Source organism: Salvelinus alpinus, chromosome 2, assembly GCF_045679555.1.
Source record: "Salvelinus alpinus chromosome 2, SLU_Salpinus.1, whole genome shotgun sequence".
In the NCBI taxonomy this organism is placed as follows: domain Eukaryota; kingdom Metazoa; phylum Chordata; class Actinopteri; order Salmoniformes; family Salmonidae; genus Salvelinus; species Salvelinus alpinus.
In genome coordinates, this window is record NC_092087.1 from 38278927 (window position 1) to 38496350 (window position 217424).

Genomic DNA, 217424 nt, shown 5'->3' on the forward strand with positions numbered 1-217424 from the left:
ACCTTCTGCACTAACTGTAATTTTCATTCAGACATTTGGAACAACACAAATAAATAATCATAACATTTAAAACCATATACATATACAAAAATAAGACTCATAAATATCAAAAAGCAGTAACAAAGACAAATACAAACAAATTGTAGTATATAAACACAAATAAAGAGAAACAAATTATTACACTATTACCCTATTACTAACAAAAAACACAAAGAAAACTACATTTCATCCTATATCACACAAATACACGAATAGAATAACACACTCGTAAAGAAGTGAACCTGATTATTATACTATTGCACTTCAAACAAGAAACACAAACTAAATTGCACAACTGCCATCTAAACCCTGACGATTTCGCACAAACCAGAAATAAATGCAACAATGTCTGTGAAGCTATATACAGTATTAAGAATGAATTGTGGTTTATTTGGTATCAATTTGTAGTGTGACGGATTGTACTAATTGCATTAGTACTGTACAAAGTTAGAAGTGCGCTATTTGATAGATTCCCCCGCTCCCCCTACCTTGTGCTTCCGGTGGGGAGACCTGAGGTCAACCTACCCCCGCCCCCCTCCCCATCTCGTACTTCTGAGTGGGAGACCTTCCCAGGCAGTATCCTGCCGAGCTCACAAACTAGAATCAGGGAGCCCACTCCGACAAGGTTAATTGACCCACAGTCCCACACGGTGACATGATGTCGTTGACGTGACGTGCAAATGAGCAATAGAAAACCGCACAAATGTCACCATTCCAATTTTTTTTGTGCAGGCGCCTGGTTCCGCCCCCGGCAAGATGCTGCCCTGGGCGTCTGCCCTTGTCACCTATACCTAAATCCGCCACTGACTGTACATCCTTGCCTATGGATTTTGGGTCCAGGAAATGTTCACAACTGTGAAGAGTTTACATAAATATTAGCATTATTGCAGGACTTTAACTGTGGGAAATCACCTCACTACTATTCAGCCTATTGTGGGTATTGAACGTTCATATTGCAATGTACAGCCTTACCTATGGATCTTGCGTCCATGAAATGTGGTATCAGCCTACTCAGTGACACCCACAGAACACAACTGAAGAGTTTACACACATATTAGCGTTGTAGCTCTTAATGCAGGACTTTGACACCACTGTGAAATGAGCCACATTAGCTCACCAGTCGACCTACTATGTGTAACAAACATTCATATTCTAATGTACAGCCTTACCTATGGATCTTGGTAGCTATATTTTTAAGAGTAGCTAGATACTGACTAAAGAACACTTTTTGTCAAACCTGTATATTGACGTGATGGTGACTGAGTCAGCCCAAAAAATGCCCCTACTACTTTCACTGCAAATAGGCTGGGTTTTCATAATTTGGCTGATTAGGCTTGTGCACATTTACATTAGTGTTTCATTAGCTACTGACTGACTAAGCTAATTCTTGTTCATGTTTTTGCTGTTGTTGAATTTCAGGTGGAGTGGCATTGCTGACAGGCCAGGGCCCATATTCACAAAGAACCTCAGAGTAGGAGTACTGATTGTAGGATCAGTTTTTCCTACACATTGAGTACAGTTACACTGACAAGGGGGAGGTTATCCTAGATCACTATCCCTACTCTGAGACACTTTGTGAATATGGGCCCTGGAAGAAAGCTGTTGCCCAATACCTTGCACAGAAGTCGTTTCACCACAGTACCCTACAGCAGGGGTAGGCAATCCTGTTTCTGGAGTGCCGCAGGTAATGCAGGATTTTGTTCCAACTAGAAATCACACCAGACTTTGAGATACGTTTGCTCCGTTCGGTTGATGTGCCGGGGTGTGGCTTGACACAATGAGTGACGTATTTAAAGGGCAGCGGTGCATTTTGAACCCCCAACCCCTCCCCGTTTTTTACTGGTCGTTCAGTACAGCACAGTTTCCATTCAATTGAACATTCTATTAACTTTCAAATAAAATTTGATTTGGATTTGCTTACCACCCCAATAGATCCACAGACGATGCAATCGCCATCGCACTGCACACTGCTCTATCCCATCTGGACAAGAGGAATACCTATGTAAGAATGGTGTTCATTGACTATAGCTCAGCATTCAACACCATAGTACCCTCCAAGCTCATCATTAAACTCAGGGCCCTGGGTCTGAACCAGTGGTGGAAAGAGTACCCAACTGTAATACTTGAGTAAAAGTATAGATACCCTAATAGAAAGTTACTCAAGTAAAAGTGAAAGTCACCCAGTAAAATTGTACTGTAAAATAGTACTTGAGTAAAAGTCTAAAAGTATTTGGTTTTAAATATACTTGTAATTGCTAAAATATACTTAAGTATCAAAAGTGGAAGTAAAAGTATAAATCATTTCAAATTCCTTATATTAAGCAAAGCAGACAGCACCATTTTCTTGTTTTTCAGACATTATTTACAAAAGATGCATTTGTGTTTAGTGAGTCCACCAGACCATGGGCAGTAGGGATGACCACGTGTTCTCTTGATAAGTGTGTCAATTTCACAATTTCCCTGTCCTGCTAAGTATTCAAAATGTAACGAGTACTTTGGGTTGTCAGGGAAAATGTATGATGTAAAAATATATATTTTTTCTTTAGGAATGTAGTGAAGTAAAAGTTGTCAAAAATATAAAAAGTAAGTACAGATACCCCAAAAAACGACTTCAGTAAAAATACTTTAAAGTACTACTTAAGTACTTTACACCACTGGTCTGAACCCCGCCCTGTGCAACTGGGTACTGGACTTCCAGACGGGCCATCCCCAGGTGGTGAAGGTAGGAAACAACACCTTCACTTCGCTGATCCTCAACACAGGGGCCCCACAAGGGTGTGTGCTCAGCCCCCTCCTGTACTCACTGTTCACCCATGACTGCGTGGCCATGCATGCCTCCAACCATCAAGTTTGCATACGATAGTAAGCCTGACGATCAGTAGGCCTGATTACCAACAATGACGAGACAGCCTACAGGGAGGAGGTCAGGACCCTGGGAGAGTGGTGCCAGGAAAATAACCTCTCACTCAATGTCAACAAAAAATGGAGATGATCGTATACTTAAGGAAACAACAGAGGGAGCACGCCCATATCCACATCGACGGGACCGCAGTGGAAAAAGTGGAAAGCTTCAAGTTCTTCGGCGTACACATCACTGACGATCTGAAATGGTCCACCCACACAGACAGTGTGGTGAAGAAGGTGCAACAGCGCCTCTTCAACCTCAGGAGGCTAAATACATTTTACAGATGCACAATTGAGAGCATCCTGTCGGGCTGTATCACCACCTGGTACGGCAACTGCACCGCCCGCAACCGCAGGCCTCTCCAGAGGGTGGTGCGGTCTGCCCAACGCATAACCGGGAGCAAACTACCTGCCCTCCAGCACACCTACAGCACCCGATGTCACAGGAAGGACAAAAAGATCATCAAGGACATCAACCACCCGAGCCACAGCCAACCACCGAAGCCACAGCCTGTTCACCCCCCTATAATCCAGGTCAGTACAGGTGCATCAAAGCTGGGACCGAGAGACTAAAAAACAGCTTCTATCTCAAGGCCATCAGACTGTTAAATAGCCATCACTAGAGGCTGCTGCCCTATATACATAGACTTGGAATCACTGGCCACTTTAATAATGTTTAAATAATGTTTACATACTGCTTTACTCATCTCATATGTATATACTGTATTCTATATTTTAGTCAATGCCACTCTGACATTGCTCAATCTAATATTTATATACTTCTTAATTCCATTATTTTAGTTTTAGATTTGTGTGTATTGTTGGGAATTGATAGATACTACTGCACTGTTGGAGCTAGGAACACAAGCATTTTGCTATACCCACAATAACATCTGCTAAATATGTGTATGTGACCAATAAAATTTGATTTGATCTATTTATGTGTGCATTTGTTTATCTATTTGTGTGCCTTTATTTAATCATGTATTTGTGTGCATCTAATTATGGCAGGTTTGGTACACCATATTCGCCCTCCCCCATACACTGTGTTCAACAGCTGCCCAGTGGAAAGCAGTTACCCATGATGACTCAGGAGCCAATTGAAAGAGAGCAGGCTTTCCCTGGGCAGTTCCTGCCTGGCCCAGGACGCGGGTCGCGGTGATTCTGCGTTCATAACCAAGTGGGAAGGAGAAATTTACCACATCTGACTGGTAAGAAAACAGTTGAATGGCCCGCCAACTGGTAATTAGGCCTACTAGTGGGAAACTCGTCTATCACTGAACTCCAACTTCTCTCACATGCTGAACTCTGACATCACCTACTAAGGAAATTACCTCTAACAGCATTTTCGGCAGTTAAATGCAACAAAACATTATTTAGAAAAAACAATCTATTCATATGGAGTTTGAACACTATAACAAAGACACTACAGTATGAAGTTAGACAGAAACTGCTTCTCCAATAGAAATCCCAGATCAAGCTTGTAGGCGACGTCATGGTGACGTTGGCTAGCTAAACTCATTTGTGCAGAAACACTTCATCAGATCTAAGGCCGCCTCGCGCCACACTGCGCAAGCCGTCAAATCAAAAGCACTCCTTCGCTATAAAGTTGTTTTTGATCAATTCAAATGCGTCAGTTTGTCACTTGCACGAGGTTGGAATAATAACATGTTCAACTACTTAAAAGATAGTGGCTCGAATCTAGGTTGTGCCTTTAGATTTGGCAAAAATGAACAACTAAGAAAGAATTTGTCCATTCTCTCAGACTTCTCAAATCCGACCCTGGTCTGCTTGGTCTGTTTCACAAGAGTTCCCAGAAGTCTCGCGATGTAGCACCTCTGGGTTTAGAAACTCTGTGACTATAATTAGTTTACACAGCATGATAGCTGTACTTATAGTTTATGATTGACACAGTTTGTTTGCCATTAGTCAATCAACGTTTCAATGAGTCAAAACACATGAATGCATCTAACTCGTATTTACGACTTTACAACTGGTCATTACCACCATCCCAATTGGTTATGAAAGCAGCATGAGACCCACTAGAGACAAGGTCAAGTTGTCTGTTGGATCAACACGCGGAGAATTGTCAGCGGCGCTTAGCTAAACTTCGAAAGGTGTAACGTTATGCCGCCATGAGAACGATTTGGTTTGTAACCAATAAATACTAGACGATTGATTATTCTATTACCTTTTTATTGTGCCATTTGCTCCATTGATTGCAATCCGTTACAAAACGTCGCAAGTTGAGCAGCGAGTGATTGCTTTCACTTGGGGGGGACTGGTGAAGAGTTAGGGGGACGAGTGGGGGTGGGATTGGATTGTCAGGGGCGGTCCGGATGAGTTCGGAACAGTGTCTGGCGCTACAGCAGAAGGAGGTCAAGTCGGGATCGGACGAACGTGAGCAAGGGGAGATAATATCGAAAGATCAAGGCGGAATGGTAAGTTTGGGCCTTGTGCTAACTTGTCCCCCCCCCCCCAAATATTTCAAGTCCCCCATTGATTACTGCATTGTTGACTTTTAGACCTTGCAAGAAAGACATTTCATTGTACTTGTCGTGACATTAACTTGAAGCTAATCATCATGTTGCGCTAACATTACTGCAATTCCATAAAACAGTCTGCGGTTGACCGACACTTTCCGTGGCCGGTTCTGCCGCGTGTTTCTTAGTTGCCCGCCTGGCGTATAACCTCTAAGTACACTTTATGGTAACTAACGTTAGCTAACTGTTTTTTTGTAGACAAACTAACGTTAACAAGCCTAGTAGGTCGACTAGTTCAACTTTAACTAACGTGTTAGATCCAATGTTGTAACTCGCTTAGCCGCGTTACTAATACCTCGTTTTGTAGCTAGTCGAGCTAGCAAACACCTGGCGGTATCGTTAGCCTTAACTTAGTCGTTTCATGTACCTACATTTCATCCAATAAAACGCTACTGTAACGTCGTTGTGTAACCAAAGACCGAGTGTAACGTATTTTGTGTAACCCATCTAACGTTAACTAAGCTAGGTACAGTAGCTTGCTTAGTTGACTGTTGCTAGCTAACATGGTTAGCAAACGTTAGCTAATTCATGCTAGCTCGTTGGTGGTGCCTGGGTAGGAGGCAGTAGGCAAGGTCTTCAAACTAGCCAGTAGGTACAGCCAAAGACGATGGTACAACTAACTTAGTTTGGTAACGTTAGCTTGCGACTGTTGGCTTACGTTAATTTACAACATGTTTCATGCAAACAGTAACGTTAGTTTAGACGTGTTAGACCAGGTTGGTTTCTTGCATAATCGTTTCATGACGGTAGTATCTTACTCTAGCTAATGTACAATTTCGGTGGTGGAGGTTGAAGGTTCAACGATACCCTCACCCATTGGGGGAAGGTGAAACTGATTCTTGATTGGTGTAATGTTTAGTTTACAAAACCTACTAGGCCTAAACCTACTAGAAAGTGGCCAGAATGTTGGGGAGGAAGAAACCTTAGGAGGAACAAGCTCGTACGTAGAAAATAATGACAATTACAGTATGTGTATATAGGCTGAGATGTTCCGCTACCCTGTAAAGTTTTATTGCCGATACTGTTTTGCATTTCACATCTATTCGCCAAGCCTCATTGAGGTAGATTGATAGTCATGCATTCAGTAGTTAGCCCCTATGCTAATCTTCCACTTCTGTCGTTGCTTATTCCTAAGGCCAGACAGTTTTTCCTGACAGTACACCTCTGGGCTGTTAAATAACTAAGGCCAAGTAATCATACTTACTCCAAGAAACCCAGTAGGTTGAAGTTTTTTCACTATGGCACTGGGATATTTAACTTCTCTGTAAAAAATAAATAAATAATAATATGTATGTTTGACAATATCATGGACCAGGAGTGAGAACAATTACAATTTCAGTACTTGGGTAAGGTATCACCAACCCAAAACAAAGGGGTTCAACAGGTGCTGATTACGTGGATTTTGATTAAGGCAGCCCCCGCAACCCCTCTGATTCAGAGGGGTTGGGTTAAATGCGGAAGACACATATCAGTTGAACAACTGATGAGGTATCCCCCTTTCAATGTCACCCATTGTCTGAATTGCTAGCAAAAATCTACTCATTGTATTTTGAATTTGTCTTAGGCAGGTCGTGTAGTGGACGGGAGAAGTGTGGCGGAAATAACCTGGCAACCAGAGGGTTGTTGATATCAAATCCTAGATGCACTTACCTGCTGCTGTTCCCTTGTGGTGGGTGAAGTGCCTTGCTCAACTCCCCGGGTGCCCAGTGTGGCAGCATCCCACACATCTCCAAAACCTGTCTTTTGGGGGGGGGTTAGGTTGACAGTGGATGTACAATTTCAGTTGGACCAATTGTTTTCTTATATTAAAATGGAAGTGGTTCGGTGAACCTCACTCGTGTGATGATTAACTTTGCCTGAGACCTAAAAGAGTTGTTGGCTCCCTGAGCTAAAAGTCTTGTGAAATGCAGGAGACCCAGGTTTTTTAAAACCTAGTTGGTACCGCGACTCTGCGAGAGGGTCATATGCGGGTGTGGTGATTGAGGTCGTTCAGTGAACCACATTCCTGTGTTGAGTAACCTTGTCTAAGACCTGAAGACTTGTGTTGGCTCTCCGCGGGCTAAGAATTGTGGCTCACAGTCAGACGTTGGCCTACTTTCTCAGACCAGGATTCTGTTTAACCCAATGGCGTATAAATCATTGGTTCAACCCTTCCCTCAATCATGTTTTGATGCCCTCTGACATAACTGATGCTATTTATGTGGCATCTTTGCTTTCCTGACCTTCTCCGCAGCCTGGTCTCAGAGCAAACCATTGTTATTAAATTTTTCACTTCCTTTAGTATGTTACATTAGCTTACATTATTTGACCTGTTTAGTATTATATATTACGTTCGATAAGACGATAGGTTACTTAAGGAAAAAAACTAAAGCTGGGTGGGTGTATAACGCTAACGTCTAGCAACCCAGAGGTTGCTTTCCTAGCCACCGTGCTTCTACATCTGCATTGTTTGGTGGCTGGATTTCTGTATAGCACTTTGTGGCATCGGCTGATTTTCAAAAGGGCTTTATAAATACATTTTGATAATTTGATCGGGTGTTATGGACAACTTCAGCATTTTAGCTAATTTGCAACTCCAAGTACTTACTACTTTTTAGCTTCTTTGCAAGGACATAGTATGTTAGCCAAACCTTCCAACCCTAAACTTAGCTAACGTTAGCATTAGCCACCTAGCTAACACTACCAACAGCAAATGGGAATTAATTTCATACGTATTGCAAATTTGTAACACATTGTACGCATTTCAATTCGTAACATACTGTAAGTCCTACAATGCGTATTATATTGCATGACCGCTATAGAGCAATAGTAATGGCATCTTTTTGTAGGCACCAACTCCGCCATTGTTCATTGGACAAAGCCAATGGTGAAATGGTTTTGTAGGGTTTTGGGCTAAATGCCAAAAATAAGGCCTTTGGTAAACAGCCTCATGAGATCTTATACATTTTGTTCTATGAGAATTTGCCCAGCTGATGATTTTTGTAATAAATAATTAATCTCAGTCAGTTAACATAACGTTTAGCTCATAGAACAAAACGCATAAGATCTCCTAAGCCTGTGTAAACCTCAGACCTTATTTTTGGTATTTATCCCAAACCCTATTCTTTCCCCGTGAATGAGGTAACATTTCCCGGTTTTATGACTACAAGGTGGCGAGCTCTATTAAATTGGTAGGCAAATTAAATGTAACCTAACATATCATACTAAATGGAGTGGCACGGATCTTAGTATCATAAAATACATTTTGCTCTGAGACTAGTTTCTGCCAATGCTGTAAAATAGGTACTTATGTTATTCCTGGTTGCTCTACAGTGATTGTTATTTTATGTTCTTTGGATTATAAATCTGCAGCGTATACTAGAGGTCGCCCGATTAATTAGGGACGATTTCAAGTTTTCATAACGATCTGCCTTTTTGTATGCCGATTACATTGCATTCCACGAGGAAACTGCGTGGCAGCAAGGAGCCAAGGTAAGTTGCTAGCTAGCATTAAACTCATCTTATAAAAAAAAAAAACATTCTTCACATAATCGCCAGTTAACTACACATGGTTGATATTACTAGGTTAACTAGCATGTCCTGCGTTGCATATAATCAATGCGGTGCCTGAATGTATCATCGAATCACAGCCTACTTCGCCAAACGGGGGATGATTTAACTAAAGCGCAATCGCGAAAGAAAGCACAGTCGTTGCGCAAATGTCCCTAACCATAAACATCAATGCCTTTCTTAAAATCAATACACGGGTATATATTTATTTTGACCCTGCATATTTAGCTAAAGAAATTCATGTTAACAGGCAATATTAACAGGTGAAATTATCACTTCTCTTGCGTTCATTGCATGCAGAGTCAGGGTATATGCAACAGTTTGGGCTGCCTGGCTCTTTGCGAACTGTGAACTAATTTGTCAGAATTATACAGAACATTGAAGGTTGTGCAATGTAACAGCAATATTTATACCTAGGGTTGCCACCCGTTTGATAAAATACGGAACGGTTCCATATTTCACTGAAAGAATAAAAGTTGTTTCTGGATTTGACCATATTAATGACAAGGCTTATTTCTGTTTATTATATTAAGTCTATGATTTGATAGAGCAGTCTGACTGAGCGGTGTTAGGCAGCAGCAGGCTCGTACGCATTCATTCAAACAGTACTTTACTGCGTTTGCCAGAAGCTCTTAGCAATGCTTGATGCGCAGGCTTGAAGTCATAAACAGCGCTATCTAATCCCGAGATGAGGCTGGCAATACTAAAAGTGCTTATAAGAACATCCGATAGTCAAAGGTATATGAAATACAAGTGGTATAGAGAGAAATAGTCGACGCGTCATAATTCCTATAATAACTACAACCTAAACTTCTTAACTGGGAATATTGAAGAACTGGGAATATTGAACCACCAGCTTTCATATGTTCTTAGCAAGGAACTTAAACGTTAGCTTTTTTACATGGCACATATTGCACTTTTACTTCTCCAACACTGTTTTAGCATTCTTTAAACCAAATTGAGCATGTTTCATTATTTATTTGAGACTAAATAGATTTTATTTATGTATTAAGTTAAAATAACTGTTCATTCAGTATTATTGTAATTGTCATTATGTATTAAAAAAATAGGCAGATAATTTTTGGGGTCCTCCAATAATCGGTATCGGCGTTAAAATCATAATCGGTCAACCTCCAGCATGTTGCTGGAGCGGCATGTATGCCTGTCAATGTGCTCATTCATCGTTCTATCGGCAGAGGGTGGGTAGCGGAAGAGTTGCACGAGCGTTTTGATTTAAGTGACGCTTCGACCAATTGAGAGACTGTCTTTGGTGGAGATGAATGTGTGAATGAGAGGTGATGCACAAAGTCAAAGATGGTGGCTAAATGAGTTCACTCACGCCGTTTACCATCGGTGGTCGGTTTAAGGGAGTGACTCGCCTCGACACCAATGCGATAGCAGCCGGGTCTGATCTGCTTAGTTTATTGAACCAGGGAAAAAAACTGCGAGTTGGCTGTCTCACTTCCTCTTCCGTCTCTGACGAAGTGTGTCGGTACGTGTGATTTGTGGAGAGGTCGGAGTCTAACATTACCATAACCAATGAAAGCTCCTTCACTGTAGCATGCTCTCACAGTTTGCACTTTTGGTATTTGTCCTATTGTGAATTGAACTATGTTGTCGAGTTCCACCCATTGTACATTGTTTTTATATTTTAAGTGAGGACCGTCTTAGATTAGCTGGCTACATCAATTGAATCGGTTAGTTAGCGAGTCAGTACAACATTGGGAGGAAATGTTTGGTCTGTATAGGGATCCAGTCTAGTCCAAAGTTCGTCGAACAATTTTTGGCTTTAGGAAGCCACCGTTGGCAACGGCGTTGCATTCCTGTCAATACACACTACCGTTTATCAATAGTTGCAATCGGGGAATAACGTTATGCTTTAGATCATTGGTGAGCATGCAAAGTATCAAACTTGTTAAATGGAGTTGTAGCCTACTAGCTACATGTCGCAATTGTTTTCAGAATCTTAAAGAACAAGAACCTGTGTAGTCCTGGCTGGCAGGACATATAATGCCTCTAAATTTAGTCCATTCATTAGCTGGACAATTTATTTATATATTAAAAAATAATTTCATTCCCCGTTCTAATAGTAAAATGATTACCTATAAACCTTGGAATGTGTTTTTATGTGGAACATTTGAAAATTATGCATTCGTAATGCTTCACTCCAAATAGACTTGCGTAGCCTACGGCTGATTATGTTTGTTAATGGTATATGATGTGTTTGACAGACAGCATTGAATGTCTTAAATGATGCAACTTTGGAATCTGAATGTATGTGCTCTAAATAGATGTTTTGACTTTGCCGGACACCTACAGCAGCCTTAAGGAGTTTGTGCATTTCATCACACAGGTAACCACAAAGGGAGCAGGCCTGAACCCCAATGCCAAAGTCTGGCAGGAGATCTCTGCGCCCCAGAGCCAAGTCCCAGATGAGGGCATCGAGGGCCCCTACTTGCTCCAGATGACCCCTAACACTGCTGATGTCACTGAGGGTGCGGGCCAATTTAAATGCACCCTGGAGTTTTTATTTCACCACTACATGCATACACAGGCCTTCATAGATCTGTCACCAGATGAGCAATAGCTTGAACAAATTTCTCTCTCAAATTCTGTACACGTAGTGTAAAGCACGTGGTTTTAGGCTTTTAATTTGCAGAGTTCAGAGGGCACAATGGCCCTTTTTGGAAGGACTATTAATCAAGGCCTGAGATCATCCTAACCCTGCTCTGTGGAGGCACTGAAAACCAAGCTCTGTTATGAGTCTGGATTACATAGCCTCCCTGGTTCAACCTTGACAGTCTCTTTCTCCATTCTTATCAACCACATGACTCTCCCCTCTTCCTCCCAGGTTACTCAGAGGTCCCTCCTACTGGGGCTAAGGGGTATGGCACGGGGTACTCAGACCCCTCCTCGGACAGCAGTGACCCTGCACCCACAGAGGGTGTAGTGAACGGCATGGACCCCCCTGAGCTGGGGTACCCCCTCTATGACCATGTGACTGGGTCAGCAGGTCAGTAGCAGTCCTTTGGTCAGCTCCCTCTGGGTCAGATGCTTTTGAGATGCCAAGCTCTGATCTGGCGTTGAAGGGAATTAAATACATTACGTTTCTCAGTTTTGCCTTAAACCAAGTATTGTCATTGAGTGTTACATCAATTAATTTTATAACGATTACCAATAGTAACGATCCGAGATGTAAGGCTTTGGCAAAATTTTCCTATGCACAAGGGCTGGTACTTGTAGCATTGCAGCCTAAAGTCAAACATGAATTTTGATCTGAAATTGTTTGTGCAGTGGAGGAAAAGCAGCCCCTCTCAGAGGTGAGCATGAGAGAGTCTCTGAAGAAGCAGCTGGAGTTCTGCTTCTCCAGGTGAGTGTGTAACTGCTTTTGAGAGCCTATTTCAGATGGTTGTTATAACTTAAATAGTCAGAATTGAAATGTCTAATTTTAACTCAGAAATTCTACATGGTGTGGTAGTGTATCGAGTAGACCTTGGATTTGTACCCCCGGTGATGATCAGCATCACGCTTGGAAGGACCCAGGAGCGCTGTGACTGGAGGGCTATCCTCTTCATATCTCTCAATCTATTCACTCTAACTTTCCTGCTACACCTCTTCCTCTCTCTCCCCCTAGTTCCGTCAGCACAGTGCGACTGACCTAATGGCTGTGAGATTATGAGATCTGAGGGGAACAAGGAAAATAAACATGGACATATGAATGTGTGATTTTGATATCTTCGCGCCCCATAGGCTGTAACAGACATGACTTGTTGGTTTCTCATGCCGTGTTGTTGTCTCTCTTCAGAGAGAATCTGTCCAAGGACTTGTACCTGATGTCCCAGATGGACAGTGACCAGTTTGTCCCCATCTGGACCATTGCCAGCATGGAGGGCGTCAAGGTCCTTACCACTGACATGGACCTGATTCTGGAGGTGCTACGAGGTACAAACCCACGTCTTTAACCCTGTGGGAGTGGGGAGAACTGAGGAAATAGCCTGTCTGGATAGGCTTATAGCTGTAGCCTGCTACAAGAATGGTCTGAAACAAGCTCAGATTGCAGGATTTTTAGCCAGCCTAAGAACACTTAGCATACAAGTTGTAAAGGCTCTTACCAGATGTTGTTGATACACGGCTGGGAACGAGATTAGTGGTAGAAGTAACAATGTGATGGCTGTAACGCCACCAGTAGATTAATTTATAATTGTATAGAGATGATAATGCCAATTGTGGTAGTCAAACTTAAAACAACAAGGTAGTAGTGCCTTGCAAAAGTATTCATCCCCCTTGGTGTTTTTTCTATTTTGTTGCATTACAACCTGTAATTTAAATAGCTTTTTATTTGGATTTTATTAAACAGACATACACAAAATAGTCAAAATTGGGGAAGTGAAATTAAAAAATAACTTGTTTAAAAAAAATAAAAAAAAACGGGAAGGGGTGTGTGCATATGTATTCACCTACTTTGCTTTGAAGCCCCTAAATAAGATCTGGTGCAATCAATTACCTTCAGAAGTCACATTAGTTAGATTGCACACAGGTGGACTTTATATAAGTGTCTCAATCTCAGTGTATATATACACCTCTTCTGAAAAGCCCCAGAGTCTGCAACACCACAAAGCAAGGGGCACCACCAAGCAAGCGGTACCATGAAGACCAAGGAGCTCTCTAAACAGGTCAGGGACAAAGTTGTGGAGAAGTACAGATCAGGGTTGGGTTATAAAAAAATATCTGCAACTTTGGCCATCACACGGAGCACCATTAAATCCATTATTAAAACATGGAAAGAATATGCACCACAACAAACCTGCCTAGAGGGCCGCCCACAAACTCATGGACCAGGCAAGAAGCGCATTAATCAGCGGGGGAACAAAAAGACAAAAGGTAATCCTGAAGGAGCTGCAAAGCTCCACAGCGGAGATTGGAGTATCTGTCCATAGGACCACTTTAAGCTGTACACTCCACAGAGCTGGGCTTTACGGAAGAGTGGACAGAAAAAAGCCATTGCTTAGAGAGAAATAAGCAAACATGTTTGGTGTTCGCCAAAAAGCATATGGGAGACTCCCCAAACATATGGAAGAAGGTACTCTGGTCAGATGAGACTAAAATTGAGCTTTTTGGCCATCAAGGAAAACACAATGTCTAGGGCAAACCCAACACTTCTCATCCCCCTGAGAATACCATCCCCACAGTGAAGCATGGTGGTGGCAGCATCATGCTGTGGGGATGTTTTTCATTGGCATTGGGAAACTGGTCAGAATTGAAGGAATGATGTATGGCGCTAAATACAGGGGAGTTCTTGAGGGAAACCTGTTTCAGTCTTCCAGAGATTTGAGACTGGGCTGGAGGTTCACTTTCCAGCAGTACAATGACCCTAAGCATACTGCTAAAGCGACACTCGACTGGTTTTAAGTGGAAACATTTAAATTGCTTGGAATGGCATAGTCAAAGCCCAGACCTCAATCCAATTGAGAATCTGTGGTATGTCTTAAAGATTGCTGTACACCTGCAGAACCCATCCAGCTTGAAGGAGCTGGAGCATTTTTGTCTTGAAGAATGGGCAAAAATCCCAGTGGCTAGATGTGCTAAGCTTAGAGACACCCCAAGAGACTTGCAGCTATAATTGCTGCAAAACGTGGCTCTACAAAGTATTGACTTTGGGGGGTGAATAGTTATGCACAAGTTTGTTTTCTTTTTCTTGTTAAACAAACATATTTTGCATCTTCAAAGTGGTAGGCATGTTGAGTACATCAAATGATAGAACCCCCCCCCCCCCCCTCTATTTTAATTCCAGGTTGTAAGGCAGCAAAATAGGAAAAATGCAGAAGGGGGTGAATACTTTCACAAGCCACTGTAATGGGAGTAGCATTAAGTAGGTGAGGAAATTGCATTTGGAATTTCTTGATCTAGTTGCAAGTTAAACTTAAATGATGGATTTTCAAGCACTTTGGGTAGGTATGCCATGAACCTGGCTTCGGGAGCAAACTCAAAGGAGAGAGAATGGTCCTCAGTGTCATTATTGGGGAAGGCTCTAGTAAATCTTAGTGGATGATATTTCTGTTGACATGTTGTTCAGGGGTCGCATTAGCTTTCAGAAGTCTGCTGCCAAATTGTCTAAGAATTAAAAAGCAAGGTGTTTATTGCAAAAATGATGCATGGCTATCATATTTCTAATGTTTATCATAGAATGCAGCCAGCTATATTTTCCTAACTTCAAGCAGAACATTAATCTTGCATTTTAACTGGCTACCTAAGAAACGGTACTGGAGAAAAATAGCCTTCACACCAGAGTGCTGGTGATCCAATGACGAGAATAAAGATATTTCATCCGGGTGGAGAAGTGCAACTCCATTGCCATTGTATGAAGTGCGAAATTAGTCCCTTTGCATTCATGATTTGGCGTGAACCCTAACTGTATTTATTTTTTCTGCGTTTGACTTTTCCTTTCCGGCTTGAAAAATGCAAAATCCTGCGTTAATGAGACCCCTGGTTGATGTGTGGTTTCAGCCTCGCCCATGGTACAAGTTGACGAGAGTGGGAAAAAGGTTCGGCCCAACCACAAGCGCTGCATCATCATTCTGAGGGAGGTGCCCGAGACAACACCGGTGGAGGTAACCAAATGGGAGAATTCATGTTTTTACAATTAACCTTTGTTGACATTAGCTCATTACATGTGACAAATATGGTTATTTTGTTGTAAAACTGTAAACCCTCATCTTCCCTCTATTTCCTTTTCCTTCAGGAAGTGGAGACCCTCTTTAAGAATGAAAACTGCCCCGAAGTGCTTAGTGTTGAATTTGCGGCCAACAACAACTGGTACATCACGTTCCGGTCGGACACTGATGCACAGCAGGTAGCGTTTCACATTCTTAACTAGTGATGGGGAAAAATCGATAGTTACATATCCCAATAGTATTGTGGATCATATCGGTACTTTAACTCCAGTATCGTTGTTGTTGTTGATGCTAGGTAGTGTTAGCTAGTGCTAGTGTCGTGGGAATTCAGTACTGAGAGATTTGGTAATTTCTTCATACAATTATCTTTATTTAATATCAGTTAATTACTGCAATAATGAGGCTGGTCGACACCCCCCCCCCCCATAAACCTTTACACAAATGCTGAGTACTAAGATATATATATATATATATATATATATATCAGCAAAAAAAGAAATTTCCTTTTTCCAGGACCCTGTCTTTCAAAGATAATTCATAAAAATCTAAATAACTTCACAGCTCTTCATTGTAAAGGGTTTAAACACTTTCCCGTGCTTGTTCTGTTGAATGAACCATAAACAATGCATGAACATGCACCTGTGGAACGGTCGTTAAGACACTAACAGCTTACAGACGGTAGGCAATTAAGGTCACAATTATGAAACCTAAGGACACGAGGCCTTTTTACTGACTCTGAAAAACACCAAAAGAAATATGCCCAGGGTCCCTGCTCATCTGCGTGAACGTGTCTTAGGCATGCTGCAAGGAGGCATGAGGACTGCAGATGGGGCCAGGGCAATCAATTGCAATGTCCGTACTGTGAGATGCCTAAGACAGCGCTACGGGGAGACAGGACGGACAGCTGATCGTCCTCGCAGTGGCAGACCACGTGTAACAACGCCTGCACAGGATCGGTACATCCGAACACACCTGCGGGACAGGTACAGGATGGCAACAACTGCCCGAGTTACACCAGGAACGCACAATACCTCCATCAGTGCTCAGACTGTCCGCAATAGGCTGAGAGGCTGGACTGGAGGCTTGTAGGCCTGTTAGGCAGGTTGCGTTACAGGGAAGACATCCTCCCTCGTGTTACCTATCCTGCAGGCTCATCCTGACATGACCCTCCAGCATGACAATGCCACCAGCCATACTGCTCGTTCTGTGCATGATTTCCTGCAAGAGAGGAATGTCAGTGTTCTGCCTTGGCCAGTGAAGAGCCCGGATCTCAATCCCATTGAGCACGTCTGGGACCTGTTGGATCGGAGGGTGAGGGCTAGGGCCATTCCCCCCCCAGAAATGTCCGGCAACTTGCAGGTGCCTTGGTTGAAGTGTGGGGGTAACATCTCACAGCAAAGAACTGGCAAATCTGGTGCAGTCCATGAGGAGGAGATGCACTGCAGTACTTAATGCAGCTAGTGGCCACACCAGATACTGACTGACTTTTGACCCCGCCCCTTTGTTCAGGGACACATTATTCAATTTCTGTTAGTCACGTCTGAATCTTATGTTCATACAAATATTTACAAATGACAAGTTTGCTGAAAATATACGCAGTTGACAGTGAGGGGGTGTTTTTTATTTATATCTGACTAATCAATGCTCAGTCATGGTTGGTTCACCCCCCCCCATGCAGACCAATGAGCATTATAAGCCACTCTGGGTTCATTCTGTTACCTGCACGTGGGTTGTTGTCTTAACCCCACCCTGGCTTAGTTTCCCAGATGGAATAACGATTTAGAGACTATGAGGAATTGCTCTAAACTCCTCCTGGCTATCTCTCGGTTACACCCACCACATCTTGTCTATGCAATGCAGTCTTTAACTCATTTGTCAGCTCAAGCCATCTCTAGTGACCATACACCTAGATTAGCTGCAGGGAACTAAAGTGGAGACCATAAATACAGACTATTTGTTAAGTATTAATTGCAAACTCTTAATATCAGGTAAATGTGTAATTTTCTATCACACCTGTCAGCACTACCTGTGCTGAAACACTGGTGTTTTTCATCCTATAGCGTCGTCTAGCTTTGAAATAGTGTGCCAGCATGTTTTCAGCACTTTATTTCCATGAGTGATCAAAACTAATTTTCTCATGCTCTCGCTTGTCTCCCTGCAGTAGACCATAGTGAAATGTTTGGAATGTAAAATCGCAATATAGAATCACAGTGCATATAGAATTGATACATAGCGTATCGACACTCAAGTATTGTGATGTCCCTGGCCATTCCCAGCCCTATTCACAACTATCCGTAGTCAGTGAAAATAAGTTCACATTGTTTTTTTTGTGTTTTGTGAGGAGGAAAATGTATGCACTCATTAGTTAAGTCGCTCTAGATAAGAGCGTCTGCTAAATTACTCAACTGTAAATGTACTTTCATTCTCGCTTCTCATTCCTCAGGCCCACAGATATCTAAGGGAAGACGTGAAAATATTTCAGGGGAAACCCATCATGGTTAGTACATTTTACATTTCTTTTCTCACGTAAGACATGCTTTTCTTTGATCAGATTTCATTTAGTCAAGGGGAGGCAATGCGTAACATAAGTCAATTGTACAGCTCTGATATCAGCTGATAGGAGTTGGGAATGCAGTACTGTACCTCCCTCACTGTTCTGCAGTCAGCTTTTATGAGGTCAAGTCAGTGAGTTTTAGAGGGGGTTGCTGTCTCATTGCTGGGAGCTTGTGGCTGAGCTGTGGCTATACTACAGCAAGGTCACCTTGAGTTTGTGCCTGCATAAGGATCCGATAAGGAAGGTGAGGCCAGACAGACTGCAAGCAATTTCTCTCTCCCTCTGTTCTATTAGTCTGAATTCCACCTCCCACATTCAAGAAGTTATGCCATTGTCCACATTTCATTCAACAACTCTTTAGTAGTAGTTATTTTTGATCCTACTTAATTTAAGCGCGACTGACAATGTGAATTTCAAAGTCATCCATTGACCTTAGAAAATTTGATTTAGTGCTCTAGATCAAGTAGCTTAATGCATTAAACTCTGGCAAAAGTGAAGCCCACAGTGTTGATCATTATTGTGCTTGCAAGGACCCAGGAGCACTCTGACTGTGTAGGACTCCTGTTCGGCTCTCTAAATCTCTCTCGTCTCCTCCTCTGACCTTTTCTCCCTTTTTTTTCATCCCCCCCTCCACCTCTTCCTCACTCTGTCAGCACAGTGTGACTAACCTAATGATTGAGTTCTGAGGGGAACAAGGAGCATAGCTTCCATTTCCTTCTCTCTGTAAATGGCAGTGGGGACACAATCACGTGAAGCGTATTTTAATCTTGAATTTGTTTATTCAATGGACTGCATGTTGTACTGAGTATTAATGTGTGCTAACATGTCATGTGTTCGTACTCCATTCCCACCCTCTTTGCATTCCTCTACACACGCACACATCTCCCTTCCCCACCTGTCTATCTCTCGCTCTCTTTTCCTCTGTCCAGGCTCGTATCAAGGCCATCAACACATTCTTTGCAAAGAATGGCTACCGTAGCGTACTGGACTCCAGTGTGTACAGCCAGCAGGGCCAGTCTCAGTCCCAGTACACCTCTACACACCTCTACATGCAGCAGGTGTTCAGCCCCCAGCAGCAGTACCCTCTCTACCCCCTGGTGCCCCCCACCTGGAACCCATCGCCTGCCCCTTACTTCGAGACCCCACTGGTAAGGCCCAGATTGTGGTTCCCTGTTCAAATCAAATTTTATTTGTCCCATGTGCCGAATACAACAGGTGTAGTAAACCTTACAGTGAAATGCTTACTTACGAGTTCTTAGCCAATAATGCAGTTCAAGAAATGGAGTTTAGAAAATATTTCCTGAAATAAAAATGAACACAATAGAATTACATAAGAATACCGAGGCTATATACAGGGGGTAGCGAGGTAATTTGTACATTGGGGTAAAGTGACTAACTTATATTGTGTTACACTTGGTTATAAGTTCTGTTCATGCCTAGGATGACCAGCCCATCCAGATCATGTAATGGAGAGTGTGGCGGTTGCTTATCATGGGAACAATGGTGTTGGTTTACCTGTAGCTACTCAGCTCTGAACAAAGAGATCAAATTGAGTCCAGTTTTCAGCAAGTGGCTCCTTTCTTAAAATAAAGACATGTGACCCAGTGATGACAGGTCAAAGTGCATAGAGGGGTTTCAGGCTGGGAGACAAGCCACTTGTCCTGTTCAGACTTGTATGAATACCATGTGTCAGCTGTAACACACACACCCTTAACCTTCCAATCTGGGGTCCGAGTGGTCATGACATTTAGTAATGTAGCACTGTCAGGATCAGCTGTTCCTGTAAGAGCTGTGGCATATCTGAGGTGATTAACCTTTGTCATTGACTGGCTACACTGAGTGATCGTGGTTGGCAATTTTGTTTTCTTCTCTCTTTCATCCAGGCCCCGTTCCCCAACAGTGGCTTTGTGAATGGCTTCAGCACCCCTGGGAACTACAAGACTGGCACCAGTCCCCTGGGCCTCGGACGATCGCCCTTCAACAGCAACCGGTAGGTGTTTTCTCTCAGGGCAAGCACCCCCATCCGGCTTCAACTTGATCCTTTATCAAATGGCTTTGACCCAATGATGACAAATTGATGCGCATAGAGGTGCTTCAAGCTGTGAGATGAAGGCTTTTGGGTTTCTTTCTCCTCCCTCCCTCCTACTTTTCTTACCAACTCTCTCTTGCGCCCCAAAGTCACTAGTCTTTACACTTGACCCGATGAGCGTTAAGATTATGAGATCTGAGGGTTCAAACAGGTGTTTGGCCATCAAAAGCGGACCATTTGAATTCCTCCACAGCCTTACAAATTTAGATACATTCTTTTTAAATAAAAAAAGCCGGGTTGACTAGCACTGGGGTGGTTGTTGTAATTGAGCAGACAATGTGATTTAGTACATATATGATTCATATTTATGTTCCTGAACGAAATAAGACAAATTATATTTGTTGTTTTTTGGGGTCTGCTGTCATGAATAACTTGTTGCCTTTTACTTCCCCCTGTCCCACAGTGTCCCCCTCTATTCCAGAAAGAATGTTATCAATGCCTTCAGGTATAAACAGTTATCAATCACGTTATCAGTTGATGCTCCCCCTGCCTCCATTTCATCCATTCTCATTCTAAAACATGCACGTTAGCAAGCTAGATAATGCAACTTGGAACTATCCATTTTAATGCTACAGTGTAGTGTCCTTGAACTGTGGCAACCCTCAACTGATATTTGAGAAAGCTAGCGTAACTCACAAATGACGGTATATGAAACCGAGAGCTCAGGGATTAAATTCAAGTTTGCACTTTGACTACAAGATGCAGAAAGTTCATTAACATCAGCTTGTGCTTAGCAAACAAAAACCCTTCCCTTAGTATTCTATACAGTAGCATAGTTAAAATATTCACCATCTTAATGTTTAATGTCCTTATCCTCTCCATATCTGCATGATTCTTACTGGAACATCTCTAGCTGTTTTGTGATCAAGTTATTGTATTTTTAGACTGAATGATAGCTAGTAGTTATGCCTGTTGGGAATGAGATCCAGTTATGACTGATTCCCTTCTTCAGGAACCATGTGAAGAGCCAGCCCCAGCCATGTGACGAAACCCTACCTCCATCTGTGACCCCCGTACCACTCCTGGTGGATGGCCTGTCTGGCCCCTCCAGCCCTCAGCCACCCCGCATGTCTGGGGCTCCCCTGGTTAGCACCCCTGAACCTGGCGCTGCTCTCACCTCTTACTGCCTCAGGGACACCCTCCCACTGGCTTCAGAGGGGAGTTCTAACGGTGACCTGGGCATTGCTGGCAGAAGCAGGTCAGTCTCCACAGACAATGAATGGACACACCCACAACCTGCTCATACAGGAAATGCTATCATATCACAGTTGGGCTTTACCAGATTGCTTTGACCCTATGATGACAAATCAATGCGCATAGAGGTACTTCCAAGTTGTAGGATGAAGACTTTTGGGTTTCACTCTCCTCCCTTTCTTTCGCTCAAACTCTTTTCTACCCCCCCCCCCCCAAAGTCACTCGTCTATACACTTGACCCGATGAGCTGTAAGATTATGAGATCTGAGGGTTCAAACATGTATTTTTTGGCCATACAAAGCCTTCCCAGAACAGCAACAATGCCTTTTACTCTTTGGCTTCTTATGCTCATCTTGGTGATAATGTTTGTAGGAGAGGCAGCTACCGAGGGATGCGCAGAAGGAGAGAGGACGAGCGGCTCATGGTCAGTTAAGTTTTTCATTTCCACTTCTGTCACGTTTATTCTACACCCTAAGTGCAGTTGGATTGAAGCTAAAAACATGTTTCTTGTGTGGGTTTACAGAGGCCCATCCCTCTGAGCGAGGTTAAGGTTCCGCAGCCCAAGTTTGACTTGGCAACCTCCAACTTCCCTCCGTTGCCTGGGTGTGCGGTCAGCATGCAGGGAGAAGAGCCCGTGCTGGAGACGCGCATGTCTGACGTGGTGTGGGGTGTTAAGGTGGTGACCAGTGACAAAGTAAGGAGAAACTCTAACGCTATTGCTCTTAGTTTTTTTCTTCTTGACACAAACAAATAGGCTTACTAACTGGTTATAATTGTTTTTCCTGGTCAGGCCACTTAACCCCAACTCTTACATCCGGCAGGTAGCCTAGTGGTTAAGAGCGTTGGGCCAGTAATGAAAGTTTGCTGGTTTTAATCTTGAGCCGACTAGGTGAAATTGTCTATGCTCTTGAGCAAGGCACTTATCCGGTACCAGAGGGCCAAGTCTAGGTCCAAAAGGCTTCTTAACAGCTTCTACCCCCCCCCCCCAAGCCATCCTGAACATCTAAACAAATGGTTACCCAGACTATTTGCATTGCTGGTACTCTGTTATCTATGCATAGTCGCTTTAACTCTAGCTACATGTACATATTACCTCAACTAACCTGTGCCCCCGCACATTGACTCTGTATCAACTGGTACCCCTGTATATAGCCTTGCTACTTATTTTACTGCTGCTCTTTATTTGCTTTTTTCTTTTTTTCAAAAAAAAATTCTTAACTCCATTGTTGGTTAAGGGCTTGTATCTAAGAATTTCACTAAGGTCTACTACACCTGTTGTATTCGGTGCATGTAACAAATACAATTTGATTTGAACCCTAATGTGCTCCTGTGGTGTCGCTCTGTATAAGCACGTCACCTAAATGACTAAAATGTAATCACTCTCTCATTGTGGTCTCAACCAAATGCCATGTTTTTTTCCCCTCCAAGTCAACTGTCCCATCTCATTTCCAGCCTGAGGTGAATAAGGAGTCTGTGGCCCCTCCTGTTAGTACCCAGGAGGAAACTGTGAGCGCGCCCAGTCCTGTCATGCCAGCCCTCAAACCCCCCACCCCTCTAGTTGTGGAGCCCCCTGTTCCAAGGTATAGTCTTCCTCTGGTTAACGGTCACAAAGATGTGCTGTAGGGATTTTTAAGATATTTAAATGTTGTAAATAAACCTTAATAGAAATATTTTCTTCTGTCTGTGCAGTGTTGCTCACCCGGTGGAGAAGCCTGAGCCTCATGTCCTAAGGGAGGCTGCTAGAACCCCCACACCACCCTCTTCTTTGCCAACCCCATCACAGCCCGCCGCTGCTACCAAACCCACCCCTATCCTCACCAGCAGTCAGTCCATCTCCACGACAACACCAGTCCCCGCTGCCCCTTCTACCGCACCGGTAAGACTTCACTCACTACCTGGCTGATTTCACTAGATAGATAATGCATTGGATATAATTTCAGTTAACATATCTGGTTAAAAAGAGGTAAACGAAAAGCTGTTCTGCCTATTCTTTCTCTCCTCCCCCTATTCTGTTTCCTGTCTGTATTTCACCATCCAACCAGGAGCCAAGGAAGCTGAGCTATGCTGAGATGTGCAAGCGGCCAGCCACCCAGCTCCCGGCCCCCAGCACCCCCCCCAACTCTCCCATCACCTCTGCCAGCCAACCCCTGCAGGAGCTTCGGGTTAACAAGGCAGACGAGCCTGCCGCCTCCAGCAGCAGCAATGGCGATAGGCCAGAGAAACTTGAGGGGTCTGGAGAAGGCCTGCCCATTCGTGACCCCCTGGGCACATACCGTTCGGGTAACGGCCCTGCCCGATCCGGAGGGATGGGCCTAAAGTACCGGGATCAGCAGCGGGGTGCCTCTATGAGACGACGGATCTCCCCCCACGGCTGGGCTAGACGGAGTGGGAAGGAACAGAACATTCCACCCCGGTCGCCGAAGTAGTTTAAACCACAACCAACAGACTAACAGGAAAACAAACAGATCTATATATGTAAAGACAGAAATATATGAATATATATTATTGGATGAAAGAACATGTGCGTTCTTAATCTAGAAGACCCTCCTGGAGCTCAGTCGGACACACACCGACCTTTGTTTGGGAAAGCACTGAAAGCGGTAATCATTTTAAGTGGGGGTGAACATGAGTGTCACAACACAAACTGATGGACTTGTTTGAAAGAACAGTGTGATGCTGACATGCGGCCTCACCTTGGTTAGCTTGAAGAATGGGCCCTCCGTTAAATCTATGAATTTTATTTTTATGTGAAAGGTGGGGTTTGAGGGAGGGGGGACAAATGTATGGTAAGTAAAGCCTTGTATCTCAAATACCAGTAGTTGCAAAATAAGAAACAACAGGTGAGCTTTTAGCATATCTGGTTTATATGCAACAAAGCAAAAGATGTGGATATCCACCGTTATGACAACTTTGAGTTGATACTACTTCCTTATAAAAAATGATATTGAGGGGGGGGGGGGGGGGGGTTAGTAAGGTATTGTTCATTAACTGTGTGGAAATGTGCTTTTATGGAGGTTGGAAGCAAAAGATGGCCACATGGTTCAGGAGTTGTTCTGGAAGCCTGTCAAGTCAAGCTTAACATTCATTTAGGTGAAGAAACCGTCTTAGACGTGTCTGCTTTTAGTCTGGAATATTTTTTTTTACTAGTGCGGAAATGTGAATTAAAATCGATGCATTTCTTTTCATGGTTGACGGAACATTTTGGTCCACCCTTGCATAAGTACAACATTGAAAACTTTACAATAATAGTGCATGAATACTTGAGCAGTGCAAATTTGGGGAAGTGTTTGTATAGTCAGACTGATGTAACTGAATTGTTATTTTTATCTTAATTTACTCACACTTCCATACAGATGGTTAAATGTTTGGCTGTTTGTCATGGGTCAAGGCTCATAGAGGGAGTAGTCTTCCCTTAGTTTAGGCGTTCAGTTATTGAGACACTCGCATCCTAGACACTAATGGTGTATGGTAACTGGCTGGCGTTTCATGAATTCTACAGTTTGGTACATAACCATTTAAGAAGAGCAGTTTTTTTTTTTGTGTGTGGCTTGCATAGATGCTGTACCTATTGTATTTATCTTTACTATTGTATTCCCCAACCTACGTGGTCAAATGCATTGACATACTTTTATTTTATTTCTTGAAAATCCAATAGAAACCTTCCACCCCAGATATCTGGTCAGTTGAACATGCTTTATTACCATATCTGTGCAACAGGCTCCCGGGTAGTCTTTCATGCATTTTGGTTGGTTGTATCACGTAGAGTAGGCTAGATGGTATTTCAGAGTAGTAATGGCAGATTTAGTGCAATGGTATCCCAAGCATGAAACTGGTCTCTTGTATTCGATGTATTCCAACTTGCTCATTTAAAATGGCAAAAATAGGCCTGAATTCTGAAGCAAGTGAACACTCAATTATCATGTTCTCTTAAGGCCGTGTCAAGACTTAATAGTTCATTCTGTTTTAGTATTCTGATCATAGTCCTAATCATGGATTTCCCGAAAGCGTCATGTTAACACCAGACATGTTAAATGTCTGGTGTCATGCCCTTTTCCCGCGCTATATTAAAATGATAGTATGCGTTCTTCGAACGGTGGAGTAGGTTAAGTATGACAACACAACTGATGGCTGTAGCTACCAAGCAACGCTAAGGGGATTGCAAACGGGTTAACAACACTAGCCAAACATTGTTTCCCTAAATATTAGCTAGCTGGCTAGCATTTGAGTACAGAAAACACGTTCCTAGCGTATGAGGAACATATTTTCTCAAGTTAAAATGAAATGGTGCCTCGGTCCCAAAACAAGTTTTCTGGAGACTTTTGGGTGGAGTGCTAATGACGTCGATCACTGTATGCGCTTTCGGTAGGCTGATTGCGTCAGGATTAGATTGTTATTTTTCCTCGTACATTTCAATTTTTGATTTTCTCTTAGATTTGAATATTTTAATACATATCCAATTATGTTTGATTTCTGTACATGTCCACTGATCGCTAAAAGGAAACTTTAGAGCGTTTTGTCGTTCACATGTGGGTCGCGACATGTCACTTATTTGTATTTTATTTTGTAAAACATTTTAGGAACTCAGGTGGTCTCAATTTACTGTTTAGAGTTAGAATAGTAGATTACAGAAGGTACAATTTAGACATTTGGGTGTGCATAAGCAGTTTTTCCCTTTTCAGTCACTCTTAGCCATGTCAGCAAACACTTTTTAGATTGGTAAATTAGTTCTCACCTAACCTAATTATGCTTAGGGCCCCCAAAAGGGTGCATCTTTTCATGAGCGTGGGTACCAGAAAAACACGATCTAATTTGGGTCCCGGGCTGAGAAAGTTTAAGAACCCCTTCTTTAGAGTGATGTCTTGAAATAAAATGTTAGAGTTGACTAGATGTGGGGGGCATCAATCTTAATATCTGTTCTCTCAATGCTCTTACACAAAAGGCTGAATTATGAGTTTTGTATGACTGGATTGAACATCTGGACCAAAGTCAAGCAAGCAAAAATACAATTTTGGGAACTTGCTCAAATCTGTGTGGGAAGTGGAGATGAAATGTTGCTGAAACAGGATTGGCCAGTCATGGCTTGATGAATGTAGTCCTGTTTGAGACGAGGCCACTTTTCATAAGTGGTCTGAATGTTCTTGTACCGATTTTGCGCCTAGCAGGCTAGTCTTTAGTCTGGGTTGTGTTAGATGACTGTTTCGATTTAATTTTCTCTTTCTGATCTGCTGTATTAGTGAGCACATTTAGATTAAATGTTTTGAGAGTTCTGCAGTTTGACATTTTTAAATGTATTGTAACTAATGTATCATTTTTTTGTGTGGCTTTTTTCCCCCCTTAAATGTTTGATGTAATAGTTGAGTATACAATATCTGATTTGAGACTTGGCTAAAGTGAGAATTCAGTGCATTGCCTGGGTGCTAGCAGTGCAGTAACATGTTATCTATGTAATCACTGGGCCTGTTCTGATTTTTATATTTTTACATCCATTTAATGGCCAAACTACGAGCAGGTAGTGGTGTTGTGGAATTAAATGCACTAACTTTTGTTTTTAAATCTCCCATGTGTAAAATAATTTTAGATGTCTAAAAATGTTTTTTTTTCCGCAGGCTTCCTGAAGTTATTTCAGGAATAGTTTTTTTCTATTTTACTGTTGATTGTTCTAGCATTTCGCAACTGGGACATGTGTTTTTAGGGGGTGCAGGTGACATAGTAACAGATAAGTGGGGTGTGAGACACTGAATTACTGATTTAGTAGATGTCTGATCAAAAGTTAAAGAAAATAAAGTACATGTTTTGGCCTTTTTGATATAGTTGTTCTGGGTCCTGTGCTTGCAATGATTTTCGCCTGTCCGTGTATTTTAAATGTTTGTGCCGTGCTCAGTAGTTCTGTGGTCTTGTACCGAACGTCTGTGTTAAGATGTTTCAGGGTGCGTGTTTGACTCTTCACCAGTCCTACTTTGACAGTCCCCTATCTTCATGTCCTAAAAAATAATTTTCAGGCCTAACTAAAATTCCAGTGCCTTCTCAGTGTTGAGGTTTTCCTTCTCTGCAAAGTAAAAGTAACATGAACACTTTAATTTGGAACAAGGCAGGTTGTTGGTTTAGTGGACAGACAAAAATACATGGCTCATACTCAAAATGTATACGTTATTAAACTTTTGTGTGTATGCTGTGTCACATAAATGTAAGCGCCTCGCATGACAATGCTGAAATTGTAATACGCTGCTTCAACATAACAGCTCTTTTGAAAACCAGTGAAAAGGTGAAGGATGTTGGCTGGTTTGAGCAGGAATATATACATACCGGTTTACTGTCGTGAATGTGTCATTGCAAACATGTACGAGAATAAACATTTTAAACACTGCATTGTATTTACTGAATCAAACTAGTGTGGCAATATTGTTTTGTCATTGCATGAGTAAAGTCCAAAAATATACATTTTTTGCTTGGTGTTTGTCCCAAATGTCACCCTGTTCCTTAGGGCCCTACTCTCATACTGTGTCATCAGGTTACAGACTCCGGTCTTAACCTTTTGAAAATCAAGAGATGAGAGAAAGATACTGTAAGACATAAGCGCAACATTCACACGACAGCTACAAATACTATGCAAGGTAATGTGTATATAGAAGATAAACATGTCACAAATTAAATGTTAATTAAAATAATTCACTGATGCCGGTACAAAACTTATCGGACTTGCCACAACTGAATTTCCCTCTGGGGGAAAAACTAAGTATTTCTATAGGTTTCCATTTCGGACTCATCCTTGGACTCCAACACTGAGGGCTGAAGGTCACTGGTTCAATCACCAACAAATGCCAAGGCAGTGAGTTGACCTCCCATTCTTTGGATCTTGAATTCCATGTAGGTGAGACAAACTGGCTTGTTCTCATATAATACTCTTGAATGGCTGCTGTGGAAATAAGATTGTAGTGTACAAATATAGCAAAGAAAATATATGATTTTTGTGACAGATTTGGTGCCATCTGTTGGATAGCTACAGGGCCAGCTCCAGGCATAACTGACAAGCAGTTGCTTAGGGGGCCCCGGACCAATTCATAAAAAAATGCAGTTGTCACTCAGGGTCTCAATTTACTGTTGAGATTTAGAGTAGTAGAATATACACAACATTGGTTGTGCATCAGCAGTTTCTCATGTCAGTCACTGATAGTGCGGAGCGATTAGTGCTTTTTGAAATTGGTTCGGATTCGGTTTGATTCTAAAATAAATTATGGTTTTCAATGTTTTATTTTACATTAAATGCGTTATCACATTACAATTATTTTAGAATTTAATGGAAATTTCAAAGCCAAATATAGTGAACATTCAACTGCCAAAACATTGGAAATATTCCATTGTCTCTGCAGGTCCACATTGGGTAGACATCAATAGGAAATGACTATGAATAAAAATATTTGTTGTATATTACTTTATATTACTATATTTTTTATTCCCTTAGAAAATGTTTTCATCACTAAGGCAGTCGCAGCCAGCCAGACAGACCATCCCAATGTTATCTACACTGAACAAAAATATAAATTCAACGTAAAGTGTTGGTCGCATGTTTCATGATCTAAAATAAAAGATCCCAGAAACTTAAGAAGCACACAAAAATATTATTTCTCAAAAATGTTGGCTACAAATGTATTTACATCCCTGTTAGTGAGCATTTCTCATTTGCCAAGATAATCCATCCACCTAACAGGTGTAGCATATCAAGAAGCTGATCATTACACAGGTGCACCTTGTGCTGGGGGCAATAATAGGCCACTCTAAAATGTGCAGTTTTGTCACACAACACAATGCCAGAGATGTATCAAGTTTTGAGGGAGGGTGCAATTGGCATGCTGACTGCAGGAATGTCCACCCGAGCTGTTGCCAGAGAAGTGAATGTTAATTTCTCTATCATAAGCTGCCTCCAACATCATTTTAGAGAATTTGGCAGTACGTGCAACCGGAGTCACAACCGCAGACCACGTGTAACCACACCACCCCAGGACCTCTACATCTGGCTTCTTCACCTGCGGGATCATCTGAGACCAGCCACCGGGACAGTTGAAACTGAGGAGTATTTCGGCCTGTAATAAAGCTCTTTTGTGGGGAAAAACATTCTGGTTGGCTGGGCCTGGTTCCCCAGTAGGTGGGCCTGGCTCCTATGTGCCCTGTAATGTGAAATCCATAGATTAGGGCCTAACAAATACATGTTTTATTGATTGATTTCCTTATATGAACTGTATCTCAGTAAAATTGTTGAAATTGTTGCATATTGCATTTATATTTTTGTTCATTATATGTGCTCCCACACTGTACTGTCATTAGTCATCCTGTTTCGCTAGCCTGCCTAAGTATGCTGCAGAGCTGTCTTACAAAATCATTTTACTAGTTCTTCCAAGTACATACGGCATACATTCACAAACTGTCTCTGTCCCTCTCGTCATTGTGTACAATCCTCTCATGCGGTCTAAGCTAATGTAGCAGGCGTAAGTGTATCCGTCCAGAGATCTGTATATAATGATGAGATGATCATGTCTCCGCCCTAACAATGGGAGTTGTTGTCCCAAAGAAACGCACTGAGTTTATTTTGGACAGATTTGGGCGAAAGTGCCTTTTCTTTTCTGTGTTCAAATAATCAGCATTGCTAAAACTAAAATGTTTTGCTTACAAGGTGGGGGGGAGGGGTCCCCCAACCAAATCTCCTTTAGGGCCCCCAAAATGCTAGGACCGGCCCTGAAAGGATTACCATACATAGGGACTGCAATTTTCCACAAATAGAAAATATTCTGCCATTATACATATGTGTAGGCTTGCACTTACATAAAGCATACAACATACAATGTATCATAATATGGTGAAAATGTTATGAAAAACACCGTGATTTGTCAATTGCAGGGCTCTCATCATATTTATTTTTTGCCATTTGAGGACACATGCAAACTGCCTCATGTTTACATAATCTCGGATTTTTCACCCCAGTAATCCTGTTACGTAAAAAATGTAACAGTTTCACCTCTCGCGCGATTTCAACCCAACGCAGGCAGCGCAGTGTAGGAGTTCCAGCAGCGGAGAAGGGGAGAGGTAGGGACGTTGGGTGAGTTTGTAAACATTTGATTTGCTCGTGTTCAGATATCAAGATTTTACCAAATAGCATTTGTCGGGGAACAGGTGTATTGACAGTCTGTCACATTTACCTTCCCCATCCTGAAATACTTATTTGACACGCCTCGAATTGTGTCAGTGCATTAACGTTAGCCTAGCCAGCTAACATAACGTTAGCTAGCTAACTAGCCTGTGTGTTCTGTGCAATATCATCTGGCAAGGCGTTAGCTAGCAAGTTTTTTAGCTGAAAAAAAGGGGAAGGTAAATAAAGCTAGCTAATTTAGCAAAGAGACCACAAAGAAGCCCTTTTAATTCGCTCGGCCGTGATTGCCAATGTGGTTGGTCTGCTGTAACCTTACTGCCTGTACCAAAACATCTCATGTGATGATGATGATGGCCTGTCAGATTTTGCATAGTGAGGTCCATTCTTCGTCTTGTCTGACATTATGTTGCTAGCTAGCTATATCTAACTTGACGTGCTGTTGTGATCATTGGCCCATAGTTAGCCATCGTGCCCATTGTTAGCTAACTAACTAGTTAGCAGAGTCTGTTAGGTAGTTTCTGTCTTAGTTGAGACCATATACACATTAATACCAGGGTTGAGACAGTCGCCAACGGCATGGTCCGTTAATTACGCAGATTCTGTTGCAAACCGTTTTGCAACAGAAACCATTTACTCCAAAACGGAAAACGTTTTGCAACGAAAACGAGTTTATATTGGAAAATATTCAGCTTTGTTCCTCCCGGTTTAGTTCCGTTTGCTCCATTTGGTTCTTAAACGGTTTCTGTTGCAAGACGTAATGAATTCACCCCATGTGAACTGCGCTGTTTGTTGACAGTCAGCAGAGAGGAGGCCATTTAGCTAGGACAATAACGTTAGTAACTAAAAGGCGTATTTTACTATTCAAAAACACTAGCTAGTTAAGGCTATCACATTTTGATTTGCCAGCTGGGACATATGTTTAATCACTTTTTGTCACCAAGAAAATTGTTCATGTCATCATTAATATATTTGTTTGATACTAACGTTAGCATTTTTCGTTTTTCTTAATTGTAGTGTAAACAAGGTGCTTTAGTTGGAAATATTGAACATGTAGGCAGTAGGAAGTCCTTCTGAATATTTATTTGTTAACCCTAATGTATTAGCCAATACAGACTGTTTTTTTTTTATCTACCAAGATTTTAGAGGCAGAGACAAAATAACACACTTTCATTCTCTTCCTCTCCCATACCTCTTTATTGCAGGCTCTTTGTGTGAGATGGGGGACGATCGACCTTTTGTGTGCACCGCCCCAGGCTGTGGACAGGTAGGGTCTAATTTACACTCTTTTTCTCTTCATCCCTCACTCTCTTTTCCCACTCTCCCTCCTGTCTTTACAGATCTCGGATTTTAGAATCCATCAGATTACTTTCACCAGTGTCTTGCGTTTTCTTTGTGTACAGAGATTTACCAATGAAGACCATCTATCAGTCCACAAACATAAGCATGAGATGACCCTAAAATTTGGTCCTGCCAGAACTGATTCCGTCATCATCGCAGGTGCTTACCTTTACTATTCCTAGAATTTCTCAATTTGACTGTATGAGAAAAGTATGAGAGAAACATTTTTGTCTAGCTATCAAACCAACACCACCCTGTGTGGACAGATGAGCAATCTCTGTTGTTGACAGAGAGGATTTACCTGTACTATGAAGCCTCTAAACCAGTGTCTCCTCTTTCTCTCTACCACCAGACCAGACCCCCACGCCCACCCGCTTCCTGAAGAACTGTGAGGAGGTGGGTCTGTTCAATGAGCTGGCCAGCTCCTTCGAACAGGAGTTCCGGAAGGCCCATGAGGATGACCAGAGGAACAAAAACCCGGTGAGGGTGAGGACGGTGGAGGGGCTAGGATGGGTTTGGTTTTTAAACACGGGTAGTTTGACCAATTTATTAATGTTGTGTCTGATTGTTGGTCCCCACACAGCTCCCCACCCCTCATCTTCTGGCCCCACCCCTACAGACCCTGTCTGGGGTGAAGGAGGAGGATGAGGGGCCTCTGGAGGTTGACTCCTCGCCCCCAGGCAGTCCTGACTCCACGTCCAGCATGTCGGACAGTAGCAAGGAGCCAATGGGGAGAGGAAAGGTATGACCTGGGGGCAGGGCGAACAGGTTGTATGGTTGAACAGATTAATCGATGTGTGTTCTTTCCTCTTGTCAAGTTTGCATGGTAACTTGGGTGAGAGAGAGAGAAAGGAACAGTGGTGGCCAGAGAGTAAAGTAATCACTTAACTATGAGGCAAGTAAAGAAGATGTCAGCAAAAAGTAGACAATTAGTGGGTGTCTTAGTGGGTTCAGCTCAGCGGCCTGTAGTGTTCAACTCCCACCTGGGTTTCTCTGACTGGATGTGATGTGTGTTGACAGGAGACTCTTCCTCCTCCACGACCAGTGTTGAGCTCCACCCCCACGCCAACCATTGTACGGCCTGGGTCCCTCCCCATTCACCTTGGTTACGACCCCCTGCACCCGACACTGCCGTCGCCAACTTCTGTCATCACACAAACCCCACCCTCTAACAGACAACTGGGGTGAGTCTAATCTACCAACATCTGTCTATATTTGTATTCTCTCTGTCTTTTTCATTTATACCAATCTCCTGTTCTCAGCTCTCCGACAGGCTCCTTCCCACTGGTAATGCATCTCCCCAATGGACAGACGGTCCCTCTCCTCCCCAGCCCAAATATGACCTCAGTCATATCTGTGAGAATCAATCACATTTATTTATAATGCCCTTTTTACATCGGCAGTTTTAGTGAAAGTAATAGATGTCTAATTAACAATAACATACTTGATAATGGCAGATATTGGTACGTGTTATTTTGTCCTCTTATTTAGTCTCTTCTTTTGTAATGTGTAGCTGGCGAGGCCATTTAATATGGTGCCCAACATCCCTGGGATTCCAGGCCCTCCGATTGGTGGGACCAGCAGCGGCTCCTCCTCCCCATCTGGGTATAGTCTACACTCAGAGGCCAAGATGGTGAGAGGCGCATGCACTGGCGGACACACACTACACACCGCACACAGAGTTAAGGACCAAATGGCAGTGGGACTACCCGTCGCAGTGGAAGGCAAAGGGAGCCAAAATAACTTGTAGTTTTGCAACCCTAGGAAGGCATGTTGTTGACATCTGTATGACATTTCTGTGTGTGTCCCTCCCTCTCTGTAGAGGCTGAAGGCGGCGCTGACCCAGCAACAGCATGGCCTGGGGGCTCAGAACGGGGCTGGAGGGGGCACAGGGGGGGTGGGAGAGGGCACAGGGGGGGTGGGGGGGGGACCGGGATCCAGCCCCGCTGTCCCCCAGAGACATGAGCAGTGCCAGCAGCCCTCGCAGCATTCTGACACCCCCTCACCTGCACAGCCACAGGTAAAACACATACTGATACAATACCTAAGGGTCAGGTGGAATCTACTAGACGCAGGGTGGCCTTTATCTCCAGAAATGATAAAAATACTGGAAAGAACACTGAACAAACTAAAACCATGTTTTGTAGATTAAATATGCTGGCAACTCTGTAAAGGTATTGATAAGAGAACTTCTCTGCAGATTCCGTCTGACCCTATATATTTGGTAATGCATTATCTCATGTCGCTTGCATGTATTTGCGTACATTTTGTGCACAAACAGTGAATACAAAAATGCACAGGCACACTCTCATGCATATATGATTTACATATACTCACACAGCAAACCAGCAGTGGCTCCTCCTCTCCATTTGGGTATAGTCTACATTCAGAGGACATGATGGTGAGAGGCGTATACACGGTAACACTTTGAAATACACATTCAAATGCACTTTTACACACACACACACACACACACACACACACACACACACACACACACACACACACACACGCTCACACTCTTGCATTCTCTCTCTCTCTCTCTCTCTCTCTCTCTCTCTCTCTCTCTCTCTCTCTCTCTCTCTCTCTCTCTCTCTCTCTCTCTCTCTCTCTCTCTCTCTCTCTCTCTCTCTCTCTCTCTCTCTCTCTCTCTCTCTCTCTCTCTCTCTCTCTCTCTCTCTCTCTCTCTCTCTCTCTCTCTCTCTCTCTCTCTCTCTCTCTCTCTCTCTCTCTCTCTCTCTCTCTCTCTCTCTCTCTCTCTCTCTCTCTCTCTCTCTCTCTCTCTCTCTCTCTCTCTCTCTCTCTCTCTCTCTCTCTCTCTCTCTCTCTCTCTCTCTCTCTCTCTCTCTCTCTCTCTCTCTCTCTCTCTCTCTCTCTCTCTCTCATGCACACACACCTATTCCAAGGTGTATAACACCCTCCCCGTCCTCCCCAGGTGTCCCCGGCCCAGCCCACCGGGGGTAGGAGGCGGCGGGGTGCGGAGGCCGACCCAGATGAGAGAAGGCAGCGCTTCCTGGAGAGGAACAGGGCGGCGGCGTCTCGCTGCCGACAGAAACGCAAGGTTTGGGTTGGCTCTCTGGAGAGGAAGGCAGAGGACCTGGCTACCATGAACGTCTCTTTGACCGTGAGTCTACTGCACTATGACCTAGACTGTAACTGCCTATTACAGCCAGTTACAATAGACCATAAAAGGCAATGAGAAGGGCAAAGGCAATATGTAACTTTTTGGGCGACCTGACCAAATTCACATAGAAATGTGAGTTATAGATATGTAATTCTCGTTGAAAGCAAGTCTAAGAAGCGGCAGATCTGTTCTATGTGGTTTATTTCTATGCTTCCCATTCTTAAATTTTGTTTTGCGTCTTCCTTTTGGTTTTGTACACCAGTTGAAAATACAATATTTTTGGTTATGGAAAAGATATTTCACAGTGGTTTAGATGGTACAATGATTCTCTACACTATACTTGCTTGTTTTGTCACACAAACTGAAATTGGGTAACTATTAGAATTTTAGCAACCAGGAAATGGCAGAGTGATTTCTGCATAGTGCATCTTTAAAACCATGAACCCGTCTGATTTGTATTATACTGGTAGAAGCTCTAATATGATTCTCGTGCCCATGGGGTTTTGGTGTATGGTTGTCAGTGGTTGAGAAGACAAATGTTGTGTGTACATTGTCTTGTGTGTTCATGCCTATATGTGGTGTTCTGTTTCTGTCAGAATGAAGTGGGTCTGCTGAGGAACGAGGTGACACAACTGAAACAGCTGCTACTGGCCCACAAAGACTGCCCTGTCACTGCCATGCAGAAGGCGGCTGCCTACTTAGGTAATTAAGACAACATACACTACATTACCAAAAGTATGTGGACACCAACTCGTCGAACATCTCATTTTAAAATCATGGGCATTAATATGGAGTTGGTCCCCCTTTTGCCGCTATAACAGCCTCCACTCTTCTGGGAAGGCTTTCCACTAGATGTTGGAATATTGCTGTGGGGACTTGCTTCCATTCAGCCTCGAGCATTAGTGAGGTCAGGCACTGATGTTGGGTGATTAGGCTTGGCTCGCAGTCGGTGTTCCAAATCACCCCAAAGGAGTTTGATGAAGTTGAGGTCAGGCCAGTCAAGTTCTTACACACCAATCTCGACAAACCATTTCTGTATGGACCTTGCTTTGTGGACTTGGGGCCTTGTCATGCTGAAACAGGAAAGGGCCTTCCCCAAACTGTTGCTAGCTGGAAGCACAGAATTGTCTAGAATGTCATTGAATGCTGTAGCGTTAAGATTTCCCTTCACTGTAGCTAAGGGGCCTAGCCAAAACCATGAAAACAGCCCTAGACCATTATTCCTCTTTCACCAAACTTTACAGCTGGCACTATGCATTGGGGCACGTTCTCCTGGCATCCGCCAAACCCAGATTTTTCTGTCGGACTGCCAGATGGTGAAGCGTGATTCATCACTCCAGAGAACGCGTTTCCACTGCTCCAGAGTCCAATGGTGGCGAGCTTTACACGACTCCAGCCGACGCTTGGCATTGCGCATGGTGATTTTTGGCTTGTGTGTGGCTGCTTGGCTATGGAAACCTATTTCCTGAAGCTCCCGACGAACAGTTATTGTGCTGACGTTGCTTCCAGAGACAGTTTGGAACTTGGCAGTGAGTGTTGCAATCGAGGACAGACTATTTTTACGAGCTACGCGCTTCAGTACTCGGTGGTCCCGTTCTGTGAGCTTGTGTGGCCTACCACTTTGCGGCTGAGCTGTTGTTGCTCCTAGACGTTTCCACTTCACAATAACAGCACTTACAGTTGACTGGGGCAGCTCTGGCAGAAATTTGACGAACTGACTTGTTGGAAAGGTGGCGTCCTATGACGGTGCCACGTTGAAAGGCACTGAGCTCTTCAGTAAGGCCATTCTACTGCCATTGTTTGTCTACGGAGAGTGCATGGCTGTGTGCTTGATTTTATACACTTGTCAGCAACGGGTGTGGCTGAAATAGCCAAATCCACTAATTTGAAGTATGTCCACACACTTTTGTGTATACATGAATCTACTATCAATCACACAAGTCTGTCATTCACTCCATCTGTTTGATTTTTAATTTAGCCTCATTTATCTGTCCCCAATCAACTTGTACATCCATTCACCCACTTACCGATCCAACTCATCCATCTAATCTATTGCTTGCCTGTCACCTCTCTTTAAGGGTGAATGTTTCTCTCTCTGTCTGTAGCTGCAGGAGGAGAGGAGAGCTCCAGGGATCCCCCCTCCGAGCCTATGGGCTCCACAGCCTTGGTCATCCAGCACGGGCCTTCGGCCCCTGTCCCCAGCCCTGGTGCAATCACCGTCAACGGGCTGAGCGTATGCGCGGCTGAGGCAGTGGCCATGTCGGTCCTGGCCGGGATGGGGGCGGCCCACCAGGGAGGGGTCCTCATGGCGCCACAGCCTCAGCCTGCCCCCAGATGATGCACAGGGAGCCAATAAGAACTTTAGGAGGCCGGACTGGTACAATTATGTGAGAGATTGAAAGGGACCTGATTTGAAATCTGAAATCCCACCAGTTGTTAATAGAAGGGGGGTGAGAAGTACTATCTCCAACCTATGCTCAGACCTTGGATACAGTGGCAGCCAGGAAAGGATGTTGGGAGTTGACATCCTGTCAAAGCCACAGAACCCCCCCCCCACCCCCCCAAACACACACACACACACACACTCGCTTACAGCCAATGATAATCACTGAACATACCGAGTAGTCCCGCCCCTTTTGCCCCTTTTCTGATGGATCCCTGCTTGGAAGCACTGTCACTGCGTATATACAAGCGTATGTACATACTCGCACCCCGTGACATACACACACTCACACACTCACACACTCGATCACCGAATGTAGTGTGTTTTTGTCTATTTGCAACTCTCTCCCCTGTCTACAGTGTAAATCTCTTCTTACATATTTATCTTCTTCATGCAGCTGTTAATCCATGGGGAAACTCTTTTTAGGGCTGAATAAGCGTGAGATATTGTTTTCCCTTTGTCATGGAGTGAGCCAAAGTATGAGTATGTTCAATGTCTGGCCTTTTTAAAAATTTGTATTATTATTGTTTTTTTATAGGAATTCTGCATTCTGACAATGTGTATGAAACCCTTATTGACTGCATGGATATTAGAGGAGACTGATGAAGACCACTGTCTGTGTGCTGGTGTCTGCTCATATTGTTGCTGGTTTTTATCATACTGCTTTTCTCTCCCACTTTTTAAAGTGATATCAAATGACTGATGCAAACAATGACAGTGTCCTAATGTAACACTTGAAATGGTTAGGTTTTAGATTATACTTTATGTAGTAATCAACAAACTTTTCATTAGATTTATAAATTATTTACCCAGGCTAAGTTGAGAAAAAGTAGTACAATATATTTTTTATATTCAAAACAAATATTAATGTTCCTGCATTTATCTAAAATGTGTGTAGTGAATACAGTGGTAGAATGGTTTGTTCTAATTCAATGAAAACCAATTACATTCTAAATGATAAGAGAAAATGTAAACATATGACATTTTCTTGAATGCAAATGTCGATTAGGGGACGTCTATTAAGAGAAAATGTAAACCTACCACATATTCTTGAATGCAAATCTACATTAGGGGACGTCTATATGGAGTAAAACATCATGTCCTTGTCTCGGGTGCTTTCCAACATTTAAAAAAACTATACTGTCTTTTGGAGTATATCACTTTTGTAAGACACGTCACTGAAATATTTATGAAATGTCATTGAGTGGTGTCTTTTTTTTTTTTTTTTTTACATTTTGTGTTGAGGAATACCTTGTTTGTTTCATCTTTTTTTAACATGTCAATGCTCTATTCATCATTTTGTTATTGCTGTAACTGAACCCTGCGTCACGTTACCTTTCCCCTCGTGTTCTGTCAAGAGGATGGGTATGTCTGTCTTCAACAGTGAACCCAGAGTGTAACCTCCCACAAACTATTATGGAATTTGTCTCCAATCCGTCGAGAGGGTGTTGTTCCCCAAAAGAATTACACCTCAAGGCGGGGAAATTTAACTTGTGTATAGTCTCAACTATTAAAAGATCTCCGGCAAAATAAACAAGTTACTGGCAACAAGGGGTTTAGGTTAATCTTTTTCATGCTTAGTATCTAAGTGCCTATCCCCTTGGTACAGAGCTCCATGACAGTAGGAGCAGAAGCTGCCTGATGTGGTACTGGCTCAGGGTGCTCAGGGATTAGGATGGGCTGGTGGCATACGTGTACACAACAAGCACAGGAAACGAGAAGGCTTCTGTATGTCAGAGAGCGAGATAGACCCTGCATGTGACTGTGTATAGACCATAAGGGGAGAATCCTAACTTCCACTAAATAGATTTTTCACCAAGTCTCCCACTGACATGAATGCATGACTAAGTGAAAATTGACTGGAAGTTAGAATTAGCCTCTAAAATTGTGTTCCAGACATTTGTGTGATGTTAGGATGTTCATCTTGTCATGAAATTGCAATAGTTGACTGACCGATATTATGGACCATAGTTTCATAATCAGTAGCCCAGTGTGTGTTCAGTCAGTGGTGTGTGAAATGCTCTTAAACATTCATTTTCCATACAGCAGGATTCACCAACTGGCGGGCCGAATTTGAAATGTGGGTGGTTTTATTTGGCCCCCCAAGTTTTTTTGAATGTTCATAGTCTGACATAAAAGACTGTAAAAACACCAGGAAATCAGCTCCAGTGATTTTAATTTAAGAAATCTGAACCCCAAGTTTTCCCACGCATAATAGAGAGACACGTGATTGTATACACATGTAAGCAATGTTTGAAATGATTGTTTTAGTCAAACATCTATTTGGGCTTATTGCTGGCAATTTGCAGTCTACAAATTATTTGTAATTATGTTCCGGCCCCCCACCAACCGTTCAAGAAAATATAGTTGATGGCTGAATGAAGTTGATGATCCCTGCCATACAGTAACGCCAGGGGGAGCAGGCAGTCTAATGATTTCATGCGCCAGTCACAACCATTAACATCAGACATGGTCATGTGACAGATTCCTTTGGTGAGTTGTTCATTTCTCACAGTTATGGCGGTGTTAGGGAGTCGAAAGGATGGAGTACAGTCTTGATTTTTGCTTTTCTCGTTGACTCAGGAACTTGTCACCACTTTTAATTTCTTAACATTCTACGTTTTATTATTGCAACGATGGCGGACCGAGGCGTGGATATGTTGGCACTCCCGAAAGAGGTCAAGGACCAATTGGCGGAGTTGGATTTGGAACTGTCCGAAGGTAAGGATTTTAGATGGGGGAAAGATAAATAGGTGTTGTGTCCCAGATAAAAACAATAACAATCACCCGTCTGCTGTCAGTGGTGAGAACTGCAGTCTATAACCGGGCAAGCACGACTCCCTCCCCCTGCTATGTTGCCGAGGAGGATAAAAACACTGACCTATTTTCATTTGATTAGCTACTATAGTTAATGTAATCAAAATACAATCATTATTTTCGCCTATAATGGCATAGTGTTTTTGAGCAATGAGGATATAGAGAGATGGTTATTTTACTGGATAAGGCTTTTGATGTATTAACTGTATGATACTATAGTTTATGACTGGATGTTTTTTAATAAGGTTTTTTGTTTATTTATACTTTACATAATACTTACCATCAGAAGTAACCATAGCTCTCAACATTAACACAATCTTCCAATTTGCTTTGCAGAGTCAGTGCATTTTTCTCTAGTAGCTAGGATAAAAATTGCCTTCATGTAATTTACAGTATCAAAAAGGAGATCATAGAGGTTTTCCTCCTGTCAGAAATTAGGTCAAGGCTCTCTTCCTCATCACATAGTTATTGTGTCTGTTTCTCAAGCGATAGTGCTGTTGAAATTATGCTGCACGTTCCATAGACCTACAAGGCTGTCGACTGCTAAGCTCTCTTGTTAATGTGGGAATGCAGCGTTTGCCTTGTTTTGACAAATGGCAATGCTAAAAATAAAAAATAAATAATATGGTGTTATGCAAGTCTCCTTGGTGGGTGAATCACAGTATTGCTGGATCTGTGCCATGCGGTTCAAAGCACCCCGAGGTGCATGAGTAATGTAATGTTTCAACTTTGGAGAGGAAGGAGAGAGAACGTATGTGATGGAGGAGTAGAGTTACCATTGGTGACTGACTTACTGAAGTCAATTCTCTCCCTGAATCTGCTCCCCTCTCTCCCCACTGTGTGAACATTGAATAATAGTACAGTTTCACACTGTGCCTATTGAGCTCTTCACAGCTTACCGCTGAAACTCATGGCTCCATGGAGTCATCATGGATTCCGACTGTCCAGGTCTCATCCAGACACAGTTGGATGACTGAAACTGAAACGGAAGACCAGGTGTGGAGAAAGGTTTTCAGTAATTTTCCAAGGCCTCCATACTATTCTGCCACCACCAGACCTTTGGTTGTGGGCCCTGGCACTTGTGATTTTCCATCAAATCTGCTGAGTATAATTTCAACATTTGTTTTATTTGAGACTAAAAAAGTTACTTTTGTCACTACTCACCTGTAATAATCATTCAATAGTTGCTTTCTGAAACGTCTCAAAGTGAGGACATTAGCCTAACAAGAGAATCATAGTAGAATCAAATAGCCTGTGCACATCATCAAACACAGCCCCCCTGGGATACAGCCACAAAGATGGCCTCTCAGTGGTTACAAACTAATCAAAACAACTCCCTCAAAACAACATGGTCTCAGAGCATTTCGTATTAGTCTGTATGTAAATCCGAGACACTCCATTTAGTATATGTTACGTTTCGTATGGTATCTATTCATTTGTGGATGTCCATCATCCATTTCGTATGATATGTTACGAATTGCAATTCGTACGATGTGTTACGAATTGCAGTTTGTACGATGTGTTTCGAAACGCAATGTACGATATGTTACGAATTACAAAATGTACAATATGTTAGCTAGGTAGCTAACATTAATATTAGCTAGCTCTAGGGGTTAGGGTTAACTAGCATGCTAAGTAGTTGCAAAGTAGCTCAAAAGTAATAAGTAGTCGCAAAGTTGCTAATTATCTAAAATGCTAAAGTTGTCCGTGATGAGATCCGAACACGCAACCTTTTGGTTGCTAGACGTTCATGTTATAGGCCAACCCATTCACCCCGACCAACCACCCTCTTTCCGTTTTTGCCTTCAGTAACCTATCTTATGTAACCATACCAAATGTAACATATCATACTAATTTGAGTGTCCCAGATTTACGTTTACTATGTTGCGTCTAGCTGTTACTGAGACCAGTCTGCTCAAAAAGATGTGTGAAATCTATTTTACATTGATCAAATCAATTAGATTGGGCTGTTTAATATGTCACAGGGCACTTCTAAAAAAGTCTGAGTGATGGAGAAGCCTTAATTCACTGTTACAAACGGTGGGTGAACTCACTTCTACTTGTGGTATCGTTTAATAATAGACAGCAATTAACAGTTTGGTTAGTGAGGGTTCGGAGTAGTGCTGCTCTCCTTAGGATCACACACACAGATGGAGAGAGAGAAAACAGACTGGAGTACCTATCTATTAATAATAATGGCATGCTGTATAAACAGATGTACTGCATAAACAGACTGTCTCTAGTTTTCTGCTGTGTGTGCAAATCGAGTGTAAATGTTTGAGAGTGTTTTTGTGTGGCATACATTGGTTGTGGGATTTTTGTTGATAGGGGGTTTTTGCTTTAGTGACTGAAGAGCTCAGCAGTAGTAGTAGGCCTATACAACTACTACTCAACTGTAAATGCTAGCCTGCTGTATGCTTATTGGTCTGTTGTCCTCAGACATTTAGAGCAGTAGTTAACTACCCCTGATAAGACCTACCAGCTCCACGTGTAGGCCTATCCCTTGACAATCTCTGTAGTTACATTAACAGACAGTGTAGGCTTATTAAAATGTAGCCTAGTTACATGTTTATTAGGATACATAGTACTTGAATGAATGATGAGTATTGAAATGGCCTGTTGTTGTGGTGTTATGGCTCAAGTTTGAGGTGTTTGTTTATTCCCGCCCATCAGCCCTGTAGCCCTCAGCTAGTCCACTGACTCCACTCACACACATAATCCATTTTGAGCCCCAGCAGCACTTAACACCCAACGATTGATTCACCACAAAGAGAAGCCTGTCTCATTATTCCAGCCACACTGAGCTATGACCAGATGGCCAGACCGGAGTAGCCATGTTTGTAGTTCCATCAGCCTGCTGGTGGTTGTAGTTTAACTGTAGCTAGTATCATACAGTAAATGAATTGGATCAGTTGGGACAGGATTCAGTAAAGGCTTCAGTAGCACAACAACTCAATAGAAACTCAAAACCCCCAGTGCGGGGGTCAACTGAAAGTCTCTGTCACAGTGGCGAAGGGAGGACGACATGGTGTACTCTATATCCAACAGTCTTCCCCCCCACCCACCTTTATTTAACCAGGTAGGCCAGTTGAGAACAAGTTCTCATTTACAACTGCGACCTGGCCAAGATAAAGCAAAGCAGTGCGACACAAACAACACAGTTACACATGGGATAAACAAACGTACAGTCAATAACACCATAGAAAAAAAATAATCAAAGTTGTTGCTGTAAGCACATAGCCTACTCTCTACTATCTATGTTTTGGGAAGTACTTTATCAGTATTATGCACCAAAACACATAATCTATTTTAATGAACTGCCAGTACATTTCCATTTATATGGAGTAGTAGCACTCTATCCGGAGTCTTCTTAATGTTTCTCATGCATATCCTTTACATTTCTAACAATCAGCCCATTGTTGTCACTCTGTTCCAAAGACGGGACTCCCATGGCAACAAATATAGGAAATATGCACCATTGCAGTGATGGTGGATTATGTGCGTGCGCGTGCGTGTGTGCGTGTACGTGTGCATGTACGTGTGTGCGTATTAAAGGGATACTTCGCAGATACCTATAGACTTCCAGTTGTTGCGCTAACGCTAGTTAGCATTGGCTTGCGAAACTACATCTTACTTCCTTTACACTGGACACAGAGACATGAAAATGGTATTCATCTGACACTGGGAAGTAGATAAAGGGCCTCATTGCCAAAATCCTGAATTATCCCTTTAAGGTCTCCCCTACACCCAGCTCTAACCCCGGTGACTGTGGGGACACAATGGTAGCCATTGAGAGGATCAAAGCCATGCTGGCTGGAAGCTCGGCTGGAATTCAAAACACTCAACCACAACCCTTTATGTGTTTTAAGCTGCTCAAATGAACTGTATGTGTGTGTGAAAGTGAGCTAGCTGTACAGTTACTGTAAATATGACTACTTCACACACACACACACACACACACACACACACACACACACACACACACACACACACACACATACACACACACACACACACACACACACACACACACACACACACACACACACACACACACACACACACACACACACACACACACACACACACACACACACACACACACACACACACACACACACCCCTTTGCCTGGTTTTTGTTTCTTTTGCCTGGTCTCCAAGGTCTGTGTGTATAGTGTGGTGTAGTGCTCTGATAAGAGCTGAGTGAATGGGATTCCCTTTGGCTTTGCTCTGAGTCCTGTCTCTGTCTCAGTGTGGACTATAGTGACTTGTGAGTGTTTGTCCAGTCGTGTGTGTGTGGAGGAGAGGCAGGTTTTTCAGCACAGCAGCCTGTTCCGTGCTGAGTGGAGAGGGGGAGAAAAAGAGAGAGAGAGAGAGAGAGAGTTGGAGTTGGGGGAGAGAGAGAAAGAGAGATTACGGTCGTGTCTGCGTCTCCCAATCTAGGTCACAGAGCATCAGGAGGCAACACGCCTGGCTCATTTAGCCCTCTGAGTCACAGTGGGCCAGTACTGCTGCTGGGGATCTCTCTATCGCGCTCACTCTCTCACTCTCACTCTCACTCTCTCTCGCTCGCTCTCTCGTGCTCTCTGTTGCTTACATTCTCGGTCACTCATTCTATCTATATCTCACTTATCCTCTCTCTCTCTGACGCTCGGTCGCTTGTTTTCTATCTCGCTTAACCCTCTCTCTCCCACTGTCTATCCATGGCTCTGTCGCTCATTCCCTCTCTCTGTCTATCTCTACATCTGATATGCTTTCTCTATGGCTCTCTCCTTTCTCAGCCTTTCTCTCCTTCCTACCCTTGCACTTCATCACCATAAACAAGGCAGTGTAGAATGGGGACTATGTGTATGTGTATGTATGTGTGTATGTGCACGTTGAGGATTGTAGCCAAAGTGTAGCTTTGGTGTCCTCACAGTGTGTTGACCACAGACACACACAGGGCAGGAAGAAGCCTATCCATTGAAAAGCTCATTAACTGTAACTGAGGAGCTGTGCACTGATCTCCGACCATAGTTAAAGGTCAGTAATGACCAATAGAGAAGGAAGCACAGATTCAGAGTGTGGCAGATATTGTAGAAAAACAGTCTGATATTGGCAGAGACATCTGCAGAAATGTCCAGAGATGTTGTCCGTTTTGGAAATTAAGCATTTGTGTTAGATAATAGCATGCACCTCACGCTCAACACTCTCTCAGAGAGTTCCTCTCTGTCCAGTGTCTGTGTTCTTAACCTTTTATTTTTATTGGCCAGTCTGAGATATGTCTTTTTCTTTGTAACTCTGCCAAGAAGGCCAGCATCCCGGAGTTGCCTCTTCACTGTTGACGTTGAGACTGGTGTTTTGCAGATACTATTTAATGAAGCTGCCAGTTGAGGACTTGTGAGGCGTCTGTTTCTCAAACTAGACACTCTAATGTAATTGTCCTCTTGCTCAGTTGTGCACCGGGGCCTCCCACTCCTCTTTCTATTCTGGTTAGAGCCAGTTTACGCTGTTCTGTGAAGGGAGTAGGGCACAGCATTGTACAAGATCTTCAGTTTCTTGGCAATTTCTCACATGGAATAGTCTTCATTTCTCAGAACAAGAATAGACTGATGAGTTTCAGAAGAAAGGTCTTTGTTTCTAGCCATTTTGAGCCTGTAATCGAACCCACAAATGCTGATGCTCCACATACTCCACTAGTCTAAAGACTAACACAACATGCCATTGGAACACAGGAGTGATGGTTGCTAATAATGGGCCTCTGTATGCCTATGTAGATATTCCATAAAAAAATCTGCCGTTTCCAGCTACAATAATCATTTACAACATTAACAATGTCTACACTGTATTTCTGATCAATCTGATGTTATTTTAATGGACAAAAAATGTGCTTTTCTTTCAAAAACAAGGACATTTCTAAGTGACCCCAAACTTTTGAATGTAGTGTAGTAATAATCAATAATTTTGCTCTTTATTTAACCATCTTACATATAAAACCTTACTTGTTCATCGAAAATTGTGAATAACTCACCACAGGTTAATGAGAAGGGTGTGCTTGAAAGGATGCACATAACTCTACAATGTTGGGTTGTGTTGGAGAGAGTCTCAGTCTTAAATCATTTTACACACACAGTCTGTGCCTGTATTTAGTTTTCATGCTAGTGAGGGCTGAGAATTCACTCTCACATAGGTACGTGGTTGCAAAGGGCACCAGTGTCTTAACAGTGCGATTTGCCAAGACAGGATACTCTGAGCGCAGCCCAAACCAGAAATCTGTCAGTGGCTTCTGATTAAATTACACAAAATTACACATTTTCACAGAACCTCTTGTTGCAATTTCGATGAGGCTCTCTTGTTCAGATATCGGTAAGAGGACTGGAGGCAGGGCATGAAAGGGATAACGATTCCAGTTGTTTGTGTCATCCGTTTCGGGAAAGTACCTGCACTCCCAACTCACTCAGGTGCTTCACTATATCACATTTGACATTGTCCGTAAGTTCGAGTTCATTTGCACACAAAATATCATACAATGATGTGTGTGTGTTGTCCTTGTTAATGCAGACAGAGAGGAGCTCCAACTTCTTAATCATAGCCTACATTTTGTCCCGCACATTGAATATAGTTGCGGAGAGTCCCTGTAATCCTAGATTCGGATCATTCAGGTGAGAAAAAACATCACCCAGATAGGCCAGTCGTGTGGGAAACTCATCATCATGCAAGTGGTCAGACAAGTGAAAATGATGGTCAGTAAAGAAAACTTTAAGCTCGTCTCTCAATTTTAAAAAAGTGTCAATATTTTGCCCCTTGATAACCAGTGCACTTCTGTATGTTGTAAAAGCGTTACATGGTCGCTGCCCATATCATTGCATAGTGCAGAAAATACATGAGAGTTCAGGGGCCTTGCTTTAACAAAGTTAACCATTTTCACTGTAGTGTCCAAAACGTCTTTCAAGCTGTCAGGCATTCCCTTGAGAGTAAGTGCCTCTCGGTGGATGCTGCAGTGTATCCAAGTGGCGTCAGGAGCAACTGCTTGCACACGCGTTACCACTCCACTATGTCTCCCCGTCATGGCTTTTGCGCCTTCAGTACAGATACCAACATGAGCAACAGCTACGTTTGGCTACATACGGACCGTCAGTGGAATTCCCGTGAAAAAGTAACGGTTAATGTGATTGGATGTTCATTATTTGACAAGGCTACCTGTATTTGACATTGTGTTTTTATTTCGCTGAATACTAGATAGTTTAATTTAATTTTGCCGGTGAAACGAGGCTACTCAGGTGAGAAAAAAACCTCACCAAATGTATAGCCCCGTTGGAAAATATAAATGGACTGTTTGAAAATGTGAAGACAAAAAAAAAAATGTCAGTCACATTTTTATTTGCCGTTTCCTTGACGGCATTGCACCCTAGTTTGGGAATACATGGATTTATTATAAGTTATTTGCCCTAGCCATCATAGCATCAAGATTTGTGACATGTTGCCACAAGAAAAGGGCAACCAGTGAGGAACAAACACCATTGTAGCTACAACCAATATTTATGTTTATTTATTTGCACATCGTTACAACACTGTATATAGGCATAATATGACATTTGAAATTTTGTGAGTGTAATGTTTACTGTAAATGTTTTTTGTTTATCATCTATTTCACTTGCTTTGGCAATCTAAACATATGTTTCCCATGCCAATAAAGCTCAGAGAGACAGACACAGATAGAGACTGAGACAAATCAAATTTTATTGGTCACATACACATGGTTAGCAGATGTTATTGCGAGTGTAGCGAAATGCTTGTGCTTCTAGTTCCGACAGCAATATCTAACAAGTAATCTAACAATTCCACAACAACTACCTAATACACACAAATCTAAGTAATGGGATGGAATAAGAATATGTACATATACAGTGGGGAGAACAAGTATTTCATACACTGCCGATTTTGCAGGTTTTCCTACTTACAAAGCATGTAGAGGTCTGTAATTTTTATCATAGGTGCACTTCAACTGTGAGAGATCTAAAACAAAAATCCAGAAAATCACATTGTATGATTTTTAAGTAATTAATTTGCATTTTATTGCATGACATAAGTATTTGATCACCTACCAACCAGTAAGAATTCCGGCTCTCACAGACCTGTTAGTTTTTCTTTAACCTCTAACGAGTCACCCTCCCGGATCCGGGATCCTCCTCATCAAAAAAGCTGACTAGCATAGCCTAGCCTAACGCGACAGGGATATCATATAATATAATTTCATGAAATCACAAGTCCAATACAGCAAATGAAAGATAAACATCTTGTGAATCCAGCCATCATTTCCGATTTTTTAAATGTTTTACAGCGAAAACACAATATATATTTATATTAGCTCACCACAATAGCCAAACACACCATGCCATTTATTCACCGTAAAGATAGCTTTCACAAAACCCACAAATAGAGATAAAATTAATCACTAACCTTTGGACAACTTCATCAGATGACAGTCTTATAACATCATGTTATACAATACATTTATGTTTTGTTCGAAAATGTGCATATTTAGAGGTACAAATCCTGGTTTTACATTGTGAATATGTAGCCATGATGCACCAAATTGTCCGGAGATATTTTGGACAGTCACGTAATCTAACCAAAGAACTCATCATAAACTTTACTAAAAAATACATGTTGTACAGCAAATGAAAGATACACTGGTTCTTAATGCAACCGCTGTGTTAGATTTAAAAAAATAACTTTAGTACAACATACAGCATGCAATATTGTGAGACAGCGCTCACCTATTCTCCGCCTTGTTGGAGCCAACATATTCCACAAAAATACGAAATAACATCGTAAATATTCTCTTACTTTTTGATGATCTTCCATCAGAATGTTGTGCAAGGAGTCCTTGTTCCAGAATAAATCGTTGTTTTGTTTTAGAATGTCCATTTCTTCTGTTGAATTAGTAACTTTGGCTAGCCATGTGGAGGGCACATGTCCAAGAAATCTTTGCGCACTGAACGAAAAATTCCAAAAGTCCCAATAAATGTCGAATAAACTGGTCAAACTCGGTTGAAAATCCTACTTTAGGATGTTTTTCTCATATGTATCCAATAAAATCAGAGCCTGAGCATTTCGTTGTGTATACGTAACGCATTTCAGAAGACAATGTTAGATTCCCTGGTGCGCAGTTGAATACTGACAAAAGAGCGGACCTGTCACTACAAAAGCTCTCATTCGGTCTCAGATCAAGCTAGACACCCCATTCAACATTCTATTGCCTGTTGACATCTAGTGAAAGGTGTATGAAGTGCATACAGATCCATAAATATAAGCCAGTTGAATAGGCAGGCCCTGACACAGAGCCCCATTTTCAGAATTTTCACTTCCTGTTTGGAAGTTTGCTGCAAAATGAGTTCTGTTTTACTCACAGATATAATTCAAACAGTTTTAGAAACTTCAGAGTGTTTTCTATCCAATAGTAATAATAATATGCATATTGTATGATCTAGAACAGAGTACGAGGCCGTTTAATTTGGGCACGATTTTTTCCCAAAGTGAAAATAGCGCCCCCTATTAAGAAGAAGTTTTAAGAAGCCCTCCTGTTCTCCACTCATTACCTGTATTAACTGCACCTGTTTGAACTCGTTACCTGTATAAAAGACACCTATCCACACACTCAATCAAACAGACTCCAACCTCTCCACAATGGCCAAGACCAGAGAGCTGTGTAAGGACATCAGGGATAAATTGTAGACCTGCACAAGGCTGGGATGGGCTACAGGACAATAGATAAGCAGCTTGGTGAGAAGGCAACAACTGTTGGCGCAATTATTAGAAAATGGAAGAAGTTCAAGATGACGGTCAATCACCCTCCGCCTGGGGCTCCATGCAAGATCTCACCTCGTGGGGCATCAATGATCATGAGGAAGGTGAGGGATCAGCCCAGAACTACACGGCAGAACCTGGTCAATGACCTGAAGAGAGCTGGGACCACAGTCTCAAAGAAAACCATTAGTAACACACTACGCCGTCATGGATTAAAATCCTGCAGTGATTTTCTGGATTTTTGTTTTAGATTCCGTCTCTCACAGTTGAAGTGTACCTATGATAAAAATTACAGACCTCTACATGCTTTGTAAGTAGGAAAACCTGCAAAATCGGCAGTGTATCAAATACTTGTTCTCCCCACTGTATATATATGGGATGAGTAATGCAAGATATGTAAACATCATTATTAAAGTGCCATTAATAAAGTGACTAGGGATCTATTTATTAAAGTGTCCAATGATTTCAAGCCTGTATGTAGGCAGCAGCCTCTCTGTGTTAGTGATTGCTGTTTAGCAGTCTGATGGCCTTGCGATAGAAGCTATTTTTAAGTCTCTCGGTCCCAGCTGTGATGCACCTGTACTGACCTCGCCTTCTGGATGGTAGCGGGTGATCAGGTTGTTGTCCTTGATTATCATTTTGGCCTTCCTGTGACATCGGGTGCTGTAGGTGTCCTGGAGGGCAGGTAGTTTGCCCCTGGTGATGTGTTGTGCAGACCGCACCGCCCTCTGGAGAGCCCTGCGGTTGTGGGCGGTGCAGTTGCCATACCAGGTGGTGATACAGCCCGACAGGATGCTCTCAATTGTGCATCTGTAAAAGTTTGTGAGGGTTTTAGGTGACAAGCCAAATTTCTTCAGCCTCCTGAGGTTGAAGAGGCGCTGTTGCGCCTTCTTCACCACTCTGTCTGTGTGGGTGTACCATTTCAGTTTGTCCGTGATGTGTACGCCAAGACAGAGAGAAAGAGATGTTAGCCATGAGTCCAGTTCACTGATGTACTCTGAATTATGGAGCTGAGTCGATTCTGCGGCAGTACACTGAGTTAATCTGCAGATCCCTTACCCTCACGTCAATGAGCCTACTATGCCTGTTAGCGTTAGCTAATGTTTATACCGCACTAGTTGTCTTTACATTATACAGTCTTTTCAGTACTTTACAGTGTGAATTATAGGCCAACATGGCATTAGTTTAGTGTTGTAGGCCTATAGCATGACTTAGCATTAGCAGTCTCAGACAGTGCATGGCATGGAGAATGCTACATGTATGGCACATATAATAATACAGGTATTCCCAAACTGGGGTTCACATTTAATTAATTTTTCTTCACATTTTCAAACAGTCCATTTATATTTTCCAACGGGGCTATACATTCGGGTGAGTTTTTTTTCTCGCCTGAGTTTGAGAGTGCCCTGACCCTGGTGCTAGAGGGGGTACACAGCTGGAGGTTGAATGTTTGAAGGGGTACGGGACTATAAAAAGTTTGGGAACCACTGTAATAATAGATGAAGAGACCTGCTTCCCCCTCCTCCACCCCCAGACAGACAGATCAACTGCTGGCACGGCCCATTGGGGATTATAGTCAGACAGTCTTGCCTGAGGGGTGGGCACTGATGATCACCCCACACAAACAAACACACACACACACACACTACAGCTCCGGGGTGGAGGGGGGCTTGGACACCACATGCGCAGGGTTGCCATGGACACAGAGGATCCCCCCTCTATCTTGAGTTTGTGTGTTTTATTATAAAGCTTAAACCCCGGAAGATTACAACGCCCGTAAGCCACATTGACAGCCAAAACCACAGTAACACAATCCAAAGGGCTGCTAAGCTTTTAAAGCTATTATTATTATAGAAGAAGCATATGACAATCACAGTAGGGAGAGAAAGTGTTCTCTTAAGAACAGATACACAATCAGCTCTTCTCACCCTCGAACTCAACCTAAACTATTATGAGATACAGAGCTAAAACAAAATTCTATGAGGCCTAAACTAAGGACACTATCTACTCCACACACCCACATGATCACAAGGAAATGGAAATCATTAAGCTTAATTTGAGCCAGGCGAGGGAGGGGGTCGAGGGAGGGGGTCGAAAAAAACACTCCCGGGTTCCCTAAGGATGTAAAGAGCCAGACACACCGAGAAATCTGACTGCCGATAGGTACTTAGCGCCTCTGCCCAGAGTGTTAGCAGTTAGCTTTTTGTTGTTCACATATAACAGTTTTACCTCCGATTTGCTACGTTTAAATACTCCAGGCCACAAGGTGGCAGTAGCTTGTTGGGCTTGTGCATGCTGTAGCTAATGTAAGCAAACTGGCAAGCTGCGCTAATGTTGTTGCTAGCTAGAATTTGTAATAAGCTCTTGTTGATACTAACCAGTTGGCCACAGCTAGATAACTAGTGTAGCTAGCAATGTTATAATTGTATCACAATGGATTCATTTTTAAATGAAGCAGCTGTCTGTTAGCTGTTGAGAGTCGGTGGAGTAGCTAGTTAGCTAGCTATGGTGTGCTAACATTAGCTAGCAAGCTAACTGGCACTGGCAGTATGGGCTAAAGGGAATTAAATGATTTCTTCATGATCTTGCTAGATAGCTAGCTTGGTAAAGCATGTAGTGTTATGTGCATTGTGCTTCACTTACCATCCCATTCTTTTCATATGAAGTGTTTGTGACTGCCTGGCTCGGTCAATAAGCTAACGTTAGCTAGCTAACTAATGAGCGGGTGCAGATGATCAAACTGAACCGAACAAAATTCTTTCAAGCACAAAACTCCTTAGCTTGTTGTAAAAAAAATCAAATTGAAAGACTTGCTCTAGAAAGAATATGTATTATGCAGCTTTATTGTATTAGTTAGAACAATTATGATTAAATGGAGTACACTGGGAAAAGTGCCCCCCCTTTTACCTTTTACTTGTAACTTCTGTTTACTCCCCCAGGTCCGGGGGTGTGCTATTTTCACAGCTGTTATTTTTGCTATTTTCACGCTGCTCGTTCACGCTGTCGTTCACACTGCTCATTCACGCTGCTCGTTCTCACTGCTGTTTGACTGCTTGTTTCTACAGCACCAACTTGTGAGTTGGTCATCTCCCCCTCGTATAGTGTATGTGCAGCCAGGATATATACAGTGAGCAAGTCCTCCGATTTCTCTCTGTTTGCTGTACTGGTGTGTTTAAATGTTACAAAAATTATAATATATATATATATATATTTTTTTTCTCACCATTATTTAACCAGGTAGGCTAGTTGAGAACAAGTTCTCATTTGCAACTGCGACCTTGCCAAGATAAAGCAAAGCAGTTCGACACATACGACAACACAGAGTTACACATGGAACAAACAAACATACAGTCAATAATACAGTAGAAACAAGTCTATATACAGCATGTGCAACTAAGGTAGGATAAGGGAGGTAAGGCAATAAATAGGCCATGGTGGCGAAGTAATTACAATATAGCAATTAAAGACTGGAATGGTAGAATGTGCAGAAGATGAATGTGCAAGTAGAGATACTGGGGTGCAAAGGAGCAAGAAAAATAAATAAATACCGTTTTGGGATGAGGTAGAAGGATTGGGCTATTTACAGATGGGCTATGTACAGGTGCAGTGATCTGTGAGCTGCTCTGACAGCTGGTGCTTAAAGCTAGTGAGGGAGATAAGAGTCTCCAGCTTAAGTGATTTTTGCAGTTTGTTCCAGTCATTGGCAGCAGAGAACTGGAAGGAGAGGCGGCCAAAGTAAGAATTGTCTTTGGGGGTGACCAGTGAGATATACCTGCTGGAGTGCGTGCTACGGGTGGGTGCTGCTATGGTGACCAGTGAGCTGAGATAAGGCAGGGCTTTACCTAGCAGAGACTTGTAGATGACCTGTAGCCAGTGGGTTTGGCGACGAGTATGAAGCGAGGGCCAGCCAACGAGACCGTACAGGTCGCAGTGGTGGGTACTATATGGGGCTTTGGTGACAAAACGGATGGCACTGTGATAGACTGCATCCAATTTGTTGAGTAGAGTGTTGGAGGCTATTTTGTAAATGACATCATCGAAGTCGAGGATCGGTAGGATGGTCAGTTTTTCGAGGGTATGTTTGGGAGCATGGGTGAAGGATGCTTTGTTTTGCGAAATAGGAAGCAGATTCTAGAATTCATTTTGGATTGAAGATGTTTCATGTGAGTCTGGAAGGAGAGTTTACAGTCTAACCAGACACCTAGCTATTTGTAGTTGTCCACATATTCTAAGTCAGAACCGTCCAGAGTAGTGATGCTGGACGATCGGTTGAAGAGCATGCATTTAGTTTTACTTGCATTTAAGAGCAGTTGGAGGCCACGGAAGGAGAGTTGTATGGCATTGAAACTCATCTGGAGGTTAGTTAACACAGTGTCCAAAGAAGGGCCAGACGTATACAGAATGGTGTCATCTGCGTAGAGGTGGATCAATGAATCACCAGCAGCAAGAGCGACATCATTGGTGTATACAGAGAAGAGAGTCGGCCCGAGAATTGAACCCTGTGGCACCCCCATAGAGACTGCCAGAGGTCCAGACAACAGACCCTCCGATTTGACACGCTGAACTCTATCAGAGAAGTAGTTGGTGAACCAGGCGAGGCAGTCATTTGAGAAACCAAGGCAGTTGAGTCTGCCAAAAAGAATACGGTGATTGACAGAGTCGAAAGCCTTGGCCAGTTCGATGAAGACGGCTGCACAGTAATGTCTCTTATCGATGGCGGTTATGATATTGTTTCTGACCTTGAGCGTGGCTGAGGTGCACCCATGACCAGCTCTGAAGCCAGATTGCATAGTGGAGAAGGTATGGTGGGATTCGAAATGGTCGGTAATCTGTTTGTTAACTTGGCTTTTGAAGACCTTAGAAAGGCAGGGTATGATAGATATAGGTCTGTAGCAGTTTGGGTCTAGAGTGTCTCCCCCTTTGAAGAGGGGGATGACCGCGGCAGCTTTCCAAGCTTTGGGAATCTCAGACGATACGAAAGAGAAGTTGAGCAGGCTAGTAATAGGGGTTGCAACAATTTGCAACAAATCCAGATTGTCTAGCCCGGCTGATTTGTAGGGGTCCAGATTTTGCAGTTCTTTCAGAACATCAGCTATCTGGATTTGGGTGAAGGAGAAATGGGGGAGGCTTGGGCGAGTTGCTGTGGGGGGTGGAGGGCTGTTGATCGGGGTAGAGGTAGCCAGGTGGAAAGCTTGGCCAGCTGTAGAAAAATGCTTATTGAAATTCTCAATTATAGTGGATTTATCGGTGGTGACAGTGTTTCCTAGCCTCAGTGCAGTGGGCAGCTGGAAGGAGGTGCTCTTATTCTCCATGGACTTTACAGTGTCCCAGAACCTTTTTGAGTTTGTGCTACAGGATGCAAATTTCTGCTTGAAAAAGCTAGCCTTAGCTTTCCTAACTGCATATGTATATTGGTTCCTAACTTCCCTGAAAAGTTGCATATCACGGGGGCTATTCGATGCTAATGCAGAACACCACAGGATGTTTTTGTGCCGGTCAAGGGCAGTCAGGTCTGGAGAGAACCAAGGGCTATATCTGTTCCTGGTTCTAAATTTTTTTAATGGGGCATGCTTATTTAAGATGGTGAGGAAGGCATTTTTAAAGAATAACCAGGCATCCTCTACTGACGGGATGAGGTCAATATCCTTCCAGGATACCCAGGAGATATATTGTCTCTAGAGACGTTTAAACCAGGTGATGTCACCGCATATGTGGGAGGTGGAACTAAATGGTAGGTTAAGGCATATTGAGCAGGGCTAGAGGCTCTACAGTGAAATAAGACAATAATCACTAACCAGGACAGTAATGGACAAGGTATATTGATATTAGGGAGAGGCATGCATAGCCTTGTGATCAATAGGGGTCCAGTGAGTGGTTGGGCTGGCTGGAGACACGACGATTCAGACAGCTAGCAGGCCGGGGCTAGCAAGCTAGCAGAAGGGCCTTAGAGGGACGTCTCAATGGAGAAAAGTCTGTTTTAGCCTCCGCGTGCGGTGACGTCGATAGACCAGTCGTGATGGATTAGTAGGGTTCCGAGTAGCAGAGGGTTCCAAGTCCAATTGGCAAAGTAGGTATAGTGTGACTTGGGTGTGTGTTGCTTGTGTGCTTGCCATTTCCCCGGCTGTGCTTGTTTCCGTAGGCGGGATGTATTTGCAAACCCCTGTAGCTCATGTACATTTCTGTCAAGAAGAGAGACACAGAAGCCCAGCTAGCCTAGCTAGCCTGTAGTGCTTTTGCTGTTCGTTAGGCCTACTCATCTTGTTGGCTGACGAAAAGTAAATGCGGACAGTTCTTCTGATATCTTCAATATGCAACTTGGAATTGGATAAGGACATGCGCAGTTGCGTCCCCGATGTGTCTGTCTTCACTTGTAGCCTGTGAGAAAGTCCCGTTCACATGATGGAGAGCCATGTGAGTGAGAGGTGCTTCGGAGCACGCAGCACTCGGGGAGAAGGAAATTCTAATTATTATATTTAGCCCAAGTGCACAATGGCCACTGGCCGCAAAAGGCATGGATGTTTTTAGGGTGCATTACGGCCACACAAAGGGTATGCCTCCGGGAAATTCGAGGCATTATCAAGTGCTTGTAAAGTTGTGCATGGGAGAAACAAAGCAGAGCTCATGCATTTTCAAGCAACTTTTTTCAAATCATCATTAGAGTCGCATCATGCAGCCTTACAATGTATTAATAAATCAAACATATAGCCCAATGTTTGTAGAACAATTAAAGTTACATTAATAACTCTAAATTAAGCTTGTAGGAGTACCTATTTATTTGTTAACCGCTTAACACAGGATAGCCGCATGCGCGCTCTCCCTCAAATCGTCTGGGGAAGATATCCTTTCTATTTTGTTCAGCTTTGTTCAATTGTATTCTTCACACTAAAATAATATACAATAATGCCATGGAATTCTAAACAAATCTTCTCTGCTAAATGAGTGTAGCCCACAGACATATAGCATAGCCAGATCATGACCTGACATAAGGACAACTCATAGTAAGCTATTCTGTTCTTCTGAAATAGACTACATTTTCTCCATATCATGTTTCTTTAGACCTGTCTAAAATAAAATATGGATTTATTGTGATGGTGTAGTCTATATTACATGGATGTATTAGACTTTTTAAAATGGTCTGCATCAATGGCTTGTAGAAGCCAGGAGATGCAAAATGTGTTTATGTTAATAAACGGTCAATTACCATGAGACCGACAGTTATTTGCTTGACTATCACTGGCTGACGAAATTTCATGACCGCCACAGCGCTATTGACACCCCTTGACTTTTTCCACATTTTGTTGTGTTAAAGTTTGAATTTAAAATGGATTACATTTAGAAGACAATAAACTTTGGGGAAAAATTGTGTTTGACCAGATACAATGCTATTTCAAGGTAAACAAATTAACAACAGATTTTCAGCACGTTTATAGGGAAGGACATTCAACATATGGCACTTACACAAATTACTGATTATTGGCTGAGAGAAATTTATAATAAAAATATTGTGGGAGCTGTTTTGTTAGACTTCAGTGCAGCTTTTGACGTTATTGATCATAATCTGCTGCTGGAAAAACGTATGTATTATGGCTTTACATCCCCTGCTATATTGTGGATCGAGAGTAACCTGTCTAATATAACACAGAGGGTGTTCTTTAATGGAAGCCCCTCCAACATAATCCAGGTAGAATCAGGCATTCCCCAGGGCAGCTGTCTAGGCCTCATAATTTTTAAATTTTTTACTAATGACCTGCTTCTGGCTCTGAATAAAGCCTGTGTGTCTATGTATGCAGATGACTCAACACTATACACATCAGCTACCACAGCAAGTGAAATCACTGCAACACTTAACAAAGAGCTGCAGTCAGTTTCAGAATGGGTGGCAAGAAATAAGTTAGTACTAAATATATATATTTTTTAAAGCATTGTATTTGGATCCAATCATTCACTTAAACCTCAACTAAATAGTGTAATGAATAATGTGGAAATTGAGCACGTTGAGGAAACGAAACTGCTTGGAGTAACCCTTGATTGTAAACTGTCATGGTCAAAACATATTGATGCAACAGTAGCTAAAATGGAGAGAAGTCTGTCCATAATAAAGCACTGCTCTGCTTTCTTAACATCGCTATCAACCAACAAGGCAGGTCCTAAGGCCCTAGTTTTGTTGCACCTGGATTACTGTCCAGTCGTGTGGTCAGGTGCCACAAAGAGGGACAGAATAGGACAGCACGGCTGGCCCTTAAATGTACATGGAGAGCTAACGTTAATAATATGCATGTCAATCGCTCCTGGCTCAAAGTAGAGGAGAGATTGACTTCATCACTACTTGTATTTGTGACATGTATTGACATGTTTAATGCACCGAGCTGTCTATTTAAACTAGCACACAACTCAGACACCTATGCATACCCCACAAGACATGCCACCAGAGGTCTCTTCACAGTCCCCAAATCCAGAATAGACTATGGGAGGCGCACAGTACTTCACAGAGCCATGACTACATGGAACTCTAGTCCACTTCAAGTAACTCATGCCAGCAGTAAAATCAGATAAAAAATAAAAATAGATAAAAATGCACCTTATGGAATAGCGGGGACTGTGAAGATACACACATACATACCCACATGATAACATACACACTATACACACACGTACACATGGATTTTGTTTTGTAGAGTAACGATAACTAACAAACTTCCGTACTTGACAGTGTTCCGTAGACATGACCGCATTTTAGCAGCCAAAACAATTCATACTTCCAGGTCAACTGTAATATCAATACCATTGTAAAGCACAATTTCTCAGCTTTCCAGCAAAATCAATGACGTGATCTTCATGCTGCCCGTCTCTGCATGATTGAAGAAGGTAACTAAGCTCCGCCTGGTCTTTTTGCGGAGGGGGAAGCGGAGGCTACTGAGTAATAGTGAAAGATATGTTGTGTGGGGAAACTGCTTTTTTCACCCAATTCGTCCAACCTATCACCTCTAAAAGAGTAATAAAACACTATAAAGAGTTTATGTAATGTGTCATTATATACCTATTTTAAGGTTTGTGTCGAATTTGAATAACTTTAGCACTGCCCTATAAACCTTATCTTCACAAGTAAATTGCAGCTGTCGCGGCTTTTGAGAGTCATGATGGCTTGCAGTACAATTGACTAGGTATCCCCCCTTTCCCTGTCCCTTTCACTTTCTTAATTTTAATCTGCGAGAGAAGTGCCACCTCTGGTGGAAGGACGCTGTACGGCACAATGTGTTGCATAATGCATGCTCTACGATATGTTGTGATACGTCACAGTGTATTGTACAGCGTCAGAGGAGTCAGGTTTTTAAACTTTTCTAGAATACTATTGGTCTATTACCATGTCAATCAATGCTTGAATAGAAACGTAATTTACACCCCGGATTTGATGCCAACACAGTTGCAACAGTCCCATTAGTTTTCATCGCAGCCTATCTGTACGGAAGCCAGCCACACCAATGTGTCAGAGGCAACACCGTACACCTGGCAACCGTGTCAGCGTGCATGTGCCCGACCCGCCATAGGAGTCGCTAGAGCGCGATGGGACAAGGACATCCCTGCCGGCCAAACCCTCCCCTAACCCGGACGACGTTGGGTCAATTGTGCGCCGCCCCATGGGTCTCCCGGTCGTGGCCGGCTGCGACAGAGCCTGGACTCGAACCCTGAGACCACTGCGCCTTAGACCACTGCGCTACTCGGGAGGCCCTGTGAAATGTAATGTAACATTTTAAATTTTATATAACTGCCTTAATTTAGCTGGACCCCAGGAATAGTGCTAATAGGGATCCATAATAAATACAAATACAAAATATGTGGTGGTCCGTGCTCTCTGATTGGCACAAAGTTAAGTTCTTGGCCACTAACGAGCATTGCAATTGTAGAAACGTCATGTAGAAACGTCAGGTTCGTCGGTACCTGGTCGTTATATGGGAAATTTTTTGTTCTTGCATGAGAAGGAACGGCCTTCTACTGTAATAAGTACCTATAGGCAGTCAGATTTCTTGGTGTGTCTGCACCATAACAGGATAGTTATTTTGGCACTGAGATTATCCTGTCCAAAACCAGTCCTTAGTGGATTGTGTTTTAAAAGTGTGTTATTGTGTGTGTGCAGTGTGCACGCTCCACAGACATCCTGTGGAGGAGGTAGTTGTTGGGCTGGGAGTGTGAGTGTGTTTGTGATAACAGAGCAGAGCAGAGCACGGGGGTGTGTGTAATGTGTCAGCCTGTCATTGTGATAAGGTATTTGAGTAGGAGGAGCAGGACAGGAGCTTCTGTTGTAAGACAGGTGTGGTATGATTCAGTTGGGCCTTGCCTAACACTGTTGTCTTGCCCTGAGAGGAGAGGGGGAGGAGAGAGAGAGAGGGTGACTGGCTGAGTCAACGTTTCACCTTTCTTAGTGCGGTATCACTCTGCTCCCACTCCCCTTCGGTGTCCCCCTCACCACGCACACATACACAGCAGGTACTAACTTCCTTGTCTACACTGTCTTGCTGTTAGGCCAATGACAGCATGAAGGCGTTTCTTTGTTCTTGATCTCCCCAACAGAAAGAATGAGTGTGTGAACAGCTTTTCCCCACCCAGGAGTAGTGTCATTAGTGCGTAGTGTGTAACATGAGTCACCTGTCTTTACCTGTGTGTGGACACACCCTGCTGTTGAAGTTACTGAGAGGGAAGCAGTTCCTCTAGAGAGAGCAACCTCAATGGAAAAAGGAGGGAGGGGTGAATTGAAACAGACTCACCCATTTCTGTTTGAGAGTTGTTATTTGTCAATAAGTACTTGTGCGTAGCCTATGTTTGCTTCTGACAGGGCTCGACTTCAACTGAATTAGGTGCCGGTACTCATTTAGCATACAGGTACTTTTTACATTTATGTGCAGGAGCTCCACAATACTTTTAAGCTAATATTCTATAAGAGGAACAGGAGCTCAAGCAGTAGAACATTTGAGGTGCCGGTACTGGGCAGGAGCCGGTGAGCTCCTGCCCAGGTCGAGCACACACTGTGCATGTGTGTGTGTGCGTGTGTGCGTGTGCGTGTGTGCGTGCGTGCGTGTCTGCATACTTGGGTTAGGGCTGTTCTCACTATGCTGCAAGAAAACTATGTCAAAGGACAGAAGATTTAGCACTGGAGAACATGACATCACCCTCAGACACAGGAAACCAGTGTGGAGAGAAAGTGAGTGAGAGAGAATTATTGTGCTCTTTTTTCCAACATTAACGAAGGCCTTTCAATGAAAAAAGTATTATTGTCATGTGTGTGTGACAGAGGGACTTACAGCAAAAAGGAAAACAATTCCTAAAAAATGTAATATCTTCAAAAGAACAGTTGAGAGTGAGTCATAGCAGGCTATGGCTTCAGAACAGACAGACAGAGGCCTGTTGGGAGAGAGGGTTGAGGAGCAGGAGGACAGACAGGGGGGTGGTGTGTGGGAAATATTTTGGCAGAGTAGAGGCAATTAGATTTAGAATAGGGTAAGAAGGAACAGTGGGGATGTGGTTGGTTGGCTCCTTGAAAACAGGGTTTTATTTTAGTTTGGAAAGTGGAGTAAGTGCTTGCTAAACAGGCTTATATGACTGTGTGTTGGTTAGCCTAACTACAGGGTATCAATAGGAAGCTGTAAGTTAGTGGGACAGATAGGTGGCGATACTGTGTGGGTCCACGTACTTGCGTGCATGTGTTGTAACGGGGTTATCTTTTGGCAGGAGTGGGCTGGTTGGCTGCTGGTAGAGGAAACCCTGGGGGAGGGTTTAGTAGGATGTTTGTTACACATATAGAAACATGCTGGTTCCTTGGGAAAGGCTGTTTGGCTGTTTCACACACGTTCCCTCTAGGGATGCACGATATATCGGTGAGCATATCGGAATCGGACGGTATTAGCTAAAAATGCCAACATCGGCATTGGCACGATGTCTAGTTTAACGCCGATGTGCAAAACCGCTGTCAAAGCCTGTATAGCATAAGTAGATGACGTAATGACGCCACAGAACAAAAGCAGAAAAATTATAAGTGCACAATTCCAACAACTAAACAAGTTCAAGTCCAGCAGTCATTTGAAAGAGTAAGAACATTTCAGCGAGACAACTGAAAGGCGAAATCCATTAACGCCAAGATAACGGAATTCATTGCCCTTGACAATCAACCGTGCTCTGTCGTGGATGATGTTGGCTTTCACCGACTGGTTGAGCCCCGGTACACACAATTTTTTCAGATATTTTTCAGATCTTGCCCTACTGGAGTTGACATTTGGACCAGCAATATCAGCCCCATGAGCATTATGAGTCTGACAGCACAGTGGGTCGACAAGGATTTCCTACTGAGGAAAGCCATATTGCATGCTCAAGAATGTGCTAGTTCTCATACCGCTGCTGCCATTTCAATGGCATTTGAGAACATGTTTGAAGCTTGGAAACATGAATACTCCTAGCGCCGTTAGAACAACTGACTCGAGAAATAAGCGAAAATAAGAGAAACTGCGTCTGCAGCAGACGTGATACCCTCTGTCATGGCATTGAAACACCTGCTCAACGAAACTGCTGACAGACCATGGGGTTAAAACTTACTAAAGTACTCAAGACTGTGAACAAGCGATTCGGTGGCATTCTCTCTGAGCCTATTTACTGTGTCGCCACCATGCTCGTTGCTAGGTACAAGGACTGCTACTTCGACGCAGACAAGAAACGGTTTACGTGAAATGTTACATACACAGCTGGACAAGATGGAACGGACACAGTGACAGTGCGCACAGAGGTGAGAGAGGCCACGGACAGACGGAGCTGAAACTTCACTGCTTGACATGTATGATGAAATCCTGGTTGAGAATGAAACGACTGAACAAGTGAACAATGAAACAGCACAGCAAGTAATTGAAATAAATAGGTTTTGATTATGTTTTACTGGTAATGGGGACATAATTAAATGCCAGAAAATAAATTTTTGGTCAGTCTTGTGTGTGTAAGCTTTATTTTATTTAACTAGGCAAGTCAGTTAAGAACAAATTCTTATTTACAATGACGTGCTACCCCGGCCAAACCCAGACGACGCTGGGCCAATTGTGCACTGCCCTATGGGGCTCCCAATCACTGCCGGATGTGATACAGCCTGATTTTGAACCAGGGACTGTAATGACACCTCTTGCACTGAGATGCAGTACCTTAGACCGCTGTGTCCATGTGTGTGTGTGTGTGTGTGTTTTAGCTATTTAACTGTACTAGAATGCTTAAAAGGCCGCTAAAATTTTAAATATAGTTTATCGGTATCTGTATCGTTTTTTTTTTGGCAAGGAAAATATTGGATATCTGTATCGGCCAAAAATGTAATATTGGTGCATCTCTAGTTCCCTCCTCAGCTCTCCCAGACTCAATACAGGGCTGGGCAGTATATTGTATTTTACTACATACCGGTGTTGATGCACTTCTATAACGGTAGTTGAATGATTAGTTTGTTAAAAGTGCTATGCCATGTGTAACGTCCAGTTTTCTAGTTCACAACTCGACTTGAGTCATCCGTCTCCGCTCTCTCTCTCCATACCGCTTTCCACACAGACCTAGCTCCGGCCCTGTCACTCAAGGAGCGCACTTGCGTTCTGTCTGTATGGTCAATGCAGCACATGCACAATGTTGATGACAACGATGTTGTTTCCACTTTGCTTCTTAATATAACTCCACAAGCGTTCTATTACTACACTTAGTTTCTTGCATCTGCAAACAGCTAGTTTGTATTTTTCTTGGCAAGTTTTAGCTAAATCGTGTTAGCCGCTAATGCCAATTGCTAGTTAGCTGGCTAGCAATTGGCATTAGCAATTGGCATTGCCCTAACTGAGTCAGGGCAAACGTAGCTGGCAAATACAGCCTGATACCAGTGCTGGTGTAGGCCTAAATCAGCATGTTATTTTTGCAAAAGTATCTTCTAAATCAAAGAGGAATAGGCGAAGCATGAATATGTTGGCTACACGAAGAAACATAAGATTATAAGGTCACCTAGGAAAGAAACACTGACCATCACTTTGGTTCCTACCCTGTCACAATAACTCCTCCCTGGCATTTTCATTCATTGTCATGTCAAACAACACTGTATTCAAGTGCCCACTTTTATTTACAGTACCAGTCAAAAGTTTAGACACACCTACTCATTCCAGGGTTTTTCTTTATTTTTACAATTTTCTACATTGTAGAATAATAGTGAAGACATCAAAACTATGAAATAACACATTGAATCATGCAGTAACGAAAAAGTGTTAAACAAATCAAAATATATTTTAGATTTTAGATTCTTCAAAGGAGCCACCAGTTGCATTGATGACAGTTTCGCACACTCTTTGCATTCTCTCAACCAGCTTCATGAGGTAGTCACCTGGAATACATTTCAATTAACAGGTGTGCCTTGTGACTATCATTAATGTGATGACATGCTATTTATCAAATAATTACCTAACGTTTAATTATTACCAGATTTTAAATTAATCATGTAACAATTAAATCATTAGGAATCTGGGGCACCATGGGAAAAGTTTGTTTAATGAGTTACCGTTTCCAGAATTACCTCAAGAATATTTGAGAATATATCGATATCGTACCAGTCATCAACCGATCATTTCCTCATATCAGTCTCATTCTGAACGTCATTGACCTCGTAAATCTGCACGAACCCTAGTCTAAGTGATGAATCGGCGATACACAAATTGGCTTAATTATTTATTTACTAACTAAATAATCACACATAAATACATAAACACACACAGTATAGGTTATTGATTACTAGCGTAATACAATGACTAAAGTCCCTAGTGGACTAACAAAAACCTGACCGTTTGGTTACACAATGGAAAGGGAGGGGGATGTAAGGAGAAGGAGAGACAGTCAACTTATCGTACATACATGTAAAAGCTATGCTCATGGGAATATGAATACTTTGCACATGAACGACCGCTCATTCAGAAAAGAAATGCAACATAATTTACGCGTCGTCTTTCTCTGTCATCTCTCTGTTGAACTCGATGTTCTATGGGAAGTTATCAAGGGGTGTAAGACTCTGGTTTGTCATCCAGATGTCACAAAGTCCTTTGTGGTTGTGTGCTTCTTTGTCTCGGAGTGTTCGTTAGATTGGATAGTCTAGAGGTGTACCACGCAGTGATCAGAGGGACTTGTTCTTCCCTCTGTTCGTTAGACTGGAACCTTCAAATGTTATACACGCCGTGGTCTTTGGTTGAGTTTACTAGACTACCAGTATTTAAACAGCTGCAGACTGAATGTTCCGGTGTAGCCTTTATCGTCTTCACTCGAGAGTGTCAGAGGGTCTTACCATTTTCCGGTCTGGTAGTTTTAAACCATTTGTGGACTGGTCCTCATGTTCTCTGGTCTGATATGTTAATTCTTCAGCAAGTCCTTTTAAACACTCGCCTTGGAGGGCAGTTCCATCACGTTGACACAATGTCTGTGCCCACTTGGGCGTGGTTACCGACTGAGCAAAAGTCTATATGAAAAACAATTATCTCATTTAGAGGGATAAAGTCACATTTATCTTTTCAAAAGTATTCTTATACTTAATAATTTATTTCGTACAACATTTAGATGCAACCTGATAACTGGAAAGTGTACACCCTCAGAGATACAGTTATTTAGTTATACCATCCTTAATGACAAAATAATAAATATTTGACAGGATTGTTCTTTAAATACCCCCCGACCATTCCAAACGTTTGGATTTCAAAACTAATGTTCCAATGTCCAATCTTTTGATGTTAGAGTTTTTAGCAATAGTTCATTTGTGGAATTTCTTTCCTTCTTAATGCGGTTGAGCCAATCAGTTGTGTTTTGACAAGGTAGGGGTGGTATACAGAAAATAGCCCTATTTGGCAAAAGACCAAGTCCATATGGCAAGAACAGCTCAAATAAGCAGAGAAAAACGACAGTCCATCATTACTTTAAGACATGAAGGTCAGTCAATGCGGAAAATTGTGCAGTCGCAAAAACCATCAAGCGCTATGATGAAACTGGCTCTCATGAGAGTTGATAAGTTCATTAGAGTTACCAGCCTCAGAAATTGCAGCCCAAATAAATGCTTCACAGAGTTCAAGTAACAGACACATCTCAACATCAACTGTTCAGAGGAGACTGCGTGAATCAGGCCTTCATGGTCAAATTGCTGCAAAGAAACCACTACTAAAGGACACCAATAAGACGAAGAGACTTGTTTGGGCCAATAAACACGAGCAATGGACATTAGACCAATGGAAATCTGTCCTTTGGTCTGATGAGTCCAAATTTGAGATTTTTGGTTCCAACCGCTGTGTCTTTGTGAGAGGCAGAGTAGGTCAACGGATGATCTCCGCATGTGTGGTTCCCACTACGAAGCATGGAGGAGGAGGTGTGATAGTGTGGAATACTGTGATATGATCTTTTGACCATATCGCCCAACCCTAACACACATGCGCTACACACAAATCATCATTGCTCAGATGTTGCACAAAATACCAAACAGTTAGCCCACCAACCATAGCCAAATTTCAGGTAAAGAAAATCCCGTAAAAGTCATTAGGTCTTGGAACGATATGAAACATTGTATCTTGAACGTGCTCCCTCTGATCGCATTATGGAGTGTTTCCATCAGCCTTAAATAGCATGGATGATCACACACACGCACAGACAGAATACACATCAGTGCATGTAGGGTGCTGCAGAGGAAGAGTGGGTGGACCATATGTCATCCTGTTTCCTGGTTCCAACTCATCATCACTTCTATCATATGTAACGAACCGGCTCAAATTTGTAACAAAAAGGGAGACAAAGTGGAGAAAAGGAATAACAAAATATATTTATTAACTGAAGTAAACTAAAAACAATTAACAATGGTGTGTGTAGTCAGTAATCAGTAGTGTAAGTGAGTGTTTGCGTGCATAAATGTGATAGCAAGGGGTGTTGAAAGGTGCCAAAGAAAACAAACAAACCGGCCACAAAAATGCCACAACCAAACTCTATCAGTGTGTCTGCATGGATAGAGTCTCCTCAATGAATGGGGAAGAGGTGTATTTATCCCGGGACACACCCGAGCCCAGGTGTGTCCCATTTTGCTGACGACCCTCCCGGCTCCGCCCACCGACATCCTATTAAGGAAAACAAGAGCAAAGAGAAAGAATTCGTCAGACAGAGTGGGAGGGTCGTCACATATATCAGTGAGGTTAAGCCTCTGTCTACTGTGACATGATTTCAGGTAGACTTGTTTTTATGTCACACATTCTCCCTCTATGTTTATTCAGTTGATGCTCACCCCGCTCCTCCGCTCTCTCCACTGGCTTCCAGTTGAAGCTCGCATCCGCTACAAGACCATGGTGCTTGCCTACGGAGCTGTGAGGGGAACGGCACCTCCGTACCTTCAGGCTCTGATCAGGCCCTACATCCAAACAAGGGCACTGCGTTCATCCACCTCTGGCCTGCTCGCCTCCCTACCTCTGAGGAAGTACAGTTCCCGCTCAGCCCAGTCAAAACTGTTCGCTGCCCTGGCACCCCAATGGTGGAACAAACTCCCTCACGACGCCAGGTCAGCGGAGTCAATCACCACCTTCCGGAGACACCTGAAACCCCACCTCTTTAAGGAATACCTAGGATAGGATAAAGTAATCCTTCTAACCCCCCCCTCCCCCTTAAAAGAGTTAGATGCACTATTGTAAAGTGGTTGTTCCACTGGATATCATAAGGTGAATGCACCAATTTGTAAGTCGCTCTGGATAAGAGCGTCTGCTAAATGACTTAAATGTAAAAATGTAAATGCTATTAGATTTAGTTACGTTGTTAAGTAATTTTTATGGAAACCGTAGATGATATCATGTTTTTTGTGTGGGGGGCAATTATTTATTTATTTATTTAACCTTTATTTAACCAGGAAGGCATGTTGAGAACAAGTTCTCATTTACAACTGCGCCCATGCCAAGATAAAGCAAAGCAGTGCGACAGAAACAACAACACAGAGTTACATGGAATAAACAAGCGTACAGTTAACACAATAGAAAAAAAATGAAGTCTATATACAGTGTATGCAAATGGCATGAGGAGGTGTGGCAATAAATAGGCCATAGTAGCAAAGTAATTACAATTTAGCAGATTAACACTGGAGTGATAGATGAGCAGATGATGTTGAGCAGATGATGGTGTGTAAGTAGTGATACTGGTGTGCAAAAGAGCAGCAAAGTAAATAAAAACAATATGGGGATGAGGTAGGTAGATTGGGTGGACTATTTACAGATGGACTATGTACAGCTGCATCGATCGGTTAGCTGCTCAGATAGCTGATGTTTAAAGTTAGTGAGGGAAATGTAAGTCTCCAGCTTCAGCGATTTTTGCAATTCGTTCCAGTCACTGGCAGCAGAGAACTGGAAGGAAAGGCGGCCAAAGGAGGCTTTGGGGAATGACCAGTTAGATATACCTGCTGGAGCGCGTGCTACGGATGGGTGTTGTTATCGTGGCCAGTGAGCTGAGATAAGGCGGAGCTTTACCTAGCATAGACTTGCAGATGACCTGGAGCCAGTGGGTCTGGCAACTAGAGCATACATGTCGCAGTGGTGGGGGGTATAAGGCGCTTTTGTGACAAAACAGATGGCACTGTGATAGACTGCATCCAATTTGCTGAGTAGAGTATTGGAAGCTATTTTGTAGATGACATCGCCGAAGTTGAGGATCGGTAGGATAGTCAGTTTTACTAGGGTAAGTTGACAGAGTTGAAAGCCTTGGCCAGGTCGATGAAGACGGCTGCACAGTAATGTCTTTTATCGATGCGGTTATGATATCGTTTAGTACCTTGAGTGTGGCTGAGGTGCACCCATGACCAGCTCGGAAACCGGATTGCACAGCGGAGAAGGTACAGTGGGATTCGAAATGGTCAGTGATCCGTTTATTAACTTGGCTTTCAAAGACTTTAGAAAGGCAGGGCAGGATGGATATAGGTCTGTAACAGTTTGGGTCTAGAGTGTCACCCCCTTTGAAGAGGGGGATGGCCGCAGCAGCTTTCCAATCTTTAGGGATCTCGGATGAAATTAAAGAGAGGTTGAACAGACTTGTAATAGGGGTTGCAACAATGGCGGTGGATAATTTTAGAAAGAGAGGGTCTAGATTGTCTAGCCCAGCTGATTTGTACTTGTCCAGGTTTTGCAGCTCTTTCAGAACATCTGCGATCTGGATTTGGGTGAAGGAGAAGCCGGGGAGGCTCGGGCAAGTAGCTGCGAGGGGTTCGGAGCTGTTGGCCGGGGTTGGGGTAGCCAGGAGGAAAGCATGGCCAGCCGTAGAGAAATGCTTATTGAAATTTTCGATTATCATGGATTTATCGGTGGTGATCGTGTCGCCTAGCCTCAGTGCAGTGGGCAGCTGGGAGGAGGTGCTCTTGTTCTCCATGGACTTTACAGTGTCCCAAAACTTTTTGGAGTTAGAGCTACAGGATGCATTGACAATTGACAATGACACTGAGACTCACATGTTTCACTTTAAAAGATTGACAAACAAATACCTTTGATTACAACATAAAAAAACATACAACTTTAGGCACATGGACTACTTTTAACAATTTCCACAGAACATTTTACAAAAACACTTTTACTTGAAGAACAGTGCAGATGTAAATTTTGGTAACTGACGGTAAAATCTCCCTGTTCTTTTGTGACCTTTAAAAAAAAAAAAACGTATATCTACTCTGAATTAAGGTTCAAAGATGTCTGCAGAAGAATGGGCTGTCAGCTGTGATATGGCACCTTGAGTTTGAAAAACATCTATTTTGGTTATTGAACTACAGTAAGTGAAGTGGATTAACACCCGGTAACAGAATGATGGTAGCAGAATGAAATCATGGGTTGTTCTTTACTATACAGAAATGCATAATTATGAATGTCATTCTCTTCATGGTGATGTATCATGAATAGGTACACAAAGGTAGCAAAATGTAATATCCTACTTTGCATGTTTGGGTATTATTCTACACACTGGCTATTATTCAAAATCTGTACAGGTCCAATCATAGAGTACGTCTACATGCACACAAGTAATTCAATAATAAACTGATTATGGCAGAATGCTGAGTTTGGCATTAGTCTTGTAAACACCTTACTCTGCTTATTGTAATCGGCGTACGGTCATAATCGGAGTAAGCATACGGCGATTAAAACGCCTGGATTTCTGAGCAATCTATCGAATTATTAGGACATGTAAACAGCTTAATTGGTGTTCCAACGGTGTGTTTGATCTGCGCATGTGCTAGCACTGGTAGCGCAAGCCTCCCTCTTATGCGCGAGTGAAGTGAGTTTGGAAAAACTGAAGCTATCTTAGAAATAGTTTTCACCTACAAACGTTATGTGTTCGAACTCCAAATCAAATATTCTTCGCAAAAATGACATGGTCACTGTGGTAGAGCGTTTATTTTGATTGCCGATTTTCTGCATTTATCAATAGACCCATCAGTAACCTGATTTCAGATGTGTACATGTATACAGACTTTTTAGGGAAATCGTTCTTCTTGCAAAGCATGTAATTTTATAATTGTGTGCATGTAACCGTGCTGATTGACGTCTAGACGTTTCAGAAGTTTGGAGATCACAGTACAGCACAGTAGAGTACAGTACAGTAGAGTTCAGTCATGTAGAGTTCAGTACAGTAAATTATACTCTACTCTACTCTAGGGTGCCCTACTGTAATGTACTGTAGTAAACTCTACTGTAAAATACTGTACTGTATTGTACAGACCGATACTATACTTTACTGTACTGTACAGTACTGTGCTGTACTGTCCAAACTAGGGATGTGACAAATCCAAAATGTTTTTCTTAATGTTTAAACTACCATTTTAATTTTTTTTATTGGTTTTCCGTTAAAATGATAAGAGCAATTAATACAATTCCACATGAATTCACAATGCAGCTGTGCTGCTGCATGGAACGGTTTGGGTTTCACGGTGCGTCCCTTTCAGATGGTTAATCTGTCACGCCCTGACCGTAGAGCGCTTTTTATGTCTCTATTTTGGTTTGGTCAGGGTGTGATTTGGGTGGGCATTCTATGTTCATTTTCTATGTTTTGTATTTCTTTGTGTTTGGCCGGGTGTGGTTCTCAATCAGAGGCAGCTGTCTATTGTTGTCTCTGATTGAGAATCATACTTAGGCAGCTTTTTCCCACCTGTGTTTTGTGGGTAGTTGTTTTCTGTTTTGTGTCTGCACCAGACAGAACTGTTTCATTTTGTTATTTTGTCTCAGTGTTCAGTTTAAATAAATAATCATGAACACTTACCACACTGCACTTTGGTCCGATCCTTCTCATTCCGACGACGAACATTACATAATCATGCATGGGGCTGGGCGATGTGGTCTAAAAATCATATCTCGTTTTTTTGGCAATTCACAATATATTTCAAAAATACATTTTGTTTACAAATGTTCTAAATAAGCTTTGATGTACCATTAAAGGTCAAATACACTGGATTTCGAACAGTCACTAATAACTAAGTTATTTTATCAAAGTAGTTGACCCTGCTTTTTTCTATAATCACTGATCTGGCTTTCAAGTCTGTCTATGAAAATTATATTTTTGTTACAAATTTTACCAGAACCATCCATAATGCACATTCACTAATAATGACTAACTTCTTGAAGCAGGCATTAAAGAAAATGAACAAAAACAATCTCTCAAGCATAAGCCCACGTGCTAGCCTGCTAATCGGTCATCACTAGTTACCACACCCACAAAGTCATAAACCCCGCCCATTTCTACAATTTATTTTCTTAAAATTTTGTTTTAAACTTAATAACACTAACCTCAATCCTAACCTGAAGCACACAGCTAGCCTTATGCCTAACCCTAACCTTAAATAAAGACCAAAAAGCAAATTTTTGTTTTCATGAATTTTGACGATATAGCCCATTTTGACTTTGTGGCTGTGGTAACTAGTGGAAACCCAGCTAATCGCTACACTGAGTGTACAAAACATTAGGAACACCTGCTCTTTCCATTACATAGACTGACCAGTTGAATCCAGGTGAAAGCTACTGTATGATCCCTTATTGATGTCAGCTGTTAAATACACTTCAATTCGTGTAGATGAAGGGGAGGAGACAAGCTAAAGAAGGATTTTTAAGCTTTGACATGGATTGTGTATGTGTGCCATTCAGAGGGTGAATGGGCAAGACAAAGATTGAAGTGCCTTTTGAACGTATGGTAGTTGGTGCCAGGCGTACCAGTTTGAGTGTGTCAAGAACTGCAACGCTGCTGGGTTTTTCATACTCAACAGTTTCCTGTGTGTATCAAGAATAGTCCACCAGCCAAAGGACTTCCAACCTGCTTGACACAACTGTGGGAAGCATTTGAGTTACCATGGGCCAGCATCCCTGTGGAAGGCTTTACATACTTTGTAGAGCCCATGTTCCTATGAATTGAGGCTGTTCCTAGAGCAAAAGGGGGTGCAATTCAATATTAGGATGGTGTTCCTAATGTTTTGTGCACTCAGTGTATTTTTAAAGTTTAGTCAAATTGGATCAATTTGCTAGCTAACAAGGTAGAACAGTTTAATTGCTATGTACCCACCCTTCTGTCGATTTCCAACTGTTTGAACAACATGCTATCCTGTCAAAATCAAATCAAATTTTATTTGTTACATGCGCAGAATACAACAGGTGTAGTAGACCTTACAGTGAAATGCTTACTTACAAGCCCTTAAAACTTCTTATGGATCAGTGGGGCGTCCCACCTCGACAACTTCCGGTGAAATTGCAGAGCGCCAAATTCAAATTAAATTACTATAAATATTTAACTTTCATGAAATCACAAGTGCAATACATCAAAATAAAGCTTAATTTGTTGTTAATCCAGCCGCGGTGTCAGATTTCAAAAAGGCTTTACAGCGAAAGCAAAACATGCGATTATCTGAGGACAGCGCTCAACACACAAAACATTACAAACAGTAACCAGCCAAGTAGATTAGTCACGAAAGTCAGAAATAGCAATAAAATGAATCACTTACCTGTGATGATCTTCGTATGGTTGCACTCACAAGACTCCCAGTTACACAATAAATGTTCGTTTTGTTCGATAAACTCCCACTCTTTCTCCAAAAAGGGGCGTGTTTTGTTCAGTAATCCAATGGCTCAAATGCGGTCACAAGAGGCAGACGAAAATTCCAAATAGTATCCGTAAAGTTCGTAGAAACATGTCTAACGATGTTTATAATTAATCCTCAGGTTGTTTTTAGCCTAAATAATCGATAGAATTTAAACCGGACAATAGCGTCGTCAATATAAAAGAAAAACAAGAAATGCGCGTTCTCGAGATTGCGCACCAAACAGGTTGGGGATTTTCCACTGGCATCTCATTGAAACGGCTCATTCTCCCTCATTTTTCAGAATAAAGGCCTGAAACAATGTCTAAAGACTGGTCACAGCTAGTGGAAGCCATAGGGAACGGAATCTGGGTCCTATCCCTTTAAATGGTGGATAGGCTTTCAATGGAAAAACACCCATTTCAAAATAATAGCACTTCCTGGATGGATTTAAAAAAAAAAATATCTAAAAACAAATTCCTAAAATAACAGTAGCTAGGCAAAATACAGGGGGTACCGGTACAGAGTCAATGTGCGGGGCACCGGTTAGTCGAGGTAATTGAGGTAATATGTACATGTAGGTAGAGTTATTAAAGTGACTATGCATAGATAATAACAGAGAGTAGCAGTAGCGTAAAAGGGGTGGGGGGAGGCAATGCAAATAGTCTGGGTGGCCATTTGATTAGATGTTCAGGAGTCTTATGGCTTGGGGTTAGAAGCTGTTTAGAAGCCTCTTGGACATAGCTCTGGTACCGCTTGCCATGCGGTAGCAGAGAGAGCAGTCTATGACTTGGGTGGCTGGAGTCTTTTACAATGTTTAGGGCCTTCCTCTGACACTGCCTGGTATAGAGGTCCTGGATGGCAGGAAGCTTGGCCCCAGTGATGTACTCGGCCGTTCGCACTACCCTTTGTAGTGCCTTGCGGTCGGAGGCCGAGCAGTTGCCGTACCAGGCAGTGCACTTTGTTCAGATGTTGAAATCAAGTGGCCTACCTTATTTCTCAGAATGAGAATGAGTTGCCAATTCCTTATATAATTGTGTTTTATGCTTACTGCAAATTTATAAAACACAGACTACACAACAAGTATAACAGTCTTTGGCTAAAATGCTGCCAGTGGTATGTGGTACGCAATGTTGCGCCCAACAAACTGAGCATTAATTTTCCAGAAACAATGTTCATTGATACTCCTGTTTTAGTAGTGTCTACTCTGCACTCTATTTGACGAGTTGAGACATAAAAAGTGTATCGTTAGAAAGGTTAACTTCTCCTCTATTACAGTAAAATAATTTCTCAGTGTGTTTCGGTGTCCATATGACCCATTCTGTTACCAACGTTACTCGCTGGATATCAGTCTGAAAGATGGCGCTATACAAAAGACACAATAGTCTCTACAAGGTAGAATGTTGAATAAAATGTAGTTTAGACACAAGTTTAGATACACCTTAGCCAAATACATTTAAACTCAGTTTATTATGGTGAGTGAGAGACTGGGAATCCCAGTCCTCATCCTTTCTCTGTGTGTATGTGCTTGCGTGCCATGTGTCGTGTATATTATCAACAAGTGTTTAGATATGTCTGTGTCTCCTTGAGAAGAAACAGGGTGAATTATAATGTTAAAAGGAAGAGCGTACGAGAGAGGAGAGAGCTAGCTAATTGCTATGCAGACAGAGTGCCCATGGGGTAGAGAGCGGTCTCAATTTAATTCCAGTTTAAGACTAATTCAACAGTCATCCCGCTGGACAAGAACTGGTTGAATCAGCATTGTTTCCATGTCATTTCAATCAAAGAAATCAATATGATGATGTTGAATCAACATGGAAAATTGATTAGATTTGCAAAAAGTCATCAACGTAAGGGCATTTTGTCTTTTTTTTGTACAAATTTTAACCTAAATTCATGGTGATTTTTTAAATGTATTTTTTAAATTCACGTTCGTTGACAACTCAACCAAATGTAAATGAAAACTAGAAGTTAAACTGACGTCTGTGCCCAGTGGGATGTTGTTTAGACTAGAGGGAGACCAACATGGCTTTAGCTGCTAGGACGCACCAGGGAAACCATGAAACCATGTGTCTGGCTCTTCTTTAGGGAACTGGCTGTGTGATCAAGTAGAAACATGTCACCATGCATCACTGTCTGTCCCACAGCTCAGTGTCTGCTCTGGTCTGCACTGGGGGGACTGAGTAACTGACTCTGCTGCTAGATCAATGAGACTGAGAGTGTAGGCCTTTTTTTCATTTCGTATCAGGTGAATTGTGGCTTGCCTTGGAAATAGAAAGCGTAGGCTACCCATGTCATTTAGCCTATTACTGTGTGTGTGTTTGCAAACTTTGTTGCAATTTTGTAACATTTCAAAAACATTCTAAACTAAATCATGTTTATTTGGCATTTTAGGCCAGTACCAATATGAAATCAAATTAAATGGTATTTGTCACATGCTTCGTAAACAACAGCTGTAGACTAACATTGCATTTCTTACTTATGTGTTATTTTCAAACAATGCAGAATTAAAGATACATGTAGATACAGTACCAGTCAAAAGTTTGAACACACCTACTCATTCCAGGGTTTTTCTATATTTTTTTGTTTTTTCAACATTGTAGGATAATAGTGAAGACGTCAAAACTATGAAATAACACATATGGAATCACGTAGTAACCAAAAAAGTGTTCAACAAATCAAAATATATTTTATATTTGAGATTGTTCAAAGTAGCCACCCTTTGCCTTGAAGACAGCGTTGCACACTCTTGGCATTCTCTCAACCAGCTTCATGAAGTAGTCACCTGGATTGGATTTCAATTAACAGATGTGCTTTGTTAAGTTAATTTGTGGAATTTCTTTCCTCTTTAATGCGTTTGAGCCAATCAGTTGTGTTGTGACAAGGTAGGGGTGGTATACAGAAGATGGTAAAAGATTTGATAAAAGACCAAGTCCATATTATGGCAAGAACAGATCAAATAAGCAAAGAGAAATGACAGTCTATCATTACTTTAAGACATGAAGGTCAGTCATTCCGGAAAATTTAAAGAACTTTGAAAGTTTCTTCAAGTGCAGTCGCAAAAACCGTCAAGCGCTATGATGAAACTGGCTCTCGTGAGTAACCGCCACAGGAAAGGAAGACCCAGAGTTACATCTGCTGCAGAGGATTAGAGTTAACTTATTAGAGTTAACTGCACTGTATTTGCAGCCCAAATAAATGCTTCACAGAGTTCAAGTAACAGACACATCTCAACATCATCTGTTCAGGGGAGACTGCGTAAATCAGGCCTTCATCGTCGAATTGCTGCAAAGAAACCACTACTAAAGGACATCAATCAGAAGAAGAGACTTGCTTGGGCCAATAAACACGAGCAATGGACATTAGACTGGTGGAAAACTGTCCTTTGGTCTGTTGAGTCCAGATTTGAGATATTTGGTTCCAACCACCGTGTCCATTTGCGACCAAGCTTTAACTTCATGACTGATGTCTTGAGATGTTGCTTCAATATATCCACATCATTTTCCTTCCTCATGATCTATTTTGTGAAGTGCACCAGTCCCTCCGTCAGCAAAGCACCCCCACAACATGATGCTGCCACCCCCGTTCTTCACGGTTGGGATGGTGTTCTTCGGCTTGCAAGCCTCTCCCTTTTTCCTCCAAACATAACGATGGTCATTATGGCCAAACATTTCTATTTTTGTTTCATCAGACCAGACCAGAGGACATTTCTCCGAAAAGTACAATCTTTGTCCCGATGTGCAGTTGCAAACCGTAGTCTGGCTTTTTTATGCCGGTTTTGGAGCAGTGGCTTCTTCCTTGCTGAGCGGCCTTTCAGGTTATGTCAATATAGGACTTGTTTTACTGTGGATATAGATACTTTTGTACCTGTTTCCTCCAGCATCTTCACGAGTTCCTTTGCTCTTGTTCTGGGATTGATTTGCACTTTTCGCACCAAAGTACATTGATCTCTAGGAGACAGAACACGTCTCCTTCCTGAGCGGTATGAAGGCTGCATGGTCCCATGGTGTTTATACTTGCGTACTATTGTTTGTACAGATGAACGTGGTACCTTCAGGTGTTTGGAAATTGCTCTCAAGGATGAACCAGACTTGTGGAGGTCTACAATTTATTTTCTGAGGTCTTGGCTGGTTTCTTTTGATTTTCCCATGAAGTCAAACAAAGAGGTGCTGAGTTTAAAGGTAGACCTTGAAATACATCCACAGGCACACCTCCAATTGACTCAAATGATGTCAATCAGAAGCTTCTAAAGCCATGACATCATTTTCTGGAATTTTCCAAGCTGTTTAAAGGCACAGTCAACTTAGTGTATGTAAACTTATGACCCACTGGAATTGTGATACAGTGAATTATAAGTGAAATAATCTGTCTGTAAACAATTGTTGGAAAAATTACTTGTGTCATGCACAAAGTAGATGTCCTAACCAACTTGCCAAAACTATAGTTTGTTAACAAGAAATGTGTGGAGTTGTTGAAAAACGAGTTTTAATGACTCCAACCTAAGTGTATGTAAACTTCCGACTTCAACTGTAGGTGGGGAAGTCGGCACGGTCTTTTTGGATCTTTAAAAGGCCTTTGATACTGTGATTAATGAGGTGCTCCTATCCAAACTATCCTCCCTTAATGTGTCCACTGAAGTTATTAGTTGGATGTATTCCTATCAGACAAACAGAAGTCAAAGGGTTTGTTTGGGGGACACTCAGTTGGACTCTCTTTACTATAACATTGCTGACCCACAAGGGTCAATATTAGGCACCCTTCTGTTTGCCATCTATTTAAATGATCTCCCACTTGCTTGCCCACAAGTTAACATGCAGACGATGCAGTTCTGTATGTACACTCAAAAATAGACAACTAGTCTTTAACAAGTTAACTGAAGCTAATAGGTACATGTTTTGAAATGGATGACTAATTCTTGCCTGCGATTAAATATCGACAAGACTGTTTGCATGTACTTCTCTAAGAAATACATTGATTCTTCCCAACGAGCTGTTCTTGTTAATGGGGAGAATCTGAAAGTTATGTCTAACTCCAACTTGATGTTTAAGAAACATGTGAAGAAGGTTAACACGGTCAAGTTTGGATTATCCAACTTTAGGTTTATAAGACCTTTCCTTCCTCTGGAGGCCGCCAAACTATATAGGCATGCTATGATCTTCTCACTGCTGAGATATTGTCCGGTCACAAGGAGGAGCTACTATTCTGAAACCAATTGATTCACTCTACAAACAAACACTTTAGATTTTTGATAACAAACCAAACAGTTATCAACATTGTCATATAATTTGTTGAAAATGTAGAAAATAGTAAAAATAAAGAAAAACCCTTGAATGAAATGTCCTTGTTTTTGAAAGAAAAGCAAAACAAATTGTCCATTAAAATAACATCAAATTGATCAGAAATACAGTGTAGACATTGTTAATGTTGTAAATGACTATTGTAGCTGGAAACAGCAGATTTTTTATGGAATATCTACATAGGCATGCAGAGGCCCATTATCAGCAACCATCACTCCTGTGTTCCAATGGCACGTTGTGTTAGCTAATCCAAGTTTATCATTTTAAAAGGCTAAATGATCATTAGAAAACCCTATGCTGTGTACTACTCCCTTCACAGAACAGCGCAAACTGGCTCTAACCAGAATATAAAGAGGGGTGGGAGGCCCCGGTGCACAACTGAGCAAGAGGACAAGTACATTAGTGTCTAGTTTGAGAAACAGACGCCTCACAAGTCCTCAACTGGCAGCTTCATTAAATAGTACCCGCAAAACACCAGTCTCAACGTCAACAGTGAAGAGGCGTTGTACGAGATCTTCAGTTTCTTGGCAATTTGTCACATGGAATAGCCTTCATTTCTCAGAACAAGAATAGACTGATGAGTTTCAGAAGAAAGGTCTTTGTTTCTAGCCATTTTGAGCCCGTGATCGAACCCACAAATGCTGATGCTCTACATACTCTACTAGTATAAAGAAGGCCAGTTTTATTGCTTCTTTAATCAGGACAACAGTTTTTAGCTCTGCTAACATAATTGCCAAAGGATTTTCTAATGATCAATTAGCCTTTTAAAATGATAAACTTGGATTAGCTAACACAATGTACCATTGGAATGCAGTAGTGATGGTTGCTGATAATGGGCCTTTGTACGCCTATGTAGATATTCCATAAAAAAATCTGCCGTTTCCAGCTACAATAATCATTTACAACATTAACAATGTCTACATTTTATTTCTAATCAATTTTCTGTTATGTTAATGGACAAAAAATGTGCTTTTCTTTCAAAAACAAGGACATTTCTAAGTGACCCAAAACTTTTGTAAATAGTGACACAAGGAATACATACACAGTGAACAACGAATAACAATAACGAGTAAAAGTAACATGGCTATATACAGGGAGTACCAGTACCGGGTCGATGTGCAGGGGTACGAGGTAACTGAGGTGGCTATCTACATACAGTGGGGAGAACAAGTATTTGATACACTGCCGATTTTGCAGGTTTTCCTACTTACAAAGCATGTAGAGGTCTGTAATTTTTTATCATAGGTACACTTCAACTGTGAGAGACGGAATCTAAAACAAAAATCCAGAAAATCACATTGTATGATTTTTAAGTTATTAATTTGCATTTTATTGCATGACATAAGTATTTGATACATCAGAAAAGCAGAACTTAATATTTGGTACAGAAACCTTTGTTTGCAATTACAGAGATCATACGTTTCCTGTAGTTCTTGACCAGGTTTGGCTTAGGTGGCTGGAGTCTTGGACAATTTTTGGGGCCTTCTTCTGACACCGCCTGGTATAGAGGTCCTGGATGGCAGGGAGCTCAGCTCCAGTGATGTACTTACCACCCTCTGTAGCGCCTCCTGTCTTGCCCTCTGGGTGTGTGTGGACCATGTTAATTCCTTAGTGATGTGGACACCAAGGAACTTGAAGCTCTCGACACGCTCCACTACAGCCCCATCATCAGGAAATCCAGGATCCAGTTGCAGAGGGATGTGTTCAGTCCCAGGGTCCTGAGCTTGGTGATTAGCTTAGAGGGGACTATGGTGTTGAATGCTGAGCTGTAGTCAATGAACAGCATTATTACATAGGTATTCCTTTTGCCCAGCTGGGAGAGGGCAGTGTGGAATAGAGATTGTGTCATCTTTGGATCTGTTGGGGCTCTATGCGAATTGGAGTGGCTCCAGGGTGTCTGGGATGATGGTGTTGATGTGAGCCATGACCAGCCTTTCAAAACATTTCATGGCTATAGATGTGAGTGCTATGGGGTGATAGTCATTTAGGCCGGTTACCTTGGCATTCTTGGGCACGGGGACTATGGTGGTCTACTTGAAACAAGTTGGTATGACAGACCTGGTCAGGGATAGGTTGAACATGTGAGTGAAGACACCTGCCAGCTGGTCAGCGCATGCTCTGAGTACGTGTCCTCATAATCCATCTGGCCCTGCGGCCTTGTGAATGTTAACCTGTTTATAGGTCTGACTGAGATCAGCTACAGAGAGCGAGATCACACATTCATCCGGAACAGGCTGATATAAGGCTATTGTACATCCCTTTTAATATTACTCTGCATCTATGACCATATCCAACCCCATCCACCTGCGCTTCCCCCATGGGCTGCACCACCTCCACCCAGAGAGGGGGGTTTGGCTCTTAGTGGTACACTCCAGTGAATGGAAAAGCTCAACTAGAGCTGGTGTTGCAGGCATGTAGCTTTTTTTGGCGCCATCAAGAAAATAAAGAGATCAATCTGAAATCTCCCAGATGGAATAGTGTTTACTTTGAGAACTGTTTTCCCCAGTCGCCCCTCCCGCATCCACACCCCTCTTCCCTTTTCAGTGGAACAGTCTGCTCACATGAGCTAAAAATAAGTTGTGTGAGTAAGCCAGGCCAACTGTACTGTTCATGCATTACTTATGGTAGTGTTAGCTTGTTCCCATCCTTGTCTTCATAAAAAAAGACTAACTCTGTTTCTGAGTCTATGAGTGTATTCAGTAAGGAGTAAATACTGAATAGTCCTGTAGCTCAGTGTGGTCCTCTGTAGATCAGTGTGGTCCTCTGTAGCTCAGTGTGGTCCTCTGTAGCTCAGTGTGGTCCTCTGTAGCTCACTGTGGTCCTCTGTAGCTCAGTGTGGTCGTCTGTAGATCAGTGTGGTCCTCTGTAGCTCAGTGTGGTCCTCTGTAGCTCAGTGTGGTCCTCTGTAGCTCAGTGTGGTCCTCTGTAGCTCAGTGTGGTCCTCTGTAGCTCAGTTTGGTCCTCTGTAGCTCAGTGCGGTCCTCTGTAGATCAGTGTGGTCCTCTGTAGATCAGTGTGGTCCTCTGTAGCTCAGTGTGGTCCTCTGTAGATCAGGTAGTACATCGTTGAGATGTGTTCGAATCCCGGGACCACCCGTACATACGTAAAATGTATGCACGCATGACTGTAAGTCACTTTGGATAAAAGCATCTAAGTGGCTTACAAAAGTTTGGACACACCTACTCATTCAAGGGTTTTTCTTAATGTTTTACTATTTTCTACATTGTAGAATAATAGTGAAGACATCAAAACTATGAAATAACACATATGGAATCATGTAGTAACCAAAAAAGTGTTAAACAAATATATTTAATATTATAGATTCTTCAAAGTAGCCATCCTTTGCCTTGATGACAGCTTTGCACACGCTTGGCATTCTCTCAACCAGCTTCATGATGTTGTCACGCCATCCCATCTGGTTGCAGAAAATAGTCAAAATAAAGAAAAACCCTGGAATGAGTAGGTGTGTCCAAACTTTTGACTGATACTGTATATTATTTATATTATTATTATATTAACTAACCTGCTAACATGAACAGACAGTGTGTTTTGTATGATGCTGCTGTATCTCGTGTATGCTGTGACCCACAGCACTGGGGAGTTGCGTTAACAACAAACTGTCCTTGACTCCATGCCCAATGGGAATAGTAATTATTTATTTAACTGTGGGCGATGTGACAATCTGAGTGGGTGTGAGCGTGAATCGGTATCTGCGTCCAAAATGATCTTGTGGATGAGTCCAAACATATGTGTACATCGTGTGTGTACATTATGTAGAGTGTTTGCATACTGTCTTTTCAGGGGGAAACCCTCCTCTAATCGCTTTAGTCCTATAGAATCCCTATAGAAGGTGACTAGCACAACTGGAACATCTAAACCTCACCTTGGCTTTTCCTGCCTGTGTGTGTCTCCAGCCAGGCCTCTAATTTGTAATCTGGGTTTTGGTTCGCTGCCCACTGAGAGCTTTCCCAGATGATACGACCCAGGAGGAATCTCATCTCTGGCCTCAGATAAACAGATCACCCGTTCTGATTGGGTGAAGCATCAGACACAGGAAACCATTGTTCATTATCTATCCGTTTTTGGAACGTTATCTCAGACTCAGCAGCACCTGTGATATAATGTTTCAATAACGGACCAAGTTGGACTGAGTTGAATTGGAGGCAGGGCAGTCAGGGGTTCGTTCAACAGCTGTTAATTCCTTAAGCGTTCCTTTGTGTTTGCCAGAAAGGCCCTTGGACTGTTGCTGCTTTGGTTTACTTGTTAGAATAAATGTGTAGTTCCATTCACCCTGACAGCTGTCTTAGTCCCAGCTAGAGTAGTGGCTTTCTGTTTGACTGGACTTTGGCCCCCTATGCTGCAACTTGAGTAGGCAGACCTTATGTGAAGTGGTGAGATTGGGGTGTACGGTGCAGATTTGCAATGAGGCATCTAATACTCCTCTCCTCCAGATCTATCAGGCCTCATTCAAACTGAGCTCAGATGATGATGATGATGGTGGTGATAATGATGATGATAACAGCAGTTTTAATGTTGACCATGTTTTGCTCACAGTGGTGGGCCCAGTAGGGGTCAGACAGTGCCTGGCTGGCTCCCATGGTTCAGGGAGAGGGGGTAGGTAGGACAGGGGGCTTGAGGGAGGACATATTTATCATCTGTGTTCACTAGGGGTGATAGCGAGGTGAATGCATTCCAGATGGATTGTGTGTGTGTGTGTGTGTGTGTGTGTGTGTGTGTGTGTGTGTGTGTGTGTGTGTGTGTGTGTGTGTGTGTGTGTGTGTGTGTGTGTGTGTGTGTGTGTGTGTGTGTGTGTGTGTGTGTGTGTGTGTGTGTGTGTGTGTGTGTGTGTGTGTGTGTAGTAGTAGTTGAATATTGAAGGTATGTTCTCATAGGCCTGAGTGGCATTATGGGGAGATGTTGTATCCAGCAGTGCTTACGGAGGCAGTTGGCAGAGAGACTGCTCTGCTTCAAGGCCAGATTCTCAGGCAGATAGCTAGGTCGGGTGAAAGAGAAGAGGGAGAGAGAGTGAAAAAAAGAGAGAAAGTAGAGAGCTGACTGAGACACAATAGACAAGCTCACTATGACCTGCCATCACACCAACTCAGCACTCATCCACCTTTGTGTACCCCTCCTTTCCTCCCCTAAAGTCTTCTCTTCTCCCCCCTGTCTCTTTCTCCTCCTCCATATTATTCCTCTATCTTATTTCTCCTCTCTTCTCCTCCTCTCTCCTCCCCCTCATTCTCTGTGTATATCTCTGATTCATCCCATCCTGCTCTGGCATCCATGTGTCTCCATACTTAGTTCACTCTCTTCCTCCACTTCCTCCTTTCATCCTGTCACTGGAGTCACACCAACACTTTCATCATCCAGCTCACATGTCTTTCCATCCGTCCTTCTCTCCGCCAGAGCACTTCCGCTAAGCACTTGACACTAGTAGCTAGCTACTTTAATCTATCACTGTTTTCTGGTCATCTCTGTTGTCTTTCCTTCTCCCTCTTTTCATTCCTTCTTTAATTTGCTTAATCCCTCTCCCTCCTTCTCGTCCCTCTCTCTCTCTTTCTCTCCCTCTCGTCCCTCTCTCTCGTCTCTCTCGTCTCGTCTCTCTCTCTCTCTCTCTCTCTCTCTCTCTCTCTCTCTCTCTCTCTCTCTCTCTCTCTCTCTCTCTCTCTCTCTCTCTCTCTATCTCTCTATCTCTCTCTCTCTCTCTCTCTCTGTCCCTCTCTCTCTCCCTCTCTGTCCCTCTCTCTCTCTCTCCCTCCCTCTCGTCCCTCTCTCTCTCTCTCCCTCCCTCTCATCCCTCTCTCTCTCCCTCCCTCTCTCTCTCTCTCTCTCTCTCTCTCTCTCACACTCTCGCTCTCTCACACTCTCGCTCTCTGTCTCAAATGGGAGTGACTTATAAAAGGCCTGTGTTTGAACAGGTAATACACCACACCTTGTTTAGGATAGAGGGTTATTACCAGGGTTGCTAAGGTCTGATGTGGGAGTTGGGAATCCAACTACAGTCAGTTCAATTATTTTTCTAGAACCGTTTGCCTTTTTGCATTACTTTCAGGGTGTATGGGTTGTATGGGTGGTCCGGTGCCATTCGAAAATACTGATAACAAATTTCTTACATAATAACATTTGCATTGGAATTATTCCTATGTAATCCACAGAGAGGAGGCCTAAAAAAGAGTGTAAAAAAAATTGCCATCAAAGTATCATTGTAGATATTTCCCCCAAACAGATTCTGAGATATGAAGATTTCAGACATGAAAAGAAAACCACTTACTCTGTAATCCTTAAACTGTTTGGTCAGAATATCTAGTATTTCTTCATCAAAGTTGGACATTGTGTTTGTTTCTGCCTCTGTGTGTGTACTACAGTAACTTTTCTGAGGAATAAGTTAACAAAATGAATAAATAGCACTTGCTCTTTACACAAAGAACACACTGCTCATTTTTGTTCAACTGAGTCTATTTGACCACTGTAGGTTTGATGCAGACAGTAGCCTATGTATATGTACTGCCTGCTGAATTAGTATTTGTGTATGTTGTATGTCTGTTTGATCACATCAGTGACCAATGTTCTCTTCTTTCTCAGGTGACATCACACAGAAGGGATATGAGAAGAAAAGGACTAAACTTCTGCTTCCCTTCTTTATTCATACACCAGGTAAGAAACAAACAAGCATTTCGCTGCACCCGCTATAACATCTGCTAAACTGTGTACACGATCAATAAAATGTGATTTGATTGACCTTATCCTGGATACAACATCTCCCCATAATGCCACTCAGGCCTATGAGAACATACCTTCAATATTCAACTACTGTTTTTGTTTGATTTGAGGTTATTTACATAATTCGTAATGAGGATTTTTTTCTCTCCTCCATTATGAAGATGAAGAAACATGGTCAAATCTGCTTGGTGCTCACTGCTGCCTCACAGTGGTAGTACCGGTCACTAAAGTGTCTCCAGACTCCTCCAGTCCACGGATGCAGAGACACGATATTCCAGTGGCCCATTGTGACATAGCTACGCGGCTCTGAGACCACCGACGCACAGCCCAACACCGCGCACCTCTCAAGAATTCCCAACCAGCACGGCTCTGCGTACTTCTATTCATTTGAATGGGGGTGACAGTTGGATAAATTGCTTGAGCCGCGCTGAGAATTTGAAATGCATAAAAGCCAACGGTCCAATATTCCAGAACACTGCTGTGCGTACCAATACACATTTTTGGACTCTGATAGGCGCATTATCCTCTCCACTTCCCTCTTTATTCGCTCACTTCCTTTATGGGTTGATTGTCTGTAAATATTAACAATTTCAGACAGCATTTTTCGGCGATGAGCAAAGCTGCTCCCTTGTTTACAATGTTCTGTACCTTTACAAAATAACCCTAGTCATGATGTTCTATTATGGTTAGACGGAACCCTTTTAGAAACATCTTTAACATTTTGATGAAAATGCAGTATGTTGTAAAAGCACATGCAGATCCTAATGACATTTTGTAAGATTGTGAGTTGAAGATTGTGATTATGAATCTCTATTTGAGAGGCAGCAATATTCTCTTCATCGTGTGAGGATTAAGTCACTTAGAGGTCAGGTCAAGGGTCATATCCCAAGGGCCTTAGTAGGAGAGGGAAGAAGTGGAAGCCTAGAGAGTTCTGAACCCTTTTTTATGTTTGTATCCATGAAAATGACAGAGGGACAGCGCTTTACTCTTTAGTTGTTTTTTCCCTCATATATCTACACACAATACCCCATAATGACAAAGGAAAAACAGGTTTTTAACATGGCACACCTCTATTTGGGGAGTTTCTCTTATTCTTCTCTGCAGATCCTCTCAAGCTCTTAGGTTGGATGGGGTGCGTCGCTGTACAGCTATTTTCATGTTTCTCCAGAGATGTTCGATCGGGTTCAAGTCCGGGCTCTTGCTGGGCCACTCAAGGACATTCAGAGACTTGTCCCGAAGCCACTCCTGCGCTGTCTTGGCTGTGTGCTTAGTGTCGCTGTCCTGTTGGAAGGTGAACCTTTGTCCCCAGCCTGAGGTCCTGAGCGCTCTGGAGCATGTTTTTGTCAATGATCTCTCTGTACTTTGCTCCGTTCATCTTTCACTTGATCCTGACTAGTCTCCCAGTCCCTGCCGCTGAAAAACATCCCCACAACATGATGCTGCCATGCTTCACTGTAAGGATCGATCAATCAATCAAATCAATCAAATGTATTTATATAGCACTTCTTACATCAGCTGATGTCACAAAGTGTTGTACAGAAACCCAGCCTGAAACCCCAAACAGCAAGCAATGCAGGTGTAGAAGCACGGTGCCTAGGAAAAACTGCCTAGAAAGGCCAGAACCTAGGAAGAAACCTAGAGAGGAACCAGGCTAGGAGGGGTGGCCAGTCGTCTTCTGGCTGTGCCGGGTGGAGATTATAACAGAACATGGCCAAGATGTTCAAATGTTCATAGATGACCAGCAGGGTCAAATAATAATAATCACAGTGGTTGTCGAGGGTGCAACAGGTCTGCACCTCAGGAGTAAATGTCAGTTGGCTTTTCATAGCCGATCATTCAGAGTATCTCTACCGCTCCTGCTGTCTCTAGAGAGTTGAAAACAGCAGGTCTGGGACAGGTAGCACGTCCGGTGAACAGGTCAGGGTTCCATAGCCGCTGGCAGAACAGTTGAAACTGGAGCAGCAGCACTGCCAGGTGGACTGGGGACAGCAAAGAGTCAACAGGCCAGGTAGTCCTGAGGCATGGTCCTAGGGCTCAGGTCCTCTGAGAGAGAAAGAGAGAGAGAATTAGAGAGAGCATACTTAAATTTACACAGGACACCGGATAAGACAGGATAAATACTCCAGATATAACAGACTGACCCTAGCCCCCCGACACATAAACTACTGCAGCATAAATACTGGAGGCTGAGACAGGAGGGATCGGGAGACACTGTGGCCCCAAACAGACAGGATATAACCCCACCCACTTTGCCAAAGCACAGCCCCCACACCACTAGAGGGATATCTTCTAGAGGGATGCCACTAGAGGGATACCACCAACTTACCATCCTGAGACAAGACCGAGTATAGCCCACAAAGATCTCCGCCACGGCACAACCCAAGGGGGAATGGTATTGGTATTAGATGGTATTGGCCAGGTGATGAGCGGTGCCTGGTTTCCTCTAGACGTGACGCTTGGCATTCAGGCCAAAGAGTAACATTTTGGCTTCATCAGACCAGAGAATCTTGTTTCTCATGGTCTGAGAGTCCTTAAGGTGCCTTTTGGCAAACTCCAAGTGGGCTGTGCCTTTTACTGAGGAGTGGCTTTCGTCTGGCCACTCTACCATAAAGGCCTGATTGGTGGAGGGCTACAGAGATGGTTGTCCTTCTGGAAGGTTCTTCCATCTCCACAGAGGAACTCTGGAGCTCTGTCAGAGTGACCATCACATTCTTGGTCACCTCCCTGACCAAACACCTTATTTACATAAGTATTCAGACCCTTTGCTATTAGACTCGAAATTGAGCACATGTGCATCCTGTTTCCATTGATCATCCTTGAGATGTTTCTACGACTTGATTGGAGTCCACCTGTGTTAAATTGAATTGATTGGACATGATTTGGAAAGGCACACACCTGTCTATATAAGGTCCCACAGTTGACAGTGCATGTCAGAGCAAAAACCAAGCCATGGGCCTCCCGATTGCTCAGTTTGGCCGGGCGGCCAGCTATAGGAAGAGTCTTGATGGTTCCAAACTTTTTCCATTTAAGAATGATGGAGGTCACTGTGTTTTTGGGGACCTTCAATGCTGCAGACATGTTTTGGTACCCTTCCCCAGATCTGTGCCTTTACACAATCCTGTCTTGGAGCTCTACGGACAATTCGACCTCATGGCTTGTTTTATTTATTTATTTGTTGTACTTTTACCCCTTTGTCTCCCCCATTTCATGATATCCAATTGGTAGTTACAGTCTTGTCCCATCGCTGCAACTCACCTAGGGACTCGGGTGAGGCGAAGGTCGAGAGCCATGCATCCTCCGAAACACGACCCTACCAAGCCGCACTGCTTCTTGACACACTGTTCGCCTAACCCGGAAGCCAGCCACACCAATATGTCATAGGAAAACCCGTCCAGCTGGTGACCGAAGTCAGCTTGCAGGCGCCCTGCACAAGGAGTTGCTAGAGCGCGATGGGGCAAGGAAATCCTGGCCAGCTAAACCCTCCCATAATCCAGCCGACGCTTGGCCAATTGTGCGCTGCCTCATGGGTCTCCCGGTCACGGCTGGCTATGACACAGCCTGGGATCGAATCCGGGTCTGTAGTGATGCCTCAAGCACTACGATGCAGTAGCTTAGACCGCTGCACCATTCTATAGGTTCATGGCTTGGTTTTTGCTCTGACATGCGCTGTCAGCTGTTGAACCTTATATAGAAAAGTGTGTGCCTTTCCAAATCATTTGGGGGGCTCCCGAGTGGCGCAGCAGCCTAAGGCACTGCATCTCAGTGCTAGAGGCTTCACTACAGTCCCTGGTTCGATTCCAGACTGTATCACAACCGGCCGTGATTGGGAGTCCCATAGGTCGGCGCACAAATGGCCCATCGTCGTCCGGGTTTGGCCGGTGTAGCCGTAATTGTAAATAAGAATTTGTTCTTAACCTCTAGGGTACTTGAGATGTTAGCGTCCCACCTCTTCAACAGCCAGTGAAAGTGCATGGCGCCATATTCAAAACAACAGAAATCCCATAATTAAAATTCCTCAAACATACATGTATTTTACACCATTATAAAGTTGTAAACTTGTTGTAAATCCAGCCACATTGTCCGATTTCAAAAAAGCTTTACGACGAAAGCAAACCAAACGATTATGTTAGGTGAGTGCCAATTCACAGAATAACACAGCCATTTTTCCAGCCAAAGATAGGATTCACAAAAAGCAGAAATATAGATAAAATTAATCACTAACCTTTGATGATCTTCATCAGATGACACTCATAGGACTTCATGTTAAACAATACATGTATGTTTTGTTCGGTAAAGTTCATATTTATGTCCAAAAATCTGAGTTTACATTGGCACCTTATGTTCAGAAGTCACAAAACATCCTTTGATTTTGCAGAGAGCCACATCAATTTACAGGAATACTCATAATAAACATTGCTAAAAGATACAAATGTTATGCATGGAATTTTAGATGCACTTCTCCTTAATGCAACCGCTGTGTCAGATTTCAAAAAAGCTTTACGAAAAAAGCAAACCATGCAATAATCTGAGTTGGCGCTAAGAGCCCAATCAAGACACAAATATAGCCGCCATATTATGCAGTCAACAGAAGTCAGAAGTAACAATATAAACATTCACTTACCTTTGATGATCTTCATCAGAATGCACTCCCAGGAATCCCAGTTCCACAATAAATGTTTGTTTTGTTCGATAATGTCCATAATTTATGTCCAAATTCCTCCTTGTTGTTTTAGCGTTCAGTACACTTTCCAAACTCACGACGCGCGGGCAGGTCCAGCAGAAAGTACGGACGAAAAGTAAAAAAAGTTATATTTACAGTCCGTAAAAACATGACAAACGAAGTATTGAATCAATCTTTAGGATGTTTTTAACATATTTCTTCAATAATGTTCCAACCGGAGTATTCCTGTGTCTTCAGAATTGCGATGGAACAGAGCTCGCTCTCACGTGAACGCGCATGGTCAGAGCATGTTCAGGTCATGGCAGACCTGACTCATTCCTCTCTCCTTTGGCCCCACTAAACAGTACAGGCATCAGACAAGGTTCTAATGACTGTTGACATCTAGTGGAAGCCTTAGGAAGTGCAACACTACCAATATCCCACTGTATCTTCAATAGGAGCTGAGTTGAAAATCGACCAACCTCAGATTCCCCACTTCCTGGTTGGATTTTTTCTCAGGTTTTTGCCTGCCTGATGAGTTCTGTTATACTCATAGACATCATTCAAACAGTTTTAGAAATTTCAGCGTGTTTTCTATCCAAATCTACTAATAATATGCATATTCTAGCTTTTATGGCTTTGTAGCAGGCCGTTTACTCTGGGCATGCTTTTCATCCGGACGTGAAAATAGTGCCCCCTACCCCAAAGAAGTTAACTGGCTTGCCAGGTTAAATAGAAAAATACAAATAAATGTCCAATCAATTGAATTTACCACAGGTGGACTCCAATCAAGTCGTAGAAACATCTCATGAATGATCAATGGAAACGTGATGCACCTGAGCTCAATTTCGAGTCTAATAGCAAAGTGTCTGAATACTTATGTAAATAAGGTATTTTTAAATTTTCTGGGCAAAAAAAGGAAGAGGAAAAAATATGATTAAATCCATTTTAGAAAAAGGCTGTAACGTAACAAAATGTGGAAATAGTGAATTGGTCTGAATGCACTGTATATACTATATACTTTGTGTACTGTCTTTTTGTCTCCTTGTCATCTACTTTATTACTTTGTACTCCCCAGTGGAAGCCCCCCCCCCTGCCTATGATGCCCAGGCTCCTGGTCCTAGCAACGCCTCTGGCTCCACCCATGCCAATGCTCACACCCAGGCTCCTCCACCCAGCTCCTCTTCACGCTACCGTGATCGTCGCTCTCGGCGACCGCACCGCAGTGGAGGGACCAGGGATGACCGCTACCGATCAGGTGGGCAACAACTTGTCTCAGTTTCCGTTTTTTAAATCAACACTTTAGGTCGCCTTAGGAAATCCAGTCATAGTCAATACTGTTACATTTTTGGTTCATGTTAAGTTTGATCTATTCTCATTATTCTTTTTCATTTCAGTCAATATAAGCATTAATATAGTCAGTTTATGGTCCAATCTGGTTTGAAGCAGAATCTTGTAATCCTGTAATGGTCGCAAATAGACCAATGAAAGGGCAATGGTGCTTTGTGTGTGCGCGTGTTGGATTGTGAGTGCTGGCTGAGGTCATGTGTGTGTGTGTCCTGTTGGGTTGTTTAGAAAGAGAAGTCCCTACAGTGTGCAACAGCATCCCCTCTAAAGGGGAGCCCAAGAGGCCAGATCCCTCACATTGTGATTGGGGAGTGATGTCATGGCTTGGCAATGTGCTGGGCTGTGGAGAGAGCAGGGGGAATACTAAACAGGAAGGAGGAACTCAGCACCATATAATTATTTTGTAGATTCTATAGAGTACAGGGAAGGAGTGTTAGAATTAGTCGTTAGATGGTTGAGAAGACATGAAAGAACAATGGATTGCAGAGAAGTGTATAAGAGTCTTTCTGTCCTCTCTCTTTCTCTCTCTCCTTCTGTTACTAGAGGTGCATGCAGTGTACATGTGTCCTCCCTCTAGGCAGCTTCATACTCTATCATTTCTCTCTCCTTCCATTTCTCTCTCCTCCCATCCCTGTTTGGACAGCCTCTGCATCAGACTGGTCTCGCCTCTCACGTGAGACACACATGCACATACACACACGCACACTAGGTCCCATACCTCATTGTGGAGTGGAGTTTTGGGGGATGAAGGACGGAAGGACCAGCACTATGTGGAATCTGTTTGAGCTAATAGGACGGCTGACCAGAGAGAACAGCAAAAATTATTCAAGTTCCATTTGATGTGTGGAGGAATCTCAGGGGATCTTGCTGGAAGTCCGACTGGATTCAGGGCAAGGATTGGGAAAGAGGGAAAGGAAATGAGAGCTGGTAGCCAGGTGGAAATAAATAGGATGCAGGGATAATGGAGAAGGACTTTGAAGAGGATTGAAGTTTGAGTGCAAACACTGTTCTATTACAGGATAACGGAGGAATATCACAGAGAAATTGAGCAGGACTGAGACGGAATAAGAGGGAATAAGAGGGAATAAGAGGGGGATAGAGAGGAGGGATAGAGTGAGGAGTCAGGGAAGAGCAGCGATGGGTGGGTCAGTCACACTCCAGCAGTCCTTAGGAAGAACCTGCTGACACCTCAGTCTCCTTGAGAGAGTGAGAAGGGGAGAACGAGAGAGAGGGATAGAGGAGGGGGTAGAGCTACAGAGAAAGGAATACTGGAAGGGTGTGAGCAAGAGGACTGAGAGATTGAGAATTAGCTATCAGCGATATGATGATGTTTAGATCCAGATAGTCTGGCGCACATGTGTATGTAGCCTATTTGCGCTTACATGGGTGTGTGTAGTGTATGTTTGTGTTGCTAGGCTGAGGTGCTGCAAGTGTGTATTTGTGTGGGCGCTGATCGTGTCTGGCTGTCTGTGCTGTTCATTGTTGGTTGTCGTGTAGGGCCGGAGAGGTAGAGGACAGACATCTAACAACTTTAACATTTTAACACCCGGCAACCTCGGCTGTCGCCATGGAGATGCCTCTCAGACGCGTGTGACGGTCATTCTCTCATGTTTCTATGGCGATGTATGATCACACATGCAGCGTATAGGAAGAATGGGAACAGAATAGCTGTCTTTTTTTAGTAGAATCAAATGTTATCTTATGTCATTCTATAGTGTTGTGTTTGATGGTTTATGTAGATTGTGTCATGAGGAAATGTATAAGAAAGTGCTGATGTGTCTTCTGGTCATCCTCTGATCCGTGCCTTTGTGCACGTGTGTGTGTGTGCGTGTGTGTGTGTACAACGATGGGTGAGCATGATAATAGCCCCTCTCTCTCCAGCAAACAGACTGTGGTTTCCTGTTACAGCAGGACCTAACTGCCATCTCTCCTATTCTGACGGTTGAAAGTCAAACCTCCATTCAGCTTTAACTGTGTTGACAGAACAGTGATTGTCTTTATGCATCAGTATCTATGTAATAATAATAATAATTTTAAATATCTCCCTGACTGGCAGGATCACTTAGATTTCAGATATACTTTTCCAGAAAAACTCATGTTTACCTTGGATGTTCTCATCTTCCTCTCCATCCCTATTCCCTATCCTTTGCAATCATCCAAATTCAAAATTGTAATTTCTTCCGCTTTCCCTCACTCCCTCTCTCTCTCTTTCTCTCTCTCCCGTTGTCCCAGATATCCACACAGAGGCGGTGCAGGCTGCGTTGGCCAAACACAAGGAGGAGAAGATGGCACTACCCATGCCCACCAAACGCCGCTCCACCTACGTTCAGTCGCCCATCAACAACTGCACCCCACCAGGTAGCGTAGGACTGACTCCTTCAAATCAGCCTGACTGCTTCTATTTCCTCAGGAACAGCCTACGTAAGCTTTATTGTTAGTACTGTAGAGTTTAATCCTAATGTCACATGCTCTCTCTTTCTAATTCTCTCCATCTCTCTTACTTCCTTTCTCCTATCTCAGACTCGTCGTCAAGTTCAGAGGATGAGGGTGCTCTGTTGAGACAGTCGTCAGTGGGTGCTGGTTTGGGGGCTCCTGCCCCTTCCTCTCTGCTGCAGCCCCCCAGTCTGCAGAGCCCTGACTCCTGGATCAACCGCTCTGTCCAGGGTTCCTCCACATCCTCTTCCGCTTCTTCCGCCTCCTCCACACTGTCCCATGGAGAGAGCAAGCCCCAGCCCCAGCCTCAACCATCCCAGCCCCAGCCCCAGACCCAAGCCCAGCCCCAGTACAAGCCCCAGTACCAGCCCCAATACCAGCCCCAATACCAGCCCCAATACCAACCACAGTACCAGCCACAGTACCAGTCACAACTACAGCCACAGTCACAGCCACAGCATCCAGCCATAGCTGACATGCTGGCTCAAGCACGCATCGGTAAGATATGTCCTCATGACCACAACACTTTAGAACGCCTTGGCATGTAACCCTATATAAGATAAACCGAGCAGATAAAATTACCCTGTCTTTCTGCCAGGCCTTTCAGAGAACAGCGGACCCCCCCCAGACGTGTTGGCGGCAGCCCCCCAGGCCAGGGGCTCCTCTCAGGTGGACCGGCCCAACAACCCTCCTGTGGTCCGGGGGATGAGCCGCGAACAGAGTCGCTCCAGCATGATGGAGACAGCTGACGGTAAGAACAGCCTCTTTGTTAGGGTCACCGTGTGTGTGTGTGTGTGTGTGTGTGTGTGTGTGTGTGTGTGTGTGTGTGTGTGTGTGTGTGTGTGTGTGTGTGTGTGTGTGTGTGTGTGTAAGAGTACATAAGTCTGTGCGTGGGTGTGTTTATGTGAGATTATGACTGCGCGAGTGTGTGTCCTCGCCGAATCTTCATACACTTTTGCATTTCCATTGAAAATAACTTTTTTTTTAAAGTAATAATGTTTTTCTTGAATAACATGTTGCTTTCCGCCTGGACCATATCATTAACCAAACCATGTTGTTTTATTTTCTTCTGGCCTTTTTCCACCCTGTCGCATGTTATTTTGACTGGCAATAGGTAACAGAAGAGGTAACACATTCCCTATGAGAAACCCATGAACTTCTGGTGTTATATATACGTCTGTGTACTGTTTGTGCCTTGTTCATATCCTCTGCGCCGTATGATTAGGGAGAGTAGTATTTCTGTGAAACCAGAACCATCCTTTGAAACCGAATGAATCCTCATGTGTTTTCCTATTATGCAACCAATGATTATTTTTCCCTTTTACATCACTCCAACCCTCCCAGTCCTGGTGTAGAGTTAGCCCTTTGCCTGCTGGTTTTCATACTAGCAGACTGCAAGTCGAGAAAGGAAAGCCAGAGATGTGTGTGAAGTCAATCAAGACTTCCCTTTGTATATTGGGGCAGGGTGAGTGTGTGTGACAGTGTTTGCCCCCCCCCCTCCCTCCCTCCAGGTGTCCCGGTGAACAGCAGGGTGTCCACTAAGATCCAGCAGCTGCTCAATACCTTGAAGAGGCCCAAGAGGCCCCCCCTCAGTGAGTTCTTTGTGGATGACCAGGAGGAGATCGTAGAGGGTGAGCCACCATTCATTCTTCAGTCAGTGGATCTCTTTTAGCCTGGTTTCAAATCTGTTTGTGCTGTCTTGCCAACTCCCAAGACAGCACAAACAGATCTGAGACCAGAGTATATCTCTGTAAATTTCACCTTCAATGTTTTCATTTCCACCCCTCTGTACCAACCTCAAAGGTGCTACCTGGTTCATTCTGCCTCCCCCAACCTCCCTCTCCCTCCAGTGCCCCAGCCGGACCCCAACACACCACGGCCAGAGGGCCGTCAGATCATCCCAGTGAAGGGGGAGCCCTTAGGGGTGGTCAGTAACTGGCCTCCGGCCCTCCAGGCTGCCCTGGCTCGATGGGGGGCCACACAGGGCAAGAGCCCTGCCCTCACCGCCCTGGACATCACTGGCAAAACCCTGTACACACTGACCTACGGTAAGAAACTAGGCCCACACACAAAGCCCTGTACACTGACCTATGGTACAGTACGTCACAGTCTCAAACCCCTGTACACACTGACCTACGGTAAGAAACTAGGCCCATACACAAAGCCCTGTACACTTACCTACGGTATGTAACAGTCTCAAACCCCTAATCACACAGACCTACGGAACGTCACAATCTCAAACCCCTAACCACACTGACCTACAGTATTTCACAATCTCAAACCCCTAACCACAGTGACCTACGATATGTCACAGTCTCAAATCTCTAACCACACTGACCTACAGTATTTCACAATCTCAAACCCCTAACCACACTGACCTACAGTATTTCACAATCTCAAACCCCTAACCACACTGACCTACAGTATTTCACAATCTCAAACCCCTAACCACACTGTCAGGACCCGGTGCGAGAAACAGTCACTAATAATTGGCAGAACCCAGAAGATGAGGCAGACACAGCAGTACTAGAGATGGTGGTTTAATAAAAAAATAGATATCTTCCAAAATACAAAAGAAAATCCACAAAGTGGTAAAAACAGCAAGGGAAAAAACAAACCTCAAAAGATCAATCCAAAAATACACGAGAACAAAACCAGAGAACCTCTGGAAAATTCAACAAGAGAAAAATGTTCACAAAGGCTGGGGCTGGGTGCTAACATACAAACACTGAGCAAGGAACTGAGGAACACACAGGGTTAAATACTAACAAGGGAATGACTTACAGGTGCAAACAATAATTAGGGCAAGAAAAAACAAAAGGTACAAAAAAGGTGCAAGGGGGACATCTAGTGAACAAAACCTGAACAGTCCTGGCCAAAACCTGACACACACTGACCTACAGTATTTCACAATCTCAAACCCCTAACCACACTGACCTACAGTATTTCACAATCTCAAACCCCTAACCACACTGACCTACAGTATTTCACAATCTCAAACCCCTAACCACACTGACCTACAGTATTTCACAATCTCAAACCCCTAACCACACTGACCTACAGTATTTCACAATCTCAAACCCCTAACCACACTGACCTACAGTATTTCACAATCTCAAACCCCTAACCACACTGACCTACAGTATTTCACAATCTCAAACCCCTAACCACACTGACCCACGGTGAGAGACTAGAGCCATACAGAGATTTTATACTGCTACTACAACCTGACTTAGATACCCCCATCTAATACATGGTTATATGATTGCCTACAATTATAGAACATATGATTTTTAACATTTATAACTCTACTTAGTGAGGGACAAGGCCCTGGATACTTTATTTATTACATCCTCTTAGGTTATTGTTGGTGCTATACTGTAGTCATGATGTGGATAGAGTAATCCTGGTAATGGAGGGTTATGAGAGGTGGAGTATGAGATTGATTGACAGATCGTGACACTGTTATTTACGATGCATGCCCTTCCTCCCTCCTACCTCCTCCCCTTCTCCCGCCATCAGGGAAGCTGTGGAGCCGCAGTGTGAAGCTGGCCTACACCCTCCTCAACAAACTGGGACCCAAGAACGAGCAGGTCCTCAAGCCTGGGGACAGGGTGAGACACATTGACTCACACTACTTCTACTTCTCTCGTAATGATATAGCGCCATACATTTTTTTTAAATTTGTTTTTATTTATTAAGGATCCCCATTAGCTGCTGTCAAGGCAGAAACGACTCTCAATTACATCACAAAACAAATACAAATAAAACAGTACATCATCCAGCACATTATTACACCACTACTCTACGACAAAATGTATAATTCCCCAATACAACAATATTACAACATTACAATGTACGTGTGTGTTGCTTATAAAATCAATTGCTTGCTTGCAATCAGCAGTTGCTACATCTAAAGTAGCCACTCTTTGCCTTGATGACAGCTTTGCACACTCTTGGCATTCTCTCAACCAGCTTAATGAGGTAGTCACCTGGAATGCATTTAAATGAACAGGTGTGCCTTGTTAAAAGTTAATTTGTGGAATTTCTTTCCTTAATGCGTTTGAGCCAATCAGTTGTGTTGTGACAAGGTAGGGGTGGTATACAGAAGATAGCCCTATTTGGTAAAAGACCAAGTCCACATTATGGCAAGAACAGCTCAAACAAGCAAAGAGAAACGACAGTTTATCATTACTTTAAGACATGAAGGTCAGTCAATCTGGAAAATTTCAAGAACTTTGAAAGTTTCTTCAAGTGCAGTCGCAAAAAACCATCAAGCACTATGATGAAACTGGCTCTCATGAGGACCGCCACAGGAAAGGAACACCCAGAGTTACCTTTGCTGTAGAGGATAAGTTCATTAGAGTTAACTGCACTTCAGAAATTGCAGCCCAAATAAATGCTTCACAAAGTTCAAGTAACAGACACATCTCTTCATCAACTTGGAGGTTGGAGTTGGAGTCTGTTTGAGAACAGGAGGGCTTCTTAAAGAAAAACTAACACGTCTGTGAGAGCCGGAATTCTTACTGGTTGGTAGGTGATCAAATACTTATGTCATGCAATAAAATGCAAATTAATTACTTAAAAATCATACAATGTGATTTTCTGGATTGTTGTTTTAGGTTCCGTCTCTCACAGTTGAAGTGTACCTATGATAAAAATTACAGACCTCTACATGCTTTGTAAGTAGGAAAACCTGCAAAATCGGCAGTGTATCAAATACTTGTTCTCCCCACTTTAGGTTGGATAGAAATGTGAATGTGCCTTAGGCATGCTGCAAGGAGGCATGAGGACTGCAGATGTGGCCAGGGCAATAAATTGCAATGTCCGTACTGTGAGACGCCTAAGACGGCGCTACAGGGAGACAGGACGGACAGCTGATCATCCTCGCAGTTGCAGACCACGTGTAACAACACCAGCACAGGATCAGTACATCTGAACATCACACCTGCGGGACAGGTACGGGATGGCAACAACTGCCCAAGTTACACCAGGAACGCACAATCCCTCCATCAGTGCTCAGTCTGTCCGTAAGAGGCTGAGAGAGGCTGGGCTTGTAGGCCTGTTGTTAGGCAGGTCCTCACCGGACATCACCGGACATCACCGGCAACAACGTCTCCTATGGGCACAAACCCACCGTCGCTGGACCAGACAGGACTGGCAGAAAGTGCTCGTCACTGACGAGTCACGGTTTTGTTTCACCAGAGGTGATGGTCGGATTCGCATTTATCGTCGAAGGAATGAGCGTTACACCGAAGCCTGTACTCTGGAGCGGGATCGATTTGGAGGTGGAGTGTCCGTCATGGTCTGGGGCAGTGTGTCACAGCATCATCGGACTGAGCTTGTTGTTATTGCAGGCAATCTCAACGCTGTGCGTTACAGGGAAGACATCCTCCTCCTTCATGTGGTACCCTTCCTGCGGGCTCATCCTGACATGACCCTCCAGCATTACAATGCCACCAGCCGTACTGCTCATTCTGTGCATGACAGTGTTCTGCCATGGCCAGCGAAGAGCCCGGATCTCAATCCCATTCAGCATGTCTGGGACCTGTTGGATCAGAGGGTGAGGGCTAGGGCTAGGGCCATTCCACCCAGAAATGTCCGGGAACTTGCAGGTGCCTTGGTGGAAGAGTGGAGTAACATCTCACAGCAAGAACTGGCAAATCTGGTGCAGTCCATGAGGAGGAGATGCACTGCAGTATTTAATGCAGCTAGTGGCCACACCAGATACTGACTGTTACTTTTTTTATATATATACAGGGCACATTTGTAAAAGATACCTAGGTCTCAATATGTCTTCCCTGTTAAATAAAATTATAAATGATTCAGCCCCATCCCTCAGCTTTTTACCAAAACAGGGTTTTTACCGAAACGGGCGGAGAGAACACTTTGTTATTGTTTTTACTGCTGATTTCTGCATTAAGGTCCATACATCATTTTTTTTTTCTCCTGTAGGTGGCTCTAGTGTACCCAAACAGTGACCCTGGGATGTTCTGGGTGGCCTTCTATGGCTGCCTGCTGGCTGAGGTCATCCCTGTCCCAATAGAGGTACCTTTGTCTCGCAAGGTAAGGACATGTCATTGGAACTTTTTCAAGCCCACATTGACATGCTGTTATATCTGCTTTGTGATTGACTCCATGTCCGTTGTTGTTCCACCAGGATGCAGGCAGTAGTCAGGTGGGCTTCCTGCTTGGCAGTTGTGGTGTAACTCTGGCTCTGACCAGTGAGATCTGTCTGAAGGGACTCCCCAAGACGCCCACCGGAGAGATACTACAGTTCAAAGGTCAGGAGCTGCCTCTCTTACTGGCCGTATTACAGAGTATCAATGTATTTCATTCACTGGTCACCGACTGAGTAGACTGACTGATCTACAAATAGTAATGAGTAGTTATTTAGGAAGCCAGGTGATTTGTAGTCATCCAGTCGACGACTGCAATCTGGTTGATCTCAAACACAACCATTGTCTCTAGAGATCAAAATGTGATACTTTTTGTCTTTCGCTATGAGTCTCTTTTTAATGAAGTTGATTGGTATGTTATTAACTGTCTTTCATAGGCTGGCCTCAGCTAAAGTGGGTGGTGACAGACTCCAAGTACCTCACCAAACCTGGAAAGGACTGGCAGCCCCACATCCCTACAGCTAACACTGACCCTGCATACATAGAGGTGAGGTGAGGTGTGTGTGTGCACGCACGTGCACATGTGTGTACTTCTCATACAATCCTAATGGATTGTGTTTTCTCTCCCCCTAGTACAAGGCAAGTAAGGAGGGCACAGTGATGGGTGTGGCTGTGTCTAAGGTGGCCATGTTGACCCATTGCCAAGCACTGACCCAGGCCTGCAACTACTGTGAGGGTGAGTAACTACACTATATGAGAGAGGCATACTCTATCGCAAGAGTAAGTCTATGGCATCTTCATGAGGATTTTTTTATTTATTTTAATTTCACCTTTATTTAACCAGGTAGGCTAGTTGAGAACAAGTTCTCATTTGCCACTGCAACCTGACCAAGATAAAGCAAAGCAGTTCGACACATACAACAACACAGAGTTACACATGGAATAAACAAACATACAGTCAATAATACAGTAGAAAAAGTCTATATATAGTATTTGCAAATGAGGTAGGATAAGGGAGGTAAGGCAATAAATAGGCCATGGTGGAGAAGTAATTACAATATACGGGCTATGAAGCGAGGGCCAGCCAACGAGAGCGTACAGGCCGCAGTGGTGGGTAGTATATGGGGCTTTGGTGACAAAACGGATGACACTGTGATAGACTGCATCCAATTTGTTGAGTAGAGTGTGGGAGGCTATTTTGTAAATGACATCACCGAAGTCGAGGATCGGTAGGATGGTCAGTTTTACGAGGGTATGTTTGGCAGCATGAGTGAAGTAATTTGTTGCGAAATAGGAAGCCGATTCTAGATTTAATTTTGGATTGGAGATGCTTAATGTGAGTCTGGAAGGAGAGTTTACAGTCTAACCAGACACCTAGGTACTTGTAATTGTCCACAAATTCTAAGTCAGAACCGTCCAGAGTAGTGATGCTGGACGGGCGGGCAGGTGCGGGCAGTGATCGGTTGAAGCATGCATTTAGTTTTACTTGCATTTAAGAGCAGTTGGAGGCCACGGAAGGAGAGTTGTATGGCATTGAAACTCGTCTGGAGGTTAGTTAACACAGTGTCCACAGAAGGGCCAGGGGTATACAGAATGGTGTCATCTGCGTAGAGGTGGATCGAAGAATCACCACCAGCAAGAGCGACATCATTGATGTACACAGAGAAGAGAGTCGGCCCGAGATTGAACCCTGTGGCACCCCCATAGAGACTGCCAGAGGTCCGGACAACAGGCCCTCCGATTTGACACGCTGAACTCTATCAGAGAAGTAGTTGGTGAACCAGGCGAGGCAATCATTTGAGAAACCAAGACGGTTGAGTCTGCCGATAAGAATACGGTGATTGACAGAGTCGAAAGCCTTGGCCAGGTCGATGAAGACGGCTGCACAGTAATGTCTCTTATCGATGGCGGTTATGATATTGTTTTGGACCTTGAGCGTGGCTGAGGTGCACCCATGACCAGCTCTGAAACCAGATTGCATAGTGGAGAAGGTACGGTGGGATTCGAATGGTCGGTAATCTGTTTGTTAACTTGGCTTTCGAAGACCTTAGAAAGGCAGGGTAGGATAGATATAGGTCTGTAGCAGTTCGGGTCTAGAGTGTCTCCCCCTTTGAAGAGGGGGATGACCGCGGCAGCTTTCCAAGCTTTGGGAATCTCAGACGATACGAAAGAGAGGTTGAGCAGGCTAGTAATAGGGGTTGCAACAATTTGCAACAAATCCAGATTGTCTAGCCCGGCTGATTTGTAGGGGTCCAGATTTTGCAGTTCTTTCAGAACATCAGCTATCTGGATTTGGGTGAAGGAGAAATGGGGGAGGCTTGGGCGAGTTGCTGTGGGGGGTGGAGGGATGTTGATCGGGGTAGGGGTAGCCAGGTGGAAAGCTTGGCCAGCTGTAGAAAAATGCTTATTGAAATTCTCAATTATAGTGGATTTATCGGTGGTGACAGTGTTTCCTAGCCTCAGTGCAGTGGGCAGCTGGGAGGAGGTGCTCTTATTCTCCATGGACTTTACAGTGTCCCAGAACGTTTTTGATTTTGTGCTACAGGATGCAAATTTCTGCTTGAAAAAGCTAGCCTTAGCTTTCCTAACTGCATGTGTATATTGGTTCCTAACTTCCCTGAAAAGTTGCATATCACGGGGGCTATTCGATGCTAATGCAGAACACCACAGGATGTGAGATCAATATCCTTCCAGGATACCCGGGCCAGGTTGATTAGAAAGGCCTGCTCGCTGAAGGGTTTCAGGGAGCGTTTGACAGTGATGAGGTGTGGTCGTTTGACCGTAGACCCATTACGGATGCATGCAATGAGGCAGTGATCGCTGAGATCTTGGTTGAAAACAGCAGAGGTGTATTTGGAGGGCAAGTTGGTTAGGATGATATCTATGAGGGTGCCCGTGTTTACGGATTTGGGGTTGTACCTGGTGGGTTCATTGATCATTTGTGTGAGATTGAGGGCAATCAAGCTTAGATTGTAGGATGGCCGGGGTGTTAAGCATGTCCCAGTTCAGGTCACCTAGCAGCACGAGCTCTGAAGATAGATGGGGGGCAATCAATTCACATATGGTGTCCAGGGCACAGCTGGGGGAAGATGGTGGTCTATAGCAAGCGGCAACGGTGAGAGACTTGTTTCTGGAAAGGTGGATTTTTAAAAGTAGAAGTTGAATTGTTTGGGTACAGACCTGGATAGTAAGACAGACAGGCTATCTCTGCAGTAGATTGCAACACCACCCCCTTTGGCAGTTCTATCTTGTCGGAAAATGTTATAGTTAGGGATGGACATTTCTGGGTTTTTGGTGTCTTCTCTAGCCAGGATTCAGACACGGCCAGGACATCCGGGTTGGCAGAGTGTGCTAAAGCAGTGAATAAAACAAACTTCGGGAGGATGCTTCTAATGATAACATGCATGAAACCAAGGCTTTTACGGTTACAGAAGTCAACAAATGAGAGCACCTGGGGAGTAGGAGTTTAGCTAGGCACTGCAGGGCCTGGATTAACCTCTACATCACCAGAGGAACAGAGGAGGAGTAGGATAAAGGTACGGCTAAAGGCTATCAGGACTGGTCGTCTAGTACGTTCGGAACAGAGAGTAAAAGGAGCAGGTTTCTGGGTGTGATAGAATAGATTCAAGGCATAAAGTACAGACAAAGGTATGGTAGGATGTGAGTATATTGGAGGTAAATCTAGGCATTGAGTGATGAGAGAGATATTGTCTCTAGAGATGTTTAAACCAGGTGATGTCACTGCATATGTAGGCGGTGGAACTTAATGGTTGTTTAAGGCATATTGAGCAGGGCTAGAGGCTCTACAGTGAAATAAGACAGTACTCACTAACCAGGACAGTAATGGACAAGGCATATTGATATTAGGGAGAGGCATGCGTAAGGGTCCAGTGAGTGGTTGGGCTGGCTGGAGACATGGCGATTCAGACAGCTAGCAGGCCGGGGCTAGCAAGCTAGCAGAAGGGCCTTAGAGGGACGTCTCGATGGAGGAAAGTCTGTTTTATTCAGGGGATGTCGCGATGTAGGGGCCAGTTGAGTTCCCCCTCAAGGAGATTACGTCGTAGTCGAGTTGTGAAGGATCGACAGGCTTCCGTGCCCCGTACCGGCAGTAAAAGGGGTCCGGGTATTGTAGCCCAGGAGTGGCTGATGGGCCTCTTCAGCTAGCCGGGAGTATGGGCCTAGCATGGGCTAGCTCCAGGCTAATTGGTGCTTGCTTCGGGACAAACGTTAGCCAGGAGTAGTCACTCGGATAGCAGCTTGCTAGCTGCAATGATCCAGGTGAAAAGGTCCAGAGCTTACGGTAGGAATCCGGGGATATGGGGAGAAAATAGGTCCGGTATGCTCTGGTTTGTGTCGCGTTGTACAAACTGGCGAGAGCTTACCGAGCTAAAGGTTAGCTGATGACCGCTAGCAGTGGTTAGCTGACTACTAGCTAGTAGCTAGTGAGCTGGCTAGCTGCTGTTGGGGGATTCCGGTTCCGAGGTAAATAAAAATACTTTAGAAAAAACAGATCCACACCACATTGGGTGAGGCGGGTTGCAGGAGAGTATTTTGAAGTTGAGGTTTAGAAAAATATAAAAAAGATATGCGAAGAAGAAGATATCAAAAGATATATACATGGGAAACGACAAGACGTAGGACAAAGACGTCTGACTGCTACGCCATCTTGGGTTTTGACGATGATACACAGGGAACAAGTGTTTGAAGGATGCTTCTCATAGGGACTTATCTATTTGTTTCTGTTCTTAGGTGAGACATTAGTGAATGTTCTGGACTTTAAAAAGGACATGGGCCTGTGGCATGGAGTTCTCACGGTGAGAGTGTGTGGGTGTTTGTGGATGGGGGGATAATAGTTACAGGTAAACTGATTTCATATCATATGTATTTCCGTTCAATAAGTTGTATTTTGTTGTTCTTTCAGAGTGTAATGAACAGGATCCACACTATCAGTGTGCCCTACGCTGTGATGAAGGCTTGCCCTCTCTCCTGGGTTCAGAGGGTCCACATACATAAAGGTAGTTACACCACCCACACATCCACACCCTCTCTCTCCATGTGACCATGAGAACACTGTGATGTTCAAGTACTCATTTGTCCCTCCTCTCCCCCCATAGCGCGCGTTGCCTTGGTGAAGTGTCGTGACCTGCACTGGGCCATGATGGCACACAGGGAACAGAGGGACACCAGTCTGGCATCACTGCGCATGCTCATCGTCGCTGACGGAGCCAATCCCTGTGAGTGTGAAATGTAGTCCATGCAGGGAAATGTAGTCTGTGTGGAAGCCACACTGGAACTACAGATGGCAGACATGTTTGGAACTGGTCTGTATCCCAGTAAGCAAAATTACGTTGAAAAGACTTTAAGACGTCTTTTGCATTTTAGGTACTGAATGAAAGGTGAAAATACTTATTTTCCATATGTCGAAAATACTTATTTTCCAGATGTTGAAATCAGGTGCATTGTAGGTGCTGAATGAAAGGTGAGAAGACGTCTTTTCTGGCCGTCAAAAATATGTATTTTCCGGATATTGAAAATACTTAATTTACAGATGTTAAAAATACATTTTATTCGGATGTTGGCCAAATTTCAACTGCACATACATTCTCAATGAAGTAAGCATTGAATCACAATAATACTTTTTCAAGGCTCTTACTATAGGAAAAAGGAGCGAACTAAAGATTGCAACAGAATATTTAGTATTACTTTCATCTGTAGCATTTAGTTATGTTAGCTTTTTCAAAAGCTTTCAAAAGAAATTATGTTCAAACTAATTCAACCTACATAATAAACCAACAGACAACTTCAACTACAATAACATTCTCAGTTACAGACATTTGTTTTCTTGCTATGACTGTGATATATTGTTGTATATCTACTTAAGTTGAATGCACTGACTGTAGGTGGCTCTGGATAAGATCATCTGCTGAATAACCAAAATGTAAATTATATATATTTTTATTTATAACGAAGCATGCTGGGTATTGTGCTAATTAGCCCCGCCCCCAAACAAGTACACATTTGGTCGGTGCAGACCAGATCCAAAACTGAACTAATAATAGACGTTTAGGCTATGTTTCACAAGTTTGAACATCACAGTACAGTACGGCACAGTTTTGTACAATAGAGCACAGTAGAGTGCAGTACAGGAAAACGTTTATTTGGAGACAGTAGAGTAAAGTTTAGTTCATTAGAGTACAGTGCATTAGAATAAAGTAGGGGACAATACAGTACACTACTTTACAGTACTCTACTGTGCTCTACTGTATTGTACTATACTCTACTTTTCTTTACTATACTGTGTACTATTCTGTAATGTACTCTACTCTGTGGTACTGTGCTGTCATAACTTGTGAAACATACATACAGTGCCTTCGGAAAGTATTCAGACCCCTTGTCTTTTTCTGCATTTTGTTATGATACAGCCTTATTCTAAAATAGATTAAATAAATACACATTCCTTAGCAATCTACACACATTACCCCACAATGACAAAGCGAAAACAGTTTTCTAGTAATGTTTTGCAAATGTATTAAAAATAAAACACAGAAATAACATATTTATTAAGTATTCAGACCCTTTGCTATGTGACTCAAAATTGAGCTCAGGTGCATCCTGTTTCCATTGATCATCCTTCAGATGTTTTTACAACTTGATTGGAGTCCACCTGTGTTAAATTCAATTGATTGGACATGATTTGGGAAAGGCACACAACTGTCTATATAAGGTCCCACAGTTGACAGTGCATGTCAGAGCAAAAACCAAGCCATGAGGTCGAAGGAATTGTCCTTAGAGCTCCGAGACAGGATTGTGTCGAGGCACAGATCTGGAGTAGGGTACCAAAACATGTCTGCAGCATTGAATGTCCCCAAGAGCACAGTGGCCTCCATCCTTCTTAAATAGAAACAGTTTGAAACCACCAAGACTCTTCCTAGAGCTGGCTGCCCAGCAAAACTGAGCAATCGCGGGACAAGGGTCTTGGTCAGGGAGGTGACCAAGAACCCTATGGTCAGTCTGACAGAGCTCCAGAGTTCGTCTGTGGAGATAGGACAACCTTCCAGAAGGACAACCATCTCTGCAGCACTCCACCAATCAGGCTTTTATGGTAGAGTGACCAGACGGAAGCCACTTCTCAGTAAAAGGCACATGACAGCCCGATTGGAGTTTGCCAAAAGGCACCTAAAGACTCTCAGACCATGAGAAACAAGATTCTCTGGTCTGATGAAACCAAGATTGAACTCTTTGGCCTGAATGCCAAGCGTCACGTCTGGAGGAAACCTGGCACCATCCCTACTGTGAAGCATGGTGCTGGCAGCATCATGCTGTGGGGATGTTTTTCAGCGGCAGGGACTGGGAGACTAGTCAGGATCTAGACAAAGATGAATTGAGCAAAGTACAGAGAGATCCGTGATGATAACCTGCTCCAGAGTGCTCAGAACCTCAGACTGGGGCGAAGGTTCACCTTCCAACAGGACAACGACCCTAAGCACACAGCCAAGACAACACAGGAGTGGCTTCGGAACAAGTCTCTGAATGTCCTTGAGTGGCCCAGCCAGAGCCCGGACTTGAACCCAATCGAACATCTCTGTAGAGACCTGAAAATAGCTGTGCGGCAACGCTCCCCTTCCAACCTGACAACTTGAGAGGATCTGCAGAGAAGAATGGGAGAAACTCCCCAAATACAGGTGTGCCAAGCTTGTAGCGTCATACCCAAGAAGGGTCGAGACTGTAATCGCTGCCAAAGGTGCTTCAACAAAGTACTGGTCTGAATACTTATGTAAATGTGATATTTCAGATTTTATTTTTAATAAATTAGCAACAATTCCTAAAAACCTGTTTGTGCTTTGTCATTATGGGGTATTGTGTGTAGATCGATGAGGATTTATATTTATTTATAACATTTTAGAATAAGGCTAACCTAACAAAATGTGGAAAAAGTCAAGGGGTCTGAATACTTACCGAAGGCACTGTATAGATGTCCGTAGTGGACCAAATCTGAACCAATTATAGACGTCTATGTTTGGGTCAAATATAGGCCAGTCCGGACGTCTGCGGATGTTGAAATCAAGGCTGGTCCAGACCGGATAAAATCTGAACCAAACATAGACGTTGGTTCAGATTTGGTCCAGTCTGGACAGGACCAAAAAATATTGCTGTCGGTTAGATGCTTAGTGGGATTGCACCTTCCAGGCAGTCAGTGGGGCTGACATACAGCAAATAGGATAATTGCAAGTGATAAACAAAGCCCTGTATGGTTAGAATGGGTACCCTCCAAAAATGGTCAGTGTTGTGAGATGTCATTGTTGTTGAGTCTCTCTCTCTGTCTTTCTCTCCCTAAGGGTCGGTGTCGTCCTGCGATGCCTTCCTCAATGTGTTCCAGATCCACGGGCTGAAGCCAGAGGTCATCTGTCCCTGTGCCACCTCCCCTGAGGCCATGACGGTAGCCATCCGCAGGTAGGATGGGCTGAATCAGTCTGCTTAGCAAAAGTAACAGTTTGTGTTTTGTTTTGCTACTTGGCCAAATTTTATTTATTTATTTGTATTTATTTAACCTTTATTTAACTAGGGAAGGCAGTTAAGAACATATTCTTATTTATAATGACGGCCTACCAAAAGGCAAAAGGCCTGCTGCGGGAACGTGGGCCTGGGATAAAAATAAATAATACAATATAAATATAGGACAAAACACACATCACAACAAGAGAGACACAACACTACATAAAGAGAGACCCAAGACAACAACATAACAAGGCAGCAAAACATGACAACACAGCATGGTAGCAACACAACATGACAACAACATGGTAGCAACACAACATGGTAGCAGCAAATAAACATGGTACAAACATTATTGGGCAAAGTCAACAGCACAAAGGTCAAGAAGGTAGAGACAACAATACATCATACAAAGCAGCCACAACTGTCAGTAAGAGTGTCCATGATTGAGTCTTTGAATTAAGATAAAACTGTCCAGTTTGAGTGTTTGTTGCAGCTCGTTCCAGTCTAGCTGCAGTGAACTAAAAAGAGGAGCGACCCAGGGATGTGTGCTCTTTGGGGACCTTTAACAGAATGTGACTGGCAGAACGGGTGTTGTATGTGGAGAATGAGTGCTGCAGTAGATATCTCAGATAGGGGGGAGTGAGGCCTAAGAGGGTTTTATAAATAAGCATCAACCAGTGGGTCTTGCGACGGGTTTACAGAGATGACCAGTTTACAGAGAAGTATAGAGTGCAGTGATGTGTTCTATAAGGAGCATTGGTGGCAAATCTGATGGCCGAATGGTAAAGAACATCTAGCCGCTCGAGAGCACCCTTACCTGCCGATCTATAAATGATGTCTCCGTAATCTAGCATGGGTAGGATGGTAATCTGAATCAGGGTTAGTTTGGTAGCTGGGGTGAAAGAGGAGCGATTACGATAGAGGAAACCAAGTCTAGATTTAACTTTAGCCTACAGCTTTGATATGTGCTGAGAGAAGGACAGTGCACCGTCTAGCCATACTCCCAAGTCCTTGTATGAGGTGACTACCTCAAGCTCTAAACCCTCAGAGGTAGTAATAACACATGTGGGAAGAGGAGCATTCTTCTTACCAAACCACATTACCTTTATTTTGGAGGTGTTCAGAACAAGGTTAAGGGTAGAGAAAGCTTGTTGGACACTAAGAAATCTTTGAGTATAAGACTGTATCATCTGCATATAAATGGATGAGAGAGCTTCCTACTGCCTGAGCTATGTTGTTGATGTAAATTGAGAAGAGCATGGGGCCTAGGATTGAGCCTTGGGGTACTCCCTTGGTGACAGGCAGTGACTGAGACAGCAGATTTTCTGACTTCATACACTACACTCTTTGAGAGAGGTAGTTAGCAAACTAAGCCAAAGAGACCCCAATACTCCTTAGCCGGCGCAAAAGAATGGAATGGTCTACCGTATCAAAAGCTTTGGCCAAGTCAATAAAAATAACAGCACAATATTGCTTAGAATCAAGGGCAATGGTGACATCATTGAGGACCTTTAAGATTGCAGTGACACATCCATAACCTGAGTGGAAACCAAATTTTATACCCGAGAGAATACTATAGACATCAAGAAAGCCAGTCAGTTGATTATTGACAAGTTTTTCCAACACTTTTGATAAACAGGGCAACATAGAAATAGGCCTATAACAGTTAGGATCAGCTTGATCTCCCCCTTTAAATAAAGGACGAACTGTGGCTGCCTTCCAAGCAATGGGAACCTCCTCAGAAAGGAGAGACAGGTTAAAAAGGTTGGAGATAGGCTTTGCGATGATAGGGTCAGCAACCTTACAGAAGAAAGGGTTTAAACCATCTGACTCAGATGTTTTTTTGGGGTCAAGTTTAAGGAGCTCCTTTAGCACCTCGGACTCAGTGACTGCCTGCAGGGAGAAACTTTGTAGCGGGGCAGGGGAAAAAGAGGGGGAAGCATCGGAGATAGTCGCATTAGAAGGGGTGGGAGATGAGGAAATGTTGGACGGGCAAGGAGGCATGGCTGAGTCAAATAGGAATCCTGACTTAATGAAGTGGTGATTAAAGAGCTCAGCCATATGCTTCTTGTCAGTAACAACCACATCATCAACATTAAGGGACATGGGCAGCTGTGAGGAGGAGGGTTTATTCTCCAGGACTTTAACCGTTTTCCAGAACTTGGCGTTAGACCCACAGAGAGAGAACTGCTCCTTAAAGTAACTGACAAACACATGTGTTTGTAGTACCCTGAGTTACCTCTGGATGAAATGAAATGAAAGTTACATAATGCACCTTCAATAATTACATTTTTCAATAAATACATTTTTCTACAGATACAAGGAAAGTCTTTCGGCAGTGTGTGTATATTTTGTGTAAAATTCCTGTCCTCTCCTGTACCTTTCTGTGTGCAGGCCGGGGGTGCCGGGGACGCCCCTCCCAGCCAGGGCCATCCTCTCCATGGGGGGTCTGAGTCACGGGGTCATCAGGGTCAACACGGAGGACAAAAACTCTGCCCTCACCGTGCAGGATGTGGGTCATGTGATGCCTGGAGGTGAGGAGGGGGGATGCACAGTATAGAAAAGAGAGAGAAATGGAGGATCTCACTTGAGAATGATATCAGGAGTGAAATCCATGTGTATGTCTGTAATTGGCATACAAGTCTCAGGCAGGGCTATAGTAACTACTCACGGGAGTATGATTCCAAATCACCTCCACTGCAGGTCCATTTTTAAATATGAATGTGTTTGTTCCCGGGGCCACCCACACATAAAATGTATGCACGGATGACTGTAAGTCACTTTGGGCAAAAGTGTCTTCTAAATGGCATATATTACTATTATTATTATACTGTATTTGTTTCTTTATGTGTAAGTTGGTTTCTGTAATTGTATGTGCATTATTATTCCTGTACATGTATTTATCTGTGCAGCTGACTCTGTGTCTATATCTCTGATGTGTATAGTGAAGCCTGACTCTGTCTCTGTGTCTATATCTCTGATGTGTATAGTGAAGCCTGACTCTGTCGCTGTGTCTATAGCTCTGATGTGTATAGTGAAGCCTGACTCTGTCTCTGTGTCTCTATCTCTGATGTGTATAGTGAAGCCTGACTCTGATTCTCTGTGTCTATAGCTCTGATGTGTATAGTGAAGCCTGAAGGGCCTCCTCAGCTCTGTAAGACAGATGAGATAGGGGAGATCGTGGTGAACTCTCGTGCAGGAGGAAACATGTACTATGGCCTACCAGGAGTCACCAAGAACACCTTTGAGGTACGGACCCACAACCATTCGATTCCCCCTTATGTGTTACGTACTGTATGGGGGAACATGGTCAGACACCTGGTCAGGACCTGGTCAGACACACCAAACTCTGAACATTCAATATGCTTACCAACACATTTTCTATTAGAAATGTTAAAAACATCTGTTTTCTTTCTTTCTGTCTGTCTGTCTGTCTGTCTGTCTGTCTGTCTGTCTGTCTGTCTGTCTGTCTGTCTGTCTGTGTCTGTCTGTCTGTCTATCTATCTATCTATCTATAGGTGATTCCTGTCAATGCTCTTGGTGCTCCTATTGGAGAGATCCCTTTTGTGAGATCTGGACTCCTAGGCTTCGTAGGACCCGTAAGTAAGACTGTCTTGTGTTTGTGTGACTGTGTGCGTGTGTCCATATTCGCGTGCAGTGTGTATTGAATGCTGTGTCTAACCCTTCTACAGGGCAGTCTGATATTTGTGGTGGGGAAGAACGAAGGCCTGCTGATGGTGAGTGGGAGGAGACACAACGCTGATGACTTGGTGGCCACAGCACTGGCCGTGGAGCCTGTCAAGACTGTGTATCGTGGGAGGTGAGTACTGTGTGTGTGCATGCATTCGTGTGTGTGTGCGCATGTGTCAGCATGTATTTGAAGGGACAGTGGATGAGTTCTGTGCTGTATGTGCTCGCTGTGAGTCAGGTATATTGGGGATTGAGCATAGAGATGTATAGAGATCATTACTTGGAAATAACCAGTTTTTGCATGGACATTGCCATTGAGGGCTTCCACCAGTTTAAAGTAGTCAACTGGGTGAGGATTCCTGTGGGTTGGGAGCGATCAGCCAATGATCAAAATGTGTCATCTTCAAATTGGTTTGCCTAGTTTGTAAATGGCTTTAAGCTGTATGACATCTAGTGGCCACAATAAATGAATGACACACAATATTTGGTTCAAGACTCCAGCACTGCAGGTGGCAGTAAGTCACCAATATTAGCTTTCCACTTTTTTTTTATCTAAAGAAAATGGACTACTTTAAACTGAAGATAGCATGAGCAGCGACATTGAGGCTGTCACAGACTCCATAATTTCACAGATGCAATGTTGCAGTCTCTATGGCATTAAGCTTTGTTTGTTGTGTATCACCACTGTCATCTGCTGGGTATTAGTGAGCACTGCAGGCCTATAGTGCACTCGCAATATGAGTGTATGTATACAGCATGTTTCTGTGTGGGATGTGGGGGTGTATTGGCTCTGAAAAGAGAATCTCAAGCTGTGAAAATGCTTGTTATCAGAGCAGTTTTGTGTGTGTAGGAATTGCAGTGTTCTCTGCTTTATGTGTGGATGTACATATACAGTTTCTGGAGGGAGAGGTCAATATCTATGTGTGTGACTATGGATCCTTGCAGACATTCTAATTGTGTGCGTGTGTGTGTCAGGATTGCGGTGTTCTCTGTGACAGTGTTCTATGATGAGAGGATAGTGGTTGTGGCAGAGCAGAGGCCAGATGCCAGTGAGGAGGACAGCTTCCAGTGGATGAGCCGAGTACTGCAGGTAGCTAACCCCCCTACAAACACCTCTTTCTTGGTACATTCCAAAATGAACACCACAGTTTTCAATGTACTCTAAACACTTAATTAGAGAAGTTGTCTAACTGAGGGGTGTTGTGTGTGTCCACTGTCCAGGCCATTGACAGTATTCACCAGGTGGGTTTGTACTGCCTAGCCCTGGTGCCTGCCAACACATTACCCAAGACCCACCTGGGAGGGATCCACATCTTCGAGACCAAACAACACTTCCTGGACGGCAACCTGCACCCCTGTAACATCCTCATGTGCCCCCATACCTGTGTCACCAACCTCCCCAAACCACGGCAGAAACAGCCAGGTACAGTAGGCTCAGTTCAGGGGATCATACAGCAAAACTTGGCAACTGGTTGGCTTACAGTGGCGATGACTTTTGAGCTAGGGACTTTATTGTGAAAATGCATCTCTCTTTGTCTCTATCTCTCTCTCTCTCTTTGTCTCTCTCTCTCTCTCTCTTTATCTCTTCAGTGGGTGTGGGTCCAGCCTCCATCATGGTGGGGAACCTGGTAGCAGGGAAGAGGATAGCCCAGGCAGCAGGCAGGGATCTGGGCATGATCGAGGACCAGGACCTGATCAGGAAGGTAGGACCACCTCTCTCATCATCATCATCAGTTAGAAAGGACCCACATGCACGGTGGCCCATAGCATGGTAGGGACTATAGCGGTAGCTGGTACTACTAACCTGGTGGTAGCCAACACTACAAACAATGGCATGCCTACTGCCGGATAGTCACGTTCGGTGCGCTGTTGGTCTGCCGCCATATTGGTAGCAGACAGCGGTCCAATATGGGCTTGCCTGCAGTGGTGTGCTGCCTCTTTGACACCATTGGTCCAGTAAGTGTTTGCTTGTTGGGTAGTTAGACCGGACAAGAAAGCTGGTAAACCACGTGAGCAACATGATGCATTCTTTCTTCTGTCCTAATGCACCCGTCTCTCCCTGGATGTAACATTACATAGCTCCGTATGTGGCCTACTATGATGGTAAGAGCTACTGCCCCCTCCCTACCCACCACACCCTGGTTCTTCCTTTGCTTCTGTCTGCAATGTGCTGTACAGTGACGCGCTCAATGTGAATGGGGTTATTTTTCAGTTGCACACGCAAATAATTCTATGGTTGCATCGCTAAGTTCTGGCAAGATGTGAGATCTTGCATGGTGTCAGAAGTGATGCTCTGAATCTGCACGTGCTAATGTATTATGCCATTTGTTTCCCTTCTGCATCACAGCACAGTGATGGGGACAGTCTGTCGTGGCATCTCTTAATGTCACCTGATGCCCCATGCCTTCCATTGGTTCCCATCACCTCCTGAATGTTCAAAATATTACACACACAGACACACACAGGCCTTGCTGGTCTGCAGAATTGTTTGGACTCCAAGGAAGGCCCTGCAAGCCATCTCCCCGAGATCCAAACATCCACATCTGCTCTTCATGTGCTTTGCTGTTTTTCCCCAATCGATTTCTCCCCATAATTGCTGTTAGCTACAACTTAAATCAGTTTTTCATTATTTTAAGGAGTAGTTTGGCTAATGCTGCATGGTGTAAATTGACAATTTTCTTGATATTTTGTCAATGGGAGTGACAGTTGCCCTCCTCCTGGTAGAAAAGCTACCTACGGAGGACATTTTGGCTCCAGGGCTATTTACTGCAGTGCACCTGTATTGACCATCTTCATGTCCTTAGACTTACTGTAACTCAAGGGAATTAACTTGAGTAAATTCAAGTTCTGTCAGGTTTTTCCCATCAGCAAAATACAACTCTTATTAGATTTACTTGTAGTTATTTTGTGTTGATATCAATAGATATTTTTCCCCTCATATTGATATGCATATTGATACGATTGCTATGTAATGACCTTTGACCCTCTATTTCTCTCCTCAGCACCAGTTCCTGTCCGAGGCTCTACAGTGGAGGGCACAGACTGACCCAGACCACTGTCTCTATGTGCTGCTCAATGCAAAGGTAGCACTCTCAGTCTTATAGACACACTCTCACACGTATTACAGTAAACAGAACCCCCCATATACAGTTGTGCCCAGTTGTAAATAAACCCCTTGCCCCTACCCTCTCTAACTCCTGTGCTTCAGGGGGTAGAGGTATCTACAGCAACATGTGTGCAGCTGCATAAGCGGGCGGAGAAGATTGCAGCGGCGCTCACAGAGAAAGGTAGCATCAACACCGGGGACAACGTGGTGCTGCTCTACCCTCCTGGTGAGTCCTTTCTGTCTGTCCGTCAGACTCTGAGAAGTGGCATAGCCGTACCTGTTGAGGATGACTTAGAGTTACAGTCTGTCTTTGTCTCACTCTCTAGGTATTGACCTGATAGCCTCCTTCTATGGCTGTCTGTACGCTGGCTGTGTTCCTGTCACTGTCAGACCTCCTCATCCACAGAACCTGGCAGCCACACTTCCCACTGTCCGCATGATCATCGACGTAAGTGTGTGTGTTTGTGTGTATACAGTTGAAGTCGGAAGTTTACATACACCTTAGCCAAATACATTTAAACTCAGTTTTTCACAATTCCTGACATTTAATCCTAGTAAACATTCCCTGCCTTAGGTTAGTTAGGATCACCTCTTTATTTTCAGAATGTGAAATGTCAGAATAATTGTAGAGAGAATTATTTATTTCATCTTTTATTTCTTTTATCACATTCCCAGTGGGTCAGAAGTTTACATACACTCAATTAGTATTTGTTAGCATTGCCTTTAAATTGTTTAACTTGGGTCAAACATTTTGAGTAGCCTTCCACAAGCTTCCCACAATAAGTTGGGTGAATTTTGGCCCATTCTTCCTGACAGAGCTGGTGTAACTGAGTCAGGTTTGTAGGCCTCCTTGTTCGCACACGCTTTTTCAGTTCTGCCCAGCATTTTTTTCTATAGGATTGAGGTCAGGGCTTTGTGATGGCCACTCCAATACCTTGACTGTGCTGTCCTTAAGCCATTTTGCCACAACTTTGGAAGTATGCTTGGGGTCATTGTCCATTTGGAAGACTCATTTGTGACCAAGCTTTAACTTCCTGACTGATGTCTTGAGATGTTGCTTCAATATATCCACATAATTTCCCTGCCTCATGATGCCATCTATTTTGTGAAGTACACCAGTCCCTCCTGCAGCAAAGCACCCCCACAACATGATGCTGCTACCCCCGTGCTTCACGGTTGGGATGGTGTTCTTCTGCTTGCAAGCCTCCCCCTTTTTCCTCCAAACATAACAATGGTCTTTGTGGCCAAACAATTCTATTTCTGTTTCATCAGACCAGAGGACATTTCTCCAAAAAGTACGATCTTTATCCCGATGTGCAGTTGCAAACCGTAGTCTGGATTTTTTATGGCGGTTTTGGAGCAGTGGCTTCTTCCTTGCTGAGCGGTCTTTCAGGTTATGTCGATATAGGACTCGTTTTACTGTGGATATAGATACTTTTGTACCTGTTTCCTCCAGCATCTTCACAAGGACCTTTGTTGTTGTTCTGGGATTGATTTTCACTTTTCGCACCAAAACGCGTCTCCTTACTGAGCGGTATAACAGCTGCGTGGTCCCATAGTGTTTATATGTGCGTACTATTGTTTGTACAGATGAACGTGGTACCTTCAAGCGTTTGGAAATTGATCCTAAGGATGAACCAGACTTGTTTTCTGAGGTCTTGGCTGATTTCTTTGGATTTTCCCAAGATGTCAAGCAAAGAGGCACTAAGTTTGAAGGTAGGCCTTGAAATACATCCACTCCAACTCCAATTGACTCAAATTATGTCAATTTGCCTATCAGAAGCTTCTAAAGCCATGACATAATTTTCTGGAATTTTCCAAGTTGTTTAAAGGCACAGTCAACTTAGTGTATGTAAACTTCTGACCCACTGGAATTGTGATACAGTGAATTATAAGTGAAATAATCTGTCTGTAAACAATTGTTGGAAAAATGACGTGTGTCATGCACAAAGTAGATGTCCTAACCGACTTGCCAAAACTATAGTTTGTTAACAAGAAATGTGTGGAGTGGTTGAAAAACGAGTTTTAATGACTCTAACCTAAGTGTATGTAAACTTCCGACTTCAACTGTATGTGCTATCTTTTGATCAAGTCAGTGTATGAGGATGGGTGCTTTCTTATGAGCTTGCTGTTTGAGTGTAATTATTTTGGTCTTCCAAAGGTAGACAAACTAACATGTTGTTTGTGGTGCCTCTGACTGTCCCCAGGTCAGTAAAGCTGCCTGTATCCTTACCACTCAGAACCTCATGAGGATCCTGCGCTCTAAAGAGGCTGCTGCCACTCTGAACATTAAAACATGGCCGACAATCATAGACACAGGTACCAAAGACCAGGGGTTCTTAAACTTTTTGGTCCCGGGGACGCCTTTTGTGGTAGCAAATTCATCAGTGATGGACCCCCTCATATTTAGAACACAACTTGAGTGAGATGAAAAGAGCATACAAGGAGTTCTACTATGACTTTGGCAGTGCATGGCCGGATGAAACAAGTCTCAGGCCCTGGGATGGAACATAGAGCATCTGTTTTTTTTGTTGCAAATTTCCTGCAATTCTACACATTTTGCCATGAGGCAGAGAGAAAACTTTGCTATTCAAAGTTTCAATTACAGTGCATTTATGTAAGGTATTGAGTTGAAAAGTTGATAATTGGTGGACTACTGTGGATACCAATATCCCTGTGAGCTTCCCAGGCACATGATGCCCAGGTTTAAGAAAATATATTGTATATAAATTATATTGTATTGTATTATACCCTCGAAACTTATTCCACGGATCCCTTGGACAAAATTTGTTTAATCTATTTAAAAAATATATATATATATATATATATATGCTTGCTCTGGCTGCGTACCCCTAAAGTACCTCCACACCCCACTTTGAGAACCCCTGCCATAGAAGATCTCACATACAGAGCATACCTAACCATATAACCTGAGCCAGAGAAACTCAACCGTGTTGTGCATGTTCCCTTCTTCCAGACGACCTCCCTCGCCATAGACCTCCCACGATCTACAAGCCCCCCACGGCAGAGATGATCGCCTATCTGGACTTCAGTGTGTCCACCACGGGTATGCTCACTGGGGTCAAGGTAAGGTCAACTACAGGAGGCTACCGCTGGGTCTCAATACTCTAAAACAGTCCCAGACAGTTTGTAAACCTATGGTAGCCCATAAGCAGCTTGCCATCGGCAAAGTAAGTAGCCAACGGGCCATTTTGCTCATCTGCTGTACAATGGGCCAATGGCAATAGCCATAACCATGGCTTTATCGGTTGATTCTGCTTCTCTTATTGGTTGTTTCATTGTGATGTGTGTGTGATTGGCTGTGTCTCTCTGGCCATCAGATCTCCCATGCTGCAGTCAGTGCTCTGTGTCGCTCCATCAAGCTACAGTGTGAGCTATACTCCTCACGCCAAATAGCCATCTGCCTGGACCCTTACTGTGGCTTGGGCTTCGTACTGTGGTGCCTCGCAAGGTACACACACACACACACACACACACACACACACACACACACACACACACACACACACACACACACACACACACACACACACACACGGTATCTTTATCTCTCTCACTTACACACATTCCGAACACACACCTTCTCTTGTTTCCTGTGTGTAGTGTGTACTCGGGCCACCAGTCCATCCTAATCCCTCCTATGGAGTTGGAGAGCTGTCTGCCCCTGTGGCTGAGCACCCTGAGCCAGTACCGCATCAGAGACACCTTCTGCTCCTACTCTGTCATGGAGCTCTGCACCAAGGGGATAGGCACGCAGACAGATATACTCAAAGTGAGTACAACACATATACACACACACACGCACGCACACGCACACGCTAACTCTCCTTCTCTCTTTCCTTCCAGGCGCGTGGGCTGAACCTGTCATGTGTGAGGAGCTGTGTGGTGATAGCAGAGGAGCGTACTCGTCTGGCCCTCACCATGTCATTCTCCAAGCTGTTTAAGGACCTGGGCCTCTCCCCCCGCGCTGTCAGCACAGCCTTTGGATCCAGGGTCAACCTGGCCATTTGCATGCAGGTATTCAACCAGCTAGAATCAGTTCTGTGAGGAGTTACTAGGCAACAGGGAATTTTATATTTTATATCACTTGTTTGGAAAGATAGACTTTTATGAATGTTTTGACGGCCATGGCCAATGTTCCTATGATTTGTTGCTGACTCATGTTGGTTGATGCGCTAACCAGTGTCTCCCTGAACTGGAGGCTAAAGCCTTCTGTTAACTCCACATAATAGAAGAGTCACATGTAAATAGAGGAATCTATCTGAGGGTTGTCTGCCAGGTCAGTTAGTACAGCAGGACCTCCCTGTATGTCTCCTCAAGGACTGATCCATGTACAGTGGATGTGTATCTGAGTTTCCAGTCAGGTTTTCTGTGTGTTTCTCAGGGAACCACTGGACCGGACCCCTCCACTGTGTATGTGGACATGAAGTCCCTCCGCCATGACAGGTGAGAACATATGTGTGAGCAGCTTTGACACTGAGGATATTTTTGTTTTTACAATATTGAGTTTACCATCACAATGTGCTTTCACTTTCTGTCTCAGGGTGAGGCTGGTGGAGAGAGGAGCCCCTCAGAGTCTCCCTTTGATGGAGTCTGGAAAAGTAAGTCTCCCCTGATGGATCCACACACATTAAATTCCATTTTGTATTCAGATACAAGATGTGTTGTTGTGGGAGTTTCTTGTTCACCATCTGTCTCTCTACTCTATCACTTTCTCTAGATCTTACCAGGAGTCAGGGTGATCATTGTGAACCCAGAGACCAGAGGACCTCTCGGAGATTCCCATCTAGGAGAGGTGAGAGGAGAGAGAATGCTAATATTAGATTGAAAATGTCAACATGTGGCATTGATAAAAGGATGGGCATTAAGAAGGGTATAATTAGGAAAAACGCATATCCCTGTCAATAACCAACAATTCTCCTCATACATTACTCTCCTATTTCATCCTTAACTGTACATTGTCCCCTACTCTGCTCTCTGTCTCTGTCAGATCTGGATCAACAGCCCTCACAGTGCCAGTGGCTACTATACCATCTATGGAGAGGAGAGCCTGCAGGCCGACCACTTTAACACCAAGCTGAGCTTTGGAGACCCCACGACCCTGTGGGCCAGGACTGGCTACCTGGGCTTCGTCAAGAGGACTGAACTACTGGATGCCGCTGGGCGTGAGTGGCTGGGCACGGTCAGGGATATGGAGGCTAACGCTAATGGCTAACATAAAAAGGGAGGGCTATGGAGGCTAACACTAATGGCTAACATGAAAAGGGAGACATACTAGGGATCTGATTAGGGCTAAATTAACTATCCCAACATTCCCAGTATTCAACATATTTGTTTGCCCCTCTCTGTCTGTCTTCCTCTCTGTGGTCAGATCGTCATGACGCCCTGTTTGTGGTGGGTTCCCTGGATGAGACTCTGGAGCTTAGGGGACTGCGCTACCACCCCATCGACATCGAGACATCTGTGTCCCGGGCTCACCGCAGCATCGCAGAGAGGTCAGAACACTGGAGGGTCCCAGGAAACCTTACTTATTGTCCAATTGGTTTATCTATGTTTTCATAATTGGAGGGAGATGAAGAGATTTCTTAGTATGTGTGTGTTTGTGTGTGTACGTGCGCACGTGTGTACTGCATCTTTGTCTGACATTTGATTTTAATATAACACCCTTTTTCATATGTGTCCCATGCAGTGCGGTGTTCACGTGGACCAACCTACTGGTGGTGGTGGCTGAGCTGTGTGGCTCAGAGCAGGATGCCCTGGACCTGGTGCCCCTGGTCACCAATGTGGTGCTGGAGGAGCACCATCTTATCGTGGGCGTGGTGGTCATCGTGGACCCGGGGGTCATACCCATCAACTCCAGGGGAGAGAAACAGCGCATGCACCTCCGGGACTCCTTCCTGGCTGACCAACTGGACCCCATCTACGTGGCATATAATATGTGAGGGGCCAGGCGGATGGGCTGGGCAGGTCATCGTATGGTGGAAAAGATTACGGCTGTTGGAGTGGGGATTAGGAAGAAATTAGTTTGGACCAACCTGCTCCATAGACAGAAAATGCATGGTACCACAATGGGCAGTAGGATGGGTTGGCTGCACTTTATCGCACTGTATTGACACAGCCCTTTTTGGGGTGCATGTGGTTCAAATCTTAGGTCTTTTGCATTCCAGGTCTGTTGGATTTCAAGGGGCACTGTTGTGTTTTGAGATGTACACTGTATAAAATGGTGTATATATACAGTACCAGTCAAACGTTTGGACACACCTACTTTTTACTATTTTATACATTGTAGAATAATAGTGAAGACATCAAAACTATGAAATAACACATATGGAATCATGTCGTAACCCAAAAAGTGTTAAACAAACCAAAAATATCTTTTAGATTTGAGATTCTTCAAAGTAGCCACCCTTTGCCTTGATGACAGCTTTGCACACTCCGGGCAATGTCTCAACCAGCTTCATGAGGTAGTCATTTGGAATGCATTTCAATTAACAGGTGTCCCTTGTTATTAATTAACAATTAATAACAAGGGACAAATTAACAATTTTTTCCCTTAATGCATTTCAGCCAGTCAGTTGAGTTGTGACAAGGTAGGGGTGGTATACAGAAGATGGCTCTATTTGTAAAAGACCAAGTATGTATTATAGCAAGAACAGCTCAAATAAGCAAAGACAACTGACATTCCATCATTACTTCAAGACATTAATGTTAGTCAATATGGAAAATTGTGCAGTCGCCAAAAACGTCAAGCGCTATGATGAAACTGGCTCTCATGAGTAACCGCCACAGGAAAGGAAGACCCAGAGTTACCTCTGCTGCAGAGGATAAGTTCAATAGAGTTAATTGCACCTCAGATTGCAGCCCAAATAAATGGTTCACAGAGTTCAAGTAACAGACACATCTCAACATCAACTGGAGACTGGGTGAATCAGGACTTCATGGTCGAATTGCTGTAAAGAAACCACTACTAAAGGACACCAATAAGAAGAAGAGACTTGCTTGGGCCAAGAAACACAAGCAATGGACATTAGACCGGTGGAAATGTGTGCTTGGAGATTTTTGGTTCCAACCGCCATGTCTTTGTGAGACGCAGGGTAGGTGAACGGAGGATCTCCACATGTGTGGTTCCCCCGGTGAACTATGGAGGAGGAGATGTAATGGTGTGGGGGTGCTATGCTGGTGACACTGTCTGTGATTTATTTACAATCCAAAGCACACTTAACCAGCATGGCTACCACAGCATTCTGCAGTGATAAGTCATTCCATCTGGTTTGCGCTCATTTGTTTTTCAACAGGACAATGACCCAACACACCTCCAGGCTGTGCAAAGGCTATTTGACCAAGAAGGAGAGTGATGGAGTGCTGCATCAGATGACCTGGCCTCCACAATCACCCGACATCAACCCAGTTGAGATAGTTTGGGATGAGTTGGACCGCAGAGGGAAGGAAACGCAGCCAACAAGTGCTCAGCATATGTGGGAACTCCTTCAAGACTGTTGGAAAAGCATTCCAGGTGAAGCTGATTGAGAGAATGCCATGAGTGTGCAAAGCTGTCATCAAGGCAAAGGGTGGCTACTTTGAAGAATCTCAAATACAAAATATATTTTTATTTGTTTAACACTTTTTTGGTTACTACATGATTCCATATGTGTTATTTCATAGTTTTGATGTCTTCACTATTATTCTACAATGTAGAAAATAGTAAAAATAAAGACAAACCCTTGAATGAGTAGGTGTCTCCAATCTTTTATCTGGCACTGTATATACATACATACACACAGACAAAAGTATGTGGACACCCCTTCAAATTAGTGGATTCAGCTTTTTCAGCCAAACCCATGGCTGACAGGTGTATAAAATCGAGCACACAGTCAGGCAATCTCCATAGAGAAACATTGGCAGTAGAATGGCCTTACTGAAAAGCTCAGTAACTTTCAACATGGCACCGTCAGAGGATGCCACCTTTTCAACAAGTCAGTTCGTCAAATTCGTCAACAGTAAGTGCTGTTATTGTGAATTGGAGACGTCTAGGAGCAACAACGGCTCAGCTGCGAAGTGGTTGGCCACACAAGCTTACAGAACGGGACTGCTGAAACGCGTAGCGCATAAAAAATGTCTGTCCTCGGTTGCAACACTCACTATAGAGTTCCAAACTGTCTCTGGAAGTAACGTTGGGACAAGAACTGTTCGTTCGGAGCTTCATGAAATAGGTTTCCATGGCCGAGCAGCCGCATGCACACAAGCCTAAGATCACCATGCGCAAAGCCAAGCGGTGGCTGGAGTGGTGTAAAGCTCACCTCCATTGGAGTCTAGAGCAGTGGAAACTCGTTCTCTGGAGTGATGAATCACACTTCACCATCTGGCAGTCTGACGGACGATTCTTGGTTTGGCAAATGCCAGGAGAACGCAAGCTGCCCCAATGCATAGTGACAACTGAAGAGTTTGGTGGAGGAATAATGGTTTGGGGCTGTTTTTCATGGTTCGGGCTCGGCCCCTTAGTTCCAGTGAAGGGAAATCTTAACGCTACATCATACAATGACATTATAGATGATTCTATGCTTCCAACTTTGTGGTAACAGTTTGCGGAAGACCCTTTCCTGTTTCAGCATGACAATACCCCTGTGCACAAAGGCGAGGTCCATACAGAAATGGTTTGTGGAGATTGGTGTGGAAGAACTTGACTGGCCTGCACAGAGCCCTGACCTCAACCCCATTGAACACCATTGGGATGAATTGGAACGCCGACTGTGAGCCAGGCCTAATCGTCCAACATCAGTGCCTGACATCACAAATGTTCTTGTGGTTGAATGGAAGCAAGTCCCCGCAGCAATGTTCTAACATCTAGTGGAAAGCCTTCCCAGAAGAGTGGAGGCTGTTATAGCAGCAAAAGGGGGACCAACTCCATATTAATGCCCATGATTTAGGAATGAGATATATATTTATTTTGTGTTATATTTATATATATCCACCCGGACAGAGTCAGTGTCTACACCAAACACAGCTTACAACTGGAAGGGAAGAGAACTCTACTCTCGCCACACCCCCTACGGCCCTCCTGCCCAATCACACAACACCTCAACAGCCAGACTGGCCCTCTATTTGCACAGTGTCAGGGAGTATTAAGGTGCTGAAGTCAATCTTACCTCTCTCCCAACTCCTCCAAGATCCAATCATCTGGAAGGTATTGCGAGGGGCCAAATAGATGAGCACTTCCTGTCTCTGGTGACATAATTTCCTGGGGTTGAGTGATACAGTATGTACATTCATCTTACTCCATTCTTACTGGCTTTCCTCCCCAAGCTTTCCAGGTCTTACCCAGTCCTTGTTTTTTTATTGTTTTTTAAAATGATCTTTAACTTATTCTAAATGCTTGCTTCACCCTGCAGTGACGTATCTGTGCACTTTGAGGCAGGGGTTTATGAAGGATGTGTAAAGGCATGTTAGAACACTAATGAACACACATTAGATAGACCAATCAGAAGCCGTAGAGGAAAGTACGTCAGTCAGTCGTCATTGGCTGTACTTGCATCACAGGTTTATTGCTTGAAAAGGCAAAATAAGAAATGGAATAAATTCTCAACTTTCTTGATTTAAGTTTACTTCTTGCCTTATAAAACTTTGCCCATACATATTTTGTTTTTGTCCATTGCTGTTCTTCCATTTCATAACTGTTTGTGTTATTGGGGTGATAATCCTGATTTGATATCCAAAGGGATGTTTGGAGTAGAACATAGAGGCCATTTACTGTACTGTACCCATCAAGGCCTCTGTATTTTAGATATACTGTATTTCACTGTATAGATATTATTTTAAAATTGTATGTATAAATGTAAAAAAAACAAAAAAACAATTTATCTCTCACCTGATAGTTTTCTGGAAAACTAACCTAGCTGTGAACAGATGGTGGCGAAAGATTATTGTACATAAGATTTTTTTTTAAATGTAATGGTAAAGACTAGTGAATTTAAGATCTTAACACTGATCTTGCACGTGTCTATTTTTGATTATCTAATTATGCACATTCCTCCTGTTCAAGGAGCATATTAATTGTGAGGAATCATTTTTGAGGAATCCAAGTTAACTAGGGATTAGCAGAAAGAAACCAGGTAATAGTGCCAGGAGTTTTCCCTGGTCAAGTCACATCAAGCTCGAAGGATCTTGAAAACCACGCCACCATGAATAAGGTTGTCAGGGATTTGTAGAGTCAGCCATAACTCCTGGGCCCAACCAGAGATTGGTTTGATGTTATGAGCTTGGGGAGAATGATGAAACCAATATAATGACTGTTGTTTTGTGGCATAGTAAAGCAAGCTCTTATTTTTTGTATGAACCACTGATCAATTAGATTGGAGGGTATTTTTCAGTGACTGTCCAAAGCTGAGCGATTGAAGAATGTGAGCAAGAGAATTTGGCAATGCAACATTTTGCATACGAAAAGGACTTTCAGGGCCCCAATTTGCAAAAATAGGACTGTCATATTTAATGTAATTATACATTGGCCACTATCATAGTGGTCAGGTCTGAAAATGTAATCATATTCTACTTTAAATCACTGGAACCTGTTTTTATTTCCCCCTGTAAACTTCAATTGCACACCTGAGCCAATCGTATTGTTGGAATCAAGAAGGTAGTATTTTATTGAAACCGGAGAACAACATCCACCTGTTTAGGTTTTATTATGTTCCTCTCCTCTCCACACACAATGTTTAGCACTCGGGGAGAAAAGTTTATAATTTACTGTAACCTTTAGAAGTTTTCACGTTATTATTATATTGTATGCTCCTTCCTGTCTGTAAGGTTCTAGTGATCCTCAAAATAACATTTTTTATCCTTGCAGTGGTGTAGGAGTCCATGATGAACTATTCATTATTATTGTCTAACATGTCTATGCGTAAATAGTTTGTTGTTTTGTTATTTTCGATCCCCCTCCATCTTAAATATGTGAGAAGTGTGAATGGGGTTTGTCTATATGTAACATTCAGTCATGTTCAACACTACAGCTTAAAAGTTTGTAAAAACTTGTAAAAATATATGAATAAGAACAATATGGGAAGGTTCTGGACCAGAGATGTGTGTGAGTTAAATAATTGTCCCCCTTATGCTGTTCAATCACAATGTTTAGAGCGATGAGAAGTTTACCGTATGATTTAACCCTATCCATTCAGAAAAACTATAGCAGTGACAAGTTATAGCTCCATATCCTACATTTGAATTAAAGTTCCAAGTTCACCATGGAATGTCTGTCTGCATGACACAGAGACCAAGCACACATAGGCATCAGATTCAACCACAAAAGGGATAGTTTTTTTTTGGGGGGGGGGGACATTTCAGGGAACAATAGTTGGCTACTCTGACAACCGAGTGAATAATACTCCCCATGTTGTGTATGTTTGTCCCAGGACTTGCTTGGCATTAATACTAACTGCAATCAATCTACCACTGGGAGGTCAATAAGGGCTTCCTCTTCTCTCTGCTCTCTCTAAAATACTTTTTGACACTATGCAATCAATGGCCGTGCAGTTTAACCCCAATGTTTACACAGCCAGGGGGAAATTCATGTTGCTTATACATTTTGTAATAAATTTACACAAAGAGGACTTCAATTTGACTTGTGGTATTATACATATAGCACTGCACATATATCTTTATCTGAGTTGTTCAATCAATATTTTGTGTATGCACTCTTAGTATGCTGTGTATATCAATTATTTGGTTAATAATAATAATAATGTCAATTAAAGGGGGGCTGATCTTCCTGATTTAGCCTCGGTTTCAATTCTCCTCATTAGGAAATGCGACTGAGAACAAGATTTGGGTTTTGGAGGCTTGCTTTGATGTGGGTGTCTCTTGTGTATGTTCAAACGTGGGAGGCGTTTTTTGCTTTGACTCTGCCAAAACAGTACACAGTTAGTCAGTCAATCACCCTTCTAGATAACTTGACAGTCTAACCAGGTATTGTGTCTGGAAGTAGCATAGACTAGCCAGCAAGCTAGCCAACTTCTTTCTCCAATTAGCTTAAATGGGCTGGTGTGCTACCTTGGCAAAGTTGGTTTCACTTAGGATAGGCTATTTGTGGGGCTAGTTATGGACTGTCAATAAATGACCAAAATGTAAATAGGACAATAATTTCATGTTGCACACCTTTTAGTTGTCTCATTAAATGCTTCAATATTTATATATTAAAGACATGCTCTGGTACTTTGGCAACTAGTAAGTATTTTTCAAACCTCCAGCTTTGGACTGGATGTGTCAATGTGTAGTTCATACATGCATAATCTATGAGCAGAAATACTGTTTTACCTCAATTAGCCACAAAATCTCTGGTTTGAAATCGACTGTTTTCTGGAAGTTGTGCAGTGCCATTTTCCCTACATTTCCCCCCACATAGGCCAGCCCCCTAGCAATTTGAGTTTTAACCAATAAGCTTCAGCCCCTTGCCATTTGTGGGACAGCTTGCAAGAGGCACACACAGTAGAGTGAGAGAGAGCAATGACATGGTGCACTTATGTAGTATCCTACCAATTTCCCGGGGAACACTATTGGCTTATGTGCACTACTGGCTAAAAAGTATACAAAAGTACCAGAGAATCACTTTAATTTGTTAAATTTATAGTTGGTTTGATGTTTTTAAGTCATGGAAATTTGGAGCTATTGACATAAAACAATATTTCCCCATGTACATTGTGTATTTTACTGATGGTCTCTAACTAGCCCCATAGGGATATCGAATTTCAAACCAAATTGACCATGGGCATTTTACAATCAGGTTGCGTGCAGCTGCGCTCCTGCCAGCTGTGGGCATGATTGAAATAAACCCAACCCAAGGAAAACAGTTACGGTACCCTTCATTCCGTGACATACCATTTTTTCCTAATTATCTCGCAAATCTCTGTTTTGGATGAGACTGACTTTTTGACCAAAATTATCATATTTACACTTTATAGTCAATTTTGACAATAGAATAAATGTTCCTAAGGCATATTGATGCCACATATGCCGTTTTCAAAAGGAGTACTTGCTTATTACGTTCAGTTGCTCTTTAAAAACAGGTCATATTCATAGTCAGTCATAGTGATTTAATTGTTTTCTGAATTCATTTAGCTCATTTATTTTTTAAATAAAGACTTGATTATATTATACTACACTTACCCCATTATTTTCACTCATTTCATTTAGTAAATTGGTTATAATTGCTGTTTTATACTGAAATTGCAGAAATGAATTAAAGACTGATTTTACAGCCAATCATTATTTTCAGATTTTTTTCCGAGTTCCTTGAGTTCAAGGACATTACTCATGTGTATGGGTGGGTAACTGGATTTGTTAAAGGTGCTGTCATTTTATTGATCGTTTCAACTATTGAAATATACCCCTTGGTTTTTGAAGAATACAACTAAGAAATACTGTACCTAAAATAGCTTAGTATTACTAAGCTATTTCAGGAAGTTGATGCTATGTATATCCACTGAAGGTGGCCATTTACTACAGATGTGGACATTTTAAGTGCTATTTACAAAACTGTGCATGTGGAATTTGTTTACAGAGGCAGCGACAATGTATCTATTTTATGTCATCATAGTTTTACTATACACACTTTTCCACCAATCACAGTTCTCAAAGGAAGCAATTACGTCATATGTCCTTCCTGGGGCTGCGCGCATCTCCGCCTCCTTCCTTTAAAAACAAATAGAACGTTTTTATTTTTTCATGGTTCTGCGCCGCCCTTTTATTTACCATATTAGCAATTAGCTAGCTAACAACTATTTGTTTTCCCGTGATTTATACGCGCTTTTGTGATAATCAACGCCATCGCTGAGGTCCACGAAGGATTGTAAAGGTAATACAGCTTTTCAATGATTTGACCGTCTGCATATGTGTGCTCCGCTCTAAACGGCACAATGCCATTTTATGGTGTGCTTTGCTAATATAATGGCGCCTGTCGGCTCCCTCTCCTCGTCGAAAGGTAAGTTGCTAATCATGGTTCCCCTTATCGCTGACGTCCGTTGACGCGGGTACTTGCGTGCCAGTGACTGTGTATTACAAAAATTCGCTCATTCATTGAAACAAAATCACATACTAGCCACGCTAGCTAACGTTAGCTAGCTACAAGGCAAATGTTAAGAATAGCTGGCTTGTCCACCAATGTTTAGTTAGCCAGCTAGCTAGTGTTAGTTAGCCAGCTAGCTAGTGTTAGCTGGCTGACGTTACACTGCCTGTTTCGACCAATTAACGTTAGTTAGCAATAGATAAATTAGTAACGTTTGATAATTATCAAAAGTTACTAGGGGTATGTTCGTAAATTCAATCTTGAGTGCCCGAGTGCACTCGTAAATTCAGAGCGTTGTCAGATTGTCCGTTCGTAAATTCAAAAGCGTTTCGCTCTTGGAGCGTTCAGAGTGCACACTGGACGCTCTGGCCGAGGAGTAGGGCTGATCCGAACGTTCTGACCTCACAACAGTAACCACTCTAACGTTGGCTAGACTGCTAGTTACTTCCAGACACGCATGAGAGAACATCTCACTCGCCCAAGCAAAGCTGACTAGGCTGTTTTCATGTTATCCAGAGCGTTGGTGACTAATTGCTGCTGGCAACAATTTAATTACGTTTTTTTGCCGACGTTTACTGACACACCAGCCATATTCAAGGGGTGTTGAGCGTTCGTAAATTCATCAGCTATTCTGCGCTCTGGCACACTCAGACGAGAGTTCTCAAATCGCAGTAGATGGCCAGAGTGAAATTACGAACGCACCCGAATTTACCTAGCTAGTTAGCTTGTATTCAAATAAGAGGACGTTAGCTAAACGCATAATAACTAGCTAGATAACTCCGCTAGCAAACAATGCTTACATATTGTGAACCGGTTTCTTGTGCGGGCTAGCTAGCTAACGACATTGGAATTTGCCTGTTGACCACACGATATGTTGAGCAAGAAAGACAACGCACTTGGCATAAACTTATAGCTAGCAGCACAGGTTAGTGCTGTCAGCCTTGTAACTAATGTAGCTAGCTACTGGTACCTAGTACAGCATTTTCAATCATGTCCTTAGTTTTTATTGATTTATTTTACCTTTATTCAACTAGGCAAGTCAGTTAAGAACAAATTTATTATTTTCAATGACGAAATGACGGTTAACTGCCTTGTCCAGGGGCAGAACGACAGTTTTTTTTTACCTTGGCAGTTTGGGGATTCGATCTTGCAACCTTTCGGTTACTAGTCCAACGCTCTAACCACTAAGCTACCTGAGACCATATCCTTGGTGAGACACTCTCTCATTAGCTAGCTATGTTTTGTTCAATGGATACATATATCCTGGTGGATGTGCATAGTAATTCTAGCTATGACGAATAACATGCTAGTCAATCGTAAAAAAAATAATAGTAATTATATAGGTGTGAGGGATAGGTGACTGTCCTCTATTTCCATGTAGATTCTCAGCCTGTCCAGTCCTTGTCCACCATATCCCTCTATTTACAAAATAGACTTGCCAGAGAGGGCTCTGTCCATTGCCCATACACACCAGTGTCCCATCAGGAAAGTTTACCAGTGGTCTTTAAATTTTTCTGTATATCTGCCTCCGCAGTGACAATGGAAGAGGTGCAGAACAGCAATGGCGCTGAGACACAGACTGTCACCATCCCCACCACCATCACAGCCTCCCAGATCTCCCAGATAGCCCAACAGGTAACAGACTGGCTGATATCAAGAGGTTAATAATGACTCACAGACTTTATGGAAGTAGGGAGTAGGAATGGGAATAATATCACAGACAGCAATGCACTATGCAGGTGAGAACTTTGAGGGCCGTGTAGTGTTACTGTTACAGAGAACATGATGGGTTCATTCTGTGAATAATATCAGCATGATAATGAAGAGGCATAGTTACCAGGGTGTCTACAGGTCCTTTAAGTCTTAAATTCATTTATCTGCCACGTTGCCATTTCCTGGTAGCTAAAATTCTAATAGTTTGCCTATTTTCAGTTTGACAAAACAAGCAAGTATAGTGTAGAGCATCATTGTACCATCTACACAGCTGTGCAATATCTTTTCTATAACCAAAAATATTGTAGTTTCAGCTGTTTGAAGCTGGTGTACAAAACTGAACTTAAAGACGCAAAAATGAAACTTAAGAATGGATGCATAGAAATAGCACACATAGAATAGATCTACCACTTAGACTTGCTTTCAATGAGAATGACAGATCAAAAACACACATTTCTATGTGAATTTGGTCAGGTTGCCCAAAAGGTTACATATTGTCATTTTACTTGTTTCCACCACTCAACAAAAATATAAACAATTGGGTCATTCTTACAACTGATATTTTACCAAAAAATGTACTGAAAATTAATGTAATTTTCTCCCGATTTCCTCATGGATCACTGAGATTAGGATCTGTACTTATCTATTTAATAATAGTTTTTTTTAATCAGATATGTTTTCCCACAATTCTTATTACTGCAACAGTTTTCAAAGTAACAAATAAATCCTTTACAAAAAAATGTTTTAACCTGGCTTGAAAAGGCCGGAGTTAAACAACACTGAAAATAAAAATATTTACAACTAAATTATATTATTTTAAATCAGACTTGTTCCAAATTTGAGCTTTTTAGCCGTTTCGGTAATAAGAAGGCCAAGTGGGGTGAAATGGGTTACTTGAGAATAAGAAACTCATTCTGTAGGCATATAGTAGCATATAATTAATTAAATTAACTCTTCTCAACTAAGGACTACTCTAGATGATGGATCATGGGTGAATAAAAGTTATACTATTTTAAAACTGATAAGTTTGCATTGGGGTTTTGTAACTCAATTTGCTACAGACATGGTTTCACGAGAATCACATGAGAACTCGAGGCGCGCTTTCAAGTTGTTAGAGAGCTATCCACATGTGCGTCTCTGTGTGTGCACATCATGTGCGAGTTGGGCTGTTGCCAGAGGAAAGAAAGGAGAGGGCAAGGTAGCCTATACAACAGTATCTTAAGCTGAGACAATAAACCGGCATTGCCATCCTCTTACCAAAGCAATTTTGCTTGCTTACCCCTCCTGCTGTGTTCCAGTCGAATTGGACTGATTTTACAGGTTTTCTCTCTGAAAAATGTAGTTCATTTAATCTGATTGTCATAAGGTTCCATGACTTTGTCCACACAGGGCATCTGAACACACAAATTACATTTCTGAACATTTTCATAACATTTTGGGTGTCTTATTTAACTTTTGTACACCTGTGGTGTTCCCGGGTTAAAAGTGACTGGTCATTAGAAATGAAGGGGCGAGACTACAATTAGTGTATACAATTGAGTTCAGGCACATGTTCATTCATCAGATGGACACACTTCCTCTCCCAGACCCCCACATGTATGTGTTTGAGCACACACACCTCACTCCCCTTCTTGGCTTCCATGGCAACCCCCACGGGAACCTTTCTCCAATATAATCTTTCCCCCACTGCCAACAGGTGTGGTTCCATTCTCACAAACAATTGCAACATTGTTTCAATAATATATAGAACTTTTCTTGCCGCTCTGGTATATAAAGTTTTTTGAGGCCTTGCTCACAGTTCATTCTGTGGCAGCACGTATCATCTTTGATCATCACACTGGTGAGGAGAGAGTCCTTGTTAAACTTTGGCACAAAGAGTTCTGTGATAAATAGCACTGTTTCATCTGAGTATTTGTTATAGTCAAAATAATCCATACATTTAGCATTCTTTTACTCAAACGAGTTGTATGAGCTCAGGTCAATGAAGCCTACAGGCCATAAATAGCAAATAGAAGTTGTAATGTTCACAAGAACTTAAGTTGATTAAAAAGATCTAATGCAACATTAGTTGATAATATATGGATTATTATGGGTTTATAATCAGTTATAATGGGGTGGTCATTTTGGACCGGGAACACAGAATTAATGAACACAACAGGAGAGTTATGTAATTTCGGTGATTCGGCAACCCAACGTTCCTGCTGATAATTACTTTTTTCGTGGGGGGATTCTAAAACCATTGTTTGGTAAACAGTAATGTGCATTAACCTGCTTCCCACAATAAAAGTATCTGCCCTTTCCCTGTTTTGCTGCCGCCTCTCACTCCTCCCTTTGCACACGGAGTAAAGGGAGAGATCCATTCTGATAAGCGCAAGCATACTGACAGTTAAGCAACATTTCAACATGTAATTCTGGGAAAGACCGTTTTAAAACAACTACTGTTACTGTTGTTAAAAAAGAGTAAAGTCTCAGTGTTATGTGAGTATAACATTTATTTCTCATCTGTCAATATAGAGGAAATGGCAACACTTTGCAAAAGGAGTATGTATACTGAACAAAAATATAAATGCAACATGGAAAGTGTTGGTCCCATGTTTCATGAGCTGAAATAAAAGATCCCAGAAGTGTTTCATACACACACAAAGCTATGAGCCCTTATTGATGTCACCTGTCAAATCCACTTCGATCAGTGTAGATGAAGGGGAGGAGACCGGTTAAAGAAGGATTTTTAAACCTTGAGACATGGATTGTGTATGTTTGCCATTGAGGGTGAATTGACAAGACTGAAGTGCCTTTGAAATGGGTATGGTAGTAGGTGCACCGGTTTGAGTGTGTCAAGAACTTTTGACTTTTTCACGCTCAACAGTTTCCCAAGTGTATCAAGAATGGCCATCCACCAAAAGGATTTCCAGCCAACTTGACACAACTGTGGGAAGCATTGGATTCAACATGGGCCAGCATCCTTGTGTAATGCTTTCGACACCTTGACTCCATGCCCTTTACGAATTTAGCTTTTTTTTAGGGGTGCAACTCAATATTAGGAAGGTGTTTCTATTGTTGTGTATACTTGCTTGTTTTGTCACAAATTGAAATTAGAGGAACTATTAGAATTTTAGCAACCAGGAAATGGCGTAGCAATTTTTGCATAGTGCACCTTTTAAATAAAGTGCAATAAGAAACCATTTGGTCTTGTTTTTATCATGTCTTAGACCTGCCGAAAGGCTTCTGGCAAGGAACACACAGCATGTTCACCTTTTCTGCCCCAGAGTAGCGAACTCTGCAGGATAATGGACTTATAAATGTTGACGGAGGTTTGTAGTCTGTCCACCCTGATCTTTTTTATAGGCTATGTTTTACTTGTCAGACTGCACAAAATCCATTTGCATTTGTTTATTAGGCTATTGTGCAGTCTGACAAGTTAACATTGCCTACAATAATAACTAAATCAACATATGCATTTTGAAAGAGTATTTTTGGCATTATTTTATTAACGAAAGCATAAAGATGCTGATGAAGAAATACAGTACATGCTTTTAAATGTATATAATAAAAGAATATACTGTACTTCTTCACCAGCATCTTTATGCTTTCGTTAATAAAATAATGCTAAAAATACTCTTTCAAAAATGCAGATCCATAACGAATTACTATGGGAATAAATATCCCTGATTTACAGATATTGGAACAAGTTGTCTAATGAAGGCAAACAATTTAGAATCCTCTTATGCTGTAGCCTACTCCTGATTGTCACGTTGTACAGCGCCATATGTTCCATTCCATCTTAACGGAAACCCTGAGGGCTTATTCCCCCCCCCCCCCCTTTTATATTTATTTTTCTCGGAATAGAAACACCATAATATTAATTAAGACAAATTTCTTAATTAATCCCATATACTATGTTATTACAATTTTTTTTATTTTATTATCTGGTAATGCCAATATGGAAGACTCAAATGCTTCTCAAAGATGCCCTCTGGTGGTCAAACTAGCACTAACTTGCATTAACAGAAAAATGGCTGACAATTATATAACGTGCCACAGAATGCTGCAACAGCCCACAAGGCGTGCTGCAGTATGATGCAGCTTTTAGAGGAGGAACCACTGTACAAAACATTGTTGCTCTGTTTCCTGCCTTAACGTGACCTCTGGATACAATACACATTTTGATTCTATATGTATCGGCAGCTAAGTATCGTGAGGACCCTGGCAATACCCAGACACCGCTGTTTTAGTGTTTGTTGTTGCATCAGCCTCTAAAGGTAGTCTCAGCGACAGCAGAATGACTTCGCTCTCACATAGTCACACAGCGTATGTGCACAGGTGCGCTTTACGGTGCTACAAACAGAGGGGAAGGGGAGCCTCGCACTTCAAAGCTCTTAGTAGTTGTGGACATTTACCTGCTACTGCTGTTTGCATCTGCGTCACCTGGCTGAGTAGCTTTAATAGGACAGCAAACCGAATCCAAAGGATGGGACAGTACAGGATTGAATATTCACTCCTGTGTCATTGTTTAATCTGACTGTTTGCAGATGTCTCTGGGGGGCTCTCCTGTGACTGTGGTCCAGCTACCTGGGGGTCAGTTCCAGGTGCAGGGGGTGATCCAGTCGGCCCAGTCGTCTGTCATCCAGTCCCCACAGTTGCAGACTGTTCAGGTAAGAGGTGCTCCTCAACAACCAGGAACTAGGCCTGCGCCCGTATTCACAAAGCATCTCAGAGTAGAAGTGCTGCTATTCTAGGATCAGTTTTACTATAAAGATCATAATGAATAAGATTACGTACACAAGCATTTTGCTACATCCACAATATCTGCTAAATATGTGTATTTGACCAATAAAATTTGATTTTAATCCTAGATCAGCAACCCTACTCTGAGATGCTTTATGAATACTGCCCCTGGACTACAGTGCCTCCGGAGGACATGGAGGTGTCCCCTGTTCTTCTAGCATACTTTAATCGTTGTTAGCCTTTAGCTTACGTTATCTTGCCAAATGGTATTACTGGGGTAAATGTGTGATTTGATGGGCAGGTATCTCTATCGTGTACACTCTAGAACCACCACATTCTGATTTAAGTTAAGGTCCTGGGCAGTGATTCTGATTCCCATGTAAAATAGCTTTTTGAGTGACTAAAACATCACCCATAGTATTTTTCCTGATTTTAAAAATGCTAAAATTGAGAACTGCGTCTTATGTTAAGACCAAAAAACTGCCAGTAAGTCTGAAAAGACCGACCAAGTGGAGAGGAAGATAGTAGGCTGAGTGGCGGGGGACCTCACCTTGACTGACGGTTGGTGTGCCTGTGGACCACAACTGGAGGTGTACCTGTGGATGTATTTCAAGGCTTACCTTCAAACTCAGTGCCTCTTTGCTTGACATCATGGGAAAATCAAAAGAAATCAGCCAATACCTCAGAAAAAAATGTGTAGACCTCCACAAGTCTGGTTCATCCTTGGGAGCAATTTCCAAACACCTGAAGGTACCACGTTCATCTGTACCAACAATAGTACATTTATTTTACATTTACATTTAAGTCATTTAGCAGACGCTCTTATCCAGAGCGACTTACAAATTGGTGCATTCACCTTATGATATCCAGTGGAACAACCACTTTACAATAGTGCATCTAACTCTTTTAAGGGGGGGGGTTAGAAGGATTACTTTATCCTATCCTAGGTATTCCTTAAAGAGGTGGGGTTTCAGGTGTCTCCGGAAGGTGGTGATTGACTCCGCTGACCTGGCGTCGTGAGGGAGTTTGTTCCACCATTGGGGTGCCAGAGCAGCGAACAGTTTTGACTGGGCTGAGCGGGAACTGTACTTCCTCAGAGGTAGGGAGGCGAGCAGGCCAGAGGTGGATGAACGCAGTGCCCTTGTTTGGGTGTAGGGCCTGATCAGAGCCTGAAGGTACGGAGGTGCCGTTCCCCTCACAGCTCCGTAGGCAAGCACCATGGTCTTGTAGCGGATGCGAGCTTCAACTGGAAGCCAGTGGAGAGAGCGGAGGAGCGGGGTGACGTGAGAGAACTTGGGAAAGTTGAACACCAGACGGGCTGCGGCGTTCTGGATGAGTTGTAGGGGTTTAATGGCACAGGCAGGGAGCCCAGCCAACAGCGAGTTGCAGTAATCCAGACGGGAGATGACAAGTGCCTGGATTAGGACCTGCGCCGCTTCCTGCGTGAGGCAGGGTCGTACTCTGCGAATGTTGTAGAGCATGAACCTAGTACATAGTTCATGAACCATGAACCATAGTACGCAAGTATAAACACCTTGGGACCAGCCGTCTGACTGCTCAGGAAGGAGACGTGTTTGGTCTGCTAGAGATGAATGTACTTTGGTGTGAAAAGTGCAAATCAATCCCAGAACAACAGCAAAGGACCTTGTGAAGATGTTCGAGGACGCGGGTACAAAAGTATCTATATCCACAGTAAAACGAGTCCTATATCAACATAACCTGAAAGGCCGCTCCGCAAGGAAGAAGCCAGACTACAGTTTGCAACTGCACATGGGGATAAAGATCGTACTTTTTGGAGAAATGTCCTCTGGTCTGATGAAACAGAAATAGAATTGTTTGGCCACAAAGACCATTGTTATGTTTGGAGGAAAAAGGGGGAGGCTTGCAAGCAGAAGAACACCATCCCAACCGTGAAGCACGGGGGTAGCAGCATCATGTTGTGGGGGTGCTTTGCTGCAGGAGGGACTGGTGCACTTCACAAAATAGATGGCATCATGAGGGGAAATTATGTGGATATATTGAAGCAACATCTCAAGACATCAGTCAGGAAGTTAAAACTTGGTCACAAATGGACAATGATCCCAAGTATACTTCCAAAGTTGTGGCAAAATGGCTTAAGGACAGCAAAGTCAAGGTATTGGAGTGGCCATCAAAAAGCCCTGACCTCAATCCTATAGAAAATGTTTTGGCACAACTGAAAAAGCATGTGCGAGCAAGGAGGCCTACAAACCTGACTCCGTTACTCCAGCTCTGTCAGGAGGAATGGGCCAAAATTCACCCAACTTATTGTGGGAAGCTTGTGGAAGGCTACCCAAAACGTTTGACCCAAGTTAAACAATTTAAAGGCAATGCTACCAAATACTAATTGAGTGTATGTAAACTTCTGACCCACTGGGAATGTGATGAAAGAAATAAAAGCTGAAATAAATCATTGTCTACTATTATTCTGACATTTCACATTCTTAAAATAAAGTGGTGATCCTAACTGACCTAAGACAGGGAATTTTTACTAGGATTTAAATGTCAGGAATTGTGTAAAACAGTTTAAATGTATTTCGCTACGGTGTATATAATCTGTCTGTAAACAATTGTTGGAAAAATGTATTGTGTCATGCACAAAGTAGATGTCCTAACCAACTTGCAAAAACTACAGTTAACAAGAAATTTGTGGAGTGGTTGAAAAACGAGTTTTAATGACTCCAACCTAAGTGTATGTAAACTTCCGACTTCAACTGTGTGTGTAATAATGACATTTACAACAATACTGAATGAACACTTTTTTTTATTTTAACTTAGTACATGAATAAAATCTATTTGGTCTCAAATAAATAATGAAACATGTTCAATTTGGTTTAAATAATGCAAAACAGTGTTGGAGAAGAAAGTAAAAGTGCAATATGTGCCATGTAAAAAAGCTAATGTTTAAGTTCCTTGCTCAGAACTTGAGAACATATATGAAAGCTGGTGGTTCAATATTCCCAATTAAGATGTTTTAGGTTGTAGTTATTATAGGAATTATGATGCGTCGACTATTTCTCTCTTTACCATTTGTATTTCATATACCTTTTGACTATTGGATGTTCTTATAAGCACTTTAGTATTGCAAGCCTAATCTCAGGAGTTGATTATGCTTGAAGTCATAAACTGCGCTGTGCCTCAAGCATTGCTAAGTGCTGCTGGCAAACGCAGTAAAGTTTGAATGAATGCTTACGAGCCTGCTGCTGCCTACCACCGCTCAGACTGCTATATCAAATCATAGACTTAATTATAATAAACACAGAAATATGAGCCTTTGGTCATTAATATGGTAAAATCCGGAAACTATCATTTCGAAAACAAAACGTTTATTCGTTCAGTGAAATACGGAACTGTTACGTATTTTATCGAACTGGTGGCAACCCTAAGTCTAAATATTGCTGTTACATTGCACAACCTTTAATTTTATGTATAATTCTGGCAAATTAGTTCACAGTTCGCAAAGAGCCAGGCGGCCCAAGCTGTTGCATATACCCTGACCTCTACTTGCACTGGAGAGAAGTGACACAATTTCCCTAGTTAATATTGCCTGCTAATATGCAGGTTTAAAAATATATAATTTTGTGTATTGATTTTAAGAAAGGCATTGATGTTTATGGTTAAGTACATTTGTGCAAAGACTGCTTTTTTTCAGCAGTGTGCTTTTGTTAATTCACCCGTTTGGCAAAGTTGAAGTAGGCTGTGATTCGATGATAAATTAACAGGCACCGCATTGATTATATGCAACGCAGGACAAGCTAGTTAACCTAGTAATAACTACACATGGTTGATGATAACTTGTGATTTTGTGAAGATTGATTGTTTTTATTACAAGATAAGTTTAATGTTAGCTAGCAACTTACATTGGCTCCTTGCAGCCACAAGGTCTTTTTGACGCTGCACTCGCGTAACAGGCCGTCAGCCTGCCACACAGTTTCCTCGTGGATGGCAACGTAATCGGCATCCAAAAATGCTGTTTACCGATTTTGTTATGAAAACTTGAAGTCGTCTCTAATTAATTGGCCATGCCGATTTTTAATCGGTCGACCACTAGTCTCAACCCCGCCCTGTGCAATTGGGTCCTGGACTTTCTGACGGGCCGCCCCCAGGTGGTGAAGGTAGGAAACGACATCTTCGCTGACCCTCAACACTGGGGCCTCACAAGGGTGTGTGCTCAGCCCCCTCCTGTACTCCCACGACTGCGTGGCCATGCACACCTCCAACTCAGTCATCAAGTTTGCAGATGACACAACAGTAGTGGGCTTGATTACTAACAACGACAAGGCGGCCTACAGGGACAAGGTGAGGGCACTCGGGTGTGTGGTGTCAGGAAAACAACCTGTCACTCAACGTCAACAAAACAAAGTAGATGATTGTGGACTTCAGGAAACAGCAGAGGGAGCACTCCCCAAACCACATCGATGGGACAGTAGTGGAGAAGGTGGAAAGTTTTAAGTTCCTCGGCGTACATATCACGGACAACAAATGGTCCACCCACACAGTGTGGTGAAGAAGGCGCAACAGCGTCTCTTCAACCTCAGGAGGCTGAAGAAATTTAGCTTGTCACCTAAAAGTTTGTCGGGTTTTTACAGATGCACAATCGAGAGCATCCTGTCGGGCTGTATCACCGGCGGGTACGGCAACTGCACCACCCTCAACCGCAAGGCTCTCCAGAGGGTGGTGGAGTCTGCACAACGCATCACCAGGGGAAAACTGCCCTCCAGGACACCTACAGCACCCGTTGTCACAGGAAGGCCAAAAAATCATCAAGGACAACAACCACCCGAGCCACTACCTGTTCACCCCTCTACCATCCAGAAGGCGAGGTCAGTACAGGTGCATCAAAGCTGGGGCCGAGAGACGGAAGCTATTTTTCAATCTCAAGGCCATCAGACTGTTAAACAGCAGTCACTAATACAGAGAGGCTGCTGCCTACATACAGACTCAAATCATTGGCCACTTTTAATAAATAGATCACTAGTCACTTTAAATAATGCCACTTTAACAATGTTTACATATCTTGCAGTATACGAGATGAGTAATGTATCTTATATTATCTATTGTTTCTTGCCTATGCCGCTCGGCCATCACTTTAATTTGTGTATATTAGGTAGTAGTTGTGGAATTGTTAGATATTACTGCACTGTCAGAACTAGAAGCACAAGCATTTCGCTACACTCGCAATAACATCTGCTAACCATGTCTTTGTGACCAATAAAATTTGATATTCATTATATAAATGGGCCCGTTTGATTTTGTCTGGCTTGCCGCTCCAAATAAAGTGGAATATTCTTTGGTGATTTTTACACAAATAGACAGATGTTGTCCTTTGCATGGTAGCAAGATCTTATCTAATTTGTCTAACTTTCTGTTAACATGTTTTGTATTGCGTTCTTTCTTTCGGGATATGAATACCGATTGTCGTTCACTGTCGGACCATTTTATTGGTAAACTATACGGTAATGTAAAAGTTGAATTTTTTAGCGATCCAATACATAATGTTGTGCATTTATCATAATTCAGTTTTAATCCAGAGTGTCTGTGCATGGATCCAAATTGCAGATTTAAAAGAAAACAACATGAATCGTCAACGTACTAAGTTAAGCCCCGGATTTCTAGCCCCTTCATATTATTGTTGGATCTGACTTTTAATAGTTAGCTTTTCGTTAGCCATAAATAGTTATCTTTTAATACGAAAACTAGTTTTTTGGGGGGGACATTCAGGTAGGTCCCTCCCAGTTCTGTTTGCTTCTTAAACGGTTTGATCAGGCTGTTGATTGTGGAATGTTGGACCCACTCTTCAATGGCTGTGCGAATTTGCTGGATATTGGTGGGAACCGGAACACGTTGTCCCAAACTTGCTCAATGGGTGACATGCCTGGTGAGTATGCAGGCGATGCATTTTCAGCTTCCAGGAATTATGTACAGATCCTTGCGACATGAGGCTGCGCAGTTTCATGCGGAAACATGTGACGGCAGCAGATGAATGGCACGACAATGGCCCTCAAGATCTCATCACAGTATCTATGTGCATTAAAATGGCTATCAATAAAATTGTTCGTTGTCCGTAGGTTATGCCTGCCTATACCATAACCCCACCGCCACCATGGGGCACTCTGTTCACAACATTGACATCAGCAAACCGCTCGCCCACACAACGCATACACGCTGTAGGCCATCTCCCCGGTACAGTTGAAACCGGGATTCATCCGTGAAGAGCACACTTCTCCAGTGTGGCAGTGAGCATTGGCCAACTGAAGTCAGTTACGTTGACGAACTGCAGTCAGGTCAAGACCCTGGTGAGGACAAAGAGCATGCAGATGAGCTTCCATGTGCATATGGAACATTTCTGGGATATTTTAGCTTGTGAAACATGGGACAAACACTTTTTACATGTTGTGTTTTTAATTTTTGTACAGCGTAATAAAAAACATTTGCTACTGATATTCATAAACGTATAGAAGGAAAAAAAGTCCAGTTTAAAAATATATATTTTCACTGCCCCCTTTGAATACCACATATCACACAGTGTATTCGGAAAGTATTCAGACCCCTTGACTTTTTCCACATTTTGTTACGTTACAGCCTTATTCTAAAATTGATTGATAAAAAAAAAATACATCTACACAATACCCCGTAATGACAAAGCAAAAACAGGCTGTAATCTCTGCCAGAGGTGCTTCAGCAAAGTACTGAGTAAAGGGTCTGAATGCCTTTTTGTAAATGTGATTTTAAATATGTATATATTTTTTTACCATTTGCTAAAAATTCTAAACCTGATTTTTAATTTGTCATTATACAATCAATTTTAGAATAGGGCTGTAACTTAAATATTGTGGGAAAAGTTAAGAGGTCTGAATACTTTCCGTTCGCGTGTTGCGTTAATATTTCCCTTCACTGGAACTAAGGGGCCTAGACCGAACCATGAAAAAGAGCCCCAGACCATTTTTTATTTTATTTTTGGAAACGGACACATGAAAGAATCCCTGCTTTGGGGAAATGCCAGTTTTAACTAATTAAACAAAGAATATAATCTACATGATCAGTCTCTGTGTAAAATAAAGTGGTTAATGTGAACCTAACTCGCAGCAAAAAAATAATAAAGCAATCCAATGTTATTTGTTGCCTAAACTTCACTGCAAATGACACTCAAGTCTTGAGAAAAAACAATACACTAATATTGCAGTTTGCCATGACAGCATTTATAATAGAATGCTTGTGACCACACACACACTGCCTATATCTAAATATTGCACTTGTGAAAAAACAAACATCTTAAAGTAGAAATAGAATGAAACGGACATTATATTTTTACTCTATTTTAGTGGTCACTATAGGAGACGATAAAAGACAGTACTGTGCAGCTGTCTTCATCAACCTGTCCAAGGCTTTCGACTCACCGTATTCTTATCAGCAGACTCAACAGCCTTGGTTTCTCTGACTTCCTCGCCTGGTTCACTAACTACTTCTCAGATAGAGCTCAGTGTGTCAAATCGGAGGGCCTGTTGTCCGGACCTCTGGCAGTCTCTATGGGGGTGCCACAGGGTTCAATTCTTGGGCCGACTCTTTTCTCTGTATATATTAATGATGTCGCTCTTGCTGCGGGTGATTCTTTGCTCCACCTCTACGCAGACGACACCATTCTGTATACATCTGGCCCTTCTTTGGACACTGTGTTAACAAATCTCCAAACGTGCTTTAATGCCATACAACACTCATTCCGTGGCTTCCAACTGCTCTTAAATGCTAGTAAAACGAAATGCATGCTCTTCAACCGATCGCTGCCCGAACCTGCCCGCCCGACTAGCATCACTATTCTGGACGGTTCCGACTTAGAATATGTGGACAACTATAAATACCTAGGTGTATGTCTAGACTATAAACTCTCCTTCCAGACTCACATTAAGCATCTCCAATCCAAAGTTATATCTAGAATCGGCTTCCTATTTCGCAACAAAGCCGCCTTCACTCATGCTGCCAAACTTACCCTCGTAAAACTGACTATCCTACCGATCCTTGACGTCGGTGATGTAATTTACAAATTAGCCTCCAACACTCTACTCAGACTGCATCCAATTTGCTATCACAGTGCCATCCGTTTTGTCACCAAAGCCCCATATACTACCCACCACTGGGACCTGTATGCTCTCGTTGGCTGGCCATACCCACTGGCTCTAGGTCATCTATAAGTCTTTGCTAGGTATAGCTCTGCCTTCTCAGCTCACTGGTCACCATAGCAATACCCACCCGTAGCACACGTTCCAGCAGGTATATTTCACTGGTCATCCCCAAAGCCAACACCTTTTGGCCGCCTTTCCTTCCAGTTTTCTGCAGCCAATGACTGGAACGAATTGCAAAAATCACTGAAGTTGGAGACTTATCTCCCTCACTAACTTTAAGCGTCAGCTGTTAGAGCAGCATACCAATCGCTGCAGCTGTACACAGCCCATCTATAAATAGCCCATCCAACCAACTACTTATCTCATCCTCGTTTTTGTTTTTCTGCTCTTTTGCACACAAGTATTTCTACTTGCACATCCTCATCTGCACATATCACTCCAGTGTAAATTGTAATTACTTCACCACTATTGGCTTATTTATTGCCTTACCCCCTTACTTCATTTGCACACACTGTGTATACAGATTTATTTTATTGTGTTATTGACTGTACGTTTGTTTATCCCATGTGTAACGCTGTCATTGATTTGCCGCTTTGCTTTATCTTTATCCCATGTGTAACGCTGTCGTTGATTTGCCGCTTTGCTTTATCTTTATCCCATGTGTAACGCTGTCGTTGATTTGCCGCTTTGCTTTATCTTGGCCAGTTCGCAGTTGTAAATGAGAACTTGTTCTCAACTGGCCTACATGGTTAAATAAAGGTGAAAAAAATAAACGTCAATCAAGTGCACACATGTAGCCTTGCGCAAAAATAATGTTCACGGCGTTAAAAAAATGTATAATCCTCCTTACTCACGTGTTAGTCAAATTCAACACAACAAAAACAACGTATTTGAGCTACACTGAACATTATTACGTTGTGCACTTTCTGCCTGTGGACATCGATTCTACAATGTGACACCAGTGCATGATACCCTTTGTTGGCATAATTGATCTCTTTCAGGCAGAGAGTAGACCTGCCATACCCCTTTTTTTAAGGAAAGGGGGGAAACATTAGTTCAGATAGTACTCTAGTTAGTTTGAACATTTTACACAGATTGCCATGGTCCAGTAAGCAACTAACGCGCTGTAACTTGAGGAACGGCAGGGAGTCGTATACCAGTTAATACTAATGCAAATGGTTAGTTATGGTCTGGTTACTAACGTTAGCTCATCTGATGTTGTAACGTTATTAGCTAGCTAATTTTCACCGCATAAACTCAATTATTTTATCAGTTCAGTTGGCTAATGTTGCTCAACATTTCTCTGGCTAGCTAATGGAGAATTTGATCCAGCTACTGTAGCAAGATGCTTAACAATACATTTACATTTAAGTCATTTAGCAGACGCTCTTATCCAGAGCGACTTACAAATTGGTGCATTCACCTTATGATATCCAGTGGAACAACCACTTTACAATAGAGCATCTAACTCTTTTAAGGGGGGGGGGGTTAGAAGGATTACTTTATCCTATCCTAGGTATTCCTTAAAGAGGTGGAGTTTCAGGTGTCTCCGGAAGGTGGTGATTGACTCCGCTGACCTGGCGTCGTGAGGGAGTTTGTTCCACCATTGGGGTGCCAGAGCAGCTAACAGTTTTGACTGGGCTGAGCGGGAACTGTACTTCCTCAGAGGTAGGGAGGCGAGCAGGCCAGAGGTGGATGAACGCAGTGCCCTTGTTTGGGTGTAGGGCCTGATCAGAGCCTGAAGGTACGGAGGTTCCACCACACTTCCTCCCTCACCTCAAACTTTCCAAATACCAGTTTTTCGGTTACTCATGAAGTACGCTTCATCACCTTCTCCGTTGTCAGGATCTACACGAATCACGTAGGTCACCAAATTTGGATTCAAAACAGCAAATTTTGCCAAAAGGTGACTAGTTTGCTTCCCTGGTTATTCCTCCACCAAACTTTACAGTTGGCACTATTCATTCGGGCAGGTAGCGTTGCCCTGGCCTCTGCCAAACCCACATTCGTCCACTGGACTGCCAGATGGTGATGCGTGTTTAAATCACTCCAGAGAACGCGTTTCTACTGTTCCAGAGTCCAGTGGCGGACAACTTTACACCACTCCAGTCGACACCACCATGCGCAATGCAAGCGATCTTATGCTTGTGTGCAGCTGCTCGGCCACAGAAACCCATTTCATCTAGCTCCTGAAGAACAGTTCTTGTGCCGACAATTCTTCTGGAGGCAGTTTGGAATTCAGTAGTGAGTGTTGCATTTTTACGCGCTGTGCGCCTCAGTACTCGGCAGTCCCGTTCTGTGAGCTTTTGTGGCCTACTACTTCACGGCTGAGCCGTTGTTGCTCCTGGACATTTCCACTTCACAATAATACATAGCACTTACAGTTGACCGGGGCAGCTCCAGTAGGGTAGAAATGTTACAAATTGACTCGTTGGAAAGGTGGCATCCTATGATGGCGCCACGTTGAAAGTCACTGAACTCTTCAGGAAGGCCATTCTACTGCCAATGTTTGTAAGGAGATTGCCTTACTGTGTGCTCAATTTTATATACCTGTCAGCAACAAATGTGGCTGAAATAGAGGAGTCCACAAATTGAAGGGCTATCCACATTTGTTTTTTTATTTCCTGCCACGCAATGTTTGTTTATCTATTTATATATATATATATATATATATATATATATATATATATATATATATATATATACACAGCAAAAAAAGGAACATCCTCTCACTGTCAACTGTGTTTATTTTCAGCAGACTTAACATGTGTAAATATTTGTATGAACATAAGATTCAACAACTGAGACAAACTGAACAAGTTCCACAGACATGTGGCTAACAGAAATTGAATAATGTGTCCCTGAACAAAGGGGGGGTCAAAAGTAAGTCAGTATCTGGTGTGGCCACTAGTTGCATTAAGTAATGCAGTGCATTTCCTCCTTATGGACTGCACCAGATTTGCCAGTTCTTTGCTGTGAGATGTTACCCCACTCTCCCACCAAGGCACCTGCAAGTTCCCGGATATTTCTGGGGGGAATGGCCCTAGCCCTCACCCTCTGATCCAACAGGTCCCAGATGTGCTCAATTGGATTGAGATCCGGGCTCTTCACTGGCCATGGCAGAACACTAACATTCCTATATTGCAGGAAAACACGCACAGAACGAGCAGTATGGCTGGTGGCATTGTCATGCTGGAGGGTCATGTCAGGATGAGCCTGCAGGAAGGGTAACACATCGAGGAGGATGTCTTCCCTGTAACGCACAGCGTTGAGCTTGCCTGCAATGACAGCAAGCTCAGTCCGATGATGCTGTGACACACCGCCCCAGACCATGATGGACCCTCCACCTCCAAATCGATCCCGCTCCAGAGTACAGGCCTCGTGTAACGCTCATTCCTTTGACGATAAACGCAAATCCGACCATCACCCCTGGTGAGACAAAACCGCGACTCGTCAGTGAAGAGCACTTTTTGCCAGTCCTGTCTGGTCCAGCGACGGTGGGTTTGTGCCCATAAGTGACGTTGTTGCCGGTGACATCTGGTGAGGACCTGCCTTACAACAGGCCTACAAGCCAATAAGTCCAGCCTCTGTTCGCAATAGGCTGAGAGTCTGAGCACTGATGGAGAGATTGCGAGTTCCTGGTGTAACAGAATGGCAACTTGTTGCGATGTTCGGATGTACTGATCCTGTGCAGGTGTTCCACGTGGTCTGCCACTGCGAGGACAATCAGCTGTCCTGTCTCCCTGTAAGCGCTGTCTTAGGCATCTCTCAGTACGGACATGGGTGTTTATTGCCCTGGCCACATCTGCAGTCCTCATACCTCCTTGCAGCATGCCTAAGGCACATCCACACAGATGAGCAGGGACCCTGGGTATCTTTCTTTTGATGTTTTTCAGAGTCAGTAGAAAGCCCTCTTAGTGTCCTAATTTTCATAATTGTGACCTTAATTGCCTACCGTCTGTAAGCTGTTAGTGTCTTAACGACCGTTCCACAGGTGCATGTTCATTAATTGTTGATGGTTCATTGACCAAGCATGGGAAACAGTGTAATCCCTTTACAATGAAGATCTGTGAAGTTATTTTGATTTTTTTGGGGGGGATGGGTTCTTTGAAAGACATGGTCCTGAAAAAGGGATGTTCATTTTTTTGCATCCCATTCTGTCTGTCTGTTCAAAAGTTTGGGGTCACTTAGCTTTTCTTTCAAAAACAAGGACATTTCAAATTTTCTTTTTGGGCCATTTTTAAAATAACATAGAATTGATCAAAAATACAGTGTAGACATTGTTAATGTTGAAAATGACTATTGTAGCCTGAAACGTCAGAATTGTAATGGAATATCTACATATGCGACAGAGGCCCATTATCAGCAACCATCACTCCTATGTTCCAATGTCATGTTGTTAGCTAATCCAAGTTTATCATTTTAAGAGACTAATTGATCATTAGAAAACCCTTCTGCAATTATGTTAGCACAGCTGAAAACGGTTGTGCTGATTTTAAAGAAGCAATACAACTGGCCTTCTTTAGACTAGTTGAGTATCTGGAGCATCAGCATTTGTGGGATTAATATGGGAAACCTTTTAATTATATTTGCTGACAAGTTGCAGTCAAATTTTGGCACCAGTAGATTAGCTTTGTAAACCACACCCCTCTGCAACCACACCTTCTGCGATGTTGGTTACAAGGCGGTACGTATTTATATTGGGTAAGAGAATAAGATGTTACCATTGGTGTATTCAAATTTAGATTTTGATAATCACAATCCCCCTAAATAATCCTGCCTTCTGAATTCAAGTGTTTGACATGGAGAAGTTGACCAATAACTTTATGATCAAACTTTATCAATGTACCAGCAGCACTCATTTTTCATGATCTGATTTCATTCAAATATCACGAAAATAATTATTTTTGACTGTGCAGGACCTTCTAAGTGAACATGGTGTATGAGTAACTCATCATGTACCGGCGTCTCTTCTTCTCCTCCACAGGGCCAGGGCTCAGACAGTGACGATTCCCAGGACTCCTCAGACAGTGGAGCCTCTGCCCAGAAGACCAGAGAGATACTGGCAAGACGGCCCTCCTACAGGTAGCCGCCACCGCGCTGTTGTATCAAACACCATCTTAACCTGTCCATGTAGTGGTGGAAAGAAGTGTGTGCAGACTGCAGAGGTCAATGCTGGTGATAGACTGGGATATTGGTGGCGCTCAAGTCACCTTTTCACCTAGTTTAACACCTGATTTGTGACCCCACCACCTTCTCTTTTTGGTGTTATGTTCAAACATTTTAAATGTTACTTTTTACAGTAGGTAAAAGTACAGACTCAGAGCTTCAAAATGGTATATCATACAGTGCATTCAGAAAGAATTCAGACCCTTTTTTTTCCACATTTTGTTACCTTGTAGCCTTCTTCTAAAATAAATTTAATAAATATTTATCCTCAATCTACACACAATACCCAATGACAAAGCGAAAACAGTTTTGGGGGAAATGTTTGCAAATGTATAAAAAAATCAAAACAGTAATTGGTGGAGAAGAGCCTTGGTCAGCTCTAGAGTTCCTATGTGGCGATGGGAGAATGGTGGTGGCAGCATCATGCTGTGGGGATGTTTTTCAGGGGCAGGGACTGGAAGACTATTCCGGATCATGGCAAAGATGAACGGAGGAAAGTACAGAGAGATCCTTGATGTAAACCTGCTCCAGAGCGCTCAGGACCTCAGTCTGGGGTGAAGGTTCACCTTCCAACAGGACAATGACCCTAAGCACACAGCCAAGACAACGCAGGAGTGGCTTCAGGACAAGTCTCTGAATGTCCTTGAGTGGCCCAGCCAGAGCCCGGACTTGAACGGTCTAACATCTTTGGAGAGACCTGAAAATAGCATATTTCTGTCCTGTGCTTTGGAGCAGGACATGTAATGCCCATAGCCTTTTCAGATGCATGTATGGGGGATGGTTGCACATCTCTGGGAGGAAGGACATCAACGTTGCACAGCAGCTGAAACCTGGTCCCAGTTGAGTGAAAGCTCCTTGGCTGCAACAACACCAGGCTCCAGACAATTGAAGCTGTAATGGAAGAAAGCAGACAAAAATAGACATCACACGCCAGCAATAACATTCCTTGACCCGAAGTTCAAGCAATAAGCTCAAAGTACAAAGACAAAATACCTGAAATGTTGGTTGTTCACCCTCGTTCATCTCCTTGTACTGGGGCGGAGAGCAGGTTTATGCTGAAAGACAAATTCCAGAAAAACAGGTTAATACACAAATTCATTCATCTCCTATATCTTTACCTGTTGAATGCTACAGCTGTACTAAAATGCCCTGTACACTCAACCTGCTTCCAGCCGAACAATTGCAATGGAGACACTACACGATAACTAAAGGGATTTAGGAAACGTTTAACTAGATAATTACCAGCTAGTTGAACATGCAAAAAAACAACCGAGGTCTATAATCCAATGCAGATGGCTAACTATTTAGCCATCATTTCATTGTGACTAGCTAGCCAACTTAGCATGTCCCTATCACTTAACATGGCGTTTGATTAGCATTCGCACCACAGTGGCTAATTTCAGTAGCTAGCTAGGTAAACATGACAAACTGACCAACATGACAAAGATTATAATTATGTCATGCATGGCTTAGCACATCAGCAATCAACATTAAGAGCAGAATGCAACTGGCCAGCTCAGCTAGCTAGCTGGCTGTAACTTTACCTGTATGCAATTGGATAGCTAGGTAGCTAACAACAAACAACTTTTTTGATACAGTTGAGACAGTGCATTGGAAAAGTATTCAGACCCCTTGACCTTTACCATATTTTTTTACGCTACAGCCTTATTCTGAAATTGCTGAGGATTTTTTAAATAATCAATCTACACACAATACCCCATAATGACAAAGCGAAAAACAGATTTTAGTCATTTTTGTAAATTTATTCCCCCCAAAACTTTAATTACATAAGTATTCAGACCCTTTGTTATGAGACTTGAAATGGAACTCCGGTGCGTCCTGTTTCCATTGATCATCCTTGAGATGTTTCTACAACTTGATTGGAGTCCACCTGTGGTAAATTCAATTGATTGGACATGATTTGGAAAGGCACACACCTGTCTACACAAGGTCCCACAGTTGACAGTGCATGTCAGAGCAAAAACCAAGCCATGAGGTCGAAGGAATTGTCTGTAGCCCCCCAAGACAGGATTTTGTCGAGGCACAGATCTGGGGAAGGGACTCTTCCTAGAGCTGGCCGCCCGGCCAAACTGAGCAATCGGGGGAGAAGGGCATTGTTCAGGGAGTTGACTGAGAACCCAATGTTCACTCTGTCAGAGCTCCAGAGTTCCTCTTTGGAGATGGGAGAACCTTCCAGAAGGACAACCATCTCTGCAGCACTCAACCAATCAGCCCTTTATGGTAGCGTGGCCAGGCGGAAGCCACTCCTCAGTAAAATGCTCATGACAGCCCGCTTGGAGGACTCTCAGACCATGAGAAACAAGATTCTCTGGTCTGATTGAAGTCTTTGGCCTGAATCCCGAGCGTTGTGTCTGGAGGAAACCTGGCACCATCCCCTGTGGTGGCAGCATCATACTTTAGGGATATTTGTCAGAGGCAGGGACTGGGAAACTTTTTTTCTAAACCTGTTTTCAGCTTTGTCATTATGGGGTGTTGTGTGTGTAGATGGAGGGGGGACAAATCAATTTTAGAATAAAGTTGTAATGTAACAAAATGTGGAAGAGGTCAAGGGGTCTGAATACTGTAGCTATCTTGGCTTTTTAACTGTAGACTTAACTGTGTATGGACTATGATGGCAGTCCTTCCAAATTTAAAGCTGCTAGCAGCAATGCCGGGGTTAAAGCTGTTGGCCCACTTTGCCACCATCAGGACCAATTTTAAAACATTTTTCTAGGATGAGCTACTGCTGTACTCCTACAATGATGCTAGAATGATATCTTTTAGATGTTTACTAGTGTTAGGTTCTTATTTTTCAGAGTAAATAACTCACGAACACTAGAGAAGCTTTAACCAAGTTTAATCTAATCAAATGTATTTATATAGCCCTTCTTACATCAGCTGATATCTCAAAGTGCTGTACAGAAATCCAGCCTAAAACCCCAAACAGCAAGCAATGCAGGGTGTAGAAGCACGGTGGCTAGGAAAAACTCCCTAGAAAGGACAAAACCTAGGAAGAAACCTAGAGAGGAACCAGGCTGAGGGGTGGCCAGTCCTCTTCTGGCTGTGCCGGGTGGAGATTATAACAGAACATGGCCAAGATGTTCATAAATGACCAGCATGGTCAAATAATAGTAATCACAGTGAACAGGTCAGGGTTCCATAGCCGCAGGCAGAACAGTTGAAACTGGAGCAGCAGCACGGCCAGGTGGACTGGGAACAACAAGGAGTCATCATGCCAGGTAGTCCTGAGGCATGGTCCTAGGGCTCAGGTCCTCAGAGAGAGAGAGAATTAGAGAGGGGGCATACTTAAATTCACACAGGACACCGGATAAGACAGGAGAAATACTCCAGATATAACAGACTGACCCTAGCCCCCCCGACACAAACTACTGCAGCATAAATACTGGAGGCTGAGACAGGAGGGGTCAGGAGACACTGTGGCCCCATCCGATGATACTCCCAGACAGGGCCAAACAGGCAGGATATAACCCCACCCACTTTGCCAAAGCACAGCCCCCACACCACTAGAGGGATATCTTCAACCACCAACTTACCATCCTGAGACAAGGTCGAGTATAGCCCACAAAGATCTCCGCCACGGCACAACCCAAGGGGGAACGCCAATCCAGACAGGAAGACCGCGTAAGTGACTCAACCCACTCAAGTGACGCACCCCTTATAGGGACATCATGGAAGAGCACCAGTAAGCCAGTGACTCAGCCCCTGTAATAGGGTTAGAGCCAGAGAATCCCAGTGGAGAGAGGGGAACTGGCCAGGCAGAGACAGCAAGGGCGGTTCGTTGCTCCAGTGCCTTTCCGTTCACCTTCACACTCCTGGGCCAGACTACACTCAATCATAGGACCTACTGAAGAGATGAGTCTTCAATAAAGACTTAAAGGTTGAGACCGAGTCTGCGTCTCTCACATGGTTAGGCAGACCATTCCATAAAAATTGAGCTTTATAGGAGAAAGCCCTATCTCCAGCTGTTTGCTTAGAAATTCTAGGGACAATTATGAGGCTTATGACCGTAGCGTACGTGTAGGTATGTACGGCAGGACAAAATCGTAAAGATAGATAGGAGCAAGCCCATGTAATGCTTTGTAGGTTAGCAGTAAAACCTTGAAATCAGCCCTTGCCTTAACAGGAAGCCAGTGTAGGGAGGCTAGCACTGGAGTAATATGATCAAATTTTGCGGTTCTAGTCAGGATTTTAGCAGTCGTATGTAGCACGAACTGAAGTTTATTTAGTGCTTTATCCGGGTAGCCGGAAAGTAGAGAATTGCAGTAGTCTAACCTAGAAGTAACAAAAGTATGGATTAATTTTTCTGCATAATTTTAATCATTCCCAAAGGTTCTGTACAGCTGTAATCAGACAGCAAAACATTTATTTATTCAGTTATATACATCCTACTTAAGACACTCCTCCTCCTTACAGTTTATGGCTCCACAGGAAACTAATAAAGAGGGTAACAGGATGACAAACCTTTTACTGCCTTAAGAGAATCTGTCCTCACCTCCTGACCTCAACACAGTCCTTCATCTAATCCACAGATGTTCATTGTTTTTCTTCAGAGAACCATTAACTTCTGACGTAACCCAGTCTCTTTCATTTCCTATCTCAATGATCAAAGTTTAGCCGATTCCAACACTAGTGAGCCACTTCTTCTCCATTCATTTTCCAATCTCATTACTTTGGTTCTGTAGCATTGTGTGTTTTAGTGTAAGGATTTCGGTAATGTATTATTGTATGAGTAATCTCCCGCTTCTTCACGGTGGTCTGTAGGAAGATCCTCAATGAGCTGTCTGCTGAGGAGGTGGCGTCACGGAATGAAGGAGAGGATGAAAACCCTGCTTCCTCTGGCATGACCACAGTGACAATGCCCAACACCCAGACAATCTACCAGACTAGTAGTGGCCAATACAGTAAGGGTTGCCCTACTACATAGCACTACAACAACCACACACCATCCTACCAGTGCATAATTATGACACCATAAATAGATTATACAGTTGGATATTGTTAGAATTGGAGGCACTTGTTGAGTAATGGATCATCAATAATGGGCTTCTACAGTTTTGTGAAAATATATCGCACCGCCGGGGACAGGGAGTGCAAACTGGCTCCCGAGGTGTGGTACTGTAAGCATGCACAAATCCCTCAACTTTTCACAGGCTTTCAACTCAGGCAGCCATGGGCAAGACCAGAAAAGTGAACCTTCACACAGTTGCAGTTTCTTTTATAAAAATGTATATATCGGAAAAAATGCAACAGATTTTTTTTTCTCTCTCATATCGGTGCCCGTCATACCTAGTAGTTACCATTGTCCCTAACTTCCTGTGTGTTTATTGTCTGTAGTTACCATTGCCTCTAATGGCGCCATCCAGCTGGCCAGCCCAGGGTCAGAGGGTCTCCAGGGGTTACAGACTCTCACCATGACCAACTCAGGCCAACAACAGGGCACCACCATCCTACAGTACGCTCAGACACCCGATGGACAGCAGATACTTGTGCCCAGCAACCAGGTGGTCGTACAGAGTGAGTATGGCTTCATGACTCACGGTAAGCGTTGAGACGATACCACAAGGAGAAGTACCCAGTAGTGCCTGCTAAACCCCCCCCCCCCCCCCCCATAATTGTCTTGTGTTGTCACTAAAGCTTCTCTGAAGGTGTGTAAATATCCACTGAACCCAGCTTGTGGTCCACATTGTAATTTGTTAAGATTTTGAAGAGGAGATGCTCTCATCTACTGTTTTAATTGGCCTCATCCCCCTCAGATGCAGGAGGAGAGATGCAGACGTACCAGATCCGCACGGCACCCACAGCGCAACAGACCGTAGTCATGACTTCCCCTGTAGGAATATCTGAACAAAAGAGTGGCGACCCCACCATGAAGAGAGAGATCCGCCTCGCCAAGAACAGGTGTGTGTGTGTATATAAAGATGTGTTGTGGCAGTGCACAGTTGGTCCCTTTGTCTGTTTGTGTGTGAACCAACTTCTCTGGTTGAAAAAGGCCTATGTGGCATCGATATTAGTCAAACATTTATTCCAGAACCAAAATGTACTAAAGTGTAAGTAGAATAATTTTGGTCATAAAGTCAGTATATTCCAAAAGTGATTTGTGTAACTGAAGATCTCTCAACTTACATGAGGGTTGGGTTTTGATTTCAAACCTGCCCACACAGGGCCGCTGCCTGGCACCGTAATCACGGCTGGCAGTAATCAAATCATCTGGATCACAGCTGCCTGGTGTGCTGTAGTGCACACTATCCAATCGCTCACCAGACTCAATCTACTACCCTGCCACTTATTTACAGACAGCCAAAGTAACCATTAGCGCCTCAGACTTGATTAGATAGCATTTGCGACAATGTCTTATATTGCTATGTTGAAAGAATGAGAGTTCTTTTATAAAAGGCTTTTTTCCCCCAACTAAAACTACTGAGTGGTGCGGTGGTCTGAAACACTACATCTCAGTGCAAGAGGTGTCACTGTAGTACCTGGTTCGAATCCAGGCTGCATCACATCCGGCCGTGGATTCGGAGTCCCATAGGGCGGTGCAAAATTGGCCCAGCGTCGACCGGGTTAGGCCGTCATTGTAAATAAGAATTTGTTCTTAACTGACCTAGTTTAAAAATATATATTTTTAAATCACATTTGTGAGCTAACGTTAGCCTCAGAAATTCAACTTTTATAAAAAATGGCAACATCTAGAAAGCAGGATGCTCGAAGCATGGAATTCCCTGACCAATCACGTACATGTTGCCATGCTGCTGCGTCACGTGGTTGCTAAGCCATGTGGTGTGGTGGCCTGTTTTGTTCCTAGTCGGTCACCATCCCAATCAACATTACTGCAAGGATATGATATAGTCAACATAAGACACCCACATCGAACCACACCACTAAGATTGAAATCTTGTTTTCCTTTAATGAGCAACAGAAAAACACATGGAGAATCGATGAGTTCAGTCGCTCTTTAAATGTAATCCTCTAAAGCAGTTTTCTGTGTTTCTCCCTGACAGGGAAGCTGCCCGTGAGTGTCGCAGGAAAAAGAAGCAATACGTCAAATGTCTGGAGAATCGTGTGGCGGTGCTGGAGAACCAGAACAAGACTCTCATTGAGGAACTCAAGACGTTAAAGGACCTGTACTGTGTCAAAACAGGATAACCAGGAGGAAGAGAAGCCAGCCAGCGAACAGGACATTTAACGGCAGTGAGCGGCTCAGCTCTGCCACATGAACAACGCGGGGTTAACCGGGAACACATTTCATTTCAAACCTGAAATCCTCCTCCTCCTCAGTTTGTGTTTTATACTCTTGTTTTAACATGTCATGAGTGGTGGCCATGGGAACTGTCCCATTTTTAGAAGACAATGAAAGGGTGTGAGAGGTTGACTGTTTTTCATTGTCTTTTTATTGAGCTAACGAATGGATTACTAACGCTTAAATTTGTGTATATTTTGTAAGCACACGGGAGGCGTGAATTGTGAGCTTTATCATTGACATTCAATTTCCAATTGTGTCCCCCTTTTCCAGAATCAACTCCTTATTTTCCTTGTGTAGCAGTAGGTTCAATTTGCTGTTTTTAACATCTATCAATTTGCGGCTGTATTGATTGTATGATGACTTCTATGACGTGATTTCATGTATTTTTTTTATGTGAACCAGCTATTTCCACCACCACCCCCATTCTTTCCCCCATGAGGAAATGTTACAAGTACCATTCCTTATCCTTGTCAAGAGGGATGTAAGGGGTATTAGATAAGATAACATTGTGTAAGGCGGACTTTGCTGTTACTAAGACAATCTATCAGGGAGAACACACAATGGCAGGGTAATATTTATTTTCTATTTCTGGAGAGGGGGAATGAGCGAATCAAACAAAAAGAGGGAAAGCATTGTCACTCATTCTGTAAGTAAATTGAAATAAATATTTTTCCAGTCTTTACATACATTGCTTACTGGGGATTTTTCTGTTACGTATTATACATTTTTGGGGGCTCAACATTCATTTGGGCTGTTCAGTGGTGGAAAAAAATACCCAGTTGTCATACTTCAGAAAAATTAAAGATGCCTTTTTTAATAGAAAATTACTCAAGTAAAATACTACTTGAGTAAAAGTATTTGGTTTTACATATACTTAAGTATCAAAAGTACATTTAATTGCTAAAATATACTAATGTATAAATCATTTCAAATTCCTTATATTAAGCAAATCAGACGGCACAATTTTTTATGGATATGCACGGGCACACTCAAACTCAAAACATTTACAAACGAAGCATTTGTGTTTAGTGAGTCCACCAGATCAGAGGCAGTAGGGATGATAATGGATGTTCTCTTGATAGGTATGTGAATTGGACCATTTTCCTGTCCTGCTAAGCATTAAAAATGTAAATAGTACTTTTGGGTGTTTGGGAAAATGGAGTAAAAATTACATTATTTTCTTTCGGAATGTAGTGAAGTAAAACTTGTCCTAAATAAAGTACAGATACCCAAAAAAACAACTTAAGTAAAAGTACTTTACACCACTGGTCCAGTCTCTCCCATTTAGTGACAAGTATTTGAGGTTTTCATTGGTATACGAGGACCTCTAATGGTCATTGATGCAGTTTCCCACCTAGCAATGTTTGTAGATCAAGAGCATGGAGTCATTGTCTAGGCCAGGTTCTGAAAGCGGTTGTCACTACTTTCCAAGGCAAACATTTTTTTAAACGTCTTTTGTAAATAAGGTGTTTTGTATGGATTGATGTACAATGTATTGAGATGTGTTGTATTTAAGTTTAGCCCCATATTACACTGCAGTAACTTTATAGTTAGCCTATGCCTCGTGTAGCCAATAGCCATGCTGCTAGCCAATGGACATGGTTATTTTGTACTATGAAGTACAAGGCAGGCTAGCTAGCTAATTTTGTAACATGCTTGTGCTTGGTTTGACATTTCAGATGGCAACTATATCTAGTGTATTTTATTTCTAGAGGAGAGACATTGACCTTCAGTCAATGCATGTATAGGGGGAAATGTAGCCAACAGAACTCAACACCACAATTTACGACAAATAGTACATTTACGATAGTAAATCGAGGAGTTGCGTTTAGTTGGCTAGGGAACACTTTTTACATCATGCAGGTTTCTCAGATCAAATAGCCTGACCTATATGGTGCCCCCCCCCCCCCCCCCACACACACACACAAACAAATGCACTGTCATGTCAACAAACAACATATCCTAAAAACAGGACAGTTCAAAGTAAAATGGACAATCACAACTTGTCCAGGGGTTTCACCCCATTGGCATGATCAGTGCTTTGAAGTTTGTATCCCTCAATTTGACAAGCTGATCAGTGCGAAAAAGGAAATACTTCTGCATTTCCTGCATAAAGTTGGGTAGCTGATATCCAGAGCTTAAATTTAAATTTCAGGCCATTTCTTCTCCCTAAAAAAAACTATGGTAGCTTTTTGAGATGCATACCCGGGGACTGGGAGGGAGCGCACTCAGCACAGCCTCAGAAGCGCACATACAGTGCCTTCGGGAAAGTATTCAGACCCCCTGACTTTTTTCACATTTTGTTTCAGCCTTATGGTTTAAATAAAATATTTTTCCTCAGCAATCTTCACACACTACCCCATAATGACAAAGCGAAAACATGTTTTTAGAAGTTTTTGCAAATGTATTACATAAACAGATACCTTATTTACATAAGTATTCAGACCCTTTGCTATGAGACTTAAATGAGTTTAGGTGCATCCTGTTTCCATTGATCATCCTTGATGTTTCTATAACTTGATTGGAGTCCACCTGTGGTAAATTCAATTGATTGGACATGATTTGGAAAGGAACACACCTGTCTATATAAGGTCACACAGTTGACGGTGCATGTCAGAGCAAAAACCAAGCCATGATGTCGAAGGAATTGTCCGTTGAGCTCCGAGACAGGATTGTGTCGAGGCACAAATCTGGGGAAGGGTACCAAATAATTACTGCAGCATTTAAGGTCTCCAAGAACACAGTGGCCTCTATCATTCTTAAATTGAAAAAGTTGGGAACCACAAGACTCTTCCTAGACAACCATCTCTGCAGCACTCCACCAATCAGGCCTTTATGGTAGAGTTGCCAGATGGAAGCCACTCCTCAGTAAAAGGCACATGACGGTCTGAGTCTTTAGCAGGCTATGAGAAACAAGATTGAACTCTGGCCTGAATGCCAAGCGTCATGTCTGGAGAAAACCTGGCACCATCCCTACGGTGAAGCATGGTGGTGGCAGCATCATGCTGTGGGGATGTTTTTCACCGGCAGGGACTGGGAGACTGCTCCGTTCATCTTTCCCTCAACTGATTAAAGTACAGAGATCCTTGATGACAACCTGCTCCAGAGTGCTCAGGACATCTGACTGGGGCGAAGGTTCACCTTCCAACTGGACAACGACATTACATTTTAGTAATTTAGCAAACATTCTTATCCAGAGTGACTTACAGGCACGATTAGGGATAAGTGCTTTGCTCAAGATCACGTCAACAGATTTTTCACCTAGTCGGCTCGTGTATTAGAACCAGCAACTTTTCAGTTACAGGCCCAACGCTCTTAACTGCTAGGATACCTGCCCCCCCCCAAGCATCTCAATCCAACAGACACAGTCCATGGTCCGAATGTTGATTCCACAGCTCGAGAGGTTTGGAGAAACATGTTCTATACTAGTTACATCATTATGGTCCTTATGACAGGATATTTGACTGTGATTCTTTTGTAAACATTGTACCTTTTGATTAATGTTGTATTTTCTGTTTATCCCTCTTTCAGCCCAACATCTGAGACAGACACAACTTACATCTTCATTACTGGAACAGTTCCCTTGCCTCAGGATTCAGAGGGTGAAAGTATTACATTTTCATTTAAAAACTCACTGCATTATTTATCATGCATGAGTTCTGCTATTTCCACCGAAATGGAGCCCTTGAAGGAGTAATACTTTTTGAGTGTTATTTGTTGTTACTGAGCGGTTTAATTGATTCAAATAGACGCGTAATGATATTAGGCCACAGATGGTCTACAGTTTTTCACACATCAGCTGCAATTTTGTTGATATGCACAAGTCACTATATTTAGGGAAAGACACAACTTACTATATTTAGGGAAAGAGGGATTTCCCAAGTAAAATGTTACATGGCATGAAATACCTTTTGCCCATAAGAGTCAGATGTGTCTCATAAAGAAGACCGCTATCCAGAGGGCTTAGTGAATACGTGAAAACGGGTCCAAGACTATGGGGTAAATTCCAATCACAGTTGCTGAATATTCCAGGCATGGTGGGTCAGAATTCAATGTATGATTTAATTATAACTTATATTCTTGTACCAGTTTCATTGATGTACAAAATAATTTGCATTCCAGCTTAGATTTTGCCATTGAAAGTGCTACCTTTCAATCTACCCTTCTAATCTAAATGATAAACAAATTCATAGATTTGTTTGCGTCTACCTGTTCTCCAGATTTTGATTCACTCAACTTTGAATGTTCAACAAAGCTGACCGAAAACAGTTTTCCCCCGAGAAGATACTGTCTGGCTCGCAAGGATATTCATGCCGAGAACCTGCTGTCAGAGCTGGACGCAGATGTGATTACTGCAGGTGCATATTGAAATAAAAGTGCTATCTCAAATGTTCATCCACCTTGATCCATTTTTATTCTCCCCCAGATAAAAAAAGGCGACATGGCCCGACGCTGCTACCAATGCTGCTCCCATTACCAATGTACTGAGTTGGGAGGAAGAATGTCTGCTCAACCATCCTCGAAGCCAGAAAGTCATTTCTTGACTTGCAGCCTAACTATAGATGTGAATATTGAGTACGTCTTAAACTGTAAACTACGGACAAAGTGGCAGAGACTCAACACCATGCAGATTAACATCCTGCACAGTGATGGACTTGTGAGTATAGCATGTTCTGAACAATAGGAAAGGTCACATTTTGTGTGTGCACATGGTTGAGCTTGCCATATTCTCTAATAGACAGGTCAGAACCAACATGGCTGAATACCTCTGGCGGACGGCAAGGAGACCCGACCCATCTGGAGGTGCAATTGTAGAGGGACCTTGGACTGGTGCTAAAGTATGCACCGGACAGACGGCGATGAAAATGAGTTCGGTTGTGTTCATTTTGTAATGATATCTCCTCCCATTCAATAAATACATGTTATTTTACCTAGAAATTGTATTTCTTTACTGATGTGATTTTTTTTTTATGGTGGTACAAAATATATGTTTAATAGTTGAATGAACCTTAGGATAATTTTAAGAAGGCAATTTCATATTTGTAGATTATCTCACCATTGTCATAGTAGCTGGATATTGTGGTTTAAGGTAATACATATGGATTGATTTGCCGTGAACATTGTTGCTGTGAGATGCATGTGCACAGCATCAGTAATATTGAGAGGTTATATTTTGGTTTGATATAATTTGAGGACGTCAGCAACAAGACGTCTTATTCAGGTCAGATTCTAGTTGCATATGAACGTTTTAGACATCTCCTAAAAGATTTCAAAACTTTCAAAATCTGACATCAGGATAATATGTCATTGTCTTGACAACCGACCTGTGCCCGTTGGGAAGACAGACTAGAGATGTAGCCTAAATTATAAGCGTAGGCTATGCATATTAGCCGATAAGCCTAACATTGAGTTTATGAATTAACACTGCAGTGAATATATCCAGTCAATTTCAAATCAAACTTTGTCACGTGCCGAATACAACCTTATCGTGAACTGCTTTACTTACAAGCCCTTAAACAACAATGCAGTTCAAGAAAGAGTTATGAAAATATTTACCAAATAAACTAAAGTAATTTAAAAAAAAGTAATTCAATAACAAGGCTATATACGGTACCAGTACCGAGTCCATGTGCGGTGGTACAGGTTAGTCGAGGTAATTTGATCATGTAGGTAGGGGTAAAGTGACAATGCATAGCTAAGTGAAAGTGACTATGCAAATTTTATTGGTCACATACACATGGTTAGCAGATGTGAATGCGAGTGTAGCGAAATGCTTGTGCTTCTAGTTCTGACAATGCAGTACTATCTAACAAGTAACCTAACAAATTCACAACTACCTTATACACACAAATGTAAAGGGATGAATATGAATAAGAATATGTACAGGGGGTACCGGTACCGAGTCGATGTGAGGTTAGTTGAGGTAATTTGTACATGTAGGTAGGGATGAAGTGACTATGCATAGGTAATAAACAGCGAGTAGTAGCATTGTAAAAAACAAATGGGGGGGTGTCAATGTAAGTTGTCCGGTGGCCATTTGATTAATTGTTCAGCAGTCTTATGGCTTGGGGGTAGAAGCTGTTAAGGAGCCTTTTGGTCCTAGACTTGGTGCTCCGGTATCGCTTGCCGTGCGGTAGCAGAGAGAACAGTAGATGACTTGGCTGACTGGAGTCTTTGACAATTTTTGGGGCTTTCCTCTGACACTGCCTAGTATATAGGTTCTGGATGGCAGGAAGCTTGGTCCCAGTGATGTACTGGGCCGTACACACTACCCTCTGTAGCGCCTTATGGTCAGATGCCGAGCAGTTGCCATACCAGGGCGTGATGCAACCGGTCAGGATAATCTCGATGGTGCAGCTGTAGAACTTTTTAAGGATCTGGGGACCCATGCCAAATCATTTAAAAGTTTCCTGAGGGGCAAAAGATGCCCTCTTCACGACTGTCTTGGTGTGTTTGGACCATGATAGTTAGTTGGTGATGTGGACACCAAGGAACTTGAATCTCTCAACCTGCTCCACTTCAGCCCTGTCGATGAGAATGGGGGCGTGCTCGGTCCTCCTTTTCCTATAGTCCACAATCATCTCCTTTGTCTTGATCATGTTGAGGGAATGGTTGTTGTCCTGGCACAACACGGCCAGGTCTCTGACCTCCTCCCTATAGGCTGTCTTGTCATTGTCGGTGATACTACTACTGTTCTGTCATCGGCAAACTTAATGATGGTGTTGGAGTTGTGCCTGGCCGTGCAGTCATGACTGAACAGGGAGTACAGGAGGGGACTCCGTGTTGAGGATCAGCGTAGCGGATGTGTTGTTACCTACCCTTACCACCTGGGGGGCGGCCCATCAGGAAGTCCAGGATCCAGTTGCAGAGGGAGGTGTATAGTCCCAGGGTCCTTAGCTTAGTGATGAGCTTTGAGGGCACTATGGTGTTGAACGCTGAGCTGTAATCAATGAATAGCATTCTCACATAGGTGTTCCTTTTGTCCAGGTGGGAAAGGGCAGTGTGGAATGCAATAGAGATTGCATCATCTGAGGATCTGTTGGGGCGGTATGCAAATTGGAGTGGGTCTAGGGATAATGGTGCTGATGTGACCTGCCTTTCAAAGCACTTCATGGCTACAGACGTGAGTGCTATGGGTCGGTAGTCATTTTAGGCAGGTTACCTTCGTGTTCTTGGGCACAGGGACTATGGTGGTCTGCTTGAAACATGTTGGTATTACAGACTCAGACAAGGAGAGGTTGAAAATGTCAGTGAAGACACTTGCCAGTTGGTCAGCGCATGCTCGGAGTACACATCCTGGTAATCCGTCTTGCCCTGCGGCCTTGTGAATGTTGACCTGTTTTAAGGTCTTACATCGGCTGCGGATAGCGTGATCACAGTCATCCGGAACAGCTGATGCTCTCATTCATGTTTCAGTGTTACTTGCCTCGAAGGGAGCATAGAAGTAATTTAGCTTGTCTGGTAGGCTCGTGTCACTGGGCAACTCTCAACTGTGCTTCCCTTTGTAGTCTGTAATAGTTTGCAAGCCCTGACACATCCGACGAGCGTCGGAGCCGGTGTAGTACGATTCGATCTTAGTCCTGTATTGACGCTTTGCCTGTTTGATAGTTTGTCGGAGGGCATAGCGGGATTTCTTATAAGCTTCCGGGTTAGAGTCCCGCTCCTTGAAAGCGGCAGCTCTACTCTTTAGCTCAGTGAGGATGTTGCCTGTAATCCATGGCTTCTGGTTGGGGTATGTACACAGTCACTGTGGTGACGACGTCATCGATGCACTTGTTGATGAAGCCAGTGACTGATGTGGTGTACTCCTCAATGGCATTGGAAGAATCCTGGAACATATTCCAGTCTGTGCTAGCAAAACAGTCCTGTAGCTTAGCATTTGCTTCATCTGACCACTTAAAGGGGCTGTGATATTTTGGTTAAAAGTTAAAAAATTTATTTCCACATTTTGTTGTGTTACAGCCAGAATTTAAAAAAGTGCTAAATATTTCTCTCACACAATACCCCATAATGACAAAGTTACATTTATTCTTCATAAATTGTTGCTAATTTATTGAAATTCTTAAATATCTAATTTATAGATTCTACCATGTTAGAATTACCTTTGGCAGCGATTACTCCTGTGAATTTTTCTAGGTAAGTCTCTAAGAGCTTTACAAACCTGGATTGTACAATATCTGCACATTATTCTTTTCAAAATTCTTCAAGCTCTGTCAAGTTGATTGTTGATCATTGCTAGACAGCCATTTTCAAGTCTTGCCATAGATTTTCAAGCCGATTTAAGTCAAAACTGTAACTAGGCCACCCAGGAACATTCAATGTTGTCTTGTTAAGCAATTCCAGTGTGTATATGGCCTTGTGTTTTAGGTTATTGTCCTGTTGAAAGGTGAAGGCCTCCCAGTGTCTGTTGGAAAGCAGACTGAACCAGGTTTTTTTCTACAGGGCTTGACATTAACTTTTTTAGCCACTTGTCAAGTTGGACCCCTAGTAAAAAAAATCCTGTAGTATTCCAATAAAAAAAAATATTACAATCCAATAGAAAATTCGATCAGATTTTGGAACCTAACCCTGTAGGATTTTATCCTATAAGATAGAATCAATCTTATAGGACCTATCCTATAGGACTGGTTCCAAAATCTGATAGGGTTTTCTATTGGATTATTGTATTGGAATCCAATAGGATTAAATCCTATAGGATAGAATCCCATAAGAGTCCTATAGGATTGGTTCTGGTGGTGTGTCGAAGAGCTTGAGAACCTCAGGGAATTATCACTTGTGTGAGTAGGCAAAAATATGGAGATTGTGCTCTGGAGAGACATGGGAGAAAGACTGTTCCTCAGTTTTTTAAATATTTGTTTTTATTTCGTTTTTATTTCACCTTTATTTAACCAGGTAGGCTAGTTGAGAACAAGTTATCATTTGCAACTGCGACCTGGCCAAGATAAAGCATAGCAATTGGACACATACAACAACACAGAGTTACACATGGACTAAACAAAACATACAGTCAATAATACAGTAGAAAAGTAAGTCTATATACAATGTGAGCAAATGAGGTGAGAAGGGAGGTAAAGGCAAAAAAAGGCCATGATGGCGAGGTAAATACAATATAGCAAGTAAAACACTGGAATGGTAGATTTGCAGTGGAAGAATGTGCAAAGTAGAAATAGAAATAATGGGGTGCAAAGGAGCTAAATAAATAAATAAATAAATACAGTAGGGGAAGAGGTAGTTGTTTGGGCTAAATTAGATAGGCTATGTACAGGTGCAGTAATCTGTGAGCTGCTCTGACAGCTGGTGCTTAAAGCTAGTGAGGGAGATAAGTGTTTCCAGCTTCAGAGATTTTTGCAGTTCGTTCCAGTCATTGGCAGCAGAGAACTGGAAGGAAAGACGACCAAAGGAGGAATTGGCTTTGGGGGTGACCAGTGAGATATACCTGCTGGAGCGCGTGCTACGAGGGGGTGCTGCTATGGTGACCAGTGAGCTGAGATAAGCTAGGCTTTACCTAGCAGAGACTTGTAGATAACCTGTAGCCAGTGGGTTTGGCTACGGGTATGAAGCGAGGGCCAACCAACGAGAGCGTACAGGTCGCAATGGTGGGTAGTGTATGGGGCTTTGGTGACAAAGCAGATGGCACTGTGATAGACTGCATCCTGTTTGTTGAGTAGAGTGTTGGAGGCTATTTTATAGATGACATCACCGAAGTCGAGGATCGGTAGGATGGTCAGTTTTACGAGGGTATGTTTGGCAGCATGAGTGAAGGATGCTTTGTTGCGATATAGGAAGCCGATTCTAGATTTAATTCTGGATTGGAGATGCTTAATGTGAGTCTGGAAGGAGAGTTTACAGTCTAACTAGACACCTAGGAATTTGTAGTTGTCCACGTATTCTGAGTTTACTGTTCTTTAATCTTGATTGCAGTTTAACATAAAATGTACAGTTTCTGTGCCATATAAATCTGTGAAATTGTCCAATAAAGCTACATATTAGATTATTTTATATTTGCACTAATTTCCTGTACGTGGACAGTATTTATTATTACATTACAGAACCTCACGTTTTGACCACATCAAACTGAGTGTAATTACACATCCTGTTTATACTAACATCACTAATATGAGGTAAACATTTATAGTAATCACAATGACACAAAATTGATTAAAACAGATCAATATAATTGTTTTTTTACTGTTGATTTTGACATACACCCTGGCAGTCTTAGGACTTAGAATTCTACAATAATCTTTAAACTCAAATGGCAATGAAAATTCAGGGTGCTCTCTGTAAAAAAAGTTGCAGTCTCACACCAATACATGGATTTGAGAGTCAAAGTATCACTCAAATAACAGCCAGCTCTTGTCACTGTTGATATCCTATGGCGGGTCGTGATTCAATTACAAAACACCTGATTTGTTTCCTTCCCCGTTTCGGCAGCCTCACAAAACTTCCATCCGACATTCTAGAATGTATGTAGATGACTGTCTTTAGCAAATTCTCTTCTAACCAGTGCCTTCATAAAGTATTCACACACCTTGACTTTTTCCACATTTTGTTGCGTTACAGCTTGAATTTAAAATGGATTAAATTGAGATTTTGTGTCACTGGCCTACACACAATACCCCATAACGTCAAAGTGCATTAATATATATATATATTTTTTTTATTCGTTCAAATCAATAACAAATTCAAATCTGAAATGCCTTGAGTCAATAAGTATTCAACCCCTTTTGTTATGGCAAGCCTAAATCATTTCAGAATTAAAAATGTGTTTAAAAAGTCACAAGTTGCATGGACTCACTTTGTATGCAATAATAGCGTTTAACATGACTACCTCAACTCTGTACGATACGCACTTCCGGTTTGGTTTGGAGCGAGTAGTTGCATTCCGCTTTGCTCCACAGGTAGTATTACAGGTAGTATTACATTTCATTTCATTACAGTACAACAGTTTGATTTGTTTGATCTTAGCTGGCTACATAGCCGTCTTTGTATCCAAGATAATTGTGTAGTCTAGAGTAATTGTCGAGGTTACCTAGCCAGTTAGAGGTTACCTAGCCAGCTACACTTTCAAACAAAGTCAACAACGCAGCCACTGCTAGCTAGCCTATTTCACCAGCCAGCAGTACTATATCATTTTAGTCAATAAGATTTTTTGCAACGTAAGCTTAACTTTCTGAACATTCGAGACGTGTAGTCCACTTGTCATTCCAATCTCCTTTGCATTAGCGTAGCCTCTTCTGTAGCCTGTCAACTATGTGTCTGTCTATCCCTGTTCTCTCCTCTCTGCACAGACCATACAAACGCTTCACACCGCGTGGCCGCTGCTACTCTAACCTGGTGGTCCCAGCGCGCACGACCCACGTGGAGTTCCAGGTCTCAGGCAGCCTCTGGAACTGCCGATCTGCGGCCAACAAGGCAGAGTTAATCTCAGCCTATGCTTCCCTCCAGTCCCTCGACTTCTTGGCACTGACGGAAACATGGATTACCACTGATAACACTGCTACTCCTACTGCTCTCTCCTCGTCTGCCCACGTGTTCTCGCACACCCCGAGAGCTTCTGGTCAGCGGGGTGGTGGCACTGGGATCCTCATCTCTCCCAAGTGGACATTCTCTCTTTCTCCCCTGACCCATCTGTCTATCGCCTCCTTTGAATTCCATGCTGTCACAGTTACCAGCCCTTTCAAGCTTAACATCCTTATCATTTATCGCCCTCCAGGTTCCCTTGGAGAGTTCATCAATGAGCTTGACGCCCTGATAAGTTCCTTTCCTGAGGATGGCTCACCTCTCACAGTTCTGGGTGACTTTAACCTCCCCACGTCTACCTTTGACTCATTCCTCTCTGCCTCCTTCTTTCCACTCCTCTCCTCTTTTGACCTCACCCTCTCACCTTCCCCCCTACTCACAAGGCAGGCAATACGCTTGACCTCATCTTTACTAGATGCTGTTCTTCCACTAATCTCATTGCAACTCCCCTCCAAGTCTCCGACCACTACCTTGTATCCTTTTCCCTCTCGCTCTCATCCAACACTTCCCACACTGCCCCTACTCGGATGGTATCGCGCCGTCCCAACCTTCGCTCTCTCTCCCCCGCTACTCTCTCCTCTTCCATCCTATCATCTCTTCCCTCTGCTCAAACCTTCTCCAACCTATCTCCTGATTCTGCCTCCTCAACCCTCCTCTCCTCCCTTTCTGCATCCTTTGACTCTCTATGTCCCCTATCCTCCAGGCCGGCTCGGTCCTCCCCTCCTGCTCCGTGGCTCGACGACTCATTGCGAGCTCACAGAACAGGGCTCCGGGCAGCCGAGCGGAAATGGAGGAAAACTCGCCTCCCTGCGGACCTGGCATCCTTTCACTCCCTCCTCTCTACATTCTCCTCTTCTGTCTCTGCTGCTAAAGCCAATTTCTACCACTCTAAATTCCAAGCATCTGCCTCTAACCCTAGGAAGCTCTTTGCCACCTTCTCCTCCCTCCTGAATCCTCCTCCCCCTCCTCCCCCCTCCTCCCTCTCTGCTGATGACTTCGTCAACCATTTTGAAAAGAAGGTCGACGACATCCGATCCTCGTTTGCTAAGTCAAACGACACCGCTGGTTCTGCTCACACTGCCCTACCCTGTGCTTTGACCTCTTTCTCCCCTCTCTCTCCAGATGAAATCTCGCGTCTTGTGACGGCCGGCCGCCCAACAACCTGCCCGCTTGACCCTATCCCCTCCTCTCTTCTCCAGACCATTTCCGGAGACCTTCTCCCTTACCTCACCTCGCTCATCAACTCATCCTTGACCGCTGGCTACGTCCCTTCCGTCTTCAAGAGAGCGAGAGTTGCACCCCTTCTGAAAAAACCTACACTCGATCCCTCCGATGTCAACAACTACAGACCAGTATCCCTTCTTCCTTTTCTCTCCAAAACTCTTGAACGTGCCGTCCTTGGCCAGCTCTCCTGCTATCTCTCTCAGAATGACCTTCTTGATCCAAATCAGTCAGGTTTCAAGACTAGTCATTCAACTGAGACTGCTCTTCTCTGTGTCACGGAGGCGCTCCGCACTGCTAAAGCTAACTCTCTCTCCTCTGCTCTCATCCTTCTAGACCTATCGGCTGCCTTTGATACTGTGAACCATCAGATCCTCCTCTCCACCCTCTCCGAGCTGGGCATCTCCGGCGCGGCCCACGCTTGGATTGCGTCCTACCTGACAGGTCGCTCCTACCAGGTGGCGTGGCGAGAATCTGTCTCCGCACCACGTGCTCTCACCACTGGTGTCCCCCAGGGCTCTGTTCTAGGCCCTCTCCTATTCTCGCTATACACCAAGTCACTTGGCTCTGTCATATCCTCACATGGTCTCTCCTATCATTGCTATGCAGACGACACACAATTAATCTTCTCCTTTCCCCCCTCTGATAACCAGGTGGTGAATCGCATCTCTGCATGTCTGGCAGACATATCAGTGTGGATGACGGATCACCACCTCAAGCTGAACCTCGGCAAGACGGAGCTGCTCTTCCTCCCGGGGAAGGACTGCCCGTTCCATGATCTCGCCATCACGGTTGACAACTCCATTGTGTCCTCCTCCCAGAGTGCTAAGAACCTTGGCGTGATCCTGGACAACACCCTGTCGTTCTCAACTAACATCAAGGCGGTGACCCGTTCCTGTAGGTTCATGCTCTACAACATTCGCAGAGTACGACCCTGCCTCACGCAGGAAGCGGCGCAGGTCCTAATCCAGGCACTTGTCATCTCCCGTCTGGATTACTGCAACTCGCTGTTGGCTGGGCTCCCTGCCTGTGCCATTAAACCCCTACAACTCATCCAGAACGCCGCAGCCCGTCTGGTGTTCAACTTTCCTAAGTTCTCTCACGTCACCCCGCTCCTCCGCTCTCTCCACTGGCTTCCAGTTGAAGCTCGCATCCGCTACAAGACCATGGTGCTTGCCTACGGAGCTGTGAGGGGAACGGCACCTCCGTACCTTCAGGCTCTGATCAGGCCCTACACCCAAACAAGGGCACTGCGTTCATCCACCTCTGGCCTGCTCGCCTCCCTACCTCTGAGGAAGTACAGTTCCCGCTCAGCCCAGTCAAAACTGTTCGCTGCTCTGGCACCCCAATGGTGGAACAAACTCCCTCACGACGCCAGGTCAGCGGAGTCAATCACCACCTTCCGGAGACACCTGAAACCCCACCTCTTTAAGGAATACCTAGGATAGGATAAAGTAATCCTTCTAACCCCCCCCCCCTTAAAAGAGTTAGATGCACTATTGTAAAGTGGTTGTTCCACTGGATATCATAAGGTGAATGCACCAATTTGTAAGTCGCTCTGGATAAGAGCGTCTGCTAAATGACTTAAATGTAAATGTAAATGTACCCCACACATATATTTATCTGTAAGCAGTGAATTTCAAACACAGATTCAATCACAAAGAACAGGGAGGTTTTCCAGAGCCTCGCTAAGGGCACCCATTTATTTTATTTCATTTAACAAAGCAAGTCAGTTAAGAACTAATACTTATTTACAATGACGTCCTACCTATTGGTAGATGGATAAAAATAAAATACAAAGCAGACATTGAATATCCCTTTGAGCATGGTGAATTATTAATTACACTTTGGATGGAGTATCAATACACCCAGTAACACAAAGATACAGGCGTTCATCCTAACTCAGCTGTTGGAGAGAAAGGAAACCGCTCACGGTTTTCACCATGAGGCCAATGGTGATTTTAAACCTGTTACAGAGTTTAATAGCTGTGATAGGAGAAAACTGAGGATGGATCAACAACATTGCAGTTACTCCACAATACTAACCTAATTGACAGAGTGAAAAGGAAGCCTGAACAGAATAAAAATATTCCAAAACTTGCATCCTGTTTGCAACAAGGCAGTAAAGTAATACTGCAAAAAAATGTGTGAAAGCAGTTAACTTTTCCTGAATTCAAAGTGTTATGTTTGGGGCAAATCCAATACAACACATTACTGAGTGGTGGCTGGATCATGTTATGAGTATGCTTGTAATCGTTAAGGACTGGGGAGTTTTTCAGGATAAAAAAGAAACGTAATGGAGCTAATCACAGGCAAAATCCTAGAGGAAAACATGGTTCAGTCTGTTTTCCACCAGACACAGGGAGATGAATTCACCTTTCAGCAGGACAATAACCTAAAGCACATGGCCAAATCTACACTGGAGTTGCTTACCAAGAAGACAGTTCCTGAGTGGCCGAGTTACAGTTTTGACTTAAATCGTCTTGAAAATCTATGGCAAGATTTGAAAATGGTTGTCTAGCAATGATCATCAACCAATTTGACAGAGCTTGAAGAATTTTGAAAAGAATAATGGGCAAATATCATTCAATCCAGGTGTGCAAAGCTCTTAGAGACTTACCCAGAAAGACTCACAGCTGCAATAGCTGCCAAGGGGTGTGAATACTTATGTAAATAGCATATTTATATATGTATTTATGTATTTACAGAAATATGTGGCAACAGTTTGGGGAGGCCCTTTCCCATTTCAGCATGACAATGCCCCAGTGCACAAAGTGACGTCCATACTGAAATGGTTTGTCGATCGGTGTGGAAGAACTTGATTGGCCTGCACAGACCAATGACCTCAACACCATTGAACACTTTTGGGATGAATTGGTATGCTGACTGCAAGCTAATCACCCAACATCAGTGCCTGACCTCACTAATGCTCTTGAGGCTGAATGGAAGCAAGTCCCCGCAGCAATGTTCCAACATCTAGTGGAAAGCCTTCCCAGAAGAGTGGACAGGCTGTTATAGTAGCAAAGGGGGGTCCAACTCCATATTAATATCCACGATTTTGGAATGAGATGTTCGACGAGCATGTGTCCACATACTTTTGGTACTGTAGTGTATTTAGTAATAAACAAACAAACAGTGACTCAAAAACAAGATACAAATGGCAACAACTTAGCTAACGTAAACTCACCCCATTCCGTACAAATGTGCGCAACCGCAACATTCAAACGAGGCTACAAAGAAAACTAATGGGACTGTAGCGACTGTGTTGACTTCAAAATCTGGGGTGTGAACAACGTTTCTATTCAAGCATTGATCGACATGGTAATGGCTCTATAGTAGTGGAGAAAAGTTGAAAAAAACTGACCCTCCGTTACATCGTGACGGGTCATGCCGTAACGTACAGCACGCATAAAGCAACTATTTCTGTCTTACAATCTCTCTCCACCAGGTGAAGCACTTCTCTCATCGTTTAAAAACAAGAAAAATGGACAGTGACGGGGTAAGGGGGATACCTAGTCATTTTTTTGCGTCATCACTGCATGCGATCATCATTCTCAAAGCCGCTGTTTACTTCAAAGATCACTTTAGCACCGCCCTAAAAACCCGATTCAAATTCGACACAAACCTTCAAATAGGTATGCAATGACACATTATATAAACTCTTTATAGTGTTTTATTTACATTTTAGAGGCGATAAGGTGATAAGTTGGAGAGATCGAGAAGAAAAAAGGTATTTTCCCACACAACATCTCTCCTCACTATCAGGCATTAGTTTCGCTTCCCCACCCGCCATTTTTAAAAAGACACGACGGGGCTCATTGCCTGCTTGAATTATGCAGAAACGGGCAGCGTTTAGGTCATGTAATTGATTCTGTTGGAAAGGGTAGAAAGTGTGCTTTACAATGGTATTGACATTACAGTTGATCTGGAAGTATTACGTTTTTGGGGCGCTAAAATAAGGTAAATTGTACGGACCAAGGCGATGTACAAAAGTGAGTGAGTTTACGTTAGCTAGCTAGGCAGCTGATAGGCTAAATGTGGCTAGCAGTAGTTTCTCTGCTAGCATAAAAACAAGTGCAGAAAATGCTGCACAATAACAAAATATGACTAAAACATTGACAACTTTGTTGGGAAACATTACGAAACAAATAATGTACTCATAGTTCTTGCTTCACAAACAGTGAAGGATAAAACAGTTAGAATAATAATGTTAGCTGAACTTGGTAGTTAATTAACACTGCGAGCCTAGCTATGACATCATCAGTCACTCTTAAAGGGACAGGCTTTCTTAAAGATGAATAAAACAAAAATGAATATAGAACGGTTGTCTCCAATTAACAAAAATTTAATTAAATGTTGTTGTATTGTACTGGAACTTATGACAACAAACTATACTTTTGGGGTTCAATTAAGAAAAAAGTTCTGATAGGATTCTGACTGTGGTGACACAATCCTACAAGATTTATCAAAAACCTATAGGAACCAATCAGATTACTTTTGATTTCCAATTGGAAAAAATAGTCAGATAGAGGTGATACAAAATCATATAGGATTTTGAGAATCCCATAGGGTCTAATACGATTACTTTGGATTCCAAATAGGAAAAAAGTAGTCAATAAGATTCTGATACAGGTGACAAAATCCTATAGGACTTTGTGTCACCTCTATCAGAATCCTATTGGTTACTTTTTTCCTATTGGAAATAAAAAATGAATCATATTAGATCTTATAGGATTCTCGCAGTCACCTCTATAGGATTGTGAGAATCTTATAGGATTCTATTGGAAAAAAACACAAATCCTATAGGATTTTGACTAGGGACTGACTTTTTACTTTTTAAGTCACTTGTCCAAAAAAAAAATGGTCTGTAACATTAAAAAGATGACTAAAAGTTGTGTTGTATGATGCAAGGAATCATTTCACAAAATAACCATTATTATCACTGGTATTGACAATGTAAGGCCTCTATTCTCTGATCCGTTGTAAACTTGAGCAAGGCATTTAACCCTCCACAAAGTAAAATACTGCATTAATGGGCTAATGTATAAAACACATGAGGTCCGTCAACCCTCCATCTGGAGAGCTACTGGGTGTGTAAGCTTTTTATATAACCATGCTCAAACACACCAGATCCAGCTTATCAAGGTCCTGTTGAGTAGCTGATTTTTACTACAATGTGGTGTGTTTGAGCAGGACTGGAGAAAAAAAGACTTCACACCCAATATGGCCACTCTGCAACATTACAATTACAACCAAATACTTATGTCTTTATAACATAATTCCATCATTGAATGAACCCGGGATCAAATGGCTAAGGTGGGCAAGGTAACTAAGACGTTTATCTATATGTAAGGTTAAAATATTCAGTGTTTAGGGGAGATCTTGACAGCACACATTTTCACTTTGTCAGAATTACATGGCTAGTATTGAAGAGGAGAATCCTAGCCAATTTTGAGCCCTTGAGAGACAGTTTTTACAACCGTAGTATGCAGCATTGGTTTCATCAACTACGCACCCATATCAACTGCGTGTTGGCCATTTGCAGTTATACAACAGTGCCGTTTGAAAGTTATTTTAGGACATGGGACATGGCAATGACATTAATGCATGCTAATAGCTAAATGTTTAACTAGCGAGATAATCAGCCAAACTATACAATATGTTTTGAATTGGCAATCTAGTTAGTCTGTTGTAGGCTATACCATTATTTTACCTGCTGCGTAAATGTCTCTCTCTCTTCCCCTCTGGCAATGGCCCACTGGAACACACGCAGGTGATGCATACACCATGACTTTTCCAGGATTTTCATTGCTGACACAAAATTTGCAGCAACACTTTACTTGACACCCAGCATCATAAGTTATAACATGTCATAGATTGCCATTCTCATCGACGGGGCTGTAGTGGAGCAGGTTGAGAGCTTCAAGTTCCTTGGTGTCCACATCACCAAAACTAACATGGTCCAAGCACACCAAGACAGTCGTGAAGAGGGCACGACAAAACCTATTCCCCCTCAGGGGAGTAAAAAGATTTTGCATGGGTCCTCAGATCCTCAAAAGGTTTTACAGCTGCACCATCGAGAGTATCCTGACCGGTTGCATCACTGCCTGGTTTGGCAACTGCTTGGCCTCCGACCGCAAGGCACTACAGAGGGTAGTGCGTACGGCCCAGTACATCACCGGGGTCAAGCTTCCTGCCATCCAGGACCTCTTTACCAGGCGGTGTCAGAGGAAGGCCCTAAAAATTGTCAAAGACTACAGCCACCCTAGTGATTGACTGCTCTCTCTGCTACCGCATGGCAAGCGGTACCGGAGCGCCACGTCTAGGTCCAAGAGGCTCCTAAATAGCTTCTACCCCCAAGCCATAAGACTCCTGAACAGCTAATCAAATGGCTACCCAGACTATTTGTACTGCCCCCCCAGAACGCTGCTGCTACTTTTGGTTATTACCTATGCATAGTCACTTTAATACCTCTACCTACATGTACATATTACCTCGACACCGGTGCCCCCGCACACTGACATTGACACTGTACCGGTACCCCCTTTATATATTGTTATTTACTGCTACTCTTTAATAATTTGTAATTCTTATCTCTTACTTTATATTATTTATTTTTTTAGGTATTTTATTAAAACTGCATTGTCGTTTAAGGGCTTGTAAGTAAGCATTTCACTGTAAGGTCTACACCTGTTGTATTCGGCGTATGTGACAAATAAAATGTGATTTGATGGCAGCTGACATAACAGGTCATATTACTGTCATGACACATATTTACATCTGTTGTGGCATATTTTGCGTTATTTTATCACTGGTTATGACCCCTACATAAGAATGTAAAAACCCACAAAACCTACCATGGTAGTTATTTTATGGCTGGTTATGACCCCTACATAAGAATGTAAAAACCCACAAAACCTACCACACAAGGCACAACATTCCATTGCACCATAGCCTACGTGTCAACTGTATGTTTATGTTGTATAGGTATTTTTTTAACTGACCATATTAAATTATCATCATTGTAATTGCACACACATTGTTGTCAGACATGCACCTACCCCAATGCTCTGTTGCGGATGACTGGGCTGAATGCAGGAGTAGATTTCAGGAGCAGGACAGGACACCCTCTTTTTGACTGATATAATGGCATGTACGTGATAGGCCTATCTGGCTTATATGATTATGATGGTCATAATGCTTCTTCACAGTGTCAAAGTGTATTTTCTTAGTCCAAGTAAAGTGACACAGGATGGTCATAATACTTCATGACAGTGTTATAAAGTTATTTAAAATATGATGAAAAAAACATGACTGTAAATAATTAATTACAACAAAGGATATAGGAAACAAACTTTCAAAACGAAAGAAAACTTCTTGGCAAGGAAAAAAATTATTAGAATAAATGTGGGTTGACACTCTTATTTAGGTGTCATAACCAGCCATAAAATGACTCAATATATATTACAACAGGTGTAAATATATGGGTCATGACAGTATTATGACAGGTTATGCTAGCTATTATGACATGACAAGGTTATGATGTTATAACATGTTATGACACAGGGTGTCAAGTAAAGTGTTACCAAATTTGCTATAACTGGGAAAATCACCACAAGCAATAATTATAAACAAATTTGCAAACGCATCTCGCGGCTGCATGATTGAAAGACCACTTGTGCCTGTCAATGCAGTCTCCAGAGATTGGGAAGACAGTGAGCAACACATCCAGAGGACACTTTAATCCAATTCTGATCAGGGTAGCCTAATGTTTTATATTGTCCATTCAGACAACTAAAATCTATAGTCTGCTTGTCCACTTGTCCTGAGCAAGCAGACAAGCGTTAATGTTGTGGCCCTGCTCAAGCATTTTGCCTGTACTTAATTCTATTGTATATTTTCATCTTAAAGAACTCCCTAGTCCTTGTCGATGACAAGGATCCCATAATATGATGCAGCCACCATCATGCTTGAAAATATAAGTGAAGCTTTGTATTTAGGACAAAGTTAATTTATTTTGCCACATTTTCTGCAGTTTTACTTTAGTGCCTTATTGCAAACAGGATGCATGTTTTGGAATATTTGTATTCTGTACAAGCTTCCTTTTCAATCTGTCATTTAGGTTAGTATTGTGGAGTAATTACAATGTTGTTGATCCATCCTCAGTCTTCCATCACAGCCATAAAACTCTAACTGTTTTAAAGTCACCGTTGGCCTCATGGTGAAATCCCTGAGTGGTTTCCTTCCTCTCTGGCAACTGAGTTAGGAAGGACGCTGTAGTGACTGGGCGTATTAATACACCATCAAAAGTGTAATTGATGGGCCTCCTGAGTGGCGTAGTAGTCTAATGCACTGCATCGCAGTGCTAGCTGTGCCACTAGAGATCCTGGTTTGAGTCCAGGCTCTGTCGCAGCTGGCCGCGACCGGGAGACCCAAGGGGCGGCGCACAATCGGCCCAACGCTGTCCGGGTTAGGGGAGAGTTTGGCTGGTAGGGATGTCCTTGTCCCACTACGCTCTAGTGACTCCTACGGCAGGCTGGATGCATGCATGCTGACACGGTGTACAGTGTTTTCCTCTGACACAATGGTGTGGCAGGCTTTCAGGTTAAGTGGGCAGTGCGGCTTGGTTTGGTTGTGTTTCAGCTCTTGACCTTTTCCTCTCCCGAGTCCGTACGCAAGATGCAGTGATGAGATACTAATTACCAATTGGGAAAAATGACAAATTAAATGAAAGTGTAATTCATAACTCCACCACGCTCAAAGGGATATTCAGTGTCTGCTTTAATATTCTACTTATTGACTCAAGACATTTCAGCTTTTCATTTTTAATTAATGTGAACAAATTTCAAAAAACAATTCCACTTTGACATTATGGGGTATTATGTGTAGGCCAGTGGCACAAAATCTCAATTTAATCCATTTTAAATTCAGACTAACACAACAAAATGTGGAAAAAGTCAAGGGGTGTGAATACTTTATGAAAGCACTGTAATGCCAGGAGGAATTGAGGAAACGCCAGACTAAACTATGGGAGAATCTCAAATGCATACTCCTCACATCCTTTCTCCGCTCTCCTCTAAACCTGTTGGAGGAGAAGGTTTGAGTGGCGGGACATCTGGCTTTCTCCTCCAATGGATTTTGAGAAGGAAGAGAGGAGAGAGGACTTGAGTATCCAATTGAGATTCTCCCTATAGAACATGTCTCAGACCCAGAGTTTATCTGATCAGGTGGTGGCCTACTGGTTAGAGTTTATATCCACTAGATGACAGCGGTCCTCTTCTCCTAGCATTCTGAGCCTCCACTCTCCCTAAAGACAAAACAGCTTGTTGCTCCATTTGGTTACACAGAGGTGATCTCTTCAGATTAATACACACTCCCTGTATATGCCATTTTAAGTAGCTTTTTTGAATAACACTTTTTAAGAAAAGTACTCAAAATAACACTTGGTGGTATGCTGCTGGCTTTCCTCTGAAGCTAAACAGGGTTGGACTGGTTGTTCCCTGGATGGGAGACCAGTTGCTGCTGGAAGTGGTGTTGGAGGGCAAGTAGGAGGCACTCTATCCTCTGGTCTAAAATAAATATCCCAGGGCAGCGATTAGGGACATTGCCCGGTGTAGGGTGCGGTCTTTTGGATGGGACGTTAAACAGTTGTCCTGACTCCCATGGCACTTATCGTAAGAGTAGTGATGTTAACCCCAGTGTCCTGGCTAAATTCCCAATCTGACCGTCATGGCCATCTCATCATACCCATCTTCCAATTAGATCATTCATCCCCATAGCTATTCCCCAAGTTAAATAAGAACGTGTTCTGAGTCAACTTACCTGGTAAAATAAGGGTTATAAAATTACACTGAATACATAAGTGTCAACAATTACTTTTAAACAGTTGCTGGGATAGGCCTAAGACCAGAGATTTTTATCAAACTTTACTGTAAAGAAAAGAGAAACCCGCACTCTTGCTTATGACGTATTATATTAAAGCCTGCATAGGAACAAGTGATACAAACAAGAGCACTGTGCGGGTTTATTTTTTCTTTAAACCGTCATCACATTATTCCCACACACTTGCAACGAGATAACTCAGATGTTCAAGTGCTTTTTAGATTTTTTAGTCAAACTTTACTTGACAGCATAGCCTATAATATGTGGTTTGATCATGAAGTTGAGTGGTGCCTCGATGTGCCTCAGTTTGAGCTCAGAGAACCCAGCAGTCTCCAGATGTTTCCATGTCGCCCTGACTACTTCACATCCATCCCCAAAGTAGTACCATATCGGCTGGAAGACGTGCTGGAAGAAGTATGTCCAAGAAGATGGGTCTGCCACTACATGCTCCAAAAAGTACAGCGCACCACCCTGTTGGACATTGACAACAACAAAAGTTACCAGTAGTTAAAAAGCATTTTGTTCCAACCTTCAGTCCATACCACTGTTAGTAGAAAAATGCATTGTCAGTATGTAGATAGTAACTGACTATTTAGTAGAAACTTATAAACATGACAGTCTTCTAAAACTAGCCGCAGCAGGGCATTTATGTTTAGTGATTCAAGTGCCTGCACAGTGGTGTATTCATTACCCACTAGCTTGTGTTCCTGATGATTCAATCGAACTAAATTGAATTAGTTAGTGTAGCTATATTGCATACGTTTGGTGCCTGCTATAGCTTGTTGCAACTTCCCAGCTATAGCCTAATGGCACACATACACAATCCATTAATGGCACACATACACAATCCATGTATTAAATTGTCTCAATGCTTAAAAATCCTTTGAACCTGTCTCCTCCCCTTCATCTACGCTGATTGAAGTGGATTTAACAAGTGACATCAATAAGGGATCATAGCTTTCATCTAGATTCACCTGGTCAGTCTGTCATGGAAAGAGCAGGTGTTCCTAATGTTTTTTATACTCAGTGTATAATCTGTTGACAAAATGCCAGCAGCGCGTTACTGACATTTCTCTGAAAAACATAATTTAACTATGCTGAAGGGTTATATATAACATGGCCAATATTTTCTATTTGAGAATGGATAAGCGCTCAAATGTTTACACTCTAAATATGAAAATCAATTTACAAGCCTCAATATGCGATGCGCTTCCTGCAATGTTCGCCGTATGTCGTTGACAGAACACAGCACCAGCGTGCAGACGACAACGTCCACCGAGTCATCTTTCACTGCCCCCATGTCCTCTCCGAAAGCGACCACAAATCTTTCAAATGTTAGGTGATCATTGACAGCCAGACTTTTTTGTAGATACTTCTCGAAGTTAGGATTGGGGTCGGTGCAAATCACCTTGCAACCAGACGGGTAGAATTCAAAGTTAGCCCCGCTTCCGCAACCAATCTCCAAAATGCGAAGCGGGCCATTGCCTTTGGTGAACTCTGAGAGATTGCTGAAAAGATCCTTCTTTTTGTCGTTCATTTTCTTGTTGTAGGTGAAAGATATCTTGTAAATTAGAAATGGAAAGACACGCTTGTAGATGCCATATATGCCAACCACTTCCATTAATTGTAGTGGCAACGTTACTACCTTGACAATAAACGTAAAGAAATTCATTAAAAAAGTCATTTTGCGTTTGTTGAGCTACAGAAGTTGATACGGTCGAAATAATGTTTTGTTTCAAGCTCTTCGTCTTATTCTGTGTATTTTTTTATGACAGTTGGCAACCAACTTTAAAGTGCATTACCGCCACCAACTGGACTGGAGTGTGGACCAGAGACATGGAGGCACAGCTATGCAATGTGGAAGGGAGGGGTAAGAGTCTTTAAACTGTCATTCTTGTTTTATTTTTTCATGAATGTGTATGTTTGATGTTATGTTTGGCCTATGCCATGCATCTCACCATATCGCAGTGCATTTTCTTGTACGTAAAGTAAATATCTGTGAAAATCAGACAATGAAGAAATATCTAATTTAGTGGAGAGCCTCATTCTGGTCCAAGTATGATAATTAGGGTCCTCACGGAATCCAGGCATTAAAAAAATATTAAAACATGTATTACCTTAGTAAGGAATCAACTAATGTATTGAAAATGTATTAGTTTGCCCAAATGTATCATAAGACATGAACAAAATGTATCAGTGATACAACGAGACTTCCCCAATCTTCTGGTAGATAGATGGAAAGGCTTTCCTAAAAACATACTCAATTACATGTTCACTACAAAGAAGCTTATACTTTCCTGGCAGAATGATTTCATTGTTGCATGTTGCGTTTATATTTTTGTTCAGTATATTTCAGTGCCAGAAATATGGGAGGGAAAGGGAGTGATTGTTATTAGATTTGAGGAGTAATGGTGTTGAAGAGCCATGATTAACTGAACTGCTGGGAAAATCTTCAGGGAATATAGGTTTTAATTATGTATTATGTTTACTTAGGGAGATGAAAATATTGGGTAGGATTTAGACCTTACACATCCCCTTAATGTTCAAGGTCTCTGAGCGTGACATGTAATGTTATTGCACAACTCTTATTTAACACAGTTAGTTATATTTCACTTATCACTTTTCACTATTGCCCGTTCCCGAATGAGTAAATCTACTGTGTCCCCATGTCCCCAATGTCCTCCTTATTTGTTCATAAAGGTCAGTGCATGTGGCACAAATTCGTTTTTGTACCTGACCAGTTTGCACAGGGGGAGTCTGTAGTGCTTCCTGGATGGCAGAAGCACAAACTCTGAGTTGAGCACATGGGAGGGGTGCTCTGATATTTGTTTGCTGTCCACAGCATGTTTGTGTGGTAGCTGTCCAGAAAGGTTTTGATGGTCAGCTTGACAATTATTTTTTAGGCAGTTTTCAGCAGACTTGCCACCCTGGCTATTGCCTGTACTGTGGCACTGTTGTACCAAGCAGTGATGCAGTACTGCAAAACACTCTGGATAGTGGAGCAAAAGAACATGTTCAGTATTTCCGAGGTTGCCCCGAAAGACTTCAGCCTGCAGAGAAAGTGCATGCACTGTTGCACCTTAGCACACACATAGCACATAGTCCACTTTGACACTACATCTCAGGGCATGGTCAACATGTACTCCCAGATATATATATATGAGAGTAGACCTGCTGGATGTGTTCACTGTGAATGACTACCTGGTTCTGGTCAGCCACTGACCTGGGCTCAAAGATAACCTCCTGTGTTTTTGTGACATTCAGGACCAAAGATTTTGTCACACCACTGCACAAGGCTGTTTACACTGTCTAGGTACAGTGGGAGGTTGCTGTTGTCCTCCATTAGGGCCAGCAGGACAGTGTCATCGGAAAAGTTAATCATAAAATGCTTGGTGTTTTGACTTGTGCAATCGGTGTACAGAATGAAAAGGACGGGTGAGCTCACACAACCTTGCGGGGCTCCCCAGTTGGTGACCACAGGAGGGGAGAGAGTGTTGTTTACCTTGAGTTATGTTACTGAGAAATGAGTGTTACCAGTAAATGGGGTATGGGTTAATGTCCAGTTCTTTCATTTTGGCTAGTAGAAGGTGCGTTTGTATGGTGTTAAAAGCAGAGGAAAAAATGTATAAAGAGTTCTCTGGCATATGTTTTTGGTTGGTCAAGGTGTTTCAGGATCAGGTGTGTGAGGGTGGTCACTGCATCCTCTGTACTGCACCCGTTTCTATATACAAGCTGGTAAGGGTCCAGTTTCCTATCTGCAGAGAGTTTTAGGTTCAGAGCCACTATTCTTTTCAAAGATTTGACGAGCATTGTGGTCAGAGCCACTTGTCGGTAGTCATTGTGCTCCTTGGGGCATGGCTTTTTCGGGATGGGGATGAAGTGAAACGTTTTCCAGGCCTGTGGTATTGTGTGTGAGTCGATGGATAACTGGAAGATGGGTTGCCAGACTGGGCCAAGCTCCTCAGCAAAGGTCTTGAGGAGGACTGGGCTCACATTAACTGGCCCAGAGGCCTTCCTTGGGTTTAGCTGTTTAAAAACCTTTGTGACCTGCTCTGTGGTAACAATGATTTCCTCTGCGTGAGAGGTAGGGACAGTCTGTAGGACAGCAAAGCAGTCATTTGTGTGATTATGGGTGTCAAATCTTTTGTAGAACAGGTTCAGTTTCTTCACATGTGGGCTCGTCATCCATGTGGAGGGGTTTGCAGGGTGCTGACATGCCGGCCATGCTCTTTATGGTTTGCCAGGCTAGCCCATTGTTCCTGCAGTGATGATTCACCATCTTTATCAAATGTTTTCATAATTTATCTGCAGATAAGCGCTAAAAAGCCTAGGCCTACCAATAGGTAACCAAATGAACGACTCTCTCACTGATGCGATTCGGTAGGTTACACTGACTGACGAGACGAGAGTCACTCACTGTCTGGCCCCGACATGCTAGGAAAGGAAACCTAGGAAATCCTTTAGGTGTCACGCCCTGACCTTAGAGAGCCTTTTTATGTCTCTATTTGGTTTGGTCAGGGTGTGATTTGGGGTGGGCATTCTATGTTTTGTTTTCTATGTTTCTTTATTTCTATGTTTTGGCCGGGTATGGTTCTCAATCGGGGACAGCTGTCTATCGTTGTCTCTGATTGGGAACTACACTTAGGTAGCCCTTTTTCCCTCCTTTCAGTGTGGGTAGTGTAAGAAATTGTATTAGATACTGGTAACTTGTTTTACAACTTCTCAACACAAGCTATACTTGGCACAACATGCACCCATCCCCACTATACCCCGACTACTTTGTACCCTTATAAATAACCGCAGACCCACACACACACTCCCCTCCCCCATGAATAGGGCCCTGTGAAAACAAACGCACATGCAGGATGCTTTTGGATGAGACTAAGACAAAGAACTGTGTGAAGAGCCAATGGAATGTCGACATCAGGCCCGGACAGGACTACCCACGACCCAGATCGACCAATCGGAAGGCCAGACTACAAGATCAACCTACTTTGCTTGTTGCCTATATAATCTGTATGAACTGTTTAGAGCACTCTCTCTTCCGACGATTCCATACGAGTCAGACAGAAGGAGCCATGCTGCACGATTTACTAAGATATTTTCACATGTGAATAAACGGCCTTATTATATAATTATCCACCTCGTCCTATGTCTCCACTTGATCTGTCTCCAGTAAACGTTTTATAAACAGAACTAACTTTGTTTGTGGCACTAATGTCCTGTTGTTGGCGACATTTTAAATAAAAAGGGAAAATGTATGCTCACCACGCTGCACCCTGGTCCACTTCTTTCAACGGCCGTGACATTAGGTTACTTGTCCCAATGCGATACCATGGACATACAGTATAACCAAGTTGCATTATTTATGAATAGCAAAGGGATATAGAAGATCGACTTTATTCAGTCAGTTCGACACCTTTTATAAACTAGTCTACACTTGCTGTTGAGTTGTCAATCGACGCACAGTAAATAGCCGACAATGTGCCACAACTTCACATAGCTGGCTATGTGAAAAACACAAAAGAAAATAAACAAATGTGTCAGAAAAAAAATGATTAAGATATGCCGTGGATTTTGACTCATCGTTACAACTTACATTACATTGGACGTGAAAATTCATGCACGTCATGCTCTCTGTCTCCTCTGTGTAATTTTTTTGGACTGCAACTGGAGATCTGTATATAATGACGATATGCTCATGTCTCCACCATAAAACGGGAGTCATTGTCCAAAAAGGCGGGAAGGAAGGCATCAAGCTTAGTTACAAAATAAGCCCATAGAAATGCATTGGGCTGTGAAACCTCTTGCTTCGCTTCTTCCTCTCTGCTGTGTTGTCCTGTCATCGTTCGCTTTGTGACTGACAGGCGCCTATCCTATCAATAGATTGTTAGAAGATGCATATCGTTCATTCTAGTGGGAGAAGGCTTGCCGGACTGGCGAACTGAAACTTTTAAATGAAAAGTAGCCTAGTTAATATGAAGTGGAAAATGTAGCTGGCTGAAAATTATTCTGTAACCGGTTGATTAGCCAACAGCCGGCGCTTATGGAAAACATTGGTGGTGGCGGGCTGGAGAACATATTAATTGTAGCTTCCCCATTAGCTATTGTGAGGAACCTCCCACTCTGTCTGCCGTGTTCTCTCTTTGTTCTTGTTTCCTTATTAGGATGCCGGTGGGCGGAGTTGGGAGGGTCGTCAGCTACATGGGAGACACCTGGGCCCGGTGTCTCCCAGGATAAATACACCACTTCCCCATTCATGGAGGAGACTCTCTCCATGCAGACACCTTTATAGATTTGGTTGTGTTTCTTGGTGGTTTTTTGGTTGTTTGTTTTAGCATCTTTCAACACCCTGCATTATCACATTCATGCATGCAAAACACTCACTTACACTACTGATTACTGATTACACACACCATTGTATATTATACTTAGTTACTTTATTTAATAAATATATATTTTGTTACTCCATATCTCCACGTTGTCTCCCTTTTGTTACGGGCTTTGAGCCGGTTCGTGACAAGTGGGGGCTCGTCCGGGATCTTGAATGTATTGTTTGGGAGAACGTGGAGTTAATGTTAAATTTTGTAGTTGTTTTGTTTGTATATTTTGTTATGTTGTTTGAGTTTGATAGGCCCAGTATTGGTTGCCTTTGGTGGTTTGGTTTGTCTACTGTGTTGGAGAGAGTACATTGGTTAGTTTCCAGGGCCCTGCCCAGCCTGGAAATTCTTGCTCTACTCGCTGTTGGGACATCGGTCTGAGGAGGTGAGTACAATCTGCTGTGTACCTCAGTGGGAGATTTGGGTAGGGTAGTACCATTTACTACCCGGAGCTATAGCCTTTTTCCCCTGATAGGCTTAGCGACGTGTTTCATTTTTGGAATATGTTGGGCATGGATAATGTTTGTTATTTTTGTGTGGTGTCTGTGGACTGAGCAGTTGTCTCGGGGGCACATCCGTGGCTTGGTGGAATCTACCAGCGTGCTGGGGGGTTTATTTCCTTGCCAGCGGGCTACAGTGCGTAAATACCCACCACAAATCCGCACGAAGACTAGGGTTGAATTATTATAGGTTTTGGGGAAGCTCTGTTTCACATCTCTTTTCTGTGGTGCCCAGTGTGATTGTCATTTCTCTGGTTGTGGTCTGGTGTGCTCAGCAGAGGGGAAGAGCGAGATTTTTTTTGTTGTAACTATGGCGTCTTATGTAGATGAGTTCATTCGCTTTCCATCAGAGGAATTGTTAGAATTAGGTACTAAAGAACAACTGTTGAAAATCGCTGAACACTACAAGGTTGAAATTAGTGATAAACGTCTAAAGAATTCTATTAGGTTGATATTGAAGGCCAATCTGATGGAGAGTGGTATTCTTGAAGTTACTACTGGGCCAGCCTCTGCTGAGGAGTCATCTCCCCGTAACGTTACAATGGCCATTCCATCGGTTAGTCCTAGTAGTCTTCTTTTTGAACAGCAGAAAGAACTGCTTCTGTTACAGCAGCAGCATGATCGTGAGAAGCTGCAGCATGATCGTAAGAAGCTAGAGCATGATCGGCAGCATGATCTTGAGAAGCTGCAGCATGATCGTGAGAAGCTAGAGTATGATCGTGTAAAGTATGAAAAGGAATTAGATATGGAGCATGCTAAAATCAAGTTGCAACAAGAACGGATAGAGTTGGTTAGGGAAGGAAAGATCTCAGGGGAGAGTTTGTTCTGGGAAGGTTATCCAGATTTACCTAAGGGTCGATCCTCTTTTGGTTGTGCCCCGGACACATTTGATATTATTGGGAACTTACGGTTATTGCCTCAGTTTAATGAAAAGGACCCTGAGACATTCTTTTCGTTGTTTGAGCGTGTTGCTGACGCTAGGAGTTGGCCTGATTCTGACCGCACCTTAATGTTGCAGTGTGTGCTGACTGGTAAAGCGCAGGAAGCATATTCAGCTCTTAGTGTACACGACAGTGCCAGTTATGATAAGGTTAAAACGGCTGTGTTACAAATGTATGAATTGGTCCCTGAGGCTTACCGCCAACGATTTAGAACTTTAAAAAAGGACGATAAACAGACTCATGTTGAGTTTGCGCGACAATTATCTTTACAGTTTAATCGCTGGTGTCCCGCCTCTGAAGTTGTGACTCTCCAAGGGCTGTGTGATCTGATTATGTTAGAGCAATTTAAGGACACAATCCCTGATCGTATTGCCACATATATTAACGAACGAAAAGTAAAGAATGTCGCTGAAGCTGCGGTTTTGGCGGATGAGTATGTGTTGACTCACAAAGGTGTCTTTGCAGAGCCCTGTATTCGGAATGAGTGGGGGCGTTCGGATAGATTTGAGCTTCGCTCACCGAGATACTATGGTTCATGGGCAGAGTCCTATTCAACTAGGGTTGAGCCTGACTCCCGTGGTAAAGCTAACTTTGGGCAAGAGTGTCACTACTGTCACGGTTCAGGTCATTGGAAAAACGAATGTCCACATCTCAGGTCAAAGGGTGCTTACGCTAAATCTAAGCCTACCGCGTTAGCTGCGCCTGTTCCACATCAGTTCACTCATGACTCATTGCCTCAGGCCCAGGAGCATGTGAAAGTCCATATTGATCCAAACTATTTACCTTTCATTACGGAAGGTTTTGTGTCTATGTTAGGAAGAAAGGACCTAGTGCCAGTGAAGATCCTGAGAGACACAGGTGCCTCTGAATCATTTGTGTTGGAGTCTGTGTTACCCTTTTCTGCTGAGACTGATTCAGGAAATAGTGTTCTAATTAGGGGAATAGGTTTGAACACTCTGTCAGTTCCGTTGCATAAACTGATGTTGGATTGTGGGCTGGTGAAAGGTGAGGTTGTTGTGGGGGTGCGTCCTTCGTTGCCTATTGAGGGTATCGACGTTATCCTTGGGAATAACTTGGCTGGTGATCGTGTATGGCCTGTCGAGGTTCCATCTCTAGTTGTTTCCATAAAGCCGTCAGTTGTTGAGATTCCTGATGAGAGTGTACAAAGCTCCCCAGAGATGTTCAGTGCGTGTGCAGTGACGCGTTCTATGAGCCGTGGCGAACTGGTCACTGTGCCGACTAATGAGAATACCACGAAGAAGTATGTCACTGCTTTCCCTGTTATTCCGTTATCTGTTACCCACTCAGATCTAATCAATGCGCAACAGACTGACCCCACATTAGAAGAGTTGCGTGACCAAATTGTGCCTGTGGAACAGTTGGGAGATGTCACCCATGGCTATTTTCTCCAGGATGATGTCCTGATGAGAAAGTGGGTGTCTCATGGTAGTTGTTTTCTGGGGGAGGCGATTAGTCAGGTTGTGGTACCAGTAAAACTTTGTGAGTTGGTGTTGACAACTTCTCACAATGATGTTGCTGGACATATGGGTGTGAGGAAAACATACCATCGCATATTAAGACATTTTTCTTGGCCTAGATTAAAGAGGGATGTCTCTGATTTCATCAAAACTTGTCATACCTGTCAATTAACTGGTAAACCTAATCAAGCTATTAAGCCGGTACCACTGTTTACTATTCCTGTACTCAGCCAACCTTTTGAGTATCTGATCATTGACTGTGTGGGTCCTTTGCCTCGTTCTAAAAAGGGAGAAATGGCTAAAGAGAAGTTATCAACTTCACAGGAGAGGTTGAAGGGCATATTTGATCGCCGAACTGAGCCTCGTCAGTTTACTCCGGGTGATCAGGTTCTTGCTCTGCTGCCAATTGTTGGTTCTCCTTTTCAAGCCAAGTTTCAAGGTCCATATACAGTGGTGCGTCAGTACACTGAGCAAAATTACCTAGTTGCCACTCCAGAACGGAGGAAAGCACACCAGCTGTGCCATGTAAATTTGTTAAAACCCTATTATGCACGTTCCTCTGTGATTGAACAGTGGGAGTCTACAGAGGACGGTAAACCTGTTCTTTTGGCTGATACCGTTGTTTCCTTGGGTTCTTATCATGCTAGATCTGTGCATGAGGAGGAAGATGTGCCTGGTCCTGACGATTGTATATTGCAGGGTAGATTGAAATGAGTAGTCTGTTACGTTGGGAAGTGGCTATGAATCGTTGGGAGTTAAAAAATTAAGGACCTTGTTCTTTTCGTTGGAGTTTGTAGCTGATGTGGTCTCGTGCGCCCTGTTCTTGAATGGTTGTATTGTCTGGTTCTGTCTTTCCTGTCTGTCTTTCCTGGGAGACACCTGGGCCCGGTGTCTCCAAGGATAAATACACCACTTCCCCATTCATGGAGGAGACTAATACACACACCATTGTATATTATACTTAGTTACTTTATTTAATAAATATATAATTTGTTACTCCATATCTCCACGTTGTCTCCCTTTTGTTACGGGCTTTGAGCCGGTTCGTGACAAGATAACAAATAATAATTCAACAAAACGGTGGCCTACAACCAGGTGCGGTGCTAGGGTCTCAGCACAGAGGGGGTGGATTGGTCTCGAGGGGCCCTTCTGACCAAATCATTTTTTAAAGGATAGCTGATATGGCCTATCATAAATGCAAATGAGGCATTATCACATATTGAGCCATGCAATCCGATTTCCAATAAAACATACAGAGAGATATGGTGTTTCACTTTGCCAGACACATAAAAGAAGAAAACAGGTTGCCAGTCGGCCGCTAATAGCAAAACAATGTTTTAGCACCAAGGACGTGTCGCTCTACAAAGCGTAGCGGCCGGGAGAGCTCCACAGGTAGTCGGCACCATGGTCAGCAGCACCCAAGCGAAGATTCATCAAAACCATTAATCTAAAGCATGAAGCGGTTGTTTAGTAGACAAATAGGCCTACATTCAAAGATAAAGTAGATACGGAAGTCTACAACTCGAAAACAGATACAGTGTAAGCAACACATGGCAGGCAGTGTCTCTCTCTCTCACACACACACACACACACACACACACACACACACACACACACACACACACACACACACACACACACACACACACACACACACACACACACACACACACAGTCTATAAGTGCAGAGAGGTGATGAGCAAGAGGGCCTGAAATAACATTCTGACTGCTTTTATCTTAACCAAAGACCAATAAAAAAGGATGTTTCACTCACCAGATTGCCTCTTCTCAGCCAATCTTGCCATTTTGTAGATTGATTTAGCCTAGTAGTCAATTTGTTAATTCCATCATCATGCAGATCATAAAACAAAATAATAATCCCAACAAGTGAATGAACTATGTACAAATCAAGGTCCCATTTTAAAACGTCATCTTCCTCTCCATGTTGTCAAACCACTTTGTAAATGTCTATGTCCTGCCATAGCCACAGGACTGAAAAATCGGAATTATTTTGTATATTTTTTTATCGCAGCACCCCAACCCGCAAACATCTTCTCGTGGCTATTTTTCTTGCTCAAAACAAAGCAAAGTGAGATTGGATAGTCTGGCCTCATTCATGCATGCACACAAATAGCTCTTGATGAGCTTCAGGCGACTAGAACTTCGCTCGGCACTGCTGATGGGAATGGTCTTGTAGATTCTATGGAGAATGGTCAGATTTGGTGCATGTCGTTGGCAATGAGGAATGGTAGGTCTGCGTCAGGTGTTGAGATCCACGGTTAACTCGGAATACAGTGCATTCGGAAAGTATTCAGACCCTATGACTTTTTCAACATTTTGTTATGTTAGAGCCTTATTCTAAAATGGATAAAATAAATAAAATCCTCATCAATCTGCAGATCCCCATACAAACAAAGCGAAAACAGAAATACCTTATTTACATAAGTATGCAGACCCTTTACTATGTGACTCGAAACTGAGCTCAGGTGCCTCCTGTTTCCATTGATCATCCTTGAGATGTTTCTACAACTTGATTGCAGTCCACCTGTGGTAAATTCAATTAAATGAACATGATTTGGAAAGGCACACACCTGCCTATATAAGGTCCCACAGTTGACAGTGCATGTCAGAGAAAAAGCCAAGCCATGAGGTTGAAGGAATTGTCTGTAGAGCTCTGAGACAGGATTGTGTCGAGGCACAGATCTGGGGAAGGGTACCAACAAATGTCTGCAGCATTTAAGGTCCCCAAAAATACAGTGGCCTCCATCATTCTTAAATAGAAGAAGTTTGGATCCATCAAGACTCTTGCTAGAGCTGGCCGCCCAGCAAAACTGAGCAATTGAAGGAGAAGGGTCTTGGTCAGGGAGGTGACCAAGAACCCGATGGTCACTCTGACAGAGCTCCAGAGTTCCTCTGTGGAGATGGGAGAACCTTCCAGAAGGACCACCATCTCTGCAGCACTCCACCAATCAGGCCTTTATGGTAGAGTGGCCAGATGGTAGCCACTCCTCAGTAAAAGGCTCATGACAGCCCGCTTGGAGTTTGCCCAAAGGCACCTAAAGGACTCTCAGCCCATGAGAAAAAAATATTATCTGGTTTGATGAAACCAAGATTGATCTCTTTGGCCTGAATGCCAAGCGTCATGTCTGGAGGAAACCTGGCACCATCCCTACGGTGAAGCAAGGTGGTGGCAGCATCATGCTGTGGAGATGTTTTTCAGCTGCAGAGACTGGGGGACTAGTCAGGACTGAGGCAAAGATGAACGAAGCGAAGTGCAGAGAGATCCTTGATGATAACCTGCTCCAGAGCGCTTAGGACCTCAGACTGGGACAAAGTCTCACCTTCCAACAGGACAACAACCCTCAGCACACAGACAAGACAACGCAGGAGTGGCTTTGGAACAAGTCTCAATGTCCTTCAGTGGCCCAGCCAGAGCCCGAACTTGAACCCAATCAAACATCTCTGGAGAGACCTGAAAATAGCTGTGCAGCGACGCTCTCCATCCAACCTGACAGAGCTTGGGAGGATCTGCAGAGAAGAATGGGAGAAACTCCCAATATACAGGTGTGCCAAGCTTGTAGCGTCATACTCAAGACTTGAGGCTGTGATCGCTGCCAGAGGTGCTTCAACAAAGTACAGAGTAAAGGGTCTGAATACTTTTGTAAATGTGATATTTCATAATTTAAAAAAAAATAAATTAGCAAACATTTCTAAAAACCTGTTTTTGCTTTGTCATTATGGGGTATTGTGTGTAGATTGATGAGGGAGAAAACCCGGTTTAATCCATTTTAGAATAAGGCGTAATAAAATGTGGAAAAAGTCAACGGGTCTGAATACTTTCCAAATACATTGTGCGGAAACAGAGGAACTCGTCCACAACCCTGGATTGTAAACTGTAACGGTCAAAACATATAGATACAACAGTAGCTAAGATGGGGAGAAGTCTGTCCATAATGAAGTGTTGCTCTATCTTCTTATTTTGGGGCGGCAATTAGTCTAGTGGTTAGAGTGTTGGGCCAGTAACCAAAAGGTTGCTAGATCGAATCCCCGAGCTGACAAGGTAAAAATCTGTTTTTCTGCCCCTGAACAAGGCAGTTAACCCACTGTTCCTAGGCCATCATTGTAAATAGGAATTTGTTCTTAACTAACTTGCCTAGTTAAATAAAGGTTAAAAAAAATTATAATAAAAATTAACAGCACTATCAACAAGGCAGGCCCTAGTTTTGTCACACCTGGACTACTGTTCTGTCGTGTGGTCAGGTGCCATACAAAGAGACTTAGGAAAATTGATATTGGCTTGGAACAGGACAGAACGGCTGGTCCTTGTATGTCAATCTCTCATGGCTCAAAGTGGAGGAGAGATTTACATCATTACTGCTTGTATTTATGAGAGGTATTAACATGTTGAATGCACCAAGCTGTCTGTTTGAACTACTGGCATACAGCTCGGACAAATTAAATCAAACTTTATTTGTCACATGCGCCGAATACAACAGGTGTTGCTTACTTACAAGCCCCTTAACCAACAGTGCAGTTCAAGAAAGAGTTAAGAAAATATTTATCAAATAAACTAAAGTAAGAAATAATCAAATGTAACACAATAAAATAACAATAACGAGGCTATATACAGGGGTACCGGTACCGAGTCAATGTGTGGGGGTACAGGTTAGTGGAGGTAATTTGTACATGTAGGTAGGGGTAAAGTGACTATGCATAGGTAATAAACAGCGAGTAGCAGCATTGAATAAAACAAATGGGGGGGTGTCAATGTAAGTTGTCCGGTGGCCATTTGATTAATTGTTCAGCAGTCTTATGGCTTGGGGGTAGAAGCTGTTAAGGAGCCTTTTGGTCCTAGACTTGGCGCTCCAGTACTGCTTGCCGTGCGGTAGCAGAGAGAACAGTCTATGACTTGGGTGACTGGAGTCTTTGAAAATGTTGGGGTCTTTCCTCTGACACTGCTTGTATATAGATCCTGGATGGCAGGAAGCTTGGCCCCAGTGATGTATTGGGCCGTACACACTACCCTCTGTAGCACCTTACGGTCAGATGCCGAGCAGTTGCCATACCAGGGAGTGATGCAACCGGTCAGGATGCTCTCGAATGTGCAGCTGTAGATTTTTTTGACACCCATGCCTACCCTACAAGACATGTCACAAGAGGTCTCTTCACAGTCCCCAAGTCCAGAACAGACTATAGGAGGCGCACAGCACTACAAAGAGCCATGACTACATGGAACTCTATTCCACATCAAGTAACAGATGCATGCAATAAAATTAGATTAATAAACAGATAAAAAGACACCTTATGGAACAGCGGGGACTGTGAAGCAACACAAACATAGGCACAGACTAGGGTTGCACATTTTGGGGAATATTCAGAGGTGGAAACTTTCCGTGGGAATTAACAGAAATATATGCAAATTAATGTAGATGTTTTTTGCATTGGATATATTTACCATATCATATGGAGACAGAAACATAAACCTTTACCTTATCATAAGTAGACATAATTGCAAATTATTAATTTCTTCCAATAGAAATAAAAAAAACTATTTAGTTACGAATTGAACTTTAATTAAATGAGTTGACTCTTCACATTGGATGATTTCACTGAACAACAAAAGAAAGGGAATATTGAATGATCCCCAATGATCCATCGCATCTCCCAAAAACGTTTTCAACATAAATCTGTAAAATGATAGTCTAGAAACTAAAGGTTTGGTTGTCTTCCTCTCAGTCTTCCATGTATTCTTCCTGGACCTCCTCTATGTCCACCTCTTGAACATTATACTCTGAGGCCTCATCTTCACTGTCACTTTCCAACCTTGTTGAGGATGGCTCATTGTCAGGCTCAAAAAGCCTCATATTTGCCCAGATGGCCACCAATTTTTCAACCCTTGTATTGGTCAGCTTGTTGCGTGCTTTGGTGTGTGTGTTCCCAAAGAAGGACCAGTTGCGCTCTGAGGTGGCTGATGTTGGTTGGATTTGGAGGATGATGGAGGCAACAGGAGAAAGAACCTCAGATCCACAAAGTCCATAGGCCTTGTTGATCTCTGCACCAGACCGGATGCTCTTGCCAGCATACTTGGGGTCCAACACGTACGCTGCGGCGTGTATGGGCTTCAGGCAGAAGTCTTCACTCTTTTTGATGTATTTCAGAACTGCAGTTTCCTCTGCTTGCAGCAACAGTGAAGTGGGTAGGGCAGTACGGATTTCTTCTCTTACATCTGCAAGCAGAGTCTGAACATCAGACAGGATGGCATTGTCTCCCTCAATCCGTGCAATGGCTACTGCTATAGGTTTCAGGAGTTTCAGGCTGCTTTCCACTCTCTCCCAAAATACATCATCCAGGAGGATCCTCTTGATGGGGCTGTTCATCGGCAGACTGTGATATGGTCATTTCTTGGAGAGACTCCTTCCCCTCCAGGAGACTGTCAAACATGATAACAACACCACCCCAAAAGGTGTTGCTGGGCAGATTCAATGTGGTGCTCTTAATCTTCTCACTTTGCTTGGTGAGGTAGATTGCTGCTATAACTTGATTACCCTTCACATACCTAACAATTTCCTTGGCACTCTTGTAGAGTGTATCCATTGTTTTCAGTGCCATGATGTCATTGAGGATCAGATTCAATGCATGAGCCGCACTGCCAATGGGTGTGATGTGAGGGTAGGACTCATCCACTTTAGACCAAGCAGCCTTCATGTTCGCAACATTGTCTGTCACCACTGCAAATACCTTCTGTGGTCCAAGGTCATTGATGACTGCCTTCAGCTCATCTGCTATGTAGAGACCGGTGTGTCTGTGCTCTTGTAGAATACTGGTTGAGGGGTGGAGATGATGTAGTTCATTATTCCTTGCCCACGAACATTCAACCACCCATCAGAGATGATTGCAATGCAGTCTGCTTTCAAGAAGGAGTTGTTTAATCCTAACTGCTTAACTATTTTTCTGTACATGGAAATGTATTTGGGGGTTTTTTACTCCTTTTTTTCTAATCTTTACAGGAAAATGCCACGGGCACTATCTGATGTGTGGAGACATTTCACTGCAGCTAATGTAGAAGGAAAAGCTGTGTACATTTGCAAATACTGTACCAAATCATATGTGAAGAATGCAACAAAGATGCAGAATCATCTGGCCAAGTGCATAAAGTTCCCTCAGCGCTCACAACACGCAACCTCTGACAAAAAATCCTCTACTTCTATTCGAGGTGAAAATGATTACTCAGACACCTTATCGATAGCAACAGATCATGGTCCTCCTGGAATCAGAAGGGTTTTTTTCTCAATGGAAGAACGTAGTCAGAGAAATGTTGATGAATGTCTTGCTCAGGCAATGAGTATTGGAAGAGATTTCTGAATGTTCTTCGCTCAGCATACACCCCTCCAACCAGACATGCTTTATCTACTCATTTGCTGGATGCAGAGTTCAACAGAGTTCAAGTGAAGGTCAAGCAAATCATAGAGAAAGCAAGATAAATGTTTTTAAATGAAACATGCATGGATACAGGTAAATTAACACTCCTCAGTTAGCATGTTCAAGCAAGCTAAAACCCACATGGTAGCAAAAACTAGCTAGCTAATTGTTAACAAGTTAGAAATGATTTAAATACACTTTGCCGTAGGCTACTATTTACTAGTTAATAAAAAATTATGTATGTCATATAAAATATATTCACCCCACCCAGTATTGTAACCAAAACGTACCAGAAAGCATGTGGTCCTTGGCTCAGACAGTGTAGTAGTGTGGCCTCAATAGCATCTCATTAGCAGTGCATGTGATGGAAGAATGCACTGTGCATGCAGAGGGTTGCAATTCCATTGAATTGGGGATAGTTTAACCAAAATATGCCACAAGACCTATAATTGCCTTATGTGTATCCCACAATAAAGGTTCACTGTTATAAGCTAACTTTTTTGATGAATTTAAGCAAAATTCCCAGGATTAACTTCCCATGGAAAATTTCTGCAAAATTCTGCCTTGGCAGCAGCTCATGGGATCTATAATAAATACAAACTTCCCCAGGCTTGAAAATGCCTTCTGAGTAGAAACGTGGGGCTCAAGTATATTATTTTCTGCATCAGGGTGCTCAAAGCGTTTTGGGTTAAACACAGAAAACAGTTGTGCCATTTCTCGGAGGTCGGCAATTCGATTCTCAAACTGCGCCACAAAAACACAATTATGTAATAGTATACATAAGCTTTAAAGTGCCTGCTACTTTTTGGAATTGGGTCGTCCTCATCATGAAACCTTTTCCTCTTGCACACTCGCTCCTCCTTTATTATGGACAGACGTCTCCCCATCTTAGCTACTGTTGTATCAATATGTCTTGACCATGACAGTTTACAATCCAGCAACACAAACATAGGCTCAGACAGACACATGCATACATGCGACAACATATGCACTATGTACACATGTATTTTGTATTGTAGATATGTGGTAGTGGTGGAGTAGGGGCCTGAGGGCACACAGTGTGTTGTGAAACTGTTAAGCGGAGCAGCACAGAGGAACCCAAGAGCAGACTCAGACCAGGAAACATGGTTGAATGAACCAAGATATTTATTGTAACACAGGGAGAGATGAAGTGCAAATCCAGGGAAGCTTGGATGAGTTGTAGGAAACCAGATGTGGAGGCTGAGGTTGGAGTGAGCTGGGTTGGGACAGGGTAAACAGGTCCGGAGGGGAATCCAAGGGAGTGATAATGAGTTGAATCCATAACAGGGTAGCAGGGTGGTGAGATGTGGAACAGGAGACAAGAACCAGAGTCAGAGCGGCAAAACTGCAGTGAGAGGAGAAACAGCGTCAGTCAAGGAAATAGGCACAGTAGGATACAGGATCTTAAATAACAACAAATAGCTAAAAGCATGACTGACTGAACGGAGATTACGATCTGGCAGAGTGGAAGTGGCAGGACTGAGTATTTGTAGACGTCTTGATTATGGAATGGGTTGCAGCTGGTGGGGAACTGCTCTGACTCCAGCACACCTGTCTCCAACCACACAGTCCCACACAGAGAGAGAGAAGAAGAGGGAGAGGGAGAGAACTGGGGGAATGGCTGCGGGTCAAGGAGACACCGGATGTCCACTAGGGGGTGTAGCAAGAGCAGATGTGACAGAAACCTGTGAATGTATTGTAATGGTTTTAAAACTGTATAACTGCTTTAATTTTGCTGGACCCCAGGAAGAGTAGCTGCTGCCTTGGCGGCAGCTAATGGAGATCCATAATAAATACAAATACAAACTTCCTCAGGCTTGAAAATGTCTTCTGAGGGCAAATGTGCGGCTCAAGTATATTCTTTTCTGTATCAGGGCGCTCAAATCACTTTGGGTTGAACACAGAATACAGTTGTGCCATTTGTCTGAAGTCGGCAATTTGATTCTCAAACTGCACCACAAAAACATAAGTATGTAATGGTATACATGAGCTTTAAAGTGCCTGCTACTTTTCAGAATTGGGTCGTACTTGTCATGAAACCTCTTCCTCTTGCACACTCACTCCTCTGCAAACTCAGTAGTTGTGAGGTTTTGTCAGGCGATGTCTTTCGCATTGTTCTCCATCTTGTCATAGGCCTCATCTGTGTGCATACTCAACCAGCTGTTTAAGGCCATAAGCAAACAAGAAAATGCTCATCCAGAAGCGGCGCTCCTAGTGTCGTGGAAATATTGAATCAAATATTTCTCAGATACTGGAACTTGTAAATTCAATTAGACTTTATTACAAAGTAACAGAAGCTGAGCAATTCCATGGAAGAACTGATCTCTCCAGTCTCAGTACTCTGCTTTTATACAGTTTTACCCTTACATCACATAGTCACTCCACTGACCTCCTGATTCCTGCTTACAAGCAAAACTAAAGCAGGAAGTACCAGTGACTCGCTCAATACGGAAGTGGTCAGATGACGCAGATGCTACGCTACGGGACTGTTTTGCTAGCACAGACTGGAATATGGTCCGGGATTCATCAAACGGCATTGAGTTGTATACCACCTCCGTCATTGGCTTCATCAATAAGTGCAATGACAACGTCATCCCCACAATGACCGTAAGTACATATCCCAACCAGAAGCCATGGATTACAGGCAACATCCACATCGAGCTAAAGGCTAGAGCTGTCGCTTTCAAGGAGCGGGACACTAATCCGGACGCTTATAAGAAATCCCGCTATGACCTCAGACGAACCATCAAACAAGCAAAGCGTCAATACAGGGTTAAGATTGAATTCTACTGGCCTCCCGGGTGGCGCAGTGGTCTAGAGCACTGCATCGCAGTGCTATGCTGCGCCACCAGAGTATGGGTTCGCGCCCAGGCTCTGTCGCAGCCGGCCGCGACCGGGAGGTCCGTGGGGCGACGCACAATTGGCTTAGCGTCGTCCGGGTTAGGGAGGGTTTGGCCGGTAGGGATATCCTTGTCTCATCGCGCTCCAGCGACTCCTGTGGCGGGCCGGGCGCAGTGCGCGCTAACCGAGGGGGCGGGTGCACGGTGTTTCCTCCGACACATTGGTGCGGCTGGCTTCCGGGTTGGAGGCGCGCTGTGTTAAGAAGCAGTGCGGCTAGGTTGGGTTGTGCTTCGGAGGACGCATGACTTTCGACCTTCGTCTCTCCCGAGCCCGTACGGGAGTTGTAGCGATGAGACAAGATAGTAATTACTAGCGATTGGATACCACGAAAAATTGGGGAGAAAAGGGGATAAAATTTAAAAAAAAAGAAAAAAAAAAAAAAAAAAAAGATTGAATTCTACTACACCGGCTCTGACGCTCGTCTAATGTGGCAGGGCTTGAAAACTATTACGGACTACAAAGGGAAACCCAGCCGTGAACTGCCCAGTGACGCGAGCCTACCAGACGAGGTAAATGTATTTTACGCTCCCTTCGAGGCAAGTAACACTGAAGCATGCATGAGAGCACCACTGTTCTGGATGACTGTGTGATAACGCTCTTGGTAGCTGATGTGAGCAAGACCTTTAAGCAGGTCAACATTCACAAAGCCGCGGGGCCAGACGGATTACCAGGACGGGTACTCAAAGCATGCACGGACCAACTGGCAAGTGTCTTCACTGACATTTTCAACATCTCCCTGACCGAGTCTGTAATACCTACATGTTTCAAGCAGTCCACCATAGTCCCTGTGCCCAAGGAAGTGAAGGTAACCTGCCTAAATGATTACCGCCCCGTAGCACTCACGTCGGTAGCCATGAAGTGGCCACGTCGGTAGCCACGTCGGTAGCTTACATCAACAGCATCCTCCCGGATACCCTAGACCCACTCCAATTCGGATACCACCCCAACAGATTCACAGATGACACAATTTCAATCGCACCCCACACTGCCCTTTCCCACCTGGACAAAAGGTACACCTATGTAAGAATGCTGTTCATTGACTACAGCTCAGCTTTCAACACCATAGCACCCACAAAGCTCATATCTAAGCTAAGAACCCTCGTACTAAACACCTCCCTCATCAACTGCATCCTGGACTTCCTAATGGGCCGCCCCCAGGTGGTAAGTGTAGGCAACAACACATCTGCTGATCCTCAACACTGGGGCCCCTCGGGTGTGTGCTTAGTCCCCTCCTGTACTCCCTGTTCACCCACAACTGCACAACCAAACACGACTCCAACACCATCATTAAGTTTACTAACGGTACAACAGTGGTAAGCCTGATCACCAATGATGATGAGACAGCCTATAGGGAGGAGGTCAGAGACAGGACACCAACTTCTCCCTCAATGTGAGCAAGACAAAGGAGCTGATCGTGGACTACAGGAAAAGGCATGCCGAACAGGGGCTGTAGTGGAGCAGGTCGAGGGTTTCAAGCTCCTTGGTGTCCACATCACTAATGAACTATCATGGTCCAAACACACCAAGACAGTCGTGAAGAGGGCACGACAACACCTTTTCCCCCTCAGGAGACTGAAAAGATTTGGCATGGGTCCCTAGATACTCAAAAAGTTCTACAGTTGCACCTTTGAGAGCACCCTGACCGGTTGCATCATTGCTTGGTATGGTAACTGCTCGGCATATGACTGTAAGGCGCTACAGGGGTTAGTGAGTACGGCTCAGTACATCAATGGGGCAAAGCTTCCTGCCATCCAGGACCTATATACTAGGCAGTGTCAGAGGAAACTGCTTTTACACTGCTGTCATTCGCTGTTAATTATCTATGCATAGTCACTTCACCCCTAGCTACATTTACAAATTACCTCGTTATTGTTATTTTATTGTGTTACTTTTTATTATTTTTTACTTTAGTTTATTTGGTAAATATTTTCTTAACTCTTTCTTGAACTGCACTGTTGGTTAAGGGCTTGTAAGTAAGCATTTCACAGTAAGGTCTACACATGTTGTATGCAGCGTATGTGACAAATAAAGTTTCATTTGATATATCTGATCTAAGCTATGCAGGTGTCAATTAGATCCATGGCAGTGTTTACGTTCATAGAACCTTTTTGTAGTTAGTTAGAAAGGATGAACAGTTGAAGTCTGAAGTTAAGATACACTTAACCACTCCACAAATTTCTTGTTAACAAACTATAGTTTTGGCAAGTCGGTTAGGACATCTACTTTGTGCATGACACAATACATTTTTCCAACAATTGTTTACAGACAGATTATTTCACTTATAACTCCCTGTTTCACAATTCCGGTGGTTCAGAAGTTTACATACACTAAGTTGACTGTGCCATTAAACAGCTTGGAAAATGTCAGAAAATTATGTCATGGCTTTAGAAGCTTCTGATAGGCTAATTGCCATCATTTGAGTCAATTGGAGGTCTACCTGTGGATGTATTTCAAGGCCTACCTTCAAACTTAGTGCCTCTTTGCTTGACATCATGGGAAAATCAAAAGAAATCAGCCAAGACCTCAGAAAAAAATTGTAGACCTCCACAAGTCTGGTTCATCCTTGGGAGAAATTTCCAAACGCTTGAAGGTACCACGTTCATCTGTACAAACAATAGTACGCAAGTATAAACACCATGGGACCACGCAGCCGTCATACCGCTCAGGAAGGAGATGCGTTCTGTCTCCTAGAGATGAACGTACTTTTGTGCGAAAAGTGCAATTCAATCCCAGAACAACAGCGAAGGACCTTGTGAAGATGCTGGAGGAAACAGGTACAAAAGTATCTATACCCACAGTAAAACGAGTACTATATCGACATAACCTGAAAGGCCGCTCAGCAAGGAAGAAGCCACTGCTCCAAAACCGCCATAAAAAAGCCAGACTACAGTTTGTAACTGCACATGGGGACAAAGATTGTACTTTTTGGAGAAATGTCCTCTGGTCTGATGAAACAAAGATAGAACCTTTTGGCCATAATGACCATTGTTATGTTTGGAGGAAAAAGGTGGAGCCTTGCAAGCCGAAGAACACCATCCCAACCTTAAAGCACGGGGGTGGCAGCATCATTGCTGCAGGAGGGACTGGTGTACTTCACAAAATAGATGGCATCATGAGGCAGGACAATTATGTGGATATATAGAAGCAACATCTCAAGACATCAGTCAGGAAGTTAAAGCTTGGTTGCAAATGGGTCTTCCAAAAGGACAATGACCCCAAACATACTTCCGAAGTTGTGGCAAAATGGCTTAAGGACAACAAAGTCAAGGTATTGGAGTGGCCATCACAAAGCCCTGACCTCAATCCTATAGAAAAGTTGTGGGCAGAACTGAAAAAGCGTGTGCGAGCAAGGAGGCCTACAAACCTGACTCAGTTACACCAGCTCTGTCAGGAGGAATGGGCCAAAATTCATCCAACTTGTGGAAGGCTACCCAAAACGTTTGACCCAAATTAAACAATTTAAAGGCAATGCTACCAAATACTAATTGAGTGTATGTAAACTTCTGACTTACTGGGAATGTGATGAAAATAAATAAAAGCTGAAATAAATCATTCTCTACACTATTATTCTGACATTTCACATTCTTAAAATAAAGTGGTGATCCTAACTGACCTAAGACAGGGAGTTTTTACTAGGAATAAATGTCATGAATTGTGAAAAACTGAGTTTAAATGTATTTGGCTAAGGTGTATGGTAAGGCTGTGGCAGTCATGGAATTTTGTCAGCCGGTGATTGTCAAGCAAATAACCGCTGGTCTCACAGTAATTGACCGTTAATTAACATTAACACGGAAATTGGCAAGAAACTGAAGATCTCATACAACACTGTGTACTACTCCCTTCACAGAACAGGGCAAACTGGCCCTAACCAGAATAGAAAGAGGAGTGGGAGGCCCCGGTGCACAACTGAGCAAGAGGACAAGTACATTAGAGTGTCTAGTTTGAGAAACAGACACCTCACAACAGACGCCTCCCTTCCATGGAGGGAAGGGTGTTGCGGACATATTCCAGGTGGTGGGATTGGTGGAGAAGATTCAACAAAGAGTCATCTCCAGGTCCTGATTTGGCTCGCTCCACCTGGCCGTTGAACTGTGGATGAAAACCAAAGGACAGGCTGGCTGACGACGCAATGAGGGTGCGGAATGCCTTCGAGAACCGGGATGAGAACTGAGGACCACGATCGGAGACAATGACGACTGGAAGTCCATGGATACGGAAGACGTGCTGCACCATGAGCTGGGCCGTCTCCTTAGCTGAGGGCAATTTAGGAAGGGGGATAAATGGGCGGCTTTGGAGAACCTATCCACCACCGTATGGATGGTGGGGTTGCAATCTGATGGAGGGAAACCCGTGACGAAGTCCAACGATATATGGGACCAGGAGCGGTGAGCAACAGGGAGTGGTTGAAGGAGGCTAGACGGAGCTTGCCGTGGAGTCTTGTTTTGCGCACACACAGTGCAGGCGACAACGAACACAGAGAAGTAAGGAACCATGGTGGGCCACCAAAAACGTTGCCGGACAAAAGCCAAGGTCCGACGGGAGCCAGGATGACAGGAGAGCCTCGAGGAATGTGCCCATTCCAGGACCGGAGTACGGGCAGAATCCTGGACAAACATACGGGTTTGCCAGACCAGACTTTATTCCCCAGAAGATAGCAAGCTCTAGACAGGAAGTAGGGAGGATGGTCTCGTGGTCCGATGGTGTAGTGGCGGGGCTGTACAGACATGAGAGTGCTTCAGGCTTTGCATTCTTGGACCCCGGGCGGTAGGAGATAGTGAAATGAAAACCAGTGAATAACAGGAACGTGAATATCACGCCTGCCTGGAGTTGAGGTGCTGGCAGTGCGGAAATATTCCAGGTTCCTATGGTCTGTCCACACCAAGAATAGGTGTTCCGCCCCTTCTAACCAGTGCCCCCACTCCTCCAACGCCATTTTAACTGTGAGTATTTCTCAATATCCCATGTCGTAGTTCCTCTCGGCGGGATTAAGACGATGGCAAGGTGCAGGGAGGCAGCTTCGGGTTCTGGGCAGAATGCTGGGAAAGGACATTCCCCACTCCGATGTCCGAGGCGTTGACTTCCACCACGACCTGACGGGTCCGGATGGATTAAGATGGGAGCTGTAGTGAATCGCTGCTTGAGGTCTGAGAACGCCCGGTCAGCTGCTGGAGACCATATGACGGGAACCTTGGGAGAGGTGAGTGCTGAGAATGGGGAAGCAAGGGTGCTGTAACCCCGGATGAATTGACGGTAGAAATGACCAAACCCCAGGAGAAATTCTAGCGGCACTCTGGATGTGGATTGAGGCCAATCCACCACCGCTCTCACCTTGTCAGGGTCCATCTGAGTATTCCCTACAGCGATGATGTATCCTAGGAAGGAGATGGTGGAGCGATGGAACTCACTTTTTTCCACCTTCACAAAAAACTGGTTCTCCAGGAGATGCTGGAGAACCTGTTGGACATTGGGAACGTGCTCAAATCAAATCAAATTTTATTAGTCACATACACATGGTTAGCAGATGTTAATGCGAGTGTAGCGAAATGCTTGTGCTTCTAGTTCCGACAATGCAGTAATAACCAACAAGTAATCTAACCTAACAATTCCACAACTACTACCTTATACACACACACAAGTGTAAAGGGATAAAGAATATGTACATAAAGATATATGAATGAGTGGTGGTACAGAACGGCATGGCAAGATGCAGTAGATGGTATAGAGTACGGTATATACATATGAGATGAGTACTGTAGGGTATGTAAACATAAAGTGGCATAGTTTAAAGTGGCTAGTGGTACATGTATTACATAAAGATGGCAAGATGCAGTAGATGATATAGAGTACAGTATATACATATGAGATGGGTAATGTAGGGTATGTAAACATTATATTAAGTGGCATTGTTTAAAGTGGCTAGTGGTACATTTTTACATAATTTCCATCAATTCCCATTTTTAAAGTGGCTGGAGTTGAGTCAGTATGTTGGCAGCGGCCGCTAAATGTTAGTGGTGGCTGTTTAACAGTCTGATGGCCTTGAGATAGAAGCTGTTTTTCTGCTCTTGAGCTGACCGGGAATAGATAAGGATCTCGTCGAGGTAGACAAACACAAATCGGTTCGGCATGTCACGGAGCACATCATTGACCAGCGCCTGGAACACTGCAGGAGCGTTGGTCCATCTGAGTAGTACACAGCGTAGTACTCATGGTGCCCGCTAGCCGTGTTAAAGGCTGTCTTCGAGTCATCTCCTTCCTGTATCCGAACCAGATGGTAGGTGTTCCGAAGGTCCAACTTGGTGAAGATGACTGCCCCCTGGAGAGGCTTGAAAGCCGAGGAGATGAGTTGTAGCGGGTAACGGTTTTTAACCGTAATGTCATTGAGACCCCGGTAGTCAATACAAGGACGCAGGGGATTGTTCTTCTTCTCCACAAAGAAGAACCCTGCGCCGGCATTGGAGGCAGATGGGCGTATATTCCCTGCAATGAGAGAGTCCTCAATGTACCCTTCCATCGCTTTGGCCTTCCGGACCCGTCAGGGATTAAAGTCGCCCCCAAGGCAGTGCGGTTCCCGGGAGAAGGTCGTTTGCACAGTTGTAGGGCCGATGCTCAGGAAGAGACGTGGCGCAGGCAGAGTTGAAAACTTTCCGTAAGTTCTGTTACTCCATGGAAACTGTCGGCGATATCCAATGCTTTACCCAAGCCCACAGCGAGACGTCCCGGGGCAGGCTGAACAGACTTCAGACAATGTGCATGGCAAAAGAGATTCCAACCCATGATGGAACTCGTAGCTCAGTCGATTAGGGGGTTGTGCCTCTGTAGCCATGAAAACCCCAAAACCATGGTGTGGTATCCCAGGAGGTCTACCACGGGGGATGTTAATAGAGAGGAGGTACGTGAGGTGACGTTGGCTCCCTCTGCTGGGAATACGGGAGCTGGGCACCCCGACACAGACAACTCTAAGTGGAATTATGAGGGACTCAAACGGGAGAAACTGACCCGTTATGGGTTCAATCTCGCACGCCGTGCACAACTGGTCCACGCCTGGGCCTTTGACCCCACCCTTTCTCCCCGTGCTCAGATGAGCGACCTGGTGTGCCTGACCAAGGGCTGGCTACTGACAGAAGTACCGTTGCTCGAGAAGCCCGATCTGGATAAATACCTTCGGGCCCTGCCATACGAGATGAAGAAGACGGTGAGCATGCAGAACACCCAGAGCCTGGAGGTATTGCTGACCGCTGTGGAAATTCACCAGAACACCCAGGACCTGCTGAGGGGCCCGAGCGGAGAGAGGAGATGTGGCGAGGGGGAAGAACAACACAAAGAGAGGTGAGGGGCTGAAAGGGGCCTGGACGGAACCAGCCGAGGCTGTGAAGCAGGAGGGTGACCCAAACAGACAACGTCGGCGGCTGCTGGACCCAGATGAGAGACGCTGCTATGAGTGCGGTGAGCCGGGACATCTCGCATGGAGCTTTCCCGGCCGGGAGGAGGCCATGACCTCCGCATCCCCCAGCTCTGGGGTAACCCGGATGGCGAGTTACGTCACCTCCTGTTGGGCTCACCCCGAGACGGCCCGTCTGATGGTTCCTGTACGAATCGATGGCATTGACACCAGCGCTCTGCTGGACTCCGGCACCATGGTGACCCTGGCCCACCCACAGTGGCTCACATGAGAGAGGACGGAGGAACCGGGGGACGAGGAGGTGACAGTGTCCTGTGTACACGGGGACACGAAGAGGTACCCAAAGGTGCCAGTGAGGATAACCACCCCAAGGGGGGAGTGCCAGATGCGCGTGGGAGCTGTTCTTAACCTACCGTGTCCATTCTCCTCAATCGAGACTGCCCTCTCTTCCAGGCACTGTGGAGGAGGGACCTGGGGAGGCGAGCACTGGAAGTAGGAAGAAAAGGAAAAAGGACAGTGGCCTGTGCAACCCAACCCCCGCCACGAGATGTGTCCACTGGGCCCTAGTCGGACCCGGAGGATGGAGACGACCCCGCTCCGGCAAGCGAGCCACCAGGCGAGGAAGACCTCAGGCTCCACTTTATGGAGGTGGAGGCCCTAGACGGACCTCCCGACACGGGGATCCTCTCGGATCAGTTCGGGATGGCCCCTCCAGAAAGCTAGGGGCCAGGTGATTGCGGTGGATGGCGTACTGTTACCTGTGGTGAGTGATTGGTGCTACCCCCACTTCGTAATCAAGCAGAATTTATTGTATCAGGTAGTAAAGCATAATGGGTAGACAAAATACTTGTTACTCATACCCAGCCAGTATGTTAGGACTGTGTTGCAGCTTGCCCACACCCACCTGCTTGGGGCACACCTGGGGATGGAGAAAACCAGGGAGCGGATCGGGAACCGGTTCCACTGGCCCGGAGTCAAGCGTGCCGTGGAGGACTACTGCCGTAGTTGCCCGGAGTGCCAGATCACAGCTCCGAGGGTGCATTATTGAAACCCTTTGTGATTCTCTTGCCCATTATTTTATTTATTTATTTTATTTATCCGTTATTTTACCAGGTAAGTTGACTGAGAACACGTTCTCATTTGCAGCAACGACCTGGGGAATAGTTACAGGGGAGAGGAGGGGGATGAATGAGCCAATTGTAAACTGGGGATTATTAGGTGACCGTGATGGTTGAGGGCCAGATTGGGAATTTAGCCAGGACACCGGGGTTAACACCCCTACTCTTACGATAAGTGCCATGGGATCTTTAATGACCTCAGAGAGTCAGGACACCCGGTTAACGTCCCATCCGAAAGACGGCACCCTACACAGAGCAGTGTCCCCAATCACTGCCCTGGGGCATTGGGCTCTTTGTTTAGACCAGAGGAAAGAGTGCCTCCTACTGGCCCTCCAACACCACTTCCAGCAGCACCTGGTCTCCCATCCAGGGACTGACCAGGACCAACCCTGCTTAGCTTCAGAAGCAAGCCAGCAGTGGTATGCAGGGTGGTATGCTGGATTATAGGAGTGCCATCGAGCGGGTGGCAATGGATCTGGTGGGTCCGTTGGTGAAGACCTCGAGGGGACACCAATACATCCTGGTAATCGTGGATTACGCCACCCGGTATCCTGAGGCAAACCCGCTATGCACGGCGGCAGAAAAAGGTATCGCACAGGAGCTCTTCTGTTTATTTAGCCGGGTGGGTATCCCGTGGGAAATCCGGACGGACCAGGGCACCGCATTTATGTCTCTGTTGATGAAAGATGTATGCAATCTGTTACGAATAAAACAGGTGAGGACCAATGTGTACAGTCGTGGCCAAAAGTTTTGTGAGTGACACAAATATTTTCACAAAGTCTGCGGCCTCAGTGTGTATGATGGCAATTTGCATATACTCTAGAATGTTATGAGAGTGATCAGATGAATTGCAAAGTCCCTCTTTGCCATGCAAATGAACTGCATCCCCAAAAAACATTTCCACTGCATTTCAGCCCTGCCACAAAAGGAACCAGCTGACATGTCAGTGATTCTCTTGTTAACACAGGTGTGCATGTTGACGAGGACAAGGCTGGAGATCACTCTGTCATGCTGATTGAGTTCGAATAACAGACTGGAAGCTTCAACAAGAGGGTGGTGCTTGGAATCATTGTTCTTCCTCTATCAGTCATGGTTACCTGCAAGGAAACACATGCCGTCATCATTGCTTTGCACATAAAGGGCTTCACAGGCAAGGATATTGCTGCCAGTAAGATTGCACCTAAATCAACCATTTATCTGATCATCAAGAACTTCAAGGAGAGCGGTTCAATTGTTGTGAAGAAGGCTTCAGGGCGCCCAAGAAAGTCCAGCAAGCGTCAGGACCGTCTCCTAAAGTTGATTCAGCTGCGGGATCGGGGCACCACCTGTACAGCGCTTGCTCAGGAATGGCAGCAGGCAGGTGTGAGTGCATCTGCACGCACAGTGAGGCGAAGACTTTTGGAGGATGGCCTGGTGTCAAGAAAGGCAGCAAAGAAGCCACTTCTCTCCAGGAAAAACATCAGGGACAGACTGATATTCGGCAAAGGTACAGGGATTGGACTGCTGAGGACTGGGGTAAAGTCATTTTCTCTGATGAATCTCCTTTCCGATTGTTTGGGGCATCCGGAAAAAAAGCTTGTCCGGAGAAGACAAGGTGAGCGCTACCATCAGTCCTGTGTCATGCCAACAGTAAAGCATCCTAAAACCATTCATGTGTGGGGTTGCTTCTCAGCCAAGGGAGTGGGCTCACTCACAATTTTGCCTAAGAACACAGCCATGAATAAAGAATGGTACCAACACATCCTCCGAGAGCAACTTCTCCCAACCATCCAGGAACAGTTTGGTGACGAACAATGCCTTTTCCAGCATGATGGAGCACCTTGCCCTAAGGCAAAAGTGATAACTAAGTGGCTCGGGGAACAAAACATAGATATTTTGGGTCCATGGCCAGGAAACTTCCCAGACCTTAATCCCATTGAGAACTTATGGTCAATCCTCAAGAGGCGGGTGGACAAACAAAAACCCACAAATTCTGACAAACTCCAAGTATTGATTATGCAAGATTGGGCTGCCATCAGTCAGGATGTGGCCCAGAAGTTAATTGACAGCATGCCAGGGCAGATTGCAGAGGTCTTGAAAAAGAAGGGTCAACACTGCAAATATTGACTCTTGCATCAACTTCATGTAATTGTCAATAAAAGCCTTTGACACTTATGAAATGCTTGTAATTATACTTCAGTATTCGATAGTAACATCTGACAAAAATATCTAAAGACACTGAAGCAGCAAACTTTGTGGAAATGTATATTCATCATTCTCAAAACTTTTGACCACGACTGTACCTTCCACAAATGGACGGGCTGGTGGAATGCTTCAATAGGACCCTAAAACAGATGCTGAAGAAGGTCATCAATAGAGACTGGAGGAACTGGGACCAGCTGCTGCCCCACCTGATGTTTTCAGTGTGTGAGGTACCCCAAGCATCCACTGTGGTTCTCCCCCGCTCCTGTATGCCCCCCCCCCCCCCCCCCACCCCCCTTCACAGCGTAGTAGAACGTGGAGGAGATGAGGGAGAGGATGACGGCGATGTGGCCAGTGGTGAGAGAGCACATGGCCCAGGCGCAATGTGCCCAGAAGCGTGTCTACAACCACGAGAGTTCCAACCAGGTGAGAAGGTCTTGGTGCTGATCCTTACAGCAGAGAGTAAATTCCTGGCTACGTGGCATGGGCCCTACGACATAGTTGAGCGGGTAGGCGACGTCAACTATAAGGTCCGCCAACCGGTGCGGAGAAAGCTTTACCATGTGAACTTACTCAAGAAATGGCACGCACGCGAGGAGCTGTGCGTAACGTGGACCTGGCCACAGCAGGGCCCGCCCTCGGTCGAAGTTGCAATGGGGGAAGACCTCAGCCCGACCCAAAGACAAGAGCTCGGAGAGTTGGTCCAGGGAGTACGGCCGTGTTCTCCAAGGTGGCGGGGCACACGGATCTCGTGGAACATCATATCCACACCCGTCCGGGAGAAAAAGTGCGTAAACGGCCATACCGGATACCAGAAGCCCGGAGGGTGGCGGTCGAGCGGGAAGTGATGACAATGCTAGAAATGGGTGTACTGGAGGGGTCATACAGTAATTGGTCTAGCCCCATAGTGCTGGTTCCGAAAACGGACGGAACCGTCCGCTTCTGTTATGATTTCCGGGGCCTGAACAAGGCCAGTAAGTTCGATGCCTACCCCATGCCCCAGGTGGACGAACTGATCGACCGCTTGGGGATGGCGAGATACGTCAACACCCTGGACCTGACGAAGGTGTCCTGGCAGGTGCCACTGGCAGCGGCCTTACGGGAGAAGACTGCCTTCTCCACTCCGGGGGGGCTATACCACTACCGGGTTCTACTTTTCGGGCTCCACGGGGCACCAGCGACCTTTCAGCGACTCATGGACCACGTCCTGCGGCCGCACAATGAGTACTCAGCTGCTTATCTGGATGACATAATTGTGCACAGTGACAGTTGGGAGTCACATCTGGGTAGGTTACAGGCCGTGGTTGATGCGCTAAGGGTTGCAGGTCTGACCGCGAACCCCCACAAGTGCAAGCTGGGCTACGCCAAGATGGAGTACCTGGGCTATCAGATCGGGAGGGGAAATGTGAAACCCCAAGAAAAAGAAACGCTGCCATTAGGGGATGACCGGTCCCCCGAACCAAGAGGCAGGTGAAGTCATTCCTTGGGTTAGCAGGGTACTACAGTAGATTTGTACCTAACTTTGCCGCAATAGCTTCTCCCCTCACAGACTTAACAAAGGCACGACTACCCCAAACGGTGCGATGGACGGAGGAGACAGAGGCGGCGTTCCAGGCCCTGAAGGATGCACTATGTTCGCACTCGGTACTTGTCACCCCGGACTTCTCCAAAAACCTCCTGGTCCAGACAGACGCGTCTGACACAGGGGTATGGGCCATTTTGTCCTATCATGTATGTCAGCAGGAAGCTCCTCCCGAGGGAGAAGAAATACTAGATTGTTGAGAAGGAGTGCCTCGCCGTGAAGTGTGCACTGGACACCCTCAAGTATTACCTCCTCGGCAGGAAGTTCACCCTGATTACTGACCATGCCCCCCTTGTGTGGATGGCAAGAGGGCTGGGGGGGGGGGGGGGGGGGTGTGGTATCCTGGGAGGTCTACCCCTGGGGATGGTAATAGAGGGGGGTTACGTGAGGCGACGTTGGCTCCCTCTGCTGGGAATATGGGAGCTGGGCACCCTGACACAGACAGCTCTAAGTGGAGTTAATTAGAGGAAAGTGCCAACCAGCCGTGGAGGCCAAATAAAAGGAGCACGGTGGCACACCGTGAGAGAGAACGGGGAGAGACCGACACCAAGCGAAAGGAGAGAAGAAGGATCGAGCCAAACCTCAGATTTTCTTTGTTTTGTTTATTTTCTGTCTTAGTAAATGTAACGGGTGTCCTCCTCCTCTTCAGACGAAGAGGAGGAGTAGGGATTGGACCAAAGTGCAGCGTGATATTTGGACATAATGAAGTTTATTAAAGTACTGACGAAAACCGAAAACACTTCAACAAACTACAAAATAAGAAAACGACGTAGACAGACCGAAACATGGAACTTACATAAATGCACGAAGAACTCACGAACAGGAACGGACTACATCAAACCGAAACAGTCCCGTGTGGTGCAACATACACAGACACAGAAGACAATCACCCACAAACAAACAGTGTGAACAGCCAACCTATATATGGTTCTCAATCAGAGGAAACGTCAAACACCTGTCCCTGATTGAGAACCATATAAGGCTAATTACAAGTGACCTAAACATAGAAACACAAAACATAGAATGCCCACCCCATCTCACGCCCTGACCAACTAAACACATACAAAAATAACATAAAACAGGTCAGGAACGTGACAGTAAAGTTGTTTTTGCAGACTAAAGCCTCCCTGTCTCTGTGTCAACCCAACACCCCGCGATTTACCACAATGGGTACATGAGGAGAATCCAGGAGCAGAAACTGCATAGCCTCACTGTGGTTTTCTGACACTCACAGGTTGATAAGAACCGTATTGTAGGTGATTCTGCCCATAGAGCGCCCATTCAGAGCTCTGACGTCCATCGGGATGGAAAGGGGTTGAGTGGAGATACCCAGCTCCGACACCAGGGTAGTGTTCATAAATCTTGTCGGCCCCAGAGTCAATGAGCATCCAGATGGATTTGGACTGGTCTCCCCACAACAGGGTAGCATAGAGGGGGTTACAAGTAGTGAGAGATTGGAAACTCCCCTTATGGTTCACCAGTGTACTCGTACCTACTGATGAGCCTGGTCTTTTAATGGGTAGGTAGAACAGTTCTGTAGCTCCACAATACAGACAGCTCTTAGTGTTCAGTCTGGGTAACCACTCAGCAGGAGACAATCTTGCCCTGCCCAGTTGCATGGGTTCCGGAGGAGGCAAGTCGGCAGCCTTCTGTGATTTCCGGAGGAACTCGGGTGACACAGGATTCTCTCGGAAATGTAGACTTCGGGGATTTCTGTGATTCCTCAGAGGCGAGGTGGAATTCAAGGACGAGCGAGAACGAGCGAGAACGAGCCGATGGGCGGCTAAGTTCTCATAGCCACCCATCGATCCAGATGGTCAAGGCTATGAGGGAGTCGAGGTCCATGGGCAGTTCCCAGGCTGCGAGCTCAAATTTAATCACCTCTGATAATCCGTGAAGGAATGTGTCGAACAGGGCTTCCGGGTTCCAGGCACTCTCAGCCACCAACGTGCGAAAAACCACTGCATAGTCTTCCACACTATGGGAGTCTTGACGTTGTTGGAGCAGCTTACAAGCAGCCTCTCTCCAGACAAAGGAGAATCTAACACTTTTCATACCTCCGCAACAAACTCCCCCAAGAAGGCTGCAGCTCGAAGATGAGGGAGCACTGGGAGAGAAACGCCCGGCAGGTTCCAGAATAGTTAGGAATCCGTGGAATTACTCCAGCAATGTATTGAACGCATGGTCATGGCGTTCTGCCAGGGTTTGCAGTCCCTCCATAAGACTTTGTAGTAACCCCTCATATCTTCCAATGGTGGTTCCTCGGGAGGAGACAGCGTTGCAGAGCTGGTCTCAGTCTGCTGGGTCAGTCATGGTCAGTTCGTACTATCACGGCTCAGGCTAAGACCCAGATGCAGACACAGGAGGCGGATAGTATGAGTCTCAGAGTTTATGACAATACAAGGGGCAGGAAATCGGTAGGTCAAGGCAGGCAAAGAGTCGTAATCAAAATCAGAGTCAGGCAGGTATAGGACGGCAGGCAGGATTGGGATCAGGACAAGCAGAAAGGTCAGAGCTGGGAAGACTAGAAAAAGCAAAAACTAGAGCACAGGAACACGCTGGTAGGACTTGATGGGACAAGACGAACTGGCAACAGACAAACAGAAAACACAGGCATAAATACACAGGGGATAATGGGGACAAATGGGAAACACCTGTTGGGGGGTGGAGACAAGCACAAGACAGGTGAAACAGATCAGGGTGTGACACTAATGATGAGAGTGCTGAGTACCAGACAGTTAGCAAGTTTGGTAGGCTACTAATGACCATCAGTAGCATCAGAGATTGGAGAAGCCTAATTACCGTGACTAAACGGTCATGTGAAATTTGACTGCCATCGTGACTCGTGACCATCGGTGTGGTAGTAATACGGTCACCGTAACAGCCCTAGCCACGGGCGTGGAGGCCATGCTTCCATCAACACCTCATTAGCCACTGTCAGGCTAAAGCTTGCACTAGCAGCAGTGGTTGCAAGGATGACGGATGCAATTACATTTTTCTTATTCTCTCGCTCTTTGCGTTTTAGCGCACCTGACTTGTACTTTTTATCCATTTGTCGCCTGAATGTAACTTAGCTAGCTAGATAGGGGCGGCAGCGTAGCCTAGTGGTTAGAGCATTGGACTAGTAACCGAAAGGTTGCAAGTTCAAATCCCTAAACTGACAAGGTACAAATCTGGCGTTCTGCCCTTGAACAAGGCAGTTAACCCACTGTTCATAGGCCGTCATTGAAAATAAGAATTTGTTCTTAACTGACTTGCCTAGTTAAATAAAGGTAAAATAAAACATGACCTGATGAAGTTAAACTCATGCAACAGACAGGGTTGTCAATAACAGGCACAGGTAAACAATTTGTTTTCATAATTTAAGAAGAAAATAATTAATGTAGGTATAAGATACCAAAAGTAGTTTTAAACTAGCAAATGACTAAATAAATAATAATTTGGAAGACCCTGGTTCCACCCCCACCAGCAGCCAACCAGCAGCGGTGCCTTAAGTCCCAGGCCAGGGGGCACCTCAATGGGGTATAGCGACAGACACAGCTATATATTGCTTTATAAAATAAGGCAAATTCCGGGATTTAATGAAATCATGTAATGTATCATATTATATATACATTTGGCATATGTTATAGTGTTAAATGATGGTTTGAGCCTTTCAGTGAGATGGACAAAAGTTTCAATGTTACATATTGCAAATTGAGTTAAATGTTACAATGTTGACATTTTTCTCTGTCTCACAATGGTACCAATACTAGTCTCATCTCAGATCTGTTTGTGCTCTTGCAAACTCCATCGCTCATTGTCAAGCCAAATCTGTTTGGCATGATAGCACAAACAGACTGGCACTCAGACTATGTTATCAATAGATAATCTGAGTAACACTGTTGCCATGATTTGTGGGAAAGTAGATTTAATCATCAAGACCACACAATCTACACAGGAAGTCCTAACATTAGTGGGGACTACATTTATATAATCCTAACTGTTGTCAAAAGGGAATAATTCCTGACAGACCTAGGCTTGTTTTTTACATTTATCTGATCAATTTATTTTTAATATACTTTTTATTATGTTGACAGCTGATGGACAATTTTTTCAATTTGAGAATGGATGTTAGCGTATTGCTTTCATTCCCATGCATAAGCTCTCAAATGTATACTGTAAAGAGAATCAATTAGCAGGCCTCACTATGTGATACGCCTCCTGCAATGTTCGTAGTCTGTCATTGACAGAACACAGAACCAGCATGCAGACAACATTGCCCGCTGAGTCAACATTTACTTTGCCCATGTCCTCGCCTGACGCGACCAGAAAGCTTTTGAACGTTAGGTGGTCATTGACAGCCAGGCTCTTTTGCAGATAGCCTACTTCTCGAAGTGAAGATTGGTGTCAATGCAAATCACCTTGCAACCAGATGGGTAGAACTTAAAGTAGGCCCCGCTTCCGCAGCCAATCTCGTAAAAGTTTCATGAACATTTTATCCTTTCCTCTGCTCCTGGCTGCATGTGATGCCATAGAAATAGAATGAATAGAACGGGCATCCCCATTCAAGTCTATGATGGCATAACGGGTGGACTGGCTCCCATTGCGAGTTTACCCATAGGAGCAAAGCAGGAAGCAAAAGCAGGAAGCAAAAACAAGAAGTGTACCCATCAATATGTGCTGTGATTTGTTGATTCAACTCAACTGACATTACAAAAAATATGCAATGCATTTGTTACGTTATAGCCTTATTATAAAATTGATTAAATAGTTTTTTCCCCTCAACAATCTACACACAATACCCCATAATGACAAAGCAAAAACAGGTTTCTCAAATTTTTTGAAAATGTATTACAAATAAAAACTGAAATCACATTTACATAAGTATTCAGACTCTTAACTCAGTACTTTGTTGAAGCACCTTTGGCAGCGATTAAAGCCTTGAGTCTTCTTGGAAATTATGCTACAAGCTTGGCACACCTGTATATTTACAATTGGCTCATTCATCCCCCTCCTCTCCCCTGTAACTATTCCCCAGGTCGTTGCTGCAAATGAGAATGTGTTCTCAGTCAACTTACCTGGTAAAATAACGGTAAAATAAAATAAAAAATAAAATATTGGGAGTTTCTCCCATTCGTCTCTGCAGATCCTCTCAAGTTCTGTTAGGTTGGATGGGGAGCGTCGCTGCACAGCTATTTTCAGGTCTCTCCAGAGATGTTTGATTGGGTTCAAATTCAGGCTCTGGCTGGGACACTCAAGGACATTCAGAGACTTGTCCCGAAGCCACTCCTGCGTTGTCTTTGCTGTGTGCTTAGGGTCATTGTCCTGTTGGAAGTTGAACCTTCACCCCAGTCTGAGGTCCTGAGCGCTCTGGAGCAGGTTTTCATCAAGGATCTCTCTGTACTTTGCTCCGTTCATCTTTCCCTCGATCCTGACAAGTCTCCCAGTCTCTGCCGCTGAAAAACATCCCCACAGCATGATGCTGCCAGCACCATGCTTCACAGTAGGGATGGTGCCAGGTTTCCTCCAGACGGAATACTTGGCATTCAGGCCAAAGAGCTCTATCTTGGTTTCATCAGACCTGAAGAATCTTGTTTTTCTGCCCCGATTGCTCAGTTTGGCTGGGTGGCCAGCTCTAGGAAGAGTCTTGGTAGTTCCAAACTTCTTCCATTTAAGAATGATGGAGGCCACTATTTTCTTGGAGACCTTCAATGCTGCATACATTTTTTGGTACCCTTCCCCAGATCTGTGCCTCGACACAATCCTGTCTCGGAGCTCTACGGACAATTCCTTCAACCTCATGGGCGTTTGTTTTCTTTGACATGCACTGTCAACTGTGGGACCTTAATATAGACAGGTGTGTGCCTTCCCAAATCATCTCCAATCAATTTAATTCACCACAGATGGACTCCAATCAAGTTGGAGAAACATCTCAAGGATGATAAATCGAAGCAGGATGCACCTGAGCTTAATTTGAGTCTCATAGCAAAGGGTCTGAATACTTATGTAAACAAGGTATTTCAGTTTTTTTATATATTGTCACGCACTGACCTTAGAGAGCCTTTTTATTCCTCTATTTGGTCAGGTCAGGGTGTGATTTGGGTGGGCATTCTAGTTTGTCTGTTTCTTTGTTGGCCGCTGTCTATCGTTGTCTCTGATTGGGAATCATACTTAGGCAGCCTTTTTTTGTGGGTAATTATTTGGGTAATTATTTATTTTCTGTGAGTATTTGTGTGCGCCACGGTTGCGTCACGTTCGGTTTCTGTTGACCTGTTCTTTTGTGAAGGTTTCACTTCAATTAAAGATGTGGAATTACATGCACGCTGCGCCTTGGCTCATTTATGACAGGGAATTTGAAGACAGCGATCGTGACATATATACATTTGTAAAAACTTCTGAAAAACGGTTTTCACTTTGTCATTATGGGGTATTTTGTGTAGAATTATGAGGGAAAAAAAGGATTTTAACAATTTTTCCAAAATGTGGAAAAAGTCAAGTGGTCCGATTACTTTCCGAATATACTGTGGAAATCCCATGACAGAGTGTCTATAGCCTAATACTTTAAAAATCTCACATAATTGCTGTCAAAAACCCCACAGAGTTGTCACTGACTAGTTGGATATTCAATTCCCAACGAGCAAAACATTTCTGTACTTACAGACTTCATAGAAATTCATTTTTATCAGGGTTTTC

At 43.4% G+C, this 217424-nt stretch overlaps 5 protein-coding genes across 15 annotated transcripts; 4 read left to right on the top strand and 1 right to left on the bottom strand.

Moving 5' to 3' along the window:
- The first annotated feature begins 4969 nt into the window (after window positions 1-4969).
- Window positions 4970-27907, top strand: LOC139560216 (la-related protein 4-like). 2 transcript variants are annotated; one of them, XM_071376785.1, is made up of 17 exons: window positions 4971-5384; window positions 11389-11530; window positions 11887-12048; window positions 12330-12405; window positions 12841-12977; window positions 15540-15643; window positions 15775-15885; window positions 18150-18203; window positions 19190-19408; window positions 20144-20250; window positions 20753-20794; window positions 21302-21547; window positions 21916-21967; window positions 22067-22237; window positions 22996-23123; window positions 23233-23419; window positions 23586-27907. In XM_071376785.1, exons 1-17 carry the CDS (start codon window positions 5283-5285, stop codon window positions 23967-23969), a joined length of 2424 nt encoding a protein of 807 aa, XP_071232886.1. In that variant the 5' UTR covers window positions 4971-5282; the 3' UTR covers window positions 23970-27907. The 2 variants fall into 2 exon arrangements, with proteins under 2 accessions (XP_071232896.1, XP_071232886.1); XM_071376795.1 differs by lacking the exon at window positions 20753-20794 and having other exon boundaries at window positions 4970-5384.
- A 2632-nt stretch (window positions 27908-30539) lies between these two features.
- On the top strand, window positions 30540-39135 carry LOC139560236 (cyclic AMP-dependent transcription factor ATF-7-like). Of its 4 annotated transcripts, none has more exons than XM_071376825.1 (13): window positions 30540-30631; window positions 31885-31946; window positions 32083-32179; window positions 32373-32506; window positions 32604-32762; window positions 33041-33204; window positions 33283-33376; window positions 33534-33653; window positions 33843-34040; window positions 34362-34439; window positions 34956-35144; window positions 35741-35846; window positions 37250-39135. In XM_071376825.1, exons 2-13 carry the CDS (start codon window positions 31899-31901, stop codon window positions 37480-37482), a joined length of 1620 nt encoding a protein of 539 aa, XP_071232926.1. In that variant the 5' UTR covers window positions 30540-30631; window positions 31885-31898; the 3' UTR covers window positions 37483-39135. The 4 variants fall into 4 exon arrangements, with proteins under 4 accessions (XP_071232926.1, XP_071232943.1, XP_071232935.1 ...); XM_071376842.1 differs by having other exon boundaries at window positions 34362-34421; XM_071376834.1 differs by having other exon boundaries at window positions 32373-32500.
- Window positions 39136-39272: 137 nt separating this feature from the next.
- On the top strand, window positions 39273-126917 carry LOC139560226 (disco-interacting protein 2 homolog B-A-like). 2 transcript variants are annotated; one of them, XM_071376806.1, is made up of 39 exons: window positions 39273-40308; window positions 85144-85215; window positions 91020-91199; window positions 93521-93646; window positions 93809-94219; window positions 94320-94472; window positions 95233-95352; window positions 95572-95769; window positions 97244-97335; window positions 99677-99787; window positions 99882-100005; window positions 100278-100387; window positions 100474-100576; window positions 104590-104654; window positions 104762-104855; window positions 104955-105074; window positions 108177-108291; window positions 110731-110870; window positions 111449-111585; window positions 111855-111935; window positions 112029-112156; window positions 113002-113116; window positions 113248-113449; window positions 113617-113729; window positions 114106-114129; window positions 115029-115109; window positions 115235-115358; window positions 115459-115580; window positions 117340-117451; window positions 118110-118219; window positions 118474-118604; window positions 118757-118925; window positions 119000-119170; window positions 119538-119599; window positions 119697-119754; window positions 119874-119948; window positions 120144-120318; window positions 120525-120648; window positions 120843-126917. In XM_071376806.1, the coding sequence occupies exons 1-39, from the start codon at window positions 40224-40226 to the stop codon at window positions 121093-121095; spliced, it is 4986 nt and encodes a 1661-aa protein (XP_071232907.1). In that variant the 5' UTR covers window positions 39273-40223; the 3' UTR covers window positions 121096-126917. The 2 variants fall into 2 exon arrangements, with proteins under 2 accessions (XP_071232907.1, XP_071232914.1); XM_071376813.1 differs by lacking the exon at window positions 114106-114129.
- Window positions 126918-128778: 1861 nt separating this feature from the next.
- LOC139542896 (cyclic AMP-dependent transcription factor ATF-1-like) lies at window positions 128779-156889 on the top strand. Of its 6 annotated transcripts, none has more exons than XM_071348877.1 (8): window positions 128779-128990; window positions 130735-130835; window positions 135443-135565; window positions 148761-148858; window positions 153725-153864; window positions 154298-154501; window positions 154717-154861; window positions 155962-156889. In XM_071348877.1, the coding sequence occupies exons 2-8, from the start codon at window positions 130740-130742 to the stop codon at window positions 156104-156106; spliced, it is 951 nt and encodes a 316-aa protein (XP_071204978.1). In that variant the 5' UTR covers window positions 128779-128990; window positions 130735-130739; the 3' UTR covers window positions 156107-156889. The 6 variants fall into 6 exon arrangements, with proteins under 6 accessions (XP_071204978.1, XP_071204995.1, XP_071204960.1 ...); XM_071348894.1 differs by having other exon boundaries at window positions 154298-154477; XM_071348859.1 differs by lacking the exon at window positions 128779-128990 and adding an exon at window positions 129014-129116.
- Window positions 156890-177710: 20821 nt separating this feature from the next.
- LOC139560247 (thiol S-methyltransferase TMT1A-like) lies at window positions 177711-180601 on the bottom strand. Its single transcript, XM_071376866.1, has 2 exons — window positions 180019-180601; window positions 177711-179300 (listed from the first exon to the last, which is right to left on the bottom strand). The coding sequence occupies exons 1-2, from the start codon at window positions 180511-180513 to the stop codon at window positions 179067-179069; spliced, it is 729 nt and encodes a 242-aa protein (XP_071232967.1). The 5' UTR covers window positions 180514-180601; the 3' UTR covers window positions 177711-179066.
- Window positions 180602-217424: the final 36823 nt, after the last annotated feature.

Excerpts from the sequence above, each read along its gene's own strand:
- LOC139560216 (XM_071376785.1), top strand. The coding sequence starts at position 5,283 with ATGAGTTCGGAACAGTGTCTGGCGCTACAGCAGAAGGAGGTCAAGTCG. Across the intron at positions 12,406-12,840 it reads CTGGAGTTCTGCTTCTCCAG|AGAGAATCTGTCCAAGGACT; the intron begins GTGAGTGTGTAA and ends GTCTCTCTTCAG. Across the intron at positions 19,409-20,143 it reads CTTACTTCGAGACCCCACTG|GCCCCGTTCCCCAACAGTGG; the intron begins GTAAGGCCCAGA and ends TCTTTCATCCAG.
- LOC139560236 (XM_071376825.1), top strand. The coding sequence starts at position 31,899 with ATGGGGGACGATCGACCTTTTGTGTGCACCGCCCCAGGCTGTGGACAG. Across the intron at positions 33,377-33,533 it reads ATATGACCTCAGTCATATCT|CTGGCGAGGCCATTTAATAT; the intron begins GTGAGAATCAAT and ends TGTAATGTGTAG. Across the intron at positions 34,041-34,361 it reads CCTCACCTGCACAGCCACAG|CAAACCAGCAGTGGCTCCTC; the intron begins GTAAAACACATA and ends ATACTCACACAG.
- LOC139560226 (XM_071376806.1), top strand. The coding sequence starts at position 40,224 with ATGGCGGACCGAGGCGTGGATATGTTGGCACTCCCGAAAGAGGTCAAG. Across the intron at positions 105,075-108,176 it reads CGCTGACGGAGCCAATCCCT|GGTCGGTGTCGTCCTGCGAT; the intron begins GTGAGTGTGAAA and ends TCTCTCCCTAAG. Across the intron at positions 111,936-112,028 it reads TCCTAGGCTTCGTAGGACCC|GGCAGTCTGATATTTGTGGT; the intron begins GTAAGTAAGACT and ends ACCCTTCTACAG.
- LOC139542896 (XM_071348859.1), top strand. The coding sequence starts at position 129,062 with ATGGTGTGCTTTGCTAATATAATGGCGCCTGTCGGCTCCCTCTCCTCG. Across the intron at positions 130,836-135,442 it reads TCTCCCAGATAGCCCAACAG|ATGTCTCTGGGGGGCTCTCC; the intron begins GTAACAGACTGG and ends GACTGTTTGCAG. Across the intron at positions 153,865-154,297 it reads GACTAGTAGTGGCCAATACA|TTACCATTGCCTCTAATGGC; the intron begins GTAAGGGTTGCC and ends TATTGTCTGTAG.
- LOC139560247 (XM_071376866.1), bottom strand. The coding sequence starts at position 180,513 with ATGACTTTTTTAATGAATTTCTTTACGTTTATTGTCAAGGTAGTAACG. Across the intron at positions 179,301-180,018 it reads CGCATCGCATATTGAGGCTT|GGTGGTGCGCTGTACTTTTT; the intron begins GTAAATTGATTT and ends AATGTCCAACAG.